Source organism: Phyllostomus discolor, chromosome 7 (assembly GCF_004126475.2).
Source record: "Phyllostomus discolor isolate MPI-MPIP mPhyDis1 chromosome 7, mPhyDis1.pri.v3, whole genome shotgun sequence".
NCBI classification, from domain to species: domain Eukaryota; kingdom Metazoa; phylum Chordata; class Mammalia; order Chiroptera; family Phyllostomidae; genus Phyllostomus; species Phyllostomus discolor.
Window position 1 is genome coordinate 67,595,148 of NC_040909.2, and position 266,738 is coordinate 67,861,885.

The 266,738-nt window shown below is 38.0% G+C and overlaps 1 protein-coding gene, 1 long non-coding RNA gene and 2 pseudogenes across 4 annotated transcripts; 2 read left to right on the forward strand and 2 right to left on the reverse strand.

The window, feature by feature from the left end:
- The first annotated feature begins 14,005 nt into the window (after positions 1–14,005).
- On the forward strand, positions 14,006–218,545 carry GXYLT2 (glucoside xylosyltransferase 2). 3 transcript variants are annotated; one of them, XM_028518955.2, is made up of 7 exons: positions 14,006–14,466; positions 53,297–53,489; positions 75,621–75,752; positions 161,404–161,655; positions 162,746–162,869; positions 186,855–187,027; positions 214,275–218,545. In XM_028518955.2, exons 1-7 carry the CDS (start codon positions 14,192–14,194, stop codon positions 214,455–214,457), a joined length of 1,332 nt encoding a protein of 443 aa, XP_028374756.1. In that variant the 5' UTR covers positions 14,006–14,191; the 3' UTR covers positions 214,458–218,545. The 3 variants fall into 3 exon arrangements, with proteins under 3 accessions (XP_028374756.1, XP_035886900.1, XP_035886901.1); XM_036031007.1 differs by having other exon boundaries at positions 214,323–218,545; XM_036031008.1 differs by lacking the exon at positions 75,621–75,752 and having other exon boundaries at positions 14,063–14,466.
- On the reverse strand, positions 36,696–37,513 carry LOC114501789 (annotated as a pseudogene).
- LOC114502236 lies at positions 117,062–117,135 on the forward strand (annotated as a pseudogene).
- Positions 141,481–144,645, reverse strand: LOC118501671. The gene is made up of 2 exons (XR_004904305.1): positions 144,615–144,645; positions 141,481–141,552 (listed from the first exon to the last, which is right to left on the reverse strand). It is a non-coding gene; the product is annotated as an uncharacterized LOC118501671 (long non-coding RNA).
- Positions 218,546–266,738: the final 48,193 nt, after the last annotated feature.

Sequence of the window (266,738 nt, forward strand, 5' to 3'; positions counted from 1 at the left end):
GGGTTATTGGCTCATAATTTTCTTTTACTATAGTGTGTTTTTCTGATTTTGGTGTCAGGATAATTTAGGCCTCATACAATGAGTAAGGAAGACTTTCCTTTTCTTTAATTTCTTGGAATAGCTTGAAAAGAATAGGTATTAATTCTTTTTTGAATGTTTGGTATAATTTGCCTGTGAAGCCATCTTGTCCAGGACATTCTTTTTTTATTTTTTTTTTTTGAAGTTTTTGAGTACTGATCAAAATTTGTTAGCAATTATCAGTTTGTTCCGGTTTTCTGTTTCTTCTTCATGCAGCCTTAGAAAATGGTATGTTTCTAGGAATTTATCGATTTCTTTCAAGTTATCCAATTTGTTAGCATACCATTTTTCATGATATTTCCTTATAATCCTTTGTATTTCTGTGGTGTTGGTTGTCACTTCTCTTCTTTTATTTCCTATTTATTTGAGCCCTCTCCTTTTTCTCTTGATGACTCTAACTAAAGGTTTATCAATTTAGTTTATCTTTTTAAAGAATAAACTCTTGGTTTCATTGATCTTTTCTGTTAATTTTAGACTATTTTATTTATTTCTGCTGTGACCTCTATTATTTCCTACCTTCTACTCTGACCTTTGTCATTCTTTTGTAGAATTTTTTATTTGTAAGCTTAGATTGTTTATTTCAGTTTTTGCTTGTTTCTTGAGGTAGGCATGTGTTACTAAAAGTTTCTCTCTTAGAACTACTTTGGCTTTGACCCATAAATTTTGGGTCATTGTGTTTTCAGTTTGTCACAGGGTATCTTGAGATTTCTTCCTTGATCTTATTATTAACTCATTCATTATTTAGTAGCATGTTCTTTAGCCTCCATGTGTTTGTGTGTTTTTCAGATTTTGTCATTGATTTCTAGTTTCATATTATTATAATTGGAGAAGATACATGATATAATTTTTGTCTTACATTTATTGAAACTTTTATGGCCTAACATGTGGTCTGTCCTAGAAAATGTTCTATGTGCACTTGAAAGTATATTCTGCTGCTTTTGACTCCTAAACTTATTAAATCCATCTACTCTAATGTGTTATTTAAAGTCACTATTTTCTTGTTAAAGTTATGTGTGGATAATCTATTCATTGATGGCAATGGGGTGTTAAAATCCTGTACTATGCCTGTATTACTGTCACTCTTTCCTTTTATGTCCATCAGTATTTGCTTTATGTATTTAGGTGCTCCTAAGTTGGGTGCATAGATGTTTACAAGAGTCATATATTCTTGTTGAATTGACTTTTTATCATTATATAATATCCTTCTTTATTTCTTGTTACTGCCCTTGTTTTAAAGTCTATTTTGTCTGACATAATTATTGCTAGCCCCACTTTTTTCAATTTGCATGCAATACCTTTTCCATCCCTTTACTTTCAATCTTTCTGTGTTTTTAATTTGAAGTGGGTCTCTTGTAGATAGCATAGGTATATGTCTTGTCTTTGTAACCCATTCAGCCACCACATGTCTTTTTATTATTAGTCTATTTGCATTTAAAATAATGATAGGTATGTAGTTATTGCCATTTTATTAAGTTTTGGTTTCGTTGTTCTTATGTATTACTTTTCTATTCTCTTGCTTGCTTTCCTTGCATGTTGATGACTTTCTATAGTGTGTTTGAATTCCTTTCTATTTATTTATTGTATATCTTATGTAGATCTTTTGGTTTGTGATTACCATGTGCTTGCTCTATTGTTGGGAACCACTCTGCCCAGTTGTAGAAGCTGCAACCCCCTATGGCTAAGGCTGAGTAAAGAGATCTTGGGACTATAAATGGCTAAGGAGACAAAGCTTATCTTCCTGGCAGGGGTGCCACCTCTGCCCCCTTTCACTTCACCCTACTTGGCCCCAAGCAGATGACTGGTTAGCCAATGATGGGTAAGATTCCTCAAAGGAGGGATGACCTAAGACAGGCACAGTTATGAAGGGGCCCTCAGGAAAGGACTTGGGGGGCTATAGAAAAAAGGGGTTCTGGACCCTTACCCCTTCGCTTTGACACAGCCTGAGTCCTCATTCTGTCTGTGAGAAGTCTCCTAATCTCTTGGCTGTCTTACGTCTCCCGCCTGACTTCAGCCTGAAACAGTGCTGGAGGGTGGTGCAGCCCTGGGCAGCAACAGAAGGTTCCCCAAGGAGATCAGGCCTAATAAGACTGCATAAAATCCTGTGAAACCTGTTTTGCTAAGAATGTCCTCAATTTTCTGATAAGGGTCCAAGCATGAAATGAGTTTATTTCCCATAGTTTTATGGCCCGTTGGCTACCTGACCCTGACACAGAATAAGCCTCATAGTTCTTTGAATGTTATCTATTGTTTGATCATTACTGTCTGACAATGATGAATGAGGACCTTCCTTGATGTAATGCTCCCAGATAGCAATAAAAGCCTTTCCAGGCAAGGGTCAGGGTGCTCTCTCACTCAGAGAGTGGCCATGCTGTCCCTTTTCTCCACAGGACTTCTGCAATCTGTGTAATTTTGTCTCATCCATAACACCACGAACACAGCTGGCTGGAGTCTGCATCACTCTATAGCAAGCTATGTTTATAGCAGTCTATTTTAAATTGATGGTGGCTTATGTTTGAACATAATCTAAAGTCACTACATTTTTTACCCACCCCTCCATATTTGTTTTTGCCATTTTTAACTTCTTTTGTGGGTATGTTTGTGTGCACCCCCTTAATTTATTATTGTAATTACACATGATCTTCATACTTTTGCCTTTATATTTGTTTGGTTCATCCTCTGCTTTTACTAAGCATTTGCTTTGCCAATGAACATTTTTTCTCTCCTATATTTTCTTACTCATATTGTTGGTATTTTCTACTTAAATAAATCCTGTCAACATTTAACACTGGTTGTAATATTGTTTAGTGGTGATGAATTCCTTTAGAGTTTTTTCCCCCTGGGGAACTCTATTTCTCCTTTGATTCTCAATGACAGCCCTCCTGAGTAGAGCACTCTTGGTTGTAGGTTTTTGCTTTTCATCACTTTGAATATTTCATGCCAATACCTTCTTACCTGAAAAATTCCTGTTGAAAAATCAACTGACAGTCTTATGGGAGCTCTGTGTAGGTAACCAACTGTTTTTCTCTATTTTTAAGATTCTCTTTGTCTTTAACTTTGGCATTTTAAATATGAAGTGTCTTCTTGCGGGTGTCTTTATGTTCATTTTGTTTGGGACTCTGTGGTTCCTCAACTTGTATTTCTATTTCCTTCACCAGGTTAGGGAAGTTTTCCATCATTTTTTCTTTAAAAAGTTTTTCAATTCTTTGCTCTCTCTCTTGTGCTTCTAGTACCCTTATAATGCAAATGTTGACATACTTGATGTTGTCCCACAGGTCCCTTTAAATGATCCTGACTTTTAAAATCTTTTCTCTTTTTGTTGTTTAGTTGGGTATTTTCTGCTCTCTTGTATTTCAGATTGCTGATTAAATCTAATTTATTTAATATGCTGTTGATTCCCTCTAATGTGTTCTTCATTTCAGTTATTGTATTCTTTATTTCTGACTGGTTTTTTTATGGCTTCTAACACTTTGTTGAAGTTCTCACTGAGTTCAGCTATTCTTCTCCTAAATTAATTGAGCATCCTCATAACCAGTGTTTTGAACTCTGTATCCAGTAGAATGCTTGGCTCCCCTTCATTTAGTTCTGGACTTTTGCCTTATTCTTTCATTGGGACGTGTTTCTTTGTCTCCTTACTTTTGCTGACTCCCTGTGTTTGTTTCTATGTACTAAATAGATCTGCTGTGTCTTCTAGTCTTGACAGAGTGGCCTTATATAGAAGGTACCATGTGGGGCCTATAGCACAGTCTCCTTTGTCACCAGATCTGGGTGTTCTAGGGGTGTCCCTTGTGTCTGCCCTCCTGTTGTAATTGGCCTTGATTGCAGCTGGCACCTCAGTGGGTTGGCTTGGCCTGTAGCTTGATTGTGAAGGCTGGTCATGATTACAACAGATGGGTTGCTGTATAAGTGCTGACCTTACAGTGCAGGAGTCACTTAGCAGGGTACTCTGGTGCCAACTGTGTCTGGTGCCATTTGTGAACCTGTTGGGGGGGCTCTTGTTGGTCTGAAGCCTGTCATTGTGTATGGAGGTGCTAGGGAGAGGCTATACTATGAACCAACGCCAGTACCAGTAGTGCTGAGCTTTCTGTCTTTTGGTAGGCACCATGATGTGAACTGAGGCAAACCACCACTTGTGTTGAACTTGTGGCCACTATGTTCCAAGCCAACACTGGCTATAGCTTATGCCAGGCTTGGGGTTGCCTGATGGGAGTTCTAATGCAAGGAGAAACTTGACACTTTTGCCGCAATCAAGGACACTTAGCAAGAGGTTTAGGGCACACTGAGGCTAGTCACTGCTTTTGGGGGGTTTGTGGGACCTTCAAAAGACTTTAGAAAATACTGCAGCATAAACCAAGGAAGGCTGCTTCTGTCAAAAGCTACTGGAAGTGTCTGGGGCTGGGCATTCAAATTGAGTGGGAAGCTGTCAGGGAATCACCAAGCTGGGAGGGCAAAGGCTGTAAGACAGATAAAACTAAAGAATGTGTAAAATTCATGGAATCTGATGAAAGATTTGGCACCCACCTGTGCCTGCTGAATAAGCAGGGGGCTCAACAAACTCAAAATAACACTTGCCAGCACTTTTGTCCTGAGAGAGCTGTCCTCACTCCAACCCCTCTAGCCTTCAACCTAAAGCTAGTCAATTCAATTCCTCACTCTATGTCCCTAATTCTTTTCAAGCTGCTGCCCCTGCAAGCTCAGAGGAAATGCGATTGTGAGGGAACGAGTCTGGGCTTGGACCCCTCAGGAGGAATGCCTGGAACTCTAGAAGCCCTCCACTTCACTCGGATGCAATCCCCCCTGGTATTTAAGCCAGAAATTATGGGGACTCCTCTTCCTGGCACTAGTGCCTGGGGCTGAGAGCCTGATATGGGGCTAAGTCTCCTTGCTCCTCAGGGTGGATCTCCAAATTTTTCATTGGCACACTTGGGTGTAGACTTGCTGGTACCATATCTCTGCCTCTCCTACTGGTCTCATCATGGCCTCTTCTTTTTCTTCTTTAGCATGGGCACAAATGTATGTTTGTGGTTTTTTTCTTTATTGTTGTTCTGTAATTTTGATGTGGTCATGGGAGGAGGTGAGCACAGTGTTTACCTACTCTGTCACTTTGACTAGAAACTCTCGATATTTTTTCTTTAGCTTTGATTTTCTGCAGTTTGATATGATATGTCTTGGCATAGGTTTGTTTGTTTTTGTTTTTTATTTATCCCTCTTGGTGTTCTCTGAACTGGGTCTATGGTTTTCTTTGGACATTAATTTGGAAAATTCTCAATCATTATTCAAACATTTCTTCCTTTCCCCCCTCCTTTTTCTCCTTTTGGTATTCCCAGTGCATGTATTTTATATCTTTTGTAGTTGTTCTAAGCTTCTTGGGTATTCTGCATGTTTTTTATTTTTTTCATTTTTTTCTCCTTCTCAGTTTAAAAACATTCTATTGATATATTCTCAAGCTCAGAGATTCTTTTCTCTGCCATATCCAGTCTACTAATGGTTCCATCAAAGTCATTTTTTTATTTCTGTTAGAATGGCCAGCTGATTTATGGCATATGCACCACCAATTCACTACAGGAAAAACAGTTTTTTCAACAAATGGGTCAATTAAATATCCACATAGAAAACTACAAAGTCTGACCTCCACTTTATACCTTACAAACAAAAATAATCCACAATGGATTATAGACCTAAATGTGAAAACTAAAACAATAAAGTGTGCTATCTAATATAGCAAGCCATTGGCCTCTTTTTACTATTTAAATTAAATACAATTAAATATTCAATTCCCATGTCATTAGATACATTTTAAGTGTTTAATTGCCACATGAGGTTAGTGACTACAATATTTATTGTACAGATATAAGTAATTTCCATTATCACATAAATCTCTACTAAGAAGAAAATAAAATAATTTCTTCATGACAAAGAAAGAGATAGGCAAAATTTTCTTAAACAAAACATCAAATATACTAACTATAAAAGATGGATAAGTTGGACTTTGTTAAATTAAGGACTATGTTCATTAAAAGATATTATTAAGGGAGTGAAGAGATAAGCTACAGCTTGAGAGAAGTTATTAACAAAATGTATATCTGACAAAAGACATACATTCATAATATGTAAACAATTCCACAAATCAATAAGAAAAAGACACTTTACTCCCAAAATTGTCAAAAGACCTGAAGAAGCACTTAACACACACAAAAGATAACCAAATGGTCAATAAATATATAAATGGTGCTCAAGGGAAATTGGAATTAAAAATATAACATGATACCTCTATGCACCCTGAAGAATGGCTAAAATTAAATTAAAACAAGATCAAGCATCAGTGAGGATGTGGAATAAACTGGAGTACTTAAATACTGCTACTGGTGGGAGAGTATAAATTGGTACAACTCTTTTCAAAAACTCACAGCATCTAAACTTATGCTGATCATATGACCCAGTAATTCTGTTCTGGGTCATACACCCAGAAGGACATGTACTTATTTCTAGCAAAAATATTGTAAAGTAAATTTTGCAGCAGTGTATTCATAAATAGATAGAAATGGTGTGATTATCCTCCACAGTAAAATAAACAAATAAATAATAAACTATGGTAGAGTCATGTAACAGAATACTACCTAATCAACAAATAAACAAACATATAAATAAACCTATGGATACATGGAAAAATATGAATTAATCTCACAAAAAATTGTCACTGGAGGTATATATTATATGGTTCTATTCATGCGACATTTCAAAAAGCAGGCAAAATTAATATTTTTAAAATTTTATTTTATTGATTATGCTATTGCAGTTGTCCATTTTCTTCTCCCTTTTATTTCCATCGTCCCTGCACCCCCCTCTCACCATCATTCCCATACCTTAGTTCATGTCCATGGGTCATACATATAAGTTCTTTGCCTTCTCCATTTCCCATACTATTCTTACCCTCTCCCTGTCTATCCTGTACCTACCATTTATGCTTCTTATTCCCTGTACCGTTCCACCCATTCTCCCCTTACCCACTGAAAAACCTCCATGTGATCTTTATTTCTGTGATTCTGTTCCTATTCTAGTTGTTTCCTTAGAGTGCATTTGTTTTTTTGTTTTTTTCTTTCTTTCTTTAGGTTCAGTTGTTGATAGTTGTGAGTTTGTTATTTTATTGTTCATATTTTTGATCATCTTCTTTTTCTTAGATAAGTCCCTTTACCATTTTGTACAATAAGGGCTTGATGATGATGAACTCCTTTAACTTGACCTTATCTAGGAAGCACTTTATCTGCCCTTCCATTCTAAATGAAAAAACAAGAATTCAAAAAAAAAATGAGGAGAGGCTTAGGAACCTCTGGGACAACTTTCAGTGCTCCAACATTTGAATTATAAGGGTGCCAGAAAGAGAAGAAGAAGAGCAAGAAATTGAAAACTTATTTGAAAACATAATGAAGGAGAACTTCCCTAATCTAGCAAAGGAAATAGACTTCCAGGAAGTCCAGGAAGCTCAGAGAGTCCCTAAAACGTTGGACCCAAAGAAGCACATACCAAGGCACATCATAATTACATTACCTAAGATTAAAGATAAGGAGAGATTCTTAAAAGCAGCAAGAGAAAAGAGACAGTTACCTACCAAGGAGATCCATAAGACTATCAGCTGATTTCTCAAAAGAAAGCTTTCAGGCAAGAAGGGACTGGAAAGAAGTATTCAAAGTCATGCAAGGACATTCATCCAAGATTACTCTACTGCAAAGCTACCTTTTAGAATGGAAGAGCAGATAAAGTACTTCCTAGATAAGGTTAAAGCAGTTCATCATCCTCAAGCCCATATTATATGAAATGTTAAAGGAACTTATATAAGAAAAAGAAGAAGATCAAAAACTAAGAACAGTAAAATGACAACAAATTCACAACTATCAACAACCAAACCAAAAAAAAAAAAAAAAAAGAAAAGAAAAACGAACTGCACAAACAACTAGAATAAGGTCAGAATCACAGAAATGGAGATCACATGGAGGGTTATCAGTAGGGAGGGGGACAGGGGAGAATGGGAGAAAAGATACAGCGAATAAGAAGCATAAATGGTAGGTACAAAATAGACAAGGGGAAGTTAAGAACAGGATGGGAAATGGAGAAGCCAAAGAACTTATATGTATGACCCATGGACATGAACTAAGGTATGGGAATGCTGGTGGAAGGGGGTGTACAGGGCAGAGGGGAATAAACGGGAGAAGACAACAGTAATAGCATAATCAATAAGATATATATTTTTAAAGAGGAATTGTATACTTTGTTATTTATGTTATTCTAATAAAAATATATACAAATATATATGAATGTATATGGCTATACATGTATCTGTGTGTACAGATACACACACAATCTGCAGTTAAGTGTTGTACAGGAAACAAAATGGGCAAATAATAGAAAGTAATAGGAGGAACAATATCTACTTAACGTGAGTGGCTAGAAAAGACCTTTTTAAATAGGGAGCTTTAAGCTGAGATCTAAAGCATAATGTATCTTCCAGATCCTTGATTCAGGCAAAAGAAACCTTAAGTGCAAAGGCCCTCAAGCAAGCAAGAACCATAAATGTTAAAGGCCCTGATGAGAGGCCAGGGGAGCTGGAATAATCCCCAGGATGAATGCAAGTTTAACTGTAGTCAGGGCCAGATCATGCTGGATTTAGAGGTTGTGGTAAGGAATTCAGACTTGTTTTAAAGAGCCATGAAGAACCATTGAAAAGTCCTGGATGCAGGCTGGTGTGGCTCCATGGACTGAGCACCAGTTTGTAAAACAAAGAATTGCTGGTTCAGTTCCCTGGTTGGGGCAAATGCCTGGGTTGTGGGCCAGGTTCCCCTGTACGAGGTGTCTGAGAGGTAACCACACATTGATTTTTCTCTCCCTCTTTTTCTCCCTCCCTTCCTCTCTGTCTACAAATAAATAAATAAAATCATTACTTATGTTCTTAAAAATCATTCTAGTTTAAGAGTTAAAAGAAGGCATGGGAAGAAGCAAGGGGATCAATTAGAAGGTAATTGCTGTCATTTCTAGGTCATAAAACAGCCACATCATACAACTCAGAGTGGTAAGGGGAAGAGGTAGGAGTGGGTAAAATTTATACAAAATACAATGGAAATGAGGCCATTAGAATTGAGCAAGGTTTGGCTTTGTCAAGGAATCACTGCTGACAGTTTGGGAGAGAAGTGCATAGATGCCAATTATGTTTTGGACATGGAGTTGACAGAACTTGATAATCCTTTGGATATGCAAGGTAGAAGAGGCAGCCTTTTAAAGAAATAAAAGAAGGAATAAACAAATGGGACTACATCAAATTAAAAAGCTTCTCCATGGCTAAAGAACATATCAAAATGAAAAGGGAATCAACCGTATAGAAAAAAATATTTAACAGTGATATCTCGGACAAGGGTTTGATCTCCAACATATATAATGAGCTCATACAACTCAATGTCAGGACGACAATCCAATTTGAAAGTGGGCAAAGGACTTGAACAGACTCTTCAAGGAGGACTTACAGAGGGCTTATGGGTCATATGAATGGGTATTCAACATCACTAGATATCAGAGAGCTACAGATTAAAACCACAATTAGATACCACCTCATGCAAGTCAGAATGGCCGTCATTAACAAATCAACAAGCAAGTGTTGGTGAGGCTGTGGAGAAAAGGGAACCCTAGTGCAATGTTGGTAGGAATGCAGACTAGGGCAGCCACTGTAGAAAACGGTATGGAATTTCCTAAAAAACTAAAAATGGAACTTCCTTTTGACCCAGCAATTCCACTTCTGAGAATATACCCTAAGAATCCTGAGTCACCAATTGAAACAACTTATGCACCCCTATGTTCATAGTGGTGCCATTTACAATAGCCAAGTACTAAAAACAGCCTAAGTGCCATCAGTAAATGAGTGGATCAAAAAAACTGTGGTTCATTTATACAATGGAATACTACACAGCAAGAAAGAAAGAATATCTACCCTTAGAGATAGCATGGATGAAACTGGAGAGTATTATGCTAAGTGAAATAAGCTGGGCGGCACAAATACCGTATGATCTCACCTATAAGTGGAACCTAGTCAACAAAACAAACAAATGAGCAAAACAGAGTCAGAGGCATGGAAACAAGGAACAAACTGAGAATGACTAGAGGGGAGCGGGGAGGGCACTTAGGGAGGAAAGAAGGGGAAGGGCCTAGGTAAAGAACATGTATGAATGTCCTATGGACATGGACAGCAGGGTGGGGATTTGACTGTGGGAGGGGAGTGGGAGAAGGTGAGGGCTGGGTGGGACAGGGGAGTGCAACAGCGAGGTGGGGAATTGGGACAACCGTAAGAGAACAACAATATAAATAAAAAGTTAATTAATTAATTAAAAAATGGCTCCCAATAATCCTGCTTCCTGGGATTCAGTCCCCTTTGTAATTCTCTCCCCTTGAGGGTGGGCTAGATTTAATGACTTCTTCTAACAAAGTGATAGGATGTCAATTCTAAAAAAAGGTTACAAAAAAGTGTTACTTCAGCCTTGTTGGCACTCTCCTTGGCTCTTCTTGTATGCCTACTTTGATTGAAACAACACCTGGCAGAGAACCTGACACCAGCCTCTGGCCAACAGCCAGCAAGCAACAGAGACTCTCAGTCCAACGATCTGAGAGAAACCAGATCTTGCCAACAACCATCTGAATGAACTTAGAGGTGGTTCCTCCCCCAGGGTAGCCTTCAGATGACACCACACACCTGGGCCAACACTTTGGTTGCAGCCTTGTGAGAATCTGTGAAATGGGTGACCCGGCTAATTTGTGCTGAATTCTTGACCTACAGAAATGATAACATTGTATATGTGCAACCTCAAGTTACCAAATTTTGGGTATCTATTTTGGGTATCTATTTGCATAACAAATAACTTGTTATGCAACAATAGATAACTAATACAGGAGGTGAGGAAAACAGAGAGCAAGGACAGTACCTATCAATAGTTAACTTACAGCTTAAGAAACTGATTATCTTTTTGACAACACATGTCAAAATTTCAGGGGGACAAATAGATTTTGGGGGTAAGGGGACAAATAAGCATTTGGTATGTAAGACGTCCAAGTGAGAAATTATGTGAGCCATAGATAATGGTTTCTGGAACCCTTTATCCATGACATTAGATGTACTTTTCCACCAATCAAAGCACTATAATCCAAAACTTGGGTTTAGATTCAGGGGGAGGAGGTAAATCAGGCTTTTCCTATTGCTTTAGCAGGGTTTAAGAAAACAGTCTTCTGTTTGCTTAAGCCTAGTTCCAAGTTCTACTTTTGTTTGAGACCAAAACCCCAGCTACTAATCAAGGGTTACTTTGCCTTATTTTATCCTTGTTGCAAAAGTCACCTTGAGGAAGAGGGAAAGTGACAAAACAGATCCAGGAATTTTTGCCTCACTGGGCCACATACCAACATAATAATGGTAAACCTGCAAGGCCTAAACAAAAGGCCTTAGTCCAGTGTTTCTCAACAGGACACCCATGTTGGCATATGACTCAGGACAATTTTTTGTTGTGCTGAAATGTCTGGAGCATTGTAGAAGATTTAGCATATACCAGTAGTACATGCCATTTGTTGTGACGGTCCAAAACATCCTTTCCACAATTCCAAATGCTTCCTGGGAAAGTACCTCATCCTCATAAGAGGACCAATGTATTGTTGTGCTTATACCCTGCTATGGTTCCATGTGTTTAAATATTCTCATTCCTAGAACTTTAAATATAATGAGTTCTCAAAGAATTATAATGCTAATATGAGAATAATTCAAAATTTGATTGACGTTTTAGATGATTATAAGGCAACATGGAATCCTGTAGAAATTCAGAGACAGGTATAACTGGTGTTCTTTGTTCTGTTCTCATGCTAAAAAGAGAGTCAATAGAATGATGGCTGATTCATGATGAATAACATAACACATATTAATGCTTCAGATTTGTGACTGGGGATGCCCCAACATTGGTTGAGAAATTCTGAAACCTTGATCTGGTGATTGTGGCTGTTCAAATGTCAGAAGAATTCATTCCTACACTTAGTTGTGAAGTTATTACTCTATCTCAGATGTATATATGATAAGCTACATTTTATTGTGTTAACTACCACAGAGCTTTTATTGGGCACCTATAGCCAGGCAGTGTGCTAGTTTCTTTGAATGCATTATTTATTTAATGTCTGGTGAGGTTGTGGAGAAAAGGGAACCCTAGTACACTGTTGGTGGGAATGCAGACCAGTGCAGCCACTGTAGGAGACAGTATGGAATTTCTTCAGAAAACTAAAAATGGAACTGTCTTTTGACCTGGCAATTCCACTGCTGGGATTATACCCTAAGGAACCTGAAACACTAATTCAGTAGAACCTATGCATCCCAATGTTCATAGCAGTACAATTTACAGTAGCCAACTGCTGGAAGCAACCTAGGTGCCCATCAGTAAATGAGTGGATCAAAAAATTGTGGTACATTTACACAATGGAATATCATGCAGAAGAAAGAACTCCTACCCTTTGGGACAGCATGGATGGAACTGGAGAGCATTATGCTAAGTGAAGTAATCCAGGTGGTGAAAGACAAATACCATATGATCTCACCTATAAGTGGAACCTAATCAACAAAACAAGCAAGCAAAATATAACCAGACACATTGAAATAAAAAAACCAAACTAATAGTAAACAGAGGGGAGGGGGGAGAGACATAACAGGGGAAAGAAGGGAAAGGGTCATCAAGGAACATGTATAAAGGACCCATGGACAAAGCCAAAAGGGATAGGATTGAGGGTGGGAGGTAGGTGGGAGGTGGGAGTGGGTGGGGTGGGGGAAAGTGGTGGTGGGAAAATGGAGACAACTGTATTGAAGCAACAATAAAAAAATGATTTAAAAAACCCACATAAATAAACAAATAAAAACTGTGGTACATTTACACAATGGAATACTACACAACAGAAGGAAAGAACTCCTACCCTTTTGGACAGCATGGATGGAACTGGAGATCATTATGCTAAGTAAAATAAACCAGGTGGTGAAAGACATACCATATGATCTCACCTATAAGTGGAAACTAATCGACAAAACAAACAAATGAGCAAAATAGAACCAGAGACTTGGAAATAAAGATCAAACTGACAATGACCAGAGGGGAGGGTGAAGGGGGATAAAGGGGAAAAGAAGGTGAAGAGGCAAACAAAGGAGCAAGAATTAGAGGACTAATGGATATGAACAATGTGAGTGTATTGACTGTGGGAGTGACGGGGGGCAGGGTTGGGATGAGCAATGTGGAGAAAGGTGGGACAACTATAACTGAACAACAATAAATTTTAAAAAAATGTAATGCCTACAAAATGCCTCTGTGGAGAGCAATATAGTAATTCCATTTTGCATGTATGGAAATTACGGCTCAGGAAAATTGTGCAACTTGTTCAGCATCACCAAGCCAGTAAGCAGCAACGTCAGATTTCAAAACCAGACTTTGAAATTCATTTTATAGATTATTTAGGCTACATGGATCTAAATTAATTTTATCCAACAGATATACATCAAATATCAGGCCTGGCACTGGGCAAACAGGATAGAGATTTCGCTGTCTGATTGTACGAATAGGTACAGGAGGGGTTGGATAGATGGATAAAACTAAACAGGGAAAATGCATGGAACAATTAGGGAATCAGATGGAAGAGTGGGTGGCAATGGTAGGGTAAGTGTACGAGAGTGATAAGGAAGTAAACAAGGGAAAGGAACGTGATGGGAGGGTGTGAATGAATGAGTGAATGAACGCAGAATACTTGAGTGAGCAAATGAGGAAGTGAGAGGTTTTGAGGCTGTGCTACCTGCAACTGGACCTAGTGGAGGCTGGAGGATGGGCGGACGAGCAGCTACTCCACACAGTACGGTAAGCTCTGGCCGCTCCTCCTTCAGCGCAGCTCGGGCCTCCTCCTCTCCCACCGCCTCGCCTCCACCGTCGTCGTCGCCCACGTCCGGGGGCCGAAACCTCTGTCCTCGACGGGCGGGCGGAGGAGGCGGTCGTTAGGCTCTGCTGCCGCGGGCCGCTGCCCAGAGCGCCGCGATGCCTAGAGGGGCCGCGCTGGCCCGGGGCTGCCACTGCCAGGCCGCACCATGAAGCTCCGCAGCAAGACTGCTGTGCTGCTTCTGCTCGCACTGTCAGCGCTGCTGCTCGTGCTGCTGACCCTGCGCACTAGCCGTAGGAAACCCCCAGCGCCTCCTGTGCATCTGGCGTCTGCCCTACAGCGTCCCCAGCCTCAGGCCCCTGCGTTCATCCTTAGTGAAGGCACCTTCACCCTAGAGGGGCAAAGCGCTCAAAGGCGCCGGCCGCTGCATCCGCGCCCCCGAGCCGGCAGCCGGGACGCAGCGAGCCTGGAAAAGTTGGCGAGGTGAGTCGTGGCATCCCAGAGTCCCGCCTGGGAACCCGTGTCTCACCCCCTCCACCGGTGCCGAGTCCTAGGGAGGCTTTGGGCTGGAGGGACAGAGTCCGAGCTCACCCAAGAGCTGCCCATTTCTATTTCTTAACCTGCTAGAAATGAAGAACCACCTTCGTGGACGCTTGACGGCTAGTGCTGATAATCACGTACTACATTTTCCAAAGAAGTGTCAGGGGAAGTGGTTTGTATATTACATATTTTCTTTAACTGTCGAAGCAAGGCTTATTTTTGCATTCTTGTAAACGTGTGCCCTTTGTTTAATTTTTCAAGAGCCATCGTGATACAAGAATGTTTTATTTAATTCTCATGTTGCATTGGAGAATTTTTACCAGACTCGTAGATCTAATTTAGTTGAAAAAGTTATGTTTACCAAAAACTGGCTGCCTGTAGTTGAGCCCGGAATCACTTTGTGCTTAGAAGAAATCAGCACTGTACCTAAGTTTATTAAAAGTTTTTCCTTGAAACGAATGATGCGTGGCCGGAAAGGATACAGTGGGGGTTTCCTTCTGCCTCGTTCTAGTTAAGACTCAAGTCAGAGTCCTACAGAGAAAACATCTTAACCTTTGACAATATGTTTAATATTCTCTTTGTCTAAGTCTAAGAAAAGCTTAACATGCCACAGTTTTTCATCAGAGAGCATTATCTTTGGTTTTAGGGTTGCTGGCTTGGCCCCAGGTTAAGAATTGCCTTTATTTCCTTTGTTGTGGAGAGCTTTGTAACGACCCCTTGTCTTGTAGCCTCAGTGTTTACTCTTCCCTTTCCAAGCTGTAGATGTTTCTAATTGCCTTTGCAGGGTCAACGTTTGCTGGGCTCCTTAATTACTTGAAATGAGTTAAAGAATTCTTTTTTGACTATAATTACTAAATATGTTCTGGTGCTTTTACTGTAACTAAGAGAAAAGAAATGAAATCTCAAGAAGTAGCTTTATCAGCTTTTCTGTCTCAATAACTGTACAGATGGGTGCTGACAAATTTGGGAGCAAAAAACCCCCAGTGATCTACAGAAGCATTTTTAAGGATTTAGAACCGCTTGTAACCCCTTATGAATGTGTATGCTTTTTTAAAAAGGATATTTCTGTTAGGAGTTTAGTAGGGTTTTTCCTTTCTGTATCCTAAAATTTCTTATAATGGATTACAGTTCAACTACAAGTTTACTATGATTTGCAATTGATGGGACAACCTGTAAGATAATAACTGACACCGTTTAACATGGCTAACCAGTCACAGTGCTAAGAACAGTACATAAAAATAGTCATTGTTAACAGTTTATGTATATTAACTACTTCATCTCCGCCATAATCCTATGATAGTGGTTCTCAAAGTGTGGCCTTGGACACCATCTGGCAAAGTGAAAGGTTGCCAGTTCTATTTCTGGTCAGGACACATGCCCAGGTTACAGTTCAGTCCTCAGGTGGGGAGCATAGTAGAGGCGACCCATCCATATTTCTCTCTTACATCAATGTCTCCCTCCCTTCCCCTCTCTCTAAAAATAAAGCCACAAAGTCTTTAAACAACAAGTGTGACCTTTAACCAACAGCACTAGTGTCACCTACGGCATTCTTAGAAAGGTAGATTTTCTGGCGTTATCCTGGACCCACTATATCAGAACCATGGGAGTGAGGTCGGTAATCTGTGTTTTAGCAAGCCCTCCCATTGTTTCTAATGCACAATAAAGTTTGAGAGTGGGCTCTGTGAAGTAAGCACTATTATTGCCGTCTTACAAGTGAGGAAAGTAACACACAAAGTTTAGCGTTTTGTCCAAGGTTCGTAGATAACATGTGGTAGATAAAGACCCAGCAGTAGCCAGGGCCCAAGGTGAGACATGATATGCTGATGTCATGTACTAGTTTTGCCTATATTTTATGATTTTCTGAGATTTTTCTAAAGAAACAGCATAGATTTTGCAACTGTCTCATTCTTTAAGGTGTTGGGAATGTTGGAGCAGTATTTTCTTGTCTCTATCTGAAGAAACTGGCTCTGACTAGGAAGAGATAATGAACAGAATCTAAATGGATAATTTAGGGAAGGACTATTTCCCTAAGCAGCAGTAACCCTGGAAGCCATTTTTCTTTTGAACCTATCTCTTAGGTTATCATGAAAATTGTGGCCAACATCATAGGAATAAAGAACAGAATTTAAAAAGGGAAGAGTGAAAAATAAGAGTTACAGGAAGTCTCAAGCTCAAATGCATAAACATAAAAGTCTAGTGCCCTCTGGAGAAGCTGACATTTTCTGGGATTTATTAATGTTTCTTTTACTACCTAGACAAAAATGGATACAGAAGATTCTGAAGCAGTAAAGGAGCAGGAAAGATCTCTGTATGGACTCCTTTATTGCATTTCTAATCCTGCCTGGGTTAAATTTTTGTGGTTTAGGAGGAATTTTATTTTAGGGAGGGACAAGAAAGCCTCATATTTTCAGTAAATGAATGCTTTAATCTCTTTACATGGCTAGAATCCAGAAGAGATGAAGTCTATAGGGGTCTCATATCTCAGGCCTGGGGGAGTCTTTAGCAGAAATTTGGCGTTGGATGTGACACAGTTTACCACCTGCTGACTAACCAACCATGGACAAGACTGCTTTGCCTCCCCCAGGGTAATGCTGTCAGTGAAGATCTGCCACATCAGCACAGGAAACAGCACTTTTCTTCCACATCTTGTTTTAATTTTGGAGAAGTTTCCAGGGACTTGTCTAAGTTAGCAGGCAGACCCTACAATTTTGTAATTAGTCATCTGTATGCAGTCTCTCCTGTGGTGGCCTTTTCTCTCTGTAAATATAAAGCCAGGAGGTAAGATCTAATCTTTTAGGTCAAGGCTGAGATCTGAAAGCAGTTCTAGTGTACAAGAGAAATGAAATCTTTCTATTTGGGTTTATTGGTGACTTATACCTGGCTGATTTCCAGAAAGAATTTGCGATGACTTACAGCAGGGGTGTCAAACTCATTTTCACCAAGGGCCACATCAGCCTCGTGGTTGCCTTCAAAGGGCAAAATAATTTTAGGACTGTACAAATGTAACTACTCCTTAACTGTTAAGTTGAAATTACATTTGGCCCTTTGAAGGGCAGCCACGAGGCTGATGTGGCTCTTGGTGAAAATGAGTTTGACACTCCTGACATACAGTAAAAAACACATATACAATAATGCCATTAAATAGTTATAAAAAATGAAAAGATATAAAGAGGGGGCAAATAAATACTTTTTGTAAAAAACTAAGGCCACTATTATTTTGAGGGTTAAGTGTTCAATTTAGTTCTAAGCTTCCTGGTAGCCATGTCAAAAAGGTAAGCATACCTCATTGTCACTGAAAGATAAAAGGAAAAGTTAATCAAGAGAGATGATTTATTTTTCATGAACCAAATTTTAAAAGGAGAATTTAACTTGGGAATAAACTTTAGACTTTAGAGCTCTATCTAAAACTCCTGCTTCTGCAAACTCCTCTTTGAGCCTACACACAGGAAAGGAAGTTTTACTGTAACTGTCAAGGCCTGCCATGTAAAAAAAAAAAAATGTAGCATCTGGAGTCCAGAGAACTGGGTTCTAGTCCCAAGACATTTCATCTTACTTTGTTCTTCTGTAAAATGAGTGAATTGATCCAAAGTTTTTTCAGATCTCTTCCAGCTCTGACATTTGATGATTCTGTGATGATGTCAAGTGTAGCTGCAAAATATTCCAACAAAGACTGTTGTTCAGCCCTTTGTGCATCTCTTGCAAAATCACTGTTTGTCATTTGTCGCCTCAGGTCTAGAACTCTGATTGATTATTCAACCTGAACCCTTTTCTGCACTTTTATTCTTTTTCTTCTGTATTGGGCTGGATAGTGCTATGTCCTCTTAAAATATGGCTCTAAGGGAGACTTAGGCTACCTATTTGCTTTGTGGTGCTCCTGTGCCATTTTATTGTGTCATTCAGCAAATGTTTATTGCACATATATTCTGGGCCAAGCACTCATTCTACAATAGTCAGTGAAGTTGCTTCCTTCCCAGAATTTTTGTGGGAGGAGGGAAGGAGGGAAGACAGAAACATATTATACTCGGCAGCCTTCCCAACTACTCCAATGAAAGGAAGCATACATACTTGCTCATCAGGAGATACCATCTCCTGCAGTTCCATTTGGTATCTAAGTCTTTTCAAGGTTCTAGCCTGAATACAGGTTTCACTAAAGAGGGATAATGTTATATAGCAAAGTGCTAAGTTTGTGGCCATCCCATAATTTGCTGATAGGACCAGAGCACATGAAAGTTCTCTAGCTCTTGGAAAGCAGCTTTGATATTATGTCCTATAAGTGTTGATTCTATTCAGATTAATTTTTGCTGATTAGCCCATAAGTTCCTCCCACCCCCTGCAACTTTCAACCTCTACACATACTCAAACAGTAAGTCCTAATTGGTTCTATCTCAAAATACATTCCCACTTTCATAATTTCTACCACTTCCATGGTACCACCAGTCTTCTAAACAACATCATTTCACTTCTGGATGTTTGTAGTAGCCTACTATCTGGTTTGCATGTTTTCACTCTAGTGTCCTCTACCGTCCATTTTACATGCAGCTGCTGAAATAATCTTAAATATGTAGAGCACATTGAGTAGCACTTTCCTGGTTAAAGCCCTAGCAGGGCTAAAGCCCACAGGCTGCATGTGGCTCAGGATGGCTATGAATGCGGCCCAACACAAAATTGTAAATTTACTTAAAATATTATGAGTTTTTTTTTGTATTTATGTGTCACAATGTATTTAATGTGCAGCCCAAGACAACACTTCTTCCAGTGTGGCCCAGAGACACAAAAAGGTTGGGTACACCTGCTATAGTGACAGACCCTATCACATTGACAATAAAATTCTATTTCTTAGTGTAGACTTAAAGCTTTTGTCTGATCTCAACCCCATTTAGTCTCTGACATGCTCTCCAACCACTCCCCACTTCACTCATTCCAGTTCAGTACACTGAACTTAGATCACTGAGCTCATTCCTACCTCAGTACTTTTTGTTCCTGTGCTGGAATGTACCTTGCTCACATCTTTGTATCACTAGCTTCCTCTTCAGATTTGTGCTTTCGGGTAATCTCCTCAGAGGGGTCTTCTCAGCTGCCTTAGAGAAACAGAATCTTCCCTACTATTTTCTACTCCCTTACCCTGTTTAGTATGTATTTTTATAATACTCATTATTATATGAATATTGTATTTTATTTGCTTCTCCCTCCTCCTCTATGTACACTTCATGTACTGCTAACACCTAGAACAGAGATGACATCATAGTATAAATATTTGTTGAATGAACTAATGAATGAATGCAGCGTCTGCCTTGTGCCAGCACTATGCTGACATTTCACTTATATGATTAACTTACATGTTATTTAACAATATTCTAAAAAATCTCACACCTTTTAGGAGAATAGTGAGGATCTTTAATAGTGACACTATTAAAAGAGGGGGAATTTTTCCTTTTAATAGATTTGAATTTTTAGAACAGCTTAAGAATTATAAAAAAGTTGAGAAAGCAATACAAAGGGGTTTTCCTATACCCTGCACCAATTTTCCTGTGTTATTAAAACCTTCACTAATATGATACATTTGGTGCAGTTAATTAACAAATGTAATATATTATTATTAATGTGAGCTTCTGGCCAAGATGGAGGCATAGAGAGCCACACTGTGCCTCCTCCAACAACCAAGATAGAGACAACAACAATTTAGAAACAAAATAGCAACCGAAACTGACAGAAAATTGATCTGAATGGAAGTCGGATAACCAAGAAAATAGACACGTTTATCCAGACTGGTAGGAGGGGTGGAGTTGGGCAGCCTGGCTCAGGTTACGGGGCAGAGAGCAGAGAGTGTTGAGACCGGGCGTGTGGGCATGCAAGGCATCTGGGGCATGCATGACTGCAGTGGGTGGACCCTGAACGCACAAGTGGCAGCTGGCAGACCCGGCTGAGGGGTGACAACCGGCAGACCCAGGGAGGCAGCAATTGTGAAGCAAGGTACTGTGCGCAACTCAGGATCACAGCACTGGGAAATAGAGCCTTGAGGCACTGATTGAGGACACCTGTGGGGATTGAGGAGCAGGGAGGGACTCCCAGCCTCTCAGGAGAGGTCCTTGGGGGGTCCTACAGTGTGCACAAGCCCACCCACACGGGAATTGGCACCAGAGGGGTCCAGTTTGCTCGGGGGAGGCAGCAGAAGGGACTGAGGTCCCACGAAGAATGGATCAAGTGCCAATGTTCCCTCTCGGAGCCTGCCCCCCACATACAATGTCACAATCCAGCAACTGGGGTGCCCCCCCCTGGTGAACACCTAAGGCTCCGCCCCTCATACATAACAAGTGCGACCAGACCAAAGGAAAAGAAAAAAAAAAGATGGCTCAAACAGAAGTGAAAGCCCCAGAGCCAGTTTTTTTAAGTGACCGAGAGATAGCAAACCTATCAGATGCACAGTTCAAAGCACTGGTGATCAGGATGCTCACAGAATTGGTTAATTTTGGTCACAAATTAGATGAACAAATGAAGGCTACGATAAGTGAAATGAAGAAGAATGTACAGGGAACCAATAGTGATGGAATGAAAGCTGGGTCTCACATCAATGGAGTGGACCAGAAGGAAGAAAAAAACAAACAACCAGAAAAGAATGAAGAAATAAGAATTCAAAAAAGTGAGGAGAGGCTTAGGAACCTCCAGAACATCTTTAAATGTTCCAACATCTGAATTATAAGTGTACCAGAAGGAGAAGAGGAAGAGTAACAAGTGGAAAAGTTATTTGAACAAATAATATAGGAGAAATTCCCCATTCTGGCAAAGGAAATAGGCTTCCAGGAAGTCCAGGAAGCTCAGAGAGTCCCAAAGAAGTTGAACCCAAGAAGGAACACACCAAGGCACATCATAATTACATTAGTCAAGGTAAAAATGAAGGAGAGAATCCTAGGAGCAGCAAGAGACAAGGAGACAGTAACCTACAAAGGAGTTCCCATCAGACTGTCAGCTGATTTCTCAAAAGAGACAAGAAGGGGCTGGAAAGAAGTATTCCAAGTCATGAAAGGCAAGGACCTACATCCAAGATTGCTCTATCCAGCAAAGCTTTCATTTAGAATGGAAGGGCAGATAAAGTGCTTTTCAGATAAGGTCAAGTTAAAGGAGCTCATCATCACCAAGCCCTTATTATATGAAATGTTAAAAGGACTTATCTAAGAAAAAGAAGATTAAAAAACATGGATAGTAAAATGACGGCAAACTCACAATTATTAACAACCACACCAAAAACAAAAAGAAACTTAGAAAACAACTAGAATAGGAACAGAACCACAGAAATGGAGATGACATGGAGAGTTAGCAACAGGGGAGTGGGAGGAAGAGAGAGGGGGAAAAGGTACGGAGAATAAGTAGCATAGAAGATAGGTAGAAAATAGGGGGAGGGCAACAATAGTATGGGAAATGTAGAAGCTAAAGAACTTATGACACATGGACATGAACTAAAGGGGGGGAATGTGGGTGGCAGAGGATGTGCAGGGTGGAGGGGAATGAAGGGGGGAAATGGGACAACTGTAATAGCATAATCAATAAAATATATTTAATATATGTATATTACTACTAATGTTAATTTATTCAGATTTCTTTAGTTTTTACGTAATGTTGCTCTGTGCTGTGACCCCAACCAGGATACCACATTATATTTACTGTAGTTGTATTGTTTCCTTAGACTCCTTTTGGCTGTAGCTATTCCTCAAAGTTTCCTTGTTTTTCATAACCTTGAGAGTTTTGAAGTGCATTTGTCAGATATTTTTTAGGAATTCTACCACTGGACTGTGTTAGGTGTTTTGTTCATAATAATACTGGGGTTATGAATTATTGGGGTGCCATTTTCATCACATCATATAAAGTGTTTATACTGTCAACATGATTTATAACTGTTAATATTGGCCTTAGTTACCTACCTGAGATAGTGTCAGAATTCTCTACTATGAAGTTACTCTTCCCCACCCCACCACTTCATATCATACACTTTGGAAGGCAGTCACTGTGCACAGCCCACACATGAGGAATAGGGAGTTATGCTCTCTTCCTTGAGAACGGAGTATCTGTATAAATTATGTGAAATTCTTCTGTATGAGAGATTTGATTCTTCTCCCTCATTTATTTTTTTCGGTTTTATATTGGTATGAACCTACAAATACTTATTTCATACTTTGAATGACAATCTAATGTGACTTTATTTTGTTGCTGAAATTGTTTCAGTTTTGGCCATTAGGAGCTCTTTCAGTTGGTATCTGTGTTCCTTTTACATTCCCCCAACTGTGTTTTTGGTTTTTGGTTTATTTTTGTTTTTTGAGCACTTTCTTACTATATGGCTACAGGATGCTCCAGGCCCATCTTGGATATTTTCTGCCACAGTCCTAGAATCAGACATTTCTTCAAGGAATCTTGATTAGTCTTGTTGAAAATGGTATTAAAAACCAAGATCTGGGCACTCAGCATGCTTGCTGCTGTTTATCTGTACTTTTTACTTGTAGTTCTTCACAAGTGATAAAGCAAAACATGTATGTTTATACTAACCTGTATAGGTATATGTATTTATAAATATTTATGTATGTAACCATTTCTAGTTATGTTAAGCTAAACATGGGTTCATACCAATGTATCCAACTCTATTACTTACATGGATCGTTCTAGCTTCCTTCACTTGCTTATCTCTCATCTAATTTGCTTTGGTTTGTTGAAATGCCTGTAGCACAGAGGAAGGACTAGGAAGGAGTAGAGGGGTGAGATAAGAGCAGCTAATTGACTTAAACCAAGCAAGGTCCACCCCTTGAGTTAGGGATGAGGCCAAGGCCACCCAAGGTCAGAGACAATACAAGGGCAAACTGTTTCTAGTGGCTCAGACTATAAAGAACAAAACTCAGAAATTGCCAACCATGTTTCTGCCATGTGGAGAAAGCTGATCTGCATCAAAAGTACATGCACCCAGGGTGATGTGGAGAAATAAGAAACAATTCTGAGTGATTGGAGTGAGGGACAGGTCCTAAGTTCCCAAAGTCATCTTCTTTCCTTTGCTGGCTGTGCAGTTTCATTTCTTTCCTGGATTTGGCTAATTGAGTTTTGTCACTCACCACCAGAGTCCTGACTAATTTGAATATGTAGCACCTGCTTTTAGCACCTTCATTAAATTCAGTGAATAATAGCCTTATTGACATTTATTCCCATACAAACTCACAGGTGAGATTCTTTGAAAGAAAATTTGAAAGCAGATTTATTTTCTTTAGAAATGCTTCTCTTCATGTTATATATAATTCACTGTAAGAAAATGAGAGAAAGTCCCAGTCAAGATGGCAGAGTAAGTAAATGCTGCGCTGACCACATCAAAATTATGACCACATTATAGAACAATCAACCTGGAGAGCCATCTCAAGACCAGATGAACAGAAGTCATATAATCAGGAACATAAAGAAGGCACATCAACTGGTAGGAGGGATAGAGGAATGAAATAAGCTGGCCCATACCCACATGTGGCAGTTGAGAACTTGCCTGTATATCTCAGCTACAGAGTTACCCCCTGAGGAGTGAGGCATCTCAATCCCTCACAGAATACCCCAGCTCAGGATACAAGAGCCAGAAAGAGGAGCCCCCACAACATCTGTCTATGAAAATCAGTGGGGATTCTGTTGTCTGGGTTAAATGGGAAGCTACTAGGAACCCAGGCATCCTCTTAAAGGGCTTGTGTACAGACTTATTTTTTCACAGGCATTCACCCTGGGTTCCAGCAGAGGGACAGTGGCTTGGGAGGCACCAGAGACAAACAAAGGAGAGACAAGATGTGTGGTTTCAAGGTGAGGGCTGGAGGGACAGCCACCATTGTAATTATGTTGAGTCTTACTTCCACACAGCTGCTAGGCAGTTGCCAACTTCCCTGAGTATTTTTTTACAGTATATTTTATTGATCATGCTGTTACAGTTGTCCCATTTTTTTCTTTCCTTTATTTCCCTGTGCCCTGCACTCCCCCTTCCACCAGCATTCCCCTTCCTTAGTTCATGCCCATGGGTCATTCATACAAGTTCTTTGGCTCTTCCATTTCCTATACTATTCTTAGTCTCCTCCTGTCTATTTTGTACCTACCATATATTCTTATTCCCTGTACCTGTCCCCTCCCCTTACCTGCTGATAACCCTATATGTGATCTTCATTTCTGTGATTCTGTTCCTATTCTACTTATTTCCTTAGTTTGTTTTTGCTTTTCGTTTTAGGTTCAGTTGTTGATAGTTGTGAGCTGTAATTTTATTGTTCATGTTGTTTTTAATTTTATTTTATTATTAGCCCTGGCTGGCATAGCTCAGTGGATTGAGCTCAGGCTGTGAACCAGAGCATTGCAGGTTCAATTACCAGTCAGGGCACATGCCTGGGTTGCAGGCCACGGCCCCCAGCAACCGCACATTGATGTTTCTCTTTGTCTCTCTTTCTCCCTTCCTTCCCTCTCTAAAAATAAATAAATGAAATCTTAAAAAAAAAGAATTTAAAAAAATTTTTATTTTATTTTTAATGTATTTTATTGTTGTTCAATTGCAGTTGTCTGCATTTACCTCCCACAACTCCCCCCAACCCCAGCCAAACATATCACCCTCCCTTGCTTCCACCCCCACTTGGTTTTGTCCATGTGTCCTTTATAGTTGTTCCTGAAAACTTTTCCCCCCATTATCTACTCCCACCTCTGCACTGATTCCTATCAGATTGTTCTTTTTTTCCTAAGATTTTATTTATTTATTTTTTAGAGAGGGAAGGGAGGGAGAAAGGGAGAGAGAGAGAAACATCAGTGTGCAGTTGCTGGGGGTAATGGCCTGCAACCCAGGCATGTACCCTGACTGGGAATCGAACCTGTGACATTTTGGTTCACAGCCTGCGCTCAATCCACTGAGCTACACCAGCTAGGGCTCCTATCAGATTGTTCTTAATTTCAGTGTCTTTAGTTATATTTTGCATATAATTCCACTGTGTAAATGTACCATAGGTTTTTTTCTAATTGTTGTTTAAGTACAGTTTTCTGCCTTTTACCCCCACCACAGCCCAACACCCCAGCCCTCCCCATCTCCCTCATTTCCACCCACCCACCCACGTTATTGTCCATGTGTTCCTGCAAACCCTTCACCCTTTCCCCCTGAAAGTCCCTCCCCTCTCCCCTCTCCCCTCTGGTCACTATCAGCCTGTTCTCAATTTCAGTGCCTTTGGTTCTGTTTTGCTTGCTTGTTTGTTTTGTTGATTAGGATCCTGTTAAAAGTGAGATCCTATGGTATTTGCTTTTCACTACCTGACTTATTTCACTTAGCATAATGCTTTCCGGTTCCATCCATGCTGTTGCAAAAGGTAGGATCTCCTTCTTTCTTTCTGCAGCATAGTTTTCCATTGTGTAAATGTACCATAGTTTTTTGATCCATTCGTTTACTGATGGGCACTTGGGCTGCTTCCAACACTTGGCTATTGGAAATTGTGCTGTTTTGAACATTGGAGTGCATAGGTTCTTTTGGATTGGTGTTTGAGATTTCTTAGGACATCATCTTAGCAGTGGAATTGCCAGGTCAAAAGGCAGTTCCATTTTTAGTTTCCTGAGAAAATTCCATACTGTTTTTCCATAGTGGTTGTACCAGTCTGCAATCCCACCAACAGTGCTATAGGGTCCCTTTTTCTCCACAACCTCTCTAACACTTGTTTGTTGCTTTGTTTATAATGGCCATTCTCAATGGTGTGAACTCATATCTCATTGTGGTTTTCATTTGCGTCTCTCTGATAGCTAGTGATATTGAGCATCTTTTCATGTGTCTCTGGATCCTCTGTATGTCCTCCTTGGAGAAGTGTCTGTTCAAGTCCTTTGCTCATTTTTTAATTGGGTTGCTTGTCTTCTAAGAGTGGAGTCATGTGAGTTGTTTATATATTTTGGAGATTAAACCCTTGCCTGAGATACCATTGGCAAATATGTGTTCCCATATGGTTGGTTCTCTTTTGATTTGAATACTGTTTTCACTAGCCGTGGAGAAGCTTTTTATTTTGATGAGATCCCATTTGTTTATTCTTTCCTTTATGTCCCTTGCTCTAGGAGACATATCAGTGAAGATGTTGCTGCATGGAATGTCTGAGATTTTCCTGCCAATATTTTTCTTTAGGAATTTTATGGTGTCATGTCTTACATTTAAGTCTTGTGTCCACCTTGAATTTATTTTTGTGTATGGTGTACGTTGGTGCTTGAGTTTCATTTTTTTTCCATGTAGCTGTCCAGCTCTCCCAACACCATTTGTTGAAGAGGCTATTTTTACTCCATTTTATGCTTCTGCTCCCTTTGTCAAATATTAATTGACATAGAGACTTGGGTTTATTTCTGGGCTGTCTGTTCTGTTCCATTTGTCTATGTGTCTGTTCTTATGCCAATACCAGGCTGTTTTGATTACAGTGGCCTTGTAATACAGTTTGTAATACAGTTTGATATCAGGTGTTGATCCCTCCTGCTTTGTTCTTCTCTATCAAAATTACAGCAGCTATTCCGGGTCATTTATGGTTCCATATAAATTTCTGAAATGTTTGTTCTATATCTGTGAAATATGTCATTGGTACTTTAATAGGGATTGTGTTGAATCTATAAATTGCTTTGGGTAGTATGGACATTTTGATGATGTTAATTCTTGCAATCCATGAGCATGCTACATGCTTGCATTTGTTGCATTTGTGTGTCTTCCTTAATTTCTTTCCTCAGTGTTGTGTAGTTTTCTGAGTACAGATCTTTTACCTCCTTGATTAGTTTTATTCCTAGGTACTTTATTTTTCTTGTTGCTATATCAAGTAGGATTTATTTTATGATTTTTATTTCTGATATTTCATTGCTAGTGTACAAAAATTCTTTGATTTCTGAATATTGACTTTGTATCCTACTATTTTGCCAAATTCACTTATTAGGTTGAGTTGTTCTTTTGGTGGATTGTATAGGATTTTCTGTGTACACTATCATGTCAGCTGCAAACAATGAGAGTTTTGCTTCCTCTTTCCAATTTGGATGCCTTTATTTCCTTTTCTTGTTGGATTTCTGCAGCTAGGACTTCCAATATTATGTTAAATAGGAGTGGTGAAAGTGGACATTCTTGTCTTGTTCCTGATCTTAGTAGGAAAGCTCTAAGTTTGTGCCCATTGAGTATGATATTGGCTGTAGGTCTCTCATATATGGCCTTCATTATGTTGAGGAATGCTTCCTCTATCCCCATTTTGCTAAGTGTTTTTTATCATCAATGGGTGCTGTACCTGATCAAATGCTTTTTCTCTATTGATATGATCATGTGATTTTTGCCTTTGCTTTTTTTTATGTGATGTATTACATTTATTGATTTGTGAATATTGTGCACCCTTGTGTATCTGGGATGAATCCCACTTGATCATAGTGTATGAGCTTTTTAATGTATTGCTGGATGTGGTTTGCCAATATTTTGTTGAGGATTTTAGCGTTTATATTCATCAGTGATACTGACCTGAAGTTTTCTTTCTTTGTTGCGTCTTCATCTGCTTTCGGGATTAGGATGATGCTGGCTTCATAAAAAGAGTTTGGGAGTCTTCCATCTTCTTGAATTTTTTTTTGAATAATATGTGAAATATGGGGATTAGCTCATTCTTAAGTGCTTTGTAAAATTCTCCTGTGAAACCATCTGGTCCGGGGCTTTTGTGTGTTGGGAGTTTTTTGATTATTGCTTCAATTTCATCAACTGTTATTGGTCTCTTCAGGGTTTCTACTTCTTCATTGAGTTTTGGAAGATTATATTTTTCTAGAAATTTGTGCATTTCACCTAGATTTTCAAGTTTCTTGGCATACAGTTCTTCATAGTAATTTCTTACAATCCTTTGTGTTTCTGTGGTATCAGTTGGAATCTCTCCTCTTTCACTTCGGATTGTGTTAATTTGGTCCTCCCTCTTTTTTTCTTGATGAGTTTTGTCAATTTTGTTTATCATTTCAAAGAAGTAGCTGTTGGATTTATTGATCCTTATAATTTTGTGTTTAGTCTCCATGTCATTTAATTCTGCGTTGGTCGTTGTTATGCCCTTCCTGCTACTTGCTCTGGGCTGTCTTTGTTGTTGTTCCTCAAGTTCTTTTAAGTGCAGGGTTAGGTTATTTATTTGAAATGTTTTTCTTCTTTAGGCAGGCCTGTATTGTTATGAACTTCCCTGTCAGTACTGCATTTGCTCTGGCCCATAAGTTTGGACTTGTGAGTTCATCTCTATTTGTTTCCAGAAACTTTTTGATTTCTTCTTTGATCTTATTGTTGACCCATTCATTGTTTAATAGCATGCTATTCAATCTGCATGGGTTTGAGTGTTTTTGAGCTTTTTCCTTGAGGTTGGTTTCTAGTTTAAGTCCCTTGTGGTCATTGAAAATGCTTGGTATAATTTAAATTTTCTTGATTTTTTTGAGGCTCATTGTGTGTCCTATCATGTGTTCTATCTTTAAAAATGTTCCTTGTAAATTTGAAAAGAATGTGTATTTTGCTTCTTTGAGATAACAGGTTCTCTATATATCAGTTAGGTCCATTTGATCTAGGACATTGTTTAATGCTGCAATATCTTTGTTGATATTTTGTTTGGAAGATCTATCCATTTTTGACAGTGGGTGTTAAAATCCCATACTATAATTGTGTTACTGTCAATATCTTACTTTAAGTCTTCTAAGATTTTCTCTATGTATTTGGGTGTTCCTATGTTGGGTATATATATATTTACAATATTTATGTCTTCTGGATGAATTCTTTCCTTGAATATTATGAAGTGACCTTCTGGGTGTCTTTTTATGACTCTTTTTCTGAAGTCTAGTTTGTCTTTTATAAGTATTGCTACCCTGGCTTTTTTCCCCTGTCCATTTGCCTGGAATATTTGTTTTGAGCCCTTCACTTTCAGTCTGTGTAGGTCTTTTGTTCTGAGGTGGGTCTCTTGTAGGCAGCATCTGTGTGGGTCATGATTTCTTATCCATTTAGCTATTCTATGTCTTTTGATTGGTGTATTTAATCCATTTACGTTTAAGGTTATCATTGATAGGTCTTATTCATTGCCATTTTTGTACCTGTGTTCCTCTTTCTCTCACTCTTTTTCTTCCTGTTCTTAATGCAGACTCTTTAGCATCTCTTGCAGAGCTGATTTGGAGGAGATACATTCTTTCTGGCTTTTTGTCTGGGAAGCTCCTTATTTGGCCTTACATCTTAATTGAGAACCTTGCTGCATAGATTAGTTTTTGTTGCAGGCCTTTGGTTTTCATTACTTGGAATATTCCTTGCCATTCCCTTCTGACTTGGAGCACTTCCATTTACAAGTCAGCTGCTAATCCTTTTGAGGCTCCTTTGAATGTTATTTCCTGCTTCTACCTTGCTGCCATTAAGATTCTCTCTGTGTTTTGAAATTTTGCCATTTTAATTATTATGTGTCTTTAAGTGGGCCTCCTTGGGTTCCTCTTGTTTGGGACTCTGTGTGTTGGGTTTATGTGACTTTTTCTCACATCAAATTAGGGACATTTTCCATCATTACTTTTCAAACAGGTTTTTTATCCCTTGGTCTTCTTTTCCTTCTCGTATCCTTATTATACAGATATTATTATGTTTCATGTTGTCTTGCAGCTCCCTTACCACCTGTTCATTCTTTTTGAGTCTCTATTCCTTTTCATGTTCTTTTGGGGTGTTTTTTTCTACCTTGTCTTCCAGCTCACTGATCTGATCGTCTGCTTCATCCAGTCTGCTTTTGATTACTTCTGCTGTGTTCTTCAATTCAGAAATTGTATTATCCATTTTTTCTGGCCCTTGTTAATAGTTTGTATTTCCTTTTTCATGTTGATATAGTTTGAAGTGAGTTCATTATAGTTTCCCTGTAATTTTTGGTCATTCTCTGTGAGCTCATGGAGCTCCCTTGTAACCATTGCTTTGAACTCAATATCTGATAGTTGACTTGCCTTTATTTCATTTAGCATTCTTTCTGAGGGTTCTTCTTTTTCTTTCATTTAGGGATTGTTTCTTTGTCTTCCTATTGTTTGTGAGATTCTTCTTGTTAGCCTCTGCTTCTAAAATTGATCTGTTCTGACTCCCTGGGTTTATGGTTGAACTTCTATGGTAGAAGGCCTGTGAGATACAGTAGTGCAGTCCCGATCTCCTGAAGTCACTGGTCTTGGGCTAAAGTTTATGTTGGCTCTGTGTATGTCTTTGGGTTTTGATTGTTGTTGGGTATTTTTTGGTGGGTCCTTTCCTCCATTTTTTTAACTTTTTAAGGTCACTCCTTATACCACGTCTTATGTTCTCTTGTGCTGGTGTCGACAGATCTTGTTGAAGCTGTTTCTTCTGTCCATCCCAGGTTTTTAGGTTTTGTTCTCACTATTGTTTAGTTGTTTGTTCTGGGTAATTTTTTGACCATCTACTTGTATTTCCAGATCAGTCCTGGATTGAGGTTAGTGTGGCTACCACTCCCTCCTTTACTGTCTTTTGTTGTTATCTGTTGGTCGTTCCATTGTTGGTGAGTTCTCTCTTCATGCAGGTATACTGGTGTTTATAGCTCCCATCTACTTTTTTGTGTTCAGTTGGAGGGGGAAGGCAAAATGGATTAAGACTGCAGGAGTGTGTTCTGTGGAATTTAAATTACCAACCCGTTGAAAAGATATAGGAGATCATTTGGATATATACAGTGTTAACTGTGATATTTCACCCAACTAGCCACTTTTTAGATAAAGTGGAAAAAAGATAGAACTCTTCTTGTGGGGGGAGGATTGTGAGTTGGATCTACAAAGCAGTGAGCTTGTGGGAGGTCAGATTTTGAGGTAAATTGAAAGTAAATGATAGAAAATAGGTGTAATGTGCAAGAGAATAGAGTTAACCACAACTCGGTTTGGGGTTAGGGTAGGGGCCAGCCATAGTCCTGGTAGCAGAGGTAGACCCAGAGCTGAGGCTGTAGGGATGCAGCTGGGGGAAGGTGGGGGTGGCAGCTGCAGGAGAATTCCCTAAAACAGCCATGGAGTCTCTTTTTTTTTTCTTTGTTTTTGAAAAAATTCCTCCTGTTCAAGCCTGCTGCTCCAAACAAGTACCTGGCCTCTCACACAGCCCATACTGTTAATATTTTTGACCTCTTCTTTTTTTAGGTAAGTTCCTTTAATGTTTCATATGATAAGGGTTTCATGATGATGAACTCTTTTAACTTGACCTTGTCTGGGAAGCACTTCATCTACCCTTCTATTCCAAATGACAGCTTTGCTGGGTAGAGTAATCTTGGATATAGGTCCCTGCCTTTCATGACTTTGAATACTTTTTTCCAGACCCTTCTTGCCCATATGGTTTCTTTAGAGGAGTCAGCTGATAGTCTTATGGGAACTCCTTGGTAGGTAACTGTGTCCTTTTCTCTTGCTGCTTTTAAGATTCTCTCCTTATCCTTAATCTTGAGTAATGTAATTATGGTGTACCTTGGTGTGTGGTTCTTTGGCTCCAACTATTTTGGGACTCTGAGCTTCCTGGAGTTTTGGAAGTCTATTTCCTTTGCCAGATTGGGGAAGTTCTCCTTCATTATTTGTTCAAGTAAGTTATCAGTTTCTTGCTGTTCCTCTTCTCCTTCTGGCACCCCTATGATTTGGAATTTGTAATATTTAATGTTGTCCTGGATGTTCCTAAGCCTCTCCTCATTTTTCTTAATTCTTGTTTCTTCATTCTGTTCTGATTGAATTTCATTTCTTCCTTTTGCTCCAAAATATTTGTTTGAGTCCTGTTTTCCTTCCCTCCAGTGTTGGTCCCTATATATTTTTCTTTATTTCACTTTACATAGCCTTTACTTTTTCTTCTATTTTGCGACCATACTGAACCATTTCTGTGACGATCCTGATTACAAGTGTTTTTGTTTTTTAAATGTATTTTATTTATTATGCTATTACAGTTGTCCCACTTCCCCCCTTTATTCCCCTATGCCCTGTACTGTCCCCCTCCGACCAGCATTCCCCCACCTTAGTTCATGTTCATGGGTCATTCATACAAGTTCTTTGGCCTCTCCATTTCCCACACTATTCTTAATCTCCCCCTATATTGTACCTACCATTTATGGTTCTTATTCCCTGAGCCTTTTCCTTCATTCTCCCCCTCCCTACCAATAATCCTCCATGTGATCTCCATTTCTGTGATTCTCTTCCTATTCTAGTTGTTTGCTTAGTTTCTTTTTTGTTTTTTTGAGGTTTGGTTGTTGATAGTTATGAGTTTATTGTCATTTTACTGTTCTTAGTTTTTGATCTTCTTCTTTTCCTTACATAAGTCCCTTCAACATTTCATAAAATAAGGGCTTGGTGATGATGAACTCCTTTAGCTTGACCTTATCTGGGAAGCACTTTATCTACTCTGCCATTCTGAATGACAGCTTTGCTGGATAGAGTAGAGTAATCTTGGATGTATGTCCTTGCCTTTCATGACTTTGAATACTTCTTTCCAGCCCCTGCTTGCCTGTAAGGTTTCTTTTGAGAAATCAGCTGATAGTCTTATGGGAACTCCTTGGTAGGTAACTGTGTCCTTTTCTCTTGCTGCTTTTAAGATTCTCTCCTTATCCTTAATCTTGAGTAATGTAATTATGGTGTACCTTGGTGTGTGGTTCTTTGGCTCCAACTATTTTGGGACTCTGAGCTTCCTGGACTTCCTAGAAGTCTATTTCCTTTGCCAGATTAGGGAAGTTCTCCGTTATGTTATCAAATAAGTTTTCAATTTCTTGCTCTTCTTCTTCTCTTTCTGGCACTCCTATGATTAGGATGTTGGAATGTTTAAAGTTGTCCTGGAAGTTCCTAATCCTCTCCTCATTTTTCTGAGTTCTTGTTTCTTCATTCTGTTCTGGTTGAATGTTTATTTCTTCCCTCTGTTCCAAAATATTGATTTGAGTCCTAGTTGCCTTCCCATCATTGTTGGTTCCCTGTGCATTTTCCTTTATTCCACTTTTCACAGTCTTCACTTTTTCTTCTCTTTTGCAACCATACTCAACCAATTTTTTGAGCATCCTGATTACCAGAGTTTTGAACTCTGCCTGTGATGGGTTAGCTAACTTCTCATCACTTAGTTGTATTTTTTCTTGAGCTTTGATCTGTCCTTTCATTTGGGCCATTTTTTCTTTGTCTTGGCTTGCCTGTTACTTAGTAATGGGCATTAGGTTATTCGTCAGGACAGGGTAACCCACGCTGCTGTGTTGTGGTGCTGTATGTGGGGGAGGGGTCCAAGAGGGAACAATACTGCTTGCTTGACCCTCAGACAGCTTTCAGTCAGGTGCTCATTCCTGAGTGGGTAGGTTTGTGTATATCCTAGGGCCGCATGGGTCTCTCCAACAAACTCTCCTGTGAGGATGGCAGTTTCTCCTGCCGCTGCAGCACCCACAAGTTTTTTCTGTCAGAGGTTTGAGGCTTCATTTCCCCATTCTGGAACGCTGGATTGCAAAATCTGTCTCGCTCCTCACTTGTGCCTCCCAGTTTATCCACAGCAAATGTAGGATTTCCTGCTCCACCAGCCTCCACCTTGCTATGAGTCCTTTCCACTCCGATTTCCTGTTTCCACCCCTCCTACTGGTCTGGAGGAATGTTTCTTTTTTAACTACTTGGTTGTCAGGCTTTCAAACAGTTTGATTTTCTGGCAGTCCTCATTATTTTTTGTTTTTAAATTTGTTGTTCTTTTTATTTTGTTGTGTGAAGGGGCACAGTATATGTATCTATGCCTCTGTCTCGGCCAGAAGTTTTGCTTTGATTACCAGTGTTTTGAATTCCATCTGATAAGTTGGCTATTTCTTCATTGCTTAGTTCTTTTCCTAGAGATTTGATCTGTTCTATCATTGGGGCCATATTTCTTTTCTTGGCACACCTTTTTTGTTGTAAGGCGTGGGGCTTTGGGTATTTGCCAGGGCATGGCAACCCACTTTGCTGTGTTGTGGCGCTGTATGTGGGAGCGGGATCCAAGAGGGAACAATGCCTCTTGATGGGCCCTTCTCCATTTTTCGGTCTCTTCTCCCACTACCCACAAGCAAATTGGGCCCTTCTGGTGCTGATTCCTGGGTAGGTGCATTTGTGTGCATTCTAGGACCCTGTGAGTCTCTCCAATGAACTCTCCTGTGAAGCTGGGAGTTTCTCCCACTGCCACAAACCCCACAGGTTTTTACAGCCAGAGATTTTGAGGCTTTGTAACACTGGAACCCTGGGTTGCAGTGTGTCTCACTCTCAAGTTGTTCCTCCCAGTTTATATGCATGGAAATCTGGGACCAGCAGATGCTGCCCTGCCTGCCTAGTCTTCCAGCTGCTGCCTTGCCTCTTCACCCTGTGTCATCATTGCCCCACTGCCTGTGTCTGACCCTCCTACAAGTCTGGATGAATGTTTCTTCTTTAACTCCTTGGTTGTCGGACTTCCATACAGTTTGATTTTCTGTCAGTTCTGGTTATTTTTTTGTTTTCAAATTTGATGTTGTTCTTCTTTTGTTTATGTGAGGAGACAAAGTGTATCTACCTATGCCTCCATCCTGGCCAGAAGTCCCATCCTTCCTGTGTTGAGCCTTCCCTGCAATGGTCAAATCTGAATTTGCATGTGCCTGGTGAACACTACAGGCTCCATCCTAGCGACTCTTTGAGATCCTAATCTAACTCAAGAACCACCTGAGGTTCTTCAAATGCCTGAGCCTTACAGGCAGCTAGCAGGCACTGACCAATTTTAGGGCTTCCTGTGCCTTTTACTAAGTGGCCCCAGGCCCAGGACTGGTCACAGTCAGCCTAGATTTGCAGTGTGGCCTCTGTGATATGCCTCCAGGATCAGCATAGGATGCTGCCAACTGCAGATTACTTTGTAGACACTATCAGGTAGCCCTGGGTTGGTCACAGGCAGTGACTCTCCTTAGTTTTCACTGGAGATCCTGCAAATAGGCTCCAGAACCTACACACACAGTGGATGACTTCATATCATGACAAAGAACCATCCAATTAGCTCCAAAATCAGTACACCCAAAGGGTTGTCTTGGCAGGTGCCAGAGCCCACTGGGGCAAATCCTGCTCTGTGGAGTCAGCCCCTACATAGTAGTTTGTACGCTATGGTTGGGGCCAGTTCAATCCCACCCACGGACATGTCTATAGCAATCAAGGCTCAACTATAACAGGAGGCCACACACAGTCCACACAAGGTACACTTCTGGAGCACTCAGCCCAGGTCATCAGGGAGACTATGCCACTGGGATTCACAGCATACCCTGTGACAAGGCCACCCTGTTAAGACTAGGAGACATAGCAGATCTTGTTAATACATAAAAACAAACACTGAGAGGTAGCCCAAATTAGAATAAGGAACAGGTCGCATATGAAAGATGAGGAGAAAACTTCAGGAAAAGAACTAAATTAAATGAGGCAAACAATCTAATGGAAGCAGAATTTAAGCCACTGATTATAAGAATGCCCAAGGATCTTGGTGAGAACTTCAATAAAAAGTAAGCATAAAAAGGCCTTAGAAACCGTAAAAAAGAACCAGCGAAAAATGAAGAGTGCAATAATTGAAATGAAGAATGAAGGAATCAACAACAGATTAGATGAAGTAAAGGATCAAATTAGCAATTTAGAAGACAAGGTAGCAGAAAACATCCAATAAAAACAGCAAAAAAGAAAAAAGAATTTTAAAAAATGAGGGTAGCTTTTGGGACCTCTGGGACATAAACAACATTTGCATCATAGGGTTACCAGAAAGGGAAGAGAGAAATGAATGAATTGTGAGCTTACTTCAAGAAATAATGACCGAAAACTTCCCTAACCTGCAAAGGTTCCAAGAAGTGCAGAGAGTCCTAAACAAGGTGAACTTAAAGAGGCCCATACCAAGACACATCATAATTACAATGGCAAAGGGTAAACACAAAAAAGAGAATCTTCAAAGCAGGAAGAGAAAACAGTTACCTACAAAAGAACTCTTATGTTAATTACCTACACAAGACTGACAGCTAATTTCTCAACAAGAATTTTTAGGCCAGAAAGGATCAGAACAAAATATTCAAAGTGATAAAATGCAAGGACCTACAACCAAGACTAGTCTACCCCGAAAGGATAGCATTTATTTATTTATTTATTTATTTATTTATTTATTTTTCAGAGCTTGAGAGAATTTACTTAGAGCAGCTTTAGTGCATCAAAAGGGTGCTGAGCTTTTCTCCATCGCTGTCAGGTCACAGCTGATGGTCCCTTTATTGTTACTACTTGGTAGGCCAGACTGCAATGACCACAGTAGCCACAAGTAGCAATAAAATCACCATTAGCATCCTTCAAGATGCTGACTTTCTGTCTACCATATTCACATGCGTGATTTCAGTGTGAAGTTTCTCATCTGTGTTCTCTACTAGGTTGGCAAAGTCATCAGTTATCTCATTTTGTTCATCCAGCTCATTCCCAATCTCTTACCCTATTTGCTTTTGGTGACTGATGATAGAAGACAGGGCATAAAGGCCGCATCCTGTTCTTGGATGATTTTCTACTGCTGTTGCTGGATTTCATCAAACCCCAAACCTCTGATCTCCTCTGGCTCCTCAAAGAGCATAGGGTTTAGGATATCTCCCTTAGCCACTGCTGTCCTCAGGCTGGACCTGATGATATCTGGTTTTGTGCCCTCGCTCTTAAAAGATACCCGAAGAAGCCTCTCTCAAGTGACAAGATCATCCAATAGCTTCTGTATTTGGCCCCCTTCAAGCTGGGTTATCTGATGTTTTGACACAGCTCTTAGCAATAAGTCCTTCAAAAGGGTGATCTTTTCCTTCAGATTCTGCAACAAAGCTCTGATTGTCATGGTAAGCTTGGCTGTATTTTCACCATTTGTTTCACACTGGTTTTGTTGTTGAATTTTGTCAGCAATTTCTTGTGCAGTTTGGCAAGTGGAATTGTACGTGGAGAACCAGGCACCTGGAGCTGTAGTGCAGTCTCCTAGGAATAGCATTTAATATTGAAGTAGAATTAAAGAGCTTTCCAGACAAGAAAAAGCTAAAGGAGTTCATCACCAACAAATTGGTGTTAAAAGAATGTTAAAGGGACCTCTTTCTGAAGAACAGGGGAAAAGGAATATAAATATGAATAATTAAATGACAGTATGTTATCTCAATATTCATTTTAAATATAAATGAATTAAATGATTCCATCAAAAGACACAGCAGTGGTGAAAGAATAAGAAGACAAAACCCATACATACACTGTCTATAAGAGAACCAACTCAGATCAATAAAGTCGCAGACTCTGAAAGTAAAAGGTAGAACAAGATACTTCATGAAAATGGAAGTAAAAAGCTGGGATAGCAATATTTATATCAGACAAAATAGACTTCAAAACAAAGGCTATAATAAAAGACAAAGAAAGGCATTACATAATTAAAAAAGGATTTATTCTACAATATGACATGACCCTTATAAACATTTATGCAACCAAAATAGGACCACCTAAATACATAAAGCAAGTGTTGATGGACAAAATAGAGAGATTGACAGCAATAGTCATAGTAGGAGATTTTAACACCCCATTGACATCAATGAATATATCTTCTAGATAAAAAATCAACAAGGAAACACTTGCCTTAAATGACACACTAGACCCAAATGGATTTAATTGATATTTTGAGAGCATTTCAACCAAAGCAGTAAAATATACATTATTTTCAAGTGCACATGGAACACTTTCTAGGATAAGCCACATTAGGACACAGAACAAGTCTCAATAAATTTAAGAAGATTGGAATTATGTTAAGCATTATCTCCAGCCACAATGGTATGAGATGAGAAATTAATTACAACAAAGAAACTAAAAAAATACACAAACACATGTAGGCTAAATTACATGTTACTAAACAAAGTATGGGTTAGCAATAAGATCAAGGAAGAAATCAAGTTACCTTGAGACAAATAAAAATAAACACAAAACAACCCAAAATATAGAGGACACAGTGAACAGTGAAAACAGGTCTAAGAGGGAAATTCATAGCAATACAGTCCTACATTAAGAAGCAAGAAAAACCTTAAATAAACAATCTAACCTTATACCTAAAAGAACTAGAAAAATAACAACAAAGGCCAAAGTGAATAGAAGGAAGGAAATAATAAAAATCAGAGCATAAATAAACACAATAGAGTCTAATAAAAACAATACAGGAGATCAGTAAAACCAAGAGCTTATTCCTCAAGAAGATAAACCTTTAACCAGATACATCAATAAAAAAAGAGACAGGACACAATGAATTACTCAGAAATAAAGGAGGAGGAGCAACAACTGACACCACAGAAATACAAAAATTTATGAGAAAATATTACACATAATGATATGCAACAAATTGGACAATCTAGAAGAAATGTATAAATTGGTAGAAACATACAATCTTTCACAATTGAATATAGAAGAAATAGAATTTCTGAACAGACTGATTACAACTATAAAATTAAAGCAGTAATCAAAACACTCCCAGCAAAAATAAATTCCTGGACTGGAAGACTTCATAGGTAAATTTTATGAAACATTCAAAGAAGAACTAACACTTGTCTTTTTCAAACTATTCAAAAAATTCAAAATTTCAAAAAAAGGAGGAGAAAAGACTCCCAAGCTCATTTTAAGAGGGAAACATTATCCTAATACCAAAACCAGGCAACAATGGTATAAAGAAGAAAAAATTATAGACCAATATCCCTGATAAACATTGATGCAAAACTCTTTAAAATATTAGCAAATCAAATTCAGCAGTACATTGAAAAGATCATAACCATGATCAAGTGGGGTTTATTCTTCGGATCTAGGGTTGGTGCAATATCCACAAATCAATTAACATGATAGATATATCACATAAAAAGGATAAAATCATGATCATATCAATAGATGAAGAAAAAGCATTTCACAAAATACAGCACCCATTTATGATAAAAACCCACTAAGTGATTATAGAGGGAACATACCTCATCGTAATAAAGGACATATATGAAAAACCCACAGCCAATAGCATAATAATAGGGGAAAACAAAATATTTCCTCAAAGTCAGAAATAAGACAGGGATATCTGCTTTTACCACTCTTATTCAACATAGTACTGGAAGTCCTAGCCACAGCAACTAGACAAGAAAAAATAAAAGGCATCCAGATTGTAAAGGAAGAAGTAAAACTGTCAATACTTGCAAATTACATCGTAGTTTATATAGAAAACCCTAAGGATTCCACCAAAAAACTACTAGAACTGATAAATGAATTCAGCAAAGTAACAGGATACAATCAGGTGAATTTTTATACACCAATAATGAAATACAAGAAAAAGAAACTAAGAAAATAATCCCATTTACAATTATATTAAAAAATAAAATACCTAGGAATGAATTTAGCCAAGGATGCAAAAGAGCTGTACTCAGAAAATTATAAGATCCTGAAGAAAGACATTGAAAGAAAATACAAAGAAGTGGAAGCATACACCATGTTCATGGGTAGGAAGAATTAATGTCATGTCTATATTACCCAAAGCAATTTATAGATTCAATGCAATTCCTAACAAAATGCCCATGGCATTTTTACAGAACCAGAACAAATAATCCAAAAACTCCTACAGAAACACAAAAGACTCCAAATAGCCCAGTGATACTGAGAAAAAAAGAACAAAGTTGGAGGAATCGCAGTACCTGATATGAAACTATACTATTAGTCTATAGTAGTCAAAACAGCATGGTACTGGCCTAAAAACCAGACAGATAAACAAACAGAATAGAGACCCGAGAAATAAACCTATGCCTATGTGGCAAATTAATATTTGACAAAAGAGGTAAAAACATACAATGGGGTAAATATGGCCTATTCAATAAATAATGCTAGGAAAATTGGATAGATTAATCTAGACCACCTTTTACATCATATATAAGAATAAGCTCAAAATGGATTGAAGATTTAAAGGTAAGAATGGAAATCTTAATACTCCTAGAAGAAAACACAGGCAGTGAAGTCTATATTTGTCTTTGCAATATTTTTTATGATATATCTCCTTGGGTAAGGGAAACAAAATAACAAACAGATGGGACTACATCAAACTAAAAAGGTTTTGCATAGCAAAGGAAACCATCAACAAATGAAAATACAACATACTCAATGGATGGAGATATTCACCAATGATACATCTGTTAAGGGCTTAATATCCACAATTTATAAGAACTCCAACTATATAACACCCCCAAAAGAAAAAATCCAATTAGAAAATGGGCAGACCACCTGAATAGACACTTCTCCAAAGAAGACATATATGTGGCCAATAGGCATAGGAAAAGATGCTCAATATCAGTAACTGTCAGAGAAATGAAAATTAAAACCACAATGAGATATCACTTCACACCTGTCAGAATGGCTGTTATCAATAAATAAACAAATGAAAAGTGTTGGTGACGATGTGGAGAAAAGGAAACCCTTGTGCACTGTTGGCGGGAACGCAGACTGGTGTAGCCACTGTGGAAAACAGTATGGAAGTTTCCCCCAAAATGAAAAAAAATGGAACTGCCTATGACTCAGCAATTCCACTTCTGGGGATTTATCTAAAGAAACTCAAAATACTAATTCAAAAGAATATATTTACCCCTGTGTTCATTGGCATATTATTAACAATAGTGAAGTTATGGAAGCAACCCAAGTGCCTATCAATAAATGATTGGATAAGGAAGATGTGATATAAACATACATACACACAAATATAAACATCACACACAAATGATATACATACTTATATGTATATATACATATATACCCATTGGAATATTTTAGGCCATTAAAAGAATGCAATCTTACCATTTATAACAACATGGATGGACCTAGAGGGTATTGTGCTAAGTGAAATAAGTCAGAGAAAAAGAAATACCATATGATTCTATTTACATATGAAATGTGAAGAACAAACTAAATAAACAACCAAACAGAAACAGACTCATAGATACAGAGAACAAACTGATGATTACCAGAAGGGAAGAGAGTTGACAGGGGACTGAGTGAAAAAAGGGGATGAGATTAAAAAGTACAAATTGATAGTTACAAAATAGTCATGGGGTTATAAAGTACAGCATAAGGAATAAAATCAGTAATATTGTGGTAACTGTGTATGTACTGAGTAGATACTAGACTTATTGGGCAGATCTCTTTGTAAATTATATAAATGTCTAACCACTATACTGATGTACATATGAATCTGATATAAAAATTATTGAATGTCAACTGTAATTAAAGAAATAAAAATAGAAAAATAAAATGAGAAAATTTTATGTAGTATATATTTTACCACTATTTAAAATATGTTTTTAAATATAAAAGACTTGTTGAAGATGTAATTCATTTAACATTCCTTTCCAAATCTTTCTGAGTACTTGATTTATTTTAGATTGTAAAATTCTAAATATTGTCCCTGGAAAGAGGAGTTTCTTGACTTGCTGCCTTATTTGAGACCCCATGATTTTGTTCCAGCAAACAGTGACTTTTGCAAACAGCAAATGAGTACATTTGAAGGCAACGTTTTGATGCCCACCCATTCCACCTCCTCTTTACCTCTTTTAGCGATGCAAAAGATTATAATCTTCTGATAGAAATTCATCAAGGCACAAATTAGAAACCAAGCTTTACATAAGTAGGAGACAAGCGAGAACACATAATCCCAAAATGACTGCCTTTCATGGCAGAGAAAACTGAAGTCCAAAGAGGTAAAATAATAAAAATGTGTATAAAACATTTAGCATTGGACTAGCTCTTGGTAGTCACTCAACAAATGATTCATGGTTCTGAGTACTGTTATTGTCCACTGTTGGTTTATTATTGAGGAGCTGAATTCTAAGTAGAGCCAGTTAACTAGCTGTGTGGCTTTGAATTAATCAGTCATGCTGAGCAAATTTTGGCTTTGTCCTGAGTTCAACAATGAAATGAAATAATGCAGGTAAAATGCTGTCACAATATTTGCCATGTAAGAAGCTCTCAGCAAATGTTAACTATAGCTAAGATACAGATACAAGCAAGCTCTTCTTGTGTTGTGACCTGAGGAAATCAAGACCCAGTTTCCATATATAATAAGTGCTACACAACCCCCAATCTCCTTGTCCTCAATAAAAGCTGAAGAAATAGATGAGGCAGGACCCTTTTCACTGCATCATAAAGAGTGGGACTATTGTTCTGGAAAGTTTCAAACCTGGAGTTCTGTTTATGTGTAGATGTGATGACTGCTGAAGAGCATCAAGCTATTGCTTTCAGCTTTTCTAAAGCAAAGGGTGAGTAAAGAGTTTGTGGGAATTAGGAAATGTTCTCAGGGAACCAAAATGCAGATTTTTTTGTCCACAAATACTGCTATTCAGGGGCCTGCAACACTTATTGGGCTTTTTTCTCCTCCCAGTTTTGTGAAAATTACAGACCCTAGTTGCCTGACTACTGGCTTCAAAATAACATAATGTTCAGGTATTAGACTTTATTCCTCAGGAATAGTGGATTATTAGAAATTGGTGTTTTAGAAGAAATGCAAGAGAAGTTGGAAACACAATAGAAATTGGTGTTTCAGAAGAAAACTTTTAGAAAAGTTTAAAAAGTGTACAAAAACTTCAAATCTGATTTGCAATAATATATGGATACTTAAATTAACATGTACTTTTTGATGCTCTGCTTTGCCTGCTTTTTGTCATGCATATAAAATATTTAGAGAACAATGAAGGCTTCTGGTACATTTCAAATTAGTATTAAATAGTAATTATGATTATCACAACTAATATTTAATGGCAACTTAAAATGTTCCAGGTATTGTATGATGTACTTCACTGCATTATTTCATTTATTCTTTATAACAACCTAAGAGGTAGATGCAAGTGATAGAATATCAGCTCATCACTTATATCACTTTATCATAAAAGCAGATTTACTGGCTTATAAAACTGTAAAGTGCAAAGAAGATAAAGCTCCTATTATAGGTATATCCAGGATTTCAACCATCTTGCCTCAGTATTTTAGCTCAGTTTTCTTCTGAGTAGACTATGCTCTCAGGTGAGTTTTCTCCATATAATAGTTCCAACAGATCTGGGCTTGCATCTTCCTCCTTTAGTAACTGCTAAGGGAAAAATTTTATTCATCAAGTCCCTAGGGCTGCCTCTGTTGACATGACTTGGGTCACATGTATATCCAATTACTCATGGCTATACCTATGGGGGAGGATGAGCGAGCCTTTCCACAATTCAATGGACTGAGAACAGCAGAGGAATGGTTTCCCAAAAAGAAAACTAAGGTGCTGTTACCTGAAATTTCTAGAAATGAATGCTAGTAAGAAGTACCAAAACCAAAAGCACATGTCCACTATAATCAATAAGCCCATTTCACATATAGGGAAATGGAGGGTTAAAGGTGGTCAAAGTCAGATGGGACAGCCAGTGGCTGACCTAGAATTTGAAGTCAGGTCCATGTGCTTCTAGAGGTAAATTGCTAACCACCTTGCTGTACTGGTAACACATCTTGAAATTTGAACTATTTGATTGCTTTCTAGAATTCCTTTGAAGAACATTACTATTTTAAAAATCTTTCTTTTTTGTACTTGTCCATATAAGGGAAAATAGGTTATGAGAATTATCCCCCTTTAAAAAGTTTTTTTTATATATCACATATTTATATACACACACCCACATATATTGGGTATAACCCTGGAAGATTGCACAAATATACCAAAATATTAACAGTGGTTATAGAATTGACATTATGAGTATCCCCTTTATGCTTGTCTGAATTTTAATTTTTTATATGGTAAATGTATGCATCACTTGTGTAATTTATAAAAACAAGTTAAAGTATGTACATTATTATATAAATTAAAAATCTTTTATTGGCCTCTTCTGAGGCATAAGAGCATGGAAAATAAATAGTTGAGGAAATTATTTTTTCTTCCCTTTAAGTTGGTTTATTCTTTATGATCTTTTTCAGAAAATGAGAATTGCCCATTTGCAGAATATGCAATACTCATTCTTCTCTCTTATACATTACCAGCCATTTATTTCAAACTATCACTGCTAGTTCCTATTTTGAAACCTCAATAACATCTTACTTTGAAAAGAAGAAGAAATGGAGAAATAGAATCTTCTGTGTCAGGAACAATCATACTGGGAAAAAATGAAATAAGAATTAGTCCAGGCAGCATCATAGAGTTTTCAAGAGAGAAGAATTATGAACATTATTGTGCATGACCTCAACTAATGGTGAATGGATGAATTACTAAGGTAGAGTTGGTGAAGGTATGATTTGAGAGTTGTACCCAGGGAGGCTGCGAGTTGGAGGCTGAAATCCAATCTATGTTTGGATCACTAAGCCAGAAACCCTGAGTACAGATAAAGGGTTCATCTGTCCAGAAGGGGTTCCTTTTCTAATTCACTCATGTGTGGCCTCAAATATAGCATGATGATTAAAGGCATAGGCTTTTAAGTCTAGCCCTTAGGTTTGAATTGTTGCTCTGCCACTTACTATTCACAAAGCATAATGTCTAAAGCAGACAGGCACACATAGACACTTAGGCAAAGTTAAATGATTGTAGGCATTGAACACCTGTGTATTAGACCTAGACTTTGTTTAGGGACACAGCCATGTTTCAAATATCATGATCCAGATGAAATATATACTATTTATAGCTGAATGCACTTATCAAATAATTGTATTATGCACCCCCCATGGCAATTTTTTGGTACTATGTTGACACCATTCCTCTAATACCATGACTTTAAGAAAAATGTCAGCTTTTCTGTCTATCTTGGAAGATTAATGATACTTGATTTAACTCCAAACCATGGGTCATTTAAAATGATTTAACTGTTAGCATAATTCTTAGCGTAATGTCTGGGTTTCTAAGTGAAGGCCCTATTCACAGCTTCAATGGGGAAAGTATTTGCCAGAGGATTAATGTGTTTCCAAACCTGTGGTTTGCAGGGAACTTTATTAGTGCCTCTCACTGCCCACACTTCACACAGATATTTACTCACCACTAGAGTCTCCTTCTAGGGGCTACGTCAAGATGTTTCTATTTCCTAAACTTCCACTCTGTCCTCATTTGCAGACCTTTTCTATGTTCAAGTAGCTAATATTTCATCTTTTAAAAAATTCTACTCATCAATTCTTTCTCAAAGGTGAGCGTATTCAACTTCTTAGAATTAATCTTCTACCATCTTTCCCAAAATATTTCTGTGCTTCTTTCCCTATTACAGCTAATTACCAATTACACTGTCAGGCTTTTCAAGAACTGTGATTTCCATCATGCTCACACTGCTTGCCTGTATCACAGCATCAGGTTTACGTGAGTTTATTTAATTTATCAGTTAAGGAGAAGCACTGGTAAGAAAGGTAGCATGAGATGGCAGAAAAGAGGGTCTGGGTAGAACCTATTACTTGTTTTAATAATTCAGTGTGTTTTGAAGTAATAGGCTACAAGGTAAATAGCACTACATAAAAGAGTTATATTTCATTATTTATAAACTCCAGAAACTGATGCCTAAGTCAAACACTTGAGACTTTTAAGCAATTAAGGAGAAGCCTTGTCTCGGGCAACATGGAAGTGGTGAGGCTGCTTTTTCCTGTTAGACATCTCTGTTAGAATCAATTTTCATTTGTGTGTGGAGTGAACTTGAGTCAGAACAATTGAGGCAGTGTTTATGAAACTCTGGTCATTTCCATATCGGCACCAGCCTTATAATATGGCTACACTCCTATTATAACTTAGAATTTAAAAGAAAATCTATCCTTGTCATAAACGAAAGTACATTTATTATTTATCTAATAGCAGCTTTATTCTCATATAATTCAAATATAGTGTAAAGGTGTGCAATGCAGAGGCTTTTGGTGTATTCACAGAATTGTGCAACCATCAGATCACTGATTAATTTCAGAACATTTTCATTACCTTGAAAAAGAAAATTGTACCCATCAAGCAGTCACTCCCTATTTGCCTCTTCCCTCAGCCCCTGGTAACCACTAATCTGCTTTATGTCTCTGTGGCTTTTCTTATTCTGGACTTCATGTGCATGGAATTAATAAAATTTGTGGTCTTTTGTATTTTCGCAAGGTTCACAGTTTACTCTTTTAAAGGTTCATCCATGTTGTAATATGTCAGTACTTTATTCTCTTTATTGCCAAATAATATCCCATTGTATGGATGTACTACATTTTATTTATTCATTTATCAGTTGATGGACATCTAGGATAGACTTTTTGGACTTCATAAATAATGGTGCTATGAACATTTATGTATAAGATTTTTTGTGTGTGAACGTTTTCATTTCTCTTAGGAACACATGTAAGAGTGGAATTACTGGGTCACGTGGTAGTTCTATATTTAACCTTTTGAGGAACTGTTGGACTGATTTCCAAAGGGGTTGCATCATTTTATAATCCCATCAGTAATGTTTGAGGATTCTAATTTCTCTACATTATATCACTGCTATAAGTTGTCAGCAATAACATAAATAGAAGATAATTGTCAAATTAAACACTGAGAAATCTAAACAATGTTGTTCATTGCTAACCTAGCACTCTTGCTTAATGACGGATCTACATCGTAAGTCTACTATCTTTTTAGTTGAAAAAGAAGATTAGGAAACATTAGAAAATTATTCAAGACATCTTAGTACCATGCTGAAACTCTTTTTTTTCCACATTGTTGAAAAAGAACTGAAAATGGAATAACTTTATTACTACGAGTCTCAGTGCTATTTGATGCAATATCTAAGTGAAAACTACAACCTATGCATCACCCCCATCTGGAACACACAGAATGTGGAGTCAATATGCCATGTGTTTCATCTTGTTTCAGATGTCAGCTGCATGGTTATGTCATATAAGTAACTCAGAGGTGGCTGGGATAGTGTTTGTTATTTTCTATATTATTATTTATTTACTTTATTGAATTTATTGGGGGTGACATTATATAATTATAATAAAATTATATAGGTTTCATGTGTACAATTCTATAATACATGAACTGTACATTGTATTGTGTGTTCACCACCCCAAGTCTCCTTCTGCCACCATTTCTCTCCCTGTAATTTGTTTCTTTTTCTTTTTTTATTATTATTCTTGTTTATTCTATTACAGTTGTCCCAATATTTCCCTCTTTGCTCTCCTTTACACAGTTCATCCCCTGCTCCCCCAGTCAATACCCACACTGTTGTCCATGTCCTTGGGTCATTCATATGTTCTTTGACTAATCCCTTTCCTTTCTTTGTACCATTCCCCTACCCCTCCTCCCTTCTGGTAGCTGTCAGTCTGTTCCATGAGATCTCACTTATCAGAATCTAATGAACAAAATTAATGAGTGAAACAGAACCAGAGACATGGAAATATGGAACAGACTGTTACAGGTTTTTGTTTGTTTGTTTTTCTTCTCATGGTCTGGTGTTTTCTGAGAACTTGGGTAAATATGAGAAACTCAAAATTACTACATTCTTGACAGGATAGTAGCTATTAACCCAGTAATTTTATTTCTGGGATGTAGTCTAAGAAAATCATGGAAAAGAAGAAAAAATATATTGGCCCGTATATATTTAGTGTAAGATTTATATTTTTCATTGAAAATGCACATTGTGTATTTTATTTTTATCCTTTTCTGAAGATGGAGATTGTGTTTACTTATATTGCTTGTATATAATGTTGTATACTTTATGTAAATTACAATAAAATAATATGTAATCATCAGTGGAGGCAAATTTTGGGAAGGAAATACAGGAAGACCCTGACAGTTAAAGGAGAGGGTGTTCTTTTGATGAGGTAGTCAAGGAGGACCATTCTGCCATCCACAAGAGAAGAGGCAGCCATGCACAGAGCCAGGGAGGAATGCTTCAGGTGGAGAACAGTGTGTGGAGAGGCCCAGGAAGTGAACTCAACACTGGGCATCTTAGAGAAAAAGAAGGAAAATGTGATGCATGTGAAGGTCACCAAAGTGAAGGGTCAGAATGCTGGAAGCATCTTCTAAATAGTAATTGAAGTCCTCAGTAATGAAGACAGGAATTTGAGTGGAGAGAAATACAATGAGTGAGTAGCTAAACTCTTTAGTGGGTGAAGGGGAGTAACCAGGAAGCTGAGAAATGACACCAACAACAACAGGGAGAAGGTGGAATCATTTCATCCACATACTTCACTCTGAAGATATGCTTTATGTCTGGGTAGGATAGTGAAGAGCAAGGAGGACACCAGCTTCATCTGCTGTCCTGAGGCTCCTGGGAAGTAGAAGAAGACCAGCTTCCATCTGGAGGATCTGCTAGGAGGTGGCATCCTGACAAGGCAGCCATGTTTTCATTAAGGCAAGAGGCAAAGAGAATACTGCAAGAAAAGGTTGAGAATAGAATTGGTGTTCCTGAAGGTAAGGGGGAAAAGTTTGAGAAAGTAAGAGAAGTGAAATGTCAGCTATAGGTGGACTATGGCTGGCTGTAGTGCAACTTTGTTAATATGCAAACTCCAGGGCTTAACCCAAGACCCACTGAGTTGGAATCTGTGTCGGGTGGGGGTTTGCATATTAAGAAACACTTCCAATAGTTATGGTGCACAGCCAGATAGAGGATCCCTTGCACTAGATGGTATCTTGTATTTCTTCCAGCTGCAAATCTGGAAGAATGATGAGAATTTGGATCAGCATCCTAGCAGTGAGCAAAAGAAGGAATGGATTCAATGAGTATTTCAAAGAATGGCTAAAGATGAGAATATGAGAGGCAAAATGAGTCAAAGGTGAATGGAAGCATTTTAAAGAGCTATGCTAGGATTCTCTTTTGATTGCTAAGTTGTAAGTTTGTATCAAACTCACTTAAGCAAAGGAGAATTTATTGTGTCAATAAATGAACTGTTCAAGATTAAGGTCAGGAGCACCTGGATCCAGGTTTTCAAGTAGTGCCACCCATTAACTTTTGGCTCTGCTCTCTGCTGTGTTAATTTGACTCCCATTTAGGCTCTACCAGTGTAGTGGCTGACATGTTTACAATTAGCTCTTAGTCTTAAGCAACAGGTCTTTAAAACTCCTGGACGGCAGATGTCCACTTCAGTCCTCTTTTGAACATATCCATCAGTTAGAGCACTGCTACAGTTCTCATCACCCATTCCCTACCAAAGTCCATGATTCAAGGGGTTAAGTCCTAGGTTTGTAGACTGGACTTTCCTTTATCCTCAGTCTTGAGTGACATTTGAGAGGTGCTGAATGTGCCATTGGTAGGAGTTGGTGAAAGTCACACCATTTCAGTGACCTTAAACTTTATTACTTACTGTACACACAACACAAATGCTTATTACTTGAAGCCTTAGATTTTTAATGTAATATGAGAGGTAACAGAGTCAGGGCCTCAAAGGTCTCATTAAATCCCAACCACTGATACTTGAACTTCCACCAGGAGAGGATTTTACTTTTCTTTTTGAGTACCTGTCACCAAACACCAGGAAAGACTGTTGCCCCTAGCCCCTGCTTTTTGTACTATGTATTTCCAAGTCACTAAAGCCTGGAAAGAAAAGGACTGGCCGTTGTGTGGCAGAGGAGTACAAGCTTCCTTTAAATAGAAAAAAAGTATGGTCACACAAAGAAATAAAGATAATAATATAATGAATTTCTGTGTACCCTGAACTTACCTTAGGAAATAAAAACATAAGTCCCCAGAGATAACCACAGTTTTGCATTTTATGTTTATTATCCTTATGCATGTTTACTTTTTTTTACATATCTGTGAATAACATATAGTGCTATTTTGCTTGTTTCTAAGCTTAATCTGAATGGTATTCCATCTATAAATTGCTTTTTTTTTGCCTTATGTTGATACATGACATTCTGGTTTGTTCATTTTCACTGCTATGTAGTGTTCTACTTAAACATATCAAATATATTCATGATTGTCCTGTGTGAGGACAGCAAAGTTACTTCCAGTTTTTCACTATGATAAACAGGGTTGCTGTGAACATTCTTGCAGGTAGAGGTCTTGTTCAAGTATGCAAGAGTTTATATATATAAACTGGAAATGGAAGACTGGAAGGTATATGTGTATCTTCACTCCTGCTAGATGTTGCCAAGTGGCTTGTCAAAGTGCTGGGCCAATTTATACTGTCCCTAGCAGTGTCTGAGCTGTCTCCCAGCTCCATCCAATTCAAAACTTGTATGGTCCAACTTTTATTTTATTTTTTAATTTTTGCCAATCTGAAAATAAAATGAATTATCTTTATTGTTTGAATTTTTATTTCCCAGTTTACTAAGGTTAAACTTGTTACTTGTGTAGAAGACTGGTATGTAAAGCTAGCTAGGCAGAGTTGTTCTGTTTGGGATGGGGTAATGGTTCATATTTAAGATATGTAAGCTACTGCATTTATTGTTCAGGTATCTTTGGATGATGTCTGTGTTCCTAAACACTGAGGATATTTTTAAGCAAATAAGTTATAGGTACCATATTTTGGCTAGTTGTGACTGTGATTTTAGCGTCTGAGACACATCCTCCCCACCCATCTGCATAAATTAATTGGAAGTTGGCTTTAATAGCAGGTTATAAAAACCCAGCCATGAAGCTGAGGAAGAGAGCAGATATCTGAGTCCCGAAGATAGGCATACTCTAACTCACCAGGCATGTTGCTTATTTAGCACCTTTGCTCTGACTTTTCCTATCTGAAATGATCCTCACTCAGAAATGCACAAGGCCCACCTATTGAGATCATCTCCAGATCTCCCCTTCTCAGTGGGGCCTTTCCCAACTTGCCCATCCAGCAGCCACTCCTGTATCTTTTCCTGCTCTACTATATATTTCCTTCCAGTGGCTTAGTTACTATTTGTTTGGGCTGTTATTTCTTTCTTTATCTTTCCCCTACCACCTGTAGAATGTAACTTCTGCAAGGGCAGGCATCTTGGTCTATTTGTTCATTACAGTAGTCCCTCCTTATCCTCGGTTTCAGTTACCCATGGTCAACAGTGGCTGAAAATATTAAATGGAAAATTCCATAAATAAATAATTCAAGTTTTAAACTGTCCACCATTCTGAGTAGCATGATGAACTCTTTTGCCATCCAGTTCTGTTCCATCCAGAACATGAATCATCCTTTTGTCATTGTCTCCATGCTGTATGTGTTACCTACTCATTAGTTACTTGGCAGCTGTCTTTGGTCATCAGATTAACTGTAAGGGTATCAAAACGCTTGTGTTAAGTAGCCCCTATTTTACTTAATAAGGGCCCCAAAGGGTAAGAGGGCTGATGCTGGTAATTTGGATATGCCAAACAGGAACTGTAAAGTGCCTTCTTTAAATGAAAAGGTGTGTGTTCATAGGAGAAACATATTTACAGGGTTCAGTATTATTTGTGGTTTCAGGCATCCACAGAGGGATGGGTTTTAGAACATATAGGAGTACTACTGTACATACTGTTTTTTCCTATTTATGCATACCAATGATAAAGTTTAATTTATAAACTCATCACACTGAGAGATTAACAATAATAGAACAATGATAAAAATATATTGTAATAAAAGTTATGTGAATAGTCTCTCTCTTTCTCAAAATATCTTATTGTAATGCATTCACTTTTTCACTTACAGGGAAGCTATCACAGTTATGAAAGTGAAGGAAGACAGTGGCCTTCAACAGGAGGATTAAGAGACTTGGATAATTTATGGAGATGCTTAGGACATCTCTACTGTCTTTTCCTGTGATTGCTGAAATAAGTGGAATCTGAGTAACTTTCTGCATCTGGGCTTAGCTGAGCCAGGAGGCCAGGCTTCTATTAAGCATGCCCCTAAGTAATCAAATTAGAAAGCTATCCAAAGAGCTCCACCCACATCTTTAGCTTTCTTACTGGTGAAAGAAATCTAGAGCAAACTTCCATTATTCAACAGAGCATTGAAGAGTGGAGCACCACGCTGATTGTACTGAAAGTTTTTGGAAGGAAGGTAGCATCCAACATCCAAGTTTCCCTGGTCTCAGAACCTTTAGTACAAGGAAATTAGTTTCATTCATCTCAGGCCACCTTTTCCAGGCCAGCTTCTTCCAAAGTGCCTGCAAGTGTTTCTCAGTGGTATGTCTGAGCTTTGGCTGCATCTCCTTTGTCTGGAACAAATCTTTTATTGTGAGGAAATAGCAGAATGATGATTCTGGACTCTTAGATCCAAGTCCCCTCTCAGCTGTTAACTTGATATTTGATACCTTGGTAATTTTCAGCTTAACCTGCCCCCTTTCCTGCCTGTTTCTCATTAATATCAGTTTCATATGGAAGCTGAATTTCACACATACTATGTCAGCAACCTTGAGTGAAATGGTTAAGATTAACACCTGTTTTTTAAAGACTTTCCCAACATGTAATGGAGGCCCACTGGTTTCTGTGTTCACCTTCTGGACTTGCATGATTTTCCTTTGGTTCAGTGGTCATATATTCCACTGCAACCTAAAACCACCCAGATGATGGGAATATCATGTTGCTCATTTCACATGGGAAAGCCATGACCTGTCCTCTTATTCAAGTTGCATTCAAATCTAATTTCCATGGCCCATGTAAGTAGGAGTTCTACTTGTCTCAGCTGTCAAGTTCGGCAATGCAACTTCCAAACATGGGGCATTAGGCAGCCAGCAGGCATTAGACAACTGAGTGCTGGAAGAAAATTTCCAGATACCTATAGCATTCTGAACAGTGACTCATCCTGTTACTACCAGGATAAATATTGGAGTAAAATGGTATTTTTCTCCAAGCAAGCAGAATTGTCAAAATACTTATCACTTTATACAATATAACAGGTTATGCATGTTCATTTTTGAAATATTCCAGCCACATACTACCTTTTTAAAAAATAAGTTTAGTAATAGCTTTAACTTTTTTCTTCTTTCTAGGAGGCCTGGAGAACCCAGGAGTTCTCATGCTGTGCTGCCACCCAAGCTTTGGATCCACCTGGCTGTGGTGGCCTGTGGCAGTCGGTTAGAGGAGACGCTGGTCATGCTAAAATCAGCTGTGCTTTTTAGCCACAGGAAAATGCAATTCCACATTTTCACAGAAGAATCACTGAAGTCCGAGTTTGATAAGCAGGTAAATTTGCAGAAATTGTAGTACAGTATGTACTGAGTACAACTAGAGTGCATTTTGGGAAATGCATATCCTATTAACTAATATATTTTGCCACATACCGAACTGTATGACTATGAACCTTTGACTCTGAGCCTTACTGTTGTTATCTATAATATAGGGATAGTCACATCTGTAGAGATAGAGATATGGTGTGGATTCACTTAGATAATGCACATAAAGCATTTGACTTACAGCTAAATCCTTCTTGGTGTTATCAACATTGTTCTTGCTTGGGAGGCAGACAGCTTATTTATTTAAATATGTTTTGTGAATGGCAAGTAAAATATATACATTAAAATAAATACAAACACCCCTGGCCAGAGGGCTCAGTTTGTTGGAGAGTCATCCTGTACACCAAAAGGTTGCGACTTCAATCCTCGGCCAGGGCACATAACCTAAGTTGTGGGTTTGATCCCTGATCGGGATGCATAAGGAAAGCAATTGATCAGTGTTTCTCTCTCATATTGATTTCTCTCTCTCTCTCAATCTCTCTCTCTCGCTCTAAAAAAAGCAATAAAAATATATTCTTGGGTGAGGATTAAAAAATAAAAAATAAATAAATTCAAACAATATAGATGTTGTAAGCTAAAAGGTGCAATCCTTGCTGTTGTTCAGTCCCACCTAAGAAACTATCAAAGTTAACAACTTTGAGTGATTCTTCTGTATGTTTTTCTTATACAGGTGTGTGTGTATGTGTGTTTATCTATGTGGGTATGTGTATATATATATATATATATATATATACATGTATATTCATATGTATATAGGTATATACATGATACATGAATATTTTTGTACCCAGCTAAAAATATGTTTCTTTTACAAAATCAGGATTATTCTCTATGTGTGCTTCTGGAACTTGCTTGTCTTCACTTAAAACCATATTGTCAGCATTGCTTCAGGTCAGCATTCATATATCATCCTTTTTGGTACTACGTAGTATTTTATTATGTGGCTGGGTCATCATTTATTTGACCGTTCCCACACTGAGGAACAAATAATAATTTTTTTAACCAGTACATGAGGATCACTTTGGAAATGCCTCTTCTTCCCAGTTAGGTATATGTGTTACTTTGTAGACAAAGCTTTGTTTTCCTTGAAAATCTTTTGCTGTAGGTTCTTAAATGGTGGCAGAGTGAGCACTTGCTCTGTATTATGTCTACTTGCTTGAATTATCAGTGCTGCATCCTGCCATCAGGAGCCATGCAGATGAGCAATGCCCAGGAAGCACATTAGGTATAGAAAGGCTAATAATAGAAAACTAGAAAATAATATTAATGTTTTCTAAAGGAAATTATGACCATGGCATCTTCATCAAGAGGAGCCAGGGGAATAAATATTCTTGAGACTTTAAAATGGTTTGCTAAATGCCTTGAAAACTATCTGTGTCAGGGGAAGGGGCAAGAAAAAAAGGTTGAAAGACAAATAGTTAGTTGCTCTGAAGCTGAAGTGTAGAGAAATGATAACTATAAATAAGCATTTTTCAAGGGCTTATGATTTAATATTATTTAATCCTCATAACAACACTTTGTAAAAGGTAACAATCATGTTCCCTATTTTACAAACTGAGTTCCACAAGCCTGTGGCCTTTCTGACCTTCAGTTTCCTTACCTACAACTTGGGTCCAACTGGACTGATAAAAGATATGATACATCTATAATCAGGATAGGCCAGGTCAGGCTGCAGTAACAGCTCTCAGAGAATTTCTGTATGCCTGCTGCCTGTCTGGCAGTTGACAGACTGTTCCTGCTTATAGGTGTACCTTCCAGAATATGTGTCCTCTACAGTTCCTAGGATGTCACTACAGGAGAAAGAGACTAGTGGATCATGGCTTTGCTTTTTATTACCTCAGCTTGACAGTAACCCAAGTATTTTCTGCTAACACAAGGCCCTCTCAACTCCAACTACTCCAGCCAATACTTGGGCTGCAACTTCACAAGAAGCCCTGAGCCAGAACAATGCAGTTCACAGGCTCCTGACCTTAAGAAACAATATGAAATAAATGTTTTTTTGGTTTTGAAATACTAAGTTTGGGGGTAATTTGTTATAAGGCAATAGCTATTACATATATATTGACATACATAATATGTATGTACATACAAATATGGTGTTACAAATATAATGCTGTGTGACACCTGAGCCTAGGTCATAAAAAGGATATAGCTTCTGCTTGGTTCTTAGTTGGGATAACTTCCCCTGGAACCTCTCCACCACAGTGTGATGAGGCTCAAAATAGCCTGTATGGAGAGATGACACACAGAGGTCCATTCATAGAGGATCTGAGGTCTGCATCCAATAACTACCCTCACTCACCAGACATGTGAGTAAATGAGACTTCAGATGACTCCATCCTCCAGACTTGCAGGCTTCCAGCTGAGGCCCCTGACACTGTGGAGCAGAGTCAAGCTATCCTTTCTGTGCCTTGTCCAAATTTCTGAAACATGAATCTATGAGCATAATAAATAAAAAATTGCTAAGTTTCAACCCAGGCTGGTGTGGATCAGTAGATTGAGTGCCAGCCTGTGAACCAAAGGATTGCTGGTTTGATTCCCAGTCAAGGTACACACCTGGGTTTCGGGCCAGGTCCCTAGGAGGGGGTGCACAAAAAGCAATCACGCACTGATGTTTCTCTCCCTCTCTTCCTCCTCCCCTTCCCCTCTCTCTAAAAATAAATAAATAAAATATTTTTTTAAAAAATCACTAAATTTTAAAGAAATTGATGAGCCATAGTAACTGGAACATAGACTAGGAGATAAATTACATGGGGAAAATTATTGTAGATACTTGTGAAGCTGTGCCATGTTTTGAATTTGCTGATGCGTTTATCCCTTTGATGGCTCATTTCCCCAGGTCTTTGTTAGACCAGTGAACCTCAACTAATAAAGGATATCAATATAATAAGATGTTAAAAGCTGAGCAGGGCCTGCAGTGTCACCCCTTTCTTTTTCATACTGGAATTATGGTATCAGATTTTATTTAAAATATTGACTCTCACATAAGTCATAGAACTCTTAAGTCCCAAATTCTTCATCTGTATCAAAAGGTAAGCAAAAACTTTAGTACATAAATACACAAAGGGAACAAATTATTCTTCCTCTATTTGTTGCACAGTGTAGTTGTGAGGCTGAATCAAATAATCTATATATTCTCTCATTCCACAAAGATTCTTTGAAACATCTCCTATGTTGAGCAATATGTTAGTCCTAAAGTAGTAGATCAGCAGCAGTTGGTATCTGCTCAGCCCAGGAGATAGTGGAGGGGTACTCTTAAAGCTGTCAGTTCCAGAAAACCAAGATGGTGGAGGAGTGAGTGGAAGTTACCCTAACCTCCTCCCAGGAACAATCTGGAATTACATCTAAATGGTAGAGAAATCATCTAGAAAAAACAACTGAACAACAGAGAGAGAGAAGCCTTATAACTATGGACAGACAAAAGAAATAGCTTCAGCACAACATGAGTGATAGGGAGTGTGGTAGAGGCATGATAGGGCTGGCTGGGCACCCACAAGCAGCAACTGAAGTGCTGGAGGGATATTTAAGCAGCCAGTTGGATCATGCTGAGAAGTGTGAGGTATAAAGCCTAAGCTGAAATCACCAGCCTAGAGCACCAGAGCCTAAAAAGTACACAGATAACATCAGCTGTGAAAAGTTTCTCTCTACCAGAGATGGAAACCAGAGGTCCAAAGAGCCATATAAGGGACCATACATATAATTTCATTTGTAGCCACTTACCTTGGGCTCCAGCAAAGGGGGTAGGCAGAGTGGACTAGAGGTGCTTGATGAGAGACTGGGGACAGAGGCTTTGGGGAAAAAACTGAGACAATAGGCACCAGGATTCTGGTGCTCAGTCATTCCCCACACTGCAGCAGCTGTCTTGCTCAGGCAGACCACTTCCTTCTGAGTGGAAGCAGCCTGAGGGGAAGCAACAGCCCCACCCCCAGGAGGGACACTATGCCAGCTATAGTGCTTAAGCCTGGCTAGTAATTGCAGATTGACTACATTAACAACTGAAGGAGTCAGCTACAGACAGTAGATCCCTGGTAGTCTCAACATGCTGCCTAAAGCTAGATGGAGTCGCCATCTGATATCAGCAAATGTAGATCCACAAAGAAAAAACAGTGCACCTACACAACAGCATACAATACTTAAGAGTGGAGTTACCCTTAGTCAATCAGCTAGCCGGAAGGACCCATCAAAGACAACAAAGAACAATCAGAATCCAGTTACATCCAGAGAACCAACATAAATGGCATAAAGAGCATCCCAAGAACATCAAGTTCAGGAGATCAAGGAGACTGCACCACAGAATCCCACAGATCTCCTAAAATAGAAGTTCACACCACAAAAACAGGAGTCAAAGCAGATCAATTTAAGAAGCACAAGCAAACAAGAAGAGTCTCCCCTAAAATGGGAAGACAAAGAAAAAACACAATTGAAAGGGAATGAGGAATCCTCAGAAAGAGTGCTAAATGAAATAGAGACAAGTCAACTATCAGATATTAAGTTTAAAACAATGGTTATAAGGAACCTCAATGAGCTCAGTGAGAATAACCAAAAACTACAGGAAAGCTACAAGGAACCTACTGTGAACTATATCAGCATGAAAAGGGACATAGAAGCTATCAACAAGAGCCAGGAGGAAATTAGGAATACAATTTCTGAATTGAAGAACACAATAAAAGGAGTCAAAAGCAAGCTAGATGAAGCAGAGGATCAAATCAGGAAGCTGGAGGCCAAGGTAGGAAAATATTCCCACAAAATGCAAGAAAAGAAAAAAAGGACTAAAAAAAAAAGGAAGAGGGGTTATAGGAACTGCAGAACAATATCAAACATAATAATATCCATATAATAGGGATACCAGAAGGAAAAGAAGAGGAACAAGCGCTAGAAAACCTGATTGAAAAAGTAATGATGGAGAGCTTCCTTAATTTGATGAGAGAAAAAGTCACACAAGTCCAGGAAACATAGAGGATCCCCATCAAGATGAACCCAAAGAGGCTCACTCCAAGATAAATGGTAATTAAAATGCCAAAATTCAAAAACAAAGAATCTTAAACGCAGCAAGGAAGAAACAGGAAGTAATATACAAGGGAGTTCTGATAAGGCCAGCAACAGATTTCTCAACAGAAACACTGAAGTCCAGAAGGGAATGGCAAGAAATATTCCAAGTAATGAAAAGCAAAGGCCTGCAACCAACACTACTCTACCAAGCAAGGCTGCCATTTAAAATGCAAGGTGAAATCAAGAGTTTCCCAGACCAAGAAGCCTAAAATAATACACTTCCCTCAAACCAGCATTGCAAGAAACGCTAAAAGGACTGCTTTAAGAAGAGGAAGAAAATGAGTGAGAGAGAGGAACACAGCTACAAAAGGGAAAAATTGCAATGAATAAGTACCTATCAATAATAACCTTAAATGTAAATGGATTAAATGTTCCAATCAAAAGACATAGGGTACCTGAATGGATAAGAAAACATAACACATATATATGTTGTCTATAAGAGACCCACCTCAAAACAAAAGACCTACACAACTGAAAGTGAAGGGTTGGGAAAAAAAATATTCCAAACAAATGGACAGGAAAAAAAAAAGCTGGAGTGGCAATACTTATATCAGACAAAAGAGACTTAAAAACAAAGGCCATAAAAAGAGACACAGAACAACACTTCACAATACTCAAAGAAAGAATCCACCAGGAAAGTGGATGTGGCTCAGTGGATTGAGTACTTGCCTGTGAACCAAAGGGTTGCTGGTTTGATATCCAGTCAGGGCAAATGCCTGGGTTGCTGGTCAGGTCTTTAGTATGGGGTGCATGATAGGAAACCACACACTGATATTTATTTTCCTCTCTATTTTCTTCCTTTCCTTTCTGCTAAAAATAAATAAAATCTTTTTAAAAATCCATAAACATTGTAATCATATATGCACCCAACATAGGAGCACCCAAATATATAAGAAAATCTTGGAGGATTTCAAGAAGGATATAGGCAGCAACACACTAGGGGATTTTAACACTCCATTATCTACAGTGGATAGATCTTCCAAAAAAAAATATCAACAAGATATTGTAGCAATAAACAATGCACTAGATGAAATAGACTTAACTGAAATATACAGAACTTTCATCCCAAAGAAGCAAAATACACATTCTTTTTAAATGCACATGGAGCATTGTCAAAATAGACCACATTACAGGACACAAAACAAGTATCAACAAATTCATGAAAATTGAAATCGTATCAACCATTTTCTGAGACCACATGGTCTCGAAACTAGAAACCAACTGAAGGAAAAAAACTCAAAAACACTCAAGTTCATGGAGACTGAATAGCATGCTATTAAACAATGAATGGGTAAATAATGAGATGAAGGAAAAAATTAAAAAGTTTCTGAAAACAAATGAAAATGAACACACAATAGTCCAAAACCTATGGGACACAGTGAAAGCAGTTCTGAGAGGGAAGTTCATAGCAATACAGGCCTACCTAAAGAAGATAGAAACATTTCAAATAAACAGCCTAACACTACATTTACAATAACTACAGGAACAACAACAAGCAACACCAAAAGTGAGTAGAAGGAAGGAGATAACAAAGATCAGAGAGAAGTAAATGACACAGAAACTAAAAGAATGATTCAAAGGATTGATAAGTCCAGGAGCTGGTTCCTTGAAAAGATAAAATTGTCAATCCTTTAACCAGACTCATCAAGAAAAAAAGAGAGAGGACCCAAATAAATAAATTAGATATGAAAAAGGAGAGATTAGAACTGATACCACAGAAATACAAAGGATTGTAAGAAATTACTTTGAACAACTATATGCCAAGAAATTTGAAAACCTGGGTGAAATGGACAAACTTCCAGAAGAATATAATCTTCCAAAACTGAATGCAGAAGAAGCAGAAAACCTGAACAGACCAATAATAGCTATTGAAATTGAAGCAGTAATAAAAAAACTGCAGGCACACAAAAGCTCTGGACTGACTGTTTCATAGAAGAAGTTTACAAAACATTTAAGGAAGAGCTAACCCCCATTTGTCTCAGACTATTCCAAAACATCAAGAACAGAGAAGACTCCCAAATTCTTTTATGTGGCCAGCATCATCCTAATCACAAAACTAGTTAAAGACACAACAAAGCAAGGAAACTACAGGCCAATACTGCTGATAAACACACACACTAAAATCCTCAACAAAATATTTGCAAACCACATCCAGGAATATATTAAAAATATGGTATACCAAGACCTCCGGCCAAGATGGAGGCATAGGTAGACACACTCTGCCTCCTCACACAACCAAGATAGGGACAACAACAATTTAGAAACAGAATAACATCCAGAACTGACCTTAAACTGAACTGTATGGAAGTTGGACAACCAAGAAATTAAAATAGACACATTCATCCAGACCAGTAGGAGGGGTAGAGGTGGGCAGCTGGGCGGAGAGGGGTTGCAGAACAGACCAGCGTAAGGCATCCCAGGCACACAAGACCACAATGGGCAGACCCTGAGCATGCAAGCAGTGGCTGGCAGAGCCCAGCCGAGGTGTGGCAACTGGAAGATCCGGCGAGGCAGCAATTGTGAAGCAAGGCACTGTGCTCTAGACAGCTGGCTGACCCAGTGGTCCCAGGGTCCCAGCACTGGGAAATAAGAGTCTCGGGGCACTGATTGAAAACACCTGTGGGGGGGTTGAGGTGCAGGGAGAGACTCACACCAGCCTCACAGGAGAAGTCACTGGAAAGACCCATGGGATGCACAGGCCCACCCACATGGGAATTAGCACCAGAAAGGCCCAGTTTGCTTGGGGGAAGTGGCAGAAGGGACTGAGGTCCGATGGAGTGAAGCAAGCACCATTGTTTCCTCTTGGACTCTGCCCCCACATACAGCATCACAACCCAGCTACTGGGGTACCCCGCCCTGGTGAACACCTAAGGCTTCGCCCCTCATATGTTTTTGACGAAAGAAAGAGATGGTTCAAACAGAAGAACAAATGAAAGTCTCAGAACCAATACTTTTAAGCAACCAAGAGATAGCCAACCTATCAGATGCACGGTTCAAAGCACTGGTGATCAGGATGTTCACAGAATTGGTCGACTTTGGTCCCAAATTAGATGAAAAAATGAAGGCTACAATAAGTGAAATGAAGAAAATGCACAGGGAACCAATAGTGGTGGAATGAAAGCTGGGTCTCACATCAATGGAGTGGACCAAAAGGAAGAAAATAACATACAATTGGAAAAGAATGAAGAAATAAGAATTGAAAAAAAATGAAGAGAGGCTTAGGAACCTCCAGAACATCTTTAAATGTTTCAACATCCAAATTATAGAGGTACCAGAAGGAGAACAGGAAGAGCAACAAGTGGAAAAGTTATTTGAACAAATAATAAAGGAGAACTTCCCCAATCTGGCAAAGGAAATAGACTTCCAGGAAGTCCAGGAAGCTCAGAGAGTCCCAAAGAAGTTGGACCCAAGAAGGAACACACCAAGGCACATCATAATTACATTAGTCAAGGTAAAAATGAAGGAGGGAATCCTAGAAGCAGCAAGAGATAAGGAGACAGTAACCTACAAAGGAGTTCCCATCAGACTGTCAGCTGATTTCTCAAAAGAGACCTTGTAGGCAAGAAGGGGTTGGAAGGAAGTATTCCAAGTCATGAAAGGCAAGGACCTACATCCAAGATTGCTCTATCCAGCAAAGCTTTCATTTAGAATGGAAGGGCAGATACAGTGCTTCCCAGATAAAGTCAAGCTAAAGGAGTTCATCATCACCAAGCCCTTATTATATGAAATATTAAAGGGACTTATCTAAGAAAAAGAAGATTAGAAAAAGAAGATCAAAAACATATGCAGTAAAATGACTGCAAACTCACAATTGTTAACAATCACACCTAAAACGAAAACAAACTAAGCAAACAACTAGAACAGGAACAGAACCACAGAAATGGAGATGACATGGAGGGTTAGCAACAGAGGAGTGGGGGAAGGAGGAGAGAAGGGGAAAAGGTATGGAGAATAAGTAGCATAGATGGTAGGTAGAAAATAGGGGGAGGGCAAGAATAGTATGGGAAATGTAGAAGCTAAAGAACTTATGACACATGGACATGAACTAAAGGGAGAAAATGTGGGTGGCAGAGGGTGTGGAGGGTGGAGGGGAATGAAGGGGGAAATGGGACAACTGTAATAGCATAATCAATAAAATATATTTTTAAAATATTGTATACCATGAACAAGTGGGATCTACTCCAGGGATGCAAGGATGTTAGAATATTCACAAATCAATAAGTGTAATACATCACATAAATAAAATGAAAGATAAAGTCATATGATCATATCAATAGATGCAGAAAAAGTATTTGATAATACTTTTAGCACCCATTTATGATTAAAAAAACAAAACTCAGCAAAATGGGAGTAGAGGGAGCATAACTCAACATAATAAAGGCCATATATAAAAAACCAACAGCCAACATTATACTCAACAGGCAAAACTAAAAGCTTTCTCACTAAGATCAGGAACAAGACAAGGGCATCTTCTGCCACCACTTCTATTCAACAAAATATTGGAAGTTCTAGCCACAGTGATGAGACAAGGAAAAGAAATAAAAGGCATCCAAATTGGAAAGGAGGAAGCAAAATGGTCATTGTTTGCAGATGACATGATACTGTACCAAAAAGCCCTACAGACTCCACCAAAAAAATATTTTAACTAACTCCAAAAAGTACTTGACCCAATATGTGACTTTGACAAAACAGTAGGATACAAAGTCAATATTCAGAAATAAAGTACATTTTTTGTATACCAAGAATGAAATATTACAAACAGAAATTAGGAAAAACCCCATTTGCTATAGCAACAAGAAAAATAAAGTACCTAGGAATAAACCTAACCAAGGAGGTAAAAGACCTGTACTCAGAAAACTGCACAACACTGAAGAAAGAAATTAAAGAAGATGCAAATAAATGGAAGCCTATACCATGTTCATGGTTTGGAAAAACTGACATCATCAAAATGTCCATACTACCCAAAGCAATTTATAGATTCATTGCAATCCCTATTAAAGTGCCAATGACATATTTTACAGATACAGAACATTTCAAAAATATATATGGAAACATGAAGGACCCCAAATAGCCTCAGTGATTTTGAGAAAGAAGAACAAAGTACTTGTGATTATAATACCTGATATCAAACTGTATTACAAGGCCACTGTAATCAGAAGTTCAGTACTCATTGGTTTAAGAGCAGACACATAGATCAATGGAACAGAATAATGAGTCCAGAAATACAGCCATGTCTCTGTGGTCATTTAATATTCGACATGGGGGCAGGAGCAAAAATTGGAGTGAAAATTGCCTTTTCAACCAATGGTTTTGGGAGAGCTGGACACATATATACACACACACACAAAATGAAACTCAACCACCAACTTATACTATATACAAAAATAAACTCAAGAAGGATAAAAGACTTAAACTTAAGTCATGACACCATTAAAGTCCTAGAGGAGAACATGGGCAGGGAAATCTTAGATATTCCATGAGGCAATATATGCAGTTATATGTCCCCTAGAGCAAGGGACATAAAGGGAAGAATAAACAAATGAGGCTTCATCAAAATAAAAAGTTTCTACATGGCTAAAGAAAATATCAGCAAAATGAGAAGTGAACCAACTCTGTGGGAAAATATATTTACCAATGATACCTTGGATAAGGGATGATCTCCAAGATATATAGAACTGACAGGACTCCACACCAGGAACACAAACAACCCAATTAAAAAATGGGCAAAGGATCTGAACAGACACTTCTCCAAGGAGGACATACAGAGGGCCCACAGACATATGAAAGGATGCTCAACATCACTAGCCATGAGACAGATGAAAATTAAAACCACAATGAGGTACCACCTCACACTGGTCAGAATGGTCATCATTAACAAATCAACAAATAACAAGTACTGGAGGGACTGTGGAGAAAGGTAACCCTACTGTACTGTTGATGAGAATACAGACTGGTGCAGCCACTGTGGAAAACAGTATGGAATTTTCTCAAAAAACTAAAAATGGAACTGCCTTTTGACCTGGCAATTCACTGCTGTGATTATACCCTAAGATTCCTGAAACACCAACTCTAAAGGACCTATGCATCCCAATGTTTATAGCAGCACAATTTACAGTACCCAAGGCCTGGAAACAACCTAAGTTCCCATCAGGAAATGAGTGGATCAAAAACTGTGGTACATTTACACTAGGGAATACTACACAGGAGAAAGAAAGAATGAGGTCCTACCTTTTGTGACAACATGGATGGATCTGGACAGTAGTGTGCTAATTGAAATAAGCCAGAAGGTGAAAGACAAATACCATATGATCTCACCTATAAGTGGAACTTAGCAAAACAAACATCAAGAAAAATAGAACTATAGACATGGAAATAACACTGACAGTGACCAGAGGGGAGCATGTAGGGGTGTAATGGGAGAAAGAAGGGGAAGGGTCAAGTCAAGAAACATGTACAAAGGACCAATGGACAAAATCAAGGGGGGAGGACCTTAATGTGGGAGGTAGGTGGTGGGTAGGGCAGGGGAGAGTAATGGGGTCAAAGTGGGACAACTGTAATTGAACAAAAATAAAAGAAGAAAATCTTTAGAAAAATTAAAGACCAGTTTGATTGCTTGAAAAAAGAAAAAGCTGTCTGTTCCAACACTGAGTCATTGTGGGACTATCCAAAGTTTCTCGTGATAACTTCCTTGGAATTGCTGGGTCACATAACTCAGGGTGAAAACAAAGATAAAAAAAGTACTAATTGTCTTCATTATTCCTTTGTAAGTTTCATGTGGGTGGGTTTTATTTAAGTAAAATTTATTTCAAACTACTTAAGTACAGTATGGTGATATTACCATCTACATTGTAGAAGATTAATTTTAAAAGTTTTATTTAATTTTGTCATCTCTAATATAAAAGCTGAAAGTGACAGCTTGTTGATTTCCTAGACTCTCCAGGAAGCTTGAGATCAGACATGTTATTTATGTCTAATATATGCTCTTGCTCTAAATTCAGTGATAGAAAATAGTGTGATACAGAAATGGGTATGGCCACCAATCCATTCTGGTGGGGACAGTGGGGCATCAACAGCCTCTGTGTCTGTGTTTAGCTTGCCATGGATAAAGTGGCAATAGGATGTCCATTGTCTGCAATCAGTACACAATTTGTATATGCTCATACTTAAAAATGTAAATGAATTGAACATTCCAGTTAAAAGACAGATTGACAAATGTAGATAAAATCTTCCTGAAGATAGGATGGTAAAGATCAAATTATTAAGGAAACCAGTAGATCCAGGACCTTCCCATTCTCCCTCCTGGTCTGATTTTGGGCTGTTGTGCAGTAGCACAATTGTACTGGGTATTTGTGCCCAGCGTCTGTTCTGACTGGTTGGTACTGTTGTATTGAATGTTTATGCCTAGTATCAGTTCTTATGTATTTGTGTAATTGTGCTGAATATTTGTGCCTGATGTGGCTTCTGATTGATCAGTGCCCTTCATTAGTCAGTTGTCAAATACTTTGACTATCATTCTTTTCTCATTGTGAGATTTCTCTCCTCAATATCCATCTTAAAATTACAAATTTAAAGTGTTCCCAATAGTATGCTTTTTTTTTTCAAAAAATTTTGTGTGAGGTATAAGCAACACATGTACACTGAAAAAAAGTCATAAAATTGTAAAAGAAAAAACATTAGCTATTATACTAATGCTCAGGGAGAACAATTCTGGTGTATTTATTTACATTCCTCTTTTTCTTGTTAACATCAGAAATGGGATCATATCCTAGATTCTCTTTTATATTACTGATACGTATATTATTGAATTTCTTCTAAAATAGGGGTTGACCAACTTTTTCTGTGAAAGATCAGATAGTAACTATTTTAGGCTTTAGTAACTTTCTGCAGGCTGTGTGGTTTCATAGTTACTCACTATACTATTTACCATAAAAGCAGCCATAGAAATATGTAAAGAAATGGATGTGGCTGTGTTCCAATAAAACTTCTATTTATAAACACTGAAAGTCAAATTTCATGTGATTTTTTACATTGCAAAATATTATTCTTGTTTTTATTTTTTCAACTTTTAAAAATGTATGATTATTTTTGACTTTGTGCTGTGTGTAGCCATCAGGGTTGGCACTTGCACTACCATTCTTTTCTGACCCTTGTTACAACATTATCACCTGAATGGTATTCTGCTATGTAGACATACTCCTTTATTTAACCACTCTCATATTTAGGTAGTTGCCTAGTTTTTACTACAACAAACAACAAGAGATTAAACAACTTTGTAATAAATGTGTGCACTTTGGGGATTTTTTCTAAGGATAAATTCTTAGAAGTAGGATTGTTATGACAATGGGAAAACATTCACTCACAAAATTATGAAGACACATGGATGGCAAATAGCATATGAAAGGATATGCAACATTATTCACCATTAGGAAATTGCAAATTAAAATGTGATACACTACACATTTATTAGAATGGCAAACGTTTACAACACAGATAACACCAATGTTGGAGAGAATGTGGAGAAACAGGAACACTCATTTATTGCTGGTGAGAATGCAAAATGGTACAGAGACTTTGGAAGGCATTTTGGCAGTTTCTTAAAAGGCTAAATGTGGACTGACCATACAATCTAGCAATTGTTCTCCTTGGTATTTGTTCAAATAATTGAAAGACTGTCCACACAAAAACCTGTACATGAATGTTTACATCAGTTTTCAAACTGAAAGCAATGAAGATGTCCATCAATAGAGTTCTAGCCAAGATGGAGGCATAGGTAGAAACCCTTCGCATCCTTGCACAACCAAAAGGAGACTAACAACCAATTAAAATCAATACACAATCAGAAGTGGTAGAAAATCAAACTGCATGGAACTGTTACAACCACAGAATTGAAGAAATAGTCAAACAGAACAACCAGACTGGTAAGGTAGCGGATAGAGAGAAACCACAGCAAGGTGGTGGACTGTGAGGGTGAGGCTGACTAGATACTGTGTCAAGGCAGTGGACCATTCAGGTGGTGCTGCCTGTTGTGAGGCAGCAGGCTGCGCAAGAGGGGCTGACTTAAAGGAAAACTGAGACTCAGAGCTTGCTGTGGACTACAGAAGTTGCCTCTGTGGGAGAAACTCCCAGTCTCACATGAGAGTTCACTGAAAAGTGGGCTAGAGATGAGCAGGGGAGCTGCATTCTTCCCTCGCTGGCTCCTCCCCTGTAAGCAGCCCCGTATCACAGCAAAGAGGGTTTCCCTGCTCCCTTCCAACTTAACAGGGGCCCTGAACAAAGAAATAGGGCCAAAATGAGAGAACAGAGCAAAACCTCAGAAAGAGAACTAAGCGATGAGGAGATAGTCAACCTATCTGATGGGGAATTTAAAGCCCTGGTAATCAAAATGCTCACAGAACTGATTGAGCTTGGTCGAAAATTAAAGAACAAAGGAAAGATACCCAAAATGAAATAAAGCAAAATATTCAGGGAACCAACTGTGACAGGAAGGAAACTAGGACTCAAAGCAATGATTTGGAACAAAAGGAAAAAATAAACATCCACTGGAACAAAATGAAGAAACAAAAATTCAGAAAAGCAAAGAGGGGCTTACAAACCTCTGGGACAACCTGAAATGTTCCAGTATCCAAGTTATAGGGGCATCAGAAGGAGAAGAACAAGAGCAAGAAATTGAAAATAATGAAGGAAAACTTCTCCAATCTGGTGAAGGAAATAGACTTTCAAGTAGTCCAGGATGTCCACAGAGTCCCAAAGAAATTGGACCCAAAGAGGAACACACCAAAGCACATCATCATTAAGTTACCCAAGATTAAAGACAAAAAGAGAATCTTAAAAGCAGCAAGAGGAAAGGTGATAGTTACCTACAAAAAGTGCCAATAAGGCTATCAGTTGATTTCTCAAAAGAAACCTTGTAGGCAAGAAGGGGCTGGATAAAGGAAGTATTCAAAGTCATCAAAGGTAAGGACCTACATCCAAGATTACTCTATCCAGCAAAGCTATCATTTAGAATGGAAGGGTAGATAAAGTGCTTCCCAGATAAGGTCAAGTTAAAGGAGTTCATCATCACAAAGCCATTATTATATGAACTGTTAAAGGGACTTATCTAAGAAAAAGAAAGTAAAAAATATGAACAGTAAAATGACAACAAGCTCACAACTATCAACTAATGAACCTAAAAAAATAAAAGAAAGAAAAACAACAAAGACAAAAACTAAGCAAACAACTAGAACAGGTACAGGACCAGAAAAATGGACATCACATGGAGGATTTTCAGTGGGGAGAACTAAACAAACTAAACAAAGAACTAAAACTAAAAAAGAACTAAACAAAATGGAGGTTAGCAATATATCAGATACAGAGTTCAAAACACTGGTAATAAGGATGGTCAAGGAAATTAGGGAGGGCCTCAACAATCAGAAATGAAGGATATACTAATTAAAATAAAGAATAATTAGAGGGAATCAACAGTAGAGTGGATGAAGCCAAGAATCAAATCACAGATTTGGAACATAAGGAAGCAAAAATAAATTTTAAATGGAATAAGAAAACAATCCAAAAAAATAAAGATAGTATAAGGACCTCTGGGATGATTTCAGGCATACCGACATTCACATCATAGGGGTGCCAGCAGGATAAGAAAAAGAACACGAAATTGGAAACCTATTTGGAAAAATAATGAAAGAAAACTTCACTAACTTGGTGAAGGAAATAGACAAATTTAGGAAGCACAGAGAGTCCCAAACAAGATGGACCCAAAGAGGCCTACCTCCAAGGCACCATAATTAAAATGCTAGAGGTTAAATACAAAGAGAAACCTAAGAGCAGCAAGAGAAAAGCAGTTAGTTATCTACAGGGGAATTCCCATAAGACTGTCAACTGATTTCTCAAAAGAAACTTTGCAGGCTTGAAGGGATTGGCAAGAAATATTCAAAGGGATGAAAAGCAAGAACCTATAACGAAGATTACTCTACCCAATAAAGGTATCATTTAGAATCAACGAAGGAGTTCATCATCACCAAACCAGTATTTTATGAAATGGTAAATGGTCTTCTAGAAGAAGAAAGAGGAGGAGAACAACAACAACAATAACAACAACAACAACAACAAGAAAATGGCAATAAATACATATCTATCCATAATTCAGTCTAATCTAGTTTTTGACCCAGCAGTCCCACTTCTGGGAATATATCCAAAGGAACTCAAAATACTAATTCTGAAGAACATAAGCAACCCTATGGTCATTGCAACTTTATTTATAGTCACCAAGATATGGAAGAGGTCATGTGTCTATCAGTAGATCAGTGGATAAAAAAATTATGGGACACATACATAATGGAACACTACTCAATTGTAAAAAAGAAAATTGCATCCTTTGTGACAGTGTGGATGGACCTGAGGAACATATGCTAAATAAAATAAGCTAGTCCCCGGCTGGCGTAGCTCAGTGGATTGAGCGCGGGCTGCGAACCAAAGTGTTGCAGATTCGATTCCCAGTCAAGGTACATGCCTGGGTTGCAGGCCATGACCCCCAGCAACCGCACATTGATGTTTCTCTCTCTCTCTCTCTCCTTCCCTTCCCTCTCTAAAAATAAATAAGTAAAATATTTTTTAAAAATAAGCTAGTCATAGAAAGACAGATAACATTATTTCACTCATATGTGGAATCTAATGAACAAACTGAACTAACAAGCAAAATAGAGACGGACTCCTAGAAACAGAGCAGGATGACAGCTAAGGGGAGGAGAGGGGTTGGAGGAAATAATCAAAAAGTAAAAAGAACTCATGGATATGGACAATGACTACAGGGGGAGGAAGGCAGTATAATGGAACGAAATGGTAATAAAATACACTAAAACTTTGTTTAGTTCATTAAAAAATAAAATATTAAAAAATAAATGAACAAGCATAACAGAAACAGAACATTTTGTGGGAGGGGTGTCAGGGGATGGATAAAAAAGGTGGAAGGATTGAGAAGTACAAATTAGTAGTCACAGAATAGTCATGGAGATATAAAGTACAGCACAGGGAAAAGAAGAACATATATGCAATACCCATGGACGTAAACGACAGTGTGGGATTGCCTGAGGGAGTGGGCAAGGGGCTTTTTGGAGGGGGACAAAGGGGGAAATTTTGGACAACTGTAATAGCATAAACCATAAAACATGAAGAATAAAATAAAACAAAGTACATTAAGTATAATAATTTTGTTGTAAAATTAATATGTGCAAAGAAAGTAAAAGTTCTTTAAAATACAAAAATTAAACCTAGAAAAAAACATCATTGCCACTTCTACAGGTAACTACTTTTAACATCTTGTGCACATCTGTTCAGATTTTTCTCTACTTATAAAATATATGCATATATTTTCCCTGTAAAATAAGCATATTATTTTTCATTTTTTACTTAATATTATAACCATTATTTTCATGTCAGCACATACAGATCTGCTTTATTCTAACTGTATAGTAATCCATCATATATTTCTTTTTTTTTCAGTTTTTAAAGTTGTTCAATTATAATTGTCACAATTGTCACAATTTTCCCCCACTTGCTCTCTCCCCGCCAACCAATCCTCTGTTTCCACAATCAGTCCCCACCCTGTTGTCCATGTCCATAGGTCCTTTACACATATTCCTTAACAAGACCCTTCCCTTTCTTTCCCCTATTAACCCTCCCACACACCCCTTTGATCACTGTGAGTTTGTTTCTTATTTCCATGTGTTGGTTCTATTTTACTCATTTGTTTGTTTTGTTCATTAGCTTCCACATATAGGTGAGATGATACGGTATTCGTCTTTGCCATATGACTTATTTCACCTAGCGTAATACTCTCCAGTTCCATCCATGCTGTTGTGAAGGGTAGGAGTTCCTTCTTTCTTTCTACTGCATAGTATTCCATTAGATAAATGTTCCACATTGTTTTCATGCCTTCCTTTACTGATAGGCACTTAGGCTATTGTAAGTAATGTTGCTATGAACATTGGGGTGCATAGGTTCTTTTGAATGGGTGTTTCAGAATTCTTGGGGTATAATCTCAGCAGTAGCATCACTGGATCAAAAAAGGCAGTTCTATTTTCAGTTTTCTGAGGAAATTTCATACTGTTTTCCACATGGCTACACCAGCCTGCATTTCCACCAACATTGCACGAGGGTTCCCTTTTCACCAAGACCTTGCCAGCACTTGTTGATTTGTTAGTGATGACCTTTCTGACCAGCATGAAGTGGTGTCTCATTGTGGTTTTAATTTTCTCTGATGGCCAGTGATGTCGAGCATTCCTTCCTACAAGTGTGGGCTCTCTGGATGTCCTCCTTGGAGAAGTGTCTGTTCAGGTCCTTTGCCCATTTTTGAATTGGATTGTTTGTGTTCCTGGTGTGGAGTCCTATCAGTTCTTTATATATTTTGGAGATCATCCCTTGTCCAAGGTATCATTAGCAAATATATTTTCACATAGAGTTGGTTCACTTCTCATTTTTCTTCAGCCTTGCAGAAACTTTTTATTTTGATGAAGTCTCATTTGTTTATTCTCCCCTTTATGTCCCTTGCTCTAGGGGACATATAACTGCATATATTGCCTAATGGAATATCTGAGATTTCCCTGCCTACATTGTCCTCTAGAACTTTTTTGGTGTCCCAACTTATATTTAATTCTCATCCACCTTGAATTTATTTTTGTGTATGGTATAAGTTGGTGGTCAAGTTTCATTTTTTTGCATGTAGCTGTCCATATCTCCCAACACCATTTGTTAAAGAGGTAATTTTTACTTCATTTTATGCTCCTGTCCCCTTTGTCAAATTTTATTTGACAATAGAGACATGGCTTTATTTCTTTGATCTCTATTCTGTTCCATTGATCTATGTGTCTGTTCTTATGCCAGTACCAGGCTGTTTTGATTTACAGTGGACATGTAATACAGTTTGATGTCATGTATTGTGATCCTACCTACTTTGTTCTTCTTTCACAAATATGCTTGGGCTATTCAGAGTCATTTATGTTTCTATTTAAATTTTTGAAATAGTTCTTTTCTATCTGTGAAATATGTTATTGGTATTTTAAAAGGGATTGCATTGAATCTATAGATTGCTTTGGGTACTATGGACTTTTAATGATGTTAATTCTTCCAATCCATGAACATCATATATGCTTCCATTTATTTCCATCTTCCTTAATTTTTTTCTTCAGTGTTGTGTAGTTTTCTGAGTACAGGTCTTTTACCTCCTTGTTTAGGTTTATTCTTAGGTTTAGTCCCCTGGCTTGTGGGGTCTGAGACATTGTGGTTGAGGGAGAGACATTCACACGGACTACCAAGTCCTGTGGAGGAAAAGGGCAAGCAGCTTTGCTCTCAAGAGGAGCCAAAAGCCATGGCCTCTGCCATGGCAGGCCTTTATTTCTATCTCTGGGCATATTACATGATGGTCCTCCTTTACTATGCACCGGTTGGCTTTAGGTGGTTACCTCTTACAGAGAACCAAGGAGCCAATGCCACTAATCACATCACAGAAGAAGGATATCTGCAAATGAAAAGGGAAAAGTAGTTGAACTGATTACACTCCCCCTTGGAAGGTTTAGCATGGATTTTAGGAAGTTACAGTAAGCACTTGCTGTCTCAATTCGGGGTGAGGGTGTTTTTAGCAGAAAGCAAGACTCAAAGTGGCCTAGGTACATTGCATGCCTGATTCCCCATGGGAGAACCTATCCATGGGCGTGGGTCCTGTGCATCTCTGAGTGGGAGCTGGGCCCATGCCACACAGAACAGTCTCCTACAGTACTTATTTTTTCTTGTTGCTATATCAAATTCAATGTTTGTCCTGATTTCTGTTTCTGATATTTCATTGTTGGTGTTCAAGGTCCTTCGATTTCTGAATATTGACTTCGTATCCCACTGTTTTGCCAAATTCACTTACTAAATCAAGTAGTTTTTTGGTGGACTCTAGGATTTTCTGTGTACACTCTCATATCATCTGCAAAAAATGGCAGTTTTACTTCCTCCTTTCCAATTTGGATGCCTTTTATTTCTTTTTTTTGTCTCATTCTGTTCCTAGTATTTCCAATACTATGTTAAATAGAAGTGGCAAAAGCAGACATTCTTGTCTTGCTCTTGATCTTATTGGGAAAGCTTTTAGTTTTAGCTCAGTGAGTATGATGTTGGCTGTAGGTTTCTTGTAATGGCCTCTATTATATAGAGGTATGCTCCCTCTACTCTTACTTTCCTGAGTGTTTTTGTCATAAATAGGTTTTGTAATTTATCAAGTGCTTTTTCAGCATCTGTTGATATGATCATGTGATTTTTGTCTTTCCTTTTGTTTATGTGATGTATTATATGAATATTGTACCATTTTTGCATCCCTGTGATGAATCCTGCTTGACCATGGTGTATGATCTTTTTGATGTATTGCTAGATCTAGCTTGCCAATATTTTATTGAGGATTTTAGCATCTATGTTCATCAGTGATACTGGCCTATAGTTTTCTTTCCTTGTTGTGTCTTTACCTGGTTTTAGGATTAAAATAATGCTGACCTCATAAAAAGAGTTTGGGAGTCTTCCCTCTTCTTGAATTTTCTGGAATAGTTTGAGAAGGATAGGAGTTAGCTCTTTCCTCACTGTTTGGTAAAATTGGCCTGTGAAGTTGTCTGGTCCTGGGCTTTTGTGTGCTTAGGACTTTTTTATTTACCTCCATGATTTCACTAGTTATTGGTTTTTCAGGCTTTCTGCTGCTTCTTGATTCAGTTTTGGAAGGTTATATATTTCTAGTAATGTATCCATTTTGCCCATGTTGTTAAATTTCTTAGCATATAGTGTTTATAGTAATTTCTAACAATCATTTGGTATTTCTGTGGTATCAGTTATAATTTCTCCTCTTTGTTTCTGACTTGATTTATTTGGGTCCTCTCTCTTTTTTCTTGATGATTCTGGTTAAAGGCTTGTTGGTTTTGTTTATCTTTTCAAAGAACCAGGTTCTGGGTTTATTGATCCTTTGAATTGTTCTTTTAGTCTCTATGTCTTTTAATTCTACTCTGATCTTGATTATTTTCTTCCCTGTACTTGCTCTGGGCTTTGTTTGTTGTTGTTCTTCTGGTTCTTATAGATGTAGGATTAAGTTGTTTATTTGAAAGTTTTCTATCTTTTTAGGTAGTCCTGTATTGTTATGAAACTTCCCTCACAGTACTGCCTTTGCTGTTTGACATCATTTTGGGGTTGTTATGCGTTCATTTTTATTTATTTCCAGATATCTTTTTTGATATATTCCTTGATCTCATTGTTGACCCATTCATTATTTAATAACATGTTATTCAGTTTTTTATTTTTTTCCTTGAGGTTGCTTTATAGTTTCAAGCCATTGTGATCCAAGATAATTATTGCCCTGGAAGGGGAGGGAGCCACAATGCTGCAATCTCTGACAAGGCTCTGCACGATACAGGCCCTGGCTGCAGGTGCCATGGTTGCTGGCATCTCACCTGGGGAATTTCCTCTTCCACCTGTATAATCTCCTTTCCACCCATTGTGAAGTGTCTTCTGTACTCCTTGGATTCCAAATTTCATATCAGCTATGTTAACGTTGAATGTTCAGTTTATTTTTTGGAAGATCAGCCAAGTGTCCAAGTTGGGTGCAAGAGCAAATGGACTGGGTTTTTGTGTACTTGGCTGCCATCTTACAAATCCCTCAAATTGTATACTCCTATCATAATGAAATTTGGGCATTTAGTTTGTTCCCAAGTGTTTTTTTAATAGGTTTTGGTAAAAGTCTGTATCTTTGTCTTTTGAGATCTGTGGTTACCAGTATCCAAATTGCCCTCTTGGAAATTTGTTCAAATTTATGCTCTCCTCACAATGTTTCTGTATTTCCCATCACCCTTGCCACTTCTGGATCTTTTTTTTATTTCTACTAATGGTCTTTCATTCAGTGAGTAGTAATGGTGACAAAGTTACTTTTTATGTAACTTGCCTGAATCAATTCCACTTGACCTTTCAAAAGCTTTAAGTGTTTTCCATATTTCTTGGGTCTAATTAACCTTTCCTTCTGTTCCATGTTTTTCAGTTACGACAGTGGCCTGATTCATATACGAAGAAGTTTGAGCACAGAATCTACCCCATCACATTTTCAGTGGGAAACTCTCAAGAATGGATGAAATTATTCAAACCCTGTGCTGCCCAGAGACTCTTTCTTCCGGTAGGAGCACCTGCTTTTAATAAGATGTTGCTTGGGGGATAACGCTCCTGAGAATGTGGTGACATTAACTGGAATCCATTTAGAAACATTTATATAGAGCTGGAAATGTGTTTCTCTTGGATTCTGTAGTCCATGCTCTTAGTCTTCAGAGTGTAGAGAGGTTTTCTGTATTTGAAAAATTGTCTTTCCTGAAGATTGAGGGACTGAGAACATCTAAAGCTTGTTCTGAATTAAGGGTCTTTCTGACTTATGGCACTATTTACTAGCTATGTACACCTCAGAAAACTCCCAGTTTCTTTCTGTACACCTCAGTTTCCTGAATCAGCTTGGCACAAAGTTGACCTTCTATAAATATTAGTTATTATTTCTCTTATAACAATAACTACTACTAGATGTAGCTATTACCAGGGAGAAACCCAAGTCAGGGACCCACCCCCAAGCTTGTTCCTTAGTTCTTGCCTTGCTCACAAGAGACAAATTCAATCAAAGAATAAATATGTAGTCAAAATGAGATAGTAAGTTTGTTTATGAAATCTATAGAGGAAATAAGATAGTAAGTTTGTTAGTAAGTTTATTCTATACACTTCAGCCAAGGCTACAAGTTGGCACTCAGCTAATCTGAGTGTGATGACTATTGGGGTTCAGAGGTAATATACTTTAGTTGCCTTCTAGGTTCACCCTCTTCCTTTCCCTCCCCAGACCTTGGGATTAATACAGTCACAAAGGCTTTCCCAGCTAGTGGAGATGATATACAAAGACTTACAAGGCTCCCTTCTTCTGTGCTATTATAGTTTTGCTTGGGATGTTTGGAATGCCTGTCAATCTTATCAGACCAGGCTAAGGACTACTAGGTCAATGAGTGAGATACATCTCCCTTTTCTTTCTAGTTTCCTGTTTTAAGTTCTTTGTTGGATTGTGACTGTGGGAGCTCTGCTTTATTTCCCCTCTGGCTGCTCATTCTTAGCTGCTACCTACAGTAACATAGCCATGGTGGAGAATAATTCAGAAAAGGTTCAGCCTTTTGATTTTGAAATTTTAATAGACTGTTTCTATTTCATTTTTTAAAAGCCTAAATAGAAAAATTGCTGAACACACATCAAAACTAGGATATCACTGAGCCAAGATGGCAGCTTTGAATTTTAATCTTGATGTTTTTGAGGGAGTCATGCATTCAGCAAACATTTATTGGGTGCCTATTAGGTGGTAGGTATGGCTTAGTGGTGGTGATATGGTGATGAACAAGGCAGTTGTGGTCTTACCTCTTGGAGTTTGAATCAAACAGGACATTGAGCAGGTAATTGGAAGTGTGATCTGTGCTGAAGTGGAGAACAGAGTCTCATTGATGGAACATGTGGTTCATCTCTGGTCAGGAGGTTGTCTTAGAATGTTCTCTTGAGGCCTTTATGCTGAGACACAGATGAAGAAGAAGTAAGGGTCACTGAGTGACAAGGGCCTGAGGGTTAACAAGAGAAAAGGGCTCCAGGCAAAAGGAAGAGTTTGTACAAAGGCCCTGAATTGGGAAGGAGCCTATCTGAGAATATTCAGAAAGTATAGCAACCAGAAAATAGTGTGAGGAAGGATTTAAGAGGTCAGCAGGGCCTGGAACTTTTTGGCTCTACCAAGCCATGATGAGTATCTGCTCTTTGTGTTGAGGGCAGTGAGAAGCTGTTGACTGATTTCTAGCATGGAAGTAGGATGACCTAATTTGTGTTTTAAAGAGGCCACACTGGTTCAAAACAGCATGGACAGTGGAATCACTGGGGCCAATAAATGATAATTTGGGCTATGTTAGTTGACTTAGAGATGGATTCAGAATGTGCCTGAGAAATAGAATTTACCAGTCCTCATGATGGGCTTGTTGTAAGAGTTGAAGGGAAGTAAGGTAATAAGAATTTCACCCAGGTTGCTGACCTGAACAACTATTAAAGTTGATCTGTTTGAAGCTGCCAATATTCAGCTATTTATGACCTACAAAGAGGTGCAGTTTCATATGGTTCAAACTACTAAATTGATGGTGGTTCTATGTAGAGATAGAAGAGATTAGAAAAAGATATATTTTAGTAAAAGGGGGGATCATTTTAATGTAAGGCATATATTTTTCCCTTTTTATAAATTAATTTATTTATTTAATTGTTTTTCAAATACAGTTGCCTCAATTTTCCTGCCACCACTTTCGCCTGCCCCACCCACTGCCACCTCCCACCCTCCATCCTTCTCCCCTTTGGCTTTGTTGTTAGGTCCTTTAAACATGTTCCTTGATGACCCTAACTTTCTTTCCCCATTATCTCCCTCCCCCATCCCCTCTGGTTACTGTTAGTTTGTTCTTAATTTTAATGTCTCTGGTTATATTTTGTTTCCATATTCATTTTGCTGATTAGGTTCCACTATAGATGAGATCATATGGCATGTCTTTCACTGCCTTGCTTACTTTATTTAGCATAATGCTCCTCAGTTCCAGCCATGCTGTTCTGAAGGGTAAGGGCTTCTTTCTTTCTGCTCTGTGGTATTCCATTGTGTAAATGTACCACAGTTTTTTGATCCACTCATTTACTCATGGGCACCTAGGCTGTTTCCAGTACTTGGCTAGTATAATTGTGCTGCTATGAATTTTGGGGTGCATATGTTCTCTTGAATTAGTGTTTCAAGGTCCTTAGGGTATAATCCAGAAGTGGAATTGCTGGGTCAAAAGGCAGATCCATTTTTAGTTTTTGGAAGAAATTCCATACTGTTTTCTATTGTGGTTGTACCAGTCTGCATTCCTACCAATGGTGCACTAGGGTTCCCTTTTCTTCACAACCTCTCCAGCACTGTTTGTTGATGTGTTTATGATGTTCATTCTGACTGGTGTGAAGTGCTATCTCATTGTGGTTTTAATTTGCATCTCTCTGATAGCTAGTGATGCTGAGCAACCTTTCATATGTTTATGGGTCCTCTGTATGCCCTCCTTGAAGAAATGTGTGCTCAGGTCCTTTGCCCATTTTTTAATTGGATTGTTTGTCTTCCTGGAGTGGAGTCTTGTGAGTTCTGTATATATTTTGGAGGTCAAACCCTTATCTGAGACTTCATTCACCAATACATTTTCCCATACAGTTGGTTCCCTTATCAGTTTGCTATTTTCTTTAGCCATGCAGAGGCATTTTATATTTATTCTTCCCTTAATGCCACTTGCTCTATTGGACATATCGGTGAAAATATTGCTGCGTGGAATATCTGAGATTTCCCTGCCTATAGTTTTCTCTAGGACTTTTATGGTGTCATGACTTATATTTAAGTCTTTTATCCTCCAATTAATTATTGTGTGTGGAGTAAATTGGTGATCAAGTTTCATTTTTTTTGCATGTAGCTGTCCAGCTCCCCCCAACATCATTTGTTGAAGAGACTATTTTTGCTCCATTTTATGCTTCTTCCCCTTTGTCAAATATTAATTGACCATAGAGACTTGGGTTTATTTCTGGCTTCTCTATTCTGTTCCATTGATCCATGTGTCTGTTCTTATGCCAGTATCAGGCTGTTCTGATTACAGTGGCCTTGTAATACAGGTTGGTATCAGGTATTGTGATTCCCTCCTACTTTGTTGTTCTTTCTCAAAAGTGCTGCAGCTACTTTGGGTCGTTTGTGGTTCCATATAAATTTCTGAAAGGTTTGTTCTATATATGTGAAATATACCATTGGTACTTTAATAGGCATTATATTAAATCTATAAATTGCTTTGGGTAGTATGGACATTTTGATGATGTTAATTCTTCCAATCCACGAAGATGGTATATGCTTCCATTTGTTTCTGTCTTCCTTAATTTCTTTCTTCAGTGTTGTGTAGTTTTCTGAGTTTGGGTCTTTTGCATCCTTGGTTAGGTTTATTCCTAAGTACTTTATTTTTCTTGTTGCTATATCAAATGGGTAGTTTTCCTAATTTCTGTTTCTGATATTTCATTTTTGGTGTATACAAATGCTTTGATTTCTGAATATTGACTTCGTATCATGCTGTTTTGCCAAATTCACTTTTTAGATTGAGTCATTTTTTGGTGGAGCCTATACAATTTTCTATGTACACTATAATGTCATCTGCAAACAATGAGAGTTTGCTTCCTCCTTTCCATTTTGGATGCCTTTTATTTTTTTCTTGTCTGATTACTTGCCTAGGACTTCCAGTACTGTGTTGAAAGAAGTGGTGAAAGCAGACATCCTTGTGTTTTTCCTGCTCTTACTGGGAAAACTTTTAGTTTTAGCCCAGTGAGTATGATGTTGGCTGTAGGTCTCTCATATATGGCCTTTATTTTGTTGAGGAATGCTCCCTCTATTCCCACTTTTCTGAGTGTTTTTATTGTAAATGGGTGCTGTTCTATCAAGTGCTTTTTTTGCTTCTATTGATATGAGCATGTGATTTTTGTCTTTCGTTTTATTTATGTGATGTGTTGCATTTATTGGTTTCCATATATTGTTCTATCTTTGCATCCCTGGGGTGAATCCCACTTGATCATGGTGAATGTTCTTTTTAATGTATTGCTGCATGGGGTTTGACAATATTTTGTTGAGGATTTTAGAGTCTATGTTTATCAGAGATGTTGGCCTGTAGTTTTCTTTCTTTGTTATGTCTTTATTTGGTTTTCAGATTAGCATGGTGCTGACTTCATAAAGAGAGTTTGTGAGTCTTCCATTTTCTTGGACTTTTTGGAATCGTTTGTGAAGAGTAGCAGTTAGCTCCTCCTCAGAATGCTTTGTAGAAATCTTCTGTAAAACTGTACAGTCCAGGGCTTTTGTGTTTTTGGGAGTTTGTTGATTACTGCTTTGATTTCATCAGCTGTTATTGGTCTGTTCAGGCTTTCTGCTTCTTCTTCCTTCAGTTTTGGAAGATTATGTATTTCTTGAAATTTGTTGTATTCACCTAGGTTTTCAAATTTCTTGGCATATAGTTCTTCATAGTAATTTCTTACCATCCTTTGTATTTCTGAGATATCAATTGTAATCTCTCCTCTTTCATTTGTAATTGTGTTTATTTGGGTCCTCTCTCTTTTTTTCTTGATGAGTCTCCTTAAAGGCTTGTTGACTTCATTTATCTTTTTTAAAAAATCAGCTCCTGGACTTACTGATCCTTAGAATTGTGCATTTAGTCTCTATGTCATTTAATTCTGCTCTGATCTTGGTTATTTCCTTCCTTCTGCTTGCTCTAGGCTGTCTTTGTTGCTGTTCCTCCAGTTCTTACAGGTGTAGGGTTTGGTTGTTTATTTGAAATGTTTCTGTCTTTTTTAGGTAGGCCTATATCACTATGAATTTCCTTCTCAGGACTGCCTTTGCTGTGTCCCATAAGTTTTTGGCTGTTGTAAGTTCATTTCATTTGTTTCCAGAAATTTTGTGTTTCTCATTGATCTCATTCTTAATCCATGTATTGTTTAAGAGCATGCTATTCAATCTCCATTAATTTCAGTGTTTTTGAGTTTTTTCCCTAGAGGTTGGTTTCTACTTTAAGTCCCTTGTAAGCAAAGAAAATGCTTGATGTGATTTCAACTTTCTTGAATTTGTTGAGGCGTATTTTGTGTCCTATCTTGTGATCTGTCTTCTATGTGCATTTGAAAGGAATGTGTATTTTTCTTCTGTGCAATGCAAGTTTCTATATATATCTGTTAAGTCCATTTGATCTAATGCTTAATTCAGTGCCACAATATCCTGTTGATATTTTATTTGGAATATCTATCCATTGTTGACTGTGGGTATTAAAATCCCCTACTATAATTGTGTTGCTGTCTATATCTTTCTTGATGTCCTCCAAGATTTTCCTTATGTATTAGGTGCTCCTGTGTTGGGTGCATACATGTTTATAATGTTTATGTCTTCTTTCAGATTCTTCTCTTGAGTATTTTGAAGTGTCCTTCAATGTCTTTTTTATGGCCTTTGTTTTTAAATCTCTTTTGTCTGATATAAGTATTGCTTCTCCAGCTTTTTTTCCCTGACCATTTACTTGGGATTATGTTTTTCCAACCCTTCACTTACAGTCTGTGTAGGTCTTGTGTTCTTAGGTGGGTCTTTTTTAAGCATATGTGGATCATGTTTTCTTATTCAGCTATCCTTGTTTTGATTGGAGCATTTAATCCATTTACGTTTCAGGTTATTATTTATAGGTATTTATTCATTGCCATTTTACTGTCTTTGCACCTGTGTTCCTCTCTCCCACTGTTTTTCTTCCTCTTCTTAAGGAAGTTCCAATAGTGTATCTTGCCATGCTGGTTTAGTGGAGGTTTATTCTTTTAGTCTTCTTTTGTGTGTGAATCTCCTTATGTCACCTTCCATTTTAATTGAGAGCCTTGCTGGATAGACTAGTTTCGGTTGCAGTACTTTGTTTTTCGTTACTTGGAATATTTCTTGCCATTCCCTTCTGGCTTGTAATATTTTCATTGAGAAGTCAGCCGCTATCCTTATCAGGGCTCTCTTGTATGTTAACTCATGTTTCTTTCTTTCTGTCTTTAAGATTCTCTCTTTATCTTGGAATTTTGCCATTTTAATTATGATGTGTCTTGGAATGGGCCTCTTTAGGTTCATCTTGATTGGAACTGTCTGTACTTCCTGAACTTGTATGGAACTTTCTCTCATCAAATTAAGGAAGTTATTCACCATTACTTTTTCAAACAAGTTTTCTATTCTTTCCTCTTCCTCTGCTTCTGGTATCCCAATTATGCAGATATTATTTTATTTCATGCTGTCTCGCAGTACTCTAAACCCCTTTCATTCTAGTCTCTCTTTTTTTTTCTTTTTCTTTCTGTGAGTCTTTTTTCTACCTTGTCATCCAGCTCTCTGATTCAGTCCTCTGCTTCATCCAGCCTGTGTTTGATTCCTTGTAATGTATTCTTCAATTCAGAAATTGTATTTTTCATTTCCTCTTGTCCCTTGTTGATTGTTTCTATGTCAGTTTTATGCCAGTATAGTTTGCAGTAAGTTCCTCATAGTTTCCCTGTAGTTTCTGGTAATTCACACTGAGCTCATTGAACTTCCTTATAACCATTGTTTTGAACTCAGTATCTGGTAGTTGACTTTCCTCTATTTCATTTAGCACTCTGTCTGAGGTTTCCTCTTTTCCTTTTAATCAAAGATTGTTTCTTTGTCTTTCCATTATTTGTGAGACTCTTCTTGTTTGTTTCTGCTTCTAAAACTGATCTGTTTTGACTCCTTGACTTTGTGGTGTGAACTTCTGTGGTAGGAGGCTTTTGAGATTCATTGGTGTAGTCTCCTTGATCACCTGAACTTGATGCTCTTGGAATGTCCTTTTTGCCATTTATGTTGGTTCTCTGGATGTAATTGGGTTTTTATTTTGTTGGGTGTTTTTTTGGTTGTTTTTTAACTCCAGCTGGTTGAGTGAGGGTTACTCCTCCCACCATGTCTTGTATGCTGTTGTTCAGGTGTAGACAGGTTGTGCTGAAGCTAATTCTTCCGTTTGTCCAAGGTTATAAGGTTTCTCTCTCACTGTTGCTCTGTTGTTTGTTGTTGTGCGTGGGTCACCGGCCAGCAGTGACCACGGAACGCTGTGGATGGCTCGCTGAAAAACACGCGAGAAACAAACACACATGCACAGAGACAAGACTAGTTTCTGTGGAGAAGTAGGGACGAAATGGCCACCCCCCCTAGTGGGGAGGGCCCTGATTTACCGTCCACACATGCTTTTATTGGGCTCATTTTGCATAATAATTCAGGTAAAGTACAGTACTTATCAGTGGGAAGTAAGGAACTATAGAAAACAAGGAACTCTGCTGGTTTATTGAGTCGGGGTCAAAGAGCTGTAAGATTTTGAGGAACAAACTTCCTCCTTGGACCCCTCTCATTCAACTGAGAGCATTCTAAACAAAGAAGGTTTCACAGTAATTTACATGTTCTTTCTTAGGCCTGATCACCCAGGGAATCTGCCCCTTTTCAGCAAAGAGCTGCACCACCCTGTCATTGTTTCAGGCTTAGCACGGGAACTAAGGCAATAAGATTTTCTCCCAGATGATGAGAACTCAGGCTATGTCAAAGCCGAGGAGCGAGGGTCCGTCACCCTCTTTTGCTGCAGCCCCCAAAGTCCTTCTTTTGGGGGGCCTCCCAAAGTGATCGTGCCTGCCTTAGGTCATTCCCCCCGTGGGGAATCTTACCCGTCTTTGGCTAACCAACCAAGCTTTTGGGGGTTCAGTTATGATTAAAGCAGCAGAAGCAGCATTCCTGCCAGGGAGATAAGCCCTTGTCTCCTTGCTGGCTAACGGTTCCAAGGGCGTTCCCTTAGCCTTAGCCTTAGCCTAGGCGGGGGTTTCAGCTTCTGATACCAGTCAGGGCGGTTCCCAACAGTTTGTTTTGGGTGCAGTCTCCACAATTTAGTTGTAATTCCAGGGTGGTCTTGGGAGGAGGTTAATGTGACTTCTATTCACTCCTCTGCCATCTTCCTCCAATATACCTAGTCTACTAATGTGAGTCATATTTTGATTTTGAAATGCCTGGAACATATCCACACAGGGAAATCTTACTTTCTGTTGATCTGAAACCCTAAATGCCAGATAGTATTTTTAGCATTTCTTACACAGAACCTATGAGATGAGGAAGACCTGAATGTACAGTTGGTGCTCACTCATTAAATCACCTATTTTTTCACGCCACAGATATGTATATATGTTGTTATATGGGTCTAATTGCATATGAATGGGGCTAAGAAAAACAGCATCAAAATAGCAATAAAGTCTGTTGGTTGGTGATTTTAAAACTAATTACCATTTGAGAAGATGAAAAAAATTGTCATGCTTCTGCTTATTGTCTTCATTTTGGGGGAAAATGCATTATATAGCCAAAGTTAGTGTTGGAAAATTGTTTCCTCAACCTCTCTAAAAAATATTAGCAACAAATTTTAATTTTCCCTGACCTTGAATTGTGAATTTATTGCCACTAAACAACAACAACAACAACAACCCTGCCCTGGCTGGTGTGGCTCAGTGAATTGAGCACTGGCATGCAAATCAAAGGGTCACTGGTTAAATTCGAAGTCAGGGCACATGCTGGGTTGCTGGCCAGGTTCTCAGTAGGTGGCACGTGAGAGGCAACTACAGGTTGATGTTGCTCTCATGTTCTTTCTCCCTCCCTTCCACTCTGTTTGAAAATAAATAATAAATAAATAAAATCTTTTTTAAAAACCCTCCCACATGATGTTTTTCACTTATCCCAGCGAAGTAAGTATTTAGTTTTGAATGACAAATGGTGCTGGCATTCCTTATCTGCTTTTGATAATGAAAAGTAAAGCTGCTTAAAATAATAGAGAATTGTCCCTGACAGGACATTTATTTTGTTTAAGTCATATCATAACAGCAGATTATGAACTTGGCATTTTGGGGCATCAGTGAAATGTATTGATCCTAGAGATATTTTGAAATAAATTTTAGGTGATGTTTTCTTTGGAATTCATTTCTATAAAAACAAATTCATCTCTGTAAAACCAAATCTCTATAAAGCCAAATCTCAGCAACACAGGGAAGATGGAGATTCTAAAATGTAAACATTCTACAGGTGGTCAGTCAGTTGACCGAGGAACACATTCTTACTCATTTTCTGAAGGAATCTCATCTACCTCAAACCTGTAGAAGAAACTTTTTCTTAGGTAATATTTTAGTATGGCAATGATCAGAGCATATGTCTTTGCAACTCAAGCCTATTAGATTTTCAAGTACACTCACTGTTACTTCAATCCCACCAGTTCAAGACTTATGAAGTCCTAAAAACTGGTGGACATTTACTCTTCTAGTTCTGTGAATAATGGTCCTAAGAACAGGACAGTTATTACTGCACACTAAACTTCAAATAGCTCAATTAAGCTCTCTAAGCTGAATACTGATTTCAGGTAATTCAGAAGCTTAAGGTATTTAAAACAATATGCCAATTACAAATAAACAAAAACTGTTCATTAAAATTGATCCTGGAGGACATTTTCCCCTCTTCCATTAGTACAAAAAGTAATTGAATTTCATGAATGCATATCACCTTTCACCCACTTAATAGGAATTAGTGAGATTTTATAATGGACCTATATATTTTGTTACACACTGTGCCTATGTGATTACAAAGCCCTTGTCCTCAATATATGGCCCACTGGGGATCCTAGAGATATTTAAAATATTACAAAGATAACTGGATTATAGAATCTGCAGATACTTTATTGTCATGTCATACCCAATATTGTAATATAAATTAGATTAAGGCACAATACAGGTCTTACCAGGGAGAAAGACTTTTTTAAGCAAGTTGCAGTAAGTTCCAAGATTATAATAATGTCTGATGTCTTTCTTGGTCTCAATACTTGCTTCAAGCATCCCCATTTAAGGAGGAAGTTAGGGAAAAATATTGTCAAGAGAAACAGGATAAAATTGCTTATAGCCTTGACTTGTAATTTGTCCTGAGAGTTTTCTAACTCAATCTATTTCCAACAAACTTGTTCCATTCTTCAATATTTCAGAGGAGTACCACACCAAATAAACAAAAACCTTGTTACCTATGTTTTTAATATCACATCAAGGGCAACAGCATATAATCTTGAAGAGGTATGGAACTGGTCCTGTTGTTTGCAAAACTGTATACTCACCAGAGAGGTTGTAATGAATTTACTGTAGGCTAATGGAAAAGAAAGATTTACCTGACTTATTTGAAATGTTTATAAATAAGGTCAGGCATCTGCGTTATTATTCATTTTAAACCTCAGCAGTAGCAATTTACATTGAGGCTTCCTTGGGAACAACCCTTTAACTATCAAAAAATATTGACTGGCAACTGGAATATTTTAAAATCTTTATTAAGAGGTATGTCAATTAGAATAATTGTAAATGATGCCTTTATATTTCATCAAGCACTAAGAGGCCAAAAATTATTGGATGAGATCAACTACCAAAAAAATCACATAAAAATGACCCTAGACCCAGTTCTGTTGAACAAGATTTCCACAGTACTTATTATTTACTATTAAAGGTGAGACATTCAGGATATTATTTGAAACAACTCTTGGTTTCATGTGAGGGAAACTCAATTCTAACTAGCTAAGCAAAGAAGGAAATTTCCTGACTTATCTGACTGCAAAGTGCAGATGACAGGGCTAATCCCAAGCATGCCTAGATCTAAGGGCTCTCATAATATCACCAGCATTCTGTCTCTCCCTCAGTCCCTTGCAAGACTTATCCATGAGCATGATGATTGCTTGAAGCAGCCAGATCCAAATTCTAGAAATTGAGTTACTGCAGCAGAAAAAGAGCCAAGTAGGGTGGTGACATCCAAAATGGTGGCATGAGAAGCTCCATGGGATTGCTCCCCGGTGAAACAAACATAGCTGGCAAAAATTATTTTTAAAACAACTATTTATAGTTTATGGAAATTTACCTAAGAGCCTGAGCAAAGGCCCTTGGAGAAACATGTTTATTATTCAAGAAAATGTACTAAAACTCAGTAAGAAAGTGAGACTCTGTATCATTTAAACCATGACTTACTTCCTCCTTCTTCCCTTCCAGCTCAGCGTGATGAAAACTCAGTTTTAGACAATTCAGTCAAGTACACAGGGATCCTTTTCTCCACAGGTCCCAGTTGAAGGCTATGGTATTTCTTTGAAGGAAGAGGGCAGATCACCAATATCCTCATCTCTACTAGCTGTGTGTCACAGAGTTTAAATTTCAGTCAACTATGGTCAAAATTTCAGGGGCTCCCTCAATTAAGAGGAAGTTTCTAACTTCAGGAGAGGAACAAGATAAACTATTGGTCAGTTTATAAGAGAGAACTAGGAGAAGAGACATATAAAAAGTACCCTCCTGGTGTCAGAACAAAGTTCAGACTTTAAAAACTATTTCTGAAAATGGTTCTGAATTTAATTGGATCAGGCTGTGGAGTATTTTGTGCCTCAGGCCACTATCAAAAACAATAAAATAATGAGATGGCAATTAGTGGAGCCTAATAACTAAGTGTAATATCAACAACAGCAGATAGCTTAACAGAAAGATTAGAGGAGTCAGTCAAAGAGAGCCCTGACAAAACCAGTCATTTCAGGGTGACTGTGCACATGCCCAGGGATGTACCCACCAAGAAACAACATTATAGGTTCCACCTGGTAGGTGAAATGGAGTCACTAAAATAGTATAGTCAAGATACTAAACAAATAAACAAGCAAACAACATCAACAAGCCCTTCATGTTGGCGTATGTGTGTGTGGTGAGAGAAAGGATCAGTAGCCACAGTTGTTACAGTATATCATCTAAAACACCCTAGAAAGAAGAAAGTATGACTCATTCATAGGAAAAAATACAGACAACAGAAACTGCCTATGAGAGGACCCAGATGTCAGATTTAGTAGAAAAAGACTTCAAATAAGCCACTATAAATATTTTCAAGCTACAAAAGGATACAACCAAGATGACCTTCAGTAGGTAGATGGTTCAATAAATTGTGGTACATCCAGACAGTGGAATATAATTCAGCACTAAAAAAGAGCTTTCAAGACATGAAAAGTCAAGGAGGAACTTTAAATGTATATCACTAAGTGAAAGAAGCCCATCAGAGAGGCTACATACTCTTATTTCAACTGTGTGACATTCTGAAAAAGGCAAAACTATGGAGATGATAAAAAATGTGATTGCCTGGATGGAGAAGGGGGACTGTGGGATGGATGAATAGGCACTGCACAAAGGATTTTTAGGACTGTGAAAATATTCTTTATATTATAATTATGGATATATATTATTGTATATTTATCCAAGCTCATAGAATGTATAACACCAAGAGCAAACCATAATGTAAACTATGATTTAAGTGATTATGATGCGTCAATATAGGTTCATCCCTGGTAACAAATATACTGTTATGGTGTACAGTATGCATATAAAGAGAAGCTATGCATGTGTGGAGACAACAGGTATATGGGAAATCTCTGTACCTTCTTCTCAGTTTTTTTGTGTACCTAAAACTTCTCTTAAATTGTCTTTAATTTTTTTAAATTCAAGGGACCTGAAATATCCAAAACAGTATTTAAAAGGGGAAAAAAGTTGTAAGACTCTCACTTCTTGATTTCAAAATTTACTACAAATCTATGGTAACCAAACCATTATGCTGGCATAATGATATACATATATATCAATGGAACAGAAATGGCAGTCCAAAAATAAGCCCTCATATTTATAGTCCATTGATTTCAGACAAAAGTGCCAAGGCAAATCACTGGAGGAAGAGTAGTCTACTCAAAAAATGGTGCTGGGGCAACTAGATACCCATATGCGGAAAAAAAAGAAAGCAAAAGAATTTGCATTCCCTACCTCGTAGTATATGTAAACATTAACTCAAGATGGGCCAAAGATCTGAATAGAAGAGCTAAAAATATGAAAATCTTAGAAGAACATACAGGAGTAAATCTTTATGACCTTGGACTAGACAGTGTTTTGTAGACTATGGCACAAAAGCATAAGCAAAAGAAAAAATAGCTAATTTGGACATCATAATTGAAAAGTTTTATGCTTCAAATGGTACCATAAAGAAAGTGAAAGGAAATGTACAAGAGAAAATATTTGTGTATTACATATCTGATAAGGGGCTTGTATTAGAATATGTAAAGAACACTTAAACTCAATAATAAAAAGATAAGTAGCCCAAATTTTAATAATGGGCAAAATATCTGAATAAATACATCACCAGTGAAGATATACAAATGGGTATGTGCATATGAAAAGATGCTCAACATAATTATTCATCATGGAAATTCAATCAAAACCACATAGAGATACTACTTCATACTATAGGGTGACTATAATAAAAAAGACAATAGCAAGTGTTGGCAAAGATATGCAAAAGTTGGAACCCTCATATACTGCTGGTACTCAAAAATTTGTACCCAAATATCTATTATAACATTATTCATAAGAGTCAAAAAATGGAAACAATTCAAATAACCATCAACTGTTGACTAGATAAATAAAATGTAGTATATTTATACAATGGAAAAATATTTGGACATAAATATGAATGAAGTACTCATGTGTTACGACTGTGATATGCCTTGAAAACATGCACAATGAAAAGAGCCATTCACAGATGAACACATATCATATGATTCCATTTATATGAAGTGTCCCAAATAGGCAAATCTATCTATGGAGATAGAAAGTAAAGTATTGCTTGCTTAGGCTAAGCAGGGTGGGGCAAATGGGGAGTGACTGCTAATGGCTACAGGATTTCTTTTTGAGGTGATGGAAATGGTCTAAGATTAGATTGTGATAATGGTTGCATAACTCTGTGAATATTCTGAAAGCCATTGAGTTGTTCATTATAACTGGGTGAATTCTGTGGTATGTAAATTATATTTCAGTAAAGCTGTTACAAGAGAAAATAAAAGCATGGTACCAAATAACTCTGTATATAAATTCTGGGTATTCTGATTGGCCCAGAGTGATTCATGTGTTCATACCCGAACGATTATTATAGCCAGAGGACTGGATACTCTGATTGGCCTGTCTTGAGTCACATTCTCTTCCATGGGCAACAGGGCCCAAATGCATCTGAGCCACATTGTTTCCATTTTTTTTTCCACTGGAGAGAGTGTTGCTGTTTTCAGAAAATGGAGAAAGATATGCTGGGAAGGCAAAACAATAGATATCTTTCTGACTTGAGAATGACTAGTTCTATATAATCTCTTCTTTCAAGAGATCCTTCCATCTACTTTATTAAGGTAAAAGGTATGAGATAATATATAATGTGTGACCTCTAGGAGATTTAATAGCTACTACATTAGGAAGCATTTAATGGTGATAAAAATAATTTCAGATATACTGAAGCAGTATAGTATAGTTGTTAAGACCACATCTCTTGAGGAAGGCAAAATGTGTTCAAATCTTGCTTCTACCCCTTAGGACTTTGTAACCTGGGGAAATAACTTAATTTTTACTTCCCCTAATTTACGCATTTGTAAAATGGGAATAAGAATATTACTTATCTCATAGTGTGTTAAACTCAAATTTAGTTAGTGTACTTAACACCCTTAAGAACACTGCCTGGCACATAGTAAGTTTTAACTGCTATTTTTATCATTATTGCTATTGTTACAAGGACTGATAAGTGGCAATGAAACTACTGAGATCACTGACTGCTTTCCAAAAAGGATCTTATATTGGTTAATATCAACAAAAAATAAATTTGATCTGGTTGGCCAAGCTACAACCAACAGCACAATTATAACATACTACAGCAGAGAACACCCCTGTAATGATATCAAGTACATTGTAGGGAACTGTGTTTTTGACCTCAACATGATTATCATCATAGTAGTTCCAGAATCACTATGTTTGTTATGAAGCATACTATAAGAATAATAACTAATTTCTGTTGTTTGCCTACTGTAACATAATCCTCTGGTTGCAAGCAAGCATAATTGACTCCAGCTAAGTTAGCCTGAAGACTTGCTTGAAAAGATGTTAGTGCTTCTCAGAATGGAAGAGAAGTTTAGTCAACTAGGCTTGTGTATGATTAAAGATTGCAAGCAAACCATTTGCATTAATGTTCATTTGTTCCAAAAACTATATTAAAATTGATAATTAAATATTTTAAAGGCCATTAACCTTTTATTTTAGGAGAAAAAAAAAACAGATCAGGAAACCAAAGCTCAAACTAGATTTAGAGTAGTGGTAGCCACCTTAGTGTTCTTGAGATATCTGTATATATAATCAGCAGTAGAGAAACCCCAGAAGCAAATGAATTGTATGACACAACCTTCAAAAGGCCAATAAATTGGTGGCATCAGCTACCTCTAGAAGTAGCAGTGAAGAAGAGCTTAGAATTTGGAGGTTAGGGTTTGATTGAAAGTCTCAATAAAACTGTTACTAACTGAAGTCCCAGATTGCCTGTTTTACAGCATGTACCTGGGAATCTGTCTTGCTCCTCCCTGGGCAAAATGTTGGACGTTTACTCTCAAGAGAAAATAAAGCAGATGGTCTCTGGACTAAGGAACTCCAGGCATAATTGAGGGCATCATGTAGAAAACATGAGGTTCAATTGAAAACTTACAGATGAATGTTGAGATCCTAGGCCCTTTTCTCCCACATAGCTCCCATAACCTCACAAGGAAAATTATGCCTTCCAGGCAGATTTGGACAAAATATCTGTAGGAATTTAAGAAGACTAACTAACATCAGGTATTTCCCATTAAGGTGACCCAGTCAGAGCTTCCTACACTGACAGGTCCCCTCCACATACTTTGAAACAGCTCTTGAATATTAATAGAAATCCAGCAATCACTAGAAATTTGAAGAAACACTCTAATAGGACACATATGAAAACAAGTAAGGAGAAAACATCAACTTAGAGAAAATAATATATACATAATGAGTAAAACTTCTAAAGGAATTATCATTAGTATTCTCAGATAAATAAAAGAATACATGAAGAGACACAGGATTCTGAAAAAAAATAAAACACAGGAGTAGACATAAATTCTTGTAGATTCAAAATATAATAGCAGAAATGAACAACTCAATAGAATAACTGGAAGAAAAAGTTGAGGAAATCTTTGTGAAAGATTTTGTATATATATAAAAGCCCTGGCTGGTATGTCTCAGTGGATTGAGTTCTGGCCTGCAAACCAAAGGATTGCCAATTTCATTCCCAGTTAGGGCACATGCCTGGGTTGTGGACCAGGTCCCCAGTAGGGGGAACATGAGAGGCAACCACATGTTGATGTTTCTCTTCTTCTTTTTCTCCCTCCCTTCCCCTCTCTCTAAAAATAAATTTTAAAAAAACTTAAAAAAATAAAAAGCAATGAGATAGAGAATATAAAAAAATGATCAGAAAGACAGAGGATAATCCAACATCTGAACAAATAGGGGCTTTGGGAGAGAGAGCAGAGAACACAAAGCATAGAAAAATCAATGGTAGAATCAATTTAAGAAAATTTCCCAGAATAAGAAGACACAAGTTCCCAGGTTGAGGGAATTCACCAAGAGAGTATCACATTACATGAAAAAAGATACATAGCATCAGGCAAAATGACTTGAACTTTCAGAGGTTCCAGTCCAAGATGGCAACATAGGAGCCTCTTGAATTCTTATCTTTCCATGGACACACTGAATCTATAGCTATACAGAGAGGGATTTCTTCTGAAAGAAATCTGGAAACTAGCTGGAGGGTTCCCACACATTGGGCAAACACAAAAATACCCAACAACAAAATGGATCTTGGCACATTCTCAACTACTGGCAGCCACTCAGAACAAAGAAGGTGGTGTGTACAGTCACAAAGATTTGACAGATAACCAAGAGGCTGATCAAAAAGTTTGATTTCCTACACAAAACTGTTTTTTTTTAATACTTGGAGACTGTTTTATCTAATATACAGAGATAAGGAAAAAAAAAGAGGAATATGTTTCAAACAAAAGAATAAGATAAAATGTCTAAAAATAGACCTTAAAGAAATGGAGTTAAGTAGCTTATCTGATGGAGAACCCAAAATTACTGCAATAAAGATGTCACTGAAGTCAAGAGAATAATGTATGAATAAAGTAAAATTTACAACAAAGAAAAGATAAGAAAGTATCAAATAAATCACAGAGATGAAGAATATAATAACTGCACTGGAAGATTCAATAGAGGAGTTCAACAGCAGAATAAAATAGAAGAAAGGACTTAAGCTATTAGAACAATAAGAATAAAATATCACATTCAGTGCTAGCAAAGGTGGAGAGAGTTCACATACAAAGAATCAAAAATCAGAAGGGCTTCAGAGTTCTCAATAGCAACAGGGAAATTACTACAATATTGGAGAAATGTCTTTAAAAGTCAGAGGCATTATCATTTCCAACCTAGAATTCCATACCCAGACAACTACAAATCAACTGTATAGGTAGAACCAAGACACTTTCAACATTAATTTGAAAAGATATATGCACACCTATATTCATTAGAACATTATTCACAATAACCAGGATATGGAAACAACCCAAGTGTAGTATATATGTGGTACCTATACAATGGAACACTACTAAGCCCTAAAAAGTGAAATCCTTACATTTGGATGACATGGATGGACTTTGAGGAAATAAGTTCAAATGGAAAAAGACAAACACCATATTATTTCACTCTTATGTGGAATAGGTAAATAAAAACAAGATAATATATAAAGAAATTAGCAAAAACCAAAAACCACCACATAAAGGCAGACAGCAGGTAAGTGGTTACCAGAGGAGAAGAAGGCCTGGAGGGAAGGCATAACATAACAGCTAAAGAAGGTCAATTGTATGGTGATGGATGGAAACTAGGTTTTTTGTGATGAGTACAATGACAAATTATAATATTGTACTCCTGAAACTTATATAAACTTATAAAACAATGTGGCCACTATAGTCTCTCCAGGAAAAGTCCAATACTTCTTGATGGTTTGCTCAACATCAATGTAACCTGGCAGACTAGAATGCGCATGCATGAACAATGACAAGTTCACTGTACTAGTCAGTGGAGGAGGTAGATGCTGTTGAGTGAGCATGTGTACTGTGTGGCCATCTCATTCAAAATGACAGCAAGTAGATCAATGATCTGCATCAAATTTTGCATTAAACTTGAACATTCCTACATGGAAACTTTTTGGATAATTCAGAAGGCCACAGCTATGGGCAACCAGTGATTGGCAACTTCATCACAATAATGCACCTACTCATGCATCACATCTTGTGCAAGGGTTTTTGGCAAAACATCAAATCACCGAAGTTACTCAGCCCCTCTACAGCCCATATTTGGCCTTCTGTACCTTCTGGATTTTCCCAAAACTAAAACACCTTTGAAAGAGAAGAAATTTCAGACTGTTGATGAGATTCAGGAAAATATGACGGGGCAGCTGATGGTGATTGGGAGAACTGTGGGAGGTCCCAAGGTGCCTACTTTGAAGGGGACTGAGGCGTCATTGTCCTGTGTACAACGTTTCTTGTAAATGTGCTTATTTTTAATATTCCATAGCTGGATGGCTGGATACTTTCTATACAGACCTCATATTTGAAAAGTTAGCTTCTTTAAATCCAATAAACTTAAATTATAATAATTTTAGTTTTATATAAATATAACATTGGAACTTAAACAAAGACATTTTCTTTGAGATGTGCACAGTTTCAAAATATTTACCTCCCTTCTGAGTCTTTTCTCAGGGAACCAATGGAGAGTGTTCTCCACTTAAAAAAAGGAATACATCAAGCAAGAGGAAGACATGGGATTCAGGAAGCAGGGTATCCCACACAAAAGACATATAAGGAGAGTCTTGGGGGGAAGGGAAATGACAGATGCACAGCATTTTGATTGGTGCAACTCAGGTAACTGTGAAGGAATTTTATGAATATAGATAAAACTAAGCAAACTAACAACAGCAAAAAGAAAATTATTATGTCCAAGGAAAACAGAGTTGTATATAAAGGGAACATATCATGGTTTACTCCATGGCGTAATTGGAAATGGTGTTTCCACGGCCATCGTTAGAAAATACTGCATATTGATCTAAACAATATTTTGGTATCTTTGTATTTGGGGACGAAAAGTATGTATATGAGCAGTGTGGTGGGATTGGATGTTTGTGTGAAAGGGAACTAAATTCTCTTCTTTAAGCATAGGCAGTCAATAAATAAGGCATGTGTGACATATGAAAAATATATATTTGGTCTCTGTCTGTAGTTCCTGTTATAGTGCCCCTAAAACCCTTGTAATTTCCTGAGTGATAGGGCTGCTAGGAGCATCTTATGTTCTAATATTTGGTTCTTGACCCCTGTTCCTGTCAGAACTCCCAAAAAACTTGTAATTTTGACTAATGGATGTGACAAGAACATCTTACACAGAGCTCCTAAATCCCTTGGGGTTTTCTGGGCGATAGGAGTGTCTTTTGTTCTAATAGCTTCTGGATGGGAGCTGGTCACCAGAAAAACCAAGCCATGATTAGAGGCTCAAAGAGAGAGAGAGAGAGAGAGAGAGAGAGAGAGAGAGAGAGGGAGGGAGGGAGGGAGGGAGGGAGGGAGGGAGGGAGGGAGGGAGGGAGGAAGGAAGGAAGGAAGGAAGGAAGGAAGGAAGGAAGGAAGGAAGGAAGGAAGGAAGGGAGAAAGAGGGAGGGAGGGAGGAAGGAAGAAAAGAAAGACAGAAAGAGAGAAGGAAGAAAGAAAGGAAGGAAGGAAGGGAGGGAGGGAAGGAAGGAAAGGAGGGAAGAGGGAGGAAGGAAGGGGAGAGAGAAAGGAAAAGAAAGAGGAAGGGAGAGGGAAAGCAAGAAAGGAAGGAAGGGGAGAAGGAGGAAGGAAGGAAGGAAGGAAGGAAGGAAGGAAGGAAGGAAGGAAGGAAGGAATTGTGTCCCAAGAGACAAAGGGCTATAGGAGACTGAGACACACTGCTTTTAAAGGACAAAGACTAGAGGGACAAGAGTCAGGGCAACTGTCTTCTGGGATAAAAATGCTGGTAAGTGCCATTGTTCTTTCGTTGAACTCTCCTGCCACCCAGCCAGCCTGGGGCAGGCAGATTCAAAATCTGTGCTCTCCATTTACCTGACTAACATCTTATGCCTTGCCCTGGTGATTCTCTGAGATTCCATTCCACCCAACTCACTCACCTGGCCCAAACCCTTTGCAGTGACTCCTCCACAGGAGGGGCCTACCTCAGTTTATGCTGCAGACACACTCAAAGGACTGGAAATCCCACGCAAGTGGAGCCTGTCCTTGGCTCATGGTACAGATTCTTAAATGTCCACAAACTCTATACAAGCAGTGGCTGGCCTTGGCGTACGTGTAGCTGCTGCCAAACACCCCCAAACCCAGCATATGTGGCAAACAGCTTCAATTTGCATTTTAACTTTCACCAGGTAGCTCCCAAATAGGTAAAAGTGGTGGTCAGTCTTGGCCTATAATGTTCTAACTAAGCAGCCACTTAGTTGGAGTGCCAACATAGTTTTGGAGTCCCAGCCACAGTATTCAAAAAACAAAAGAAATAAAATACATCCTAATTGGATATGAAGAAGTAAAACTGTTATTATTGTGAAATGATATGATGGTACATACAGAATATTCTAGAATCCACCAAAAAATACTCTATTAGAATTAATAAATAAATTCAGTAAAGCAGCAGGATACAGGGACTTCCAGCCAAGATGGAGGCGTAAGTAGACATGCATTGCCTCCTCACACAACCAAAAGAAGGACAACAACCAATTAAAAAAAAACAAAACAAAACAAAACAAAAAAAAACAGAACTGGCAGAAATTGAACTGTATGGAAGTCTGACAGCCAAGAAGTTAAAGGAGAAACATTCATCCAGACTGGTAGGAGGGGTGGAGTTGGGCAGCCAAGGCAGAGTGGATGCGTTGCAAGGTTGTGGACTGAGCAGTCCCACATTTACATGCAGATAAGCCAGGAGGAACAACTGGGGAGCAAGGTGGATGGCATAACCCAGGGTTCCAGCAGGGGAAACTAAAGCCTCAAAACTTCTGGCTCTAAGAACTTGTGGAGGATTCAGCAGCAGAAGAAACTCCCACTTTCACAGGAGAGTTTGTTGTAGAGACCCATAGGGTCCTAGACATTCACAAACCACCCACCTGGGAATTAGCACCAGAAGGGCCCAATTTGATTGTGGATAGTGGGGGAAGTGACTAAAAGCGGGGCGAGAGCTCAGCAAGAGACATTGTTCCCTCTCTGACCCCTCCCCCACATACAGTACCACAAATTCATAGACATGGGTTACTCTGCCCTGGAAAATAAATGCCTACGGTCCCACCCCTTAAAATATACAGGTAAGCTGAAACAAAGAAATAGGGCCCAAATGAAAGAACAGATCAAAGCTCCAGAAAAAGAACTAAGCCAGGAAGAGATAGTTAACCTATCAGATGCAGAGTTCAAAACACTGGGAATCAAGAGGCTCACAGAAATGATTAAGTATGTATGCAAAATGGAGGAAGAAGTGAAGACTGTGCAAAGTGAAATAAGGAAAAATATACAAGGAACCAACAGTGGAGGGAAGGAAACGGACTCAAATCAAAGATTTGGAGCAGAGGAAAAAATAAACATTCAACAAGAACAGAATGAAGAAACAAGAATTCAAAAAATGAGGAGAGGTTTAGGAACCTCCAGGACAACTTTAAACACTCCAGAATCTGAATCATAGGGGTGTCAGAAGGAGAAGGGCAAGAGCAAGAAATTGAAAATTTATTTGAAGAAAAAAAATGAAGGAAACCTTTGCCAAATAGACTTCCAGGAAGTCCAGGAAGCTCAGAGGGTCCCAAAGAAATTGGACCCAAGGCAGAACACACCAAGGCACATTATAATTAAATTACCCAATATTAAAAATAAGGAGAGAATCTTAAAAGCAGAAAGAGAAAAGGAGAGAATTATCTACAAAAGAGTTCCCATAAGACTATCAACTGATTTCTCAAAAGAAATCTTACAGGCAAGCAGGGGCTGGAAGGAAGTATTCAAAGTCCTAAAAGACAAGGACCTACATCCAAGATTACGCTATTCAGCAAAGCTATCATTTAGAATGGAAGGACAGATGAAGTGCTTCCCAGATAAGGTCAAGCTAAAGGACTTTATCATCACCAAGCCCTTATTATGTGAAATGTTAATGGGACTTACCTAAGAAAAATAAGATCAAAACTATGAGCTGTAAAATGACAACAAACTCACAATTATCAACTATCAATGAACCTAAAAGAAAACCAAACTAAGCAAACAACTAGAATAGGAAGAGAATCACAGAAATGGAGATCACATGGAGGGTTATCAGGAGGTGGGAGGATGATAATGGGAGAAAAGGTATAGGGAATAAAAAGCATAAATGGTAGGTACAAAATAGACAGGGGGAGGTTAAGAATAGCTAGTATAGAAAATGGAGAATGCAAAGAACTTAAATGTACAACCCATGGACATGAACTAAGCAGAGGGGGAAACACTGGTAGAAAGGAAGGTGAATGGCAGAGGGAGATAAAGGGTAGAAAAAAATGGAAAAACTGTAGTTGCATAGTCAGTATAATATACCTAAAAATAAAATCACATAGCTAAAAAAACAAAAAAAATACAAAAATAGCAGGATACAAAATTAATATTCAGAAATTAGTTGTATTTTTATACATCAATAACAAACTATCAGAAAGAGAAATTTAGAAAATAATCTAATTTATAATTGCATCCAAAATAAAATACCTAGGAATAAATTTAAACAAGGAAGTAAAAGACTCAAAATACTAGAAGACATTGAGGAAAACAGAAATAAATGGAAATATACTAAGCTCATGGATGGAAAGAATGAACATCTTTAAAATATTCATACTTCCCAAAACAATCTACAAATTTAGTGCAATTCCTATCAAATACTAATGGCTTTTTTCATAGCACTAGAATAAATAACCCTAAAATTTTTATGGAATGACAAAAGACCGAAATAGCTATAGCAATCTTAAGAAAGAAGAATGACATTCAACTCTACTATAAGGCTATGGTAATCAAAACATCATGATACTGGCATAGAAAGAAACACTAGATCGAAAGAACAGAATAAAGACCCTAAAAATCAACCCATGCCCCTACAGTCAATTAATCTGTAACAGAAAAAAAGGCAGGAATATACAATGGGGCAAAGAAAGTCTATTCAATAAATGGTATTGGGAAAAATGGACAGATACGTGTAAAAAAATAAAGCTATACCACTTTCCTATACCATACATAAAAATAAACTGAATAGACTAAATATCTAAATGTAAGACCAAAAACTATGAAACTACTAGAAAAAAACACAGACAGTAAATTCTTTGACATAGTTCTTAACAGTATATTTTAGATATACCTCCTAAGGCAAGGGACACACGTACAAAAAAACAAAAAAACAAACAAACAAAAAAAAACAAATGGGACTACACCAAAATAAAAAGTTGTTGCAAAGCAAAGAAAACTATCAACAAAACAAAAGGACAGTCTCCTGAATGGGAAATGGTATTTGGCAATGATACATTTGATAAGGAGTTACTATCCAAATATGTAAGGAACTTTTATAACTTAACACACACACACACACACACACACACACAAACCCAAACAATCCATTTAAGAAATAGGCAAAGAACCTGAATAGACATTTCTGCAAAGGAGATATACAAATGGCTAATAGACATATGAAAGTATACTCAACATTACTCACCATCATGAAAATGCAAAACACACACACACACACACACACACACAAACCCCACAAAGATGTGGATAAAAGGAAACCCTCATGCACTATTATTGGGATTGTAAATTGGTGCAGCTATTATGGAAGCAGGAAGGAGGTTCCTCTAAAAATTAAAAAATAGATTAATCACACAACGCAGGAATTCCACTTCTGGGTATTTATCCAAAGAAATCCAAAACACTAATTCAAAAAGATATATGTAGATTTATGTTTATTGCAGCATTATTTACAAAAGGCAAGATGTGGAAGGAGTCTGAATGTCCATTTTTTTATCCTCGCCTGAGGACATGCTCTTTAATTCTTTAGAGAGAGGAAAAGGTAGGGAGAAAGAGGGGAAGAAAAACATCAGTGGGAAAGAGAAACATCAGTTGGCTGACTCACATGTGCCCTGACTGGGGACCAAACCCACAACCTAGTCATTTGCAACAACATGGATGGACCTAGAGGGTATCATGCTAAGTGAAATAAGTCAGACAGAGAAAGACTAATATCATATTATTTCACCTATATGTGGAATCTAAAAAAAATAAACAAAACCAAAACAGACTCAGATACAGAGAACAAACTGATGGTTGCCAAATGGGAGTGGGCTTTGAGAAGGGGTGAAAAAGATGAAGGGATTAAGAAGTACAACCAGGTAGTTGCAAAAATAGTATGAGGATGTAAAGAAAAGCATAGGGAATGTAGTCAATAATATCTTAATAACTATAGTGTCAGATGGATACTGTACTTATCAAGGTGATCACTTTGTAAGATACATAAATGTCTAAATCATTAATCACTATGTTGTACACCTGAAGCTATTGTATGTAAATGTAACCAAACAAAAAGATGTTCAACTGCCTGCCACTACAAAAGCCAAACTTTTATTATTCAGGTGCTACACAACCTGGGAGAATGGTGGATTCCCATCTCAAAGACCTTCTCATCTTTCTGCTCAAACCTGTAGTTCTTATAGGGGTAGGGAGTGGAGAGATTTTTTCTCCCATCCAATTGTCTTTCCAGCTTTTGGGGTACATGGAGCCCTATCGATTTATTTTTCTAGCGTTCAGTGTACTGTGGCCCTTTCCATTCTTATTTCTAGTTTTTGGCACTCTTGGGCCCTATCCGTTAATATATCTAGCTTTCCTTGCACTCTGTAAGAACCCTCCTGCCACCATCTTGGCCAATGGAGAAGACTCCCCAGTGTTCTTTCTGACTTTCTAAGGTAATTGGAGAATAAAGTAATTTAAATTAAAAATAACTGATTATACCTACATAATGAGCTTCTATAAAAATCTGTAAACTGGGTTTTGGAGAGTTCTGGACTGCTGAGCACATCTACCTGCCAGCACTGTAGTGCACCCCACCTGTCCACAGGACAGACACTCCTGTGATCAGAACCTTCTGGATGTCATTCTATGTACTTCTTCATCTGGCTGTTTATCTGCATTCTTTATTATATTTTATATAATAAACCATAAAAATATGTGTTTCCATGAGTTCTGTGAGCCATTACAGCAAACTATCAAAACTGAAGATGAGATCATGGGAACCCTGATTTGTAAGTAACCTGGGGGTCCAATACTTACAACTGGTATCTGTATTGGGGGCAATCTTTTGGGCCTGGGCCCATAACCTGTGGTATCTGCACTTACTTTGGTAGTTTGTGTCATAATTGAATGGGATACCCAATGTTGGAGAATTGGTTAGCATGGGGAGAAAAAGCCAAACACATTTGGTGTCAGAAGTGCTGTGAGTTCAGAGAAATTTTTTTTTCTTTTTGCATGTTATTTAGACATGTGGAATTGTATACTCAAAGAATTGATTTAAAGAATTGGAATTGGTTGTTTACTGTGAGAGAGGAAAATGGAGTAGGAGACACTGAAGAAATTTTTAAATTTATCCAAATGTCTGTCTATATTTAATTATCTACCAAGCCTTTAACTGTTTGACCCTAATGTTTATCAAATTATGGAAACTTACCTACAAGTAACTTAAAATCATTTCAGTTTATAATCAGGATTATAATCAGCTTATAATCAGTTTGTATCAGTTTATAATCAGTTTATAATCAGGATTATAATCAGCTTTTTAAAAAATTAAACACCAATTCAAAAGAACCTATGCATCTCAATGTTCATAGCAGCACAATTTACTATAGCCAAGTGCTGGAAGCAACCTAAGTGCCCATCAGCAAATGAGTGGATCAAAAAACAATGGTACATTTACACAAAGGAATACTATGTAACAGAAAGAAAGAAGGAGCTCCTACCCTTTGTGACAGCATGGATGGACCTAGAGAGCATAAGTGAACTAAGCCAGGCTGTGAAAGACAAATACCGTATGATTTCACCTATAAGTGAAACCTAATCAACAAAACAAACAAGCAAGCAAAATATAACCAGAGACAGTGAAGTTAAGAACAACCTGATAGTAACAAGAGGGGAGGTGGGAGGGGATAAAGTGGGGGGGAGGGGGAAGGGTGTTCAGGAACATAAAGGACACATGGACAAAACCAAAGGGGGTAGGATCAAGGGTGGAAAGTGGGGATGCCTGGGATGGAGGGGAGTGTTGGGGGGAAAATGGAGACAACTGCTCTTGAGCAGCAATAAAAAATTTAAAAAATAAAAATATAAAATAAAGTAGAATAGAATAGAATAAGGACCATGCATTGCTATATCATTTTGTATTTTTTCTGCTTTATATATTTATGTTTGTATGTACTAGAATTGTGATGTAATTATAATGCATTTCTTACAGTGAGGCATAGTTGAACATTGTTTGGGAAATGAAGCTTTAAAATGTGTCTTCAGGACATAATCTCTGAAAGAGAAAGATGGCCAAAGATCACACATCTGCTTCATTTAACTCCTGCCAGGACCTTTAGGTTTATGACTTCATTAACTCTTTACAACTCTTTGAGGGATGTAATGATTTATATCAGTTTCAGAAATGAAGATCCTGTAGTTTAAGGAAGTTAAATCATTTTGCTGGGGTAAATTTTCAAGACTGGATTGGAGACCAGTTTTCTTGTATAATATAGTCATTCTGCCCTGCTCGCAATTTCTAAGTTCCAGAGTTTTCTCCTGTACTTACAAAAAGCATTCCCAAGTGTTCCCAAATATCTCCTCTGGAAGATTCTCCTGAAGCTCCCATTCTTCAATTTTTGAATGAGTATAAAAATAATACATAAGTCTTTGCTCAGGTTTAATGAGGCTGTTGTATTTAAAATTGTTCCCCTGTGGATTACTTCATAAATTATATAAATGTCTAATTACTATAATGTACACCTGAAAATAATATACAATAATATTGAATGTCAGCTTTAATTTAAAAACAAGATAAAGCAAATCCTTTTTAAAAAAACTGGAAAAAGCAGAAAATCAAAAATGAAAATTTCCCCCTCTCCTGCTTTATTTTCTCCCCATTATATTACCTTTGGAGTTAGAAAAGTACATTATTTATGTATTTGTTTTATTTTTGGCTTCGCTCACCACCTTGCAAGCCTTACCAGGGGAAAGATTTTTGATCTCCAGCACCCAGAGTAGTGCGAGGCACATGTTAGCAGGGGGCATATGCATGCATGTATGCATAGCTGAATGGACTCATAATAAGGGTTTTGGCAAGTGCTTCAAAGGGTAGTAGGAAGGATTTGAATATATAACACAAAATCATCTAGGCTTGACCCAAAATATACTCAGTAAATGTTAGTTAGATTTGATTATCAAATATAAGGAAAAGGAATACATTCTTTGAAAAAAACAATCCAATTTGAGCCAAGATTTATAGTTCCTTGTAAGCCAATGATCCTGTTTTTAGCAACTTCCTAGCTGAGAACATATCCTTTGGAGAGGCACCATCTAACTGAGAAACTGGATTCTGCTTTAATTGACAATTGCCATTGCTAAAATGTCTACAGCCAACAAGAAAAGATAGTGTGTACTTGCTGGCTGGGATTACAACACCTGATAACAAGAGAAAGCAAGCCAAAAAGGAAGGAAGCAAATGGAATTCTGAGACAGCCATTATCTCAAAATGTGCCAAAGACACCAGATACCTTTGCTTACAAGACCTGTGGAAAATGCCCTGCATACAGATGTAACAGATGGCCACACAGCTGAGATGATGAAATCAAAGACCAAATATAAGTTTGTTCAGCCAGAACTTTAGGACAACCATCTTGAACAAAGCCACCATTGATTTGCCCAGTTCAGAGGCAATCTGAAACTTGTTTGCTTGGAAATCAGAGATTAAATTGATCAGATGAGTCTTCTTCATTGATGGTAACACGTCTGAATGTAGCGGCGATTATGGTACACTCTGCTCTTTTTAAAAACATCCCAAAAATGAATATGTAAACTACATATAATTCCAAAAGGGGGCACAATAGAAGCAAAATAAAAATCAATATACCATACTTTTCAGACTATAAAATGCACTTCCCCCACAAAATTTGGGAGGAATAATGGTTGTTAATGCTGATGTTGAGTTCTGTTTACATTTACATTGGTGAAATATTATGTTATTTATGTTATTAAATATTTTACCACTTTTTTTGCTTCAAAATTTTTTTCCTATTTTCCTCTAAAACCTAGGTGCCTCTTATGGTCCGAAAAATACAGTACTTTAATTTTGTGCCATTTTAACCTAATAATAATGAACAACCTTAAAATCTCAAAAAAAAATTAAAATAGTAGATTACTATTTAATCAATTATTATTAGAGAAATCATTTCATAAATTATATAAATGTCTATGCTATACAGTTGAAACATAATATTGTCAATTGTAATTTTAAAATTATAATAAATAATAAAGAAAAAGCTACCTGTTTCATTTAAAAAGAATATTTTTTTATAAATTCGCAATGTATTTTTAAAAAGGAAGGATGATACTTTCCAACTATTCATAATTCTCTCACCTGTCTTAAACTATTTTACTATTATCAAAAAGAATGTTTGAATTAACCAATGTTACCCCAATAAACTTAATAAAATATATTTAAAAAAGAATGTTTAAGAATATACAGCATTGAACACAAAGTCTTTGTTCTCTATACATCCAAAACAAAAGGGAAATATTTCAAAGTGGTCACTTAGAAAGTGTGTATAGTAGGATTCCATTATTATCTTAAAAAACTCTAAAGTATGTGTGTTTGTGTGTATGTCTGTATATATACACACAAGCATTTATATGCACAAACATTTATACACACAGCCATTCATTCAGCAATATTTATTAAGTCCCAATTATGTGACTAGCCCTGGAAATATGATTGTGAAATTACAAGTTAATTTGAAGTAGTAATAGGATTGAGTGAAAAAAATAAATGTTTAGAGAATGATGGAGATTGGGGCTCTCTGAGGAGCTAACAGTAGAGTTGAAATCTGAATTCCCGACTGTGCAAAGATTACACACATAAGGCAATGCATAGAAACAGACCAGGGTGATTTTCAATGAAATGTTAATTTTAGTTAATTTGAAAGAGAAGAGAGGGTTGTGAGGGCTTGGAGTGGTGGCATGATAGGAATAGGCAAGAAAAGAGAAATTTGAATTTCTTACTGTGTAGAGTGCTGACTTGTCCCTAGTGTTTTTATAATACACAATGGTGATTTTATGTATTATATAACTTAAACTGATTCTTTTAAATGACAAACCAATGAGAAAGATGTATGAACACTATCTGTTCATATTTGCAAGGATATACAAATGTACCAGAATTTATAGAGCCATGAAGGAATAGGCCTTTTTCTGACAAGGTGTTCTTGGTCTTGATGTAGTTATATTAATACAAAAAATAAAAGTGGCAATGGTAACAGAGAAAAGGGTGATTGTACTGACCTGTTTACTTGTCTTCCTGCCATCTGTGTCCCTCATCTCCTGCATTACACTCTTGGATGTTTGGTTTTTGAATGCTACTCTCATCATGTGAATTTTTAGTTCAAAATCTATCTGAAGTTCCTGTTTATAATATGCTCAAGTCCAAATTCTCAGCTTGGTATTCAGGGCCCTTTGTATTCTGACAGAATTTACCTGTTAACTTTCCAGCATTATTCTAAATCATGGTTTCCCATCTAGCTAGGCTGGTCTGTCACTGCTCTCCCAAAATGCTGTGCACATTACCCTCCTTCATATTGTTGCTTGAAGACCAAATCCTGGCCACTCCACTCCCTCACCTCCAGCCTCACTTGTTAAAATCATACCCAATAATTCAAAACTCACCCCCAACACCCTAATAATCTAAGCTCAAAATTCTCTTCCCCTCTAACAAATTATTTCTAAAAAACATACACGGACTTCTAAGATCAGGTATCATTGTAGACTCATGTTTTTTTAAAAAAATAAATAGACAAGTAGATTGACAGATAATTTATAGATATGTGTATATACATTGGTTAGTATACATACATATGTATACTAGCTCTGTCAACCGAGAGAGGCTAAAAGCAGTGATAGCTCAGTAGCAAGCACACTTAGATCCCAGATCTTTGTTTCTAAATTCCATCCTCCAATAAAAGAAACCAGGCATCCTGGAGAACTGATTCAGTGCTGAGGGCAAAAAGAGTGCAAGATAAATCTGAAGTGTCTTGTAGTAGTAGAAAGGAGAGCAAAAAATAAATAATGATAATATTGAAATATAATTCTCCCAATAAAATAATATTCCATAAGTCCACATAGGTATAAATAAATAACAATAAATAAACTAGTGAGAATAAATTAAAACTCTTTCTTACAGAAGAATTCCAAATAATACATATAGAAAGCATGAGGAAAATAAAAAATCCGATTAGAATACGATAGTACTAATTACCACAGATAAAATCTTCCAGTGAATGCTAAAATTAGGGGGTGAAAATTTAACAAGGAACAGGAATTTGCATGATTTCAAAGTGTCTCCTCCAAAATATTTGGTAATTACAAAAGGGTAGATAATAAGTTTACCATGGAGAATATTGGCAGATGGCACCTTAGCCAAGTGGTCAAGGTTCACATCAGTAGTAATATATATTCAACATAATGCATGCCCACATATGACACACTGAGAAGGGCACCTCAACTTCATGGTGTTCCTCTTAATAATGCCTAACTTCAGTCTCATCGTGAGAAAACACCCAAGTTTTGGGACTATAAAATAGCTGACCAATACTCTTCAAAGATGTCAAGCTCACAAAAAGACAGGGAACAACTGAGGAAAGTGTCACAGGTTGGAAGAGGCTAAGGAGACATGACAACTCAATGCAATGTGAGATCCTCCACAGGATTTTGGAACAGAAAAGGGACATTGGTGAAAAACTGGCGAAATCAAAGTAAATTCTACAATTTAGTTAATAGTATTGTACCAGAGTTAATTTCTTCATTTTGATAAATGTTCAGTGATCATGTAAACTATTAACACATTTTTACAGGAAGCTCAGTGAAGAGTCCTGGGAACTCTCTGGGCTCTTTCCAACTCTTCTGTAAGTTTAAAATATTAAAATAAAAAAAGGTAAAAACATACATACATTCATGTATGCACACACACACATACATGTGTGTAATTTCCTGCAGCCTATACAAGACCTGGAGGTAGGACCTGAGAGTATACATTTTAAACAAGCTTCTTAGGTGATTGTCATGTCAACTGAAGTTTAAGAACAACTTCTCTAACACTGACCATGTCAGTCATTTGCAATGTGAACATGTATGGTTACTGCTTCATTTTGGTGAAAATCAGCATGGTAGAGCAGAGGGAACATGAGCTTTGAAATCAAAGAGTCCTGGTTTCATCTTGGTGCTGCCATTTGCTAGTGGTGATCTTAGATAAGGTATTTAAGTTCACCTGTGAAGTGGGGGTAATAATGCCACCTTATAACATTTTTGAAGCACTCAAATAATGTCTATGAAATGTCCAGAACGGTGCTTAACACATAACAGGTGCTAAGAAACAAAGATATTACTATTTCTTTATATTTACAATTTAATTTATTGCCCTAAACATCTTCTGATTGAATATTTAGTATAGCTGTGTGATCTTGGGCAACTTACTAAACCTCTCTGGTGTCTCAGTGTCATCATCTATAAAATGGGGATCATAATAGTACTATTTCATTAGGTTGTTGTGAGGATTAACTGAGTTAAAATGTGAAAGCTGGTTGAATAGTATCTAGCACATAATAAGTGCTATATGGGTGTACACTATTTTATTACTATTTAGTCAAGATAGTAAATTGTCTACCAAATTGTTTAATTTATTTTTTTAGTTATTCTATTACAATTGTCCCAACTTTATTCCCTTTGCCATCCTCCATCCAGCCAACCCCCTGCTCCGTTTGTCAATCCCCACACCATTGTCCATGTACATGGGTTATTCATGCATGTTCTTGACTGATCCCTTCCCCTTCTTTCCACCATTATCTTCTTTCATACACCCCCTCTGGTAGCTGTCGATCTGTTCCATGATTCCATGCCTCTGTTTCTGTTTTACTTGTTAATTTACTTTGTTCATTAGATTCCTCTTATGAGATCATATAGTATATGCTTTTTCACCAACTGTCTTATTACACTTAGCATAACAGTCTCCAGTTCCATCCATGCTGTTGTGAAGGGTAGGAGCTCCTTTTCTCTTCTGTGTAATATTCCATTGTGTAAATGTACATTTTTAAATCTACTCATCTACTGATGGGCATTTCAGCTGTGTCCAGCACTTGGCTATTGTAAATAGCACTGCTCTAAACAAAGAGTGTATAAGTTCTTTTGAATTGGTATTTCAGGATTCTTAGGGTATTTTGCTAGCAGTGGAATCTCTGGGGTCGAAGGCAGTTCCATTTTTATTTTTGGGGGGAAATTCCATACTGTTTTCCACAGTGGCTGCACCAGCCTGCATTCCCACCAACAGTGCACTAGGGTTCTCTTTTCTCCACATTCTTGCCAGCACTTGTTGTTTGTTGATTTATTATTGATAGCCATTCTGACAAGTGTGAGGTTATATCTCATTGTGACTTTAATTTACATCTCTCTGATGGCTAGTGATGTTGAGCATTTTTTTTGTATGTCTATGGGCCATCTGTATGTCCTCTTTGGACAACTTTGTGTTCAGGTCCTTTGGCCATTTTTTAATTGGATTGTTTGTCTTCCTGGTGTTGAGTCATATGAGTTTATCTCATTATTTCTTTATCTCAATATATTTATTTCTTATATATTTCTTATATCTCAATATATCTTTATATATTTTTTAGATTAAATCCTTGTTGGATGTATCATTGGCAAATATGTTCTCCCATACAGTCAGTTCTCCTTTCATTTTGATGATGGTTTCTTTTGCCATGCAGAAGATTTTTATTTTGATGTAGGCACATTTGTTTATTTTTTTCCTTTATTTCCTTTGCCCTAGAAAGTATATCAGCAAAAATATTGCTATATGGGATATCTGAAATTTTAGTGCCTATGTTTTCTTCTAGGACTGTTATGGTATCATCACTTATAAGTAAGTCTTTTATCCATTTTGAATTTATTCTGTTGTATGGTATAAGTTGGTGGTCTGGTTTCATTTTTTTATGTACCAGTCCAGTTCTCCCAACACCATTTATTGAAGAAATTATTTTTACTCTATTTTCATTGTATGCTTGCCATATACTTGTTTATAATAATTTCTTTTTTAAGATTTATTTATTTATTTTTAGAGAGAGGGGAAGGGGAGGAGAAAGAGAAAGAAAGAAACATCACTGTGGGGTTGCCTCTTGTGCACTCATACTGGGGCCCTGGCCCGCAACCCAGGCATGTGCCCTGACTGGGAATCAAACCAGCAACCTGGTTCACAGGCCAGTTCTCAATCCACTGAGCCACACAAATCAAGGCTGTTCATGGTAATTCCTGACAACCCTTTGTATTTCTGTGGTATTGGTTGTAACTTCTCTTTCATTTCTGATTTTATTTATTTGTCTTCTTTTTGTTTCTTAATGAGTGGTTAAAAGCTTATCAATTTTTTTATCTTTTCAAAGATCCAGCTCCTGTATTTATTGATCCTTTTAATTATTCTTTTAGTCTCTATAATATTTAATTCTGCTCTGATCTTTGTTATTTCCTTCCTTGTACTCTATTGGGGCATTGTTTGTTGTTGTTTCTCTAGCTCTTGTAGATGTAGGATTGCATGGTTTACTTGAAATTTTTCTATCTTCTTTAGGTAGGCCTGTATTGCTATGAACTTCTCTCCTAGGACTGCCTTTGCTGTGTCCCACAGGTTTAGGTTGTTGTATGTTCATTTTTATTTGTTCCCAGAAACTTTTTGGTATTTTTTATTTCATTGTTAACCCATTCATTATTTTTAAAATATTTTATTTATTTATTTTTAGGGAGAGGAAAGGAGGGAGAAATAGAGGGAGAGCAACATCAATGTATGGTTGCCTCTTGTGCACCCCTATGGAGGACCTGGCCCACAACCCAGGCACATGACCTAGACTGGCTATCAAAACGGCTACCCTTTGGTTCACAGGCCAACACTCAATCCACTTAGCCACACCAAACAGGGCCCTTTTATTATTTAATAACATGTTATTCTGTTATTCAGATACCATAAATTTGAGTATTTTGAGGTTTTTTCCTTGAGGTTGGTTTATAGTTTTAAGCCATTGTGATCTGAGAAGATGTTTGATATGATTTCAAATTTCTTGAATTTGTTGAGGCTTGTTTTGTGTCCTACCATGTGATCTATCTTTGAAAATGGTCCCAGAGTGCTTGAAAAGAATGAATATTTCCTATCCTGGGGATTTAATGCTCTGTAAATATTAATTATGTCCATTTGATCTAGGGTGTCATTCAATGCCACAATATCCTTGTTGAATCTTTGAAGACCTATCTATTGTTAAGAGTGGGATATTAAAATCCCCTACAATTACTATATTGACATTGATACCTTTCTTAAAGTCCTCCAAGATTATCCTTATATATTTAGGTGCTTTTATGTTGTGTGCATATATGTTTACAAGGGTTATATCCTCTTTTTGGACTACTCCCTTAAGTATTATGTAGTGACCTTCTTTGTCTCTTGTTATGGACTTTATTTTGAAGTCTCTTTTGTCTGATGTAAGTATTACTACCCATCCTTTTTTTTTTTTACATCAGTTTGCTTGGAAAATCTTTTCTATCCCTTCACTTTCAGCCTGTGTAGATATTGTGTTCCAAGTTGCTCTCTTGTAGACAGCATATATGCAGATCATGTTTTCTTATCCATTCAGCTGCCCTATGTTTTTCAATTAGAGCATTTAATCCATTTACATTTAAGGTTATTATTGATAGGTACTTATTCATTGCCATTTTTTTCTTTTGCACCTATGTTCCACTCTTTCACTGTATTTTTCTTCCTCTTATTAAAGCAGTCACTTTAGCATCTCTTGCAATGCTGGTTTGGTGGAGATACACTCTTTTAGACTTTATTTTTTTGGTTTGGGAATCTCCTTATTTCACCTTCTGTTTTAACTGAGAGGCTTGCTGGGTAAAGTAGTCTTGGTTTCAGGCCTTTGCTTTTCATTACTTGGAATACTTCACAGTATTCCTCCTGGCATGTAGTGTTTCTTTTGAGAAATCAGCTGCCAGCTTTATCAGAGCTCCCTTGTATGTTACTAGCTGTTTCTCCCTTACTGCCTTCAAGATCTTCACTTTGTCTTTAAATTTTGCTATTTTAATTATGATGTGTCTTGAAGTGAGCCTCTTTGGGTTCATCTTGATTGGGACCCTCTGTGCTTCCTGAACTTGTATTGCTTTTTCCCTCACCAAGTTAGGGCAGTTTCCTGTCATTATTTTTTCAAACAGGTTTTCTATCACTTATTCTTTTTCTTCTCCTTCTGGTATCCCTATATGTGAATATTGTTATGTTTCATGTTGTCCTGCAGCCCCCTTAAACTATATTTGTTCTTTTTGAACCTTGTTTTGTTTTGTTGCTCTAACTGGGTTTTTTTTTCCTCCCTTATCTTCCAACTCACTCATTTGATCCTCTGCTTCATCTAGCCTGCTTTTAATTCCTTCGACTATATTCTTCATTTCAGATATTGTATTCCTCATTTCTCCCTTGTTCTTATTCATAGTTTCTATGTCCTTTTTAATGCTGATGTAATGCCCACTAAGTTCCTTGTAGTTTCCATAAAGTTCTTGTAGTTCTCACTGAGCTTCTTGAGCATCCTTATAACCATTACTTTGAACTCTATGTCTGATAGATTGTTTGCTTCCATTTTACTTAGCATTGTTTCTGAGGATTCTTCCTTCCTTTTGATTGAGGGTTGTTTCTTTGTTTTTCCATTTGGGTGACTCTTTGTTTGTTTCTACATATTAGATTGATCTACTTTGACTCCCTGCCTTTATGGGGTGGTTTTCTTTGGTAGGAGATCTGTGAGACTCACTCCTCTTGATCACCTGAGGTAGCTTCTCCAGGGATGCCCTTTATGCAGTTTATATTGACTCTCTTGCTGTAATTTGGGTGTGGTTATTGTTGACTCATTCATTGGGGGTTCTCCTCTCTGACTGGCTGACTGATAATCACTACCCCTACCACATCTTATATGCTGTTGTATGGGTGCTGCCAGAACAAAACAAACCAGCAAAAACCCATACTAGCAAAAATACCCACCCAGCCACAACCACAATATCAACAACAAATGAGCAAAAATTAATAGAGATGGAAAGAGAATAAGAATATAACAGAAAGAAAAATAATATGAGGTGACTAATGGAATGAAAAATGATTTTTGAGAGGGTAGAGGGAGAAGAAATTATAAAAGTAGGGAATAGAAACAAGGCAAAGAAAAGGAGAAAATAAAATTTACAACATAAATACAAAAGGGAGGGAATAATGCAAAATGTAGTAGGATGATGGAAAAGTGTATGAGGTTGAAATTTTAAAAAGTGAAAAAATAGGAACCAAATTGAAGAAAAACAACCACTGTAGTCATATCTATGACAAATGAGCAAAGATAACAAATGTGAAAAGAGAATAAGAATAATGTAAGAAGGAAATATTAAAGAAAATCAAGGAAAAGAATCATGATGTGTTTAAAGGAAAGAAAAGTGTTTAGAGGAAGGAGAAATAATAAGCATAAAGATTAGAAACCATGCCAATAAAAGAACAAAGTAAAATTTAAAACCAAAATATGAAAGGGTAGTAGGAAGGCAAATTGGAATAAGAAAGGGGAACAGGAAAATATGAGATTTCAAATAAGAAATATTGAACATCTAAGAATATAATTGAATACATGCAACAACCACAATGTCAAGTAATAAAGACAGAAAGAGAATGACGTTATTATAAGAAAGGAAAAAAGAATGAGATGACTAATGGAAATAAAAGTGGATTTGAGAGGGTGGAGGCAGCAGAAATAGTAAGAGTGAGGAATAGAAACAAAGCATAGAAAGGGCAAAAATAAATTTTAAAATGAAAATAAATTGGATGAAGAAGGCAAAATGTATTAAGAGAAGGAAGAGTAAAATATAAGATTTGAAATAAAACTAAAATTTTAAAAATAGTGAAATAATAGGAACATAATTGAAGAAAAGGAAAAAAGGTTTAAAAGCTATGGAGGAGAAAAAATAACACATAATGAAAAGGAATGAGGTGGGATTCTCAGCAGAGTATAGTGACAGCCTACTGTCTTCTTCTTCTGGATCTGCCTCGAATAATATCAGATGGTGCTCCAGTCTAGCTTTAGACAGCCTATTTGAGGCTACAAGTGATCCATAGTCTATGGCTCTCTCCTTCACGATTGGCTAGTCCTCGCTGTTCTGCCCTGCTGGCTTTTTATCAGCACAAGGCCCAAGTGTGGTTCATCTAATACCCAACAGCACCACGTGTACCACCTCCACTTGCCTCTAGAGGGGGCTTCTGGTGCGATCAGGAGGGTATGTTCCTGGTTCTCCCCTTTGAGGCAATGTTTAGTTTTTTGTGAAGATGGTGGATGTGTTGCCCCGCCCCACCACACCCCCAACCCCGGCCACATCTCTTGGTCTGTCCCATATTATTTTCAATAATATGTAGTTTCTGTGAATTATCTATCTCATATGAATGGCCAATCTGTGTAAAAGGGTCACCTCTTTCCTGCTTGGTGCTGATGGCAGCACTATATAAGAGCTGAGGCCCTGCATACCCGTTGCTGTGGCAATTTTTAGTCTCTCTGCTCTGCTATTTTCAGTGGACTAGGGCCCAAGGAACAACCGGTGTAATTTGTCACATCCGGTAAAAGTTCATAAAGGGCTCTTTTGGAGATTCTCTTTCTTTCCTCTGTGGATATGCACCTGTCATGGTGTTCTTGAGCCTAGCCTTACTGTTCTGCGGAGTTTACAATCCAGTAGGAGGGGATTTGGCATGCCTTCCTCCTCCAAGAGCTTTGTGTTCCATGTTGTGAGATCTGCCTGCCTGCAAAGAATTTCAGGTGTCATGTCTTACCCATCTACCTTCCAGCCCATTGCCCTCACAGGAGGCACTGACCTGAACTCTCCATTCTGTACACAACACTCCACTCACCAGCCACACTCCACAGGGCTCCATTAAAAAGCTTGTCATGCAGCTTTTTAATATGTCTACCCAGCTGGATTCTGTCAGTATGAACTGTACTTTCAATCTGGTTTTTTTGCTGGCAGGGCAGTTGCACACATGACCAAGGTACCTGCCAGGCAGGCTCTGCTCCCATTTTAAAACATCTCTGTGTGTCACCTACACTGTGGCACTAAGTCACTGCCCAGTTTTTCACATACTCCACCTCCACAGAAAGTGAAAAATCTCTTGGTCAGAGCTGGCCACAGCCTGCTGGTGCCTCCAATAATTTAAGGAGATAGAATTTCTTTCTGGAACTCTCTTATTTGGTGCTGCAGCAATGGATGTACTACTCTCTGTGTGTATACTCCTAGTCTGAGACTCCCAGACTGTCTATACTCCTAAGTCTCTCCCAATTAGGATTGTGGGTTCCCTGTGTAGGGCCAGGGGCCCCCACTCCAGGAGGGAGGGAGCTACTAAGCTGTGTTTTCCATTGGTCTCTCCTCTTCTGCAGGTGCCTTGTACAGGGTATTTCCCCTTTAACTTATAAAATCTCTTACCAGATGGTTTCAAGCATCCTCTGTACCCCTTGGCTTCCAAAATTCATATCAGCTGCAATTCCAATGATTGTTCATGTCACTTGTCAGACAATTAACCAAAAATCTGTGCTGGATGCACTAGCAAGTGGGCACAGCTTCCACCTACTTGGCTGCCATCTTCTTATCTCCTCTACTTATTTTATAATATTATTGGGCTATTGCCTATTTTATGCCAAGACATCTTGGGCTATTGCCTATTTTAACAATGGTTTTTGCATTTTCCACATTTTTACCTCTGTTTACTGGAAGATGTCTCAGAGGTTACCCAGCCATCAGTGAGAATGTTCATTATTATCTGGCTTTTTCCTTTTCTTCAATAATTATTGTCTCTTGAAGAGCCTGATTCAACATAGGCCCAGGATTTATTTTTTGAAAAAAAATAAGTGTGATCAAAAGATAGGAAAAAGAGAACTTAATTTTTATCAAATTGAAAATATATGCTAAATTATAGAATTCCCTTTTTTCTGTTTTGTTTGGGGTCTTATATTAAGAATTTTGGTCCCAGAGGAGAAAATTTAGACAGCCGTAGAGCCATTTTATTTACTTCATCCAATTATTTTTCTGTAGAATAAGCAGGACAGATGAGGACCTCAAACATTTTCCTAGAATCTTCCTCCAAGGAGAAAGCTCTGTGTGATGGAATAAAGCAGGTATCAGAGAGGATGCTTTCCATATTCCTTTCTTGGCAAAGATAACCTCTTGGTTAGCCTTGATACACATTTTACTTGGAGGAGTGTGTGCTCCAGGAATGATGTTTTAAAACAAAAAAAAATTAAAATAGGAAAAGATCCTGATATAATTGTGGACTTGAAAGAATATCTTAGGAAAACTCCTCAAATATATTTGGTTCAGGGCAATGAAAATTCACAAGGATACATATAGGTGAGGAAATACAGTAGAATACATTGTGTAAAGCAAACTATTTTAATTGAAAAAATATATAATGGTGTCTTTTTCCCATTTTAATTGTGGCAAATACATATGTATAACAAAATATTTTTAACCATTTTTAAGCATACAGTTTTATGTCATTTTGTGGCAACAGAAACAGAACGTTGTTGTGCCATCATCCACATTCAGAACTATTTTATCTTCCAATCTGAAATAGTGTCTATTTCTTGTACCTTTGCATAGGCAGCATCATTTCTTTTCTCATAATCTGATTTAGTATATATGGAGATTAGGACTTGATGATTCTCTATACTTGAATTGTACTTATTTTAGTTATATTCAAGTCTTTTGTTTTTCATATACATATGAAGATGTCTTCACTTGGCAAAAAAATAATAAAGTGGGGTTTTTTTGAAACCTTGTCGTTTCCTTCTCTGTTTCCACCTTCTGCTTTAACCTTCTTTAAATATTTTTCCTTCTCCTGATTATCATCAACATCATTTTCCAAAGGTTTCCTCTGTAGAGTTTGCTTCCACTTAAATCTAAATGGCTCCTTTGTCTTTGATTCTGTTCTGTCCTTCCATCCTTCACTTCCTTTTCTATTCCTTGAGAGGTAAGGAAATGAAATTAAATACTTAGCAACTTAGTCTGGAAAAGGACATACTGGACCATAGAAGCAAATGAAAGATATTCAGTGTGGTAGGTGTTATGTAGGATTTCTCCTCAGGAACTTGGGCCTTCTATACCACAGTTATTTTTGGTTTTCAAAACCTGTCCTTTTCTACAATCAGCCTTGAAGCATAATTAAAGTTACAGTGGTTCCAAGGTAGTTCATCAGTTGAATTCTTTAGTTTTGTGTAAATATTTATGGATGCCCAATATACATATCAGGCATTGTTCTAGGCACATGGGCTTTACTAATTAACCAGACACAGAAAGCCCCTACCCCCATGGATCTTCCCTTTGTTTGCCATTTTACTTCTTATAATTATGTTCCTCTTTTTTTCTTTTCTTCTCCTTAAAGAATTCCCTTTAATGTTTCTTATAATATTGGCTTGGCAGTAATAGAAATGAGCTCCTTTAGCATTTTCTTGTCCAGGAAGCTCTTTATTTATCTTCAGTTGTAAATGATATTGGTGCTAGGTAAAGCAGTCTTGGTTATAGATCCATGCTTTTTAAGACTATACTTTCAGGGATCATTTCTATAGTTTGTTACTAGAGAAGTTTCTCTGAACGTGTAGATCCATGCTTTTTATCACTTTATATTTTCATGCCACTTTTTTCTAACCTACAAAATTTCTGTTGAGAAAATAGCTGACGGACTTATGAGAGCTCTTTTTAAGGATTTGTCTTTCTTTTGCTGCTTTTTGAGATTCTCTCTTTGTGTTTAACCTTTGTCACGTTAATTATGATGTGTCCTGGTGAGGGTCTCTATTTGTTCATCTTTTTTGGGACTCTAAGTTTCCTGGAGAGGTGTGCTTTTTTCCTTTACTAGGTTAGGGAAGTTTTTAGTCATTATTTCTTCAGATAGGTTCTCCATACCTTGCTCTCTCTTTTTACTGCTTCTGGTACCCATATGATACAAATGTTGTTATGCTTGATGTTGTCCCAGAGGTCCCTTAAACTGTCCTAATTGTTTTTCCTTTTTGCTGTTCTGATAGGATTTTTCTGCTACCTTGTTTTCCAAATTGCTGAGTTGATCTTCTGCTTTATCTAATCTGGTATGGATTTCTTCTAGTGTATTTTTCATTTCAGATACTGTGTTTTTCATTTTTTGGATGCTGAACAGTTATTTTTTCTGGTTTCTATGTCCTTTCTTATGTTACTGTCTCTTTGTCAAAGTTTTCCCAGAGTTTATTTATTCTTCCTCTAACTGCCTTGAACATATTTATAACCATTGTTTTGATTCTGTATCCGATAGCTTGCTTGCCTTTGATTTTATGTGGTTTGGTTTTGTTTTTCTGGGTGTTGTTTTCTGGGAAAGAACATTTCTCCTGTTCTTTCACTTGTGATATTTTCATCATCTCACAATTTTGGTGGCCTCTCTGTATTTGTTTCTGTATAGTGATAGATCCATTATGTCTTCCAGTCTTGGTAGGGTGCCCTTATGGGGCTTAGTGTTTCAGTCTCCCTAACTACCTGAGCTAGATGCTCCAGGAATGTCCCTTGTGTGGGTTATGTAAATCCTTCTGTTTTAGTTGAATCTTGATTGATGTTGGCCCATTTGTGGTTGGGGTTGATGCTAACCTTGGCTAACTATGCAGATTCACCCCAACCACTGTGTGAGCTGCTATGCAGGGGCTGACCCCATGGATCAAAAATTTCCCCAGCAGGGATTGGTGCCTACACAGATACACATTTCATTATGCCACTAGTGGAGCTAATTGAGTCATGCTCTGATGTGGCCTGAAGCTTGCCACTGGATATGTTGGTTCTGGGGACTCTTGGGAGGAACTCTAGTGCAGCTAAATGCCAGACACTGCCTGTGACCATCCCTGTGCTACATATTTAGAGCTACAAAGCAAAATCCACAGTTTTGGGTTGTCTCTGCTGAGCCTGGGTGTATACAGAAAGGCCCAAGCCATGTACCAAGGTCACTGCCACCATCATGAGCATGGAGGCAGTCTTTATGTGGCTTCTTCTGTAAATCCTTACTTATAAGACTTCTTTTCAGCTAGTCTTTAGTGGCTACTCAGGTTTATTTAGTTGTAATTTCAGTTTTGTCCTGGGAGGACGTGAGTGTAACTTCCCCTACTCTACTGCCATCTTGGATCTCCTGGAGCTTCTATTTTCATCAGGGGAGTCAAGCAATACATAAGAAAATAATTTAACAAAAGGCCACTGGTTGTGAGAACTCTTGGGAAGAGATAAGTAGGTGGCTTGATAAAGAGACTTTGGAGGGAAAGTGGAGAGAGCTCTCTGGGAAAGCCTTACTGAAGAGGTAATATCTAAACTCAGATCTAAAGGATAATTCAGAGCTGGGTGTTTAAGAATAATATGTGGAGACATTTTCTTAGTGGGGAAGAGGAGAAGCAAGATATTAAAAGGCTCATTGAAGGAAGAAACAAGAGATGGTAGATGTCTGAAGAGACTGCCTTCTGAAAAGATGCTCAATGTCACTAGTTGTCAGAGACATGAAAATTAAAACCACAATGAGATATCATCTCATACCTGTAAGAATGGATATCATCAATAAATTAGCAAACAGGAGCTTCTAGGTTGGTGAACATGTGAGATGCAAGAACCCAGCCAAGCAAGAAGGGGTGAAGTGGCTGAGAAGGGCCAGTACCAGTGGCAGACCCAAGATGGTGGAGGAGTAAGTGGAAGCTACATTAACCTCCTCCCAGGACCAAACTGGAATTACAACTGAATTATAGAAAAATCATCATGAATAACCAGCTGAACACTAGCTGGACAGAAGCCTTATAACCACACAGACAAAAGGAGCCACATCACCACAATGTGACAGGTTGGAAGTGTAGAGGAGGTAAGAGAGGGCTGGCTGGGCTCCCACAGGTGGCAGCTGAAGTTCTACAGGGACATTTCAGTGGATGGGGGGTTCCCTTTGAGAAGTGTGGGGTCTAAACCCCAATCTTGGCTCCCAGGCTATAGCACCAAAACTATGAAAGGAACCCAAATAACACACAGTTGTGAAAAGCAACAAGGTTTCTGTCCACCAAGGGGAGATGGCTGGAAACACACAGAACCTCTTAAGAACTAATGTAGAAAATTCTGTTTGTGAGCACTTACCCTAAGGCTCTGGCAGAGGGAGGGCAGAGAGGACTAGAGATGTGTGAGGAGAGTCTGGGTTGGTGGCCCTGGGGGGAGAAATGAACAATCAGCTGCCAAGATCCTTGTACCACATCATTCCATATACTGTGGGAGCCATCTTTCTCAGGTAGAGCACTCCCCTCCAAGTGGTAATAGCCTGGGTAGAGGCAATAGCCCCTCATATAGGCATTACTCTGGCCCACCCTGTGGTACTTATGGCCAGCTTCTGAGCAGTACAATAGAAGACTTTCTTCTTTAAGTCTAACAGAAATCCTGCAGACAGAGGCAGATCTCTGGGAAGTTTGAGACTTTGGCTGGCTCTCCCACAGGGCTGGTGCTAGTTAAAGCCGGCTTTAGTGTGCAGCCTGTTTTTTTTTTTTTTTTTTTTTTTTTTTTTTTCTGCACACAAAACAGGCCCAGCAGAGGGAGCCACACACTGTGGATCAATGATAGTTCCAAAGAGATTGCCCAGGACCAGTCACAGGCAAGGTTTGGCATAGGTCTACACCAGAGTCTTTGCAGATCTACCTAATACATAGAAATAAACAGAAAGAAGCAGCCAAATTGGGAAGACAAAGAAACAAGACCCAAATGAAAGGACAAGAGAACTCTCCAGAAGAACTAGGTGAAATGGAGGCAAGCAATCTATCAGATAAAAAGTTTAGAATAATGATTACAAGGATACTCAACAGCACAAATAAAAGACAAAGACACCATAAAAAAGGACCCATCATAAATAAAGAATGCAATATCTGAAATAAATAATACACTAGAAGGAATAAATAGTAGGTTAGATGAAGCAGAGGATCAAATCAGTGATTTGGAAGACAGGGTAGGAAAAACACCCAAGTTCAGCAGCAAAAAGAAAAAAGAATTAAACAAATTAGAAGAGCTTAAGAAACATTTTGGATGACATGAAACCTAACAACATCATGGGAATACCAGGAGAAGAGAGTGAGCAAGGGATGGAGAACCTATTTGAAAAAATAATGACTGAAAACTTCCCTAATCTGGTGAAGGAAAAAGACACACAAGTCCAGGAAGCTCAGAGAGTCCCAAAATGTTGGATCTGAAACAGCCTACATTGAGACACATCATAATTAAATGGCAAGGATTAAAGACAAAGAGAGAATCCTAAAAGCTGCAAGGGGGAAAGCAGGTAGTTACATACAAGGGAGCACAAATTAGACTGATTACTCAACAGAAACATTTCAGGCCAGCGGAGTATAGCATGAAATATTCAAGGTGATGAAAACCAAGGACCTACAACCAAGAGTACCTTACCCAGCAAGGTTATCACTTAAAATTGATCAGAAATAAGGAGCTTCCCAGAAAGAAAAGCTAAAGGAGTTTGTTAACACCAAACCAATACTGCAACAAATGCTAATGGACTTGCTTCAAGAAGGAAGAGGAGGGGGAGGAAAATGAGAAGGGGGAGGAGGAGAAAGAGGAGAAAAACAGAAAGAAGAAAAACAGAGGAAGATAGTCTAACAATAAAATGGCACTAAATATGTATCTATCAATAGTCACCTTAAATGTAAATGGCTTACATGCTCCAACCAAAAGACTTATGGTAAGTAAATGGATGAGAAAACAAGACCCATACATATGCTATCTTTAAGAGATCCACCTCAGATTGAAAGATACATACAGACTAAAAGTAAAGGGATGGAAAAAGATATTTCACACAAACAGAAAGGGAAAAAAAGCTGGGATAGCAATACTTTTTTCTTTTAATAATTGCACCACTTTCTTTTTAAAAATATTTTATTTATTTATATTTTAGAGATGGTAAGGGAGGGAGAAAGAGAGAAAAACATCAATGTGTGATTGCCTCTCATGTGGCCCCCACTGGGGACCTGGCCCGTAACCCAGGCATGTGCCCTGACTAGGAATTGAACCTGTGATGCTTTGGTTCACAGCCCATGCTCAATCCACTGAGCTATGCCAGCCAGGGCTGGATAGCAATACTTAATATCCAACAAAATAGACTTTAAAACAAGGCTGTAGTAAGAGACGAAGAAGGACACTACATAATGATAAAGAGAACAATCCAACAAGAGGATATAACCCTAGTAAACACTTATGCACCCCAAAATAGGAGCACCAAAATCTGTGAAGCAAATCTTGATAGACAAAAAGGGAGAGGTAGACAGAAATACAGTCACAGTAAGGGTTTTTAACACCCTTTAAAGTTCCATGAATAGATCTTCCAGACAGAAAATCAACCAGGAGAGAGTGGCATTAAATGACATACTTGATCAAATGGATTTAATTGATATCTTCAGATCATTTCACTCCAAAGCAACAGAATATACATACTTTTCAAATATGCATGGAACATTTTCTAGGGTAGACCACATATTAGGAAACAAAAGAAGTCTCAGTAAATTTAAGAAGATTGAAATTGTATCAAGCATCTTCTCTGACCACAATGATATGAAACTAGAAGTCAAAAACAAGAACACTGAAAAACACACAAAGACATGTAAACTAAATAACATGCAATGAGATCAAGAAAGAAATCAAAAGATAACTTGAAATAAATGAAAATAAGAACACAACAATCCAAAATCCATGGCACCAAGGGAAAGTGACTCTAAGAGGGAAATTCATAGAATTACAAGCCTATCTCAAAAAAAAAGGAAAGAAAAAGCTCAAATAAAATACCTAAATTTATGCTTAAAGGAACCTGAAAAAGAGCAAAAGAGCAACATAGCCCAAAGTGAGTAAAAGGAAGAAAATAATAAGGATCAGAATAGAAATAAATAAAATGAGTCCTAAAATGATAAAAAATATAAATGAATCCAAGAGCTGGGTGTTTGAAAAGATAAACAAGATTGACAAACCTTTAACCAGACTCATCAAGAAAAAAAGAGAGAGGGCCCAAATAAATAAAATCAGAAATGAAAGAGGAGAAATAACAACTGACGCCAAAAAATACAAAGGATTATAAGAAAATATTATGAACAATTCTATGCCAGTGAACTGGACAACCTGGATGAAATGGATAAATTCCTGGAAACATACAATGTCCCCAAACTAAATCAGGAAGAATCAGAATATCTGAATAAACATTATACCTAGTTAAATTCAAGCAGTAATAAAATAAAAAAAAACAACAACAAATAAAAGCTCTGGACTGGACGGCTTCACAGGTGAATTTTGTCAAACATTCCAGGAAGAACTAATGCCTCTCCTTCTCAAATTATTTCAAAAAATTCAACAGGAGGAAATGCTCCCAAACTTTTTATAAAGCCAGCATTACCCTAATTCCAAACCAGATAAAGACACTACAAAAAAAGAAAATTATAGGCCTATGTTCCTAATGAACATAGACACTAAAATTCTCAGCAAAATATTAACAAATAAATACAGCAATGCATCAAAAAGATCATACACCATGATCAAGTGGGATTTATTCTGTGGATGCAAGGTTGGTAAAATATTCACAATTTAAAAATGTGATTTATCAACGTAAAATGAAGAATAAAAATCACATGATACTCAAAAACATTTGATAAAATCTAGCACCCATTTATGATAAACACTCTCAGCAAAGTGGGAATTGAGAGAACATACCTAAACATAATAAAGACCATATATCACAAACCCACTGCTTGCATCATACTCAACAAGCAAAAATTTTAAGTGTTCCCCTTGTGATTGGGAGTAAGGCAGGGATGTCCCCTTTCAGCTCTTATTCAACATAGCACTGGGAGTTCTAGCTACAGCAACCAAGCAAGAAAAAGAAATAAAAGGTGCCTGATTAGAAAGGAAGATGTAAAACTGTTTTTATTTGAAGATGACATGATACTGTACATAGAGAACCCAAATGATTCCACCAAGAAACTACTAGAACTGATAAATGAATTCAGCAAAATAGTAGGCTATGAAATTAATATCCAGAAATCAGTTGCATTTTTATATGCCAAAACAAACTAAAGAAAGGGAAGTTAATAAACAATCCCATTCACAATTGCCTCGAAAATATATAATACTTAAGAATAAACCTAACCAAATGTAAAAAACTATTCTAGGAAAATTATAAAACATTGAAGAGAGAAGTCGAAGATACAAGTAAGTGGAAATACATACTATGTTCATGTAAGAATTAATATCATTAAAATGTTCATACTACCCAAAGCAAACTATAGATTCAATACAATTCCTATCAAGATTCCAATGACATAATTCACAGAACTAAAACAAATATTTCAAAAATTTATATGGAACTACAAAAGGCCCCACATAGTCACAGCAATCCTGAGAAAGAACATAGTTGGAGGAATCATGCTACATAGCATCAAACTATACTACAAGGCCATAGTAACCAAAACAGCATGGTATTGGGATAAAAACAGACATACAGATCAATGGAACAGAATAGAAATACCAGAATAAACCCACACTTTTATAGTCAATTAATACTTGACCAAGGAAGCAAGTACATACAATGAGCTAAAGATAGATTAATTAATAAATTGTCTTGGGAAGATTGGGCAAATACATGCAGAAAATTGAAACTACACCATCTTCTAATACCACACACAGGAATAGATTAAAAATTGATTGAAAACTTAAATGTTAGACTGAGACCATAAAAATCATAGAAGAAAACAGGCAGCAAAGTCTCCAACAAACTCATAGCAATATTTTTTTATTTTATTTTGTTGTTCATGTACAGTTTTCTGTCTTTTACTCCAATCCCAGCCCACTCATAGCAATATTTTATCAGATACATTTCCCCTGGCAAGGGAAACAAAAGAAAAAAATAAACAATGAGACTACATCAAACTAAAAAACTTTTCACAACAAAGGAAGACAACTCACAGAATGGGAGAACATATTCACCAATATATCTGGTAAGGGGTTAATATCCAAAATTATAAAGAACTTACAAAACTCAACACCAAAAAAACACAACCCAACAAAAAAATGGGTAAAGGACCTGAATATCCTCTTCTCCAAAGAGGACATACAGATGGCCAATAGATACCTGAAAAGATGCTCAGTGTCATTAATCATCACAGAAATGCAAATTAAAGCCACAATGAGATATCATCTCACACCTGTCAGAATGGATATCATCAATAAATCCACAAACAACATGCTGGCAAGTGTGTGGCAAAAGGGGAACCCTTTTGCATTGTTGGTGGGGATACAGATCGTGTAGCCACTGTAGAAAGCAGTATGGAGATACCTCAAGAAGCTACAAATGAATCTGCCTTTCACCTAGTGATACCACTTCTGAGAATGTATGTGAAGGAACCCAAAACACTAATTCAAAAGAACACTAGCACTTTCATGTTCATTGCAACATTACTTACAATTGCCAAGATATGGAGGCAGCCCAAGTGGCCATCAGTAGATGAGTGGATAAAACTATGGGACACTTACATAATGAAATACCACTTGGCCATAAAAAAAGAAGAAAGTATTATCCTTTGTGACATTATGGATTGATCTGGAGAACCTTATGGTTAAGTAAATAAGCCAGTCAGAGAAAGACAAATACCACATGATTTCATTTGTCTGTGAAATCTGATGAACAACTGAACTAACAAGCCAAATAGAGACAGACTCATAGAGAGAGAGCAGGATGACAGCTAAGGTGGGGAGGGGAAGGAGTGGAGAGATTGAGCAAAAAGGAAAAAGGATTCATGCACATGAACACAGTGTGGTGATTATGGTGGGGAGGGTGGTGTAAGGGGACTAAATGGTAATGGAAAAACAATAAAAATATTGAGAGCAAAAAATAATATAAAATTTAATAAAAAGAACATATGCGAAAAGCTCTGCCTTACATCTGGAGAAGCTTTGGTAGCACTTTACTAACAAGACTGGGAAGCTCACAGGAGCTGCATGAAGCTTAATTTCCAGGCCCAAGAAAAGTGGGGAGAAATGTGAAGGTACTAGTCATTCATTTACATTAACATCTATGATTTGAAAACATTGTTAATTTTCATACTAATCATAGTTTTAATGCTGTAGACAATTTTTTTAGATGGTAGTTCACAAGCCTTGGAAATGACTAAAGCATGAGGAGCTGCACATGAAGTTCATAATCAATAAAAATGCTATTCTTAAGCACATTTGAAGATTTTATCTTCTTCACCTTGGATGCCATGAACTTAGGGAGTGAAATCAGAGAAAACAATCCAAAAAACTAAACCTTTGTTAAATGAGAAACTCCTAGTTTGAACTTTGTTTTCTTTCTGACAGAGAGGACTTAGATGTTACTTTCTATATAAGCAAAGGCATAAGAGCATCTGCAGGCTGTAGCCAGAGAAGGAATTAGTGGTTCACTATCTCCTTATCAAGTTTATTTTACTCCTCAACCTCTGCTGACTTTGACAGTTACAAACCCATAATAAAAAGTTTAAGGCCCTGAATCAAGAAGACCCTTAGGTTGTGCTAGAAGGGAAATGAATAGCACTGATAGAATACGTAGGAAAGTGGACAGAGCATGTCCATCCTATAGAGCCTCTTTTGGACCAAGGTACATGTGTGACTTAAATGCAGTGAAAAGTTTTGAGGGAGTTTAAAGATCAGTGAGGCCCTCTAATGTAAGGTTTTTTTTAAAGCTCTCTGGGTATTTTATAATGATGTAAAGACTAATCTATCAGGAAGATGTAACCACCCTAAATGAGTGTGCATCTACTAAGAGTTTCATAATCTACAAAGCAAAGACATACTTAGACAAGTACATGAATAGACAAATCCACAGAGTTGGGGACTTCAACACTCCTTTTTTAATAACTGACTATGATTAGTGTGAAAATCAGTTATGGTTCCCAAGCCACATCTGTTGATGTAAGTGAATTTGCAGTAACTTCACATTTCTCTCCTTCTTTGTGTCTGAAGATAAGACTTCAGAGCTCTCGTCGTTATAAACAAAAATCCATAAGGACATAGAAGTCCTTGACAACACTTCAACCAATTGATCTGATCAACAATTATAGAATTTAGAATAAACTATTTTTTCCAAATGTATAGGGAACATTCACCATGATAGACCATATGCTGAGCTATAAAATAAGTTTCAATAGATTTGAGAGGATTGAAATCATGTAGAGTATGCTCCTGAGTGCAAAGGAATTAAATTAGACATGAATAAAAAAAAAGATGTCTGGAAAACCCCAAACATTTTGAAATCAAACAATACACTTGTAAATAACCCATAGGTCAAAGAATTATAACAGAGGAAATTTAAAAATTCCTTTGTGTGTTCTGTGAGGAATGGATTGGAGGGAAGCAATTGTGGACACAGTGAGACTGGTGATTGGATCTTTCCAGAATTCTAGAGGAACTTGAATGGTGTCTTGAACTCAGGTTAAGGCAGTGGAGAGGGAGAAAAAAATGGGCAGATTCAGATATATTTTGGAGATAGAACCTATGGGACTTAGTAGGGATTGGATGTGGGTGATGCAGGTATGAGAGGAAGCATCAGACCTGGAGGTTTCTGGCTCAAATCATTTAACATTTCCCCATTGCTCTTGGGATAAGTCCATATTTATTAACATAGCTAATGATTGGGCCCCTGCCCACTTTGCTAGCCTAATCTCTTCATGACCCCTTGTTCTTACTCTGTAAACACTATCCCCACTAACCAACTTGCCATCCTCCTCTGTCCCATGCCAAGCACTCTCTTGGTCACGGGGCCTTTTCATATGCTCTACCATTTACCTTCAACCCTCTTTGCCTGCCTCTTTACTTACTTAATTCTCAGTTTAGATATCATTTCTTCTGGGAAGGCTTTTCTGCTTTCACTTTAGGCTGGTTTAAGGGCTCTGCTATGTGCTCCTGTGTTATCCCATCATCACTGACACCTCATTTTGCTTTGCCTCTTATCTATCTTCCCCCCACTACAACACCTTGAGAGCAGAGAACATGCCTCATTTTCTTTCACTAGTACTGCTACTATATCCAGTTACTCATTACCTGGGTTGTGAGCCATGGAAGTTAATCCCCATGAGAGTGGGGTGATAATAATATTGCATAGCATTTATTGAGACCTTCCTAAGTGTGTGCCAGGGGATTTGCATGTGTTATCTCATTTAATCATCCCAGCAGCACTATGAAGTGGGTTACCGATCCCATTTATAAAATAAGGAAAATGAGACTTAGAAGGCTTAAGCAGTTTGCCCAAGACCATACTTGTTAGTAGTGGAAACAATTTGAACACAGATAGTTAGATATTAAATCAAAACTTTTAACTACCAAGTTTTACTGTCAAAGTCGGAACAGAGTTGGAGCAAAACAAAGTTGAAGGTGAGCTGGTGAACCCCTGATAATTTTTCTGCTTAGTGGCTGAGCTTGGGTCCTCACAGCACAGAGGCCAGCATGGCAGAGGTCCTGACTGGGTCACGGAACGCCGTGGGGGCACAAATAGCTACTGTGTGCAATCTTCCCCACCCCCACCATTTCTAAGATACAAAAGCCTTATTTCTAGTACTAATTTACATAAGAGAATTAGAATGGCTAATTTTTTGTCCTTTTGGTAAACATCTCTCTTCCCATTATAATGTGGATGAATATTCCTCTTCAAATTAATACCAGCAATAATTACTGCAGAATTATCCCCCAGAGATATAATGTTATAAAATGATTGAGGATTTTTTTTCTGGTGTTTGTTTTTTCACATAAAAAGTTAAAAAAATAAGAACTTATGCACTTGTTTTCAGTCAAGGTAATGAATGGATTATAATAGAAAGTTCAAAAACTTCATTTCTTCCCCTGCCTGACTGTGCCTATATAAAGTGTTTCGAAGTGCTATGAGAACTGATGTGAATGGTAACTAATTCCATTCAACACTTTCAAAGGGAGAAGACCAGGACTTCTCACAGCAACAACACTGCTGTTTATTGAGTACTTGCTATCTACCAGCCACATATTGTATCCCTTGCATGTTATATCTTACTGGACCATTGTGACAACTCAGGGAGAAACAGAATAGTGGTGACATTGCTTTCCACTTTTTACAAACAGGAAACAGAAGCTTGGAAAGACTGAGGAACTTATTCAAAGTCACAGGGCTAGAGGGTCATGATGCCAGGATTTGAAACAGGAATTCCAGACTCAAGATTCTTAAGGACTATCCTTTAACATGTCTTTAAGATATATCATATTAGCCCTGGCTGGTGTAGCTCAGTGGATTGAGCGTGGGCTGTGAACCAAAGCATAGCAGGTTAGATTCCCAGTCAGGGCACATGCCTGTGTTGCAGGCCACAGCCCCCAGCAACCACACATTGATGTTTCTCTCTCTCTCTCTTTCTCCCTCCCTTCTCTCTCTAAAAATAAATAAATAAAATCTTTGAAAAAAGATATATCATATTAAAGCTACATTTGTGTGTGTTTTAAATATGATACGAACACCAAAAAGAGCACACAAAACTTTATATGCTCAGTTGACCAAGTTCACACCTGTGTAAACACCATTATGGGCAAGAACTAGAAAATAAGACCATTGCCCCAGAAACCCCTCATAAATGTATCATCTCAGGGCCACTATGGGCTTCTTTATATTCAGGAAGAGATACAGAGGAGGGAAGGAGGGAGGGAGAGGAGGAAGGAAGGTAGGCTTCTTCAGCTACAAACTCCAACATTTACCTTTCAGGGCCAGATAGGTTACTCAGGAATGACACATATCAGGTGCAATGTCACATAAAGGCAACTCCATTGTACCTGTTGCTTAAATTAAAAGCCTTGTAGTTGCCCTTGACTTTTCTCTTACATTACACATTCAATCCATCAGGAAATCCTGTTGACTCTATTTGAAAACTATATTTAGGATTCCACAACTTCTAACTCCCTGGGTTGTTTCCATCTGGGCCAAGTCACCATTGCTTCTTCCCTGAATTATCAGCTTCCTGATTGGTTTTCCTGCTTGCACTGTGTTCCCCAATCTTCTCTTCTTGGTGAAGCAGCCAAAATGATTCTTTTAGCTAAGTGAGAGATCATGTCACTCCTCTGTTAAAAACCCTCCAGTGGCTCCCATCTTACTCAGAGTAAAAGCCAATATTTTTTTTCAAGAGCAAATAAAAGCCTAAGTAGTTAGCCAACTTTTACCTATCTAGCCCCATCTCCTGCTCTTCTTCCACTGCCCACTGTGGCCCAGCCCAACTAACCCTGGTGTTCTTAGAGTGCATGTTACTGTGTTCAGGCCTAATTTAAATGTACATATTTGCCTTCTGAGTGAGACCTTCCCAATCATATATTTAAAATTACAAACTCTGGGAAGATGAAGATGGTAGTGAGGTAGGTGGTAGCAGAGCCAAGTTCTCCCTGTGCCCAGCTGGAACACCTAGCCAATCTTCTGAAGAACAGAGTGAACAGCCAGTGGAATCCCAGCTTATATGAAGTTTGGAGGCAAAAATTGCAGAGGACATTGAAAAACAGATGGTGAGGAGATTGTGTTGTGACAGTGAGATGCCTGGGATCTGTGTAAGGTCCTAGGCCACTGTGGCCCCCTGGCCCAGTGCCTACTGCAGGATATAGGGAGGAGAGTTAGATCACCAGCTCCCTCCCCTAGCAGAGCAAGAAGGGCAGCCTGGCACCAGGAGGGGCCTGAATGCTGGAAGTCACTGCGGGGAATAGAGATGAAGTGAGAGACACACAGAGGTGGTGTATACGTGCTAGGATTGTGAACCCCGGCACCAGAGAAATTGAGGTGCCAGGCAACATCTGGAGAAGGGCCATGTTGGATCCTGACTCGAATAGTCTCCAGACTATTTGGAAAGCTGGGAAGTGTGAAAAGCCGTGCACTTGTTAAGAACTGTGGGCAGCTGCTTTGTAAGAAACTCTCAAGCAGTGGCTGGCTCACCCCGAGGGTGACTTGAGCTTCAAGGCCAGAGACTAAGCAGCTAAGTGGAACCGCACGCCTGAGCTTGTCTCATGCTGCATGTCCAGATGCTAGGTGCCTGAGTGGAACCATGCACACAAGATGGACTCATGCTGTGCTTTCAGAGACTGAGTGGCTGATTTGAGACTGGTAGCTCAAGGACAACCTGGGCTGGAGGCTGGGAAACTGAATATTGTGGCCCATATCTGGCCCCCATCTGCTCAAAACCATAGGAAGGGAAAAAAGTGAAGCCCAGACCCCCTCTTCCTGTGACGTATAGGAAGACCAGCAGAACTCCTTGAACAGGTTTAAAGTCAGCAAGAGGCTTATTTTTTTTCATTCCTGTATCTTTCTTTCCTTCCCCCAAGTGAGACAATAAGACATGGAGTTAAGGGTCCAGCGACAGATCAAAAGGGGGAGCACAAGGCTAACTCCAAAAATTGAGAAACTGAGACAAATGTCACTTTGCTATCCCATATAGCTGGCATTTTGTTGCAATCACCAACCAGTAGTGACTGCGGAACGCTGTGGATGGCTCATCGATACACAAGAAAAACATACACAGGATAACCAGGTCCTGTGGGGAAGTAGGAACGGAATGGCCACTCTCTCTAGTGGGGAGCGCTCCTTTCCCCCACCAGAGAGGCTTTTTATTAGTTTCGTTTGCATAAGAATTCAGGTAAAGCTCATTACTCATTGCTAGGAAGTAAGGATCAAACAGTAGATAACAAGGAAGTCTGAGGGCCTATTTTGAGTCAGGGCTAAAGAGCTGTAAGACTTTAAGGAACAAACTTACTTCTTCCTTGGACCCTTATCATTCAACTGAGAGCATTCTAAACAAAGCGAGTTTCACAGGATTTTACATATTCTTTCTAAGGCCTGGTTACCCGGGGAACCTGCCCTTTCCAGCACAGGGTTGCACCACCCTCTGTCATTGTTTCAGGCTTAGGTGAAGCAAGGGAAATAAAGCAGCCAAGACATTAGGAGATTTTCTCTCAGACAATGAGGACTCAGGCTATGTCAAAGCTGAGGGGTAGGGGTCCATCACCCCCTTCTGCTGTAGCCCCCAAAGTCCTTCCTTGGGGGCCTCCCACGTGATAGTGCCTGTCTTAGGTCATTCCCCCCTTGGGGAATCTTACCTATCATTGGCTAATGACCAAACATTGGGGGCCAGGCAGGGTGAAATAAAAGGAGCAGAAGTGGCGCTCCTGCCAGGGAGATAAACTTTTGTCTCCTTGCTGGCTTACAGTCCAAGGTCATTCCCTCAGCCTTAGCCGTGGCAGGGGTTAGAGCTTCTGATACCAGGCATGGTGGTTCCCAACAGCATTTTATTTGTTTATGTGCATTATTAATATTTTTCTCATTATTTTTACCACCTTTATTTCATTAGTATATTTTTATTACTTTTCGTTACGTTTAAATTTTCTCATTTCATTTCTCTGTTTAACTGCATTGTTCCACTGGTTTTCCTTATTCTCTCTTTATTGTATTTTAACTTTCCTTCTTTTACTTCACTCATGTACCAATAACACACTATTCTTGATCAGGTACTTTCTATTTTGGTGATCCAAATCATATATTTCTTGTCATATTGTTCTTGTTTCAGCACTGTTGTAAATAATTGTTGTTCCATACAATTGTACATACTACACAGCAACCTTCCCTGATCTTAGCCCACTTTGCTTTATTCCTGAGCATTATTATTGTTGTGGTTAACTCTATTCTCTCTCACACTATGCCTACTTTCTCTCCTTTACTCTCACTATATCTCATCATCTAACCTTTCACAAGCACTCTGTTTGCTGAATTAACCTCATAGTCATCCTCCTCTCTAACAAGAGTCTTATCTCTCTTTCATTGGTTATAAAAAGTGGCTAGTTGGGTGAAATATCACAGTTAATGTTATATTTACCCAAAGAATCCCCTCTCTCTTCTCTACTTGCTGGTACTTCAAATCCCATAAAATACTCTCCCCATGTCTTCATCCATTTTACCTACCCCTTGCCCCACTGATCACATACAAGAAGAGGTGGAGCCCTGGCTGGCATAGCTCAGTGGATTGAGCGCGGGCTGGGAACCAAAGTGTCCCAGGTTCGATTCCCAGCCAGGGTACATTCCTGGGTTGTAGGCCATAACCCCCAGCAACCGCACATTGATGTTTCTCTCTATCTCTATCTCTATTTCCCTCCCTTCCCTCCCTAAAAATAAATAAATAAAATCTTAAAAAAAAAAAAGAATCGTCTTTAAAAAAAAAAAAGAAAATGCTTATTTTTAAAAAAAAAGAAGAAGAGGTGGGAGCTGTGAATATCAGTATACTTGCTGGAAGAGAAAAACCATCAAGAAAGGAGCCACCTAAAGGTAAAAACCCAAGCACAACAGGATAGCCCAAACAAACAAAAGAAAGGGAAAACCTAGAGCATCCAGACAATGAGATCAAAGAGACCACACCACTGAACCTGAAAGAATTAGTACCATAGAAGTTAACCCTACAAAGACAGCCAGCAAAGTGAACATCGAGAAGCAGAGAAACAAACAAAAAGAGTCACCTAAATTGGGGAGGCAAAAAAAAGAACATGCAATCAAAAGCAATGGAAGACTCCCCACTAAAAGAGCTAAATGAAATTGAGGTAACAATCAGATATAGAATTCAAAATAATTGTTATAAAGATGCTCAAGGAACTCACAGACACTAAAAGGATCTGAGTGAGAATTACAACTGTATGAAAAAGGAAAAGAAAGGATAAACGAAAAAGAGGAAGGAGTGAACCAAAAAATCTTGGAAATAAAGAACACAGTAGACAGAATTACAAGCAGGCTGGATGAATCAGAAGAGTGAATCAGCGAGCTAGAAAACGAGGAAGAAAAAAGCACCCAGACAGAGCAAGAAAAGGAAATGATACTCAGAAAGAACAAACACATAGTAATGGAACTACAAGACAATATGAAATGGAATAATATTCATATAATATGGATACCAAAAGGAAAAGAAAAGAGCAAGGCATGGAAAACCTGTTTGAAAAAGTAATGATGGAAAACTTCCCTAATTTGATGACAGAAATAGTCACATACATTCAGGAAACACAGAGAGTCCCAATCAAGAGGAACCCAAAGAAGCCCACTTCAAGACATATCACAATTAAAATGGCAAAATTCTATGACAAAGAGAAAATCTTAAAGGCAGCAAGGGAGAAATAGGAATTAACATACAAGGGAGCCCCAATAACACAAACAGTTGACCTCTGAATGGAAATGCTCCAAGCCAGAATGGAATGTCAAGGAATATTCCAGGTAATGAAAACCGAAGTCCTCCAAATAAGACTTCTTTATCCAGCAAAGCTCTAAATTAAAATGCAAGGCCAAATAAGGAGTTTCCCTGACATAAGAAATCTAAAAGAACACTCCTCCATCAAACCACCTCTACACAAGATGTTAAAGGGACTGCTTTAAGGAATGGAAGAAAAAGACTGAGAGAGAGATAAACACAGGTATGAAAAAATGGCAATGTATAAATACCTATCAATAATAACCTTAAATGTACATGGATTAAAGGTCCGAATCAAAAGACATAAAAAACTGAATGGATAAAAAATCATAACCCACACATATGCTTCCTACAGGAGACCCTCCTTAGAACAAAAGACATACACAGACTGAAAGTGCGGGGCTGAAAACAAATATTCCAAGCAAATGGACAGAAAGAAAAAGCTGGGGTAGCAATACTCATCAGACAAAATAGACTTCCAAAAAAGGGCCATACAAAGAAACCCAGAAGGTCAAATATTTATAGTACTTAAGGGGAGAATCCATCAACAAGACATAAACATTGCCAATATATATACAGCCAACATAGCAGCACCCAAACACATAAAGGAAATCATGGGGGACTTCAAGAAAGATATTGACAGAAACACAATTATACTAGGGGATTTCAACACTCCACTGACAAAAATGGATAGATCTTCCAAACAAAATATCAACAAAGATATTGTGACATTAACAATGTCCTAGATCAAATGGACTTAACTGATATATATATAGAGCCTTTCATCTTAAATAAGCAAAATACACATTCTTTTCAAATTAACAAGGAACATCTTCAAAGATAGAACATATGATAGGACACAAAACAAGCTTCAGAAAATTCAAGAAAATTGAAATCATACCAAGCATTTTCTTTGACCACAAGGGACTAAATCTAGAAACCAACCTCAAGGAAAAAATTCAAAAACACTCAAACTCATGGAGATTGGATAGCATGCTATTAAACAATGAATGGGTCAAGAATGAGATCAAAGAAGAAATCAAAAAGTTTCTGGAAACAAATGAAAGTGAACCCACAACAATCCAAACTTAATGGGACACAGTGAAGGCAGTCCTGTGAAGGAAATTCATAGTGATACAGACCTACCTAAAAAAGATAGAAACATTTCAAATAAACAACCTAACACTATACCTACAAGAACTCAAAGAACAACAACAAAGACAGCCCAGAGCAAGTAGAAGGAAGGAAATAGCCAAGATCAGAACAGAATTAAATGACACAGGAACTAAAAGCACAATTCTAAGGATCAGTAAATCCTGGAGCTAGTTCTTTGAAAAGAGAAACAAAATTGACAAGCCTTTAGGCAGACTCATCAAGAAAAAAAGAGAGAGGACCCAAATAAGCACAATCAGAAATGAAAGAGGACAGATTCCAACTGATACCACAGAAATACAAAGGATTGTAAGAAATTACTACAAAGAACTGTATGCTAAGAAAGTTTTGAAAATCTACCTTAAATGGACAAAGTTTTAGAAAAATATAATCTTCCAAATGGAATGAAGAAAGAGCAGAAAGCCTGAACAGACCAATAACAGCTGACAAAATTGAAACAGTAATAAAAAACTCCCAGCATATGAAAGCCCTAGACCAGATGGTTTCACAGGAGAATTCTACAGAGCATTTAAGGAAGAGCTAGCCCCTATGCTTCACAGACTATTCCAAAAAATCCAAGAAGACGGAAGATTCCCAGACTTTTTATGAAGCCAGCATCATCCTAATCCCAAAAGCAGATGAAGACACAACAAAGAAAGAAAACTTCAGGCCAATATTCCTGATGAACATGGATGCTAAAATCCTCAACAAAGTATTGGCAAACTATATCCAGCAATACATTAAAAAGATCATAAGTCATGATCAACTCGATTCATACTAGGGATGCATGGAAGGTACAATATTCATGAATCAATAAACATAATACATCACTAAACAAAATGAAAGACAAAAATCACACGATCATATCAACAGATGCAGAAAAAGCGCTTGATAAGGCACAGCGCCTATTTCTGATGAAAATACTCAGCAAAGTGGCAATAGAGGGAGCATTCTTCCACCTAATAAGGCCACATAATAGAGACCTACAGCCAACATCATACTCAATGGGCAGAAATTATGACTTTTCCACTAATGTCAGGAGCAAGACAAGTTGGTTCACTTTTACCACTTCCATTTGACATAGTATTGGAAGTCCTAGCCTTAGCCATCAGAGAGTAAAAAGAAATAAAAGGCATTCAAATTGGAAAACAGGAAACAAAACTGTCATTATTTGCAGTTGACGTGATAGTGTACATAGAAAATTGTATAGGCTCCACCAAAAAACTGCTTGACATAATAAAGTAATTTGGCAAAACAGGGAGTCAATATTCAGAAATCGAAGGCAGTTTTGTATACCAGCAATGAAATATCAGAAACAGAAATCAGGGAAAAAATCCCATTTGTTATAGCAACAAGAATAATAAAGTACATAGGAACAAACCTAATTGAGGAGGTAAAAGACCTGTACTTAGAAAACTATACAACACTGAAGAAAGAAATTGAGGAAGACACAAACAAACAGAAACATATGCCATGTTCATGGATCAGAAAAATTAACATCATCAAAATGTTCACACTACCCAGAGAAATTTATAGAATCAACACAATACCTGTTCAAGTACCAGTGACATATTTCACAGATATAGAACAAACACTTCAAAAATTTATATGGAACCATAAATGACCCTGAATAGCTGCTGTAATTTTGAGAAAGAAAAACAAAGTAAGAGGGATCACAATACCTGATACCAAATTGTATTACAAGGCCACTGTAATCAAAACAACCTGGTACTGGCATAAAAACAGACACATGGACCAATGGAACAGAATAAAGAGCCTAGAAATAAACCCAAGTCTCTATGGTCAATTAATATTTAACAAAGGGGAAGAAGCATAAAATAGGGCGAAAATAGCCTCTTCAACAAATGGTGTTGGGAGATCCTGACAGGTACATGCCAAAAAAATGAAACTTGATCCCCAACTTACACCATACAAAAAAACAAATTCAAGGTGGATAAAAGACTTAAATATAAGTTGTGGCACCATAAAAGTCCTTTAGGAGTACATAGGCAGGAAAATCTCAGATATTCCCAGATATTCCACACAACAATATTTTCAGTGGTATGTCCCCTAGAGCAAGGACATAAAGGAAAGGATAAACAAATGAGATCTCATCAAAATAAAAGCTTCTGCACACTAAAGAAAACAGCATTAAAATAGAAAGAGAAGCAACTATATGGGAAAACATATTTGCCAATGATACCTCAGACAAGGGTTTGATCTCCAAAATATATAAAGAACTCACATGACTCCACTCCAGGAATACAAAAAAAAAAAAATTAAAAGATGGGCAAAAGACTTGAACAGACCCTTCTCCAAGGAGGACATACAGAGGGTCCAGAGACATATGAAAAGATGCTCAGTATTGCTAGCCATCAGAGAGATACAAATTAATACCATAATGAGATGCCACTTCACACCAGTCAGAATATCCATCATAAACAAATCAACAAACAAGTTTTGGAGAGGATGTGGAGAAAAGGGAACCCTAGTACACTGTTGGTGGGATTACAGACTGGTGCAGCCTCTGTGGAAAACAGTATGGAATTCCCTCAGAAAACTAAACATGGAACTGCCTTTTGACCTGGCAATTCCACTGCTAGGATCATATCCTGAGAACACTGAAACAGCAGTCCAAAAGAACCTATGCACCACAATGTTCATAGCAGCACAATTCACAATAGGCAAGTGCTGGAAGTAACCTAAATGCCCACCAGTTAACGCATGGATCAAAAACTATGGCACATTTACAGAAAGGAATTTCATGCAGCAGGGAGAAAGGAGGAACTCCTACCCTTTGCAACAGCATTGATGGACCTGGAGAGCATTGTACTAAGTGAAATAAGCCAGACAGTGAAAGACAAATACCATATGATCTCACCTTTCAGTGGAACCTAATGAACAAAACAAACAAGCAAGGAAAATATAGCCAAAGACATTGAAATTGGGAATAAGCTGACAGTACCCAGAAGGGAGAGGGGAGGGATAATGGGGGTAAAGGCTGAAGGGTTTACAGGAACAATTATAAAGGACAATTGTACAATAACAAGGGAAGTGAAAACAGGGGAGGGGGGAAAGGCAGGAAACTGTACTTGAACAACAATAAAAATCAAAAGTATTTTTAAAAAATAAATAACATAAAATTACAAACTCCACCATCAGTGAAACCATCAGATACTTGAAACCATCAGTCCATTTTCCTGATGTTTTTCTCCTGCTTATATACTGTATAATCTATATATTTATCTTGTTATTATTTGACTCTCTCCTGAAGCCAGAGATTTTTTGTCTGTCTCAGTTTCTGCTGGTCACATCTGGCACCTAGTGGACCCTCCGTAAATGTTTATTTTATGAATGAACTGAGAATGCCTAGGTTGCCTGAGGCCAAGCAACAGCAGATTTTCCTTGGTAGGATGCAAGCTGTTTTTGCCAGAGCTCTAAATTTTTCAGAAGGAAAGGGAAATTCAGATATTTTTTGTCAAATTTCCAGTTTTAAAAAAATGTTTGAAACTAATTCAAATTTTTGAAATTGGCTCTGTGTTTTAAAAAAGCATCTATGGGATGAATTTTACCCATAGGCCCTAGTTTGCAACCTCTAGTTTAGGTTGAACTGGCCTTGCAATCTGAACTGAAGACTTGCAAGTGTTCCAAAAGCAGTAGCCATAAATTTATTGATAAGTTTTTCTTCCTTGTCTCTCAGTTCTAGTCCACAAAGTGTCTATCCCGAATCAAGTATCAAGAGATATTTGACTCAGAGCTATGGTTCTGGAGATCAGTGATGTAGAGGGACTTCCACCTGTGAGCATTAAGATCTGGGGCATGTGTGGTGGCTCTAAGAGAATCAGCACTGCTGTTCAAGTGTCCCTCAGAGTTCATCATTTGTCTTCCAGACTCACGTCACCTCCTGGTCACATCCCAAGCCAGCCTACCAGGGTAAGACTGGCAGGAAATTGTGAACTAAAATGATTTGGTAGACTCAGACCCTCTAAATTTTACCTTTTTGTAGGCCAACATCCAAAATCTGATCATACCTGTGATGGTGAAGCAGAGGGGGAAAAGAGACCTTTTCACGTTGCTGGGCAAAGCTTAAGTTGGTTCATTTCAACAGAATTAGTTGGAAATATTTTTCAAATTTACAAGTGTATGTATTCTTTAACTAAGGAATTATGTTTTAGTGAATCTATCCTAAAGATACATTCATGTGTGTTTGAAATAAATTAATAAAAGGTTTTTCATTGTGACACAGTAATAAAAAAGCCTGAAAAAAACCTAAGTGCACTAGAGTAGATGACTAGATAAATTTGTAGGTCCACACAATGGAATACTATACAGGAATAAAAAATAATAAATAAAATCTTTATGTACAGTATAGAAAATCCTTCTACATTTATTGTTTTATTTTAAAAAATTGAAAAGTGGGCTGATGACATTATGTATGCTATATTATCATTTGTAGCATAAAAGAAGGAATTATATATGCATAGCTATTTATTTTTATATGCAAAAATATCTCTAGCTCAACTCAGAGCAATTCAGTAACATTTGTTACCTCTATAGAAGGGACCTGGCAACAGAAGGACAAAGAATAATAACTTTTCAAGCAATTTACTTTAATATACTTTTATTTTTTAACCATGTAAATATTTACTAAGTTAAAAAGAAAAAGAAATGCCATATTATGTGTTTAGGAATTTCCCTAAAAAGACACCCATTGAAGTGTTGTTAATAATAATAAAAAGAGGAGCAATATTCTTGTCACATAATAGAATATTGGTCAAATAAAATTTTATACCATTTAACATTGTTCTGATTTTATAAATTTCTGGTAAAACTTGTTTGTCTATTTCTTTAATGATTAAAGTTATTGCCTATTGCTTCTTGATGGAATGCCTCCACCCTTCAGATCTTTCAGCTTTCCTTTTTAAAGACTTTCAAGTTTTTTTTTTCTTCTTTTTTGTTTTAACAAGAGGTGGTAACCCGCATTTAATTTATTGAAGAAGGTAATGATAACTTTACCAGTAAGAATGATTTAAAGCCAAGAAAATACTTAAAATGATCAGTTACAGCCAAGATGCAGGTGTAGACAGATACACTTTGCTTCTTTGCACAACCAAAGAAGAACAACAACCAGTTTAAAAACAAAAAACAACCAGAACTGCCAGAAAATCAAACTGTATGGACATCTGACAACCAAGGAGTTAAATAAGAAACATTCATCTAGACTTGTAGGAGGGGCAGAGAGAACACACAGCAAGGTGACAGATAAGTCCCACATTCATACATGGATAAGACAGGAGAAACAACTGGGTAGCAAGACAGAAAACACAACCCAGAGATCCAGCATGAGAAACTAAAGCCTCAAAAACCTCTAGCTATAAAAACCTATGAGGCTTTCGGTGGCAGGAGAACCTCCCAGCCTCACAAGAGAGTTTGTTGGAGACACCCACAGGGTCTTGGAACAAACACAGCCCCCATCCAGGAATCAGCATCAGAAGGGCCCAATTTGTTTATGGGTAGCAGGGGAAGTGACTCAATGTAGGGCGAGAGCCAAGCAAGAAGCATTGTTCCCTCCCAGATGCCTCCCCCACATACACCATCAGAACACAATGAGGTGGGTTGTCCTACCATGTGAACACCTAAGGCTCTGCCTGTTACAACATAACAGGCCACCCAGACACAGAAATATGGTCCAACTGAAAGAACAGATTAAAACTCCACAAAAAGAACTAAGCAAGGAGGTGATAGCCAACCTATCAGGGACAGAGTTCAAAACAGTGGTAATCAGGATGCTCACAGAAGTAATCGAGTATGGATGCAAAACAGAGGACAAGTCAAGACTATGCCAAGTAAAATAAACAAAAATGTACAGGGAACCAACAGTGAGAGGAAGGAAACCGGGACTCAGATAAAAAATTTGGAGAAGGAAGAAATAAACATTCAACCAGAACAGAATGAAGAAACAAGAATTCAAAAATATGGGGAGAGCCTTAAGAACCTCTGGGACAACTTTAAATGTTCCAACATCTGAATCATAGGGGTGCCAGAAGGAGAAGAGTAAGAGCAAGAAAATGAAAACTTATTTGAAAACATAATGAAGGTAAACTTCCCTAATCTGGCAAAGGAAATAGACTTTAGAAAGTTCAGAGAGCTGTAAGAGTGTCAAAGAATTTGGGCCCAGTGAAAAACACACCAAATCACATCATAATTATATTACCCAAGATTAAAGATAAGGAGATAATCTTTTTAAAATATATATTTTATTGATTATGGTATTACAGTTGTCCAATTGCACCCCCATTTATTCCCCTCTGCTCTGCACTCCCCTTCCCACTAGCATTCCCCCTCCCGCATCTATTGTGCACCTACTATTTATACTTCTTATTCCCTATACCTTTTCCCCCATTCTGCCCTTACCCTCCCCGCTGATAACCCTCCATGTGATCTCCATTTCTGTGATTCTGTTCCTTTTCTACTTATTTGCTTAGTTTGTTTTTGTTTTTGGTTTTTAGATTCCGCTGTTCATACTTTTGAATTTGTTGTTCTCATTTTACTGTTCTAAGTTTTTGGATCTTCTTTTTCTTAGATAAATCCCTTGAAAATTACATATAATCAGGGCTTGGTGGTAATGAAGTCTTTTAAACTGACACAGGTAAGGAGAGAAGCTTGAAAGCAGCAAGAGAACAGGAGACAGTTACATACAAAGGAGTTGCCATAAGACTATCAGCTGATTTCTCAAAAGAAAGCTTGCAGGCAAGAAGGGGCTAGAAAGAATTATTTGAAGTCAAGACAGGCAAGCACCTACATCCAAGATTACTCTATCCAGCAAAGCTATCATTTGAAATGGAAGGGTAGATAAAGAGCTTCCCAGATAAGGTCAAGTTAAATGACCTCATCATCACCCAGCCTTTATTACTTGAAACGATTTTTTTAAATTATTTCATTGTTGTTCAATTAGTTCTCTGAATTTACCCCCCACCACTGTCCCCAGCCCCAACCAAATCTCCCCCCTCCCTTGCTTCCACCACCCCTAGAGTTTGTCCATGTGTCCTTTGTAGTTGTTCCTGAAAATCATTCCCCCCATTATTCCCTCCTACCTCCCCTTCTGGTTACTGTCAAATTGTTCTTAATTTCAATGTCTCTGGTTATATTTTGCTTACTTTTTTCTTTTTTTGATTAGGTTCCACTTAAAGGTGAGATCACATGGTATTTGTCCCCACCACCTGACTTACTTCACTTAGCATAAAGCTCTCCAGTTCTATCCATGCTGTCACAAAGAGTAGGAGCTCCTTTCTCTCTGCTGTGTATTTATTGCATTGTGTAAATGTACCCTAGTTCTTTGATCCACTCATTAACTGGTTGACCTTAGGTTACTTCTAGCACTTGCCTATTGTAAATTGTGCTGCTATGAACATTGTGGTGCATAGGTTCTTTTGGATTGCTGTTTCAGGGTTCCTAGGATATCATCCTAGCAGTGGAATTGCCAGGTCAAAAGGCAATTCCATGTTTAGTTTTCTGAGGAAATAATGTACTGTTTTCCATAGAGGCTGCACCAGTCTGCATCCCTGCCAACAGTGTACTAGGATTCCCTTTTCTCCACATCCTCTCCAAAACTTGTTTGTTGATTTGTTTATGATGGCCATTCTGACTGGTGTGAGGTGGTATCTCATTGTGGTTTTAATTTGTATATCTCTGATGGCTAGATATGCTGAACATCTTTCAGATGCCTCTGGGCCCTCTGGATATCCTCCTTGCAGAAATGTCTGTTCAAGTCTTTTGCCCATTTTTTAAACTTATTTGTTTGTCTTCCTGGAGTGCAGTTGTGTGAGTTCCTCATGTATTTTGGAGATCAAACCCTTGTCTGAGGTATCATTGGCAAATGTGTTTTCCCAGATAGTTGGTTCTCTTTTCATTTTAATGCTGTTTTTCTTTAGCTATGCAGAAGCTTTTTATTTGATGAAGTCCCATTTGTTTATGCTTTCCTTTTTATGTCCCTTGCTTGACAGGATATATCAGTGAAGATATTGCTATGTGGGATATCTGAGATTCTCCTGCTGATGTTTTCCTCTAGGACTTTTATGGTGTCTGACTTATATTTAAGTGTTTTCTCCACCTTGAATTTATTTTTTTGTATGGTGTAAGTTGGTGATTGAGTTTCACTTTTTTGCATGTATCTTTCAGGATCTCTGAACACCATTTGTTGTAGCTGACATTTTTGTTCCATATTATGCTTCTTCCCCTTTGTCAAATATTAATTAGTCATAGAGACGGGTTTATTTCTGGGCTCTCTATTGTGTTCCATTGGTCCATGTGTCTGTTCTTATGCTAGTACCAGGTTGTTTTGATTACAGTGGCCTTGTAATACAGTTTGATATCAGGTATTTTGATCCGTCCTACTTTTTTTTTCTAAAAATTGCTCCAGCTATTCTGGGTTGTTAATTGTTCCATATAAATTTTTGAAGTGTTTGTTCTATATCTGTGAAATATGTCATTGGTACTTTAATAGGGATTGCACTGAATATATAAATTGCTTTGCATAATATGGACATTTTGATAATGTTAATTATCCCAGTCCATGAGCATGGTATATGCTTGCATTTGTTTGTGGCTTCCTTAATTTTTTTCTTCAGTGTTGTATAGTTTTCTTACTACAGGCCTTTTACTTCCTTGATTAGGTTTATTCCTAGGTACTTTATTTTTCTCATTGCTATATCAAATGGGATTTTTCCCCCTGATACCTATTTCTGATATTTCATTGTTGATATACAAAAATTTCTTTGATTAATGAATACTGACTTTCTATCCTGCTGTTTTGCAAAATTCAGTCATTAGGTTGAGTAGTTGTCTGGTGGAGTCTGTATGATTTTCTGTGTATACTATCATGTCATTTGCAAACAATGACAGCTTTGCTTCCTTCTTTTCAATTTGCATGCCTTTTATTTCTTTTTCTTGTCTGATTGCTGTGGATAGGACTTCCAATACTATGTTGAATAGGGCTGGTGAAAGTCATTATCCTTCTCTTTAGTGGCAAAGCTCTAAGTTTTAGCCCACTGATTATGAATTTCATAGTCAATAGAGGGAATGATTTTCAGGAACAACTACAAAGAACACATGGACAAACTCTAGGGGTGGTGGAAGCAAGGGAGGGAGGGAGGTTTGGTTGGGGCTGGGGACAGTGGTCGGGGGTAAATTCAGAGAACTAATTGAACAACAATGAAATAATTTTAAGCCCTGGCTGGTGTAGCTCAGTGGACTGAGCACAGACTAGGAACCAAAGTGTCGCAGGTTTGATTCCCAGTCAGGGCACATGCCTGGGTTGCAGGCCATAACCCCCAGCAACCGCACATTGATGTTTCTCTCTCTCTCTCTTTCTCCCTCCCTTCCCTCTCTAAAAATAAATAAATAAAATTGAAAAAAAAATTTTTAAAAAAAGCCCTGGCTGGCGTAGCTTAGTGGATTGAGTGCGGGCTGGGAACCAATGTGTCCCAGGTTGAATTCCCAGCCAGGGGACATTCCTGGGTTGCAGGCCATAACCCCAGCAACCGCACATTGATGTTTCTCTCTCTCTCCCTCTCTCTCTGTCTCTCTCTCTCTCCCTTCCTTCCATCCCTAAAAATAAATAAATAAAATCTTTAAAAAAAAAAGAAATAATTTTAAAAAATCGTTTCAAGTAATAAAGGCTGGGTGATGATGAGGTCATTTAACTTGACCTTATCTGGGAAGCTCTTTATCTACCCTTCCATTTCAAATGATAGCTTTGCTGGATAGAGTAATCTTGGATGTAGGTGCTTGCCTGTCTTGACTTCAAATAATTCTTTCTAGCCCCTTCTTGCCTGCAAGCTTTCTTTTGAGAAATCAGCTGATAGTCTTATGGCAACTCCTTTGTATGTAACTGTCTCCTGTTCTCTTGCTGCTTTCAAGCTTCTCTCCTTACCTGTGTCAGTTTAAAAGACTTCATTACCACCAAGCCCTGATTATATGTAATTTTCAAGGGATTTATCTAAGAAAAAGAAGATCCAAAAACTTAGAACAGTAAAATGAGAACAACAAATTCAAAAGTATGAACAGCGGAATCTAAAAACCAAAAACAAAAACAAACTAAGCAAATAAGTAGAAAAGGAACAGAATCACAGAAATGGAGATCACATGGAGGGTTATCAGCGGGGAGGGTAAGGGGCAGAATGGGGGAAAAGGTATAGGGAATAAGAAGTATAAATAGTAGGTGCACAATAGATGCGGGAGGGGGAATGCTAGTGGGAAGGGGAGTGCAGAGCAGAGGGGAATAAATGGGGGTGCAATTGGACAACTGTAATACCATAATCAATAAAATATATATTTTAAAAAGATTATCTCCTTATCTTAATCTTGGGTAATATAATTATGATGTGATTTGGTGTGTTTTTCACTGGGCCCAAATTCTTTGACACTCTTACAGCTCTCTGAACTTTCTAAAAGTCTATTTCCTTTGCCAGATTAGGGAAGTTTACCTTCATTATGTTTTCAAATAAGTTTTCATTTTCTTGCTCTTACTCTTCTCCTTCTGGCACCCCTATGATTCAGATGTTGGAACATTTAAAGTTGTCCCAGAGGTTCTTAAGGCTCTCCCCATATTTTTGAATTCTTGTTTCTTCATTCTGTTCTGGTTGAATGTTTATTTCTTCCTTCTCCAAATTTTTTATCTGAGTCCCGGTTTCCTTCCTCTCACTGTTGGTTCCCTGTACATTTTTGTTTATTTTACTTGGCATAGTCTTGACTTTGTCCTCTGTTTGCATCCATACTCGATTACTTCTGTGAGCATCCTGATTACCACTGTTTTGAACTCTGTCCCTGATAGGTTGGCTATCACCTCCTTGCTTAGTTCTTTTTGTGGAGTTTTAATCTGTTCTTTCAGTTGGACCATATTTCTGTGTCTGGGTGGCCTGTTATGTTGTAACAGGCAGAGCCTTAGGTGTTCACATGGTAGGACAACCCACCTCATTGTGTTCTGATGGTGTATGTGGGGGAGGCATCTGGGAGGGAACAATGCTTCTTGCTTGGCTCTCGCCCTACATTGAGTCACTTCCCCTGCTACCCATAAACAAATTGGGCCCTTCTGATGCTGATTCCTGGATGGGGGCTGTGTTTGTTCCAAGACCCTGTGGGTGTCTCCAACAAACTCTCTTGTGAGGCTGGGAGGTTCTCCTGCCACCGAAAGCCTCATAGGTTTTTATAGCTAGAGGTTTTTGAGGCTTTAGTTTCTCATGCTGGATCTCTGGGTTGTGTTTTCTGTCTTGCTACCCAGTTGTTTCTCCTGTCTTATCCATGTATGAATGTGGGACTTATCTGTCACCTTGCTGTGTGTTCTCTCTGCCCCTCCTACAAGTCTAGATGAATGTTTCTTATTTAACTCCTTGGTTGTCAGATGTCCATACAGTTTGATTTTCTGGCAGTTCTGGTTGTTTTTTGTTTTTAAACTGGTTGTTGTTCTTCTTTTGGTTGTGCAAAGAAGCAAAGTGTATCTGTCTACACCTGCATCTTGGCTGTAACTGATCATTTTAAGTATTTTCTTGGCTTTAAATCATTCTTACTGGTAAAGTTATCATTACCTTCTTCAATAAATTAAATGCGGGTTACCACCTCTTGTTAAAACAAAAAAGAAGAAAAAAAAAACTTGAAAGTCTTTAAAAAGGAAAGCTGAAAGATCTGAAGGGTGGAGGCATTCCATCAAGAAGCAATAGGCAATAACTTTAATCATTAAAGAAATAGACAAACAAGTTTTACCAGAAATTTATAAAATCAGAACAATGTTAAATGGTATAAAATTTTTATTTGACCAATATTCTATTATGTGACAAGAATATTGCTCCTCTTTTTTATTATTATTAACAACACTTCAATGGGTGTCTTTTTAGGGAAATTCCTAAACACATAATATGGCATTTCTTTTTCTTTTTAACTTAGTAAATATTTACATGGTTAAAAAATAAAAGTATATTAAAGTAAATTGCTTGAAAAGTTATTATTCTTTGTCCTTCTGTTGCCAGGTCCCTTCTATAGAGGTAACAAATGTTACTGAATTGCTCTGAGTTGAGCTAGAGATATTTTTGCATATAAAAATAAATAGCTATGCATATATAATTCCTTCTTTTATGCTACAAATGATAATATAGCATACATAATGTCATCAGCCCACTTTTCAATTTTTTAAAATAAAACAATAAATGTAGAAGGATTTTCTATACTGTACATAAAGATTTTATTTATTATTTTTTATTCCTGTATAGTATTCCATTGTGTGGACCTACAAATTTATCTAGTCATCTACTCTAGTGCACTTAGGTTTTTTTCAGGCTTTTTTATTACTGTGTCACAATGAAAAACCTTTTATTAATTTATTTCAAACACACATGAATGTATCTTTAGGATAGATTCACTAAAACATAATTCCTTAGTTAAAGAATACATACACTTGTAAATTTGAAAAATATTTCCAACTAATTCTGTTGAAATGAACCAACTTAAGCTTTGCCCAGCAACGTGAAAAGGTCTCTTTTCCCCCTCTGCTTCACCATCACAGGTATGATCAGATTTTGGATGTTGGCCTACAAAAAGGTAAAATTTAGAGGGTCTGAGTCTACCAAATCATTTTAGTTCACAATTTCCTGCCAGTCTTACCCTGGTAGGCTGGCTTGGGATGTGACCAGGAGGTGACGTGAGTCTGGAAGACAAATGATGAACTCTGAGGGACACTTGAACAGCAGTGCTGATTCTCTTAGAGCCACCACACATGCCCCAGATCTTAATGCTCACAGGTGGAAGTCCCTCTACATCACTGATCTCCAGAACCATAGCTCTGAGTCAAATATCTCTTGATACTTGATTCGGGATAGACACTTTGTGGACTAGAACTGAGAGACAAGGAAGAAAAACTTATCAATAAATTTATGGCTACTGCTTTTGGAACACTTGCAAGTCTTCAGTTCAGATTGCAAGGCCAGTTCAACCTAAACTAGAGGTTGCAAACTAGGGCCTATGGGTAAAATTCATCCCATAGATGCTTTTTTAAAACACAGAGCCAATTTCAAAAATTTGAATTAGTTTCAAACATTTTTTTAAAACTGGAAATTTGACAAAAAATATCTGAATTTCCCTTTCCTTCTGAAAAATTTAGAGCTCTGGCAAAAACAGCTTGCATCCTACCAAGGAAAATCTGCTGTTGCTTGGCCTCAGGCAACCTAGGCATTCTCAGTTCATTCATAAAATAAACATTTACGGAGGGTCCACTAGGTGCCAGATGTGACCAGCAGAAACTGAGACAGACAAAAAAATCTCTGGCTTCAGGAGAGAGTCAAATAATAACAAGATAAATATATAGATTATACAGTATATAAGCAGGAGAAAAACATCAGGAAAATGGACTGATGGTTTCAAGTATCTGATGGTTTCACTGATGGTGGAGTTTGTAATTTTATGTTATTTATTTTTTAAAAATACTTTTGATTTTTATTGTTGTTCAAGTACAGTTTCCTGCCTTTCCTCCCTCCCCTGTTTTCACTTCCCTTGTTATTGTACAATTGTCCTTTATAATTGTTCCTGTAAACCCTTCAGCCTTTACCCCCATTATCCCTCCCCTCTCCCTTCTGGGTACTGTCAGCTTATTCCCAATTTCAATGTCTTTGGCTATATTTTCCTTGCTTGTTTGTTTTGTTCATTAGGTTCCACTGAAAGGTGAGATCATATGGTATTTGTCTTTCACTGTCTGGCTTATTTCACTTAGTACAATGCTCTCCAGGTCCATCAATGCTGTTGCAAAGGGCAGGAGTTCCTCCTTTCTCCCTGCTGCATGAAATTCCTTTCTGTAAATGTGCCATAGTTTTTGATCCATGCGTTAACTGGTGGGCATTTAGGTTACTTCCAGCACTTGCCTATTGTGAATTGTGCTGCTATGAACATTGTGGTGCATAGGTTCTTTTGGACTGCTGTTTCAGTGTTCTCAGGATATGATCCTAGCAGTGGAATTGCCAGGTCAAAAGGCAGTTCCATGTTTAGTTTTCTGAGGGAATTCCATACTGTTTTCCACAGAGGCTGCACCAGTCTGTAATCCCACCAACAGTGTACTAGGGTTCCCTTTTCTCCACATCCTCTCCAAAACTTGTTTGTTGATTTGTTTATGATGGATATTCTGACTGGTGTGAAGTGGCATCTCATTATGGTATTAATTTGTATCTCTCTGATGGCTAGCAATACTGAGCATCTTTTCATATGTCTCTGGACCCTCTGTATGTCCTCCTTGGAGAAGGGTCTGTTCAAGTCTTTTGCCCATCTTTTAATTTTTTTTTTTTTTTTTGTATTCCTGGAGTGGAGTCATGTGAGTTCTTTATATATTTTGGAGATCAAACCCTTGTCTGAGGTATCATTGGCAAATATGTTTTCCCATATAGTTGCTTCTCTTTCTATTTTAATGCTGTTTTCTTTAGTGTGCAGAAGCTTTTTATTTTGATGAGATCTCATTTGTTTATCCTTTCCTTTATGTCCTTGCTCTAGGGGACATACCACTGAAAATATTGTTGTGTGGAATATCTGGGAATATCTGAGATTTTCCTGCCTATGTACTCCTAAAGGACTTTTATGGTGCCACAACTTATATTTAAGTCTTTTATCCACCTTGAATTTGTTTTTTTGTATGGTGTAAGTTGGGGATCAAGTTTCATTTTTTTGGCATGTACCTGTCAGGATCTCCCAACACCATTTGTTGAAGAGGCTATTTTCGCCCTATTTTATGCTTCTTCCCCTTTGTTAAATATTAATTGACCATAGAGACTTGGGTTTATTTCTAGGCTCTTTATTCTGTTCCATTGGTCCATGTGTCTGTTTTTATGCCAGTACCAGGTTGTTTTGATTACAGTGGCCTTGTAATACAATTTGGTATCAGGTATTGTGATCCCTCTTACTTTGTTTTTCTTTCTCAAAATTACAGCAGCTATTCAGGGTCATTTATGGTTCCATATAAATTTTTGAAGTGTTTGTTCTATATCTGTGAAATATGTCACTGGTACTTGAACAGGTATTGTGTTGATTCTATAAATTTCTCTGGGTAGTGTGAACATTTTGATGATGTTAATTTTTCTGATCCATGAACATGGCATATGTTTCTGTTTGTTTGTGTCTTCCTCAATTTCTTTCTTCAGTGTTGTATAGTTTTCTAAGTACAGGTCTTTTACCTCCTCAATTAGGTTTGTTCCTATGTACTTTATTATTCTTGTTGCTATAACAAATGGGATTTTTTTCCCTGATTTCTGTTTCTGATATTTCATTGCTGGTATACAAAACTGCCTTCGATTTCTGAATATTGACTCCCTGTTTTGCCAAATTACTTTATTATGTCAAGCAGTTTTTTGGTGGAGCCTATACAATTTTCTATGTACACTATCACGTCAACTGCAAATAATGACAGTTTTGTTTCCTGTTTTCCAATTTGAATGCCTTTTATTTCTTTTTACTCTCTGATGGCTAAGGCTAGGACTTCCAATACTATGTCAAATGGAAGTGGTAAAAGTGAACCAACTTGTCTTGCTCCTGACATTAGTGGAAAAGTCATAATTTCTGCCCATTGAGTATGATGTTGGCTGTAGGTCTCTATTATGTGGCCTTATTAGGTGGAAGAATGCTCCCTCTATTGCCACTTTGCTGAGTATTTTCATCAGAAATAGGCGCTGTGCCTTATCAAGCGCTTTTTCTGCATCTGTTGATATGATCGTGTGATTTTTGTCTTTCATTTTGTTTAGTGATGTATTATGTTTATTGATTCATGAATATTGTACCTTCCATGCATCCCTAGTATGAATCGAGTTGATCATGACTTATGATCTTTTTAATGTATTGCTGGATATAGTTTGCCAATACTTTGTTGAGGATTTTAGCATCCATGTTCATCAGGAATATTGGCCTGAAGTTTTCTTTCTTTGTTGTGTCTTCATCTGCTTTTGGGATTAGGATGATGCTGGCTTCATAAAAAGTCTGGGAATCTTCCGTCTTCTTGGATTTTTTGGAATAGTCTGTGAAGCATAGGGGCTAGCTCTTCCTTAAATGCTCTGTAGAATTCTCCTGTGAAACCATCTGGTCTAGGGCTTTCATATGCTGGGAGTTTTTTATTACTGTTTCAATTTTGTCAGCTGTTATTGGTCTGTTCAGGCTTTCTGCTCTTTCTTCATTCCATTTGGAAGATTATATTTTTCTAAAACTTTGTCCATTTAAGGTAGATTTTCAAAACTTTCTTAGCATACAGTTCTTTGTAGTAATTTCTTACAATCCTTTGTATTTCTGTGGTATCAGTTGGAATCTGTCCTCTTTCATTTCTGATTGTGCTTATTTGGGTCCTCTCTCTTTTTTTCTTGATGAGTCTGCCTAAAGGCTTGTCAATTTTGTTTCTCTTTTCAAAGAACTAGCTCCAGGATTTACTGATCCTTAGAATTGTGCTTTTAGTTCCTGTGTCATTTAATTCTGTTCTGATCTTGGCTATTTCCTTCCTTCTACTTGCTCTGGGCTGTCTTTGTTGTTGTTCTTTGAGTTCTTGTAGGTATAGTGTTAGGTTGTTTATTTGAAATGTTTCTATCTTTTTTAGGTAGGTCTGTATCACTATGAATTTCCTTCACAGGACTGCCTTCACTGTGTCCCATTAAGTTTTGGATTGTTGTGGGTTCACTTTCATTTGTTTCCAGAAACTTTTTGATTTCTTCTTTGATCTCATTCTTGACCCATTCATTGTTTAATAGCATGCTATCCAATCTCCATGAGTTTGAGTGTTTTTGAATTTTTTCCTTGAGGTTGGTTTCTAGATTTAGTCCCTTGTGGTCAAAGAAAATGCTTGGTATGATTTCAATTTTCTTGAATTTTCTGAAGCTTGTTTTGTGTCCTATCATATGTTCTATCTTTGAAGATGTTCCTTGTTAATTTGAAAAGAATGTGTATTTTGCTTATTTAAGATGAAAGGCTCTATATATATATCAGTTAAGTCCATTTGATCTAGGACATTGTTAATGTCACAATATCTTTGTTGATATTTTGTTTGGAAGATCTATCCATTTTTGTCAGTGGAGTGTTGAAATCCCCTAGTATAATTGTGTTTCTGTCAATATCTTTCTTGAAGTCCCCCATGATTTCCTTTATGTGTTTGGGTGCTGCTATGTTGGCTGTATATATATTGGCAATGTTTATGTCTTGTTGATGGATTCTCCCCTTAAGTACTATAAATATTTGACCTTCTGGGTTTCTTTGTATGGCCCTTTTTTGGAAGTCTATTTTGTCTGATGAGTATTGCTACCCCAGCTTTTTCTTTCTGTCCATTTGCTTGGAATATTTGTTTTCAGCCCCGCACTTTCAGTCTGTGTATGTCTTTTGTTCTAAGGAGGGTCTCCTGTAGGAAGCATATGTGTGGGTTATGATTTTTTATCCATTCAGCTATTTTATGTCTTTTGATTGGAGTATTTAATTCAATTACATTTAACATTATTATTATTATAGGAACTTATTCATTGCTATTTTTTCATACATGTTGTCGTCTCTCTCTTACTCTTTTTTTTCATGTTCTTAAACCAGACCCTTTAGCATGTCTTCCAGAGGTGGTTTGGCCTATGAGTATTTTTTGAGGCTTTTTTTGTCTGGCATGCTCTTTATTTGGCCTTACATCTTAATTGAGAGCCATGCTTGATAGAGTAGCCTGGATTGCAGGCCTTGGTTTTCATTAGTTGGAATATTTCTTGTCATTCTCTTCTATCTTGTAGCATTTCCATTGAGAAGTCAGCTGCTAGCCTTATCAGTACTTTATTGTACATTACTTCCTGTTTCTATCTTGCTGCCTTTAAGATTCTTTCTTTGTCCTGGAGTTTTGTCATTTTAATTGTGATATGTCTTAAAGTGGGCCTCTTTGAGTTCCTCTTGATTGGGACTCTCTGTGTTTCCTGGATTTGTTGACATTTTCTCTCCTCAAATTAGGGAAATGTTCCATTATTACTTCTTCAAACAGCTTTTCTATCCCTTGATCTTCTTCTTCTCCTTCTCGTATCCCTCTTTTATGGATGTTATTCCATTTCAGGCGGTCTTGCATTTCTCTTACCCTTCTTCATTCTTTACAAGTATCTTTTCCTTTTCTTGCTCTTTCAGGGTGTTTTTTATACCTTGTTCTTCAGCTCGCTGTTTTCCTCCTATGCTTCATCTAACCAGCTTTTTATTCCTTCTACTGTGTTCTTCAATTCAGAAATTATATTCTTCATTTCCTCTTGGCCCTTGTTGATAGTTTCTATTTCCTTGTTCATGTTGATATAATTTGCAGTGAGTTCATTGTAGTTTCTCTGTAGGTTTTGGTAGTTCTCAGTGAGCTCACTGAGCTTCCTTGTAACCATTGCTTTGAACTCAATAACTGATAGTTGAGTTGCCTCTATTTCATTTAGCATTCTTAATGAGACTTCCTCTATTCCTTTTGTTTTTTGTCTTCCCATTGTTTGTGAGACTTTTCTTGTTAGCCTGATTCTTAATTTGATCTGTCTGGCTCCCTAGTTTTGTGGTGTGAACTTATATGGTATGAGACCTGTGAGATTCAGTGTGCAGTCTCCTTGATCTCCTGAACTTACTGCTCTTAGGATGTCATTTATGTCAGCTCTCTGGATGTATTGGGGTTTTGATTGTTGTTGGGTCATTCTTTGGTGGACTCCTTCCCTCCAGCTGGTCAGCTGAGGGTCACCCCTTCCCTTACATCTTCTATTCAGTTGTACAGGTGTGGGCAGGTTGTTTTGAAGCTGGTTCTTCTGTCTGTCCCCGGTTTTGAGGCTTCTCTCTTGTACTGTTTAGTTGTTTGTTCTGTATAATTTCTCTACCATTTAGTTGTATTTCCAGATTGGTCCTGGGTGTATGTGAGTGTGGTTTCCACTCCCTCCTTCATCCTCTTCCATTGTTATCTGTTGGTGGTTCCTTTGTTGGTGGGTTTCCTCTTCCAGTAGGTATATTGTTGTACACAGCTCCCACCTACTCTTTTTTGTTATCAGTTGGAGGGGGAGGCAAAATGAATTAAGACAACAGGAGTGTTCTATGTTGTTTAAAGTACCAACCTGTATAGAAGACATAGGAGATCATTTGGATATGTGTAGTGTTAATCATGATATTTCACCTAACTAGCCACTTTTTAGAAAGGATGGAAAAAATAAGACTCTGTTTGGAGGGGGAAAGGGATTGTGAGTTGGTTCTAGAAAGCAGTCAGCTTCTGGGAGGTCTGATTATGATATAAAGTGAGAGTAAAGATAGAAGATAGGTGTAGTGTGTGAGAGAAGAGAGTTATTCACAACAGTAATAAAGTTCCAGAAACAGTGAAGTGAACTAAGATCTGGGAAGGGTGCTATGTAGTATTTACAATTGTATGAAACAACAATTATTTGTAATAGTAATGGAGCAACAATCATATGACAGAATTATGTGATCTGAATAACAAGAATAGGAAGTACTTGACCTAGAGTAGTGTGCTTTTGGAACACAAGTGAAATGAAAGAAGGAAAATTAAAAATACACCATAAAAGAGAGAACAAGGAAAATCAAACAATGCAATTTAACAAACAAAGCAAAGAAGACTAGACAGAATGAAGAGAAATAAAAGAATACTAACAAAATAAAAGATGTAAAAATAATGAAAAATTAATAATAATATAAATGTACAATAATTTGCAAATTCTCTGAAATAGCAAAGTGAACTTTCTCTCACTGTCTCAGTTTTTGGGATGACCCTTCTTTGGGACTAACTCTGGCCCTTTCATAGTTCTGGGTTTTATTGTCTCACTTGTGGGAATTTTGAAAGAAAAAAAGAGAGAGAGAGAGACAAAGGAAAGAAGGGAGGGAGGGAGGGGGGAGGAGGAGGAGGAGGAAGAGGAGGAAGAGGAAGAAGAGGAGGAGGAGGAAGAGGAGGAGGAGGAGGAGGAAGAAGAAGAGGAAGAAGAAGAAGAAAAGAAGAAGAAGAAGAAGAAAAGAAGAGGAAGAAGAAGAAGAAGAGGAGGAGGAGCTCTGGCTGGCATAGCTCAGTGGATTGAGCATGGGCTGCGAACCTGGCATCGCAGGTTCAATTCCCAGTTAGGGCATATGCCTAGGTTTCAGGCCACGGCTCCCAGCAACCGCACATAGATGTTTCTCTCTTTCTCTTTCTCCTTCCCTTCCCTCTCTAAAAATAAATAAATAAAATCTTTAAAAAATTACACAAACTTAAAAAAAGAAGAGGAGGAGGAAGAAGAGAAGAAGAAGAAAGCCTCCTGCTGTCTTTAAATCAGCCATGCTAGCTAGTTCTGCTGGTCTTCCTGGGTGTAGCAGGCTGAGGGGGGGATTGGTTTCACTTTTCTCCTTTCCTGTGGTTGTACAGGGATGGGGACCAGGTCTGAGCTGCCCTCTTCTTAGTAGTTGCCCAGCTTCCAGCCCAGTTCCTCAGCTCACTGCCTGGCCTCTAGTGCTCTTCTGCACCTGGACTACACTTTCAGTCCACTAGTTGTGCTGTCCTTCATGTGCTCCATTTAGAGGCAACTCTCATACCACATTCTCGCTCTTTGCTGTCCTAGATGCTAGGGACTCTCAGAGTCTCTTCAGGGTAGTTCGGCTCCACCACTGAATTAAGTATTTTCTGGGGATTGCTGACTCCCTGAGCCCTGTTCCTCTCCTTTGCTCAGGGGCTTCTCCACCTTCCTCTGAGTGAGCCAGTCAGCTGTGCATGGCAGGGGGCCACCATAGCTGCAGCAGCACACCAAGGTGTATCCTTTGTGGCTGTGGACTGGGTGGTGGGGTCGGGCGCATGGTGCCTCTGGGTGGTGGGGTCAGGACTGCACCATCCTCAGGGCTGTGAGGGTGAGCACCCAGCCTCCACTGCTGTGGCCGGAATGCAGCTGCTGGGCTGCTGGACCACGGGTTAGGGCATGTGTTTTCGCCGGAGCTTTGTGTATGAATGTGTGGCTTCCGGTGCTGCAGTGGGAGCTTAGTCCCAGGGCAGCAGTGTCAGTGTGCTGGCCTCTGCTGCTACAGTGGTAGCTATGGTGGGATGGAGGGTGGCTGGGTCAGTGGTGCACCACGCGTATTGTGGGTGTGATTGGGCTCCTCTGCTGCTGTGGCCAGGGATAGGGTAGGGGTACAGCCACAGTCCTAGCAGAAGAGGCAGGCCCACAGCCAAGGCTGTGGAGGCTGCATGAGTGCTGCAGGGGGAGGCCAAGCAGCTGCTGCAGGAGAATTCCCTAGAGAGCCACTGAGTGCCTCTTTTTTCCCTTTTTGAAAGATTCCTCCTGTTTAAGTGTGACGCTCCAAACAAGCACTTGGCCTCTCATACAGCCCAGACTGGGGGACTATCTGGTCAGGGTCTAACACAGCCTAACGCTTCCCAGCCTGCATCCACAGTCTCTGTGGGTGCACACCACCCCTGTGTGTTTGCTACTTCGTCCTTATTCCCCCCAGTGACTTCAAGCATCCAGGTTCATCCTGGTGCTGCTCAAACCTCCCTGTCTGGCAGGGGAGGGAGCTGTTGACCTGGCTGTCTCCCAAGAATCCTGCAGCAGTCCCAGTGGGCACTGGGCGTGGGGATGCAGCTTCCCTGGTCCCTTCACTTTTCCAGGGACCTTATTATCCCAAAGCAATCTCCTTACTGTCTGATTTTTTAATGTCCTCTACAGTTTTGGCCTCTAACCTTTATATATGCTCGGTACTGTTGGTCATTCACTCTGCTCCTCAGAAGATTGGCTAGGTGTTCTACACCTGCACAGGGGGAAGTGGACTCTGCTCCCACCTATCTCGCTGTCATCTTCAAATCTTCTATTATATGAAATGTTAGTGGAACTTACCTAAGATCAAAACTATGAACAGTAAAATGACAACAAACTCACAAATATCAACTATCAGTGAACCTGAGAAACAAAAACAAAAAACAAACTAAGCAAGCAACTAGAACAGGAACAGAATCACAGAAATGGTGATCACATGGACGGTTATCAGCAGGGACGGAGGAGGAAGAGAATGGGGGAAAATGTACAGGAAATAAGAAGCATTATTTGTAAGTACAAAATTGACAGGGGGTAGATAAGAGTAGTATAGAAAATGGAGAAGACAAAGAACTTATATGTATGACCCATGGACATAAACTAAGTGGTGAAATGCTGGAGGGAGGCACAGTGCAGGGCAGAGGGGAATAAAGGGTAGAGAAAAATGGGACAACTGTAATAGCATAATCAATAAAATATACTTAAAATAAATAAAAATAAATAGAAAAACTCAATGAAGTTAAGTGGTAGATGCCTGCATATCCTTTGATTGATTAAATCATTAGGATTATATGCTTTTATTTAGGCATTATTAGATATTCAGTGTGAGGGCAAATTTGTTCTATTCACCTGGGTTGAAATAATTTTCTTTTCCTCTATGATTCAGAATTTCTAAATTAGCATTTATTGTAATACTGTGCAGTCTTTTATTCCCTTAAACATATTCTAGGAGGTGAGTTTATCTTGCTATAACTTGCTATAAGCCAAAATCCAGCATTAATTACCATTATTTGACACATGAATTTGAGTAGAGGACTTTTCTATACTTTAGTTTTCCTTACTACTAAAATAAAATTGTCAGGATGTTGAGTCCTTGGGATGTTCTTGGGCATACAAGCCATAATAACTGTATTTACATGTTATTCATATTAGTATTATAACATGCATTTATTAGAACTTTTGTAGAGTTTGCCTTTCCTCCACAATATTCAGAAGTTGTGATTTAGAAAAAAACCAGTAGACTAAAGCTAATCTATGCCAACGTTTTTACTTTTCCATGGCAAAATAAGAGGAAATAGTAAGGATAATGTAAGGAATTTTTTTAACATTTTGTGTGTTTAATTTAAAGTATTTATCCTAGTTCCAGCCAAAATGGAGGCTGGAACATAGGGAGAAACCCTTCCTGTCCTCACACAACCAAAAGGAGGATAACAACAAATCTAAAATCAATGAACAACCAGAAGTCCTAGAAAATCAAACTGCATGGAGCTCCAACAACCAAGGAATTAAGGAAACAGTCAACCAGAACAAGACCAGTAAGAACCTGCCATGAGGTGGCAGGCCATGCAGGCGGGGCTGGCTGAGAGAAACATTGGTGAGGCGGCAGACTGTATGGGGCTGGCTGAACCAGAAACTGAGACTCAGAACTGACTGTGGACTAGGGCAGTTGACCTGGTGGGAGAAACTTCCAGTCTCACACAAGAGTTCACTGGGAAGTGTGCTAGAGCTGAGCAGGTGAGCTGCATTGTTCACTCTCTAGTCCAACCCCCACAGGTAGTGCCCCAGCCCAGCAAGTAGAATTGCCCTGCCCTGGTGAAAACCTAAGGACCTGCCTTCTTACAACTTACTGGTGCCCCAAGACAAAGAAATACAGCCCAAATGAAAGAACAGAGCAAAACCTCAGAAAGAGAGCTAAGGGATGAGAAGATAGCCAGCCTATCTGATGGAGAGTTTAAAGCCCTGGTAATCAAAATGCTCACAGAACTGATTGAGCTGGGTCAAAAAAATGAAAAAACAAATGAAGGATGCCCAAAGTGAAATAAAACAAAATATTCAGGGAACCAGCAGTGACGGGAAGGAAGCCAGGACTGAAAGCAACAATTTGGAACAAAAGAAAGAAAGAAATATCCAACCAGAACAAAATGAAGAAACAAGAATCCAAATAAATGAAGAGAGGCTTAGGAACCACTGGGCAACTTTAAACATTCTAGTATCCAAATTATAGGGTTGCCAAAGGAGAAGACAAACAGCAAGAAATTAAAAACTTATTTGAACAAATAATGAAAGAAAACTTCCCCAGTCTGGCAAAGGAAATGGACTTCCAGGAAGTCCAAGAAGCCCAGAGGGTCCCAAAGAAGTTGGACCCAAGGAGGAACATACCAAGACACATCATCATTATTTACCCAAAATTAAAGATAAAGACAGAATCTCTGAAAGCAGCAAGAGGAAAAGAGAGAGTTACCTACAAAGGAGTACCCATAAGACTATCAGCTGATTTCTCAAAAGAAACCTTGCAGGCAATAAGAGGCTGGAAAGAAGTATTCAAAGTCATCAAAGGCAAGGACCTACATCCAAGATTACTCTATCCAGCAAGGCTACCATTTAGAATGGAAGGTGAGAAAAAGTGCTTCCCAGATAAGGTCAAGTTAAAGGAGTTCATCATCACCAAGACATTATTATATGAAATATTAAAGGGACTTATCTAAGAAAAAGAAAATAAAAATATGAATAGTAAAGTGACAACAAGCTCACAACTATGAAAAAATGAACCTAAAAGAGAAGACTAACAATAAAAAAAAAAACCTAAGCAAACAACTAGAAGAGGAACAGAATCAGAGAATTGGACAACACATGGAAAGATTTCAGTGGGGAGGGGGAAAGGAGGAATAGGGGGGAAAAGGCACAGAGAAGAAGAAGCATAATTGGTAGACATAAATAGATAGGGAGAGATGAAAATGGTATAGGAAACAGAGAACTCAAAGAACTTATATATACAACCCATGAACATGAGCTAAGTGGCGAGGAATGCTGGAGGATGGGGGTGTGCAGGGCAGAGGGGGGATAAAAGGGAAGAAATTGTATAAACTGTAATAGCATAATCAATAAAATATAGTTAAAAAAGAAAACATATTCTCAACAAAAGCAAAAAAATAAAATAAAATATTTATCCTAACTGTGAAATTAAGACTTTCAATTTGTTAAAATGGATGTCAAGATAATCTTTTGTAAAATGGTAGATGATGGCTTTTTTTTATTTTATTGGTTTGTAAAATTTATTCCTCTAGTAGGTGAGAAAGATAAGTCCTGTAAGCTTTGAGATTATTTAAACAATAATTATTAAAAAATGAAACTTCTGTGATACATGCTTCGTATAGTACAATGTTCATCAATTTTAAATATTGGCAATGGAATGTTGTCTTAGTCAGCTTATCATATCAAAATAGCATAGACTGAATGGCTTAGACAGCACAAATTTAGTTTTCATAGTTCTGGAAGTTGAAAGTCTGAAATCTGGGTGCCAGCACGGTCATGTTCTGTTTAAAGCCCTTTACTTTGCTAACAGAAGGCTGTCTTCTTCTTGTATCCTCAGGTGGTGGAGAGAGAGAGAGCAAGCTTTCTGGTAAAGGTAGAACTTTCAAAGGAGTGAAAACATCAGCAAATTACAGTAGCTCTGTGTTCTTCCATTCTCTGATAAAGCCATCTATCTGTCTCAGTTTTTTTATTGGAACAGCTAGGTCTCTGGTGTCTCTTTTAAGGGCATGATTCTATCACAAGGGCTCTACCCTCATAACTTTATCTAATCCTAATTACTGTCCAAAGTGGTCCCACATCCAAAACCATCACACTGAGTGATTAGGCTTTAACATGTGAATTTTGGAAAGACACAGACATTCTGTCCGTAACAAGTAGTTGTTATGGTGTTATAATGATGTTAGGCCAGGGATCCAGAAGGACTAAAATCCTTGGTTTTAATTTACTCCTAAATTTAGGAAACAATGGCAAAATAAGGTGAATAACATTATTATTAACTAAAGCTTTGTAGTCTTGAATCCCAGGGCTAAGCAGTTAGCACAGAACTCATTTACTTAAGTGGTTTGCTTAAATGACATTGACAAATCACAGCCTATGAGCCAGGAATGGCTTTTACTTTCAAATAGTTGAAAAATTCAAAAAAAGACTATGTGAAATTTAAAAATTATATGAAATTCAAATTTTAGTGTCCCTGAATAAAGTTTTTAGAATACAGCCATGTTCATTTGTTTATACATCATTGATGGCTGTTTTCATGCTACAATGGCAGAGTTCAGTGATTTCAAGAGAGCCTAAAATATTTACTCTCTGGCCCTTTAGAGGAAAAGTTTGTCATTCTTTGATCTTTATGCATTTTTTAAATCTTTCTTTTCTTTTTTCCCCCATTCTTCAATCTTTAAACAAACCTGGCCAATGACTTGCTTTGCCTATTCCCAAGTCTAAATCTTAGCTCAATACATCATTTCAAAAAGATACAGAACTAATGGATCCAGAGACAGAGTATTTATTCCAAAGCCTGACATGAGCTAGTTTTGAGATTGTCCACTTCAAACTGTCTAATGTCAGACCTCACTGTTCCAAAGAAACAAAAAACAACCCCAAAAAAATCCTAAGAGAGAAAAACAGATGGCTTTATTGAAGGATGGAGGAACATAGAGCCATAGTAAATTCTGGTGTTTTCATTCCTTTGAAAGTTCATCTCGTATCAAAGATAGTTCAGGGTCCTAAAATTGGACCAGTCTAGATCAAGATTTATCTTCCTTTGAGTCTCTACCCTTGATTGACACTCATCACTCAAGTTAAAGGAGATGGAGAAGAGGAGCTAAGAGTGGTGCCCTTTCTAAAATTCAACATTAATTAATGAAATTGGTGGCATTGTTGAAATAACTTCCTTCATTTATGTCTTGTTTTCTTCCTCCTCTCCTTCCCCAATACACACAAAGGTGATTTTAAAGGATGTGGACTCACTTCTCTATGTGGACACTGATGTTCTCTTTCTGAGACCTGTTGATGACATCTGGAAATTTCTGAGGCAGTTTAATTCTACCCAGCTTGCAGCCATGGCCCCAGAGCATGAAATCCCTAAAATTGGCTGGTACAGCCGCTTTGCTCAACACCCTTTCTATGGCTCTACAGGAATTAATTCAGGAGTCATGCTAATGAATTTAACTCGTATAAGAACTGCCCAATTCAAGGTAAGGAGGTGTTTTGTATTTACTTGTTTAAAAATTGGAATTTTGTCTTTTCTAGAGTATCAGTGTACTAATGTTGTAAGTAGATGACTTACAGGCAATGATGTTAGGAGCCAGGGAAGAAAAAAGTGTTTGGAAAGTTATGGAATATTTGCTCAGGAAAAGCCCAAGTGGTTTTTGAATTTAAAGCTTCAGCAGATGTACTATTCAGGACTATTATGTTGCACTTCTGAATTCCATAATGTTTGAATGCTGTGTGTATTCATGCTTCAATAACCATGGGGAACCATCCAAAGTTCTTGAAATTACCATAGGGACATATTTACATAAGTACACAGAGTTATCTGTACAAAGCCGTACATGGCCTCATTTTTTATCCTAGAAAACAATTGAAAAGAACTTAAATGAACATTAGTAGAGAATCAGTCCAAAAAATTATCCTTTTATTAAAAAGAAGTAAGTAAATCTATAAGTGAGATAAATATGATCACAAAAAATACTAAGTGAAAAAATTAAAATACAACAAAGCATAATATTGTAGAGTGTTATCCCTTTTATGCCTTGTAATTTTTCATAAAAATATCTAACACAATTAATTGTTAATTGTGGATAATTTTAGGGGGAGTGGGAATGGGAATGCAGGAGGATGGAGGAAGAGTAATTTTACTGTATTTTAGATTTTTGTATGCTGTTGGAATATTTATTTTGTGAATGTGTTGCTTTTATTTTTAAACTAAATGATTATTTTAAGACAAGACAAGGATGTTTTTTGTTAAGATGCCATAATTCTGTTATTCCTCCACTTCAGAGGCAAAATTAAAACTCTTAAAAAATGAGTGTCAATTTGGGACATTGTTTTCTAAATAGAAATTATGGCTTAACTTCCAGTTCCTGATCCATGTAGTATTCATGTGTACATTTAAAATGCTACAATCTACAGCACTAGATTTGCTTTGTCATATGCCTTGAACTCAGCAGGACCCCTCCTCTATTTGCTTTTTTGGATAGAGAGTATCGGTCCTTCTATGTTGTTTCTCAGCAGACAAGATGGATTTCTTTGCTTCTGCTGCTCTGACAGTTTTCTCTTTTCCAGAATAGCGTGATTCCAACAGGCTTAGCTTGGGAGGACATGTTGTATCCTCTGTACCAGAAGTACAAGAATGTCATCACATGGGGAGACCAGGATTTATTAAATATTATTTTTTACTTCAATCCAGGTAGGCTACTTTTCCAGAATGTCATTTGTATGAGAGTATGCTCACCTCACCCCAGCAAGCACATTCCAGCCAGATCTGCTATTAAGGAAGCTTGACCTATTCCTGTGTTCCCCAACCTTGTGCTGGGAGGTGCAACATTTCATGCACCCCTAGGATCTCATGAAGGTGGATCCTTGTGCTGCTGATGCAAAATGCCAAATGATGAAACCTCCAATTAAATGATGAAACACTGGACTCCATTTGGGGGGAATCTGTTTTAGATTTTGTCAACACTATTCTTCTAAGAAGTACAGTCAAAATTAGCAGGAAGCACAGAACTTAATGAAAACATTATAATCTAGACATGAGACCCTCCTAGTCTGAACAATTGATAGATTGAAGGAAATTGATTCTTGGAACACTTACAGTAAAGTGACTTGTTCAGAGATAAAAAAAAAAACTAAAATAAGGACTAAAATTCCCAAATCCCTCTTTTTTTTTCATCTGGAGCAAAAGAAGTTCTTATATTACTAAGTCAGAGATCTGGTGGAATTTCAGGAAGAAGGGAGGCAAACATTCTGGTCTATCTTTTTATTTCAACACCTAAATCTAACAAAATTTGTTTTCCTTTTTTCTTTCTAAAATCTTATTTAAGTTATTAAAATCAAAACCATGTATTCTTCTTAAAAATATCTTTGGGGATAAAAAACACTTTTACTCCAATCTACTCAGGCCTCTTTCCTTTGTCTTTAAAAAATTCTGAAGTAGAGACTCTTATTTTTAAAGACTTTTGCATATGGTTGCAAATTACCCTGGAAGCCCCCACTACATAGTTTTATTCTCTTTAACAAAACCCTGAAATAAAACTTAATCTCATATGTCTTTGAGGATAAAAGATAAAATCCTGGGGGAAACAAAAGCACACTGATACAGAGTTTCTGGGAGAGATACCCAATACATATTCATTAGACAAAGGGAAAATGTTGCCACTCACTGGTGGGGTTTCTATCCATTTCAGTCTGATAATAATAGAGATTTTCAAGTCTGAACCTTCTGCTTTTTCTTGTTTAGCACATTTCATCTTTTTTTCTAGGTGTAGATGTATTGGTTAGAATACTTGACTGCAAATAAAAGACTCCTGGAGATAGTCTAAGGACAAAAGATACTTTTTATAAACAAACTATTATCTCGTAGAAACTAAGGGCAGACAAAAATCCAGTGATATCCATCACATTGAAAGGTGAGCACTTTCTATAAACTTGAACAAACTATATTTAAAATCAAAAAAGATTTTTTTCATCTTTATCCCTGGCAAGGAGAGGGGGATAAAAGACTGGCCCTGACACAGGAAGTAAACTTGCTTATTGTTATGGTTCTTTGGGTTGCCACAGGAGAAGAAATGCACACAAAACGGGAGCATATAACTAGAATGTTATTATTACAACCTCATGTAGCCAATAGTATCACTTTTAAAATGTGTTTAAAAGTCATTAGCTAGAAAAGTATTTTAAAACTCTTGATATAATAAGAGAGTGCATAGCTTGGGACAGTGGGATGGTAACTGCAGTGCTGGGTAATAAGCTGACTCAGGAGGAGATGCTAAAGCCCACTGAGGGCATGCAGGTAGGTCAGCCTACAGGACATTCTCTTGGCAGTTGAGCTAAGGAACCTTCTTCAAGGGGTAGAAGACTGAGCTCACATTTTTCCAGGTGAATTTGAGTTCAAGAGCAGAATTCTATAGAAAGGATAACTTTGACAAGGGACAAAAGAGAACTCTATGTAGAAAGATGTGCTTGAATTAATGTCTCTAGGTTGCAAGGAACAAAACTCCACTCAGGCAGGTTAAGTAAGGATCCAGGGAAGACCCATGAACACAGGGATCAGATCATGTCAGCCCTTATGAGAATGAGCTATGGGAAGCTGCTAAGGACCACAGATGAGTTTTTTCATTCATCTTGTTCTCCATCATTGTACTTATGTCCATACCCATATGATTCTATATTTTATCTTTCTTAACATTTTCTTGAAAGATTTTATTTATTTATTTTAGAGAAAGGGAGGGAGAAAGAGAGGGAGAGAAACATCAATGTGTGGTTACCTCTCACGTGCCCCGAACTGGGGAACTGGTCTGAAACTCGGGCATGTGCTCTGACTGGGAACCAAACTAGCAATCCTTTGGTTTTCAGGCCAGCACTCAATCCACTGAGTCACACCAGCCATAGCTCTATTTTATATTTTTAGACAGCATTTTCTGTTTGCACATGGTCCAACCCTGAGGTTGTGTTGAATACTCTTACAAGCCAAACCATGATGATAGATTTCCTGTGTTTCCTAATTCAAGTTTTTGGAGAGCAAGAGAAAGAGAAAGATTGGACCTGTCTCAGCCTATAAAATGATTACCAGCCTAACTTTGAATCAGTTCTCTTTAGATAGTGATACTACTCTTAATCTGGCCATCAGGGCAAGAGGAGCAAGTTTTTGTAGCATTTTTCTTTCTCAAACACGACCACCTAGTTCTGTCTCTACTTTGGAGCAATTTCTAGAAAAATGGGCTGTCAGCAGGGAAGGAAATGAAATGAGCCAAGTGTAGATGACAAGGCAGGACATCCAGTCAGGGTAGGTTTCTGCCCATAGGGAGAGAGAAGAGCTGAAATAATCATGGGAGATTATATATTCATATTTATATTTATATATTTATTCATGGAGGATTTATATATATATATTTCTTTATATATATATATATATATATATATATACACACACACACACACTCCATAAGTTCAATATGATACTAAGGAGTTAGAAGACTTTATTGGGGTCATAGAGAAGGGGACACAGTCACACGGGACATATCTCTTTAGTGGTCCTGTCAGGGATTTGTTCTCATACTGTGAGATTACTGGAGCCAAGTGGTTACCGGAGCTCTGCACTTGAGTGTGCAACAACATTGTTTACTCCAACAAAAGCACCCAGCTACTGGCAGTTAAAAGTGTGGTTTTTTTTCAGGGGTGGGTTTGACAGGCTTAATTATTTGGTATTAGCACTATTCTAGGAAACTGGTAAAATGTTGTTTGGGATTCTGGGAAGTTCATTAACTCTGATATAAAACACAAGAATGAAGATTCTAGGGTCCTCATGAGAAGAGGTTGTGTCTTCTTTGTCTTTCACAGTGTAAAGTTCAGTGCCTTAAATGGAGTTGGTCCTCAGAAGTGTTGTTTGGTTGAATAAATGGCATTAGGAGAATAGAGTAAAAGAGGGAAGTAGATGGAAGAGAAAGATCATAGCAGGGAAAATGAGAGGAAAGGAAAGTGTGGAGAGAAAATAAAGGAAGAAAGGAGAAAGATCTGTAGAGGAATGTATAAGGTTTTCATCACTCATTCTTTCAGCAGATTTTTTTAGCACCTACTCTGTGCTGGCCATAGGGTTAGGCACTGGGGATATGGCAACAGACAGCATAGGTAAAGTGTCATTTTCATGAAACCTACCTTTTATTGGAAGAGGTAGAGTTGTTATTCTAATAACAACTAGTCATTCAGAATCACAAAATGTAATGAATTCTATGAAGTAAACAAGTGAGGGATTGAGAAAGAAACTATCAAAGCTGGAGGAAGGTAAATATTCTTTGAAAAATTAATTTCCTTTCCTGGAACAAGGTGCATTCTGGAAAATGGAAGAAGAGGAGGCTGAGAAAGCTCAGTTCCAGGATGAGACATTAACAAAATTAAACAACAACAGCAACAACAAAAAACTATTAAGTACAAACAGCCTCTGTTCTATTGATACAGTGTAGTAGCTGAGTGTCAAAATTTTTTCCCTGTGAAGTTAAAATAATTAGGCATAATCTATTCCATAATCTTAGAGACACCAAGAGTTTGAAATAAGCAGAAGTGTAAGAGACAGTCAGTTCATATAGTACTTTGCAAGTAGTTAAGAAGCTTTGGAAATAAATGTAAGACTCCTGAAAGGACCACAAAAGGATTTCACACCATAGACAACCAGTTAATAAAGCTAATGAGTTTCTTTTTTATTTTATTTTTTCAATATTGCAGTTCACATACAATATTCTATGAGTTTCAGGTGTACAACATCAATATTAGACATTTATATAGCATACGAAGTGATCACCCAGATAGGTCTAGTACCTACCCAGTATGATACATTGTTATTAAAATATAGCTGACTACAGAACAAGCCTCAACAAATTCAAGAAAATTGAAATCATATCAAGCATTTTCTCCGAACACAAGGAACTTAAACTACAAACCTACCTCAAGGAAAAAACTCAAAAACATTCAAATTCATGGAGATTGAATAGCATGCTATTAAACAATGATTGGGTTAGTAATTAGATCAGGTTAGTAATTAGATCAAGAAAGATATCAAAAAGTTTCTGAAAACAAATGAAAATGAAGAACAGTCCAAAACCTAGGGGCACAGCGAAGGCAGTCCTGAGAGGAAAATTCAGAGCAATTCAGGCCTACCTCAAAAATGGAAACACTTCAAATAAACTAACCCTACAGCTACAAGAACTGGAGGAACAAGAACAAACAAACCCAGAGTGAGCAGAAGGAAGGAAATAACCAAAATCAGAGCATAATTAAATGACATAGAGACTTAAAGGATCGATAAATCCAGGAGCTGGTTCTCTGAAAAGATAAACAAAATCAATAAGCCTTTATCTAGACTCATCAAAAAAAGAGAGAGGACCCAAATAAATAAAATCAGAAATGAAAGAGGAGAGATTAGAACTGATACCACAGAAATACAAAGGATTGTAAGAAATTACTATGAACAACTATATGCCAAGAAATTTGAAAACCTAGATGAAATGGACAAATTTCTAGAATAACATAATCTTCTAAAACTGAATGCAGAAGCACAAAGCCTGAACAGACCAATAACGGCTATTGAAATAGAAGCAGTAATCAGAAATCTCCTGTCACACAAAAGCCATGGACTGGACAGTTTCACAGGATAATTTTACAAAACATTTCAGAGTATCTAACCCCTATTATTCTTAGACTATTGCAAAAAGTCCAAGAAGAGGGCAGACTCCCAAACTCTTTTTATTGAGGCCAGCATCACCCTAGTCCCAAAAACAGAGAAAGACACAACAAAGATAGAAAACTACAGGCCAATATTGCCGATGAACATTGATGCTAAAATCCTCAACAAAATATTGGCAAAACACATCCAGCAATACATTAAAAAGACAATACACCATGATCAAGTGGGATTCATATCAGGGATGCAAGAATGATACAATATTTGCAAATCAATAAATGCCATACATCATATAAACAAAAAGAAAGAAAAAACACCACATGATCATATCAAAAGCATTTGATAAAGTAGAGCACCCATTTATGATAAAAACACTCAACAAAGTGGGAGTAGAGGGAGCATACCTCAAAATGATAAAGGCCATATATGAGAAACCTACAGCCAGCATCATATTCAATGGGCAGCCATTGCATATTCAACAGGCAAGACTAAAAGCTTTCCCACTACGAACATGAGCAAGACAAGGTTGTCCACTTTCACCATAGTGGTGAAACATAGTATTCATTCAACATAGTATTGGAAGTTCTAGCCACAACAATGAGAAAGGAAAAAGAAAAGGCATCCAAATTGGAAAGGAGGAAGTAAAACTGTCATTGTTTGCAAATGATGTGATAGTGTACATAGAAAACCCTATAGACTCCACCAAAAAACTACTTAACCTAATAATTGATTTTGGCAAGACAGCAATATACAGACTCAATTTTCAGAAATCAAAGGCATTTTTGTACACCAACATGAAGTATCAGAAACAGAAATTAGGGAAAAAATCTCTTTTGCTACAGCAACAAGAAAAATAAAATACCTAGGAATAAACCTAACCAAGGAGGTAAAAGACCTGTACTTAGAAAACTACACAACACTAAAGAAACAAATTAAGGAAGATGCAAACAAATGGAAGCACATACCATGGTCATGGATTGGAAGAATTAACATCATCAAATGTCCATACTACCCAAAGCAATGTATAGATTTGAAGAAATCCCTATTAAGATACCAAGGACATATTTCTTAGATATAGAACACACATTTCAAAAATTTCTGTGGAACCATAAATAACACTGAATAGCCACAGCAATTTTGAGAAAGAAAAACAAAGTAAGAGGGATCACAATACCTGACATCAAACTATGTTACAAGGCCACGGTCATCAAAACAGTCTGATACTGGCATAAGGACAGAAACATAGATCAGTGGAACAGAATAGAGAGCCCAGAAATAAACCCATGTCTCTATGGTTAATTAATATTCAACAAAGGGAGAGGAAGCATAAAGTGGAGTAAAAATAGCCTCTTCAACAAATGGTGTTGGGAGAGCTAGACAGCTACATGGAACAAAACGAAACTTGATCATCAACTTACACCACACACAAAATAAATTCAAGTTGGATAAAAGACGTAAATATGAGTTGTGACACCATAAAAGTCCTAGAGGAGAACATAGGCAGGAAAATTTCAGATATTCCACACAGCAGTGTTTTTACCAATATATTCCCTAGAGCAAGGGACATAAAGGGAAGAAGAAACAAATGGGACTTATAGCATTCTACTTGTGTGACAACATTTCTACCATTTTCTTATGCCTTTGAAGAAATTGCATTTGCCCCAGCAAAATTAAATCATATATCTTTTCTAAAGCACACTTTGATTCTCAAAACTTTCATCATAATCAGGCCATTTTCTTCTCCTGAAATGCTCTTCTGTGTCTCTGTGTATGACTGTCAAAATTCCATCTTTACTAAAGGTCTAAGTTTAAATGAAAGTTAAATGTCCTCTTTTCCATGAACCCTAATAAAACATGTTTTGATGACATGATATACTCTCTCACTTGTAAGATTATACATTTCTTGAGAGCAGGAATAGCACTTTATCATGCATTGATTGAAATCGACACTTTGCAATAACGGGGTGGACCAATACTTGTGAATTGAATTCTGTGTGGAACCTAATTTCATATTTGACATTCAACAGCTGGTGTTCTTAGCTGGTCTTAAATTCCATGAAGATCTAAAAACCCTAAACTTGTAAGCAATATTCTTCATATATAACCAGTTGTATTTTTCCAAAAACAGGGCCTAAAGCTTTCATTAGATTCTCAGAGAGATCTGTGACTGATAAAAAGTTAGGAATAACTGGCCACCTGAATTTCTAGAAGCAATTGTAGCAACACATTTATCGCCAGTGTACTGTAGGGGCTAAATACACACACACACACACACACACACACACACACACACACGTATACACATATACATATATACACTTTTCTTCCCACCTTCTAAATTCTTCTAGGCTGGTCCAAAATCAAATGAACATGGACAGGTTAATGGAATATCAAGATTTGATGCACGTGCATTGGGGAATTTACATAGGCAGGAAAATTCCAAAGCAGTGAGGCAACTTCGGGTATATAAGGCCTTCTGGACAAAGGAGAAAAGGGGTGGAGGGATGGGGTATTAAATTTCAGAAGTGAAAATGGGCAATTTATGGGTAATGAAGGAAGAATGGAATACACATGGCAGAAAAATTCTTGCTGGGAGACTCAGAAACAACAGGACACAGGGGCTATCTAGGTAACAGGCACCTGCCAGAAGCCCTCCTATTTACCATAATTCAAATTAGGCTAAAGATAACGTCCTAACATTTCCTTCCTAAAGCTGGTTTTCCTGTCTGAATCTCTGGGGAAGAAAAGGGGTGGGAAGGTCAAAGGTTTTCTTGAAGTCTTGTTTCCTAATAAACAGCTTTAAAATCAATATCCTGCAAAGCAGCTTCAGGGTGGCTAAATTTTGTTTTCCATAAGTCCTGCATCTGAAACTTAAAGTAAGGTTCACATTTCAGAATCCAAATTAGTGTATCGCTCCCTATTTCATTGATCATATCATTCAATCCTGAAAATAAGTGAGTTTAGTTAAATAGTTGAGTATTATTTCAGGAGGGAGTGGTGCAGATGAGCTTCCAAAGTGAGGCCTAAATTGTGTAAGCAAGCAATTAGGTATTTAATAAGAAGTATGTCTAAAAACAAAAGAAAATAGTACTCTCTTATTAAGAGACTCCAAAAGGTTAATGATCAGAGCAAACTATAAACCAGTTTCTGAGTGTGTAAGGCTGTCAGTTGGGGAAGATTTCTAGATGTAAGGCTCAAAACTTCTTTTGCTGCTATGAATGGAGGCAAACAGTGACAATCTAATAGATCCTTCTCACCTGCACTTTGAATGTTTCTGATGCTGTCATCAGGGATTTAGATAGCCTGTCTGTGCCTTACACAGCATCAGTCATTGAGACTGTTTAAGCATGAACTGTTGTGGTGATTTCTCTAAAGTCTGTATCATGTCTTTACAGAATGATCCCATGGGGAGCCAGATACTGTTACTGAAATAAGACCCCTCCCTGCTGGGTCTTTCTGTGCTATGGTTCATCTTGCCTGCCACCAGGTGTTAGGAACTGTGGCTCTCAATGCCAGAGTATGGTAAAAAAGGAAAGGAACTATTTATTCAAAATGTAACTGGAAAAGACACTGGCGTTCGGGCTGCCTGTCACTACCAAATCCAATAAGCAATGACAACAATTGAATCTTTTATGGGTGCTTTATTCAGATGGCTGGTGATCCAAAAATATGGCAGGTTCATACCCTAACAAACCACTCTTTCCTGGCCAGATCTTTTATAAGGGGGTGGGGGAGGACAAACAAGGTGCGGTGAGGGCTTTGAGATTCAGAAGCTGCAACATTCCTGTCCTGGACAGTTAGCTGATCCCAACAGGGAGGGGTGGTCGCCTGCTCTCCCTGGAACAAAGGTTCGGATGTCCCCAGGAGGTAATCTTCTATCAAGCGCCCCAGGAGGTCAGCTGTTTTTCCTAGGAGCCAGGATGGGCCTGATCTGTTGTTTCTGAAACAAAAGCTTTAACATACACATTATTTGCTAGACTCATAACTTTTTACCTTAAGCTAAAATTTTCCAAGTCTTGAGTCCCCTATCAAAAAGTTATACAGGTTTAGAGTAATGGTTGGATGTCACCATTAAAATCCCAGAGTCCCTTTAAAACACTCACAAACACACACACACACAATCCTGCCTCTCCCCCTTTGTCCAGTGAGGTCAGTCACAGGTAGCATATCTCAGGAAAAAGAAATAGAAGTCTATAAGTAGCTCGGCTAGAATTCCGGTTCCTCCCAGTAATCCGCGTTCAGCTGGGCAGTTCTCCCGCAGCCCCCAGCACCATCAGCTGTGTTGCTGCAATCTCCAGTTCTTAATCCAAAACCACATGATACCTCTTCATGGCCTACTAGTGACAGTCCTTTCACCCCTTTCCTTCCCACATAGTCCTTCATTGTCTTCCATCCCTCAAGGTGGCCCATCTTTAATTTAAATCCCCGCCTGGAACCTCCTCCATAACCCCCTTCCCAACTCCTCCCACAATTGCCTACACCTGCCAGCACTACCATATTTTCAGCCTTTCTTGATTGCCATAGTTAGTCTGGGCAGGCATGGCCCTGTGGCATGGAGCAAACCATTTCCAAGCTCTGGCACTGGCATGGTAACCTGGGGGAGCTGCCTCCCAGTTACATCATGGTTTTAAATCATGCATACTTTTCTGACTCCATTCAAGCTAGAAGAATAGTCTGCTGTTATTGATATGCAAAATAACCATTTTTCATATGGATATGAAGCTAGCCTACTGTTATCAATATGCAAAGTTATTCAATGGCCCTGCTCCATGTTTCCCATTCCCCAGTCAGACTTGTGAAGGGTGGTGGCCCTGGCTATACCCTGTTACATCCTCTCAGAAAAAAAAATTAGTTCTCAATAATTCCAAGTCAAAGTCCATGAGAAAAAAATGAAACATTAGTTTAGCGGGTTGTAGCCAATTTAAGAAACATTGAAAAATTCAGGATTCAGTCCAGTTCATAGATGAAAAATAACTTGAAAGACTACTAGAATTTAATTTCCATTACTGTGTATTATCTTTTCTATTGAAACACAGTTTCTCTCCCTAAAATCACCCTGTTTATCAAAACTAGACAAATTAAGACTAATTTGTTTCATAAATCTAGTTTTAATAAATTTGACCTGATTAGACCTGGCTGGTGTGGCTTAGTGGATTGAGTGCCAGCCTCAAACCCAAGGATCACTGGTTTAGTTCTGAGTCAGGGCACATGCCTGGGTTGTGGCCAGGTCCCTGGTAGGGGGTGTGCAAGGGGCAACCATGCATTGATGATTCTCTTCTTCTCCCTCCCCCTCTCTCTAAAAATAAATAAATAAAATGTCTAAAATAAATAAATAAATTTGACTTGATTATTTGCATAAACACAAAAATAATAATCATAGTAAGCTCTTTTAAATCTACTTTGCTAAAATTTCATAAGAAATTTCCAGACTGAAGTTTAATTAACCTCAAGGTTAAGAAGGGCAGCCACATAGTTCCCATCAGCCTTTGCCTGAAAATCCCATAGATTTGGGTAATTTCTCATCCAGTGTAAAAGTATAATCTGAAATTTTATTCTCAGAAGCTCTATTTTGAACAAGTCAAAGTCCTTTCCATGAATCCTTCTGAAGAGGAAACATTTTTTTAAAAGATTTTATTTATTTATTTTTAGAGAGAGGGGAAAGAAGGGAGAAAGAAGAAGGGAAACATCAATGCGTGGTTGCTTCTTGTGTGCCCCCAACTGGGGACCTGGCCTACCACCCAGGCATGTGCCCTGACTGGAAATTGAACCAGCAACCCTATGGTTCACAGGCCAGCACTCAATCCACTGAGCCACACCAGCAAAGGCAAGAGGAAACATTTTCAAAAGCATCAGGGTTAAACAATGACTGTGTGCAAATGACAAAATAAAGAATGATATGATTATAGACCTGATTATAATGCAATTGACAAAAAATTGCTTTTGTGTATTATGCATTTTAATATAACAATTAGAATTACAAATTAAAATTATATCAGAACTTTATAGACTATTGGAGATTTTTATATAATCTCTAGAACATTTATTTTAGTAATAATTTATATTTAAATAAAACAATTATTTTTTCTTATTTGACAAAGCTTCCCATGTAATTTAAGTATATTAAAAAGGCATAATTAATTTAAAAGTTCTCTTTTATGATAAGAAAATAAGGGCAAGTCTTTGAGGTATTTCAGGGGCCTATTGGGATAACCCAGAGCTATTTACAGGTTAAGAGAAAGTCTCCTTTTAAAATTTGAACTCTGGTAAAGTGATTAAACATATTCAAACAAAAAATCATATTATTATGAAACAATAGTAAATTATTCACTTACCCAAAGTAACAGTAAAATATATCAAATATAAAACACAGGTTAGCTATTATTTGTCAAACTTTAGTTTTTAAGATTGAAAAGATTGTTTTTAAGTAATCAAGTACCTCATTAATACAATATGATATAATATCTTTAAGACTGAATTTATCTGAATCCAAGATGTCAGCAGAGTATGTGGCAGTGCACTCACCTCCTCCCAAGATTAAACTAGAACTGCAACTAAATTATAGAAAAATTATCCTGAATAACCAACTGAGGACTAGCTGGGAGTAGTCTTGTAACCAAGGATTTATACAAAAAGCCACATCAAGACTGCTCCAAACAGGTTGCCAAATGCCAGTCACAGGCAGCATTTTATGTTGGTTGGCATCAGAGTCCCTCCCAAGTGGCCCAGAACCAACACACCCAGTGGACAGATTCAGACAACATCAGATCAATAATCCAATAAGCTTCACATCAGCATATCCCAAGGGAGATCTTGGCAGGCACCAAACCTTGTTAAAACAAATTACTATTTGTGTGGTCAGCACCTACACAGTAGCTCATACACCATGGTCAGGGTTGAGCCTCACAGTGATCCAGCTTGAGGGTCAGTCTCACACATGAAAGGGCCAACAGCAATCAGGACTCAATTACAACAGGAGTGCCCACATAACCACACAAGGGACATTCCTGGAGCACCCATCTTAGGTGACCAAGGAGACTGCACCATTAGACCCCACAAGGCACCTACTACATAAGGCTACCCTGTGAAGACTGAGACTCATAGCAGATCTATAACTCTCAAAAGAGGCAGCCAAAATGGCCCCAAGGCCATTTGGGGACAAGGAAACAGGCCCCAAATGAAAGAACAGGAAAACTCTCCAGAAAAAAAGCTAAATAAAATGGAGGTGTGTAATTTACCAGAAATAAAGTTGAAAGTAATGGTCATAAAGATGCTCTGTAGCATGAAAAAGACATAGAAACCATTAAAAAAAGGACCATTCAGAAAATAAAGAATACAATATCTGAAATGAAGAATGCACTGGGAGGAATAAACAGTAGGTTGGATAGAACTGAAAATCAAATCAGCAATTTAGAAAACAAGGTAGAAAAAAACACCCAATCAGAGAATCAAAAAAGAGAAAGAAAGAAATTTTAAAAAGAGGATAGTTTAAAGGACTTTTGGAACAATGTAAAGCATAACATCATCTGTACCATAGGAATAGTGGAAGGAAAAGAGAGAGAGAACAAGGGATGGAGAACCTATTTAAAGTAACAATGACTGAAAATATCCTTAACCTGGTGAAGGAAAAAGACACACAAGTCCAGGGAACAGAGAGTCCCAAACAAGATGGACCCAAAGAGGCCCACACCAAGACACATCATAATTAAAATGGCAAAGGTTAAAGACAAGGAGAGAATCTTAAAAACCACAAAGAAAAAACAGTTACCTAGAAGGAAGCTCCCAAAATACTTTCAGCTGATTTCATAACAGAAACATTTCAGGCCATAAGGGGTTGGCATAAAATATTCAAAGTGATGAAAAGCAAGGACCTACCACCAAGGGCTATTTTATCCAGCAAGGCTATCATTTAAAATTAAAGGAGAAATAAAGAGCTTCCCAGACAAGAAAAAGCTAAATGAGTTTGTTACTACTACCAAACCAGTGTTACAACAAATGTTAAAGGGCCTGCTTGAAATGAAAAAGTACAAACAAAAACAAAACAGGGGAACATAGTTAAGAGAATAAAATGACAATAATCTATTAATAATCACTATAAATATAAATAGCTTCAATGATCCAATCAAAAGACATAGGGTGGCTGAATGGGTAAAAAAAGAAGACCCATATATATGCTACCTACATGAGATACAATCAGAATGAAAAATATATACTAAAAGTAAAGGAATGGAAAAATATATTTTATCCAAATGGAAATTTTAAAAAGCTGGGGCAGCAATACTTTCATCTGACAAAGACTTTCAAACAAAGGCTATAGTAAGAGACAAAGGATAAAGAGAGGAATCCAACAAGAGGATATAACCCTTGTCATTATTTATGTACCACACATATGAGCACCTAAAAATGTAAAGCAAATCTTGATTAATATAAAGGGAAATATTGACAGAAATATACTCACAGTAGGGTATTTTAGCACCTCATTGACATCAATGGACAGAAATTCCAGACAGAAAATCAACAATGAGATGATGGCTTTAAATGACACACTGGAACAAGTGGATTTAATTGATATCTTCAGAGAATTTTCCCCAAAGGCAGCAGAATATACATTCTTTTCAGTGTGCATGGAAACTTTTCTAAGATGGGCCACATGTTAGGACACAAACAAATCTCAACAAATTTAAGTTTGAAATTGTATCAAGCATCTTCTCAGACCAGAATGGTATAAAACTATATATCACAAAAAAAGAGCTGAAAAACACACAAAGACATGGATGCTAAACAACATATTACTAAACAATGAATGGGTTATCAATGAGATTAAAGAAAAACATTAAAAGATACCTTGAAAGTGGAATCTAATGAACTAAAAACCTGATAAAAAAAATAGAAATAGAGGCATATATACATAGCACAGACTGACAGCTCTCAGAAGGGAGGGGGAAGAGGAGGACTGGATGAAAAAAGGTGAAGAGATTAGCCAAAGAATGTATAACCATAAATAACCCATAGGCACAAACAGCAGTGTAGTGATGGCCAGAAAGAAGGTGAGGTGGCAGCTAGGTGAATTGGGAAAAAAGGGAAAATGGAATATCTGTAATAGTTTCAATAATAAAAATAAAGTAAAAATTACCTTAAAAGAAATGAAAATGAGAACACAATAATCCAAAATCTATGGGACACAGCCAAAGCAGTCTTAAGAAGGAAGTTCATAGCATTACAGGTCTATATCAAGAAACAAGAAAAATCTCAAATAATCAGTAAAACTTTACACTTAAAGGAAGTTGATAAAGAACAATAAACAAAGCCCAAATTGAGTAAAAGAAGGAAAATAATAATGATCAGAGCAAAAATAAACAAAATAGAGCCTAAAGAAATGCAAAAGATCAATGAATCCAAGAACTGGTTCTTTGAAAAGATTTTTAAAAAGTGGATAAACATTAACCAGATCATCAAGGAAAAGGAGCTAGGACCCCCAAAAATAAAATCAGAAATAAAGAGAAGTAAAAACACACCAAATAAATACAAAGATTGTAAGAAAATATTACAAACAACTATATGCCAGCAAATTAGACAATCTGGACAAAATGGATAAATTCTTAGAAACACACAATTTTCCAAAACTAAATCAGGAATAATCAGGGAATCTGAATAGACAAGTATAACTAGTGAAACTGAAGCAGTAATTAAAAATCTTCCAACAAAATAAAGATTTGGACTGGGGGAATTCACAGGTAAATTTTACCAAATATTCAAAGGAGAACTAATATCTCTTCTTCTCAAACTATTCTAAAATATTCAAGAGGAAGAAAGATTTCTAAGCTCATTTTGTGAGCCCAGCATTATCCAAATTCCAAAACCAGATAAAAATACTACAAAGAAAGAGAATTATAGGCCAGTGTCCCTGATAAACATCAATGCTAAAATCCTCAACAAAATATTAGCAAACTATATTCAGCAATAGATTAAAAAGGTTGTACACCATGATTAAATAAAATTTATTTGCAAATATTAACTAATAAACATGACACAACACATAAAATAAAAGATAAAATCACATGATCATATGGTTAATAGACACAGAAAAGGCATTTGATAAATCCAGCACCCATTTAGATAAAAACTCTCAGCAAAGTGGAAATACGGGGGGCATACCTGAACGTCATAAAGGCCATATATGACAAACCCACAGCTAACATCATACTCAGACAAGAAGAAATAAAATGCATCCAAATTTTTGTAAAGGAAGAAGTAAAACTGTCATTATTTATAGATGACATGATACTGTATATACAGAACCCTAAAGATTCCACCAAAAACTACTAGAACTCATAAATGAGTTCAGTAACATAGCAGAATACAAAATAAATAAAAGACCCTGAATAGCAACAGGGGTCTTCCAAAAGAACAAAGTTGGAGGAATTATGGCACCTGATAGCTAACTATACTACAAACCCATAATAATCAAAACAGCATGGCACTGGCATAAAGATAGACATGATAAATGAAAGAGAATTGAAAACCCAGAAATAAACCCACTTCTTTATGGGCAACTAATATTTGACAAAGGAGGCAAATTGTACAATGGGATAGTCCATTCAATAAGTGGTGTTGGGAAAATTAAACAGATATGTGCAAAAATTTAAAACTAGACCACCTTCTTACACCATACACAAGGATAAACTCAAAATGGATCAAAGAATTAAATGTTAGACTCAAAAGCATAAAAATCATAGAAGAAAACATAGGCAGTAAAATCTGTGACATTTCACTTAGCAATATTTTTTTCTGATCTATCTCCTTGGGCAAGGGAAACAAAAGAAAAATAAACAAGTGAGACTACATCAAACTAAAATTATTTTTTCACAGCAAAGGAAATCATTAACAAAATGAAAAGACAACCTACTGTTGAATAGACAACCTAAACTATATATACAGAGATTTATATTCAAAATCTATAAAGAACTTATAAAATGCAACATCCGCCCACAAAACTGCCAAACAATCCAATTAACATATGGGCAAAGGATCTAAATAGACATTTCTCCAAAGAGAATGTGTAGATTTCCAACAGACATATAAAAAGATGCTCAACATCACTAATCATCAGAAATGCAAATTAAAACCACAATGAGATATCACCATACAGCTATCAGAATGGCTGTCATCAATATATCAACAAAAAACAAGTGTTGGTGCAGATGTGGAGAAAAAGGAACTCTAATGTAGTACTGATGGGAATACAGATTGGAGTAGCCACTGTGGAGAGCAGTATAGAGTTACCTTAAAAAATTAAAAGTGGCCCTGGCTTTTGTGTCTCAATTGGTTGGAGCATTGTCCTGTACACCAAAAAGTTGCTGATTTGATACCTGATCAGGGCACATAACTACATTGTGTGTTTGCTCCCCAGTCAGGGCACATACCAGAGGCAACCAATTGATGTTTTTCAAATCAATGTTTCTCTTTCTTTCTCTCTGTCTCTCCCTTTTCCTCTCTTTAAATATTAATGAACATGTCCTTGAATAAGAATTAAAAAATAAAAATAAATAAGGCATTTCAAAAAACATTAAAAATGGAACTGCCTATGACCCAGCAATTCCACTTCTGAAAATTTATCCAAAACACTATGTGCAAGACACCCAAAACACTAATTTGAAAAAATATATGCACTTCTATGTTTTTGCAGCATTATTTATAGTAGTCAGGATCTGGAAACAGCCCAAGTTTCCATCAGTAGATGAGTGGATAAAATAGCTATGCTACATTTACACAGTGGAATACTACTTGGCCACAAAAAGAAGGAAATCTTATCCTTTGCGACAGCATGAATGTACCTGGAGAGTATTATGCTAAATAAGCCAGTCAGAGAAAGACAAGTACCATATGATTTCACTCATAAGTGGAATCTAATGAACAGAATAAACTAACAAGAGAAATAAAACAGACTCAAAGATAGAAAGCAGGCTGACAGCTCATTGGGGACATGCTGGGGGGAGGGGGAGGGATTAAGCAAAAAGGAGGAAAAAATCTCATAGACATGGAACAGTGTGGTGATTACTATGGGGGACAGGGAAGGGGAGTTGGAGGGGAGTATGGGGGGTAAATGGTGATGGATAGAGACTTGACATGGGGTGGTGAACACACAATACTGTGTAGAGATGATGTGTTGTAGAAGTGTACCTGAAACATGTATAATTTTTTATCCCATGTCACTCCAATAAATTCAATAGAAAGAAAGGGGGGGAGAGAAAAAAGAAAGAGAGAGAGGGAGGGAGGGAGGAAGAGAGAGAGAGAGAGAGAGAGGGAAGGAAGGAAGGAAGGAAGGAAGGAAGGAAGGAAGGAAGGAAGGAAGGAAGGAAGGAAGGAAGGAAGGAAGGAAGGAAGGAAGGAAGGAAGGGAGAGAAGGAAGGAAAGAGAGAGAAAAATGAGGGAGGGAGGGAGAGAGGAAAGGAAAGGGGGAGGGAGGGAGGAAGGAAGGAAGGAAGGAATGCTGAATTCAAAAAACAATATAACAGACACCAAACTATTTTTTAAAGATTTAATTTATATATTTAAAGAGAGGGGCAGGGAATGAGAAAGAGAGGGAGAGGAACACTGACATGTGAGAGATAATCTGTTGCTTCTCACATGCCCCTAACTGGGGACCTGGCCCACAACCCAGGCATGTACCCTGACTGGGAATTGAACAGGTGACCTTTCGCTTAACAGGCAGGTGCTCACTTCACTAAGCCACAACAACCAGGGCAGACACAGTTCTATTTTAATAGAACATAGAATGGTGGCTTTCTAATTAGAAAATTTTTCATACTATCTTGTCTGGAGTAGAATAAATACAGGAAAAACTTTTTCTTTTTAACAGAGGAAAAAAGAATCAAACTCTAATTCTGTATCAGCTTACTTTTGATATTTAAATTAATTAAATTTATTTCAGTATTATTCAACTTAACCATATATAAAATTTCTTCTCAAGATTTCCCTTTACAAACCTTCTATACTTTCCTAGTCACTTTTACTTGGCCTCTTCTTTTATAAAAATTATATTTTATTGATTATGCTATTACAGTTGTCTCATTTTCTTCTCTCCTATATTTCCTTCCACCCCTGTACCCTCCCTCCCACCATCATTCCCCCTGCCTTAGTTCATGTCCATGGGTCATACATATAAGTCCTTTGGCTTCTCCATTTCCCATACTGTTCTTAACCACCCCCTGTCTATTTTGTACCTACTATTTATGCTTCTTATTCCCTGTGACTTTACCCTGTTCTCCTCTGTCCCCCTCCCTACTGATAACCCCCCATGTAATCTCCATTTTTGTGATTCTGACCTTGTTCGAGTTGTTTGCACAGTTGTTTTTTTTTATGTTCGGTTGTTGATAGTTGTGAATTCATTGTCATTTTACAGTTCGGAGTTTTGATCATCTTCTTTTTCTTAGATAAGTTCCTTTAACATTTCATATAATAAAGGCTTGGTGATGATGAACTCCTTTAACTTGACCTTATCTGAGAAGCACTTTATCTGCCCTTCCATTCTAAATGAAAGCTTTGCTGGATAGAGCAATCTTGGATGTAGGTCCTTTCCTTTAATGACTTGGAATACTATTTTCCAGCCCATTCTTGCCTGTAAGGTTTCTTTTGAGAAATCAGCTGGTAGTCTAATGGGAACTCCTTTGTAAGTAACTGTCTCCTTTTCCCTTGCCGCTTTTAAGATTTTCTCCTTATCTTTAATTTTGGGTAATGTAATTATGATGTGCATTGGTGTGTATTTCCTTGGGTCCAACTTCTTTGGGACTCTGAGTTTCCTGTACTTCCTGGAAGTCTATTTCCTTTGTCAGATTAGGGAAGTTCTCCTTCATTATGTTTTCTTCTTTTCTAAATTTTTTTATTTTAATTATTGTTCAAGTACAGTTTTATGTCTTTTACTCCCACCCCAGCTCACCCTGCCAGCCCTCCCCACCTCCCTCCCATTTCCAGCCCCCCCTTTTTATTGCCCATGTGTCCTTTATACTTGTTCCTTCAAACCCTTCACCCTTTTCCCCTGAAATTCCATGCCCCCCGCCCCCCCCCGCTCTGGTCACTGTCAGCCTGTTCTGAATTTCAGTGTCTGGTTATAAAATTTTATCAAATTTCTGATTATTAAATTCCTTAAAACTTGTTCAAATATACCAGTTTCATAGTATTCTGTCTTAACAGCCTTTTAAAATTCTCCACTTTGTTATAAAATCTCTTACTTGCCCTTCTGCATTTTTAATTCTCTTGTTAATTAACCCAGTTGGCATCTCTTACACCCAAAATGCTAAATAGCAAATTTAAAAGTCCTAAGACGAGTTATCATTCTGTATATCTATATTTTTCCTTTTTAAGTACTGGGAAATTGTACTTTTAATGTCCTGATTTTTACAGTCTGCAAATATCTTAAGGTTAATAGCAAGAGTTGTGAGTGGATTTGATTTTTGTTTTAATTTCTGTCCTTCCACTTATTAAGGGTGTTTAAATGGCCAATTATTATAACAATATGAGAGTTCTGTGAAATTTAGAAGTTTTTCTGATTCAAGACATTCATTGTCTGGCTAGAGACTATAGGATTTTAATGGTGACTAAACCAATAAGCCTTTTCTGGCTTAACTAGGAGCAAAAGACTTCTGATAAGAGCACAAATCGAAAGATACAGCCTTTCCAGATCCAACAGTTCATTTGCAGATTTAGCCTAAGAAAGATGGACAGCCCTGTCTTTCAACAGCTGTTCCAGAAACACAGGGAACCAGGTGCTTTGTCCTCTTTTGAACAGAATAAGGTTTAAGATCCCCTAAACTTGGAACCACAGCCTATTCAGCTAAGCACCTGATGCATATGCATTATCCAACTGGCCAAGAAAAAAACCCATCTCTAGAAGTAATGGGATCAATAGAAAACAAGAGACTCAAAACAAGTTCTTACTAGAGTTGTGTTTGCCCACAACTATTTTCTTCTGCCAATCTAAATTTAGAAGACAGAAAAGGACTCACCACTTCCACCTTCTACAGAACCTGCAGATAAAAGACCAGAGAGGCTGCCATAGCAGTCCAGGGAGCCAGCAGTGCCCCAGCTAGTAATTATCCTGCTGGATTGCCACAATGTGTGGGAGGATACACACACACACACACACACACACACACACATATGTATATATTTCCTCCCACCTTCTTCGAGGCTGGGCTAATAATCAAACTAACAGAGACAGATTAACATGCAAATAATCAAGGTTTTAATACATGTGCACAGGGAATTCACAAAAGCATGAAAATTCCTAAAACAGTGAGGCAACATTGGCTGTATAAGACATTTTGGACAAAGATTTTATATATGGTCTGTCCAGAAGTTATCCAGCCATGTATTATGAAAAATAGAGACATTTATTGAAGAAGATATAAGATATCATACATAGGACAATGATGCCTCAGTGCCCTTCAAAGTAGGTACCTTGGGACCTCACACAGTTCTCCCAATCGCCATCAGCTGTCCCATTGTATTTTCCTGAATTACATCCACAGTCTGAAATCTCTTCCCTTTCAAAGCTGATTTTGATTTTGGGAAAAGTTGCAAGTAACAGGGTGCCAAATCTGGGCTATAGTGGGGCTGAGTAACCTGGGTGACTTTTTTCTTTTTTATTGTTGTTCAATTACAGTTGCCTTCATTTTTACCTCACCATGACCCCTGCCCCACCCATCTCCACCTCCTACCCTCAAACCTACCCCCCTTTGGCTTTGTCCATGTGTCCTTTATACATGCTCCTTGATGGCCCTTCCCTTATTATCCCTCTCCCCCTGCTCTCTGGTAACTGTCACTTTGTTCTTTATTTCAATGTCTCTGGTCGTATTTTGCTTGCTTGTTTGTTTTGTTGACAATACGTTCCATTTATAGGTGAGATCATATGGTATTTGTCTTTCACCACCTGACTTATTTCACTAGCATAATGCTTTCCAGTTCCATCCATCCTGTCTCGAAGGGTAGGAGCTCCTTCTTCCTTCCTGCTGCATAGTATTCCATCGTGTAAATATACTACAGTTTTTTGATCCACTCATTTACTGATAAGCACTTAGGTTGCTTCCAGCACTTGGCTATGCACCCCAATGTCATAGGATGGAGAGTGGGAGCTAGGGATGAATGGAGACACCTGGGTGATTTGATGTTTAGCCAAAAAGCTCTGCATGAGACATGATGCACAAATGGGTGTGTTGTCCGTGATGAAGCTGCCAATTACCAGTTGCACATAGTTGCAACCTTCTGAATCATCCCAATAGTTTACATGGAGAAACATTCAACCTTAACACAAAATTGTATGCAGATTTGTTTATCTGCTCAGTCATTTTGAATGTACTGGGCACACAGTCACATGCTCACTCAATGACATCTAACTGCCCCACCAACTAGTACAGTGAAGTCATTGTTCACACATGTGCATTCCAGTCCACTCTTTCTGGCAGCCAGATAACATCAATGTCATGCAGACCATACTCATTATATTAACAAGGGCTGGACTTTTTCCAGGTAGACCTCATAATACTCCCCAAAATACTATTGAACAAATGATATTTATAATTCTACCCCCTTTTACATATGATGAAATGAGGTGCAGACAAACTACATAATTTACTTGAGTTCATACAACTAGTGGGAGAGTTCTGTATTCAAACCCAGTGGGTCAACTCCAGAGTGTGCTCTATTTGCCAGTCAGCTAGCTATTAGGTCACAGCTAACACATGATAAAGCTGGGATTCAAAGCAGAATAATTCAGCTTCTCTTTTTCATTTCTAAATTGAGGTCAAGGAATTCAGTAACTTATGGTTATAGAACTAAGAGATGGTAGAAGCCAACTTTGAACATACATCTGTCTGATTCCAAAATCTTTTTATTTCATCTCTGGCTCAGAGTGCCTTCTCAGAGTGCCTCTAAGGACACTGCAGGAGGAAAAAAGATTTCATTTTGTAGTGGGTCCCACACTACTTGGGAAAGGGAAAAATCAGCACCAATCTTAAACTCCATGAAGGCAGAAACTGTACACATAGCAGGTACTTAATAAAAATTTGTTTGGCAGTTCATTCAGCAAAAAGAATCATCAGGGGCTTAAGCAGGGACTACAAATGCAATGTCCAGGCAGGTATTATAAATTGGTAACATGACTCATTGGGTTATAAAAGGAAGCAATTGGGCTGGAGTAAAGCACAGTACAAAAGAACAAAAGTACTTCCAGATATCTTCATTCATATAATCTTGACACCCACCCTTTGCACTAAAGTGCAGAAAAGTCACACAGATAATAGAGTTGGGAAATAAATCTAGATAATGTGGCTTCAGGATGAGGATTATTTTCTCCCATTTCTGGACCATGTATGTGCAAGGGTAAAGGTGATGCAAATAAGAGAAACATAATGTAGATCTTCACAGGAAAGGAAAATGTCTTAGTGTGTTGTGAACAATTAGGGATTTAGTAGAGGGTGCCTGGATATTCTGAGGCCTATCTTAAGACTGAGTGATATAAATGCTATACACAGCCTGCCAGAAGGAATGTCTAATGGTCTCTTCATTCTTTGCTTTCATCTTAAAGCTTTCTGTAAGTACTCTCTAAGCAGTGCTCCTTTCCGTGAGAAGAGAATGCTATCAACCCAACCAACAAGCACATCTTTAGATTGCTTTTCTATTTTTTAATTGCTGTTCAAATACAATTATCTCCATTTTCACCTCACCCCCACCCTGCCCTTCCCATCCCTGCCTCCCACCCTGAACCTACCCCCTTTGGCTTTGTCCATGTTCCTTTCCCAATTTTCCCCCATTATCCCTCTTCTGACAGTGCTAATTTATTTGCTCTAATGCTTCTGTGTGCTCAAATGGGCCTTTCTCATAATCAGTAACACATATTCACAGAGAACTCTGATCCATGTTCCTCTAGTCCCTGCCCTTAAAGTCATAAAGCTGAAGGGCCAGGAAGCTGGAGAGTCATGAATTATTGCTAATTGTATAATCCTAGTAACCAAGAGGAGTTTTTCTGAGTTCAACAGGATTATAGCAGAGTTTCTTGACTTGGAACTGCAACTACTACAGGGACTGTCCTGTTCATTGTGGGATGTTTGGAGCATCCCTGTTCTCCATCCACCAGATGTTGCAGTCTTTCTCATGTATGACAAGCAGTACCTCTCTCTAAACATTGCCAGCTGGCCCCAGGGGAGGGGGTAATTTTACCCCTGCTAAGTACCACTGGATTAGAGATATAAACACCCATGAGTACATGCTTATACATGTTCACCCACAGTGTATATAGTCACCTTGACATAGGGACTATTTGGGGGCTTTGCTTCTTTCTTTGGATTTTTTCCCTTTATTGTTATAGTTTTTTTCTTATTTGTTTATTGTTTTGTATGTTTTTTTTCTTTGTTGGTTGGCTAGTTGGTTTTTAATCCTAAGAGGAATTTTTGCTTTAATCTTGACTCCTATTTTTTTGGTTCTGTCCATTTCACAAAAGTCTTTCTGAAGAGTTGATTATATCTGCTAACACTATTGACTACAACTGTGTGCTTAGCACCCTGCCAAGCATTGTGCATGTTTTTTCTTTAAGTTTAATCATCAAAATAAGAGGGAGGTGTTGTTATTCCCATATTACATGCAAAGAAACTGAAATACAGGGAAATTAAGTCACTGGACCTAGGATTCACCGTATTTGAGTGGGAGAGCTGGGATTCAGACAAACTGTCTGAACAAGGGGTGTCTGATGCCCTTGTTTGCCTTCTTGTCCCCTGTTCTCCTTTTTTGTGGTGGGGGGAGGTAGGTGAAACCTACAATATCACTAATGTGTGCCCTTTTAATTCCTGATCTCAGGATATTAACAAATGTGAAATTTGGCCTATGAGTCATAATCACACACGTACATTTAAATCATGTGCTATGTGCAGTTTATGTAAACTTTGGTTTAATTGCCAGGAGTGCAGAGGAGAGCTGGCACTGACTGTGAACACATTTTTCTCTTGTCACCACCAGAGTGTCTCTACGTGTTCCCCTGCCAGTGGAACTACCGTCCTGATCACTGTATGTATGGAAGCAACTGCAAAGGGGCTGAGCTTGAAGGTGTGTCTGTTCTGCATGGAAACCGAGGTGTCTATCATGATGATAAGCAGCCAACTTTCAAAGCACTCTATGAAGCAATACGGGATGTAAGTGCATTCATTTGGTAGGCATATGCTTACCAGCACAAAGTAGTATGGGTACTTTGGTCATAATGTTCTTCGAAGTCTAAATAATTCCCCACAAGCACTGAGTTACACCAGTTTTCCTCAAACTCAGTCACTCTATTTCAGTATACACAATTTCCCCTTAATACTATACTTTATTCACTCTTTACTCAATATTTCCACGTAAGTTACTCACTTTTGTTCCCTGAAATTCACTAAAGCAAGAACTTTTATATCAGAAAGGGAAACCCTGTGTCAATTTCCATGATAGAGGATACTGGGTTAGGGTAAAGATAATACAATAAGAAGAAAATAATACTCACTTCAAGCTAAGTTTTGCCTTGTTGCCAGCTCTACCCTGTTGAACAATCAGGTGTGGAGGTGCTCAATTAGAACAGCAGACAAAGTAAAAATAATAGTCAAGTCTTTATTTATGTACCACACCTTTTTCATCTGCTCATCTACTGATAGGTACTTGGGTTGTTTCCTAATCTTGGATATTGTAAATAGCACTGCAGTGAACATGTTGTGCTGTGTTACATTTACTAAATGGAATAGTACTCAACCTTAAAAAAATTTATAACAGCATGTCATAATTTTGTGACAGCATGGATAGACCTAGAGATTATTATGCTAAGTGAAATCAGCCAGTCAGAGAAAAATAAATACCTTATGACCTCACTCATACATGGAATCTAATGAACAAAATAAACTAACAAACAAAATTGAAACAGAGGCATGGACACAGAGACTGACAGCTGTCAGAGGGGAAGGGTTTGGAGGACTGGATGAAAGAAGATGAAAGGGTTAAGGAAAAATATGCATATACATAACACAAAGACACAGACAACAGTGTGGTGACAGCTAGAGGGAAAAGGGGAGGGTGGAGATAGGTGGAGATGGGCAAAGAGGGGATAAATGGGTACAGAAAGACACTTAGTTTGGGTCAATGGGCACACGATGCTGTGTGCAGATGATGTCTTATTGAGTTGTACACTTGAAACCTGAGTGGTTTTGTGAACAATGTCCCCCCAGTAAATCCAAAATTTAAAAAAAAATGTATGTGCTTTATTTATGTACTGCAACAGTACAAGCAAAAGAAAAAAAAGAAGCTCCAGCTCCTTGGTGTGCAATATTTCATTTTTACACACCAAAGAGTGCTGGGCAGGAATCAAGTGACTGTAGCAAAAAGCAGCACTCATCTCAAGGCTCCTTAAATTTTATGGACCCCTCAGCCAAAGGATGAGGGATGAGAAGGAAAAGAGGAAGGAGTGCAGAAGCAGTTTCCTCTCCCTCCCTTAATAAGAAAGCCTTCAAACAAGGTGCTTGGGACAGGACTGTAGACAGACATGCTCGAGAACATGGCAGGTAGTCATTGAGTGTGACAGCAACTCCCTCAAGAAAAATATAGTGCACTGCTTGTGTGCCAAGTCTGGTGTGGGGAGGGCAGCCTTTCCCAGAGGTCTACCAAGATGCCTTGTCACTGCCTATGGTTGAGTCAAAGATATCACACCTAGCATTTTGTCCTGGAACTGCACTCCTCAAAGCCTGAGGACTCCTCTTATTACCTTGAAAAGACTGATTACCAAATGTTGAGGAGAACTAAAATATATATGTGAACTACCTTTTAGTAATAAATGGGAAGATTGAAATAAACTTACTTTGAGGTTCACCATCTAAAATCATGTAAAGTGCTGCCTCCTAGTACACTGGTCCCCCAGTGTCCATGGGAAATAAGAAATAAGTGGATACCTGAAACTGTAGATAGGGACAAATCCTATATAAACTATGTTTTTTTCCTATACAGTAATCCCCCTTATTCGCAGTTTCACTTTCCATGGTTACAGTCACCAACAGTGAGACACAATCCAAAAATGTTAAATGAAAACTTCCAGAAATAAACAATTTATAAATTTTAAATTGCTTACCTTCCTAAGTAGTATGATGAAATCTCTCATGCCACCAGCTCATTAGTCACTTAGTAGCCATCTCAGTTATTACAGTATATTCTTAGTATATTCTTATAATTATTCTATTTTACTGTTAGTTATTGTTGATTTTTACCATAACTAATTTATAAATTTAAAATTTTTAATTATTTTTATTTTTCAATTGCAGTTGACATTCAATATTACATTAGTTTTAGGTGTACCACATAATTATTAAAAATTTATTTAACCTACAAAGTGGACCCTTGATAAGTCTAGAACCCTCCTGACATGATACACAGTTATTACAATATTAGTGACTATATTCTGTATGCTGTTCTTTACATTCCATGACTATTTTATAACTACTAATTTACACTTCTTAATCCCTTTATATTTTTCACCCCAGGCCCCTAGCCCTCCCAGATATGGAATTGCTAGATCATAAGGTAGTTTTATTTTTTAATTTTTTGAGGAAAATTCATACTCTTTTCCATAGTGGCTGTACCAATTTACAATCCCATCAACAGTGTATGAGGATTCCCTTTTCTCCACATTCTCTCCAGCAACTGTTTAGTGATCTATTGATAATAGCCATTCTGACAGGTGTAAGGATGGTGCTGGGTTTTTCTCATGGTGGTTTTAATTTGCATCTCTCTGATAATTAGTGATGTTGAGCATCTTTTCATATGTCTATTTGCCATCTACATAGCCTTTTTGGAGAAATGTCTATTCAGGTCCTTTGCACATTTTTTAATTAGAGTTTTTTGTACTTAAGTGGTTCGAGTTCTTCATATATTTTAAACAATATTTTAGATAATCATCCCTTATTGAATGTATCATTGACAAATGTCTTCTACCATTTACTAGGTAGTCTTTTCATTTTGTGAAGGTTTCCTTTGCTGCTCAAAACCTTTATAGTATAATGTAGTCCCATTTGTTTATTTTTTTTTTTTTGCTTTTTTTGTCCAAGAAGATAGATCCAAAAAAAAAAAAAGGTTACCAAGAGAAATATCAAAGAGTTGATTGCCTATATTTTAATCTAGGATTTCTATGGTTTGGGGTTTATACTTCAGTCTTTAATCCACTTTGAGGTGTGTGTGTATGTGTGTGTGTGGTATAAGAAAGTGGTCTTAATTAATGTTTTTCAGGTTGATGTCCAGTTTTCTTAACACTACTTATTGAAGAGAATTTCTTTACTCACATGTAGGCATGGTTTCGATTCTGAGCTCTATACTCTGAACCATTGACCTATGTTCTGTTTTTATGCCAGTACCATGCTATTTTGATTACTATAGGCTTGTGCTGTAGGTTGATATCAGATAGCATGATACCTCCAACTTTGTCCTTTCTCAAGATTACTGTGTCTCTTTGTTCATATAAATTTCAGGATTATTTTGTTTTAGATCTGTGAAAAATGTCATTGGTATTCTGATAGAAATTGTATTGAATCAATAGTTTGCTTTGGGTAGTACAAACATTTTAATGATGCTAATTCTTTCTATCCATGAGCATAGAATATGCTTTCATTTATTTGTATCTTCTTCAGTTTCTTTTCTTAATGTCTTACATTATTCTGAGTACAGGTCTTTTACCTCCTTGGTTAAATTTATTCCTAGATATTTCTTCATGCAATAGAAAATGGGATTTTTTAAAATTTCATTTTCTGATAGTTCCTTATTTGTGTATAAAAATGCAACCAATTTCTGAACATTAATTTTATATCCTGCTTCTTTACTGGATTCATTTATCAGTTCTAATAACTTTGGGTGGGAATTTTTAGGGCCCTCTTTATATAGTACCATGCCGTCTGCAAGTAATGGCAGTTTTACTTCTTGCTTTTTAATTTACTTCTTGCTTCTTACTTTTCTTTCTTTTTCTTCTCTGATTGCTGTGGTTAGAACTTCCAATATTATGAAGAATAAAAGTGGTGAAAGTGGATATCTTTGTCTTGTTCCTGATCTCAAGGAAAATTCTTTTAGCTTTTCCCACTGAGTATGATTTTAGCTGTGGGTTTGTCATATATGGTCTTTATTGTGTTGACATACATTTCCTCTTTCCTGAGACTTTTTATCATAAATTGATATTGGATATTGTCAAATGCTTTCTGCATTTATTTATATAATCACATAACCTTTTATTTTTCATTTTGTTTATGTGATGAATTACTTTGATTTGCAAATATTGAACCAACATTGCATCCCAGGAATAAATCCCACTTGATCATGGTGTGCGATCTTTTTAATGTATTGCTGAATTTGGTCTTCTAATGTTTTGTTGAGGATTTTAGCATCTATGTTCATCAGGGATATTAGCCTATAATTTTCTTTTTTGTAATGTCCTTGTCTGGTTTTGGATTTAGGGCAATCATAAAATGAGCTTTGTATCCTTACCTTCTCTTGAATTTTTAGCAATAATTTCAGAAGGGTGGGTGTTAATTCTTTGAATTTTTGGTACAAATCATCTGTGGTGCCATCTGGTTCAGGACTTTTGTCTTTTGCAAGCTTTTTGACTACTGCCTCAACTTCAGTAGTAGTTATTTGTCCGTTCAATTTTTCTATTTCTTCTTGATTCAGTGTTGAAAAATTTTGTGTTATAGGAATTTAGCCATTTCTCCCAGAATGTCCAAATTGTTGGCAAATATTTTAATAGTATTTTTTATAATACTTTGTATTTCTGTAGTGTCAGATGTCACTTCTCCTCTTTCGTTTCTAATTTTAATTATTTGGGTTCTCTCTCTTTTTTCTTAATGAGTCTGTTTAAAGGTTTATATTCTCAAAGAACCAGCTCTTGGTTTTATTAATCACTTGTACTGTGTTTTTAGACTGTATTTTTTATTTCCCATTTAATTTTTATTTTTTATTCCTAATCACTTTGAGCTTTGTTTGTTCTTTTTTTAGTCGCTTCAGGTGTAAGGTTAGATTGTTTATTTAAGTTTTTCTTGTTTCTTGAAGTAGGCCTGCATTGCTATGAATTTCCCTCTTAGAACTGCTTTGGCTGTTTTCCATAGATTTTAGGTCATTGTGATTTTATTTTCATTTGTCTCAGAGTATCTTTTTATTTCTTTCTTGACGTCATTATTGACCCATTCATTGTTTAGTAACATGTTATTTAGTCTTAACATGTTTATGTGTTGTCCAGTCTTCTTGTAATGAATTTATAGTCTCATACCATTGTGGTTGGAGATAATGTTTGATATGATTTCCATCTTCTTAAATTTATCAAGACTTGTTTTGTGGCTTATCATGTGGTCTGTCTTGGAAAATATTCCACATGCTCTTGAAAAGAATATGTATACTTTCTGTCTGGATAATCTATCCACTGATATCAATGGGTTCTTAAACTCCCCTACAATTACTGTATTGCTGTTTATCTCTCTTTTTGCATTTGCTTTATATATTTAGGTGCTCTTACATTGGGTATGTAAATTTCTTACCAGAGTTATATTCTCTTGTTTGATTGATCCTTTTATGTTTATAATATGTCCTTACTTATCTCTTCATATAGTTTTTTCAAAGTCTATTTTACTCATTATTGCTACCTCAGCTCTTTTTTCATTTGCATAAAATATCTTTTCTCATTCACTTACTTTCTGTCTGTTTGTGCATTTCTATCTGAAGTGGGTCTCTTAGACAGCATATTTATGGGTCATGTTTTCTTATTTATTTATCTACCCTATGTGTTTTCATTACACCATTTAATTTCTTTATATTCACGGTGATTATGATAGGTATGTGATTTTGGCATTTTATTATTTATATTTGGGCTTTTGTTTTCTTCTTGTTGTCTTAAAGAAGTCCATTTAACATTTATTGTAATACTGGTTTGATATTCCTTTGATACTACCTGAAAAAGTCAATACTCCTTTGACTTTTTCTTGTCTGGGAAACTCTTTATCTTTCCTTCAATTCAAAATTATTGTCTTTCTAGGTAGAGTAATTTTAGTTATAAGTCACTTTATTCATCACTGTGAATATTTTGAACCTTCTGGCCTTCAAAGTTTCTGTTGAGAAATCAGCTGAGGGTCTTAGGGAGCTCCCTTTTCTCTTGCTGCTTTTAAGAGTCTTCTGTCTTTATTCTTTAGCATTTTAATTTTGAAACATCTTGGTTCATATTGTTTGGGACTCTCAGCTTCTGAACTTGTATGTCTATTTTCTTCATCTGCTTAAGAAATTTTCGGTCATTATTTCTTCAAATAGATTTTCAATTCCTTTATCTCTCTTTTAACTTCCTGGTACCCATGTAATGTAAATGTTTTTACCCATAATGTTGTCCCAGAAGGTCCCTAAACTCTACTCATTTTTAAATTATTTTTTTTGTTTTTGTTATTCCAGTTTAGTGTTCTCCTGTGCCTTGTGTTTTAAGTTGCAGATTCAGTCTTTTTATATAGCTAATCTTCTGTTGATTTCTTAGTGTTATTTTCATTTAAGTTATTTTATTCTTCACTTTAACTATTTTTAATGATTCTTATGTTCTTTTTAAGTTTACTATATTTTTGTTGAAGTTCTCACTAAGTTCATTCATTCCTCCCCTAATTTCATTGACAATTTCAAGACATAGAGTAGGAGTCAACAAACTTGGGACAAATCTGGCTTGCTGCTTGTTTTTGTAAGATGTGTGGACTAAGAATTTTTTCATTTTTTATTATTATCTTTCAAATTTTTTTCAGTTCCCTGTTTTTATCTGAGAATGGGTTTTTAAATAGTTGGAAAAAATGAAAAGAGGAATAATATTTTAGGACATGAGAAAATTATATGAAGTTTAAATTTCAGCATTTGTAAATAAAGTCTTATTGAGAATAGTGGCAACCATTCATTTATGTATTGTCTATGTCTGCTTTCATACGGCAATGGTAGAAATGAGTAGCAGTAAATTGACCATATTAGCCCTCAAAGTCTAAAATATCTATTATCTCATATTTTACAGGAAGTTTGCTGAGCTCTTACTTAAAGCATGTAGACTTTTTCAAGGTTTTTTTTTTTTTCCTTTAGGATTTAGGAATCCTCCCAGATTCATTAGCTGGCTTTGGCAGGAGTGAGGTAGCAGGTGAATCCTGCAGCACAGTAACACATTTTGCCTTTATTAAAATGTGCATTTCACAAAGGAGAATACCAGAGAATTTCAGATCTGAAATTCTCAGAATTGCCTTCTTTGTAAAGAAAGTTTTGGAAGCCTGTAAGCTTCCTGTTAACCCCTCTTTTCCTATATTACCAGGTGTTGGTATGCAAAGGCCGGGGAATTTACTTAAATAGGAAACTTGTTTTGCACTTAGTGATACCATCACATTTAGATACTCAAATGCTGACTCCAGGCAAACCCATCAAGGAGCACAAATGGAATATAAAGGGGTATGCAGCAGATATGTATACATCAGAGCCATTCTTGGAATTTCTTTGTAATCTGTCAGTCCTGGATTGGAACTGAGAAAATATGGTTCTTGAGTACACTCTATCTTGTTTGTTTTCTGGAAGATCAAAAAGAGTGTTTCATAAATGGTTTTACTTAATATACTCAATGATGTCGTTCAGCTGGGCCTAAAAATTCCTTTTTTCATTCAAGCCTTTCCGTCAGAAATACAATAACACCATTATGCAATGTGAGTAAATGTGAACAGATTCCATTATAAAAGATGTATTTTCCAATTCTCTACAGTGATGTGCATCACAGTGTAGTGGGGTCAGGGCTTTGGGAATAACAGTCCTGAGTTTGGGTCAAAATTTTGTCACTTTTTTCTTAATTAGTTGTTAGCTCTAAGCTCTTCCCTTACTGGGCCTCAGTTTCCTCATCTTTGACATGGAGATAAGATTATGTACCTCATACATAAGTACCTCACAGTATTCTGAGGTACATATGTACCTCACAGTATTGTGAGATTTCAAAAAATGATGGTCTTTAAACTTCTGGTACACAGCATCCAACATATTGTTGTGCACAATAATTATAAATTGTTTTTTATAAGTTTCTCACATATATTTCCTTATCTTGCTTACACTTCCTCGTTTGCTCTTTCTTCCTCTTTTTCTTTCTCTTTCTCACCATATTTCTCTCAGTTCACATCTCTCTTTGAAAATATTTTCCCTTTCCTGTCTCCCTTCCCCTCTCTCACTCTCAATCTCTCTCTCCATACACACACCTCTTTCTCACCCCCCTCTCTTTCGTGCATACATACACATCCTAATCCTGTGTGTATGTGTTTGTGTAAAGGGAAAGTACAATCTCTTTCCTTCATGAGCCAAGGAAATTCATCTATCAGATGGCATTCTTTCAGTAATTCTTTCAGCAATCACCTAAGAAGAACCTATTTTGTGCAAGAAAACTTCTAGGTTCTAGGGAAGTCAGAATTTAACAATACCAGCAAAGCCCTATGTATATGAAACATATGTTCTAGGTAGGGGAAGCCAGATAATACACATATGAGCAAAGAAATTTTAAAAATTGCATCAAATAGTGGGAGGAACAAAAGTGAACCAGGGCAGGGTGATGGGCTGAGTTTCAGGTAAAGAGGAGCATTGATGAGCCACGGTCCTCGGTGTGGCCTATGCAAGCCTAAGACTAGATCATATGGAAGCACCCTTGGGAAAATCTGGGGGAAGATACTGCTAAGTAGAGCAAATAACCTGGTGAAAGTTACCAAGACAGAAAGAAGTTTGTTGTTCCTGAAGGACAGGGAAGAAGTCACAGTGAATAGAAGGATGAGACAAGGGGAGAGAAGCACAGAAAGTTCTAGGTAACATGGAACCTTCAGAGTAAGAGAGGAGTTGGACTCTTATTCTAATTGCAATGAGAAATCCCTGCATAAATATGATATGCTCTGATTTGTACTTTTAAAATATCACCTTGGAAACTTGGTGAAAGAGTGCAAGAGTGAAAATACAAAGGCACTTTAAAGAGACTTGTTAAAACTATTCAGGTGAGAGATGGGGCTGGCATACATTTCTGTGATAGCAAAAATATGGGAAGCATTGGCCATATTTGGGATATGTTGTCAAGATGGAATTACAACACTTGTTGATGGATGATTGTTGAGGGATATAGGGGAAAGAGAGAAATCAAGGATGACTCCATGATGCTATGAAAAAAAGTGTCCTGATCGGTAGCAAATGACAGCAAGGTAGGTGGGAGTGGAGTGCTGTTCTCCCTGTGCCCAGCTAGGACACCTAGCCTATCTTCTGAGGAACAGAGTAAACAGCCAATGGAATCCCAGCTTATATGAAGTTTGGAGGCAAAAAATTGCAGAGGACATTAAAAAACAGATGGTGAGGAGATTATGCTGGTGTAGTAAGATGCCTGGGATCTGTGCAGGGTCCTAGGCCGCTGTGGCCCCCTGGCCCAGTGCCTGCCACAAGATATGAGGAGGAGTGTTAGATCACCAGCTCCCTCTCCTGCCAGAGCAGGGAGGGCAGCCCAGCACCAGGAAGCACCTGGATGCTAGAAGGCGCTGGGGAGAATAGAGACAAAGTAGGAGACACACAGAGGCAGTCTACACCTGCTAGGATTGTGGACAACTGCACCACAGAAATTGAGGTACCAGGCAACATCTGGAGAAGGGAGGAGTTGGGTCATGTAGGACCCTGACTTGAATAGTCTCCAGGCAAGTTGGAAAGTTGGACTATGTGAAAAGCCATGCACTTGTTAAGAACAGTAGGCAGCTGCTTTGTAAGGAACTCTCAAGCAGCGGCTGGCTCACCTCTAGGGTGATTTGAGCTGCACACCCAGAGACTGAGTGGTTAAGTGGTACTGCACACCTGAGCTTGTCTCACACTGTGTGCCCAGAGGCTGGATGCCTGAGTGGAACCAGGTGCCCAAGACTGACTTGCGCTCTGTGCCCAAAGACTGAATGGCTGATTTGAGCCTGGTAGCTCATGGAGGACCTCAGATGGCAGAGGCCGGGAAACTATAAATATTGCCACCCAGACCTGATCCTCATCCTCTCAAAACATAGGAAGAGAGAAAAGTGAAGCCCAGTCCCCATCTTCCTGTGCCATCTAGGAAGACCAGCAGAGCTCCCTGAAAATGTTTAAAGTCAACAGGACGCTTTTTTTTTTCTGTTTGGATCCTCTCTCTCTTTTTTATTTCCTTTTTTTTCTTCCCCCAAGTGAGACAATAGACATGGAGTTATGAATGGTCCAGAGACAGATCAAAAAGGGTAGAACAAGGCTAAACCCCAAAACTGAAAAACTGAGACTTTGCTATCCAGTAGAGCTGGCATTTTATTGTTTATGAGTATTATTATTATCTTTTAATTATCTTTACCACTTTTATTTTATTAGTATTCTTTAATTTTTCTTCCTTATTTTAGTTTCCCTCTTTTTATTTTTGTTTAATTGCACTGTTTGACCAGTTTTCCTTATTCTCTCTTTATTGTATTTTAATTTTCCTTTTTTCACTTCACCTGTGTTTCAGTAACATCCTACTCTTGATCAGGTACTTTCTATTCTGGTTATCCAAATCATAGATTTCTTCTCACATTATTGTTGTTCTACTACTATTGCTAATAATTGTTCTTCCATACAATTGTACATCCTACAGAGCAACCATCCCTGATCTGAGGACACTTCACTTCAATACTGAGCATTATTATCATTTTGGTTAACTATTCTTTTTCACACTACCCCTACTTTCTGTCCTTTACTCTCACTATATCTCATCATCTAAACTTGCACAAGTGCTCCGTTTTCTGAAGTCAACTCACAATCCTCCTCCCCTCTAACAATAGTATTATCTCTCTTCCATCTTTTATAAAAATTGGCTAGTTGTATAAAATATCACAGTTAACTATACTTATCCAAAGAATCTCCTATCTCTTCTCTACTTGCTGGTACTTTAAATCCCATAAGATACTCTCCTGCTGTCTTAATCCATTTTGCCCACCCCCTGCCACCAATCACATACAAGAATAGGTGGGAGGCACAAATATCAGTAACTCCTGGAGGAGAAAAACCACCAAGAAAAGAACCACCTAAAGGTAAAAACCCAAGTACAACAAGCGAGCACACAGGAACAGAAAAAAGTGCAAACCTAGAGCATCCAGACAAGGAGATCAAAGAGACTACACCACTGAACCTCATAGAATTCCTACCATAAGAGGTCACCCTACAAAGACACCTAGCAAAGCAAAACATCAGGAAGAGGAGAAACAAACAAAAAGAGTTACCTAAAATGGGTAGACACAAAAGAACCTGCAAACAAAAGGAATGGAAGACTCCTCACTAAGAGAGCTAAATGTAATGGAGGTAACCAAACAACCAGATATAAAATTCAAAATAATGGTTATAAAGATGGTCAAGAAACTCACAGACAACTACAAGGAACTGAGAGAGAACTACATCAGCATTAAAAAGGAAACAGAAACTACAAACAAAAAGCAGGAAAAACTGAACAATAAAGCCTCAGAAATAAAAATCACATTAGAAGAAATTACAAGCAGGCTATATGAAGGAGAGGATCAAATGAGTGAACTGGACAACAAGGTAGAAAAAGAACATCCAGATGGATCAAGAAAGGGAAGAGAGACTCAGAAAGAATGAAGAGGGGGTAAGGGAAAGGCAAGACAGCATGAGACATAATAATATCTGTATAATAGGGACAGAAGAAAAAGAAGAAGGAGGAGGAGGAGGAAGAGGGAGAAGGGGGAGGAGGAGGGGAGGAGGAGGAGGAAGGGACAGAAAACCTGTTTGAAAGAAGAAATGATGGAAAACTTCCCTAATTTGATGAGAGAAAAAGTCACATATCCAGGAAACACAGAGAGTCCTAATCAAGAAGAACACAAAGGAGCCCACTTCAAGACATATCATAATGAAAATGGCAAAATTCCAAGACAAAGAGAGAATCTTAAAGACAGCAAGGGAGAAACAGGAAGTAACATACAAAGGAGCCCTGGTAAGGCTAGCAACTGACTTCTCAATGGAAATGCTCCCAACCAGAAGAGAATGGCAAGAAATATTCCAAGTAATGAGAACCAGAGGCCTGCAACCAAGACTACTTTACCCAGCAAGGCTCTTATTCAAGATAGAAGGCCAAATAAGCAGCTTCCCAGATGAAAGGAGTCTAAAAGAATACACCTCCACCAAACCAGTTCTGCAAGAGATGCTAAAGGGGCTGCTTTAAGAAATGGAAGGAAAAGAGTGAGAGAGAGAGGATCACAGGTATGAAAAAATGGCAATGAATAAGTACCTATTAATAATAACCTTAAATGTAACTGGATTAAATACTCTAATCAAAAGACATACAATAGCTGAATGGATAAGAAAGCATGACCCACATGTATGCTGCCTACAAGACACCCACCTCAGGACACAAGACTTACACAAACTGAAAGTGAAGGGCTGGAAACTAATTGTCCAAACAAATGGTCAGGGGGAAAAAAGATAGGGTAGCAATACTCATATCACTGAAAAGAGACTACAAAACAAGGGCCATAGAAACAGACCCAGAAGGTCACTTCATAAATCTCAAGGGAAGAATCCATCAAGAAGACATAAATTTTGTAAATGTATATGCACCCAACATAAGAACACCCGAATACATAAAGAAAATCTTGGAGGACTTCAAGAAAGATATTGACAGCAACACAATTATAGTAAAGGATTTCAAAACTCCACTGTCAAAAGTGGATAGATCTTCCAAACAAAATATCAACAAAGATATTGTGGTATTGAACAATGCCCTACATCAAATGAACTTAAGTGATATATATATGGAAACTTTCATCCCAAAGAAGCAAAATACACATTCTTTTAAAATGCACATGGAATATTTTCAAAGATAGACCACATGATAGGACACAAAACAAGCCTCAACAAATTCAAGAAAATTAAAATCATATCAAGAATTTTCTCAGACCATGAGAGAATGAAACTAGAAACCAACCTCAAGGGAAAAAAAGCAAAACCCCTCAAGCTCACGGAGATTGAATAACATGGTATTAAACAATTATCACATTCTTGAATGTGTCATGATGAGATCAAGGGAGAAATCAAAAGGTTTCTGGAAACAAATGAAAATGAACTCAGCAACCCAAAACCTATGGGACACAGCTAAGGCAGTCCTGAGAAGGAAATTCATAGTGATATAGGCCTACCTAAAAAAGACAGAAACATTTCAAATACACTACCTAACCCTACACCTACAAGAACTCGAGGAACAGCAACAAAGACAGCCCAGAGCAAGTAAAAGGAAGGAAATGACCAAGATCAGAGCAGAATTAAACGAGATAGAGACTGAAAGCATAATTCTGAGGATCAATAAATCTAGGAGCTGGTTCTTTGAAAAGATAAATAAAATCAAGAAGCCTTTAAGCAGATTCCTCAAGAATAAAAGAGAAAGAACCCATATAAACACAATCAGAAATGAAAGAGGAGAGATTACAACTGATACCACAGAAATACAAATGATTGTAAGAAATTACTCTGAAGAACTATATGCCAAGAAATTTGAAAAACTAGGTGAAACAGACAAATTTGTAGGAAAATATAATCTTCCAAAAGTCAATGAGAAGAAGAAGAAAGCTTGAACAGACCAATAACAGCAGATGAAGTTGAAGCTGTAATCAAAAAACTCCTCTCTGGCTGGCGTAGCTCAGTGGATTGAGCACAGGCTGTGAACCAAAGTGTTGCAGGTTCAATTTCCAGTCAGGGCACATGCCTGGGTTACAGGCCATGATCCCCAGCAACCACACATTGATGTTTCTCTCTCTCTCTATCTCTATCTCCCTCCCTTCCCTCTCTAAAAATAAATAAATAAAATCTTAAAAAAAAAAAAAAGCAAAACTCCTGACGCACAAAAGCCCTGTACCTGAGAGTTTCACAGGAGAATTCTACAAAGCATTTAAGGAAGACCTGCCCCTATCCTTCACAGACTATTCCAAAAAATCCAAGAAAGTGGAAGACTCCCAAACTCTTTTTTGTGAAGCCAGCATCATCCTAATCCCAAAACCAGATAAAGACACAACAAAGAAAGAAAACTTCAGGACAATATGTCTGATGAACATAGATACTAAAAACCTCAACAAAATATTGGGAAACCACATCCAGCAATATATTAAAAAGATTATATACCATGACCAAGTGGAATTCATCCCAGGGTTTCAAGGATGGTACAATATTTGCAAATCAATAAGTGTAAAGCATCACATAAACAAAAGCAAAGACAAAGATTACATGATCATATCAGTAGATATTGAAAAAAACATTTGATAAGGTACTGCACCCATTTATGATAAAAAAAAACCAGCAAAGTGGAAATAGAGGGAACATTCCTCAACATAATAAAGGCCATATATGAGAGGCCCAGCCAACATCATACTCAATGGGGAAAAATTAAAAACTTTCCCACTAAGATCAGGAACAAGACAAGGTTGTCCACTTTCAACAGTTCTATTCAACATAGTATTGGAAGTTCTAGACACAGCAGTTAGACTAGAAAAGGAAATAAAATGCATCCAAATTGAAAAAGATGAAACAAAACTCACTGTTTTCAGATAACATGAATGACAGTGTACACAGAAAATCCTATAGACTTCACTAAAAACAATGCTTGACCTATAAATGAATTTGGCAAAACAGCAGGATACAAAGTCAATATTCAGAAATCAAAGGCAGTTTTTTACACCAACAATGAAATATCAGAAACAGAAATCAGGAAATAATTCCCATTTTACATAACAACAAGAAAAATAAAGTACCTAAGAATAACCTAACCAAGGAGGTAGAAGACCTGTACTCAGGAAACTACACCACACTGAAGAAAGAAATTAAAGAAGACACAAACAAGTGGAAACATACCGTGTTCATGGATCTGAAGAATTAACATCATCAAAATATCCATACTACCCAAATAACTTATAGATTCAAGGCAATCCCTATTAAAGTACCAATGGAATATTTCGCAGACATAGAACAAACACTTCAAAAATTTATATGGAACCATAAATGACCCCAAATACCTGCAGAAATTTTGATAAAGAAAAGCAAAGTAGGAAGGATCACAATACCTGATATCAAACTGTACTACAAGGCCACTGTAATCAAATCTGCCTGGTATTGGCTTAAGAACAGACACATAGACCAATAGAAGAGCCTAGATAAACTCAAGTTTCTACAGTCAAATAATATTTGACAAAGGGGACAGCAGTATAAAATGGAATAAAAATAGCCTCTCCAACAAATGATGTTGGGAGATGGACACCTAAATGCAAAAAAAAAAAAAAAAAATGAAACTCAAGCATCAATGTACACCATACACAAAAATAAATTCAAGATGTATAAAAGATTTAAATATAAGTCGTGACACCATTAAAGACCTAGAAGAGAACATAAGCAGGAAAATCTCAGATATTCCACACAGCAGTGTTTTCACTGATATGTCCCATAGAGCAAGGGACATAAAGGAAAGCATAAACAAATGGGATCTCATCAAAATAAAAAGCTTCTACATGGCTAAAGAAAATAGCATTAAAATGAAAAGAGAACAAACTTTATGACAAAACATTTTACCAATGATACATCAGACAAGGGTTTGATGCCCAAAATATATAAAGAACTCATGTAACTCCACTCTAAGAAGACATGCAACCCAATTAAAAAATGGGCAAAGGACTTGAACAGACATTTCTACAAGGAGGACATACAGAGCGTCTAGAGACATATGAAAAGATGCTCAGTTTCACTAGCCATCAGAGAGATCCAAATGAAAACCACAATGAGATAACATTCCATACCATTGAGAATGGCCATCATAAGCAAAGCAACAAACAATAAGTATTGGAGAGGTTGTGGAGAAAAGGGAACTCTAGTGCACTGCTGGTGGGTTTTCAGACTGGTGCAACCACTATGGAAACCAGTATGGAATTTCCTCAGAAAACTAAAAGTGGAACAGCCTTTTGACCTGGCAATTCCACTGGTAGGATTATATTCTAAAAACCCTGAAACACCAATCCAAAAGAACCTATGCACCCCAGTGTTCATCTCAGCACAATTTACAATAGCCAAGTGCTAGAAGCAACCTAAGTGCCCATCAATAAATGGATGGGTCAAGAAACGATGGCATATTTACACAATGGAATTTTACTCAGCAGAGAAAATAAAGGAGCTCTTACTGTTCACGACAGCATGGATAGGACTGGAGAGCATTATGCTAAGTGAAATAAGCCAGGTGGTGAAAGAGAAATACCAAATGATCTCACCATTAAAAGGATCCTAATCAACAAAATGAACAAGCAAGCAGAATATAAGCAAAGACATTGCAATTGAGAACAGGATGACAGTGACCATTGGGGAGAGGGGAGGGGATAATGGGGGAAAGGTGTAAAGGGTTTATAGGAATAGTTATAAAGGATATATGAACAATAACAAGGGGACCATGGAAACAGGGGAAGGATGTGGGGAGGGCTGGGGTGATGGGGAGGGGTGGGGGAAAATGCAGACAACTGTACTTGAACAACAATAAAAAATGGTAAAAAAAAATTTTGAAAAAGAAAAAAAGTGTCCTAAATGTGGACACATTGAATTACATGATTCATGACCTCCTTCAAGTAACGAATTCCCATTTCTGATAAACATGCTTAAGTACTATTTCTGATGAACTTTAACAGAATTGAAACTTATTATAGATGCCACACACCTACCCACACTTCTGTTGGGAAAAACTATACTGGCCTTTCACTATTCTTTATTTCTTTTCTTTCCTCTAGCCTTTTGGTATAAAATGCCTTTCCAACAATGAATTTTTGACTTGAGCTGCTATAGTAATTTCCCTTTCAACAATATTGTAATAAATCTTTGATACATGCTCATAAGTAAATGGTCTGAAAGACTCAATTTAGAAAATATTGCTCATGGACATATTCTATGGGGAAATAAGATAATTATTATTTTTATTTTATTGTTGTTCAAATACGATTGTCTGCATTCCCCCGCAATTCATTCCCCATACCATCCATCTACACTGCCCTCCCCTGATTCCATCTTCCCCTTGGTTTTGTCAGTTTTCTCCATGTGTCCTTTATAGTTGTTCCTGAAAACTCTGCCCGCTTTCCCCCTCTTTATCCCCTCCCACCTCCCCTTTGGAAAATGTCAGATGTTTTTAACTTCAGTTTCTCTTGTTATATTTCGCTTGCTTGTTTGTTTTGTTGATTAGGCTGCCCTTAAAGATGAGATCATATGGTATTTGGGTTAGGTTGTTTATTTGAAATGTTTCTTTTTTTTTTTTTTAATGAACTTCGTGCTCAGGATTGCCTTCACTGTGTCCCATAAGTTTTGGATTGTTGTGGGTTCATTTTCATTTGTTTCCAGAAACTTTTTGATTTCTTCCTTGATCTAATTATTAACCCATTCATTGTTTAATAGCATGCTATTCAATCTCCGTGAGTCTGAGTGTTTTTGAGGTTTTTTCTTGAGGTTTGTTTCTAGTTTAAGTCCCTTGTAATGAGAGATATGTTTTTAATTTTCTTGAATATGCTGAGGCTTGTTTTGTGTCCTATCATGTGGTCTATCTTTGAAAATGTTCCTTGTTAATTTGAAAAGAATGTGTAATTTGCTTCTTTGAGATGAAAGTTTCCATATATATATCACTTAAGTCCATTTGATGTAGGACATTGTTCAATGTCACAATATCTTTGTTGATATTTTGTTTGGAAGATCTATCCTTTTCTCACAGTGGGGTGTTAAAATCCCCTACTATAATTGTGTTGCTGTCAATATCTTTCTTAAAGTCCACCAAGATTTTCCTTATGTATTTGGGTGTTCCTATGTTGGGTGCATGTATATTTACAGTATCTATGTCTTCTTGATGGATTCTTCCCTTGAATATTAAGAAGTGACCTTCTGGGTCTGTTTTTATGACCTTTGTTTTGAAGTCCATTTTGACTGATATGAGTATTTTACCCCAGCTTTTTGTCCCTGTCAATTTACTTAGAATGTTTGTTTTCAGCCCTTCACTTTCAGTCTGTGTAAGTCCTTTGTTCTGAAGTAGGTCTCTTATAGGCAGCATATGGGTCATGTATTCCTATCCATTCTGCTATTGTATGTCTTTTGATTGGAGCAGTTAATCCATCTGTATTTAAGGTTATTATTGATAGGTATTTATTCATTGCCATTTTACTTCCTTTGTACCTATGATCCTCTCTCTCTCTCACTCTCTTCCTTCCATTTCTTAAAGCAGTCCCTTTAGCATGTCTTACAAAGCTGGTTTGGTGGATGTCTATTGTTTGAGCCTTCTTTTGTTTGGGAAATCCCTTATTTCACCTTACATTTTAATTGAGAGCCCTGCTGGATAAAGTACTCTTTTTTGCAGTTCTTTGTTTTCATTACTTATAATATTTCTTGCCATTACCTTCTGGTTTGGGGTGTTTCCATCTATTAGTCAGGTGCTAGTCTTATCGGGGCTCACTTGTATGTTACTTCCTGTTTCTCCCTTGCTGCCTTTAAGATTCTCTCTTTGTCTTGGAATTTTGCCATTTTAATGATGATGTGTCTTGGAGTGGGCCTCCTCCTTCTTCTTCTCCCCCTTCTTCTTCCTCCTCCTCTTCTTCTTCCTCCTTCCCCCTCCCCCTCCCCCTCTTCCTCCTCCTTTTTCTTCTTCTTCTCCCCCTTCTTCTATCCCTATTGTACAGATATTGTTACAACTCATATTGTCCTGCAATTCCCTTAATACCTCTTTGTGCTTTCTAAGTCTCTTTTCCTTTTCTTGCTCTTTCAGGGTGTTTTCTTCTACCTTGTTCTCTGGTTCCCTGATTCACTCCTCTGTTTCATCTAGCCTGCTTTTGACTCCTTCTCTTGTGTTCTTCAATTCAGAAATTGTCTTCTTCATTTCGTCTTGGCCCTTGTTGATAGTTTCTATTTCCTTGTTCATGTTTATATAATTTGCTGTGATTTCATCATAGTTTCTCTGTAGGTTTTGGTAGTTCTCAGTGAGCTCATTGAGCTTCCTTATAACCATTGCTTTAAACTCAATATCTGGTAGTTGAGTTGCCTCTATTTCATGTAGCATTCTTTATGAGACTTCCTCTATTCCTTTTGTTTAGGGTTTGTTTCTTTGTCTTCCCATTGTTTATGAGTCTCTTCTTGTTAGCCTGATACTTAATTTGATCTGTCTGGCTCCCTAGTTTTGTGGTGTGAACTTATATGGTATGAGACCTGTGAGATTCAGCGTGCAGTCTCCTTGATCTCCTGAACTTACTGCTCTTAGGATGTCATTTATGTCAGTTCTCTGGATGTATTGGGGTTTTGATTGTTGTTGGGTCATTCCTTCCCAACAGAGAAGGACCCTGTTGGCGGGTCCTTCCCTCCAGCTGGTTAACTGAGGGTCATTCTGCCCACCATGTCTTGTATGCTCTTGTGCAGATGTGGACCTATTGTGTCCAAATTGATTCTCCTGTCTGTTCAAAGTTATGAGGCTTCTCTCTCACTATTGTTCAGTTGTTTGTTTTGGGTAATTTCTCCACCATTTAGTTGTCTTTCCAGATCAGTACTGGGTGGAGGTTAATGTGGCTTCCACTCCCCTCTTCACCTTCTTCCATTGTTATCTGTCGGTGGATCCTTTATTGGTGTGTTTCCTCTTCAAGCAGGTATATTGGTGTTCACAGATCCCACCTCTTTTATATGATCAGTTAGAGGGGGGAGGCAAAATGGTTTAAGACAGTGGGAATGTATTCTATGGGATATAAAGTACCAACATGTAGAGAAGAGATAGGAGATCCTTTGGATGAGTATAGTGTTAACTGTGATACTTCACCCAACTAGCCACTTTTTAGAAAAGGTGGAAAAGAGATAAGACTCTTGTTAGAGGGGGGAAGGATTGTGATTTGAATTCAGAAATCAGAGAGCTGGTGGGAGGTCAGATTATGAGATATAGTGAGAGTAAAGGATAGAAAATAGGCATAGTGTGCAAGAGAATAGAGTTAACCACAAGAGTAATAAAGTTCCAGAAAACATTGAAATTGGCTAAGATCCAGGAGGCATGCTGTCTAGTATTTACATTTGTATGGAACAACAATGATTTACAATAATACTAGAACAACAATCATATGACAGGAACCATATGATCTGAATAACAAAAATAGGAAGTACACGACATAGAGTTGTGTACTATTGGAACACAAGTGGAATGAAAGAAGAAAAATTAAAAATACAATTTGAAAGAGAACAAGGAAATCCACTCAAACAAACAATGCAATTAAACAAGTAAAAGGAAGAAAACTAAACAGAAAGATATAAAAATGCTAATAAAAGAAGTGAAAATAATAATAATATAAATAAACAATAACATGCTAGTTCTCTGAAATAGCAAAATGAAATTTGTCTCAGTTCACAACTGTTGGGATTAGCCTTGTGATCGCTCTTTGGGTCTGACTCTGGTCCTTGCACAGCTCCAGGTCTTACTGTCTCACTTGGGGGAGGGGAAGAGAAAAAGAAAAAAATGGGAAAGCCTCCTGCTGACTTTAAATTAGCCAAGCAAGTTCTGCTAGTCTTCCTGGCTGCAGCAGGCTGAGGGGGGTTGGGCTTCACTGTTCTTCCTTTCTATGGTTTTGGGAGGATAGGGGCCAGGTCTGAGCCTCAATCTTCACTGTTGCCCAGCTTCCAGTCCAGTTCCTCAGTTCACTACCATGCCCCCACTGTCTGTCTACTCCAGTCTGGCACCTTCAATCCACCAGCTGTGCCATCCTTGAGGTGCACTAATTAGAGGCAACTCACATACCACCTTCTTGCTCTTTGCTCTCCTAGGAGCTAGGCACTCTCAAAGTCTCTTCAGGGTAGTTCAGCTCCCACCAAGTTAAGTTTTTCTGGGGACTACTAACTCCTTGAGCCATGCTGCTCTCCTCTGTGGGGGTGCCCACCTCCTTCCTCTTAACGTGACAGTGGGGGTGCAGCCATGGCAGTGGGGGCGGCCACTGTGAGAGAGTTCCCTAAACAGCCACCAAAGCTGTATTTTGAACAAAATCCTCCTTTTCAAGGCTGCTGCTCCTAACAAGTGCACGGCCTCTCACACAGTCCAACTTTCCAACCATATTGGAGCTATCTGGGTCAGGGTCCATCATGGTCCAACTCTTTTCCCTTCTCCAGGTGTCACCCAGCTCCCCAGTTTCTCTGGTAATGACCCGTGCCAGTGTCCACAGTCGCAGTGGGTGAACACTGCCCTTTTGTGTCTCCCACTTCATCTTTATTCCCCCCAGTGACTTCAGACATCCAGGTCCATCCTCATGCCGCTCTATCCTCCCTGTTTGGCAGGGAAAGGAGCTGTTAATTTGGCTCTCTTCTAAGGATCCTGTGGCAGGTGCCAACAGGTACAGGGCCAGGGGCTGCAACAGCTCTGGTCCCCACACTGGTTCCAGGGACCTGACTGTCCCAACGCAATTTTCTTACCATCTGTTTTTCAATGTCCTCTACAATTTTGGCCTTCAACTTTCATATATGCTGGGATACCACTGGCTGTTCACTCTGATCCTCAGAAGGTTGGCTAGGTGTTCCACCTGTGCACAGGGAAAGTGGGCTCCGCTCCCACCTACCTCATCTCCATCTTCCAAATCTCCTAAGGTTGCTGTTGATAGGAACTTATTCATTGCCATTTTACTCTCTTTGTACCTTTGTTCCTTTGTCTCTCACTGTTTTTCATCCTACTCTTCAAGCAGTCCCTTTAGCATCTCTTGCAATGGTGATTTGGTGGAGGTATATTCTTTTAGCCTTCTTTTGTCTGGGAAACTCCTTATTTTGCCTTCCATTTTAATTGAGAGCCTTGCTGGGTAGAGTAGTCTTAGTTGCAGGCCTTTGCTTTCCATCACTTGGAAAATTTCTTGCCATTTCTCTGTCTTGTAGTGTTTCTGCTTAGAAGTCAGCTCCCTTATATATTACTTCCTGTTTATCCCTTATTTCCTTTAAGATTCTCTCTTTGACTTTGAGTTTTGGCATTTTAATTATGATGTGTCTTGTAATGGGCCTCTTTGGGTTCCTCTTGATGGAGGCCCTCTGCTTCCTGGACTTGTGTGGCTTTTTCTCTCATCAAATTGAAACTGGAAAAGCCACTAGGGTTTGGGCTGCCTATCACTACCAAACCCAATAAGTAATGACAGCTATTGAATTTTTATGGGTGCTTTATTCAGATGGCTGGTGATCTGAGAAGATGGTGGATTCATACCCTAACAGACCATCTTGTCTTTTCTTTCCAGGCCAGTGTTTTTATACCAGGGAATAAACAAAGTGCAGTGAGGATTTTTAACATTCATGGAGGATTAGGTGAAAGAAACTGCAACATTCCTGTCCTGGGCAGTTAGCTGTTCCCAGGGGCAGGCGGTTGTCTGTCTCTCCCTGGAACACAAAGGCCTGGATGCCTCCACTTGTCCCCAAGCAGTGGTCTTTAACAGTGCCACAGGAGGTCAGCTGTTTTCCCAGGAGCCAGGATGGGCCTTTTCTGTAGTTTCTGAAACAAATGCTTTAACGTATACATTACTTACTAGGCTTATAACTTTTTACCTTAAATTAAAATTTTCTAACTTCTGTGTCCCCTATCAAAATTAGGGAAGTTTTCCATCATTACTCTGTCAAACAGATTTTCTGTCTTTTGCTCCTTCTTCTCTCTCTTTTATCCCTATTATATGGATATTATTATGTTCATGTTCTCCTGCAGTTCCCTTAACACCTCTTTGTTCTTTATGAGTCTTTTTCTTTTTTTGCTCTTTTGGGGAATTTTTTCTACTTTTCCTCCAGCTCACTGATTTGATCCTCTGCTTCATCAAGACCAGTTTTGATTTCTTCTACTGTGTTTTTTAATTTAGAAATTATATATTTTCACTTCTTCTTGGCCCTTCTTGATTGTTTCTATGTCCTTTTTTTATGCTGATATAGTTTGCAGTAATTTCCTCAGTTTTCCTGTAGTTTTTGGTAATTCGCACTGAGTTCATTGAGCTTTTTTATAGTCATTGTTTTGAATTCAATATCTGATAGTTGACTTGCTGCTATTTTATTTAGCACTCTTTATGAGGATTCCACCTTTCCTTTCATTTGGAGGTTGTTTCTTTGTCTTCCCATTTTAGGGGAGATTCTTCTTGTTTGATTCTGCTTCTTAAATTGATCTGACTTTAATTAAATTGATTTGACTTTCTGACTTCACAGTGTGAACTTCCTATGGGGGAGACCTGCGAGATACAGTGGTGCTGTCTCCTTGATCACCTGAATTTGATGCTCTTTAGATGATCTTTATGCCTTTTATTTTGGTTTTCTGGATGTAATTGAGTTTTGGTGGTTGTTGGGTTGTTCTTTCATTAGTCCTTCGCAGCTGCTGGTTGACTGAGGGTCATTCCATACTCCATGTCTTGTGTGCTGTTGTGCAGATACTGATTAAAAAAAACACAAAGCCCAAGAAACAAACCCACATCCCAAAATATAACTCTCCCACACAATCCCACTATCAATAGCAAGTAACTGGTATTAGTAAGGGTGTAATGACATTAAGAATATTATAAGAAAGGAGAGTGGATATGAGATGACCTCCTGAAAGAGAGATGATTTTGAGAGGGTAGAGGGAGGAGCACTAATAAATAAGTGTTGGGAGTTGGAACAATGGAAAGAGAGAAGGTAAAATTTACCTCATGAATAAAAAAGAGAATGAAGAGTGTGGAATGGAGTATGAGAAGGGAAGCATATAATATTAGGTTTAAAAAGATTAAAATCATATAAAATAAAGTGAGAGAGAGAAAGAGAAAGGAAGTAAAACTATTAATAATTAATAAAAAATACAAGAGCTGAATTGGAGAGAAAGATGCTCCATAGTACTTTCAACAACAAATGAGCTAAAATTAATATAGGTGGTATGGGAATAAGAAGGAAAAGAGAAACAAAATCTAGGAGATGTTTAAAGGAATGGGAAGTGATTTTGAAATGATAGAGGGAGAGGGAATACTAAGAGTGAGGGACTAAAACCAGACTAAGTAAGGGAAAAATTAAAATTTGGGATGTAAGGAAAAAGAAAAGAAAAAAAGAGAATAAAGAAAAATAAAAGGGCATGATGGAAGAAGACTAGAAGAAAGACAAAAACAAAAAGAAAATAACAGGCTAAGATGACAAAATTAAAATTTGAGATGAAAAATAGTAGGAGAGAGGTCAAGTAAAATTTGATACTTGAAATACATAGTGAAGCTCTAGAGATAACCTTGAAAAAACAGTGCAACATCAACTACCCTACCCACAGCCAACTAGCAAACTTTGTTAAAGATGTAGAGAGAACACAGGCATTTTAAGAAATGGGAAAAAGGATGTGAAATAACCCTTGACAAAAATAATTCATTTTGAGTGTCTAGACAAAGGAGAAATAGTAAGAGTATGGAATGGAAATAAGTTGTAGCTAGAGAGAAAACCAAATTTGAAATGAAAATATTGTGAGGAAAGAAGGTAAAATGGGCTAAGAGAAGGGACAGGCAAAATATGAGAATTGAAATACACTATAGTAAAAAATCTGGTGACTTAATATATACAAACTCGCTGGATAAGAAATGAATGTTATAAAGCTCTGCAGGAAAGAAAATATCACAAATCATAAAGAAGACCACAGTGGCTTTCATCTGGGTAGCCTCTTGTATTTACCACTGATTTTTTTCTTTCTGGATCTGCCTCTGGTGATGTCAGATGTTGACCATGTCTGACTTCAGGCAGCCTGTTAGATACTTGCAATGATCTGCTGTCACTGGCTGTCCCCTTCAATTGTTAATCTGGTCACTCTGTCTTAAGCAGTCAGGTTTAAGAAACGTATGGCGGTACTGAAACCCTCCTGCAGTGGGGCCTATTTGCCCTTAGGCTATTACTTCTGGGAGGGGAGTAATCTGCTTAAGCATAAAGGCTGCTGCCATCTGAGCAATGACTCAGCACCAGGATCCTGGCAGCTCCTCTCTCAGTTCTCTCCCCAGGCATTCTGTTCCCTGTCTCTCCTCAGGTGTTTCCAGCCCACTGTGCTTCCACCTTTGCCTGAGCCCAGGGTAAGTGGCTTCAAATGAAAATTTGTGTGTTGGCCCTTTAAACAGCCCTTGCATCTCCAACTGTCTGTCTCTGGCAGATAGTAACCCTGCCACTTTTTCCACTGGTTGTTATCTGTGTACCTTTTGGGCTATGGTGCTCTAGGCTGGGAATCCTAGCTTAGGGTTTAGACCCCAATCTTCTCCAAGGGATGCAACCAGCCACTTAATTATCCTACTGGTGCTGCTGCCTGTGGGTGCCCAGCGAGTCTTCTTGAGTCTCTACTGCACTCTTTACCTGACAGGTTGTGCCAAAGCTGGTTCTTCTGCCTGTCCAAAGTTATACACTTCTCTCTGGCTATTGCTCAGTTGTTTGTTCTGGGTGGTTTCTCCACAACTGAGCTGTAATTCCAGCTTGGCCCTGGGAGGAGGTCAGCATGACTTCCACTCACTCCGACATCTTCCCTCCAAGCGAATTTTTTTTTTAAGCTTAATAGTAAGGGAAATAGATATCAAATAGTATTTGGTAACTGGATTATGAAAATAAAGTTCATTGCTAATAAATGTTAGTAGTAATTGCTAAACTCTGGACTCAAGAGGTTACCATAGTCATGCCCTAAAATTTTCTTTTATTTTTTTTTTAAATATACTGATGAGTACCTAGGCTGTTTCCAGCACTTGGCTATTATAAATGTGCTGCTATAAACACTGGGGTGCATAGGTTCTTTTGAATTGGTGTTTCAGGATTCTTAGGGTATAATCCAAGCAGTGGTTTGCTGGGTCAAAAGCAGTTCCAGTTTTAGGGGTTTTTCTTTGAGGAAATTCCATACTGTTTTCCACAGTGGTTGCACCAGTCTGCTTTCCCACCAATGGTCTACTAAGGTTTCCTTTTCTCCACAACTTTGCCAGCAATTGTTGTTTGTTTATTTGGTTATGATGGCCATTCTGACCCGTGTGAACTGGTTTCTCATTATGGTTTTAATTTGCATCTCTATGATGGCTAGTGATGTTGAGCATCCTTTCATATGTCTCTGCACCCTCTGTATGTCCTCCTTGGAGAAGTGTCTGTTCAGGTCTTTTGTCCATTTTTTAATTGGGTGGTTTGCCTTCCTGGTATGGAGTCATGTGACTTCTTTATGTATTTTGGAGATCAAATTGTTGTCTGAAGTATCATTGGTAAATATATTTTCCCACATGATTGGTTTCCTTTTCATTTTGCTGATGTTTTCTTTATCTATACAGAAGCTTTTTAATTTGATGTAGTCCCATTTGTTTATTTTTTCCTTTATATTCCTTGCCCTATGGGACATATCAGTGAAAATATTTCTGCATGGGATATCTGAAGTTTTCCTGTCTATATGTTTCTTCTAGCAGTATCCTAAAAGTCTCCTCTAATACTTTTATGATGTTACAATTTATATTTAAATCTTTATCCATCTTGAGTTTATTTCTGTTTATGGTATATGGTAGTGGTCGTTTCATTTTCTTGCATGTAGCTGTCTAGACTTCCCAACACCATTTGTTGAAAAGGCTATTTTTACTCCATTTTATGCTCCTGCCCCCTTTGTCAAATATTAATTGACCATAGAGACATGGGTTTGTTTTTGGGCTCTCTATCCTGTTCCATTTATCTATGTGTCTGTTCTTATGCCAGTACCAGGCTGTTTTGATTACAGTGGCCTTGTAATATAGTTTCATATCAGGTATTGGGATCCCTTCTACTCTGTTGTTCTTTCTCAAAATTGCTGAGGCCATTCAGGTGGGTTTGCTAAAGTTTATTAATTAAAATTGCTACATATCAAAAATTTGAAGAATTTAGTGTTCTATTATAGTAAATTTCAAGTATGTGCCTGAGTTTTGCAAGAGCATGCTTTTAGATATTAAGAGCTTTAAGGACTCAAATAAATCTTCTTTATTTTCTAGAAGTGTAAAAACTGAAGCCAAGAATTGGTTAATGTTGCTTGAGATGGCACAGTACTGAACAAGGATTTGAACCTGGGTCCTCAGAGATCCTTTCTACTATGTATATACAAACCTGTGTCTGCATGCTTACAGTAATTTCCTGTTTCATTTATTAGTAAAAGTTATTGAAAAAAGTTATTGAAAAAGTTATTACTAAAGTGGTAAACAGAGGTGTGGGGGTGGGTGGTAAGGGGCAAAAGAAGGGGCAGGGGGAAGTCAAGGAACTTGAACAGAGGTTTCATGGGCACGGACTATGGGGAGGGTTGACTGTGGGAGTGGGGTGATGGGACGGGGAGAAAAACAGGGAAAAGGTGGGACAACTGTAACCGAGCAACAATCAAAATTGTAATTTTAGTAACTAAAATAAACTTTCTTTTCTTTCTTTTTTTAACAAATTATCTTTCAGTTTCCCTTTCAAGATAATCTCTTTCAATCCATTTATTACCCTCTTCAGCTAAAGTTTTTGGAAACTGTGCATACTTTATGTGGACGAATCCCACAAGTTTTTCTGAAGCAAATTGAGAAAACAATGAAAAGGGCTTATGAGAAGCATGTCATCATCCACATTGGTTCCAACCAGATGTACTGAATGTTTCATCTTATTGCAAATCAACTAGGCATCTCATGAATGAAGAAATAGTCATCTTTAAGCTGCCTGGATCTTCTTTGTGTGAATATTAAATGGTGCTCCATGAAAACTGAGTTTTAAAAGCCTTGTCAAATATTGCTAAATTAGTTGCCCCTATAAGTAAATAGGCTTTATTTTTTCTAAATGTTATTTATCTTTCTATTTTTTAATATATATATATATATAATTACTCATTTATCATTGTTCAAGCAGGTTGAGCTAGCGGTGAAAAGAAAATTTTGTCAGCCTTTCAATTTCTGTTCAATGTCTGAGACAATATCAGTGGAGTTGTGATATATTTATATTGTATTCCTTCAAGTCTTTCTATCCAGTCAGCTTACCCACACCTTTGTAATCAAAGTAATGCATGCTCATTGTAAAAAAAAATTTAAAAATTTATCAAGAATATAGTTCATTGAACCAAAATCAAGATTAGATTAGCCATAATCCTACTGACCAGTGAAAAAGATTGTTATTTTAATATAGTTTCTTCTAGGTTTTTTCCCTATTTCTAGATTTACTTGCTTGTTGTGTTTTCCACTGTAACACATATCTGAAATAGGTAGTTTGAGTTAAAGCTGCCCCCATGCAGAGATTTTTATGTAGGAGACTAACAAGGTAGACAAAAATGATTATGTTTACAGTACTTTATTTAAAATACACCTGGGAGAAGCATTCAGATTTCCGCTAAATGGGCGGTGTTAAATAATGAAGCATATCTGAGAGTGTTTCTCTAAGAAAACTTGTTTAGATCTGTAGAAGACTAAATCATAAGAAATGTCTATGCAACCAGAGCCCGTGGAAGACAATTGAGTAATTGTGTTACACCTAAGAGGTTTGTTTAGCAAAGAGATAGAATTTTGTGTTTGCCCACAGACAAAAACATTTTATCTCTTACATCATCAGTAGGCATGACCTCCTCTCTTTAAACTCTTGGGCAACTTTGAATTTAATCTGTACAACATAAATGGTTCAGCTAATTCATTGGCCAGAAAATTCAGCTGCCTACCAGCCTTAGAAAGGTCTCTTTAATTTTTTTTTTCCTCTGGGGTTACCCAGCATTTAGCATAAGAATGAGGCAGGTCTTATCACCTAGTTATAGTATGGGAAGTTCTGTATTCTATTCCCCAAAGGGATCTGACTTGATCCTAGTTACTCATGTAGCTGGTGTCAGCATAAGGGTGTTTTGCATAATGCTTTATTTACTTCAAAAAACTTGGACATAAATGATCTCCTTGATGTGTGTAACAGCCCTATGAATTTAGTAAGGACTCATATTATCTCCACTGGTCAAATAAGTAAATTGTAACATAAAGAAACAAACATACCCAATATATTTGCTTTTCTACAAAATGTAGAGATATGTATAAGATACATCCTATTTTACAGAGAAATATTTGGTAGCAAATGTTAAATGCTTTTCATTATATGTAAACAACAATCTGAAAATAGATAATCAAAATATTATTTTCTTAATATAATGTACTATCTTATATATGGGAATCCAATAGGACATCATAGTTTCTAAATCAGCAGAAAAGAAGTCTTACCCTGAAAAAATAAGTGAAAATTTCAGCAATACAAATACATATACAAATATGTATAATACATACATATTAATCAATATTGGTATGCAGTACCATGATAGTAGTAACAAATTTAAATACAGAATGTTAGAATGATAACCTGTATTTTCTCTTTGATTATCTGGGTTCTTGCGGTTTATTATTTTTGTTAAAGAAATTACTATCTTTGTTGTTGTATTTTATGTTTTCTCATTTTACCATATTTTACCACTAAAAGTGGCATCATTCATCATTTTATATCTGAAGGGTGTGGTAATTTTGGACTTGTTTTTGGATGGGGACAATGCATCCTATATACCTACAAATAGGATTTTAGTAAAAGAGCCAGGGTATGAACATGATTCCCTGACTTCCATTACAGTTTTCTTCATATTTATTCAGCATGGCCAGTAAAGCCTACAAATGTCATTTAGGTTTGTTGGTGTCTCACAGACCTAAAGAAGTCACTATCTTCTTTTGGCAAGACCCAAAAAAATGCTATAGCAATTTTTAATACAGCAATGCCTTTTGACTTATGAGAGCCAGGTTTACCCAGAACTCTCAATTGTTGGCTCTGGTCTTAACATGCAGAATAGGATTTCCAGCAAAGGTCAATATAGAACTCAAGAATGTTCTAGAATGATGTATGATAAGAATGTAAAATCTTAAAATTTGGTGTGGTTTCCTGCCTTGGAATCCTTTTTCTCTATCCTGAAATTTTAGGTAGCATGATGGAGAATTTAGAGAAAATTTGCTCTCCCATTCCCTGCTGCTTCAAGTTATTATTTTCTATAGTTAGGATGTTACCATTAGGTAGAATGTTCTCTGCCTTTGAATCCCAGGAAACTACTACATTAGTGCCTTGGAAATTTGGTAATTACAAATTTTAATTCAGTGGACACCTAAAACATATAGTCTGCAGTCTGTGTTTTGCCTAATATACCACATTGAATCTCTATGGAAAACTGGTTCTCTCCTCTCCTGTCCTGTCCTGTCCTCTCTTGTCCTGTCCTGTCTTCTCCTCTCCTCATTTCCTTTAAAGTTATGTTTAGTGAATATGACTATGAATTCCACTGGAAAATGAAAAACACCTTTTTACAACAAAATGTGACAATATTTTTGTATGTTTGGAGATTGAGATTTTCATTAGCTGAGTAACTAGAAATGCTGACAATATTTTTTCTTGCTGAATTTTTTCCCAATATAGATTTCAGAAGTTGTGACTTACATGGAAGTTCCAATATTTAAAAAAAATTGACTAGCTAGAAAATCTATTTAAGCTTTCCTTTAACTTCCAAAATGACAATTTAGCATTTAGGGTATAATGCTTCAAGCTTTACTATTTGTTTGAGATTTCTATTACATTTTCAATGATTCCATTGCAAATTGTTATTTTTACTGAATTTATTATTGAAATGGGTGTTTGGACAGACTCATAGCAATTTCAGAATATTTATCTTATTACAATTATGATTTCCTAAAACAAACCATAAAAACTTTATTCACAGTCATAAAATAGTGATCCAATAATGGAATAACCACTTCAGACCACCTTGAAACAAGACAACATTCACGAAAACTTAGGTAAATGTATAAATAGTACCTGATATTTATACTAAAAAGATAAATTGGATGTTAGATAAACCAAAATGAACATGATTTTGTGATCAAATTCAGCAATAAGTTGAATTCAGAAATATGTTTAATTGCATGAAAGTGCAAATCATCATATTTTCACTCAATAGAATGGTAGGGAATCTTTCTTATGTTGTATTATTTTTTTACTTTTTTATCTCCCTCTTTTTTTAAATTTTTCCCTTTCTTGTCATTAGTTACAGAACTTGGCAATCCCTGGGAAGCAGGACTAAGTTCTAATCATTAGGTCAAATCTTTATGATAATTATTTTCTAAAAACTAAAAACACAAAATACATACATACACATACACATATGTGCACACACACAAAGCACATGCCTTTTAGAAGAGTCACCATCTTTTGTGGTTTATGAACTGAGGAATTATAGTGAACTCTTCTGTCATATCATTTCATAATTACAGTGCTAGATTGTACCTGATGACATTATTCTGGCAAACAGAGAAATTTGTCCTAGTTTTTTGTTCTTCACAGGACAAAACTGGAAATATTTTTATGAGACTTCAAGATCAAGCATTTGTATTTGTATTGTCATGTGCATGCACATATAAGAATCACATGCAATTTCTGCCTCATCAATTTTATATGTTCGCATTGTCACTGAAAAGTGTACCCATTGTTTATAGCTCCCAAGGAGAACCTGAATACATTTTTTTAAGTTGGAAAACTATTTTTAGTATTTGGGAGTGATAGCATAAGAAAATACTCTAAAGAAAAAGAATTATTATATCAAATAAAAAGGAATATAACTGTCATGATTTAATTACTGTCTAGTCTTTTTAAATATCATCTCCTGTTTTACCTATTTAAATTAAATGCTTTAGAAAACATGTCTTTTGGTGTTAATTTGGCATTGTGTTTGTTTTCTTACATAAAGATTTAATGTGTTAAAAAAAGAGAGAACCCAAATAAATAAAATCAGAAATGAAAGAGGAGAGATTACAACTGATAACCACAGAAATACAAAGGTTATAGAAATTGCTATGAACAACTATATGCCAAGAAATTTGAAAATCTGGCTGAAATAGACAAGTTTCTAGCAAAACATAATCTTCCAAAAACTGAATGAAGAAGAAGCAGAAAACCTGAACAGACCAATAACAGCTAGTGAAATCAAAGCAATAATCAAAAAACTCCAGGCACAGAAAAGCCACGATCCAGACAGTTTCACGGGAGAATTTTACAAAACAACTTGGGAGAAGTTAACCCCTATCCTTCTTAGACTACTGAAAAAAAGTCCAAGATGAGGAAAGACTCCCAAACTCTTTTTATGATGGCAGCATCATCCTAATTCCAAAACCAGATAAAGACACAACAAAGACAGGAAACTACAGGCCAATATTGCTGATGAACTTAGACACTAAAATCCTCAACAAAATAGTGGCAAAATGCATCCAGCAATATATTAAAAAGATTGTACACTATGGTCAAGTGGGATTCATCCCAGGGATGCAAGGATGATATAATATTCACAAATCAATAAAAGTAATATATTACATAAAAGCAAAGACAAAAATCAAATGATTGTGTCAATAGATGCAGAAAAGCATTTGATAAGGTACAGCACCCATTTATGATAAAAACAGCAGAGTGAGAGTAGAGGTAGCATACCTCAACATAATAAAGGCCATATATGAGAAACCTACAGCCATCATCATACTCAATGGGCAAAAACTAAAAGCTTTCCCACTAAGATCAAGAAGAAGGCAAAGATGTCTGCTTTCACCACTTCTATCCACATAGTATTAGAAGTTCTAGCCACAGAGATCAGACAGGAAAAAGAAATAAAAGTCATCTAAATTGGAAAGGAAGAAGCAAAACTGTCATTGCTTTGCAGATGACATGATAGTGTATGTAGAAAATCTTATAGATTCCACCAAAAAACTACTGAACCTAATAAGTGATCTGGCAAACACTAGAATACAAAGTCAATATTTAGAAATCAAAGATATGTTTTACAACAGCAATAAAATATCATCAACAGAAATCAGGAAAAAAAATTCCTTTGATACAGCAGCAAGGAAAATAAAGTATCTAGGAACAAACCTAACCAAGGAGGTAAAAGGCCTGTACTAAGAAAACTACACAATAGGGACTTCCGGCACGATGGAGGCATAGGTGGATACACTGTACCTCCACACACAGCCAAGATTAGAACAACAACAATTTAGAGGCAGAATAACACCCAGAACTGACAGAGAATTTATCTGACTGGAAGTCAGCTGAGAAGTTGAAGTAGACCCATTCATCCAGACCGGTAGGAAGGGCGGAGAGGAGCATCTGGGTGCAGGTCAAGGCGTGCAGAGAACAGGGAGAACTGGGCGCATAAGGCAACCGGGAGTGCGTAACACATGCGGAGCACGCAAGATCGCAGTGGGTGAACCCTGAATAGGCAAGCGGCAGCTGCTGGACCCAGTGAGGCCGCGATTGTGGACCAGGGCAGAGCGTGCAACCCAGGATCCCAGAGAAGGGACTGAGGTCCCAGGAGAACGGAGCTACCGCCATTGTTCCCTCCCATCCCTGCCCCCACATACAACGTCACAATCTAGCAACTGGGGTGCCCAGCCCCGGTGAGCATGTAAGGCTCTACCCCCCACCGTAACCAGAGTGACCAGACCAAAAAAAAAAAAAAAAAAGACAGAGAGAGACGTGTCTTAAACAGAAGAACAGATCAATGCCCCAGGACTCATCCTTTTGAGTGACCAACAGATAGCCAATCTATCAGATGCACAGTTCAAAACACTGGTGATCAGGAAGCTCACAGAATTGGTTGATTTTGGGCGCAAATTAGATGAAAAAATGCAGGTACCATAAAAGAGATGAAGGAAGATGCACAGAGAACCAATAGTGAGGGGAAGGAAACTGGGACTCAAAACAATAGAGTGGACCAGAAGCAAGAAAAAAACAACCAAACAGGAAAGAATGGAGAAATAAGAATTCAAAAAAAAAAAAAAAACAAGGAGAAGCTTAGGAACCTCCAGGACATCTTTAAATGTTCCAACATCTGAATTTTAGGGGTACCAGAAGGGAAAGAGGAAAAGCTACAGATTGAACACGTATTTGAACAAATAATAAAGGAGAACTCCCCCATTCTGGCAAAGGAAATAGACTTTCAGGAAATCCAGGAAGCTCAGAGAGCCCCAAAGAAGTTGGACCCAAGAAGAAACACACCAAGGCACATCATAATTACATTAGCCAAGGTAAAAATGAAGGAGAGAATCCTAGAAGCAGCAAGAGATAAGGGGACAGTAACCTACAAAGGAGTTCCCATCAGACTGTCAGCTGATTTCTCAAAAGAGACTTTACAGGCAAGAAGGAACTGGGAAGAAGTATTCCGAGTCATGAAAGACAAGGACCTGTATCCCAGATTACTCTATCCAGCAAAGCTCTCATTTAGAATGGAAGGGCAGATAAAGTGCTTCTCAGATAAGGTCAAGTTAAAGGAGTTCATCATCACCAAGCCCTTATTTTATGAAATGTTAAAGGGACTTATCTAAGAAAAGAAGATAAACAAAAAACATGTATAGTAAAAGGACAGCAAACTCACAATTATTAACAACCACACCTAAAGCAAAACCAAAAGAAACTAAGCAAACAACTAGAACAGGAACAGAATCACAGAAATGGAGATCACATGGAGGGTTAGCAACAAGGGAATGGGAGGATAGAGGGGGAAAAGGTACAGAGAATAAGTAGCATAGATTGTAGGTTGAAAATAGATAGAGGGAGGGTAAGAATAGTATGGGAAATGTAGAAGCTAAAGAACTTATAAGTATGACACATGGACATGACTAAAGGGGGAGACATGGGTGGGAGAGGTTGTACAGGGTGGAGGGGAGTGAAGGGGGAAAGTGGGACAACTGTAATAGCATAATCAATAAAATATATTTAAAAAACTACACAATACTGAAGAAATTAAGGAAGACACAAACAAATGGAAGCATATACTGTGTTCATGGATTGGAAGAATTGACATCATCAAAATGTCTATAATACCTCCCAAAATTTATAAATTCAATGCAATCCCTATTAAAGTGCCAATGACATATTTCACAGACACAGCACAAACATTTCAAAAATTTGTATGGAGCAATAAACAACCCTGAATAGCTGCTGCAATGTTGAGAAAGAAAAACAAAGTAGGTGGGATCACCATACCTGATATCAAACTATATTACAAGGCCATTGCAATCAACACAGTCTGGTACTGGCATAAGAACAGACACATAGATCAATGGAAAAAAGTAGAGCCCAGAAATAAACCTATGTCTCTATGGTCAATTATTACTTGACAAAGCAGGCAGAAGCATAAAATGGAGTAAAAATAGCCTCTTCAGCAAATGATTCTGGGAGAACTGGACAGCTACATGCAAAAAATTGAAACTCAATCACCAACTTACACCATATAAAAATATAAACTTAAGATGAATAAAAGACAAATATAAGTCAGGACACCATAAAACTCCTAGAGGAGAACAGAGATAAGAATATCTCAGATATTCCACACAGCAACATTTTCACTGATATGTCCCCTAGAGCAAGGGACATAAAGGAAAGAATATACTAATGGGATTTCATCAAAATAAAAATTTTGTGCATGGCTGAAGAAAACATCAGCAAAATGAAAAGGGAACCAACTATATGGGAAAATATATTTGCCAATGATACCTCAGACAAGGGTTTGATCTCCAAAATATAGAAAGAACTCACATGACTCCACTCCAGGAAGGCAAACCACCCAATTAAAAAATGGGCCAAGAACTTAAATAGACACTTCTCCAAGGAGGACATACAGAGGGTGCAGAGACATATGAAAAGGTGCTCAACATCACTAGCCATCAGAGAGATGCAAATTAAAACCACAATGAGATACCACTTCACATGAGTCAGAATGGCCATCATAACCCAATCAAAAAACAAATGCTAGTGAGGTTGTGGAGAAAAGGGAACCCTGGTACACTGTTGCTGGGAAAGCAGACTGGTGCAACTACTGTGGAAAACAGTATGGAATTTCCTCAAAAAAGTAAAACTGGAACTGTCTTTTGACCCAGCAATTCCACTGCTGTGATTATATCCTAAGAATCCTGAAACACCAATTTAAAAGAACCTATGCACCCCAATGTTTATAGCAGCACAATTTACAATAGTCACGTGCTGGAAAGAACCTAATTTCCCTTCAATAAATGTAGATCAAAATACCATGGTACATTTACACAATGGAATTCTATGCAGCAGAAGGAAAGAAGGAGCTCCTACCCTTCCAGACAGCATGGATGGAACTGGAGAACATTATGCTAAGTGAAACAAGCCAGTTGGTGAAAGGCATATACCATATGATTTCACCTATAAGTTGAACCTAATCAACAAACAAGCAAAATACAACCATAGACATTGAAATACAGAACAAACAGACAGTTTCAGAGTAAAGGTGTGAGGTGGGTAACAGGAGGAAAAGGGAGAAGGGACATCAAGGAACATATATAAAGAACCCATGGCCAAAGCCAAAGGGCAGTAGGTTAGTGGGTGGAGGTAGGGATTGCTGGTGTTTGGGGTGTGTTGGGTGGAAAATGGAGACAAGTGTACTTGAACAACAATTAAAAAGGGAAAAAAGATTTAATGTGTTAAGATTTATAATATTAAATAACAATATGTAAGAAGTTCTAACTAGTTAAAAATGGTTTAGCAGTATGTTAGCTAATTTTAGAAATCATTAAATGTGCTTTATTAATTGCTATAGAAAATCCTCATGCATCAATAATCACTCTAAACATAAATAGTCTGAACTCACCAATTTAAAGGCACAGAGTAGTAGGTTCAATGAAAAACAAAACCCAAAATTAGAACACCACAGTTGCAATGAGAAACAAAGACTTAATTTGAAGGGGTGGAAAATGATACTACAAGCTAATGGCCTCCCGAGAAAAGTGGGTGTATGCATGGTTATAACTGACCAAATAGTTCTAAGATAAAAAAGGTAACAAGAACAGAGATGGGAATTTTATAATAGTAAAGGGCACAATACATCAAGATGGCATAACACCCAACCTGGGAGCACAAAAATATGTAAAGTAACTACTATCAGAAATAAAGGGCGAAACTGACAAAGTTACAGTTATAATAGGGCACCTAAATACTGCATTTACAGCACTGACTAGTTCATCCTAACAAAATATCAAAAAGGAAATATTGACATTAAATGACACATTAGAACAGTGGGACATAATTGATATTTATAGAACTTTTCTTGCCAAAATACCAGAATATGCATTCTTTTCTAATGTACACAGAACACAAACTAGCCTCAGAAGATTGAAATCATACCAAACCTATTCTCCAACCACAATTTTTTAAAATTGGAAACCAACTGCAAAAGAATGCTGGAAGAAACACAAATATGTGGAGATTAATCAACATGCTACTAAATAATGATTGGGTCAAAGAAGAAGTAAAAGAAGTAATCAAAAAATAACTAGAGGCTAATAAGAATGATAATATGACATACCAATATTTGGGGAATGCAGCAAAAGTGGTATTGAGAGGAAAATTTAAAGGATATTGACTTTGTGAGATAAATACATTTGATTTGTAGGAGCATGACTTAATCTAAGTCTTTTTTTTTTTCTTATTGACCTATACTTCCATGTGATACCCTCAACATCTATGTACATGATCATGGTATTGACAAAATCAAATCACTTCTAGTCACATTTCTCAGTTTGCTCTGAGAAATGTCTCCTTTAAGAAGAATAACCTACAATTTCAGAATGTTTCCCAGGATCATCTTAGTTCATCTCATTTATGTGCATAAGTTTTTGTGAAAATAAAAAAAAAACTTATTTAAAAAATAGGAGCTATGAGGAAATCATGATTTTTTAATTGTAGTAAATTAATAAAAATTAATTGAACAATAAAAAAGTGGGAAGTTTAGCCCTGGCTGGCATGACTCAGTGGAAAGAGCACTGACCTGAGAACTAAAAGGTTGCTGGTTCGATTCCCAGTCAGGGCATATGCCTGTGTTACAGGCCAGGTCCCCTGTAGGGGGTGCATGAAAGGCAACCATACACTGATGTTTCTCTCCCTCTCTTTTTCCCTCCCTTCCCCTCTCTCTAAAAATAAATAAATAAAATATTTTTAAAAAGAGGGAAGTTTATATCATTACAGGCCTATTTCAAGAAACAAGAAAAAATCAAATAAATAGGCTAACATTCCACTGTAAAAAATAAAGTAAACTAGAGAAAAAGAACAAATGAAGCACCAAATATACATATATATATTTTACTAATTTGATTTAAAATATATATATAAATTTGAGAAGAATATAGAACAACAACAAAAAAAGTAAGGCAAAGAAGAGATGATTATTTCAAAAGATTAACAAAATTGAAGAACCTCTGACTAGGCTCAATAAAAGAGAAAACACTCAAATAAACAAAATAAGAAATTAAAAAAGAAGTTATAACAGGCATCACAGAAATAAAAAAGACTATATAAGAATACCATGAAATGCTATAAACCACCAAATTAGATAATCTAGAAGAAATGGATGAGTTCTTAGAAACCTTCCTACACTAAATCACAAAGAACTAGAAAATTCAGATAGACCAATCAACAGTAAGGAAATCAAAAAGACTTAAAAACCTCTCAAAAAGTAGAAGTCCAGGACCAAGACCTTTAAAAAGATTTAATAACCTTTACAAAAAGTTGAAGAACAGGCAATTCTTTCTAACATATTTTTTGAGGCCAACATTACTTTGATACCAAAACCTGGCAAGGACAACACACTCAAAAATGAAAACTATAGGTTCTGGCCAAGATTGAGGCATAGGTAGAAACCCTTCACTTCCTCACACAACCAAAAGGAGGATAACAAACAATCTAGAATAAATAAACAACCAAAAGTGCCAGAAAACCAAACTGCGTGGTACTCCAACAATCAAGGAATTAAAGAAAAAATCAACCAGAACAACCAGACCAATAAGGCAGCAGACTATGCAGACCAACACAGAAAAACCATGGCATGGCAGCGGACCAGGTGGGAAGGGCTGACTGAAGGTGAAACTGAGACTCAGAATTCACTATGGGCTACAGTGGTTGCCATGATGGGAGAAATTCCCAGTCTCACATGAAAGTCTGTTGGAAAGTATGCTAGAGATGAGCAGGAGAGCTGCACTGTTCCCTCTTTGGCCCCTCCCCAAAGGCAGTGCCACAGTGCAACAAACAGGGTTGCCCTGCATGGGTGAACACCTAAGGCCCCACCCCCTTACAATTTATCAGGTGCACCTAGACAAAGAAATATGGCCCAAATGAAAGAACAGAGCAAAACCTCAGAAAGAGAACTAAGCGATGAGGCAATAGCCAACCTATCTGATGGAGAAGTTAAAGGCCCGGTAATCAAAATGCTCACAGAACTGATTGAGCTTGGTCGAAAAATGAGAAAACAAATGAAGGATACCTAAAGTGAAATAAAGCAAAATATTCAGGGAACCAACAGGGACAGGAAGGAAACCAGAACTGAAAGCAACAATTTGGAACAAAAGGAAAAAATAAACATCCAAACAGAACAAAATGAAGAAACAAGAATTCAAAAAAATGAAGAGAGCCTTACAAACTTCTAGTACAACCTGAAATATTCCAATATCCAAATTATAGGGGTACCAGAAGGAGAAGAACAACAGCAATAAATTGAAAACTTATTTCAACAAGTAATGAAGGAAAACTTCCCCAATCTGGCAAAGGAAATAGATTTCCAGGAAGTCCAGGAAGCCCAGAGGGTCCCAAAGAAGTTGGACCCAAAGAGGAACACACCAAGGCACATCATCATTAAGTTACCCAAGATTAAATAAAGACAAAAAAGAATCCTAAAAGAAGCAAAGGAAAGAAGAATCCTACCTACAAAGGAGTGCCCATAAAGCTATCAGCTGATTTCTTAAAAGAAAGCTTGTAGACAAGAAGGGGCTGGCCAGAAGTATTCAAAGTTATGAAAGGCAAGGACCTACATCCAAGATTACTCTATCCAGCAAAGCTATCATTTAGAATGGAAGGGCAGATAAAGTGCTTCCCAGATAAGGTCAAATTAAAGGAGTTCATCACCACTAAGCCCTTATTATATGAAATGTTAAAGGGACTTATCTAAAGAAAAGAAGATAAAAGATATGAAGAGTAAAGTGACAGCAAACTCACAACTATCAATAAATGAACCTAAAAGAAAATAAAAACAATGAAAACAAAAACTAAGCAAACAACCAGAAAAGGAACAGAATCAGAGAAATGGATATCACATGGAGAGTTATCGGTGGGGAGGGGGGAAAGGAGAAATAGGGGGGGAAATGTACAAGGAAGAAGCATAATTAGTAGGCATAAAATAGGTACAGAGAGATAAAAAATGGTATAGGAAACAGAGGACTCAAAGAACTTATATGTACAACCTATGGACATGAACTAAGGGGTCAAGAATGCTGGAGGGTTGGGAAAGCAGTGCAGAGGGGGGATAAAGGGAGAAAAATGGGAAAACTGTAATAACATAATCAATAAAAAATACTTTAAAAAATGAAAACTACTGACCAATATCTCTGATCAATATGAATGTAAAAATCTTAAACAAAATACTAACAAATTGAAAATAACAATATATTTAAAAGATAATACATCATGATCAAGTGGGATTCATTCCCAGGGCACAAGGATGGTTCAACATAGGCAAATGATCCATGTGATATGCAACATTAACAACATAAAGAATAAGAATCATACAATTATATCAGGTAGAGGAAATGCATTTGAAAATATTCACCATCCTTTTATGATTAAAACACTTAATAAAAGAGGTACAGAAGGTGAGTACTTCAACATAATAAAGGCCACATACGACAAGCCCTCAGCCAATATTGTACTTAATGATGAAAAACTAAAAGCTTTGTCTCTAAGGTCAGGAACAAGACAAGGCTGTCCACTTGCACCACTGTTATTCAACATAGTACTGGAATCCTAGCCACAGAAATGAGCAAGAAAAAGAATTAAAGGCATCCAAATTGGGAATGGAGAAGTAAAATTGTCACTTTTGCAGGTGACATGGTTCCTTAAGTAGAAAACCCTAAGGAGTCCACTCAAAACTATTAGAAACAATAAATACAGTAAAAGTGTCAGGTTACAAAAATAATGTACAAAAATCCATTGCACGTCTGCATGCTAACACTAAAATTAGAAAAATAAACAATTCCATTTGCAATTGCAACAGAAAGAACAAAAACCTGGAAATAAACTCAACAAACAATGGGAAGGACCTATACACTGAAAATTACAAGACATATTTGAAAGATACTGAAGACACAAAGAAATGGAAAGATATTCCATGTTCATGCAGTGAAAGAATCAACATAATTAAAATTGTCAACACACCCAAAGCAATATACAGGTTTAATGCATTCTTCATCAAAATCCTAATGTCACTTTTTAAAGAAATAGAACAAAAATATCATCAAATGGAACCACAAAAGGCCCTGAATAGCCAAAGAAATCCTAAGAAAAAAGACCAAAGACAGAGCCATCACACTCTTGATTTCAAATTATACTAAAAGGTTACAATAATCAAAATAGAATGATATTGACAAAAAGAAAAAAACAGACACACAGACCAATGAATCAGAATTAGGAGTCCAGAAATAAACTCACTTGTATATGGGAAACTAATTTTTGACAAAGGAGCCAAAAATATACAATGGAGAAAAGGTAAATGGTGCTAGGAAAATTGGGAGGACACATGCAAAGGAATTAAACTAGATTGCTCTTTGTCCCTATCTATAAACATTAACTCAAAATGAGTTGAAGACCTAAATATAATACATAAAACAATGAATTACATAGAAGAAAACATAGTTACCATATGAGCCCTAGCCTCAGAGAGGATTTTGTGAATTTGACTCCAAAGTCAAGGGAAGTAAAGGCAAAAGTATATGAATAGGACTGTAGCAAATTAAAAAATCTTCTGCACAGTATAAGAAACCATCAACAAAACAAAAGGCATCCAACTGAATGGGAGATTTTCTTTTTTTTTTTTAATATATTTTATTGATTATGCTATTACAGTTGTCCCATTTCCCCCCTTCTCTCCCCTCCCCCCTGTACTCCCCTCCCACCCACATTTCCCCCTTTAGTTCATGTCCATGTGTCATACTTATGAGTTCTTTACTTTCTACATTTCCCGTACTATTCTTGCCCTCCCCCTATCTATTTCAACCTACATTCTATGCTACTTATTCTCTATACCTTTTCCCCCTCTCTCCTCCTCCCACCCCCCTGCTGCTAACCCTCCATGTGCCCTCCATTTCTGTGGTTCTGTTCCTGTTCTAATTCCTCACTTAGTTTCTTTTGGTTTTGCTTTAGGTGTGGTTGTTGATATTTGTGAGTTTGCTGTCCTTTTACTATACATGTCTTTTCTTTATCTTCTTTTCTTAGATAAGTCCCTTTAGCATTTCATAAAATAAGGGCTTGGTGATGATGAACTCCTTTAACTTGACCTTATCTGAGAAGCACTTTATCTGCCCTTCCATTCTAAATGAGAGCTTTGCTGGATAGAGCAATCTGGGATGTAGGTCCTTGTCTTTCATGACTTGGAATATTTCTTTGCAGCCCCTTCTTGCCTGTAAGGTCTCTTTGGAGAAATCAGCTGACAGTCTGATGGGAACTCCTTTGTAGGTGACTGTCCCCTTACCTCTTGCTGCTTCTAGGATTCTCTCCTTCGTTTTTACCTTGGCTAATGTAATTATGATGTGCCTTGGTGTGTTTCTTCTTGGGTCCAACTTCTTTGGGGCTCTCTGAGCTTCTTGGATTTCTTGGAAGACTGTTCCCTTTGCCAGATTGGGGAAGTTCTCCTTTATTATTTGTTCAAATACGTGCTCAATCTGTTGCTTTTCCCCTTCCCATTCTGGTACCCCTATAATTCGGATATTGGAACGTTTAAAGGTGTCTTGGATGCTCTTAATCTTTTCCTCAATTTTTTGAATTCTTATTTCATCATGCTTTCCTGCTTGGTTGATTCTATCTTCCTTCTGGTCCACTGTATTGTTTTGAGACTCATATTCCTTCCTTTCACTATTGGCTCTCCTCCGCATGTCTTCCTGCATCTGTTTTATGGTAATCTGCATTCTTTCATCTAAATTTCGTCCAAAATCCACCAGTTCCGTGAGCTTTCTGATCACCAGTGTTTTGAACTGCGCATCTGATAGATTGGCTAATTCTTGGTCGCTCAAAAGGATGAGTCCTGGGGGACTGATCTGCTCTGTTGAAAACATGGTTTTGTTTTTTTTTTCCCCTATCTCTCCTCCCCCCCCCCCCCCCCCGTCTGGTTGCTCTTGTTACGGTGGGGGGCGGAGCCTTAGGTGCTCACCGGGGCTGGGCACCGTGGTCGCTATATTGTGACGTTATATGTGGGGGCTGGGCGGGAGCGGGCCGGGAGAAAACAATGGCGGTAGTTCCGTTCCCCTGGACTCAGACCCTTGTCTGGGCTTCTGGGCCGCGAGTTCTGCCCTGGTCCACAATCGCTACCCCTCTGGGTCTGCCAGCTGCAGCTTGCGTACTCAGGGATCACCGCTGCGTTCTTGTGCCCAGGATGGCTTTTGCGCCGATTTCGCGCCAAACCTTCCCCCGACCTCCACGCGCTGCGGACCCGAGCCAGCCCCGCGCCCGCCGGCTCGTCTTCTCCTACCAGTCCGGATGAATGCGTCTACTTCAACTTCTTGGCTGCCCGACTTCCATTCAGATAAATCCTCTGCCGGATCTGGGTGTTATTCTGATAGTAAATTATTGTTGTAAATTATTGGTTTTCTAATCTTGGTTGTACGAGGAGGTACGGTGCGTCCACCTATTCCTCCATCTTGCCGGAAGTTGAATGGGAGATTTTCAAACAATAGCTCTAGAAAGGGGTTAATACCCAAAATATATAAACATCTTACACAACTTAAAAACAAAAATAAAATCCAATTTATAAATGGGCAGAGGACCCAAGCAGACCCTTTTCCCAAGAAGACATATAAATGGACAACAGATATATGAAAAGATGTTTACCTTCACAAGCTATTAGGAAAATAAATATCAAAACCACAGTAAGCCCTGGCTGTTGTGGCTCAGTAGATTGAGTGCTGGACTGTGAAACAAAGGGTCTCAGGTTAGATTCCCAGTCAGGGCACATGCCAGTAGGGGGTGTCCAAGAGGCAACCATACATTGATGTTTCTCTCCCTCTCTTTCTCTTTTCATTCCCTTCTCTCTAAGAGTATATAAATAAATAAAATCATTAAACAAATTATATGGACTGGGTGGGGGAGAGTGATTGCAGGGAAATGGGGACAACAGTAACTGAACAACGATAAAAAAAATACTGATAAAAACCGTTTTTAAATCCTCACCCAAGGATATATATATTGATTTTGGAGAGAGACAAAGGTAGAGAAGGAGAGACAGAGAAAAGCATCGATGTGAGAAACATTGAACTGTTGCCTCTGATCTGAAACCTAGGTATGTGCTCTGACCAGGAATCAGATCCATGACCAAGATGACACTCCAACCAAATGAGCAACCTGACCATGGCCACCTAATCTTTTTAAAATAAGCACAAGGTATCCACTTCATCTATTGAGTTTTCTGCTTACATTTTAAAACATTAAAAATGCTAAGATATCTGAATATAGTTTTGTGGAGTAACCGGGAACCCACATCAAATTATTATATGAGATATAGTGAAGATTCAGGCACTGTATTTAGCTAAAATTGAGTTTAATCCTACTTCTGCAATTTTATGACTTTGTGTGACAGGTACAAACTTATTAACCTTCTTTGTGCTTCGGACTTCTCACCTGCTAGAACAGGACCAATGATGACCCTTCTTGGGGGAGACTGTTGTGAGGAAAAAACCGAAAAATATGAAATTTCAAATTGTTAAAAATTCTGTTTGTGGTCCCCTACCATCTCTAAATAAATGAAAAATTGATTTTTTAAAGAATATAAGATTGAAGGAATGGCAACTGAGTGCCATGGTATCAGATGTTTACTTACCAGAGGATCTGCTTGCTGAAGTTCTGTCTTCCCTGTCTTTTTAAAGGATCATAAGTACAAAGTTTGAGAATCTCTGCCTTCAGTAGTTATGCCATTCTCACTGCAATCTTGTTTGTTTGCTTCCTTATCAGGACCTTTGGTCCATATGCATCTCAAAAGCAGTGGTACATTTACACAATGAAATACTACTCGGCCGTAAAAAATAAAAATCTTCTCTTTTGTGACATGACAGCATGGATGGACCCAGATGGTATTATGCTAAGTGAAATAAGCCAATCAGGAAAATATCATATAACTTCACTTATATGTGGAAGGTAATGAATAAAACAAACAAACAAAATAGAAACAGACTCATAGAGAACAGGCTGACAACTATCAGAAGGGAGAGAGGTTGGGGGCTGGGTGAAAATGGTGAAGAGGTTAGGGGGCACAAATTGGTGGTTGCAGAATAGCTACAGAGATGTGGATTGCAGCATGGAGAACATAGATAGTCAATAACATTGAGATAATGAGGTATGGGCCAGGTGGATACTTGGGGCAGTGAGAGACCCGTCTGGAGAGTGCCTGGTTTTCCTGCCACTTTGCTACACATCTGAAACTGGTAAAGAATAATACTGAATGTAATCTGTGGTTGAAAAAAAAGTAAGCTGTCCTTCAACATGATTTCCTAATATTTCTTTAAGTCACTAAATGTCACCAACCTCTACCTCTTGCTTTATCCCAGAAGGCCATTATTCTTGTCTCCTCCCTTTCCCTGAACTTTACATTACCCTCATCATTAAATTGTTACTTCTCTACCCCTGGTACCACATTTTGAAGTAGTTGAAACGCTTTGAATTACAAGTGATAGCAACACACAACTGAAACTGTTACAGAATATAAGACAGTATAGTGGTACCTCGGTACTCATCATTAATTCGTCCCAGAACTCATGATGAGTACCAAAACCAATGAGTACAGAACAATGAAGCATTTTCTCTTGTGGCATGGCATAGTGACTCATACAAGTTCTAGCAAGTGCAACAGGTCCCAAGCAAGCCCCAAGTCCTGAAACACTTTTTTTCTTGTCAAAATGCAACAAGTACAGAGTTTGATAAGTTCTGAAGCTGACAAGTACTGAGGTATGACTGTATATTGCTTCTACCTTCTGATTATTAACCAAGTCTGCTTCCTGTTTATCGTCACTATTGTCACCACTGAAATCATTACACTCTGGGTCCCTGTCACCTCTGGACTGGATTGTTATTGTAATGCTTCTCTTATCTTTCTGCATTCACTCTGGCCCCTCAAAACCATAACCACCCTCACCCTTCAGAAGTTTCCTTTACTCTTAGAATAATGTCCCAACTCCTTTCCAAAGGTCTCAGAAAATCACTGTGATCTACCTCCTAGCTAATTCCCCAACTACATCTTGAGTTAATCTTTCCCATTTCAGTAATTTTCATATATGTTGGTTTGTTTTCTGTTCCTTTAAGAAGACAAGCTCTCTTCCAGCACAGGGGCTATGCAGGTGCTTGGAATCCTCCACCCCACAAAATCACCTGACAAGTTTCTACTGTCTTTCAGGTCTCAATTTAAATGACATTTTTTTTTGTGGAAGCCTCTTCTTCTACTCCTTCATATTGTCACTGGGGAGACCTGAGATGGGGAATCCCCCTCCTCAGTTCTTGCCTTGCTTACAAGAGAAGAATTCAGGTGAAAGACAACATATATAGTGGAAATGAGATAGGAAGTTGTTTTTTTTCATTGTTGTTCAAGTGCAGTTGTCTCCATTTTCACCCCCCTCAGCCCCCTGCCCTATCCATGCCTGCCTCCTGTAGGAGACCATTCTTCGGGACATGGGCCCAGTCCCCAGTGGCAAACATTTACTGCAAAGTAACTTCCTAAAAACCATGCTAAACCTTCCAAGGACCAGTGTAACCGGTTCAACCACTTTTGCCTTTTCATTTGCAAATATCCCTCTTCTGTGATGTGATTACTGGCATCCTCTCCTTTGTTTTCTGTAAAAGGTAACCACCTAAAGCAAACTTGTGCATAGTTAATGAGGACCTTCAGGTAATGTGCCCAGTAAGACAATAAAAGTTCATCCAAGTGAGTGTGAGACTTTTGCTCCCCTTGAGAGAGAAGCTACTCGCCCTTTTTTTCCACAGGATTCAGTAGTCCTTCTGAATTTCTTTTCTTTCAGCTACAACACCCATGGACCCCATGAGCAGGGGTCTGTGACAGCCTCCCACCCTTGAACCTACCCACTTTGGCTTTGTCTATGTGTCCTTTACACATGTTCCTTGATGGATGTTTCCTTATTTTCCCCCATTACCCCTCTTCTTCTTCCCCTCTTGTTATTGTCAGTTTATTTTTTAATTCAAGGTTTCTGTTTATATTTTGCTTGCTTGTTTTGTTGATTATGTTCCACTTATAGGTGAGATCATATGGTATTTATCTTTCACTGCTCATAACAGCACAATTTACAATAGCCAAGTGCTGGTAGAAACCTAAATGTCCACAAGTAAATGAGTGGACAAAAAAACTATGGTACATTTACACGATGGAATACTACCCAGCAGAAAGAAAGAAGGAGCTCCTACCCTTCATAACAGCATGGATGGAACTAGAGAGCATTATGCTAAGTGAAATAAGAAAGTTTATTTGTAAAATATACTTGAGCACAAAGCTGCAAGTGGGCTTCAGCTAATCTGAGTGCAACCAACTATTGGGATTTTAGGGGTTTTATGTTTGTAGCCAGCTTCTAGTTTCCTCCTCCACCTTCCCTTTCCAAACCTTGGGATTAATACAGTTTCAAAGGCTTTCCCAGATAGTGGAAACAATAGATACAGAACTTCAAGGAATCCTCTACTTCAGCACAGTTATGATTTTTCTTGTGGTTTTTGGAATACCTGGCAATTTTACCTGACCAGGCTTAAGGTTGCTGAATTAATGAATAAGACATGTGAGACATGTCTCCCTTCCCACCCTGCCTTGCCTTTTTTTTTCCAGTATGTACTATAAGACTAACAACACTTTTGGGCTAATGTTCCTTGAGTGTACAGTTGTTGCTGATCTTATTCCCTGCCCCATGCTCATCATCTAACTTAATGAATAATACATTTCTGGTGCTCAAAAAATATTTACTCAAACCCATGTCCAAGAGATATCATTGGCAAATATGTTTTCCCATACAGTTGGTTCCATTTTCATTTTGCTCATGTTTACTTCAGCTGTGTAGCTTTTTAATTTGATGAAGTCCCATCTGTTTATTCTCTCCTATATATCCCTTGCCCTAGGGGACATGTGGGTGAAAATATTGCTGTGGTGGAATTCTTACAGAACAGCCAGGGGGGTGAATGATATACTATTACCAAAAGGACCCCCCCTTTGCTCTGGGTGTCTTCCCACTCTGTACTAGGTTTGCCTTGCCCGCCACCATGGAAAAATGTCTCTCAATGCCAGAGATTGGTGAAAAGGAAAGCAATTATTTATTTTAAAAGATATACAAACTTAAGAGTAATAACTTAATGTCTTCATTGAGATCCCAAAATCCTTTAGAATACCTACAAAAGCACAGTCCTTCCTTCCCCCTCTGCCCAGTCCAGCATACTATATCTCAGAAAAAGAAATAGAAGTCCGTGGTTCTTCTCTGCCCAAGCCGCATGATCCCAAAAAGACACTGCACAGTTGCCGCACCTAGATTTAAATCCCAGTGCCAATCTTCCTCAGCTACACCATTTCCGACTCCTCCCACAATTGGCAACAGCTGCCAGTATTACCCTATTTTTTTCCCCAGCTTTACTAGGCTGCCAAAGTAAGTCCAGCAGGTGTGGCCCTGTGGTGTGAAGCCAATCATCTCCAAGTTCTTACATAGGCTCTGTAACCAGGAGGAGTTGTCTCCCAGTTACATCTTGGGTTGAAGTCACTCCCATCCCTCTGGATCAAAGCATGGCCACAGCTATTTAATATATCTATGAAACCAGTTAAAGGTTAAAGATGTGTTAAATGACCATTCTAGAGGTTATCTGCAAAGCTGTTGCTATTCAGAACAACTCTGAATGGCCCTGCTCCATGAGTCCCATCCCCCAGCTCAGACTTGTGGGGGTGAGGACAACCTATGTATATTTCTTTTTCTAATATTTCCTGGACACTGAGTTCTGGACCCCATTACAAATCCCTATTTGGGGCCCCTCATTGGCTGCACCCTGTTACAGAATATCTGAAATTTTCATCCCTCTGTTCTCTAGGACTTTTATGGTATCACAGCTAATATGTAAGTCTTTTATCCATCTTGAGTTTATTTTTGTGTATGGTATATGTTGGTGGTCGGGTTTTGTTTTTGTTTTTGTTTTTGCATGTAGCTGTCCAGATCTCCCAACAATGGTTGTTGAAGAGGCTATTTTTATTCCATTTTATGCTCCTGCCCCCTTCATTGAATATTAATTGATCATAGAGACATGGGTTTATTTCTGGTCTCTCTATCTTGTTCCACTGACCTATGCTTCTGTTCTTATGACAGTACCAGACTGTTTTGATGACCATGGTGTTATAATATATTTTGATACCAGGTATAGTGATCCCTCCTACTTTGTTGTTCTTTCTCAAAATTGCTATATTCAGAGTCATTTATGTTTCCATATACATTTTGGAAATGTTTGTTCTCTATCTGGGAAATATATCATTGGTATTTTAATAGGGATTGCATTGAATCTAAAAAATGCTTTGGGTAGTATGGACATTTTGAGGATGCTTATTCTTCCAATCCATGACACCATTTATGCTTTCATTTATTTTATGTCTTCCTTAATTTCTTTCTTCAGGGTTTGTAGTTTTCTGAGTACAGGTCTGTTACCTTCTTGGTTAGGTTTATTCCTAGGTACTTTATTTTTCTTGTTGCTACAGTAAATGGGATTTTTCTCCTAATTTCTGTTTCTGATATTTTGTTGTTGGTGTACAAAATGCCTTCAATCTCTGAACATTGACTTTGTATCCAGATGTTTTGACAAATTCACTCATTAGGTTGAGTAGTTTTTTGGTGGAGTCTGTAGGATTTTCTATGTACACTATCATGTCATCTGCAAACAGCGACAGTTTTGCTTCCTCCTTTCCAATTTGGATGCCTTTTATTTCTTTTTCTTGTCTCATTGCTGAGGCTAAAACTTCCAATACTATGTTGCATAGAAATGGTGAAAGTAGTCATCCTTGCCTTGTTCCTAATCTTAGTGAGAAAGCTTCTGTTTATGCTCAGTGAGTACGCTGTTGGGTGTGAGTTCTCATATATGGCCTTTATTATGTTGAGGTATGCTCCCTCTACTCCCACTCTGCTGAGTGTTTTTATCATAAATGGGTGATGTACCTTATCAAATGCTTTTTTCCACATTTATTGATATGATTGTGTGATTTTTGTCTTCCATTTTGTTTATGTGATGTATTACGTTTATTCATTTGCAAATATTGTATCATCCTTGCATCCCTGGGGTGAATCCCACTTGATCATGGTATATGACCTTTTTGATGTATCGCTGGATGTGGTTTGCCAATATTTTGTTGAGGATTTTAGCATCTATTTTCATCATCAATATTGGACTGTAGTTTTCTTTCCTTGTTGTATCCATCTCTGTTTTTGGCATAAAGATGATGCTGGCCACATAAAAGAGTTTGGAAGTGTTCCCTCTTCTTGGATTTTTTTGGAATAATCTGAGAAAGATAGGGGTTAGTTCTGAAATGTTTTGTAAAATTCTCCTGTGAAACCTGCTGGTCCAAAGTTTTTTTGTGTCTTGGGAGGTTTTTGATTACTGTTTCAATTTCACTAGCTGTTATTGGTCTATTCAGGTTTGCTGCTTCTTCTTCATTCAGTTCTGGACAATTATATCTTTCTTTTTTCAGTATATTTTATTGATTATGCTATTATAGTTGTCCCATTTTTTCTCCCCATTATACCCCTCCACTCTGCACCCACCCCCCCCCACCAGCATTACCTCCCACTTAGTTTATATCCATGGGTTGCATATGTAAGTTCTTTGGCTTCTCCATTTCCTATACTATTCTTAACCATCCTATCTATTTTGTACCTGCCAATTACGCTTCTTATTCCCTGTACCTTTTCCCCATTCTTCCTCCTTCCCCTCCTTGCTGATAACCCTCCATGTTATCTCTATTTCTGTGAATTTGTTCCTGTTCTAGTTGTCTACTTAGTTTTGTTTTGTTTTTTTTCTGTTTTTTTTTTTTTTAGGTTAAGTTGTTGATAGTTGTGAGTTTTTTGTCATTTTACTGTTCATATTTTTTTTATCTTTTTCTTCTTAGATAAGTCCCTTCAACATTTCATATAATAAGGGCTTGATGATAATGAACTCCTTTAACTTGACCTTATCTGGGAAGCACTTTTTCTCACCTTCCATTCTAAATGACAGCTTTGCTGGGTAGAGTAATCTTGGATGTAGGTCCTTACTTTTCATGACTTCAGCTACTTCTTTCCAGTCCCTTCTTGCCTGCAAGGTTTCTTTTCAGAAGTCAGCTGATAGTCTTATGGGCACTCCATTGTAGGTAACTGCCTCCTTTTTTCTGGCTGATTTGAAGATACTCACCTTATCTTTCATCTTGGGTAATTTAAATATGATGTGTCTTGGTGTGTGCTTCCTTGGGTCCAAATTATTTGGGATTCTCTGAGCTTTCTGGATTTACAAGTCTATTTCCTTGGCCAAGATTGGGAAATTTTCCTTCATTATTTTTTCAAATAACTTTTCAATTTCTCACTTCTCCTATTCTCCTTCTGGCACCCCTATAATTTGGATGTTGGAATTTTTAAAGTTGCTCCAGAGGATCCTAACCCTCTCCTCATTTTTTGAATTAGTGTTTCTTTGTTCTGTACTGTTCAAATGTTTTTTTCTTTCTTCTGCTCTAAATCGTCGATGATTCCTGGTTCCCTTTCCTTCATTGTTGATCCCCTGTATATTTCTCTTTATTTCGCTTTGTATAGCCTTTACTTCTTCCTCTATTTTTGTTCTGTGAGCATACTGATTACCAGTGTTTATGAAATCTGCATCTGATAGGTTGGCTATCTCCTTGTTGCTTAGTTTTTTTTTCTGGAGTTTTGATCTGTTCTTTCATTCCGGCCATACTTCTTTGTCTCTGTACACTTGTTACATTGTAATAAGGAATCCTTCCGTATTCCCCAGGACAGAGCAACACACTTCACTGGGTTTTGGTGCTGTATGTGAGGGAAAGGTCAGAGAGAAACAATGCTACTTTCTGGGCTCTCAGTCATCTTCTGGTCACTTCCCCTGCTATCCACAAGTAAATTGGACCCTTCTAGTACTGATTCTTGGGTGGGTGGGTTTGTGTACATTCTAGGACCCCATGGGTCTCTCCAATGAACTCTCCTGTGATGCTGGGAGTTTCTCCTGCCACAAAAATCCGCAAAGGATTTTCCATCCAGAGGTTTTGAGACTTTAGTTTCCTGCACTGGAACCCTGGGTTGTTTAGTCTCTCTCTCTCCCCCATTGTTCCTCCTGGCTTATCTGCACACAAATGTGGGACTGCCTGATCTGCCAGCTTCTGCCTCATCCACCTTGTCCACCCCCTTGTCATGCATCCTCTCTTCCCTGGATACCTGTTTCTTCCCCTCCTAGCAGTCTGGATGAATGTTACTTTTTTAACTCCTTGGTTGTCAGATTTTCACACAGTTCAATGTTCTGGCAGTTGGGGTTATTCTTTGTTTTTAAATTTCTTGTTGTCCTTTAGGTTGTGTGGTATAGCATATATACCTACACCTCCATCTTGGCCAGAAGTCCTGAAGATTATATTTTTCTAGAAATTTGTCCATTTCACCTAGGTTTTCAAATTTCTTGGCATATAGTTGTTTGTAGTAATTTCTTACAATCCTTTGTATATTTACGGTATCAGTTGTATGTAATCTCTTCTCTTTCTATTCTGATTTTATTTATTGGAGTCCTCTGTCTTTTTGTCTTGAATAGTCTGGCTAAATACTTGTCAATTTTCTTTATCATTTCAAAGAACCAGCTCTTGGACTTATTGATCCTTTAAATTATTCTTTTCGTCACTATGTCATTTAATTTTGTTCTGATCTTGGTTATTTCCTTTCTTTTACTGGCTCTGGGTGTTGTTTGTTGTTGTTCTTGTACATGTAAGGTTAGGTTGTTTATTTGAAATGTTTCTATCTTTTTTAGTAGGCTTATATCACTTAAACTTCCTCTGAGCACTGTTCTCTGTCCCATAGGTTTTGGACTGTTATGTGTACATTTTCATTTGTTTCTAGAAACTTTTGGATTTCTTCCTTGATCTCATCATTAACCCATTCATTGTTCAATAATATTCTACTCAATTTCCATGAATTTGAATGTTTTTAAGTCTTTTTCTTTGAGATTAGTCTCTAGTTTCAGGCCCTTATGGTCCAAGAAAATGCTTGATATGATTTCAGTTTTCTTGAATTTGTTGAGGCTTGCTTTGTGTCCTATTATGTGCTCTGTCTTTGAAAATGTTCCATGTGAATTTGAAAGGGATGTGTATTTTGTTTCTTTGAGATGAAGGGTTCTATATATTTCTGTTAAGTCCATTCGATCTAGGGTGTTGCTCAATGCTCCAATATCCTTCTTGATTTTTTTTTTGGAAGATCTATCCATTTTTGACAGTGGGTTGTTAAAACCTTCTACTCTAATTGTGTTGCTGTCTATATCTTTCCTTAAGTCCTCCAAGATTTTCCTTATATATTTGGGTGCTCCTATGTTTGGTGCATATATGTTTGTAATGTTTGTCTTCTGAATGGATTCTTCCCTTGAGTATTATGAAGTGTCCTTCTGTGTCTCTTTTTATGTCCTTTGTTTTAAAGTCTATTTTGTCTGATATAAGTATGGCTACCCCAGCTTTTTTGTCCTGACCACTTGCTTGGAACATTTTTTTTCCAACCCTTCATTTTCAGTCTGTGTAGGTCTTTTGTTCTGAAGTGGGTACCATGCAGGCAGCATATATATGGGTCATGTTTTCTTATCCATTCAGCTACCCTATATCTTTGAATTGGAGCATTTAATCTATTTACATTTAAGGTTATTATTGATAGGTACTTATTCATTTGTCATCTTTTGTACCTGTGTTCTTTTCTCTCTCACTCTTTTTTTTCCTCTTCTTAAAGCAATCCCTTTAGTATCTCTTGCAGTGCTGGTTTGGTGGAGGTATATTCTTTTGGCCTTCTTTTGTCTGGGAAACTCCTTATTTCACCTTGCACTTAAATTCAGAGCCTTGCTTGGTAGAGCAGTGTTGGTCGAAGACCTTTGATTTTCCTTACTTGGAATATTTTTTGCCATTCCCTTCTGGCTTGTAGTGTTTCCGTTGAGATATTCATTGCTAGCCTTTATTGCAGCTTCCTTGTATGTTACTTTCCCTTTCTCTCTTGTTCCCTTTAAGATTCTCTTTTTATCTTTAAAATTGCATTTTAAATATGATGTGTCTTGGAGTAGGCCTCTTTGGATTCATCTTGAGGGACCTTCTGTGGTTCCTGAACTTGCACGGTAATTCTCTTCTACAGGTTTGGAAAGTTTTCTGTCATTATTTTTTCAAAGAGGCTTTCTATCCCTTGATCTTTTTCTTCTCCTTCTGGTATTCCTATGATTGAATGTTGTTAGTTTCATGTTATCCTGTCGTTCTCTTAGCTATCTTCATATTTTTGAGTCATTTTTCATGCTGCTCCTCTACCTGGGTATTTCCTTCTACCTTGTCTTTCAGTTCATTTATTTGGTCTTCTGCTTCATCCAGCCTGCTTGTAATTCCTTCTAGTGTGTTTTTTAATTTCAGATATTGTACTTTTTATTTCTTCCTGGTTCTTTTTCACAATTTCTATTTCCTTTTTCATGCTGTTATAGTTCCCACTCAGTTCCTTGTACTTGTCACTTTTTTTTTTATTTTAATCATTGTTCAAGTACAGTTTTCTCCCCCCTACTCCCATTCCAGCCCACCCACCCAACCCTCCCCCCTTCCCCCCCATTACCCCCCACCCCTAGTTTTTGTCCATGTGTCCTCCAAATTTGTTCCTGTAAACCCTACCCATTCCCCCCTGAAATTCCCTCTTCTCTCCCCTCTGGTCACTGTCAGACTATACCCTATTTCAGTGTCTTTGGTTATATTTTGCTATTTTTTTGTTTTGTTGTTTAGATTCCTGTTAAAGGTGATATCATGTGGTATTTGTCTTTCACTGCCTGGCTTGTTTCACTTAGCATAATGCTTTCCAGCTCCATCCATGCTGTTGCAAAGGGTAGGAGCTCCTTCTTTCTTTCTGCTGCATAGAATTCCATTGTGTAAATGTACCATAGTTTTTTGATCCATTCATTTACTGATGGACATCTAGGTTGCTTCCAGCACCTAGCTATTGTAAATTGTGCTGCTATGAACATCGGGGTGCAAATGTTCTTTTGTATTGGTGTTTCAGTGTTCTTAGGATATAGTCCCAGCAGTGGAATTGCTGGATCAAAAGGCAGATCCATTTTTAGTTTTGTGAGGAAGTTCCAAACTGCTTCCCATAACGTCTGTACCAGTCTGCAGTCCCACCAACAGTGCACTAGGGACCCCCTTTCTCCACAGCCTCTCCAACACTTGTTGTTTGTTGCCTTGTTTATGATGGCCATTCTGACTGGTGTGAAGTGGTATCTCATTGTGGTTTTAATCTGCATCTCTCTGATGGCTAGCGATATTGAACATCGTTTCATGTGTCTTTGGATTTTCTGTATGTCCTCCTTGGAGAAGTGTCTGTTCAAGTCCTTTGCCCATTTTTTAATTGGGTTGCTTGTCTTCTTAGGGTAGAGTCGTGTAAGTTCCTTATATATTTTGGAGATTAAACCCTTGTCTGACGTATCATTGGCAAATATGTTTTCCCATACAGTTGGTTCTCTTTTTATTTTGATACTCTTTTCTTTAGCTGTACAAAAGCTTTTAATTTTGATGAGGTCCCATTTGTTTATTCTTTCCTTTATGTCCCTTGCTCTAGGAGACAAGTCAGTAAAAAAGTTTCTGCGTGAAATATCTGAGATTTACCTACCTACGTTCTCTTCTAGGACTTTAATGGTGTCACGCTTTATATTTAAGTCTTTTATCCACCTTGAATCTATTTTGTATAAGGTGTAAGATGGTGCTTGAGTTTCATTTTTTACACATAGCTGTCCAGTTCTCCCAACACCATTTGTTGAAGAGGCTATTTTTATTCCATTTTATGTTGCTGCTTCCTTTGTCAAATATTAATTGACCATAGAGGCTTGGGTTTATTTCTGGGCTCTCTGTTCTGTTCCATTGGTCCGTGCACCTGTTTTTATGCCAGTACCAGGCAGTTTTGATTACAGCGGCCTTGTAGTATAGCTTAGTGTCAGGTATTGTGATCCCTCCTACTTTACTCTTCTTTCTCAAAACTGCAGCAGCTATTCGGGGTCGTTTATGGTTCCATATAAATTGTTGAAGTGTTTGTTCTATGTCTGTGAAATATGCCATTGGTACTTTAATAGGTATTGCATTGAATGTGTAAATTACTTTTGGTAGTATGGACATTTTGATGCTATTAATTCTTCCAATCCATGAACACGGTATATGTTTCCATTTGTTTGTGTCTTCCTTGATTTCTCTCCTCAGTGTTATGTAGTATTCTGAATACAGGTCTTTTACCTCTTTGGTTAGGTTTATTCCTAGGTATTTTATTTTTCTTTTTGCTATTTCAAATGGAATTTTTTTCTTGATTTCTGTTTCTGCTGTTTCATTGTTGGTGTACAGAAATGCCTTTGATTTCTGGATATTGACTTTGTATCCCGCTGTTTTCCCAAATTCATTTATTAGGTCAAGCAGTTGTTTCGTGGAGTCTATAGGATTTTCTATGTACACTATCACGTCATCTGCAAACAGTGACAGTCTTGTTTCCTCCTTTCCGATTTGGATTCCTTTTATTTCTTTTTCTTGTCTGATTGCTGTGGCTAGAACTTCCAGTACTATATGGAATAGAAGTGGTGAAAGTGGACATCCTTGTCTTGTTCCTGTTCTTAGTGGAAAAGATTTTAATTTTTGCCCATTGAGTATAATGTTGGCTGTAGGTTTCTCATATATGGCCTTTATCATGTTGAGGAATGCTCCCTCTATTCCCACTTTACTGAGTGTTTTTATCATAAATGGGTGCTGTACCTTATCAAATGCTTTTCCTGCATCTATTGATATGATCATGTGGTTTTTGTCTTTGCTTTTGTTTATGTGATGTATTACATTTACTGATTTGCGAATATTGTACCATCCTTGCATACCTGGAATGAATCCCACTTGGTCATGGTGTATGATCTTCTTAATGTACTGTTGGATGCGGTTTGCCAGTATCTTGTTGAGGACTTTAGCGTCAATGATCATCAGTGATATTGGCCTATAGTTTTCTTTCTTTGTTGTGTCTTTATCTGGTTTTGGAATTTAGATGATGTTGGCCTCATAAAAAGAGTTTGGGAGTCTTCCATCTTTTTGGATTTTTTGAAATAATCTGTGAAGGATAGGTGTTAGTTCCTCCTTAAATGCTTTGTAGAATTCTCCTGTGAAACCATCTGGTCCAGGGCTTTTGTGTATTGGGAGTTTTTTTATTACTGCTTCAATTTCTTTTGCTGTTATTGGTTTGTTCAGACTTTCTGCTTCCATTTTATTGAGTTTTGGAAGATTATATTTTTCTAGAAATTTGTCCATTTCATCTAGGTTTTCAAATTTCTTGGCATACAGCTCTTTGTAGTAATTTGTTACAATCCTTTGTATTTCTGTGGTATCTGTTGTAATCTCTCCTCTTTCATTTCTGATTGTGTTTATTTTGGTTTTCTCTCTTTTTTTCTTGATGAGTCTGCTTAAAGGCTTGTCGATTTTGTTTATCTTTTCAAAGAACCATCTCTTGGATTCATTGATCTTTAGAATTGTGCTTTTAGTCTCTATGTCATTTAATTCTGCTCTGATCTTGGTTATTTCCTTCCTTCTGCTTGCTGTGGGCTGTCTTTGTTGCTGTTCCTCCAGTTCTTGTAGATGTAGGGTTAGATTGTTTGTTTGGAATGTTTCTACCTTTTTTAGGTGGGCCTGTATCGCTATGAACTTCCCTCTCAGGACTGCCTTGGCTGTGTCCCATAAGTTTTGGGTTGTTGTAAGTTCGTTTTCATTTCTTTCCAAAAACCGTTTGATTTCTTCCCTAATATCATTCTTGACCCATTTATTGTTTAATAGCATGCTGTTTAATCTCCATGAATTTGAGTGTTTTGGGGTTTTTTCCTTGGGGTTGGTTTCTAGTTTCAGTCCCTTGTGATCCGAGAAATTGCTTGGTATGATATCAATTTTTTTGAAATTGTTGAGGCTTGTTTTGTGTCCTAGCATGTGGTCAATCTTTGAAAATGTTCCATGTACATTTGAAAAAAATGTGTATTTAGCTTCTTTGGGATGGAGGGTTCTGTAAATATCAGTAAAGCCCAGTTCGTCTAGGGTATTGTTCAATGCCACAATATGTTTGTTGATATTTTGTTTGGAAGACCTGTCCATTTTTGATAGTGGGGTGTTAAAATCTCCCACTATAATTGTGTTGCTGTCCATATCTTTCTTGAAGTCCTCTAAGCTTTTCTTTATGTATTTGGGTGCTCCTATGTTGGGTGCATATATATTTACAATATTTATGTCTTCTTGGTGAATTCTTCCCTTGAGTATTATGAAATGACCTTCTGGGTCTCTCTTTATTGTCCTTCTTGAAGTCTATTTTGTCAGATATGAGTATTGCTACCCCGGCTTTTTTTTCCTGCCCATTTGCCTGGAAAATTTGTTTCCAGCCCTTTACTTTCAACCTGTGCAGATCTTTTATCCTGAGGTGGGTCTCTTGTAGACAGCATATGTGTGGGTCATGTTTTCTTATCCAATCAGCTATTCTATGTCTTTTCATTGGAAGGTTTAATCCATTTACATTTAAGGTTATTATTGATAGGTACTTATTCATTGCCTTTTATGTACGTGTGATCCTCTCTCACTCTCTCTTTTCCTTTCTTTCCTTAAAGCAGTCCCTTTAGCATCTCTTGCAGAGCTGGTTTAGTGGAGGTGTATTCTTTTAGACTTCTTTTGTCTGAGAAGCTTCTTATTTGGCCTTCTATCTTGATTGAGAGCCTTGCTGGATAAAGTAGTCGTGGTTGCAGGCCTCTGGTTCTCATTACTTGCATTATTTCTTGCCATTCTCTTCTGGCTTGAAGTGTTTCCACTGAGAAGTCAGCTGTTAGCCTTATTGGGGCTCCCTTGTATGTTACTTCCTGTTTCTCCCTTGCTGCCTTTAAGAGTCTGTCTTTGTCTTGAAATTTTGCCATTTTAATTATGATGCGTCTTGAGGTGGGCCTCTTTGGGTTCCTCTTGATTGGGACTCTCTGTGTTTCCTAGATTTGTGTGACTTTTTGTCTCATCAAATTAGGGAAGTTTTCCGTTATCACTTGTTCAACTAGGTTTTCTATCCCTTGTTCTTCTTCTCCTTCTGGTATTCCCATTATACGGATATTATTATGTTTCATATTGTCTTGCATTTCTCTTAATCCCTCTTCATTTTTTCTGAGCCTCTTTTCCTTTTCTTGCTCTTTCTGGGTGTTTTCTTCTACTTTGTCCTCTAGCTCGCTGATCCGATCTTCTGCTTCATCGATCCTGCTTTTCATTCCTTCTACTGTGTTCTTCAGTTCAGAAATTGTATTCTTCGTTTCCTCTTGGCCCTTGTTTAGAGTTTCTATTTCCTTTTTTATGCTGATGTAGTTTTCATTGAGTTCATTGTAGCTTCCCTGTAGTTTCTCATAGCTCATTGTGAGCTCATTGAGCTTCCTGACAATCACTGCTTTGAATTCAATATCTGATAGTTGAATTGCCTCTATTTTATTTAGCATTCTTTTTGAGGCTTCCTCCTTTCCTTTCATCTGGGGATTATTTCTTTGTCTTCCCATTGCTTGTGAGACTCTTCTTGTTTGCCTCAGCTTCTTATATTCATCTGTTCTGGCTCCCTGGGTTTATGCTGTGAACTTCTTTAGTAGAATAGCAGTGAGTTTCAGTGGTGCTGTTTCCTTGATCTCCCAAGCTCACTGGTCTTGGGCTGTCGTTTAAGTTGGCTTTGTGTTTGCCTTTGGATTTTGGTTGTTGTTGAGTCCTTCTTTGGTGGTTCCTTCCCACCAGCTGGTTAAATGAGGGTCACTCTGTCCACCACCTTCTGTATTTTGTTGTGCTGGTGAGGGCAGGTTGTGTTGAAGCTGGTTCTTCCGTGTGTACAAGGTTTAAAGAAATCTTGTTCAGTTGCTTGTATTGGGTACTGCCTCTAGTGTTTAGTTGTATTTCCAGATTAGTCCTGGATTTGAGGTTTGTGTGGTTACTACTCCCTCCTTCACCTTCTTCTGCTGTTATCTGTTAGTGGTTCCTTTGTTGTTGGGTTTCCTCTTCCAGTGGGTATCCTGGTGTTCACCACCTCCACCTATTCTTTTTTGTCATCAGTTGGAGGGGGAAGGCAAAATGGTTTAAGACAGCAACAGAGAATTCTATGCTATTCTATTACAGTAGTAGCAAGTAGGGAAGATATAGGAGATCCTTTCACTATGTATAGTGTTAACTGTGGTCTTCCACCCAGGTAGCTGATTTTTAGAAAGGATGGAAAGAAGATAAGACTCTTGTTGGGGGAGGAAGGATCGTGAGTTGGATCTATAAAGCAGGGAGGTTGTGGGCGGTCAGATTCTGGGGTAAGGTGAGAGTAAAGGATAGTAAATAGGTGTAGTGTGTGACAGAATAGAGTTAACCACTACAGTAATAGAGTTCAGGAAACTTTGAAACGGGCTAAGATCTGTGCGGGGGGGTGTTGTGAATAATTACAATTGCATGGAACAGCAGTTATTTACAATAATATTATGGTCACATTCATATGACAGTCTATGAAATCTAGGTAACAAGAATAGGGAGTACAGAACATCGAGTAGTGTGCTGATGGGACACAGGCGAGTTAAAGGACAGTAGGTTAGTAATATAGTATAGAAAGAGATATCAGAGGAAAGCTGTCAGGTCATACAATATATCCAGCCTAGCAAAGCAGGCTGTACAAAAAGAAGAAGGATATAAAAATACTGTTAAAAAAAGATGTAGGAACACTGGAAAAATAATAATAATACAAATGTGCAATAACTTGCAGGTTCTCTGTAATATCAGAGTGACATTTATCTCACTGTCCCATCTTTTGTGATGCCCCTTCTTTGGGTTCAACTTTGGTCTTTTCACAGGTCCAGGATTTTGTCTCACTTGTAGGTATTTGGGAAAAAATTTTAAAAAGTAAAAAATAGAAAAGGCAGACAAAGGAAGGACGAAGAGATAAAATTGGAGGACAGGAAGCAGGAAGGAATAAAACAAGAAACCAGGTAAGAGAGGAAAAAGAAATCAAAAATGAATAAAAACAATAAAACTTAAAAAATTAAAAATTGTTAAAAAAATAGAATCAAATTAAAAAGTTTCTTGATTTCAAAGTGGCCAAACCGGTTTTTCTGCTCTTGCTGATTGAGGCAGGCTGAAGGATGATTTGTTTGGCTTTTCTTCCTTGGCCAGTGGAGTTCGCACTGGCTCCTCAGCTTTGGGCTCTGGGTGTGGGAATCAGGTCTTTCCCCAGGGTTACTGCTGTGGGCTGGTGTGCGGGGATGCTCTCCTTGCAGGCATGCCTGTGCACCGGTGCGCCCGTCGGCCAGTGCGTGCACCCGTCCACTGGTGAGCTGGTGGGCTGGTGTGCCGGTGGGCCAGCGTGCCCACAGCTGGGTAGCAGACAGGCTGGAGCCACTGATCACTTTAGGAGAATTCCCCAAACAGTGTCTGTGTGTATTCACTCCTTCCTCTTGAGAAATTCCTCCCATTCAAGCCCGCCGCTCCCCACAGTGGCCTGGCTTCTCCCACCATGGCCTGTCTTCTCCCACCGCCAAAGCTCCAGCCAGACCAGAGACCGTGGGAGTCCGGGTCTGCTGCGCGACTGGGCCCCTTCGGTGTCCACCGCCTCCAAAGGTGCTCACATCCCCCGTGTGTTTGCCAGCACCTGGATTCCTCCCAGAGCCGCTCAGACCTTGCTCGGCTGGGGAGGGAGCAGTTGACCTGGCTCTCTCCCAAGAACCCTATGGTAACCCCAGCAGCGCCCCGGGCCTGGGGCTGCAGCCCCGGGACCACACGCTTGTCCTGGGGCCCTACCTTTTTGCAGCACTCCCCTTAGGATCTGTTCTCTGTTCTTTCGGTTCTGCCACAATCTTTGGTCCTCTGTTTTCAAAAATGCTGAAATATGTTGGTTGCTTGCCTTTCTACTCCATAGATCGGTCAGGATTTTCTCCCCTGAGCAGAGGAAAGCCGAATCTGCTCCTTTCTACTCCAACGCCATCTTAGATCCCAAGTATACTTGTCACTTTTAATCATTCTTTTGAATTTTATATCTGATAGTTTGCTTACCTCAATTTCATTTAGTTCTGTGATTCCAGATGCTCTGCTTTGCCAGCTGTCTTTATAAGGTGAACTTCTGTGGTAGGGGTTCCATGGGATTCAGTGGTGAAGTCTCTTTGATCTCCTTGTCTGGATGCTCTAGGGTTACCCTTTCTTCCATTTGTGTGGGTTCTCTTGTACTTGAGCTTCATCTGTTGGTGGCTCCTTTGTTAGTGGGTTCTTCCTTCCAGTGGGTTTACTGGTATTCACAACTCCCACCTTGTCTTGTACACTACTGTACAGGTTTTGGTGAACACAGCAGTATTACCAGACAACCAAACCTATGGTAGCTAAAAACCCTCCTACACATTAGCAGTCTCTACTACAATTGAACTAAAATTAATAAAGTTGAAGAGAGACTGACTGAATATTATAAGGTATGGCAAAGGAAATATGAGATGACTAAAAGAGAAGAAAATGTTGTGTGGTAAGAGGGAGGAGCATTGATAAGAGTTGGATTAGAACTGAGGTGAAGAAGGAGAGAGAGCAATATTTATAATGTAACTAAAACAGAGTAGAGCAGTGGGAACAAGAGGGTAGAAGAGGGAAGAGAGTTGAAGTAAAATTGAAAATGTACTGAACCAACAGATGCAAAATTGCAGAAAACCACAGCAGGCTGGATAGCAATGCCTGATGAATGAAGTTTAATAAAGTTGGACTGGAAATAAGAATATTGTAGAAAAGTGAAAATTGAATGAGATGTCTGCAGTAAAGATAAATGATTATGAAAGGAAGGGGAAGGAAGCTAATAAGAGTAAAGAGTAAACTCCAGATTGAGAGGGGGAGAAGAAAGAAAGAAATGAAAAGAGAGAGAGAGAACAATGAAATAAAATTCCTCACTCGACTGATCATGGGCAGGTCAGATGCAAAATGGAGTAAGACAGCAGGAGAGTACAAACAAGTAGAGAACAAATGTGAGTTATTTTGGAGAAGTACAGCAATAATCACGATATTTCTCCAAACTAGCCTCTGTTTATAAAAGGTAGAAAAGAAATATTTCTTATTGGAAGGAAAAATGAAAGTAAGCTGACTTAAGAAAGAGGAATGCTTATGCAAGTTTAGCTGGGGAAGAAATAGGGAGATTAAGGGTTAGAAACTTGGTGTAGTGTAAGGGAAAATAAAGTTAACCATAGCAATAATAAATCTTAAGAAGGCGCAAAATGGGTTAAGACCATGGAAGGGTGCTGTGTGGGATTCGAAATAACAATAGTGTGATAAGAAATATATAATCTAAATAAAAAGAATAAAAAGTGAAAGACCAAGAATAGTGTATTATTTGGAATGCAAGTGAAGTGAAAGAGGAAAAATTAAAATGCAATATGAAAGAGAGAATGAAAATCAAACAATAAAAACAAACAAACAAACTTGAGTAAACAGAAAGAAGATAAACTTTAAAAACATGCAAGTTGTGAAAGATAGCAAAGTGAAATTTGTTTTAGCTGTTGGTATTCACCTTCTGACTTCTGTCTGGATGACTCTCTGGTTTTTCACAATTTCCAATGTTATTGCCTTACTCTTGGAAAAAAAGAAAAGCCTCCTGCTGATTTTATACCTGCTAAACTGGTTTTGCAGGTCTTCCAGGATCTTGCAGGCAGAGGGGCAATTGACTCCTTATTTTCCTTTCTTGTTGTTCTTCAAGGATGGGGGCTCACCCTGAGCTATAATAATCACAGTACTCAGTTTTCAGCCCATGCTTTCAGAGCACTATGCAGTCACACTGTCCACTCTGCACATTTCCACCAGGGCGGCACCAATAATCCATCTGGTTTTGTGACCCTTTGATCAGTTGGTGAGGTGAATGAAGTTGGAGCAAACTGTGCCTCCCTCCTCCTTCTTTGTTGTCCAGGCCACCACTTGTCCACCTGTGAGATCCCTGCATGGTGGCTCAGTTCTGCAATTGGAAGAAGTCTCTCTGGGAGCCTCTGCCTGACTGAGCCCCTGCTGCCCCTCTGAGTCTCTGCTTCCCCTTTTTGATCAATCTGTGAGGTGCCCTGAGTGGGAGCAAATCACGTCCCCTGTTCTCTCTCTTTGCTGCCTGGGTTGCTGAGCTTGCAAGGTCATTGTACAGCTGCTCAATCTTTTTTTTTTTTTTAGAACAGTCCCCTTGGGTGCTGCCGGCTGCTCCTAACAAGTGCCAGACTTCCCACACAGTCCAACTCTTTGACCAACCCAGAGTCTATCTGGGTTACAGCAAGTCATTGCCCATCTGTTCTCCCAGATCCAGGTGTCACCCAGCTCCCCAGTTTTCTCTGGTACTGTTTGTTAGAAATGCATGAGAAATAGAGGCTGGAAGAGCCAGATAATCTGATTCAAGTGCCTTTATTTGATGCTGCCTTATAGGTGGGCTGAGTCTGGACAGACTATAGGCCCTAGGGGAGGCAAGAACAGGGTTTCCAAAAGGAAAAGTGCAGGGTTTATGGAGGCATAGGGGAGGGGTTAGTCTCTTGTTCTTCAGCTCATTTGCCTCAGGGTTTCAGGATGTGAGTAGGGACAACAGGTTAGGTAAAGGGCTGGGCTGTTCCCATGTACAGGAAGGTCAATCTGACCACCTGCCATTATGGCTGGCATCAGATGTCTATTGTGCAAGGTGGGAGAGAGTTTTGATTAAGCCACAGGCTATCAAGCAAGTTGGGATAACTGAGTCATATACAGTCCAACAGGTTGGAAAACTGGCCTGACTGAGTCACAAGCAGTCTGGCGGGTTGAGAAACTGGTCTGACCCTTTCATCCCAGACTGCTTTTATTATTTTTATGAGGTTGGGGGTAAATGGGTGAAGGTCTGTCTTCTGGAACTGCTTCTGTCTGGGAAGAGTCATAGAGCTGTCCCTAAGCCATATCTATGAGCTCTGCTTGTGCTTGTGCTTGTGCTTGCTCTGGTTGGTAATGTTGCAGGACAAATACTGCCCTGATTTGTTTTTTGATCTGCTCCAGCCTGGAAGATATAAACTTTACAAGCAGGTTAAAGATACATGGTCTGAGCATAAGGAGTAGGAGTATTGAGAGGAGGCATCCCAGGAAAGACAGTAGCCAAGTTATGCCAGCAAGCCAGGAACTATGATTTATTGATGGACTCAGATTTTTAAATTTAGATGCAGACTTCAGTGTACCCTGAATATTTTGTGGACCTGGCCTGATTAGTTACCATAGAAACAGCACTCTTTTTTGAGCTACAGACATGTCCCCTCTTCTGATGCTGTGAGTAGGTCTAGGGCTTTTTGAATTGAAGGGCCACCCCTGCTAGGGAGTCTAACTGTTCCTGGGGTACAGCTAGGGTTTCCCCCATGTTGGTCAGTGCCTCTGCTGCTTCTAGAGATAATTGGTAATGAATACCTAGGGAGGTGCCCCCTGTCATGGCTCTAGCAGCAAAGAGAACTCCTAGCAATGCTATTATAGGGATTAATGAGCTGGGCCTTTTGAATGAGTGTCCCTGTCCCCTAAGTGGAAAAGGGAGTGAAGTGTTTACCCATGTGACTGATATGTCAGGAAGAATGTATCCAAGGGAGCAGATCCCTGTACATTTGGGGGACACATTTCAATAGGTTCATGATCCACAAATCCAATATACCCATGAAGAGTGGTGAATTTCTACAGAAAGTTTGCAATGTGTAAGCAGGATGGGCTGGGTTTCTACTGAGATATATTTTCCATTAACAAGTGTTTTTGTCCTAGGGTATTTGATACCCCACTATTCAAGTCCTTGAACAACTAGGGGTGCTGCAACTAGGGGGTCGATGATGGGATTTTGGAAGGGTTTGCCTATAAATTCAGAATAGATAGAACCCTGCTTTTTCCCATAAAAAGCTGCCACAGTGTGATCTTAGTATATGGGGAAACAGTCCTGGTCTTCTTGGGAAAGAAGGTGAAAAAGTTAACTTTTCTGGCTGGCCTGCCATTGCAGTAGGTAGACATCTGTATTGGGATTGTGCTAGTGAGAGTTGTGGGTTTTGGGAGGCAAGTATGTAAGAAAGTGGCTTAGTTTCCAGGATTTTGGATTCTGCCTGTCTTAAGGTTTGGTCACCAGCTTAGGGAGAGTCTTGAGAAGTTTCTGAGACGGGGTTGTGGGATTGTGAAGCTCCATTGGTGCTGGCTTGGGTTAAGTGAGCCAACTGGGGTTCCCCCACTACTTTGACTTATGATGAAGAAGGGGTAGGTGGTGTGCAGGTGATTAATAATGTGAGAGAATAGGGGGCTTTTAAAAGGGTGCCAGTAGTGGAAGGAGAAGGTGTTTGGTAACTTACTGTGGTAGTTGTAGGTAACCTGAGGCCCCCAACCATTGTGTAGGTGGTTGTGGAGTCAACGTTGCAAGAGACATTACCCCACTGACCTGGCAGTAGGCCTTGGACATACCCCCAACTATGGATGGAAAGGCAAAGCTAGCAGGAGTAGGCCAACCTATGACTGTGGTTGGGGGGGGGGGTCTAAATGTTTGGATAAATAGGCTATAATTTTTAGGTCTGGGCCTGACTTCTGTACTAAGAGACCTAAAGCAATGCCCTGTCTTTCATCTGTGTATAGGAAAAAGGGCTTATTGAGGTTAGAAAGGCCAGACCAGGGGCTTTGGTGAGAGCCTCCTTTAGCTCCTAAAAGGATAATTCAATGGGCTTTGCAGGTGGTATCAGTTCCTGTAAGGGTCCTTTTATTGCCTCATATATGGCTTGGCCAGAATGCCCAAGCTTGGAATCCACTTTTTAAAGTATCAAGCCAGGCCCAAAAATGAAGAGGAGGTCTTTTTGCTATTGAAACAAGACAAATAAAATACCTAAAAATAAATACAACCAAGGAGGTAAAAGACCTGTACTCAGAAAACTACATAACACTGAAGAAAGAAACTAAGGAAGACACAAACAAATAGAAGCACATACCATGTTCATGGACTGGAAGAATTAACATCATCAAAATGTCCATACTACCCAAAGCAATTTATAGATTCGAAGAAATCCCTATCAAAAAACCAAGGACATATTTCACAGATATAGAACACACATTTCAAAAATTTATATGGAACCATAAATAACATTGAATGGCCAAAGCAATTCTGAGAAAGAAGAAAGTAGGAAGGATCACAATACCTGGCATCAAACTATGTTTCAAGGTCACGGTCATCAAAACAGTCTGGTACTGGCATAAGAATAGAAACATAGATCAATGGAAAAGAATAGATAGCCCAGAAATAAACCCAAGTCTCTATGGTCAGTTGATATTTGACAAAGGGTGCAGGAGCATAAAATGGAATAAAAATAGCCTCTTCAACAAATGATGTTGGGAGATCTGGACAGCAACATGCAAAAAAAAAAAAAAATGAAACTTAACTGCCAACTTACACCATACACAAAAATAAACTCAAGATGGATAAAAGACTTAAATATAAGCCACAATACCATAAAAGTCCTAGAGGAGAACATAGGCAAGAAAATTTCAGATATTCTACACAGCAATATTGTCACCAATATGTTCCCTAGGGCAAGAGATATAAAGGAAATAGTAAACAAATGGGACTTTATTAAAATAAAAATCTTTTGCATGGCTAAAGAAAACAGCAAAATGAAAAGGGAACCAACTCTATGGGAAAATATGTTTTCCAACATAATCTCTGATGAGGATTTGATCTCCAAAATATATAAAGAACTCACACAATTCCTCATCAGAAAAAGAAATAATCCAATTAATAAATTGTGCAAAGAGCCTGAACAGACACTTCTCCAAGGAGGGCCCAGAGACTTGTGAAAGGATGCTCAGCATCAGTAGCCATCAGAGAGATGCAAATTAAAACCACAATGAGATACCACTTCACACCAGTCAGAATGGCTATCATAAACAAATCAACAAGCAACAAGTGCTGGCAAGGATGTGGAGAAAAGAAAATCCTAGTACACTGTTGGTGGGAATGCAGACTGGTACAACCACTGTGGAAAAAGGTATGGAACTTCTGTGTCAGATCCTGGCCGGCAGAATCCATGTATGTTGTGGCTGCTTGTGAACAAATACACATAGACTACAGGAATCCTGTGGAGAAAAAGGGTGGGTGGCTTCTTTCTCAAGAAGAGCAAAAGCCTCAGCCCTTGCTTCAATGGGCTTTTATTGTTTTTCTGGGCACATTACATGAAGGTCCTCATTTACTATGCACAGGTTTGCTCTAGGTGGTTACCTTTTACAGAAAACAAGGAGGGGATGCCGCTAATCACATCACAGAAGAGGGATATCTGCAAATGAAAAGGGAAAAGCAGTTGAACCAGCTACACTGGTCCTTGGAAGGTTTAGCATGGATTTTAGGAAGTTACTTTGCAGTAAATGTTTGCTGCCTCAATTCAGGGTAAGGGAGTTTTAGTAAAAGCAAGTCTCATAGCAGTCTAGGTATAATGCAGGTCTGATTCCCCATGGGAGAACCTGTCCATGGGCATGGGTCCTGTGTATCTCTGAGTGGGAGCTGGGCCCACACCATGCAGAATGGTCTCCTATAAACTTCCTCAAAAAACTAAAAATGGAACTGCCTTTTGACTCAGCAATTCCACTGCTGAGATTATACCCTAAGAATCCTGAAACACTAATTCAAAAGAATTTATGTTCTCTAATGATCATAGTAGCATTATTTACAATAGCCAAGTACTGAAAACAGCCTAAGTGTTCATCAGTAAATGAGTGGATCTAAAAACTGTGGTACATTTACACAATGGAATACTATACGTCAGACAGAAAGAAGGAAGTCCTATCCTTTGGGACAGCATGGATGGAACTGGAGAGCATTTTGCTATGTGAAATAAGCCAGATGGTGAAAGACAAGTACCATATAATCTCATCTATAAGTGGAACCTAATCAACAAGACAAACAAGAAATCAAAATGTAACCAGAGACATGAATTTAAAAAACAAGCTGACAGTAATTAGAGGAGAAGGTGAGGGCAGTAACAGAGGAAAGAGCAGAAGTATCATCAAGCAACATGTATAAAGGAGCCATGGACAAAGATAATGGGGGTGGAGGTTTGAATGTGAGAGGTGAAAGTGGGTAGATCAGGGGGACAATGTTGAGGGAAATATTGGGACAACTATAATTGAACAACAATAAAAAAAAGTTTATTAAGAACTAGTTTGTGTCCTAACACGTGGTCTATTCTAGAAAATATTCCATGTACACTTTGAAAGAATGTATTTTGTGCTGTCTTGGCATGAGATGCTCTGTAGATATCAATTAAATCCATTTGATCTAGTGTGTTATTTCAGGCCATCATCTCCTTGTTGAATTTTGTCTGGAAAATGTGTCCATTGAAGTCAATGGGGTGTTAAAATTCCCAAGATGATTGCATTTCTGTCAGTCTCTCTTTTTATGTCCATCAATATTCACTTTACATATTTAAATGCTCTTTGTTGGGAGCATAAGTGTTTACTAAGGTTATATCTTCCTTTTGGATCATTCCCTATATCAAACAACAGAGATGGAGTATTCCCAGTGTGTACAGAATAGTGAAGATCAAACCAAGTCCCCTAGAAATAAGAAGGTGAGCCATGCAAGTTTAAATAAAACAGACATATGAGAGAAACAGGTGACGGCTCTCAAACAAAAATTGAATTTTTCCTGTGAAGGTACAGAGAAACAAAACTAATAGATATTTACTAGGCAGTATGCAACAAGAACAGCAAACAATATCCAAAAATCTATATACTAAAGCTAAAATAGCACTCCAATCACTCCCATACTAGGAAACTGAGATTTTTCTTATCACTGAACTATGCCTATCACTGATTGTTGTCCACTGGTTTGTACAGAATCCCAAATGGCTCAAAGAACCCAATTGGCAGGGCAGGGACTCCTGGTCATTTGCACTAGGGTATTGCCCACTTTGGAGTCCTTGACTCCCCAGATTGGAGTTTGTTGACTCCATAGATTCCCATTTCCTTTCACCAGCAAAGCATTTAAAGGCAGCTAATGCCTTGAGAAGGTAAAGAGGGAGAGCCCCGGAGATAAAGAACTCTTGGCAGCTCCTGGGAAATTCTTGCAATTCCTGTCATGCGGTCAGTCTGTCACAAGCAGCTGGGACACCCAGCTTGGGCTCCCTGGGCCTTACTGGGGTCAACATTGTCCCATCTGCATTGCCAAAAACTGTAACTGAACATAGTTCTGGCTTACTGTGGCTTCAAAAGCCAATACTGGAGAGGCAGGTGCTGATGTTAAGGAAAGCTGTTTATTCAGATCCCAGCCATATGGAAGATTAGGGATTCGTGTAACAAAGCCCATCTTCCCAGGAAGATGGGGGACTCTTGCCTCAAAGTCCATTTCCATATCTCAGTGGAGGCAGAGAGTTTTATAAGGAGGGAGAGGGAAACAGAACAGAGATCAAGGAAGGGGGTTGAAAAGTTCTGTACATGCAGATGAACATAGTCCATTCCAATAAAGTAAGTGATGGTCTTGTGTATGTATCCTGGCTCAGTCATTCTGGCTTTACATCATCCTGGCTTCACATCATCTTTGATCTATGGTTGAAAGTTAGCAAATCTCCCGGGGCTAGGGTGCTTAAGGTTGGAGTCTGTATTTTTGAAGTTAGTTCCCAGGATTCTTATACACGCTGTTTGATTAAACACGCTGTTTATCAATAAGCTACATATTAGTCAGAGTCAGCATTTACAGAAACAATGTCAGAAGAATGATAGAGTGGGTTACAATTTCTCACCTTTACAATTTTCCGCTGTTACACTCAAAGTAAGTGGCTGCAAATGAAATCTTGTACATTGGCCCTTTAATAGGATGGCTGTGTCTCTAGCCATCTCTCCCTGGCAGACAGAAACCTTGCTGCTTTTCACAGCTGGATGTTAGGTGGGCACCTTTCCTGGTTCTGGTGCTCTAGGCATGGGAGTCAGTTTAGGGTTTAGACCCCACACCTCTCAGGGGGGACCTCCCCAGCCACTGAAATATCCCTCTGGAACTTCAGCTGGCACCCATGGGACCCCAGTCTGTCCCCTCACACCTCTGTACTTCCTACAAGTTTTGATTGTGATCATGTGGTTTCTTTTGTAATTCTCTGGTTATAAGACTTCTATCCAGCTAGACTTCCACTGGTTATTTATGAAATTTTTTAAATAACTTAGTTGTCATTCCAATTTGGCCCTGGGAAAAGGTTAGTGTAGTTTCCACCTACTCCACCATTACCTTGGATGCCTTCTAAACCTCAATCTTTATTGAGGTGAATACTGTCTCCATTTTTTAAGATGGGACACTGAGACTTGAATTATCCAAGATCTTGTTTATAAAAGAGAAAAATTGGATAGTCATATATCATTCATAAAGGATTAGTTAAATAACAAATTTCATCTATACTCCAAAGTAGTAAGCAAAATAATATTTAAATTAGTACCTCTAAAATAAAATGCAAAGACATATTAAGTAAGAACATAAAATTGCAAAAATATGTTACTATTAAAAGTCATAGAGAAAGAGAAATTAAGCCAAGAGTAATTACTTCAATACAGGGTGTGACAAAAGTAGGCTTACAATTGATCATATGGAAAGGAATGCAGTAATAAAATTACCAGAATGAAATCTGTGTTTCACGTATTCACAACTATAAACCTACTTTTCCCTTGTCTTATATATTTATGCAACTAATATTTATTGAGTACTATGATGTATAGATATTGTATAAGGCTTCAAGGCACTTGAGAAAAACCAGTGAACAAAACATAATTTCCTGGTGTGTATGTTCTAGCCATGTATAGGCACATAATAAACGTATTTTTAAAAGAAATTGCATAATATGTTAGAAGATAAAATAGGGGGTATGAGCAAAAGAAACAAATAAAGCAGGTTATGGGGTTCAGGTGTGCAGGAGAGGGTGAAGGACATTATGTCAGTGTGCCAGGGTAGGCATCATTGAGAAGATGGTACTGGAAGAGGTGAGGGGGGTCATGTGGATGTCAAAGGGAAAAGTGATCCAGGCAGAAGAAAGAGCCAGGGCACCATCCTAAGAGGTTAAGAGTACATTATGAATATTGAGCCTGGAGTGTTTTGAAGAAGGACTAGAGGCTGTGGTAGGAGTTAAGGTTGGAAGGGCAGATGACTGGCAAATTATGCCTACATGGCTGAAGTGTGGCCCACCGTAATGACTGTGGCTTGTACTCTGCATAAAATGAGGAGCAACTGCAAAGTTTTGAGCAGATGCATTATAAGATTTGATCTTCTTGTTAAAAGGATTCATTGCTGCATTGAAAATGAATTATAGAAAAGTCAGTATGGAATGCAACAAGAGCTGTTGAAGAGCTGTAATAATACAGGTGAGAAATGTAGACATCAAATAAATATCCAGAAAGACTCATAGCAGATATAACACTCCATAGAGTGGTGGGTATTGGGTGGGATGCGAGTCATAAAGGACTTTTGCTTGCCCTATATTCTTTTTAGTTTTTTAAGAATTATATATAGTTATTTGAGGACAAAACATTTTTATTATAAATACTACTAAGTTTTTCTCTTTATCTCCAGAATAATTAGGTCTAAAACTAGTCAGATATAGCGAAAAAAAGTAGGAATTTGCAAGTAGGTGATGGAAGGGGTGCCTGGTACAGGGTGTCAGAGCCCAGAGAGGTAAGAATAGCAACTGCTAAATAGATTGGCAGTGGTAACAGGTCAGTTGTATACCAGGGAGATTAATCTAATAAGTAAATATACAGAGGATGGAATTGGTCAGTTTCCTTACTGTTGAAGGTTTGTACATATGAAAAGGGAGGAAAACTAGAATGAATCCTCTAGTGTTGGATTGGAATTGAAAGCTTTGAACTCATTGCCATATATATATATATATATATATATATATATATATATGACACACACACACATATATATATATATGTGTGTGTGTGTGTGTGTGTGTGTGTACATGTATATATTCCCTGGCTTTAGCTGCCAACAGGGCTTTGGGCAATGATATCCCAATGGCAAGAAATACCCTAACAAACTCACTTGGATTCCTAAAGAGCATTCTCCACTAAAATAAATAAATAATAAAAGAAAGAAAAAAGAAATTCTTGAAGAAATGACTAGTTCCACGGCTGAGGCAGGGAAGATGCAAGATGAGGCTAGAAAGCCTTTTTGTACCAGGCTATTAAAAAGTGCTCCAACAATGAGAACACATCAAAGAAGATGTACAAGCCAGCCTGAAGAAGGTCCTACTGACCAAATCTAGGAAAACTTAGGTATCTGAATCACAACCAATTGAATAAAATAGAAAATTCAAGAGTCCAAATAAAGATATACTTAAGAAAATGAGTACAAAAGGGAAGATGATGCTTTCCTTAGGTTTAGCATGCCAATTAATCAATGTAAAAGTAATAATTGAATTAAAAAACTATAGTGGGATGAATGGTAGCCCCCAAAATGATATATCCATGTCCTAATTACTGGAATCTATGATTGTTACCTATTGGGGGAAAAGGACATTGTAGGTATCACTTAGTTAAAAATCTTGAACTGAGGAAATCATCCGAGTTATCTAGGTGGGCCCTGAATTCATAACTAGTGCCTTTTAAAGAGTAAAGTCAAGGGAAATTGGACAAATAGAAGAAAGAAAGCAATGTGACCACTGAAGTGGAAATTGGAGTGATGCAGCCTAAGTCAAAGAATACCAACAAAGTCAGCAGAAGCTGGAAGAAGCAAAGAATGGATTCTCCCCTAGAGCCTATAGAGGGAGTACGGCCCTCCTGATAACTTGCACTCAGACTTTTGGTCTACAGAACTGTGACAGAATACAAAAGAATGTATTTCTGTCATTTTAAGCCATCCAGTTTGTGGTAAATCGTTACAGCAAGCACAGAAGACTAACACAATTACAAGGGGGAGAAATCTTATACAAGAGAAGAAATCCAACAGGTACTACCTTAATCATGTGATCAAAGTGAACACCATTAGTAATAAGACAAACTGAAATTTGGGCCATCTACTAGATAGAATGAGAAAAACATAGCATCCCTTCTATGATATTGTTGCCAGAGATACATCATCTCAATCTAATCATGAGGAAATGTCACACAAACCCGAAAATGACAGATAGTCTACTGTTATAATCTTCAATAGGATCAGGGTAATGAAATTCAAGGATAGACTGAGGAACTCCCTTGACCTGGAGAGGAACAAAAGAGACATAACAGATGAATGTAACTAACATCTTATCTTGGACTGGATATTTCTTTCTCCTATAAAGGAAATTATTAAGTCAATTGATATAACTTAAATAAAATCCAAGGATCAAAAGGAGGTATATATTAGTAGTATTTCCTGATCTTGATAGTATTGTGATTATAGTTGGGTTAGATACTGTGGGTTGTGACTGATAGATGGTAGTCAATTTTCTTAGCAAATCATTGGAATGAAGATATCTATTGTGAGCAGCAAACTCTAGTCCAAAGAAATGAGCACAACTGAAGAAGAGAATGTCTATTGGGTTCAGTGACAGTCCTGGATATCTACTCTCCTAATAAATCCCATTTTATTTCACAGAATTTGAAGTGAACTCCCATTATTGCAGTCAAAATTGTCATCTACCTAGGCAGTACTTAAATCTTCTTTGCTAGCCTTCATCTTGTAACACTGCTTTCAATCCAACATTGGTTGCTGGTAGCAATCATGAACATTATGGCACCACAGAAAATAACCCAGGGGCTTTTGCACATAACCTTTGTTACCCTTATTTCTAATAAAAAACTCTTAGTTTCAAAAGTCTCTTGAAAAATGTTAAACCTGATGATACGTGAAGCTATCCTCTTGTTTAGAAAATGGTATTCATCTTAATTTGTCCATTGTCTTCCTCATTTTCATCTGATACCCAGGATGATATACAAATAAGGATTAAAAGGGATGAAAAAGGCCATAAAATTGCAGAGGCTCCAAGGCTTTTTACAGTGGTATTTTTAGTGCAGCCTATTCCCTGTCCTCCAACCCTTCCAGGCAGAATGTGGATTTTTGTATACTTGTTCTCAATCCCTTCTTCTTGTTCCTTCCCACAGAGTAATGTGAGAGGGATGGCCAGTAATTCTCCCTGGAGTGAAGTATATTTTCTGTGACATAGTCCAGCTGGTTTTTCTCTATCACTTTTCCTTCTGTTTCTATCTTCCACCTTCCACTCTCAGTCTTTTCAAATTAGGCTTTTTGCCTCTTGCATATATCCAGAGCAGTGAGCCCATCTTTCTGCATGTTCATGCTTGTTTAAGGTTCATCTTTTTCCATTACACCATGAGCTCCATAGGGAGGAGGAAGTTCTATGTACATCTCCCAGCACCTAAAACGCCTTCATGGACTGATTGCCTGGTTAATAACATTTCCTCTACCTGCGAGTCTCTTCTCTGTAGATGCAAATCTTTTCCAGTCTTTTAGTGAAGCCTCTCTGAAAAGCAACTTCTATTCCTGCCTGAAAGAGATTTTACAGGCCTCAGATTACCTGCTTTGCACATTTGTCTTCTACTTTGCATCAGAGTGACACATCTTATCTCTCTTGGTAGTTTGCAAAAACTTCTTGAGGACAACAAAATGGGAGCTTAAATTCATTCTAGGTTTGAATCATAGGTCAGTCACTGCCTGTGTAGTGGTGTAACCTAGGGAAAGTTAGTTCACTTTTTTTTTTAAGATTTTGTTTATTTATTTTAGAGAGGGGACAGGAAAAAGAGGAGAGAAACATGAATGTGTGGGTTGCCTCTCATGTGCCCCAACTGGGACCTGGCTGCAACCCAGGTGCGTGCCCTAGACTGGGAATCAAAGTAGTGACCCTTTGGATTGTAGGCTGGCACTCAATCCACTAACCCACACCAACTAGGGCACCTCTTTATATCTGTTTTCTCTTTCTGTTAAGTGAGGATAATATCACCTATCTCATATGATCTTTGCAAGGATTAAATTATATATTTTTATAAAGTGCTTAGTAGAATGCTATTAGTACTCTCATTTGTTGCATTAGTTATCTATTACTGTGTAACAAATTGTTTTAGAATTGAAGCTTAGAACAACTATAAACATTTGTCATTTTCATAGTTCCTGTGGATAAGGAATTGGAGAGAGGCTTTGGATGTCAGCTGCAGTCATCCTAAGGACTTCCTGGATTTGGAGGATCCACATTGAAGGCCTCAGTTCTTCTCCATTTGGACCTTTGCATGAGACTGCTCTAATGTTCTCATGACATGGCAGGTGCTTTCTCTAGCATAAGCAATAAGAGCCCAAGGTAAAAGCCAAGGTACTTTTTATAACCTAGCCTCAGAAATGAAACACCATCCCTTCTGTGTTATACACACACACACACACACACACACACATGTATTTTATCCTCACCCAAGGACATGCTTATTGATTTTACAGAGTAAGGAAAGAGGGAGAGAAACATCCATGTGAGAGAGTAACACCAATCAGTTGCCTCTCAAAGGCAGCCTGACTGGGAACTGAACCCGCAACCTAGGTATGTACACTGACTGGGAATCAAACCTGTGACCTTTTGGTTTACAAGAAGATGCTCCAATCAACTGAGCCACATGGGCCAGGGTGTTCTGCCATATTCTTATTGTTTATACAGACCAGCTCTGATTCATAGTGGGAGAAGACTACACTATGGCAGGACTCCAAGGAGAAAAGGGATTGGGGCCATTCGGAGGCTGTCTGTGACATTTATATTCTCTTTTTCTCCAGTGGAATAAGCACCAATAGGAGGCTTTAGCAATTGTAGATATTGGGATGCATGCTGGCTAGAGAACTCCAAGGAAGAAGGAGGAATTAAAATGAAAGGAAATAATTCTACAGCCTCATCTCTTTCCTCTTCTCGTCTTGCACTCTCAGTTTGTCAGATGAAATTTCTTATGGCTCTTCAGAACCCACCTTGTTCTTCTTCCTCATTTTAAGGCCTGTGCACCTATGGTTTTTTGTTTGGAAGCTCCTTCTCTCCACTTCACTTGGCTACTTCCTCTGATAATTCAGGTCTTAGCTTAAACACCACTTCCTCTGGTAAACTTTCCCTTATTCCCTTAGGCTATCACTGCTGGTGTGTTTTGTCCCTTGTCAAGGATCTTATCCAACATTTGGAAATTCAGGGATCCACAAGTGAGGGGAGCTAGCTGATAAAAATGGATGAAGCGAGGCTTCCAGTCATGTAGGCAAACATGGCTTGCCTCTTTGCACAACCACATCTAAATTACAACTAAAATATAGAAAACTATCACTCAGGAACATCAGAAATCGAGTTGAATAGAAGTCTGACACCTATGGAATTGAAGAAACTACATCCATCCAGATTGGTGGGAGGGGCATGGACACAGACAGGCTGGCCCACATCCTTGTGGATAAAAATGTGGGATATTTTGGGAGTGAGGAGTCCCAGACACACACCAAGTCCCCCAGCCCAGGATTCCAGTGCCAGGAAGATAAGCCCCACAACTCTGGCTGTGAAAACCAGCAGGGATTGAGTCAGTGGAGGAGGCTGCTGGAACCCTAAGCAGTTCCTCTTATGGAACCCTCACATGGACTCACCCACTTTGAGTCTGAACTCACTCTCTTTGAGCACAGAGTGTCAGCTTGAAGGGCACCAGTAGTATACAGGTAGAAACTGAAGTTTCTTCAGAGGCCATTATTCCTTTGCAGAGCCCTCCCCTTACAGAGCCAGTAGGCTGGTGCCATATGTGAAACTCCATCAACTTGGCTAACACTGTGTGACCCATCTTGGAGATCCACAGAGGCTCTGCCCCACCCATCTTATGGGCCCACCCATGCTGCTTTTTCATGAGGATGGCTGGTCTTGGTTCCTAAATCCTATCAAACAAGCAACAGCTGGCTTCAGGGAACCCTAGTGGCAGTGAGATTAGAATCACAGCTTGACCTCACCTGGGAATCTCCAAGCCCAGCACAAGTAGCAGCCACATAAGGTTGGTTGCTTTATAGCTCAGGCAGGGTGTCCCAGGTGAAACACAGGTGGGAGTTGACCTTGGCTTGTACCACCTGGGAAAACCCAAGGGCCAATGCACTCAGAGAGGACAGCTATCAGTGGACAGCTACAGATCATGTCGGAGTACCACCACACTTGCCTCTGCACAGCTGATATACCAAGGAGTGCAGAGATTGGTGGTCAGTGACCACAGCCAGTCCCTGCACCTGACTGACCTGGGTAAATCCCTCCCATTGATCTACCAACAGCAATCCAGACTCAACTACAAGAGGGCGTACTCAGCCCACACGAAGGATGCACCTAAACTACCAGCTTTGGTTATAGAGGAGGCTGTGCTTCTGAACCTTACAGGATACCTACTATATTAGGCCACACTACCAAGACATGGAATCAAAGTAGCTCTACCTAATACATAGAAACAAGCACAAGGAGGCTGCCAAAATGAGGAGACAGAGAATATGGCCCAAATGAAAGAACAGATCAAAACTCCAGAGAAGAGCTAAATGAAATGGAGATAAGCAATCTGTCAATGCAGAGTTCAAAACACTGTTTTAAAGGATGCTTAAAGAACTTAGTGAGTACCTCAGCAGCATAAAAAGGCCCCAGTCAGAAACAAAGAACATACAAATTGAAAATAAAGAACAATTTACAAGGAAACAACATGAGAGTAGATGAAGCCAACAATCAAATCAATGATTTGGAATATAAGAAAGCAAAAAACAACCAATCAGGACAAGAAGAAAAAAGAATTTAAAAAAATGAGGATAGTATATGCAGCCTCTGGCACAACTTCATGAGGTTCAACATTCGCATCATAGGGGTGCCAGAAGGAGAAGAGAAAGAGTAAGAAATTGGAAATCTACTTGAAAAAAGTGAAAGAAGATTTTCCTAATTTGATGAAGGAAATAGACATGCAAGTCCAGGAAGTACAAAGAGTCCCAATTATGATGGATACACAGAGGCCCACTCCAAGACACATCATTATTAAAAGACCAAAGTTTAAAAATAAAGAGAGAGACACGGTTTAAAAGCAAGAGAAAAGAAGTTAGTTATTTGGGGGTGGGGTGGGGAGAATGGGTGAAGAGGTGAGGGGATTAAGAATTACAAATAGGTAGTTATTGAATAGCTGTGGGGATGTAAAGTACAGTATAGGAAATGGAGTAGAGACAAAGAACTTATAACATGACTCAACATGCTGTGGGATTGCCTGAGGGAGTAGGAGGCACTTGGTGAAGTGAGGCAAAAGGGGAAAATCAGGACAACTGTAATTCAGTAATCAATAAAAATATAATTTTTAAAAAAGGGATGAAGCAAGCTGGAAGAAATTAGCATGGGTGTTCTCTAATTAAAGTTCCAAAATTATTTTTTTGTGACAATGAGGTTATCTTTATTCATGCTGTACAAGACAGAAGCCACTGGTCACATGTGGCTTATTGAAAACTTGAAATGTGGCTAGTATGAAGAACTGAATTCTATTGAAAAATTCATGAACTGAATTTCCAATTTTATTTAACTTTATTAATTCAAATTTAAATACCCACACACAAATAGTGGCAACTGTATTGTCCCACACATCTCTTACAGGAAGACACCTGCCTGAGTATAGGACAGGGCAGTGGAAAG

Excerpts from the sequence above, each read along its gene's own strand:
- GXYLT2 (XM_028518955.2), top strand. The coding sequence starts at position 14,192 with ATGAAGCTCCGCAGCAAGACTGCTGTGCTGCTTCTGCTCGCACTGTCA. Across the intron at positions 75,753-161,403 it reads CCCAGAGACTCTTTCTTCCG|GTGATTTTAAAGGATGTGGA; the intron begins GTAGGAGCACCT and ends ATACACACAAAG. Across the intron at positions 161,656-162,745 it reads TAAGAACTGCCCAATTCAAG|AATAGCGTGATTCCAACAGG; the intron begins GTAAGGAGGTGT and ends TCTCTTTTCCAG.